The 245,928-nt window shown below is 36.7% G+C and overlaps 5 protein-coding genes and 1 long non-coding RNA gene across 14 annotated transcripts; 1 reads left to right on the forward strand and 5 right to left on the reverse strand.

Annotated features, from left to right (window-relative positions):
• Positions 1-70,688: 70,688 nt before the first annotated feature.
• Positions 70,689-71,778, reverse strand: LOC125781218 (uncharacterized). The gene is made up of 2 exons (XR_007424433.1): positions 71,419-71,778; positions 70,689-70,900 (listed from the first exon to the last, which is right to left on the reverse strand). It is a non-coding gene; the product is annotated as an uncharacterized LOC125781218 (long non-coding RNA).
• Positions 71,779-81,651: 9,873 nt separating this feature from the next.
• Positions 81,652-90,957, forward strand: nme2a (NME/NM23 nucleoside diphosphate kinase 2a). Of its 2 annotated transcripts, none has more exons than XM_049464654.1 (5): positions 81,652-81,747; positions 85,088-85,220; positions 87,863-87,964; positions 89,137-89,249; positions 90,539-90,956. In XM_049464654.1, exons 2-5 carry the CDS (start codon positions 85,092-85,094, stop codon positions 90,648-90,650), a joined length of 456 nt encoding a protein of 151 aa, XP_049320611.1. In that variant the 5' UTR covers positions 81,652-81,747; positions 85,088-85,091; the 3' UTR covers positions 90,651-90,956. The 2 variants fall into 2 exon arrangements, with proteins under 2 accessions (XP_049320611.1, XP_015458667.3); XM_015603181.3 differs by lacking the exon at positions 81,652-81,747 and adding an exon at positions 83,420-83,535 and having other exon boundaries at positions 90,539-90,957.
• A 5,388-nt stretch (positions 90,958-96,345) lies between these two features.
• Positions 96,346-206,200, reverse strand: caskin2 (CASK interacting protein 2). 2 transcript variants are annotated; one of them, XM_049464641.1, is made up of 22 exons: positions 206,010-206,200; positions 199,895-200,488; positions 160,427-160,478; positions 149,109-149,206; positions 147,506-147,651; positions 143,393-143,488; positions 140,792-140,904; positions 135,607-135,715; positions 135,089-135,197; positions 131,652-131,746; positions 123,958-124,069; positions 121,070-121,240; positions 118,828-118,917; positions 116,614-116,747; positions 113,539-113,611; positions 108,496-108,596; positions 107,498-107,608; positions 105,830-105,931; positions 104,925-105,063; positions 102,301-104,100; positions 100,858-101,116; positions 96,346-97,579 (listed from the first exon to the last, which is right to left on the reverse strand). In XM_049464641.1, exons 2-22 carry the CDS (start codon positions 199,986-199,988, stop codon positions 97,483-97,485), a joined length of 4,101 nt encoding a protein of 1,366 aa, XP_049320598.1. In that variant the 5' UTR covers positions 199,989-200,488; positions 206,010-206,200; the 3' UTR covers positions 96,346-97,482. The 2 variants fall into 2 exon arrangements, with proteins under 2 accessions (XP_049320598.1, XP_049320599.1); XM_049464642.1 differs by lacking the exon at positions 118,828-118,917.
• A 1,719-nt stretch (positions 206,201-207,919) lies between these two features.
• LOC103028114 (alpha-N-acetylgalactosaminide alpha-2,6-sialyltransferase 1-like) lies at positions 207,920-220,393 on the reverse strand. Its single transcript, XM_022686565.2, has 9 exons — positions 219,585-220,393; positions 217,697-218,012; positions 215,332-215,494; positions 214,028-214,196; positions 213,260-213,395; positions 210,980-211,083; positions 209,282-209,365; positions 209,082-209,181; positions 207,920-208,458 (listed from the first exon to the last, which is right to left on the reverse strand). Exons 1-9 carry the CDS (start codon positions 219,665-219,667, stop codon positions 208,267-208,269), a joined length of 1,347 nt encoding a protein of 448 aa, XP_022542286.2. The 5' UTR covers positions 219,668-220,393; the 3' UTR covers positions 207,920-208,266.
• Positions 220,394-221,206: 813 nt separating this feature from the next.
• On the reverse strand, positions 221,207-232,576 carry LOC103026388 (matrix-remodeling-associated protein 7). 3 transcript variants are annotated; one of them, XM_007241288.4, is made up of 4 exons: positions 232,120-232,576; positions 231,040-231,181; positions 229,258-229,366; positions 221,207-223,655 (listed from the first exon to the last, which is right to left on the reverse strand). In XM_007241288.4, exons 1-4 carry the CDS (start codon positions 232,300-232,302, stop codon positions 223,541-223,543), a joined length of 549 nt encoding a protein of 182 aa, XP_007241350.2. In that variant the 5' UTR covers positions 232,303-232,576; the 3' UTR covers positions 221,207-223,540. The 3 variants fall into 3 exon arrangements, with proteins under 3 accessions (XP_007241350.2, XP_007241348.2, XP_049320610.1); XM_007241286.4 differs by having other exon boundaries at positions 232,108-232,575; XM_049464653.1 differs by having other exon boundaries at positions 231,070-231,181; positions 232,108-232,574.
• Positions 232,577-235,180: 2,604 nt separating this feature from the next.
• On the reverse strand, positions 235,181-242,955 carry srsf2a (serine and arginine rich splicing factor 2a). 5 transcript variants are annotated; one of them, XR_007424431.1, is made up of 5 exons: positions 242,404-242,955; positions 239,024-239,336; positions 237,913-238,053; positions 236,100-236,204; positions 235,181-235,532 (listed from the first exon to the last, which is right to left on the reverse strand). XR_007424431.1 is itself a non-coding variant. In XM_007241290.4 (3 exons), exons 1-2 carry the CDS (start codon positions 242,757-242,759, stop codon positions 239,036-239,038), a joined length of 657 nt encoding a protein of 218 aa, XP_007241352.2. In that variant the 5' UTR covers positions 242,760-242,954; the 3' UTR covers positions 235,181-236,204; positions 239,024-239,035. The 5 variants fall into 5 exon arrangements, 2 of the variants coding, with proteins under 2 accessions (XP_007241352.2, XP_007241354.1); XR_002652368.2 differs by having other exon boundaries at positions 235,181-236,204; XR_002652367.2 differs by lacking the exon at positions 237,913-238,053 and having other exon boundaries at positions 242,404-242,954.
• Positions 242,956-245,928: the final 2,973 nt, after the last annotated feature.

A 245,928-nucleotide genomic window follows, 5' to 3' on the forward strand; every position in this document is an offset into this window, starting at 1 on the left:
CTGTTCACAGGATGCTGTTCACAGGATGCTATCAAAAGGATGCTGCCCACAGGATGCTGCTCACAGGACGCTGCTCACAGGATGCTATCAAAAGGATGCTGCCCACAGGATGCTGCTCACAGGATGCTGTTCACAGGATGCTGTTCACGGGATGCTGCTCACAGGATGCTGTTCACAGGATGCTGTTCACAGGATGCTGCTCACAGGATGCTGTTCACAGGATGCTGTTCACAGGATGCTGTTCACAGGATGCTGTTCACGGGATGCTGCTCACAGGATGCTGTTCACAGGATGCTGTTCACGGGATGCTGCTCACGGGATGCTGCTCACAGGATGCTGCTCACAGGATGCTGTTCACGGGATGCTGCTCACGGGCTGCTCACAGGATGCTGCTCACAGGATGCTCCTCACAGGATGCTGTTCACAGGATGCTATCAAAAGGATGCTGCCCACAGGATGCTGCTCACAGGATGCTGTTCACGGGATGCTGTTCACGGGATGCTGCTCACAGGATGCTGTTCACAGGATGCTATCAAAAGGATGCTGCCCACAGGATGCTGCTCACAGGATGCTGCTCACAGGACGCTGCTCACAGGACGCTGCTCACAGGACGCCTCTCACAGGACGCTGCTCACAGGATGCTGTTCACAGGATGCTGTTCACAGGATGCTATCAAAAGGATGCTGCCCACAGGATGCTGCTCACAGGATGCTGCTCACAGGATGCTGTTCACAGGATGCTGTTCACAGGATGCTATCAAAAGGATGCTGCCCACAGGATGCTGTTCACGGGATGCTGCTCACGGGCTGCTCACAGGATGCTGCTCACAGGATGCTATCAAAAGGATGCTGCCCACAGGATGCTGCTCACAGGATGCTGCTCACAGGACGCTGCTCACAGGATGCTATCAAAAGGATGCTGCCCACAGGATGCTGCTCACAGGATGCTGCTCACAGGACGCTGCTCACAGGACGCTGTTCACAGGATGCTATCAAAAGGATGCTGCCCACAGGATGCTGCTCACAGGATGCTGCTCACAGGACGCTGCTCACAGGATGCTATCAAAAGGATGCTGCCCACAGGATGCTGCTCACAGGATGCTGCTCACAGGACGCTGCTCACAGGATGCTGCTCACAGGATGCTATCAAAAGGATGCTGCTAAGAGGATGCTGCTCACAGGATGCTGGCTACCCACAGGACACTACCCACATGACACCACCCAGAGCGTGCTGCCTACAAGACACTCTACCCAGAGGACACCGCAAACAGGATGCCACCCATCCAAGACTACCCAAAGGACGCCAACTATGGGATGGCGCTCACAGGACGCTGACCACAGGAGACCGGCCACAGGACACTGCACATAGGATGCTATCAAAAGGACACTGCTCACAGAAGACTGCCCACAGGACACTGCCCATAGGATACTATCAATAGGACATTGCCCACAGGACGTAGCCGACAGGACAATACCCACAGGACACTGCTCACAGGACGCCGTCCACACGACACCACCCAAAGGATGAGACCATTTAATTTCGTTACAGTAAATTGCATTTTTTAAACAACACTGTCACTTTACCCACACTTACACACTTTATCATGTTGCTTTAATTTATTCATAATTATTTGTGCTGCTGAAGCAAACTTGCATTTTATGCACCTTTTTTAGAATTTGTGTAGCTGCTACCTGCCCACTCTCACAACTTTCTGTGTATTTATTGATCGATTGATTATTCTATATTATTTTATTCTATTTTATTTTAGCTTTTATTTATCTATTTTAAAATTGCGCTTTTTGGTGTAAACTGGACCGTGGGAATACAATTTCGCTCCACTTCACGCACCACATGTGATGTAAATGACAATAAAGTCTCCTGAACCTCGAGAATCAGGAAGGTGGTTATAATGTTCTGGCTGGTTGATGTATAAAGAGCTGATGTAATGCTGTGTTGGGTTGTGACCTGTTTATAGATGAGTACAGTCTGTAATCCTCTCAGAATCAGCCCTTCAGGACTCCAAACACACACTTTTACACACACTTTACACACTTTCACAATCTGTGCCATAAATACCTTAAGCGCCGAAAATTAGTCAGATCAAAGCGAGATGGTAAATATCATGTCCTTCATAAAGCGCTGTGGTGTAAATGAGTTTGGCACCTTCTTACCTGGAATATTTTGTCCCGGAGTCTCGTTCATCGTCAGGCTCTTTGAAGATCAGGTGAGGAAGCTGTTTAAGATGCAGCTCTCGCCTCCGGTTCGTCTCTGCGTCTGACGTCCTGTTTGCTTTAAACTCCACCGTCAGCCTGAGGACACAAAACGTACACCTTCACATTTTACAGCAATAATCCAACGGGATCAACTTCACCCATTCTGAGGAACAGAAGGAGGAGCTCGCCGCCTCTCGCGCTCATCACCGCCGGTTATTTCTGACTTTTTCTACAGCCGTTTACCTGGAATGAACCAGCAATGATGTCTAACAGAGAATAAACATGCCGTTAATCAATTAAATCTCTAAAAAAATCAAAAACCTCACTGTTATCTTGCATTTACGAATTTACTAATATCCTGTATCTACACTGATGAACATGGTGGTCTGGAAATGAGGTGTGTTCAGGTACATTTCTGGAGTTTTGCTTGTTTGTATATCTTGGTAACAGAAAACACAGGTGCGCTACTGACCGATTTAAACCCTGACAACAGTCACCTGTCAGACGTTCATTGTTATCTGGGTAACACAGGTGCGCTGAGCCGAGCGTATACCCCCGCTAATTACACACACATGAACACACAGCAGCACAAACCCAACTTTGTACATCAACAATAAACAGAATAGTAAATAAAATAAAAGAACATTCCGGTATTAAGGAGCAGTAAAGCCACTCCGCAGAAGTATCACTTTATACAGGAGTTTAATTTTAGTTCTCCAGCAGAATTAGCATTAGCCGCTAACCACGCTAAGCGCTGGCTCTTTAGTTTATAATTTATAGGTGAGTATTATCGGCATGCAGCCTGCTGCTAACCTTGGCTAGCACTGCTGGAGCAGCATTAGCATTAGCGGCTAACCTTGCTCGCCACCCAGCAGGGAGACGTGCTGAATTGGAAGGGAAACACGACGACACCCTTGTTCCTTACTAGTGTCTCATAATGCGCCTTACAATCCAGTGCGCCTTATAGTGCAAAAAATACAGCATATAGAATAGAAATAGCAGATGTTTTTTTTTTTACTAATGATTCCATTGCATTTAACAAAAAGTATATGTTACAGACAGAAAACGTATATTTAAGAAATAATGCAATTGAGATTTGTGCTATAGGATAACCCTGAAAGGGTTAAATGCAACAGCAGTTTAATGCAATTTAATAATCCAGACGACGAATGAAACCTGATTAAATCTGAACTACAGAATGTAAACGTCCTTGTTTATATAAAACGTCTCCGTTTTGTTAGCCAATTATCTTTCTCCTCTGACGAGCAGTGTTTAACCACACCAGGTTTCAATCCAAACACTTCATTACAGTGTTCTTTTATTAAAGACGTGTAACTACAGACAGTCTGCAGCTGCTTTACCCAGAGTTCCTCTCTCTCTCTCCGCTCTATTCCCCGAGGCTATTACTAACTTCGGATAGGATGCAGTGGAGTTATGCAAATAGCCTGGGCTTTGGGAAAGCTATTGTCGCACCGTAGATTAGATGTCAGGTAATGTGTCTATTTTCCGGCTGGTGCCACCAGGAGGTCGCTACCGACTAACAACACACTGTATAAAACACTTAAATCTTTACACTGCAAAAAGAAAAAGATAGAAAAGAGAAAGAGAGAGAGAGAGAGAGAGAGAGAGAGAGAGAGACGGAGGAAGACAAAGGAAGACAGCCATACAGCCGGGCAGCAACGTCCAAATCATGACACGCTTCAGAACCAAAGGCTGAGGGTGAGATTCCCACCGGACCAGGATCTGCCAGATCTCAGTTCAGGCGGAACCGGTGTCCCCTCTACAGCATTACCCTTCAGACCTGCGCCGTCAAACACACCACCTTCAATTAATCCCAAACCATATGGAGCCTCATTACAGCAGCAATGCAGCCCTTCAGTTTACACTACCTACACCAACACACACTCCTGCAGGTGAGACAGCTCTCCGAGAGAGAGACACGCGCTACAGGTGAAGAATCCGCAGACAGAAGCTCACAGTGAAGAAGTGAAGAGATAAAGGATAATCTATATATTTCATAATAATTAACTATAGTTAATTAAAATGTTGTGGTCTTTATTATGCTATAATTGATTTGTTATGCTGCTCAATTATCATTACATCAGTGGCATTTAATGGTCTTAAAATAGACAGACAGGCAGGTGGATAGACAGACAGATAGGCACAGGCAGACAGACAGATGAACGGATAGATAGATAGATAGATAGATAGATAGATAGATAGATAGATAGATAGATAGATAGATAGATAGATAGATAGATAAAAAGACAAAGATGGATGGATGGATGGATGGATGGTCTGATGAAGCAATAGATAGATAGATCAGTATATCAGTGGCATTTAAAACAGATGGGCGACAGGTAGACAGATAGATACACAGACAGACGGACGGACGAATGGACAGAGGGACAGACAGACAGACCAATGAAGCAATAGACAGACAGACAGGAAGCTAGATCAATAGATAAATATATAAATAATGCACACCAACACAAGCCTCTGCAGGTGAGACAGCTCTCTGAGAGAGAGACACGCTCTACAGGTGAAGACTCCTCACAGTGAGGAATTCTGCAGGAGGAGAAGAATAAACTATATATCTCATAATAATTAATAAAATGTTGTGGTCTTTAATATGCTTTAATTGATTTGTTATGCTGCTCAATAATCATTATATCAGCATTTAATGGTCTTAAAATAGACAGACAGGCAGACAGACAGACGGATAGGCACAGGCAGACAGGCGGATAGATAGATAGAAAGCTTGATAGATAAACATGGGCGGACTGATAGATAGAAACAGACAGACAGATAGATATAGACACACAGACAGACAGACACACAGACAGACAAATAGAAGGACAGATGGACAGACAGATACAGACAGACATACAGGCAGAAAGACAAATAGAAGGACAGATGGACAGATACAGAGAAACAGACAAAGATAGATATACAGACAGACAGAGACAGATTGATAGACACAGACTAAGAAAGGCAGACAAAAAGACGGGTGGACGTACGGACTGATAGATAGCCAGACAGACAGATGGACGGATGGACAGACAGACAGATACAGATAAATACACAAAGAAAGACAGACAGACAGACAGATTGACAAACAGACAGATAGACTTAGACACATAGACGAAGATAGGAAGACAGACAGACAAATAGATGGACGGATGGACAGACAGACAGATGCAGATAAACAAAGATAGATAGATAAATAGACAGACAGAGAGATAGACACAGATGAAGACAGGCAGACAGACAGACAGATAAACGGATAGACAGAAAAAAAACAGACAGACAGACATGTAAACAGAGAGGCAGATAGATAGACAGACAGGCAGACACATAGACAAAGACAGACAGAATGATAGACAGACAGACGAATAGATGAAGGGACGGATGGAAAGAGATATAGACATACAGACACATACACACACAGAGACAGACAGACACACAGGCAGACAGACAAATAGACAGACAGATGGACAGATAGACAGACAAACATATAAACAGATAGATAGAGACACATGGACACAAACACAGGCAAAAATATATATAAATAATGTGCAATCCTAACAGAATACAGTATTATAGATAAATAAATGTCTAATCATACAGGGAATAAACAGCAGCAGTGCTCAGTAAATTAATATGAATAAAAGTGTAATAATTTCCATTTGATGCTCAGCTTTTTTATTTGGTGCTTTTCTTAAGTGTTTCTGTTTAAATGCCCATCACTAATGCTTAGACCTAAATTGAGCTAAATAAATATTTAACTTATTGATTCATTTTAAAAATAAACACACATATTAAGAGATTTTTGTTTGGTTGCATTAAAAGCGGTTTAAATAAATGCAGCAACTATAAAAAAACATCCCATCAGTCTCATATTTAAACAGAATAAAGTGTAGATATGATTATATGTATAATAGATATGATCAGACGGCTGGTTATTGAGCACTTATTAAACTGTAAGTGCTTTATATTTTATGTGTAAATAAATAAACGTGATGCTGAGATATTCAGTCAGCAGGGTTTACTCTGGAAAAATACACAAGCGCTGAAAAAATACACAAATCCCCACCTTAAAAAAGCAGAGATACCCCTGCTGAAACCCTCCAGTAACAGCTGGAGTCCTCTATTTACATATACACCGTACATATACTTCAGTTAAAGAACAGAAACGGCTGCTAGTGTTGCTGAGGTACAGCGTTTATAAGGTACAGCTCTGAAAAAAAATAAGATCTCACTTAAAAATTATGATTTTCTTTGATTTTACCAAATTGAAAACCTCTGGAATATAATCAAGAGGAAGATGGATGATCACAAACCATCAAACCACCAAACTGAACTGCTTGAATTTTTACACCAGGAGTAAAGCAGCATAAAGTTATCCAAAAGCAGTGTGTAAGACTGGTGGAGGAGAACATGATGCCAAGATGCATGAAAAAAACTGTGATTAAAAAATAGGATTATTCCACCAAATATTGATTATTTCTGAACTCTTAAAACTTTATGAATATGAACTTGTTTTCTTTGCATTATTTGAGGTCTGAAAGCTCTGCATCTTTTTTGTTATTTCAGCCATTTCTCATTTTCTGTAAATAAATGCTCTAAATGAGAATATTTTTACTTGGAATTTGGGAGAAATGTTGTCTGTAGTTTATTGAACAAAACAATGTTCATTTTACACAAAAACATCTGCCTCTCTTCATTTTTTCCAGAGCTGTAAATACTGTATATGAGGTATAAGAATCAATGGTTATCATACAGAGCACATTTATTAAATACTGGTATTGGAAAACATGAAGCTGAACAGAGTTTAAACACCAATCAACTGATTAACTAATAAATCAGTAGATTGATCCATAATAAAAATAAGCAGCTGAAAATGAAATAGTTAAAAGATCTTCAGAATAACAAAAACAGTAATAATTACATTAAAAAGTAAGAAAATAAAGAGGTTAAATATTAAATATGTGATGCTGTAAAACCATGATACTGTTTGAGGTGTTTATCATACCATGAAAATCTCACACTGTTGCAACATTAATGCTTACTTTTGCTTTTTATATGCACTAACATATAACCTACATAAACTGACATTTTCACAATACATAAAATTTAACATCGAATATTCACATAAAGACTGGTTCCTCAGCCCCGCCCCAAATTGTTCCACTTAGTGAAATAAAGAGATTAATAATTAGAATGAAAAAACAAGACACAAAAATAGACAAAAAAAGAAAAAATATATAGAAATAGAGGACTACAAAATAAAGTAGCTAAAATAACACTAAGATTATAAAGAGAGTAAATGATGGAAACAAAATAAAAGGTAAAACTGAAAATAAATAAAAAGGTAAAATAACTCACCTAAAACAGTTACAGTCTGTCTAAAGGTGGTTAAAAAACAAAAGTTTCAAATGATATAGTGACACCAGTGAGCATAAGAGTTTTAGAGTTTCGTTTCAGAGTTGTAGAAATTAGAGTTGTAGAATTTTAGAGTTGTAGAGTTTGAGGTTTAGAGCCTTAAAGGTTTAGGATTTTAGAGTTAAAGTTGTATAGTTTTATAGTTTTATAGTTTTAGAGTTTAAGAGTTTTATAGTCTAAAGTTTGAGTTGTAGAGTTTTAGAGTTTTAAAGTTTAGAGATTTAGAGTTTTAAAGTTTAGAGTTTAGAGGTTTAGAGTTTTAAAGTTTACAGGTTTAGAGTTGTAGAGTTTTAGAGTTGTAAAGTTTAAGAGTTGTAAAGTTTAAGAGTTTTAGAGTCTTAAGTTTGAGTTTTAGAGTTTTAGAGTGTAAAGTTTGAGTTGTAGAGGTTTTAGATGTTTAAAGTTTAGAAGTTTAGCGTTTTAGAGTTTTAAAGTTTAGAGTTTTAAAGTTTAGAGGTTTAGAGTTGTAGAGTTTGAGTTGTAAAGTTTAAGAGTTTTAGAGTCTAAAGTTTGAGTTTTAGAGTTTTAGAGTGTAAAGTTTGAGTTGTAGAGGTTTTAGATGTTTAAAGTTTAGAAGTTTAGAGTTTTAGAGTTTAGAGGTTTAGAGTTGTAGAGTTTGAGTTGTAAAGTTTAAGAGTTTTAAAGTTTAGAGGTTTAGAGTTTTAGAGTATTTTACAGCTATCAAGCTTAAGAGTTTAAAAGTTTTAGAGTTGTAAAGTTTTAGAGTTTTAAAGTTTAGAGTTTTAGAGTATTTTACAGCTATCAAGCTTAAGAGTTTAAAAGTTTTAGAGTTGTAAAGTTTTAGAGTTTACTGTAGTGAATTCCTGCTTGCTGCTGCTCTGTAGCTAAAAGCAGATTCTTCCAGTTCAGTATAAACTGTAGAGCAGGTCTGATAATTGCTGCTGTTTATAGAAATCAGGATGAGATATAAGTGGGAATATATATGATGGTGTAAGTGTATGATAAGCAGTATGATTATAGGCACCTAGGTGTAGAATATACCAGAGTAGGCCACACACACACACACACACACACACACACACACACACACTGCACTAGCGTTAGCATACGTAGCCGTGTACCTTGGCATAGGTGAAATGGTAATTAATGTGTTTTTATTCAGATCCCACTCCTCTCCTCCTGTATCTTCAGGTTAGAAAACACATCCTACTTTTAGCCACTAAAATATCTAATTAAAGAGGATTAATCTCAGCTTATAAACACTGTTTCTATAAACGGGTCTTTAGTCAGGCTGCTCTCAGGAGGAATTCATACAAATACCACGAAAAGATCATTTCAGGATTCATACAGTGTTTAATAAACTCAGATCGTCACTGTCCAATCAAATACGAGTATCTCCATTTTTTTCCTTACACTGTGCCAAAATATCTTGATAAATGTACCAATAAAAACTCTACAAACTTCATTGAGTACATTGAGTTTGTTCTCTCTTCTGTAAAGTTGCTGTTTTGGAGATACGTGTTTTTCGTTAGACAGCAACGACATAAAGAAACTACTGATAAAACCCAGAGAAACAAAACTAAAATTACAGTACTCCAGTCTAAAGTTTAAACACACCTCCCCACTCTGTGTTTTTCTCTATTTCTTTATTGAATTTATTTTTCTACATTGTAAATTCATATTTAACACATGAAACAGCCTTTAGACAGCCTGTACCTGTTTTACTTAATCTTATTTATTCTTAACTTTTATTTTTCATTTTAGCTCTTCTTTTAGTTTTTTATTTCATTTTTATTTGTTTCCTTATTATTTTTTTATATAGTTTTGTATTATTGCTTTTTAACTTATTTAGATTTTCTTTTATTGTTACTATTATTTTTTTAGTTCATTTATTTGTTTGTATTTTTATTGTATTATGTAAAAGTTAGTTTTAGCTAATTTTAACTCATTTTTGTTGTATTAATCTTTTCTTTTGATCTTAATTTTTTATCAATTAAACCAAGCCTCATTATAATCATTAATTTTATTTTTTTCTATTTTATTCTAATTCTTTTTTATTTTTTTTATCTATTTTTATATTTTATTTACTGTTATTTTTAAATAATTAAATTTAGCTATTATTTTCTCTGTCATGTCAATCCCTGTATTTGTAAATGCCCGGCTATATTAAAATTAGGTTTGCCAGAGTCCAAATAAAGGTTGATTGATTGATTGATTGATTGACAATTGAAAACAGTTAAGGGACACATATTATATATATTTTTAACACTTTTTGTTTACTTAATAATTCAGCATGTGTTCCTGTAGTGTTATATAATATAGTCTTCAATAATAAATTTACAATATAAAAATAATCATAAAAAAGACATCAAATAAGAATAGGCATTTCCAAAGGGGGTAAAAAAGTACAAAAGCCCAATCTAAAGTCTAAGCTTCCATATTTAAGAAAAACTAAAGCTCTACATTAAAGTCAACAGTGAAAGATAGCTATAATTAGCCATCTGACTTTAGAAGAAACTCAACAAAGTTGCTAAAATAGGTTTCTGTAAATATCTTGTGTTTGTAGATCTTAAATCTAAAGTATACAAATATTCTGGTTTGTTTAACATGTTTTGTTTTCTAAATAATTCAGCTTCTGTTCCTTTGGTAGCTTTAATATAGTATTAAGTTAAATATTAAATTTATAAAGAGAAAACCATGTAGAATGAGAAAGTGTGTCCAGAAATTGTATTACATTAAGACCTAAGACGAATTCTAAAATTAATACTCTAATTCTAACCACAGTAGAATGTAAAATTCTCACCATTTCCGTATTTGTTCATCAATTCCTTTTCTAGAAGCTCCATATAGAAGAAAAACCGGATGAATGTAGCTGTAGAAACACTGTTTACTCAATTCTTCTTCAACCACATGGCAGACATGTAGTGTGTATTTGACACAACAGCGCCACCAGTGGACAGGAGATGTAATTTATACAAAACAGACTAGTAAAAGTATAAAAGCCATATTTTAGGGTTAATGCTTCCATATTTCCACATTTTCTGGCTTTGCAGCTCCACATTAATGTCAACAGTAAAATATGACAAAAAAAAAACTTGGTCAATAAATTAGGTTTCTGTAAATATATTGTGTTTGTAGATATCTTAAATCTAAAATACAAAACCTATTCTGATTTGTTTAACACTTTTTATTTACTAAATAATCCAGCATGTGTTCCTGTGTAGCTTAATGTAGTGTTCAATATTAAATTTACAATGTAAAAAAATCAAATTAAAAAACATTGAATGAGAATAGGTGTGTTCAGCAATTTTATTACATTACCCCTAAACCTAATTCTAAACTTAACATCTTAATCCTAACCACTGTAGAATTCTCATCAATTGTTCATCAATTCCTTTTCTAGAAGCTCCATATAGAAGAAAAACTGGATGAATGTAGCTGTAGAAACACTGTTTACTCAATTCTTCTTCAACCACATGGCAGACAGGTAGTGTGTATTTGACAAAACAGCGCCACCAGTGGACAGGAGATGCAATTTATAAAAAACAGAGGGATAAAAGAAAAAAACAAGGCAATTCTAAGGTTTAAGCTTACTTTTATGGGACCAACCAAAGCTTCACATAAATGTCAACAGTGAAATATGGCTTAAATTAGATATCTACCTTTGAAAGAAACTCAACAAAGTCAATAAAATATGTTTGTGTAAATATCTTGTATAAAACTAAAGTATAAAACATTTTGTTTACTAAAAAATTCAGCATGTGTTCCTGTATAGTGTTAATATAGTCTTCAACAATAAATTTACAATGTAAAAAAAAATCATAAATAGAAAAAAAAAACATTGAATAAGAAGAGGCGTGTCCAAACTTGTATTATATTATGACTTCTTAACCTAAACCTAAATTATATTTTAATCCTAACCATAGTACAATGTAAAATTCTCACCATTTCTGCATATGTTCCCATTAATTTCTTTTCTAGAAGCTCCATATAGAAGAAAAACTGGATGAATGTAGCTGTAGAAACACTGTTTACTCAATTCTTCTTCAACCACATGGCAGACAGGTAGAGTATATTTGACACAACAGCGCCACCAGTGGACAGGAGATGTAATTTATACAAAACAGACTAGTAAAGTATAAAAGCCATATTTTAGGGTTAATGCTTCCATATTTCCACATTTTCTGGCTTTGCAGCTCCACATTAATGTCAACAGTAAAATATGACAAAGAAAACTTGGTCAATAAATTAGGTTTCTGTAAATATATTGTGTTTGTAGATATCTTAAATCTAAAATACAAAACCTATTCTGATTTGTTTAACACTTTTTATTTACTAAATAATCCAGCATGTGTTCCTGTGTAGCTTAATGTAGTGTTCAATATTAAATTCAAAATGTAAATAAAATTATAAAAAGAAAATAAAAAAAACATTGAATGAGAATAGGTGAGTTCAGCAATTTTATTACATAAACACCTAAACCTAAACCTAAATCTAACCTAAAACTAATCCATACTCTAATCCTAACCACTGTAGAATGTACAATTCTCACCATTTCTGTACATGTCCATCAATTCCTTTTCTAGAAGCTCCATATAGAAGAAAAACTGGATGAATGTAGCTGTAGAAACACTGTTTACTCAATTCTTCTTCAACCACATGGCAGACAGGTAGTGTGTATTTGACACAACAGCGCCACCAGTGGACAGGAGATGCAATTTATAAAAAACAGAGGGATAAAAGTACAAAAGCCCAATTCTGAGGTTTAAACCTCCATATTTGGGAACAAACAAAGCTTCACATTAATGTCAACAGTGACATATGGCTAAAATTAGCTCTCTAATTCTAGAAAAAAAAAACACAGACAACCCCAGAAACAAACAGAGCCACCAGTAGACAGGAGATTTAGTGTAAACAATACTATTTGTCAACAGAGGGGTAAAAAACAAGCCCAATCTATAGTTTTATCTTCCATATTTTGGACCAAATAAAGCTCCACATTAATGTCAATAGTGTAAGATGGCTAAAATTAGGTCTCTAACTTTAGAAGAAACTCAACAAAGTTGCTCAAATAGATTTCTGTAAATATGTTCTGTTTGTAGAGATATCTTAAAGCAAAATATAAAACACGTTCTGGTTATATATATATATATATATATTCTTTTTTTTTAAATATATATATATATATATATATATATATATATATATATATATATATATATATATATATATATATTTATATAAAACCATGTTTTATTAAATCACAGTTTTCATGAATCTCGGCATGTTCTCCTCCACCAGTTTTACACACTGCTTTTGGATAACTTTATGCCACTTTATGCACTTTATGCAAAAATTCAAGCAGTTCAGTTTGGTGGTTTGATGGTTTGTGATCATCCATCTTCCTCTTGATTATATTCCAGAGGTTTTTAATTTGGTAAAATCAAAGAAACTCATCATTTACATTTAGTATGGTAACCTTATATGCTGGTCTCTGTAATTTGAGAAAACCTTTGCCATGTAGATTTTCATTTTTGTTTATGGTAAATGTTTAGATAAGCACCCCTTTTTTAAATCGGTAAACCTGTGGACAAAGTCATTGTTGAAGAAATTCTGTAGAATTATTTATCTGACTGTCAAATCACATAATCTCTTATGTGAATAGAGGATCCCTCACCACTCTTGTAAAGCCATTGGTTGATTGTACAAATACCATTATCAATACATGAATAAAATACACCACAAACTACAACCAATGGAGTCCAGAATCCGTCCTAAAGCAGTGGAGTCGCAGTGTTACAGCGGCTAACTCCCAGCTCCTCCATCACCAACACCTCTCTAACGTACAGGTCATTTCCCCAACACGCTTCCCTCGCTCTCCACCGCAGTAATGAAACAGGTACCCCCGGCTCACATGCGGCCGAGAAACACCCCAATAAAAGCTCCACACACTGTACACTCCATTCCCTCCAAACCCCAGCAGCCATTTCCAAGCCATCAGCAGCCATTACCTTCCACTGCTCTGAAGGGTCAAGGACACGGGAAGGAACCAGGCTTGTTTATTCCATCAGTGTAAACAGGAGGACAGCTGGGGTTCGGACCACTGATCGGCCCTGTAGCTCCAGAACCTGGAAAACAGCTTAGAAAAACGTTCACTTACCATTTAAAGTGTTTACGCTGAGCCGTGTAGAGTGTGAGCACATGCCCACTGTGAGAGATCCAACCATGGAGCCTTTTTAGAGATTATAAATAATAATAATTCCATTTATTGAAAGAAAGAAAAAAATCAATCCAAAACCAATCTATCCCTGTGTGAAAAAGTGTTGTTTTTCTCCACTAAATCGAATAACTTGGTTGTGTCAATCGAGTTTTACTGATAACTGATAACTGATATCTGATATCGAGTCTTTCACATCTATGTGGAGGAGCAGTGAATTTAGTTCCACTCTTCTTTACAGAATTCTTTTAATTCAGACACATTTCGTCGCAAAAACACATCAGAACTAAATGCACACGAAGACTAGCGATGCCATGCCAGAGAATCTCTATAGAGGAGAATACGCACTTAAAGTGAGACGAGAATGAACAGGTTCATAAACAAAATCAGAGTTTATAAATCTCTGATCAGTTTTATATTAAAATATTGTGGCGTGGAAGAGGAAGGAAGACCCGTGAGACTCATGCTGAATGCTCAACAGCTCCTTTATTGAACCGGCTTGCCACTCACTTACAGCCTTTAACAAGACTAGGAGAGCTAAAACCATCACCACAGAGCTCAAATAGCCCAAAGGCCACCAACCCAGCTGTGTGTCTCCCAGATGGCAGATCCAGAGTGGTGCCCACCCTCTCTGCATAACCCCTCCCAAGGATGCCCCATGCCCCACCCCTGTCATCCTCGCACACAGGAGAACAGAACCATGCCTGCAGGCAGCCACACACACAACCCAGAGCCGCCACATAGCCCCCCTCCCAAGGGTCAGCCGTCCCGGCGACCCCACCAACCCAACACAAACCCCGTGTACAACAGAACATTTTTTTTTTTTTTTTTTTTTTACAATCAGTCGCAAACAAAGTCATTAAGGCGGGCGGGCGGCCTCCGTGCCCGCGGCAGCCTGGAGGGGCCGGGCACGGCACCGCCTGCCAGCGGCTCCGAAGAGCCAGAGTTCAGATCAGGCACGAGTGCAAGGCCGGCAGGCTCCGCACCACCGTCCACAGTGTCCGACAGTTTCGGCCTATAGGGGGCCAGCCTATCACGGTGCACAATCATAGTGCGTCTGCCCCACCGGATCTTATACACCACCTCCCCCAGCCTGGACAGCACCAAGCACGGACCCACCCAGGCCGACTGGAGCTTCGGGCACAGTCCCTTCTTCCGCTGAGGGTTATATAGCCAAACCCTCGCCCCCACCACCAACGGGTCCCCAAAGCAGCGCGTGTCGTATGCACGCTTCTGCTTCTGCCCGGCAGCAGACTGGTTGGAGCGCGCTAGACGGTGTGCTAATTCCAGCGAAGACATAAGGTCCGAGACAAAAGTGGGCATGTCCGAAGCGTACCCGCCCCCGTCAGGAGGCGCCCCAAAAGCCAGGGAGACCGGCGTCCTCAGTTCGCGCCCGAACATAAGCAGAGCCGGCGTGAATCCCGTCGTCTCCTGCACAGCAGAGCGACAGGCCAGCAGCACTACCGGCAGGTGCCTGTCCCAGTCACGCTGGTTCTTGTCCGACACCATGGCCAACTGCGCCACCAGCGTGCGGTTAAAACGTTCCACCTGTCCGTCACTCTTCGGATGAAGGGGCGTCGTCCTGGTCTTATGGATTCCCAGGATGCGGCAGACCTCCGCCATGACCTCCGACTTGAAATTTCTCCCCTGGTCGCTGTGCAGTTCTTCCAGAACCCCGAATCTGCAAAAGAACTCCCGCACCAGGATATCCGCAGTAGTGACCGCCCCTTGGTCCGGCACCGCGTAGGCCTCTGGACACTTCGTGAAATAGTCCATCGCCACCAGAACAAAGCGATTTCCAGAGTCCGTCACCGGAAAGGGGCCCAGCACGTCCACGGCCACCCGCTCCATCGGGCTGCCGCACTGGTAAGGGTGAAGTGGGGCGCGGGGCGCCCTCGAGGGGCCCTTCTTGGCAGCGCACACGTCACAGCAGTGCACGAAGAGTTCCACGTCGGTTCTACACCCAGGCCAATAGAAGCGTTGCCTCAGGCGCTTCAGAGTCTTGGTGACACCAAAGTGCCCAGCCCCAGGTGACCCATGAACTCCCCGTAGGACCGATCCCCTAAGCGCCCGCGGTACCACCACCTGAAAAACGCGCCGCCCGTTCGCCGGATCCTCCCAGGTATGGCACAGCACGCCGTCGGACAAACTAAAACTAGCCCAGTTGGAGCGCAACGCCTTAGCAATCGGGCCCAGCGGAACCACCTCCCCCCACGACGGTGTGACGTTCGCACTGAGCGCGTGCACTGCCCACGATAATTCGCGATCCGCCCGTTGCGCATCGCGGAGCTGCTCTACGGACACCTGAGCCACCCCGACAGCGCCAGTAACATCCCCGGAGATTGCAGCGCAGCGTGCGGTCTCAGCAGATTTCTCCTCAGCACGAGCACAATGTTTGCAGTCGCCGGCCACACACGGCCGGCGCGACAAAGCATCCGCGTTACTGTGGCCACGGCCCGGGCGGTGCACAACCTCAAAACGAAACTCCTGGAGTCTAGATAACCAGCGCGCGAGTTGGCCCTCGGGCTCGCGGAAACGCATGAGCCACTGTAGCGAGGCGTGGTCAGTGCGCAGCAGAAAGGGCACCCCATACACGTACGCTCGGAAATGTTTAAGGCTTTCGACCACCGCGAGTAGTTCTCGGCGCGTTACGCAATAGTTGCGCTCCGCCTTGTCCAGGCGGCGGCTATAGTACGCTATTACGCGCTCGGAGCCGTCCTGAACCTGCGACAGGACTGCTCCGAGGCCGTGGTCGCTCGCATCAGTATCCACAATGAAACTCTCAGACACCTTCGGATACGCTAGAATCGGAGCATTGCACAGGCGGCTTTTTAGCTCCTCGAATGCCCGCTCCGCCTCGTCAGACCAGCGGAATTTCACACTAGGCTTAGTCAGAGCATGAAGCGGCGCTGCCACGTCCGCAAACCCCCTAAGAAACCGCCTGTAATACGAAGCTGTGCCCACCCTCTCTGCATAACCCCTCCCAAGGGAGATGCCCCACCCCTGTCATCCTCGAACCCGGGAGAACAGAAACATGCCTACAGGCAGCCACACACACAACCCAGAGCCGCCACAATATGTACTAAAATATGTCCTCAACATTCAACACAGAACTATGTCAAATGTTTTAGTACCGCATACATATATATATATATTTTTATCATTTTGAACTCTAGTTATAAACCTTTTAAACATGTTTTAACTGTATCTCCAGGATCAGCTCACTAATCAACAAATCAGCTCACAGTAGCAGCAATGCTACAGCTTTACAGCTTTATTTATTTTTTTATTTAGTAAAATACATTATTCTACTTTCTAAAATTAAATAAATATTCAGAACAAGTAGTTCATAATTACTTTTAATGTAAAAAAGTAATTATGTAAATGTTATATTACTTATACTATTATAAAAAGTATAAGTAATTATTATACATTCTTACACAAAATGCTGGAAAAACTGGGGAAACTCAATGCCGTGAAAGCTATTAAGGTTTTCTATTGTTTTTAGTCACATGCAGGTTTTTCTTCTTGTTTTCCAGTTTTTTTAATATATTTTTTTAAAAACAGCAACAATCAACCATGCAGAATTATGGCACACTTATAAATCCATCCAATATAAAAACTACATATTATGCAGGATGCTTAAAAAATATATATGTAAAACAAAATATATTATAATTGGCTGGGCTGAGCCCTGGATCTAGATAACCAGGCAACGTCCCTGTGTTTAATTCATTGTGCATAAAAAATGCTTTTTAAAGATGATGTCATTTCTATTTGTTGTTCTTTTAACTTAATTTCAAATTGCCAAATATGAAGCATTGATGCATCCCTAAAATTTGCACCTCTAGCGCTTAGCACAGTTATCGGCTTTTAGCTCCATTCAAACCTATTCATAGAGGACTCCCTCGCTGGCTCCCTCTAGAGTCATTTCATGATATAACATTTAGACACTCCATAAACAGTTCCGGTGAGTTTTGGACCTGTCGTTCTCTCTCTCTTTCTGTGATTTTCGCTGACTGAGTCAGATATTAAACATGAATATTTGCCGGGCGTCTGCGACTTGTTGGTGATCAGTCAGCGACAGGTCACTGAACATCTTTCAGTAGTTCACACTACGAGACAGAACGAGTGCCGGCGATCAACGAAAAACTGTCGGCGAATGAAAAACTGGCCCAAAATCATGTAGTGGGAACCTGGTAATAAACGTTCTGTTTAAGATCATCCACAGAATCTCAATCATCCAGACTTTAACTAGACCCTCTAAAACCTGGAATTATTTGTGTGCTTTGGGTCATTGTCCTGCTGCAGAACCCAAGTACTCCTGAGCTTGAGGTCACTAAGAAACAGATGGCCGGACTCTGATTCTCCTTCAGGATTTTCTGGTAATAAACAGCAGAATTCCTGCTTCCATCTATTACAGCAAGCTCAGCAAGTCCAGCAGCTCCAGACCATCATAACACTACCACCACCATGTTTTACGTCGTTCAGTATGATTTTAGTTCTTTTTCTGATATTATGTGTTTTATAGTGTTACGCCAGATGTAACGCATGAACACATACCTTCCAAAAAGTTCTACTTTTTAGAACTTTTGTCTCATCAGTCCACAGAATATGTTTTTTCCAAAGTTCTGGAGATCATGAGGATGTTAGCTGGTAAATGTGATACGGGTGGTTGTGTTGTTTTTTTGCTTTCTTATTATTGAATTATTATTAACACTGATCTTAACTGAGGCGAATGAGATCCTGCAGTTCTTTAAATTCTTTAGTTGTTCTGGGTTATTTTTTAAGGACCTCCTGGATGAGTTCTTCATGCCCTTTTGGAGTAATTTTGTTCGGTCGGCCGGTCACTCCTGGGAAGGTTCACCAGTGTTCCATTTGTGTTTTTTTCTCCATTAGTGAATAATAATAGTGAATCACTGTGGTTCTCTGGAGTCCCAAAGCTTTAGAAATAACTTTGTTTTTTTCTCATCTGTTGTTGAGTTTCTTCAGATGGGGGTATAATAATGTGCTGCTTTTTGTTGAGATCTTTTATCTGCTTCATGTTGTCAGACAGGTTCTATTATAAAAATGATTTCTTGATTCTACATTCTTAATTCTTGATTTTGGTCACACTTTCTATGAACCCTGTATTCATAATGCATTATAAATTCATACATAATATATTATATGACATGCATAATACCTTAAAATGACTGTAATAAGCCTGAATTAATAAAAATACTTACAGCCACATTTTTAACACATGTAGTGTTGTAATGCACTATGTAATGCACACAGATTTGGTATATGTTGGTATAATGCATTATAATATGCAGCTATGATTTCTCAAATTAAACTTTCATAAAAGTGCGTAACACATTATAAAGCCTTATATACCGTAATTACTGGCTTTAAGTGAAATGAGTTTTCATATGCTTTTTAAACGTGAAGTAAATTTTATTATGTCTCACTGTAGGCATTTGAAAAGGGTTTTGAAAGCACACTTCACTTAAAGCCAATAGCGAGAACTCAAGGCTCTATAAGACATTATAGTGAGGCATAATAAAATTTACTCCATGCTTAAAAAGCATATATATATATATCGTCCCTAAACCTGATGCCTGAGGAAGGGCTGGATGATGGCTGGTATATTCTGCAGGGAAAATGAAACCTACAAACTGTGCTAACAGAGTGGGTGTCCGCTGAAGTGACCAGTAATTGTGCACCCAGTAGATCTGCTGGTGTAATGATACTTCTCCCAGTGATGGACAGGGGGAAGAGTGGGCTGAAATTAGGAGGAACAGATGGGCTCCATCAGGAACTGAGAACCTGCAGAGCTGAGTGAAGATAAAACAGCTCTGTAATTTAGGATTTACTGTAGAGCTGCATGATACTGAAAAACACTGACATTGCAAACATATTTTTGTTTTACGATAAACACTATACAGTATATTTTGCGATTACATTAGGGGTGTCACGATTTCGATATTTTATATTTGTAAACACATTTAATCTAGGGGTGTCACGCCTCTTTAAATCCTCGATACGATTTTATCGAAATCGATCGAAATTATGTCATGATCTCGAGCATCGAAGTCAAAAAGAGTATCGACGATCCCTTCATCTAAGCCAGGGGTGTCCAAACTACGGCCCTCGGGCCATTTGCGGCCCGTTTCCTTTTGTGGAGCGTGAGGTCTTTTAGAAATAGAATGGAAGTTGGCCCGCTGTTAAGCAGAGTTTTATAATGTGAGATTCAAAGTTTGAACGCTAGGTGTCAGAAACGGGCCAAAGAGTCTAAAAGCGGAGAGAGTGCGCATTTCTAGCGCAGAAAAACGGGCAAAGAGTCTAAAAGCGGAGAGAGTGCGCATTTCTAATGCAGAAAAACGGGCCAAAGAGTCTAAAAGTGGAGAGGGTGCGCATTTCTAGCACAGAAAAACGGGCCAAAGAGTCTAAAAGCGGAGAGAGTGCGCATTTCTAGCGCAGAAAAACGGCCAAAGAGTCTAAAAGCGGAGAGAGTGCGCATTTCTAGCGCAGAAAAAAACGGGCCAAAGAGTCTAAAAGTTGCCGTAATTAAGGAGTTTAATATTAAGAGACATCATGAAATGAAACATCAGTTTGAAAAATCTTAGTTTACACAACACTGTCAAAGATAGATAAAGTTAGTAAGTCACGTAAAAATGGTGTGTAAATGAAATAATCAGGAAAAAGTATTATTTAAAGTGGTATATTTTATTATTTGTTTTATTACAGAGTCTGTGGCCCGTGACTTCAAATATATTTCTCCTTCTGGCCCCCAACAAAAAAAGTTTGGACACCCCTGATCTAAGCTACACAAATGGTGCAGCACACTGTAGCTCAAAGAGCAGCTCTTTCTCCAGAGAATGTGAACATTCTCATCATCTTAAAGAAAAACTTGAAAATATAAAAATAACAGTTGTTTTGTCTAGCCTCAAATATGTTAATAGTTTTGGTACCTTAAGGAGCATCTTTCTCTCAGATAAAGTTAATAATATATCTTTATTAAAGAAAAAAACTTGTCATTCTCAGGGACTGAAAAAGTCTTAAAGTCTTATTTTTCATGTTTAACTGTTATAGTAGGATAGAGTTCAGTTTGTTCTATTATTTTGTACATGACTGTTCCTGTATTTCTTTATTATTTATTTTGTTATGTTGCACATTGCTGTTTTATTAGAGCACACTGCTGCTACCAAAACAAGCCACTAGATGGCATTACATATATATCTTAATTAAATTATTTAAATTTGACCATTAGTGATTAATGTGGTGTATTACAGATCACTTGTATCACTTTGCATCACTTATATCAAGCCCACCTTTTGAAATAAGATAAATTTGACGAATCAAACCAATGACTGACCATAGACTAATCTAAAACTGGCATAGGCCTCTCTGCTGTAAAAAAAAGAAAAAAGAAAATAGAAAATCGAGAATCGAATCGTGACCCTAAAATCGGAAATAAAATCGAATCGAGGATTTAGAGAATTGTGACACCCCTAGATAACATGTGTTTACAAGGCTGTAGAAAATGTAATTAAATTAAGCAAAAGCTCAATGAAACTGAACAAAATAAAACATTTTTCCAAAGGATGAATACAAACTCTTTTTTTTTTAGGTTTTTTCATTATTATAATGTTTGATCTGGAGCGTCGCCTGCCCTGGGCTTCCGGGGCTATAGCCCCGAATGATTTGGAACGAGACGCGAACTGTTTGGAAGTAAACTGGAATAACTGACTAATAACTGGGCCTGTGTGATGGTGTTCAGAGGAGATCAGAGACCTCTGATAGGAACAGTAGTAGAAGTGAGCAACAGTAAAAGGTAGCTATAATTTTGCTACTAGAAATTAGGAATAAATTATATTCTTACATAAAATGCTCAAGAAACTGGGGAAACTCTATGCCATGAAAGCTAATGATGTTTTTTAATGTTTTTAGAGTTTGTCATTATCATTTTCTGTCACATGCAGTTTTTTCTTCTTGTTTCCAATTTTTTTTATATATATTTTAAAAAGACAGCAACAATCAAACCATGCTGAATTACAGCACATTTTTAAATCAATCAAATATAAAAAAAAAACTACATATTATGCAGGATGCTTAAAAAAATATGTAATTTTTTTTTTTAAATCTATATATAATTGGCTGGGCTGAGCCCCGGATCTTTAGATACCCAGGCAACGCCCCTGTGTTGGATTCATTGTGCATAAAAATAGCTTTTTAAAAATTGATGTCATTGCTTTTTGTTGTTGTTTTAACTTAATTTCAGTTGCCAAATATAAAGAAAGAATTGGTGCATCCCTAATATTTGGTAAATATAATCTGCCTCTAGTGCTTAGAGCAGTTAGCAGCTAATGCTAATGCTAAACTAATACTGCTCTAGCAGCGCTAGCCAGGGTTAGCAGCAGGCTACAGACTACAATATCTTTGCTCTGAAAGATGAAACAGCTAGTGCTTAACACTGTGATTAGTGGCTAAATGCTAAACTAATACTAATACTGCTCCAGCCTTAGTGCTGGAGAAACTTCACTGAAAACTCAACCTTATAAGCTTCTCATAAGACCACTTTGCCAAATTTGGATAGGTAAAGCTGTACAAATTTTCACCCAAGATGGCGCCAGTGTGTTTGTCGGCTTGCCGTCTCTCTCTACCTGTTGTGTGTTTAGTTCTGTTGTGTGTGTTACTGTTCTGTGGAAGTGCTCTTAGTGATCCACTGGTGCTCGTTTATGATCGTCAAACGCTACTTAACATTCCTACCTCTATGGGGGATTCCTGGAATCGGAATCCTGAGGGACAAAGTGGCTTTCACTCTGAGTTTGTGGCTCCCTGGCCGAGAGGGGTCTGTCGCTATCCCTGCCATATCCACGGAGGGAAGCGCCGGAGGAAACGAGGGAAACGAGGAGGTGTCCTAGTGAGAATAAGGAGCTGTTCGGTGGCTAAACTGGGTTTTCCTCGGAACGGTCTTTTTGAGCCCCTTAGCCGAAACTCCCGAGCAGTATCTCCTCGTACCCTGGAACCGGTGTACAACTGGCTGGTACCTGTGTATCCGAAGCAGTTCACTTCACAACTGTACCCACGGCTGCGGGTTTGGACCAGGAACAGAGGAGTTGACCCGAGTAACCATGGAGCACTGGAGCGCGTGCCTCTGCTGCTGCCTCATTCTGTGCCAGTTCACATGGCACTGGTAAACGCACGCTCTGTCTACAATAAGACGTTCATTTTACAGGACTTCTTCACTTCCCGTACTCTGGACTTGATGTTTTTAACTGAGACATGGGCTACAGCTGGTGAATCCGCTGGTGACCACGCCCCCTTCCTGGAACTTTGCCCAACAGGCTGCGGTTTCCTCAGCGTGCCGCCGAATGCGGGTAGAGGCGGAGGAGTTGCGGTGGTTTTTAAACAGCGACTTGGATGTCAAATTGTGAACATTGGCGTGTTCAAAAGTTTTGAAGCACTGGTTTTTAAAGTTCACTCTACTCCCCCCTTACTCTGTGCAACAGTATATAGACCTCCTAAACCACACCGAGATTTTATCACTGAGTTTTCTGAATTTCTTGCATTATTGGTGCCTATGTCTGATAGAATTTTACTTACGGGAGATTTTAATATACATGTCTGCTGCCCTGCTAAATATCAGGCTAATGATTTTACACAGCTTTTGGATTCTTTTAACTTTAATCAACATGTAAAGGAACCAACCCATATCCAAGGTCATTTACTTGATTTGGTATTTTCAACTGGAATCGATATTGACAATTTAGTTATTGAAGAGGCTACTTTCTCTGATCACAGGCCAGTATTGTTTAGATCTACTTTTACTGGGAATTTCCCTGCTCCTGTTCTTGGTCGCCTGTGTAGGCATATCAATTCATCCACAGCCAGTGATTTTTCCAGGGTTTTTTCTGACTCTCTAAAACTATCTAAGCATGACTTGGATCATTTCAGTTGTGTTGATGATTTAGTCACTTCATTTTATCAAAATTGTTCAGATGTTCTTGATTCTGTTGCCCCTTTGAGATTTAAACGTTTCAAATGTAAAGCCCAGCCCTGGCTAAATCCAGCCACTCAGAAAATAAGACAGGCATGTAGAACAGCAGAGAGGAAATGGAAAAAATACAGACTACAAGTAAATCTTGATATGTTCCATAGTTGTTTATGTGACTATCAGCAAGCTGTTAAATCTGCTAGGGAAGTGTACTTCTCAAACATAATTGCCAAAAACTGTAACAGACCTAAAGTTCTGTTCAGCACAATTAACAAGTTACTTAAACCTGAATCTGGTGTAGGGCACCATCTCCTGGCCTTTGTGAAGATTTTTTAAACTTTTTTATTGGAAAGACTGAGACTTTTAGGTCTCTTATTCCCTCTGTTGGTTTTGACTGTTCACTTCCTCCGTCATGCATAGGTGTTTTTAGAGAGTTTGAATTGGTTTCCATGTCAGAACTTAGAGATTTAGTGCTGAGCACTAAGCCAACAACCACTCCACTAGATGTTATGCCCCCACAGCTGATTAAGGCCACGATTGATATCCTAGGACCATTTGTCTTAGATATCATAAACAGTTCTCTAGCCACTGGTATGGTTCCTGCAGTTTTTAAACATGCTGTAGTTTCTCCTTTGCTAAAAAAGCAGAATCTTGATGCTACAATTGTTAGTAACTATCGCCCAATCTCCAAATTGCCATTTTTAGCTAAATTACTTGAAAAGGTTGTGTACTCTCAGATTCTACCATTTTTAAACCATAATAGTGTTTTTGAGACTTTTCAGTCTGGTTTTAAGGCTATGCACAGCACTGAATCTGCGCTTCTTAAGGTGACAAATGACCTCTTACTAACTGTCGATTCAGGAAATGGCGCCATCCTTATGTTATTGGATCTAAGCTCTGCGTTTGACACGGTTGATCATAATATTCTTACTGGCCGCTTAAAAGAGTGGGTGGGGCTACAGGGTGTGGCCCTGAAGTGGTTTAAATCCTACCTTGAAGATAGGACTTTTTCAGTAAATTTGGCCAACTGCTATTCCTCTTCTGCTGATGTGAGGTGTGGTGTTCCACAAGGGTCCATTCTAGGGCCCATCCTCTTTTCGCTATACATGCTACCATTAGGTCAAATTATTAGGAAGCATAATGTTAATTTTCATTTTTATGCTGATGACATACAGCTGTATCTTCCTATTAGACCCAATGACAATGGTTCCTTTATGTCACTCAAGAATTGTCTTGAGGACATCAAGACGTGGATGGCTGTCAATTTCCTGCATCTGAATGAAAGTAAAACAGAGCTTATTATTTTTGGTACCTCTCATCTCTGTAACAATGTTTCTAATAACCTTGGTCACATGTCGTCATATGTTAAGTCTTCAGTGAGAAATCTGGGTGTTGTTTTTGACACAGACCTCAGATTTGATAAACAAATCAACTCTGTGGTAAAAAGTAGTTTCTTCCGGCTCAGAAACATTGCAAAACTAAAGCCTTTTCTCAGTTTTTCTGACCTTGAGAAAGTTATCCATGCATTTATCTCTTCACAAATAGACTACTGTAATTCTTTGTACATTGGGATTAACCAGTCCCTTCTGCATCGCTTACAGTTAGTTCAGAATGCTGCATGCAGATTATTGACAAGAACCAAGAAAAGAGAACATATAACACCAGTTCTCGCCTCACTTCATTGGCTACCTGTCGAATACAGAATTCAGTTTAAAGTGCTTTTAGTAGTTTTTAAAGCATTAAATGGTCTGGCACCCTCTTATATTGCAGATTTGCTCACCTCCTCAGTCTCACAGCGCTCTCTGAGATCATCAGCACAGAATTTGTTGGTCATTCCTAGGGTTCGTTTGAAACTCAAAGGTGATCGTGCATTTTCAGTGTATACCCCAAGACTTTGGAACAGTCTGCCACTAACTATTCGCCAAGCTACTTCTGTCTCGGTTTTTAAATCAGGTTTAAAGACTTACTTATACAAACTTGCTTTTGATTAGTGAGTTACTGTGGAAATTGAGAGGTCGATTTATCCTTTATATATTGTTGTTGTGCATTTTAGTTTATGTGTATTTTTAGCATTTTTTTTTTTTTTTTTATTTCTGTTTTATGTTGGGATTCTTATTTTAATATGTTATTTAAGTGATTTCTTTTACCTAATTTTTGGTTGTATGCATGTGTAGTTATTAGACATTTTGTGTACAGCACTTTGGGCAGTGGAAGCTGTGTAAAGAGTGCTTTATAAATAAAGCTTACTTACTTACTTACTTACTTACTTATAACTTCAGCTCCTTATGGCTTCTTTACTGCACCTTAATAGCACCTGACTGGTAGAATTCATACATAAGAAGCACCGGATTATTAAGAGTACTGTCGATTTTGATCTTTAGGAAAATTAAATCATTCTTAGTGCACCTTTACGCACTTTATACTCTAGATAAAAATGAAAATGAGCGAGTTGATTGAGTCGCTCTCACACTGTGCCACAATTACCTGATTCCAGATCTGTGGAGAAGTGATCGTGATCTCTTCTTGTGAATGCGATCGCCCTTGTGTTTGAAGTTTTATTTGCTGTTTTTGGGCAGAAAGTAAGAAAACCCTGGGAACTGGAGAGCAGCGCGAGCGAGACAAAGGCGAGGCGAGGAGAGTATGGTGGTAGTAGCCGTATGAAGGAGCTGCCTGAGGGCATTTCAGAGGACTCCTCCAACTTCAAAGTCTCTGCTCCTCCATAAGAAAGGCCATAGGGGATTTAACATCAATTTTAGATGATAAAGAGCGAGAGGAGGAGGAGGAGGGGGCAGAATAAAAAGCGTGACTGGTGTCAGGATTAACATTGTGTTTGTATGAAGTGCAGAAGAAGTAAAGCGTGAGGAGAGCTGAGAGCTCCATGCCGGCTCTGACGCCTCATCTGAGGGGGGTGTTTATGTCATGGGCACGTGTTAGGCCCTGGTACATTAACCCATCATCCACCCCAACAACACAGCCCCCGGCACTGGAGTTCCTACGTTCCTACGTTTATACGTTTATACACTCAGAGTTTAGAGAGTTTAGAGAGAAAGAAACGATTAAAATCATCATACTTGTTTTTATAGCAGGGCCTGCTATTCTGTAAGTAGTTTGAAGATGCTACCAGAATAAGAATTGTGCTTTATTAAAGGAAAACTCCGGTGTGAAATGGACTTGGGGTGTAGTGGTGTCTGTGGTAGTTGCTGAGCTGTTTCTAGGTGGTTGCTAAGGTGTTGCTAAGGTGGTTGCTAAGGTGTTTCTGAGGCGGTTGCTATGGCTTGCCATGGTGTTGCTAAGTGGTTGCTAGGTGGTTGCTATGGTGGTTGTTAAGGTGTTGCTAAGCAGTTGCCAGGTGGTTGCTAAGGTGTTCCTATGGTGTCTCTGTTGGTTGCTATATTTTTTCTAAGAGGTTACAACGTGATACCTATACTGGGTCATGATTTAGGTGAGATACACTACATAGCCTATAAAAGTAGCCTGTACTTACTGCTAACGTGTTGCTAAGGTGTTGCTATAGTGTCTGCAGTGGTTGCTAGGCTCTTTTAAGGTGGTTGCTGAGGCAGTTGCTAAGGTGTTGCCATGGAAACCCTAATGGTTGCTATGATGTTGCTCTTTTACATGTTTTTTAATTTGCCTTGCCTTGCCTTGCCTAAGTAGTTGATAAGGTGTTGCTATGGTGTCTGTGGTGGTTGCCAAGCTGTTTCTAGGTTGTTGTGAAGGTGTTGCTATGGTATCCATAGTGGTTGCTAAGGTGTTGCTATGGTATCCCTGGTGGTTGCTTTGCTGTTGCTAAGTGGTTGCTAAGGTGTCTCTAAGTGGTTGCTAAGGTTTTGCTGTGGTATCTGTGTTGGTTGCTATGTTGTGTAAGTGGTCGCAAGGTGGTAGCTAAGGTGTTACTAGGTGGTTGCAAAGGTGTTGCTATCGTATCCGTGGTGGTTGCTAAACGGTTGTTAAGGTATTACTATGGTGTCTGTGGTGGTTGCTCAGCTGTTTCTAAGTGGTTTTTTATGGTGTTTTTAAGTGGCTGCAAAGGCAGTTGCAAAGGTGTTGCTATGTATCCGTGGTGGTTGATGTGGTGTTGTAATGTGGTTGCAATGAAGGTTGCTATGTTGTTTTTTTAAGTGGTTGTAAGGTGGTAGCAAGGATATTGCTATGGTATCCATGGTGGTTGCTATCTTGCTTCTAAATGCTTCTAAAGTGTTGCTATGGTATCCATATTGGTTACTATAGTGTTGGTAGGTGGTGGCTAAGTAATGTATTTGCACAAATCAGATTATAATGTGTTTGCACGATGCTGCACAATGTGCAATCATCATTATTATACAGCTACAGAGTATTAAGGTTAAATTTACTGGTGAAACGGCAGGTATTCAGGAGGAGAGAGAGTTCGTCCTACAGCAGGATCTATAACCCTGTGTTTAATCTCTCTGTGCTCAGCGACGCGCAGCTCAATGGAAGCTACTTAGGAAGCAGGACGCGGTTCTGATGTCGGCGGAGCCGCCGGTCGCCGATGAAGTTCAGAGCTCATTTAACAAAGTTGGAGACCTTCTCACCTCAACACAACATCCAGTTCAGGATGACAAATGAGCTCCAGAAAGCAGCGCCTTCCCCTGCTGCACCCGCCTCCACCCCTCCTTACACAGCTATTTACTGCCCACAACCACAGCATCACACACCCGCAGCATCATCATACACTATAATACACAACCGCAGCATCATCATACACTATAATACACAACCGCAGCATCATCACACACCATCATACACACCCGCAGCATCACACAACCGCAGCATCATCATACACTATAATACACAACCACAGCATCACACACCCGCAGCATCATCATACACTATAATACACAACCACAGCATCACACACCCGCAGCATCATCATACACTATAATACACAACCGCAGCATCATCACACACCATCATACACACCCGCAGCATCACACACCCGCAGCATCATCATACACTATAATACACAACCGCAGCATCATCACACACCATCATACACACCCGCAGCATCACACAACCGCAGCATCATCATACACTATAATACACAACCACAGCATCATCACACACCATCATACACACCCGCAGCATCACACACCCGCAGCATCATCATACACTATAATATACAAACACAGCATCACACACCATCATACACAACCGCATCCACCCCTCCTTACACAGCTATTTACTGCCCTCAACCAGCCGTAACACAACCACAGCATCATCACACACCATAATACACAATCACACCATCATACACCATCATACACAACCACCTCCACCCCTCCTTACACAGCTATTTACTGCCCACAAGCACATCACACAACCGCAGCATCATCACACACTATAATACACAACCACAGCATCACACACCATCATATACAACCGCCTCCACCCCTCCTTACACAACTATTTACTGCCCACAACCACAGCATCACACAACCGCAGCATCATCATACACAACTGCAGCATCATCATACACACACCATCATACACACCCAGAGAGAGCAAAACCAAATGTGCTCTTTCAGGTCTCCGGGAGCTGATGACAAGCTGCAAGACTGGGATTCAAACCAGTCATATAAATATCTGATCATCTGAACATCAACAGCTTAGCGCGGTTAGTGGCTAATGCTAATGCTGCTCCAGCAGTAGTAGCCTGGGTTAGCAGCAAGCTACAGGCCGATAATACTCTACACCTCTGAATGGTGAAAGAGCTAGCACTTAACGCGTTTAGCGGCTAATGCTAAAACTGGAACTCCTGAGTGTCTTTACTGCTCCTTAATACCTGACTGGTACAATTCATACATAAGGAGCACCGGATTATAAGAAGATGATATTTGTGAAAATGAAAGGATTTTAAGTGCATCTTATAGTGCGAGAAATACAGTAATCTTTAGGTTAGTGTGAATAATGCTGAGAAATATAAATATTATCATTATTTTATTCATATTTCAGCTAGTTTACGATATTTATTATCTGTCAGAGGGAACAGTGGTGCTGTCTGGTTGGTTGCGTGTCTGATACAGTGGTTGGTGGTTGAATCTATCTGTAATAAAAGGGCAAATTCAGCCTGGAGCCAAGACCTACATTCCACTGCGTGAGCTTGTTAGCTGTCTGGCGTGTCAGTTTTGCATGTTAAGTGTCACTGTGTCTGAGCAAATATGCATTTCCCGTCTGCAAACCTACAGCCGGGTCCAAATCAAGCATTTGTCACTTCTGTACAGCATTCTTAACCATGTCTCACGCCCTGAAATTCAACGTTTATCCACCAAATCTGCTTTTATTGGGTCAAAATCAATATAACAAGCCTTTTCTGTCGAGGCCCAGTTTAATGTTCAATTTAAATTTCCTATATACACTGTGTACCAATGCATTTTAATCTATATTTACTCTGAATAAAAACATTTTCACAGAAATAGACAAATAACATTAACTACACAACACTTCCCTGACTCTACTGATCATGTGATGCTTTCGCGTACCTGCTCCCCCAGTTACTGATTGATTGCACCTGGCCTGTCTAGTATAAATACCCCTCAGTTCTGCAGTTCAACGTTTATCCATCAAATCTGCTTTTATTGGGTCAAAATCAATATAACGAGTCTTTTGTGTGGCAGCATAGTTTAAAGTTTAGATTAAATTTCATATAAAAACTGTACCAATGCAATTTAATCCATATTTACGCTGAATGAACACAGTTTTACACTATAGAGAAAAAACTTTAACTACACAACAAAGACTCCACTTCCCAGCATGCACTCACACCGGACTTCCCTGACTCTGCTGATCACGTGACGCTACGGCATTCCTGCTCTCCCAGTTACTGATTGTTTGCATCTGGCCTGTCTAGTATAAATACCCCTCAGTTTGCTCTGTTCCCGATCGAGTTTTAAATCTAGTTTTCTAGATCTTCTACAACATGTTTTATTTGTATTTCTACCTTTTTGTTACCAACTTCCATATCATTTTTTTTTTCAGTTTCAGACCCTGCAGTTCAATGTTTATCCATCAAATCTGCTTTTATTGGGTCAAAGTCAATATAACAATATAATATCAATATAAAGCTTTTCTGTCATAGCACAGTTACATTTTTTATTCAAATTTTATAAAAAAATGCATTTTAATCAATATTTACTCTGAATAAACACATTTTCACACTACAAAGAAATAACTTTAACCTTTATTTTAAAAGAAAAAGTGTGAAACTACCTGCTTTACTCAAACTAAAGCTAGGTATGGTGTGCGCAATAATTTATATAGTTTTTATTTTACTTGCACATTTTTACTAAGTAGTTAATTTGCACTAAACTAATGCACAAATTTTTATTCATTTAGACTAAAAAGTTTAAATTTTTATTGTATATAGTTTTCTTTGTGTGTCCTGATTAAAATACTGAAAGGTATAGGCTGCTCTGAGTGTCAGGTTTTTAGTATCTACATGTATCCTAGAGGTGTGATTATTGATTATCAAGAAAAATAAAATAAATCCGCCTGATGCTGTTTCTCCATGAATTTTAGTAATTAGTAATAATTAATAATCCATGTATTGAACTCAAATCATCAATATTATTATGCTTTCTTATAACTCATAAACACTCTAGTCTAACCATTTTTGAAAATATATCTTAGGTGTGAATATATTTAAAGTCTATACATTCAAAAATAAGTAAATAAAATCAGGATCTTGGTAAAATTTTGAGTAAAACATGATCAGTTCCAGTAAAATATAACAATTCTGCTTCCTTTTACATTTTAAATGATGATATTTTTGAGCAGCCGTATGTCTTCTGGAGTAAAAGAGATCAGGGCATGTGTCTGTCTGATATAATTACTGTGTTATAAGACCTGAAAGAGAGGAACTGAAAACAAAAACGGAGAAAAATAGAAGCATGACGATTATGCATGGATACCAGTAACATTAAAGTGAAAAGTGATAAAGTGTCTCACAAGGTGATAAAAGTGACAGTAAAGCGACAGCGTTTTTTAACAGTAATTGTCGTTTGTAAAGTGGACTTTTAAAATCTTAAGTTTGAAAGTTCTGAGGACTGAAAGGTTCAGTATTCTGATAATGACCCGTTAATGGCGAGTTCTCTGATCGGTGTATGCTGTGATATTTCACGTGGAGCTCCTGTTCAGTCTGAGAGCGGTACGGACGCCCGCCTCCTGCCTTTCCTTAAGTCAACGTGTGTGTGATTGTGCGGGGACTAAAAGAATCCCCCTAGCAATTTGTTGTAGGGTTGGAATAGCCTAATGAATAGGCCGAGTCAATTAGACAGGGGCTGTTTTTCTTTGTGGTGCTTATTTGTCTTGGCAGTCTAAGTGCACATCCTGTCATCCAATATTATTAAAGAAAAAACAGCTGAGGGAAAAATAAAGCATAAATAAGCACAGGAGAAATCTCGGACACCCCGGGTCCATTACCCGCCCCCTCCTGCAGGCCTATCACCTCCCCCTGCGTCCCCTAATTAACGTTAATCCGGTCGGAGACCGGGGAGTAATCAGACCTCCGGGGAATAATCAGACCTCCGGGGAATAATCAGACCTCCGAGGAGTAATCAGACCTCCGAGGAGTAATCAATAAGTCCTCCGGGGAGTAATCGATCAGTCCTCCAGGGAATAATCAGACCTCCGAGGAGTAATCAGATCTCCAAGGAGTAATCACACCTCTATGGAGTAATTAGACCTCCGGGGAGTAATCAGACCTCCGTAGAGTAATCAATCAGTCCTCCGGGGAGTAATCGATCAGTCCTCCGGGGAATAATCAGACCTCCGAGGAGTAATCAGATCTCCGAGGAGTAATCAGATCTCCGAGGAGTAATCACACCTTTATGGAGTAATCAATCAGTCCTCCGGGGAGAAATCGATCAGTCCTCCGGGGAATAATCAGACCTCCAAGGAGTAATCAGATCTCCGAGGAGTAATCACACCTCTATGGAGTAATCAGACCTCCGGGGAGTAATCAGACCACTGGGGAGTAATCGATCAGTCCTCCGGGGAATAATCAGACCTCCGAGGAGTAATCAGATCTCTGAGGAGTAATCACACCTCTATGGAGTAATCAATCAGTCCTCTGGGGAGTAATCAGACCTCTGGGGAGTAATCAGACCTCCGGGGAGTAATCAGACCTCCGGGGAGTAATCAGACCTCTGGGGAATAATCAATAAGTCCTCCGGGGACTAATCGATCAGTCCTCCGGGGAATAATCAGACCTCCAAGGAGTAATCAGATCTCCGAGGAGTAATCACACCTCTATGGAGTAATCAGACCTCCGGGGAGTAATCAGACCACTGGGGAGTAATCGATCAGTCCTCCGGGGAATAGTCAGACCTCCGAGGAGTAATCAGATCTCTGAGGAGTAATCACACCTCTATGGAGTAATCAATCAGTCCTCTGGGGAGTAATCAGACCTCTGGGGAGTAATCAGACCTCCGGGGAGTAATCAGACCTCCGGGGAGTAATCAGACCTCTGGGGAATAATCAATAAGTCCTCCGGGGACTAATCGATCAGTCCTCCAGGGAATAATCAGACCTCCGAGGAGTAATCAGACTTCTTGGGAGTAATTAGACCTCTTGGGAGTAATCAGACCTCCGGGGAGTAATCAATCAGTCCTCCGGGGAGTAATCAGACCTCCGGGGAGTAATCAATCAGTCCTCCGGAGAGTAATCAGACCTCTGGGGAGTAATCAGACCACTGGGGAGTATTCGGACCTCCTTGGAGTAATCAAACAGACCTTCTGGGACTAATCACACCTCCGGGGAGTAATCAGACCACACTTCACTAACCTCACCTTCACAGTGCCACTCTGCACCCTCTCCACCTGAACTCTGAACTCCAGGGCTAAAATCACCTCAGGTCTGATAAAAAAAAGTGGTTGCCAACGTGTTGCTAGGTGGTTTGTTAGGTGTTTGCTATGGTATCTGTGGTGGTTGATATGGTGTTACTATGGTATCCGTGCTGGTTGGTCAGGTGTTGCTATGGTGTTGGTAAGTAGTTGCTAGGTGGCTGCCAAGGTGTTGCTAGGTGGTTTGTAAGGTGGTTGCTGGTGTTGGTCAGTGGTTGCTAGGTGTTGGTTTTAGTTAATTAAATATTTTAATAAAACCATTCTATATACATAATAACTTTCCTCAAAAATACAAGTAATAATCCCATCTTGAGAAGTTTAAAACTTTTCATGATGAAGTGAAAGTTTAGAAAGTTTAATTGCAGCTTTTGCTCTGATTTAATATGACAGTATGGTGAGGGTTATCAGGCTGGTCTGTGTGCACAGCACCGCATGTTCTATTCACCGACACTGAGCTCTGCTGACACTGCAGGGATCAGGCGAGGCGACACTTCACCAATGCAGCGCAAAATCCGCCCTTAATCACAGCCGACAACACCCAGCTTATGTTGGTCATGTTCTTTCAGGAGTGAATTAATTATGTGATACACAAATAATTAAGAATAAACAGCACTGCTTTAAGTTCAGGAAAAGTTAAGGAAACACGACAGCTCTGCACAAAGTCCCTTTCCATTAATATAAAGAATATAAGCTACAACATGTTCAAACAGCAGGTAAAAATAAAATAGTTAAAAACTGATTTTATCACCAAAATCCGATGTTTATTTTAGTCTGTTCAAAACACAATTATGCATATGATACTCAGCAACCGGGGCATTGACACAAGCAGCTGCATCAGCCAATTACTACAATATACTCAGCAACCAGGGTACTGGCACAAGTGGCTGCTTCATCAAAGCAACTGAAGTATTGGTGTAAGCAGCTTCGGCCAATTACTATATCATTCTCAGAAACCGGGGTATTGTCACAAACAGCTTCGGACAATTACCATATTATGCTTATCAACCGGGGTACTGGAACAATTGGCTGCTTGAGCCAAATACTATATTATACTCAGCAACCATGGTATTGGCACAAGTGGCTGCTTTAGCAAAGTACCATACTCAGCAACTGGAATATTGGTGTAAGCAGCTTCACCCAATTACCATATTGTACTCAGCAACCGGGGTACTGGAACATTCGGCTGCTTCAGCCAATTACTATATTATACTCAACAACCAGGGCATTAACACAAGCAGCTGCGTCAGCCAATTACTATAATATACTAAAACATACTTAGCAACTGTGTTGGTGCAAGAGGCTTTGGACAATTTCTATATTATTCTCAGCAACCAGAGTATTGTCACAAACAGCTTCGGACAATTACCATATTATACTTATCAACCAATGTACTGGAACAATCGGATGCTTCAGCCAATTACTATAATACACTCAGCAACCGGGGTACTGGCACAAGTGGCTGCTTCTGTCAATTACCCTTTAATACTCATGAACTGGGGTATTGTCAGAAGTGCCTTCACCCAATTACCACATAATACTCAGAAACTGGGGTATTGGTACAAGCAGATTCAGCCAATTATTATATTATACTCAGTAATCGGGGTACTGCCACAAGCGGCTAATTTAGCCAATTACCATATAATACTCAGAAACTGGGGTATTGGCACAAGCAGATTCAGCCAATTACTATATTATACTCAGCTACCAGGGTACTGGCCCAAACAGCTTTGGACAGTTATCATATAGTACTTAGCTACCGGGGTATTGTCACAAGCGGCTGCTTCATCCAATTACTATAATATACTCAGCAACTGGAGTGTTTGTGCAAGAGGCTTTGGCCAATTACTATATTATACTCAGCCTCCAGGGTATTGTCACAATTGGCTGCTTTAGGCAATTACTATATTAACCTCAGCAAGTGGGGTATTGGCACAAGCAGATTCAGCCAATTACCATATAATACTCAACATCTGGGGTATTGTCAGAAGCAGTTTTGGCCTATTACCCTATAATACTCAGCAATCTGGGTACTGGCACAAGCGGCTTAAGCTATTAACAAATATAATGCTCAGCAACCAGAGTACTGTCACAAAGGGAATCAGACAATTACTATATAATACTCAGCAACCGGGTTTTGTCGCAAGCGGCTGCTTTAGCCAATTACTATAATATACTCAACAACCGGGGTACAGGAACAATCGGCTGCTTTAGCTAATTACTATAATAAACTCAGCAAACGGGGTATTGTCACAAGCAGCTGCTTCAGCTAATTACTATATTATACTCAGCAACCGGTGTACTGGAACAATTGGCTGCTTCAGCCAATTATTATATTATACTCAGCAACCAGGGTATTGTCACAAGCAGCTGTTTTAGCCAATTACTATATTTTACTTAGAAACCAGGGTATTGTCACAAGTGGCTGCGTCAGCCAATTACTATAATATACTCAGCAACCGGGGCATTGACACAACCAGCTGCATTAGTCAATTACTATATAATACTCAGCAACCAGAGTACTGTCACAAGTGGATTCAGACAATTACCATATAATACTCAGCAACGAGGATACTGGCCCAAACAGCTTTGGATAGTTATCATATAGTACTTAGCTACTGGGGTATTGGCACAAGCGGCTGATTCAGCCAATTACCATCTTATACTCAGCAGCTAGGTAACAGCTTCAGCCAAATATAATATATTATATTCGGCCAAATTACTATATTATACTTAGCAATGAGGCTACTGGCACAAGCGGCTGATACAGAGGATTACCATAATATACTCAGCAACCAGGATACTGGCACATCAACTGCTTCAGCCAATTACTACGGTGGCCGAGAAAGCCCAACGCAGTGCAAATTGAAAAGCGCTGCAAAAGCACAAAACACATCCATCAAAATTACAACACAGGCGCAGCAAATAGAAAAACGCGCTGCAAATACAACCACAACACAACGGAAGTGAGTCACAACACAACGGAATTTTCCCGGGGGACCTTAAAAGATACTGTACCAGCTAAGCTGCGTCTTCAGTAACATCTCGGACTTCACTATGTGTACAAAGGACAATGAGTGGCAAACAAGGCGTTTTGTGAAGCAGAACTTTTAATAATATGCACACAACCGTGGTAATCACAGGTAATAAACATAACTTACTTTTCAGAAGCTTGTTTGCCACTTACTGTCCTTTGTATACAGCTGGTACAGCATCTTTTAAGGTCCCCCGGGAAAATTCCGTTGTGTTGTGACTCACTTCAGTTGTGTTGTGGTTCTATTTGCAGCGCGTTTTTCTAGTTGCTGCGCCTGTGTTGTAATTTTGATGGATGTGTTTTGTGCTTTTGCAGCGCTTTTCAATTTGCACTGCGTTGGGCTTTCTCGGCCACCGTAAATTACTATATTATACTCAGCATCCGGGGTACTGTCACACACATGACACATCAGTGTCTTATATAAGAAGAAAAAGAAGAAGATGATTCATATGATCTTTAGAACCGACTGGATCTCAGAAGCTACGTTTCTGAAAGTGAAGGAGAGAGAGAACACACGTTCCATCCGCAGTGTACTTTTTTGTTAGATCTTGAACTACAGAGACGTGGTGATGGAGGGATTGAAGAGAGGTGTGTGTGTGTGTGTTGGGTGTGTGTGTGTGTTGGCCTTGCGGTGAGTGCCATTCTCAAAGCAATTTCTGGGAGCAGGAGTGTCTCCACACCGGGAACAGTGTGTGGATGATTACCTCTGCTTCCTGCTACAATAGAGAGCAGAGCTCCGCTGTTTGTTTGCAGCTTCTTTATACAACAGCATCCAGATGAGGCACAGCCGCCGCAGCGCCGCTAATGCAAATTATTGCCATTTAAGGACCTTCTGGGGTGAGAACACTGCCCCCGCCTGAGAGGAAAGCTAATTAGAGGTTAAGGGACGCGTTCCTGCTGCTTCTAATCACATGCTCCTGCATCACGGCCTCCAGAAACTTCTCCTGAAGGTCTCAGGCGTGATCCCGGTGATGCGCTGCGTCCGCCTGTTATCCGCACTAGCTGGAAGATGCAACCTCCCGGTGGTGAATCATAATTACGAGCATATGTCACGCTCAAGTGCTCTGTTGATGGAGAAAAGTGATAAATGGTGGAGATAATAGCAGATAATGTCACGTTAATAACTTGCAGTATGTTAGCAAAGTAGATCTGGCTAGGGCTGAGTATTGATACTCAAATACAATACCAAAAGTTACCGAGTAAAATGTCTCAGTATTACCGAGTACCGAAAGGTTAAAAAAAAAATTGCCATGTCTGCTTCACCCGTACTGTCTCTCGTTTAATTTTTGTGTCTCATTAGCTTGTGTTGTGTCTCGTTAACTCGTGCTGTATTTCTCTTGTTAACTTGTGCTGTCTCATTAAATTGTTGGGTCTCGTTAACTCATGCTGTGTCTCATTAACTTGTGCTGTCTCTCGTTAAATTGTTGTGTCTTATTAACTCGTGCTGTGTCTCATTAACTTGTGCTGTCTCTCTTTAAATTGTTGTGTCTCATTAACTTGTGCTGTGTCTCGTTAACTCATGCTGTTTCTCGTTAACTTGTGCTGTCTTGTTAACTCGTGCTGTCTCTCGTACAACTTGTGCTGTCTCTCGTACAACTTGTGCTGTCTATCCTACAACTCGTGCTGTCTATCCTACAACTGGTGCTGTCTCTCCTACAACTTGTGCTGTCTCTCCTACAACTCGTGCTGTCTATCCTACAACTGGTGCTGTCTCTCGTACAACTGGTGCTGTCTCTCGTACAACTGGTGCTGTCTCTCGTACAACTGGTGCTGTCTCTCGCTAACTCATGCTGTATTTCTCTCACTAACTAAAGCTGTCTCTTGTTAAATCATTCTGTCTCTCGATAACTCACGCTGTCTCTCGCTAGCTCATGCTGTATTTCTCTTACTAAATCAAGCTGTCTCTCACTAACTCTCTCTGTCTCTCTCTCTCTTACTCACTCTGTCTCTTTTTCAGTAGTGCTGTCTCTCACTAACTCGCTCTGTCTCTCTCTCTCTCACTCACTCTGTCTCTTTTTCAGTAGTGCTGTCTCTCACTAACTCGCTCTGTCTCTCTCTCTCTCACTCACTCTGTCTCTTTTTCAGTAGTGCTGTCTCTCACTAACTCGCTCTGTCTCTCCCGCTCTCTGTCTTTCTTTCATTCGTGCTGTCTCTCGCTAACTCGTGCTGTCTCTCCTTTTCTCTGTCTCTCTTTCACTTGTGCTGTCTCTCTTTCACTCGCTCTGTCTCTCTCTGTCACTTGCACTAGTAATCTCTAGTAATCTTGTGCTGTCTCCCCCTCTCTCTTCTCTCTCTCTCTCCTAAGATAATATAATACAGTATAAAAGCTCTAGTCTGCAGGACCTAAACCACACTACACTATTATTACTGTCCCCCTCTCAAAAATACAGGAACCTGTCAGTATAAAAAAAGGAAAATCATAGTAATTAATTTTTTAAGTGACTGACACTAGAAAAGTTTAGGAAATTCTTAATTTAAAATACTGTATATATGCTCACTGTACTTAAAAATTATGGTACATGAACTTTTAACAACTTCAGTCAAATGTCCAAATCTGACCTTTCCTCAGGTCCTGGGTCTCTGCTCTCAGTGTACAGAGGCTGATATGATGAGAGAAAATAACCTGCTTGGGAATATACTGTATATTTCTGCAAACAATACAGTCAAAATGAAGAAATAATGAAGGAATAAGAAGAAAACAAATAATTCTGTTGGCCGCTGTAGTGGTGAGATATTGAAAGTGCGTGCAGTGTGGGGGTATGCTGTGGGTTTATGGAGGAGAGAACGAGATTCCTCTGTTTTCCTCAGGGGTAAATCCATATTCTGTGTGTGCATGCGCGAGACAGAGAGAGAGAAAGAGCACGAAAGCAAGAGATGGACTGAAAGAGAAAGAGAATTGGACGCTGATGATCACCGTCAGAAACTGGGATTCTGCACCAGCATGGGAAATACTGGCCCAGTTCTCGACTCACGGATAATGCACCAATATTTTACTGATTTTTTTCACACGCTGGCGGGGAGTGTTACATAGGAGCTTTAGAGGGTAAATTGAACACAGCCCGTCAGCTGTTAAGCATGGGGGCGGTGATTACCGTGGGCTGCTGGTGTTAAGAGTGTTTGACTCCTGATCGATAGCTGGCTGGGAAAGAGGTGAAAAGGTGACAGAAATGTAATTATGGAAGTGTGAGTAATACAGAACTTATCGCTGTTTTAAAGTATATCATTGCTGTCCAATGAAAAACGAGTATCTCCAAAAATAGCAACTTTACAGGAGAGAGAAAAAAAAAACTTTCCATTCCCAAAGTTTCCATTGAATGTAAAAAAAAAAAAGTTTATTTCAGGTCCTTTTGAAGTTTTTCTATTGGTCTATTCATCAAAAAATATTGCTAGCGAAAGAGCTAGTGCTTAGCGTGGTTAGTGGTAATGCTAATGTTACTCCAGCAGTGCTAGCCAACTCACCTCTGAACGGCAAAAGAGCCAGGGTTAATGGATGGATGGATGGATAGATACTTTGTTGATCCCCAAGGGGAAATTCTAGAACATGTACATTTACATGTAAGTCAATGTAAAATAAATTTATTCCAAGTAATTTCGAAGTATTTCTATCATGCAGCTTGCCATCAGCAGCCAGAGCCCTGAGAGAGCCCAGTTGTCCTTGCTCTCTCTGGGTGGGTACAGTACAGTAGATGGCGCTCTCTCCTTACCCTCATCACTCCTAGGGTGATGTGGATCAGCACAAGACTGCGTCTGTGAGCTGATGTATCAGAACCGAATCTATGCACTTTCCTCTGAGAGAAAAGAATTCATAGAAAATACATTTTCTTTAAAAGTTAAACGAGTGCTGGATGTTAATCTATAAAGATTTATCTCCTGAACACTGTTTATTAGGGTGAGTAAAGCGCTTCTGTTTATTTACAGTAAGCTTTAAGTTTCAGATTTCCTCTAAGGTCGGGTGCAGCAGCATTAGCATTAGCAGCTAACCACTAGTGTTTAGAGGCTAATGCTGCTCCAGCAGTGCTAAACAGAGTTAGCAGCAGGCTACAGTCCGATATACTCACCTGTGAATGATGGATGAGCCTTTGTTGTGTAAATAGCAACAGTGTCTCTGAATATACATGAATATACAGTAACTCTGGTGGTTGTTATGGTGTTGCTATTGTATCCGTGGTGTTGGTAAGGTGTTGCTATGTTATCCATGGTGGTTGCTAGGGTGTTGCTATGGTGGTTGTTATGTTTGCAATGTATCCGTGCTCCTCCGTGCAATGACGGTACATTAGAACTTTAGCTGATGTGTGGGTGGTGTTGCTAGGTGGTTGCTGTAGTGTTTGCTAAGATGTTGCTATGGTATCCAATGGTGCTATGGTGTTGCAAGCAACAATATACAGACGCAGTTAAATCTGGAGGTGTGTTGATGCTTTCGTTTGTTAGATCCACTCTTATAAAAATGCTTTTTTAAGGTTTTTTAAGGTTTTAAAGCCAGAAAAATTACCTTTATGTTTTCTCTTCTCGTTGTTCTTGTGTTTCTAAGCAGTGTTTTATTGATTCTGATCCAAGACTATTTTTATATGAAAAGTATATGTGTGGGAGTTTGGTATGAATATAAACTTCCTCTAAATCTTCTAGTGCATCAGAGTTTCGCCTGAAATTACCTTCAGCCCAGAATTAAGGCGGTTTCAGAAGGACTTCACGGCAGAAAGGTCAGCTCTTAGAAGCAGTAATGGGTAAGAAGTCTTCTGAATCAGAATCATTCGGAATAAGAAATGGGGAAGATAAAACGGACAGCACTCAAAGAAGCCCAGGACTGGAGGACAGAAAGGGAATGAATTAAAAAACTGCACCCTGAAATGAAGTGAGAGTCCTTAAATATTCTGAGGAGACGTGACTTCCTCACAGATTAAACTGTAAATAGCAGATACACTTACAATATAAAACATTATTTTAAATTGCTAAAATATGCTGCTATGACACATTTTTTATCCCATCGCAGAATGAGCACTAAACAGCAAGACATAGGACTCTATAAGTGCAATATTTCATAGTTTAATAACGAAGTGTGCAATCTGTCACTATTTTGCACTAAAATATATTTAAAAAAAAATAAAATAAATAGCAGATACACTCATATTTCAACATTATTTTAAATTGCTAAAATAAAAAAAATTACACATTTTTTCTATCCCACCGCAGTACAAGTACTAAACAGAAGACATAGGACTCTATAAATATAAAATAGGGAATAAATAGGGAAGTGTGCCATCCATCACTATTTTGCACTAAAATATAAAAAAAATCAAAATAAATAGCAGATAAACTCATATTTCAACATTATTTTAAATGACTAAAATAAAATAAAAAAATGTCAATTTCTTTTCTATCCCACCGCAGTACGAGTACTAAACAGAAGACATAGGACTCTATAAATATAAATCAGGGAATAAATAGGGAAGTGTGCCATCTGTCACTATTTACACAGGAGGTAGTGTTTTGATCCGCACCTGAGTGTGATTACTATTTTTACACTTGCTTATTTGAACCACACTAATAGTACAAACCAGTCCCAAAAAGTCAGTTTTAACAAGATCTAACAGTTTAAGGTTAGTTTAAAGTGTTTTCTGAGTGCAGTTTTTCTTTATCACAAACATTTCACTTGTTAACTTGCGCTACACCTGCTCTTGTTTCCTTATGTTATCATTTTTTTTAAAGCTAATTAATTCCTCTCTGGACGTGCTCCTAATTGATGAGATTGTGTCCTAATTGAATGTTAGATCATTATAGCATGACAGCAGCTGTTTGAGGACAGGGAGTTAAAGGAGCGATGCACAGAAGAACGATGCTCCTATCTGTAGCCCCGCAGGAATTAGCCTAGCATGCTTTACGCAGGGTGTTTTCAATACCGCTGCCGTGCTAATGAGCGGATTGAAATGCACGCTCATACTCCGGCTCTGTATTGGCGTCTAATTGAAAAGTAATTTCGTCCTTCTTCTCTCGGTACGCTCACTCGCTCGTTCATCCGAGGACCGGTCCGTTCTCGGCATCTGCTGGCCTCCAGCCAAAGCCGGCAGATATTCTGAAAAATGAAGAGCAGCAGAAAATGAGATTTAAACCCAGCGTTTTGGGCTTTTTCTCCTCTTTCTCTCTGGTTTTACAGCACGGTGTTAATTACGATGACGGCCCTGTCCTCAGGCCTCGTGTCTCAGCAGGTAGGAGCTGATACACGCTCGCCGGCTCCGCGCCGCTCCCTCCTCCCGGCGCTGGAATTACAGTGTATTAAAGGCTAAATGTCCCAGAGTCACTTTAGGGTTGTAAAGCTGCCGCCCACACCGCCTGCCCCCACAATTCCTCTCTTAATCCGAACTCTTCCCCTCCAATAGCTATAGGCTTGTGTTATCCGCCGGGTGAGCACTGATCCTACACTGTACCAATCGCTCCCTGCCTGACCCTACATCCTAGTCCTTAGATCCTAGAAACTAATCCATGGAACCTAGAAACTAGCCCCTATATCATAGAAACTAGATCTGATCTAAAAACTAGTCCATAGATCCTAGCCCCTAGATTCTAGACCCTAGAAACTAGCCCCTAGATCCTACCCCTTGCTCCTTAAACTAGCCCCTAGTTTCAGAAACTAGCCCCTAGATCCTAGATTTATATACTAGAGCCCAGATCCTACACTCTAAAAAACAGAGGTACGATATGAGTACTTTTTTGTACTCGAAGGTACACTCTTTATAATTGTCCCCTCAAAGGTACAATACTGGTCTTTACAGGGTCAGATTTGTTCCCTCTGAAGTACAAAGTCATTTCTAACAGCAATAAGTACAAATTTGTACCATTTAACCAGCCAAAAGGTACATTCAGTATTCTGCATCACTGTACTAATGAACAATATATATTTAAATTGCACATTTTTTATTTGAAAGCCAGACAATTTTGTATCATCAAGTTTTTGAGCCATATTTAGTTGATGATAACGTTTATAATCTTTATGATCTTTACTGCCACAAAAACCATGGGTACAAAAAAGGACTTTCACTGAAAGGTACTTTTTTGTGCCTCAATATAAGGTACAGCCCCAGCGACAAGCTTTGTACTCTTTTAAGTACAAATCTGTACTTATATTTCTTAGAGTGTAGTCTCTACATCCTAGGCCCTAGCTCCTAGCCCTTAGATCCTTGACCCTAGATCCTAGCCCCTAGATCCTAGAAACTAATCCATGGAACCTAGAAACTAGCCCCTAGATCCTAGCACCTACAACCTATCCCCTAGAACCTAGAAACTAGCCCATAGATCATAGACCCTAGAGCCTAGAAACTAGCCCATAGATCATAGACCCTAGAGCCTAGAAACTAGCCCCTAGATCCAAGAAACTAGTCCCTAGATCTTACAAACTAGCCCCTAGAACCTAGAAACTAGCCCATAGATTATAGCCCCCATAACCTAGATTCTAGCTCCAATATCCTAGAAACTAGCCTCTAGAACCTAGATCCTAGCCCCTAGCTCCTAGCCCCCAGATTTTAGATCCTGGATCCTAGCCCCCAGATACTAGAACCCAGATCCTACCCCCTTGATCCCAGAATCTAGACTCTGGATACTAGAAACTTGCCCCTAGATCACAGAAACTAGCCCCTAGATCTTAGATCATAGTCCCTAGATCCTAGTCCTTAGATCCTAGAAACTAGCTTTTTTATCCTAGACCCCAACCTCTAGATCCTAGTCTCTGGCCCCTAGATCCTAGCTCATAAATCCTAGCCTCTAGATACTAGACTATATATCAAAGACCCAAGTTCCTAGACTTTAGATCCCAGCCCCTTGACCTTAGATCCTAGATCGTAGACCCAGCCTTGATCCTAGATCTTGCATTTTTAATTAAGCAAAATTCACAAATGTAAGATTGTTTCAAGGAAAGAAGTTTACTGGGCTCGAGAATAATTTTTTGTAAATTCTTAAGCCACAATGTGGACACTGATCCCAAACTGTACCGATGGCCCTGTTCACCCACCCCTAGATCCTAGATCTTAGTCACAGCAGGTCAGACTTGACTGGTAGGGATGTTCCTGTCCCCACAGCCCTTCATCTCAGAGAGGAAGTGGGAGGGATGGTCTGAAGGCAGTGGGGGCCTGACCTGATTTACCGATATTGCATTTTAATACAGGCGTGTCCCTGATCTCTTGCCGAGTCATCTCTGGGAACAGGAAAAAAAGCTTCTGCTGCTGCAGTATTACCATTTCATCACTTATTCATGTTGGTCTCTAAACAGACAGTGAGGGAGGAAGTGAGGCCGGAGCCATGCCGGAGAGATGCCTACAGAGGTCTCAGACACCAGGAAGGGCCCGGGACGTCGGCTGCTCCGCCGCCGTCGCTGTAAATTGGCGATGATTTATTTTAAAGGTTGACTTAAACTGCGGACAAGGGCGAATTTCACTCTTCACAGACGAACCCCCCCGAGCGCTATGGCGGAACAGCCAGAGAACATTACTGCCATATTTCACCCCCACGCAAAATACTGCAGCATGTGGGTCAGGATTCCTCGCAGCAAGTTTTTAGGGTCTGCCAACTAACGGCGGGATCACAGGAAATCTCACGATACATTACCCACGATGACGACGATATCACGATATTGGATATATCCCAAGACGATTCTCTATGATACTTCATAGCATCTGTGTTAATAAAGAGGATAAAATAACTTAACATTCAATAATCTTCTCTGTGGGAGAACGGAGGTGTGCTGTTCATCAAAGATAAGAACTTTTTATCATGTTTTACTAAAATAAAAGTACATTTTACACCAGAGTTCTCTTTTAATACCCAAATTCTAACTCCTGGAGGATTCTCTGCATCGCTGTACAGTACATAAGCCCTTTTTAAAAAGCAATTAGACAATTTTTCCTCTTGTTTTGTTTGATCAGCACTTCTCCAGCGTGAGGAAATTAGGAAAAATTGCACATACGTGAAGTGTATACCCTACCCCCACATGCCTGCTGTCCTCTGTCATCGTTTATAGTACAACATCGTTTTAAGAACTCGTTTAGAAGCTCGTTTCTCGTTTTTTTACTGTACCACATGACTCCACACACCAGCACATATAAATTTACCTGAGTGTGAGGTCTGTGCTCAGACTGTGCTTTGTCAGTGTGGATTAGCAGCGCGATCAATAGCAGCCGCAGTCGGATGAATTAGCCGGATCAGCCCACGAAGTCTGGATGTGAAGTAAATCAGGTTAGTGATGGAGGGAGTTGGGTTTTTGTGGATCAGACTGAGAGAGGAGTTTTTAATCTCAGCTCTTAATGAGCTCAGCATCAGAAAAATAAACCCACAAATCAGAAAGAGTGACAGAACAGGAAAATATAATAAAAAGAATTTTATCTCTGGAAAGGTAGAGGCTGTGACCCAAACGGCTCCCTATTTACTAGTTAGGGCACTATTGAGAACATCAACCTTTTTTCTCTGAGCCTCCGAATCGCAAGGAGGAACTCGAACTATAACTCCCATAATGCATCATGATTTATAGTAAACGTCGCTGCTTACTAAGCGAGCCAAATGTGTCCCAGAATGCATTGCGAGTCTCATTACTAAGAACAGAGAGCCGAACAAACGGAGTGGACAGCAAACCACCAGGGTTGCCAGATTGTTACAGTAAAACCAATTCACTCAACCACTCACACTGTGTGTGTTAATGTGACCGGTGCTGGCGCATGATAATGACTTGATGGTTGATGTTAATTTTAATGGTGTTAATTGTTAACGGTGTTAATTGGTGGTTGCTATGCTATTATAGTTCTTTGGCTAGTGTCAACTGGTGGCTGATATGCTATCGCAGGTGGTTTCTTTGGTGTTACTTCGTGGTTGCTATGTTACCAGAGGTAGTTGCTTCTTTGGTGTTAATTGGTGGTTGCTATGCTATCGCAGGTGGTTGCTTCATTGTTACTTGGTTGGTGCTATGCTATTGTAGATGGTTGCTTTGGTGTTACTTGGTGGTTGCTATGCTATTGTAGATGGTTGCTTTGGTGTTACTTAGAGGTTGCTATGCTATTGTAGATGGTTGCTTTGGTGTTACTTGGTGGTTGCTATGCTATTGTAGATGGTTGCTTTGGTGTTACTTAGAGGTTGCTATGCTATCGCAGATCGTTGCTTTGGTGTTACTTGGTGGTTACTATGCTATCACAGTTATTTGGCTGTTGTCAACTGGAGGCTGATATGCTATTGTAGGTGGTTGCTTTGGTGTTACTTGGTGATTGATATGCTACCTGAGGTTGTTGCTTTGGTGTTACTTGGTGGTTGTTATGCTATCGCAGATGGTTGATTTAATGTTACTTGGTGGTTGATATGCTATTGCAGGTGGTTGCTTTGGTGTTATTTGGTTTTTGATATTCTATCGGAGGTAGCTGCTTCTTTGGTGTTAATTGGTGGTTGCTATGCTATCACAGTTATTTGGCTGTTGTTAACTGGAGGTTGATATGCTATTGTAGGTGGTTTCTTTGGTGTTAGTGGTTGATATGCTATCGGAGGTAGCTGCTTTGGTGATACTTGGTGATTGATATGCTACCTGAGGTTGTTGCTTTGGTGTTACTTGGTGGTTGTTATGCTATCGCAGATGGTTGATTTGGTGTTACTTGGTGGTTGATATGCTATTGCAGGTGGTTGCTTTGGTGTTATTTGGTTTTTGATATTCTATCGGAGGTTGTTGCTTCTTTGGTATTAATTGATGGTTGCTATGCTATCACAGTTATTTGGCTGTTGTCAACTGGAGGCTGATATGCTATTGTAGGTGGTTACTTTGGTGTTACTTGGTGGTTGATATGCTATCGCAGATGGTTGATTTGGTGTTACTTGGTGGTTGATATGCTATTGCAGGTGGTTGCTTTGGTGTTATTTGGTTTTGGATATTCTATCGGAGGTAGTTGCTTCTTTGGTGTTAATTGGTGGTTGCTATGCTACCAAAGTTATTTGGCTGTTGTCAACTGGAGGCTGATATGCTATTGTAGGTGGTTGCTTTGGTGTTACCTGGTGGTTGCTATGTTATCAGAGGTAGCTGCTTCTTTGGTGTTACTTGGTAGTTGATATCCTATTGCAGGTGGTTGCTTTGGTGTTACTTGGTAGTTGATATCCTATCGCAGGTGGTTGCTTTGGTGTTACTTGGTAGTTGATATCCTATCGCAGGTGGTTGCTTTGGTGTTATTTGGTAGTTGATATCCTATCGCAGGTGGTTGCTTTGGTGTTACTTGGTAGTTGATATCCTATCGCAGGTGGTTGCTTTGGTGTTACTTGGTAGTTGATATCCTATCGCAGGTGGTTGCTTTGGTGTTACTTGGTAGTTGATATCCTATCGCAGGTGGTTGCTTTGGTGTTACTTGGTAGTTGATATCCTATCGCAGGTGGTTGCTTTGGTGTTACTTGGTAGTTGATATCCTATCGCAGGTGGTTGCTTTGGTGTTACTTGGTAGTTGATATCCTATCGCAGGTGGTTGCTTTGGTGTTACTTGGTAGTTGATATCCTATCGCAGGTGGTTGCTTTGGTGTTACTTGGTAGTTGATATCCTATCGCAGGTGGTTGCTTTGGTGTTACTTGGTAGTTGATATCCTATTGCAGGTGGTTGCGTTGGTGTTACTTGTTGGTTGCTATGTCATCAGAGGTAGCTGCTTCTTTAGTGTTACTTGGTGGTTGATATGCTATCCTGGAGTTACTCAGATGTTGTCAAGTGGTTGTTAGCCGTTGCTATGGTGTTGATAAGTGATGGATAGGTGGTTGCTATGGTATTTCATGGGATTGCTGTGATGCTGTAGTAGGCCCTTTAGAAATGAACTTTCTAATCTAAAGGGATTTTATTTTATTCTATATTATTTTATCTTCAGTTTGTCAGGAATCAGAACATGATGATGAGAGTCTGTGACAGGTGAATTAAAAGCCCTGTTTTCTCAGGTTCTATTAAAAAGCAAACATGGATCCTGTTTCAGAGTAATGAGAAAAACAAACAGACGGAGATGTTGTGATTCTGTTCAGCGCTTTTCCCCAGAGGCTGAAAACTCCAGAGATCTGCTGCAGAGTGAGGGAGGTGAGGGAGGTGTGTGACATGAACTATATAGATCTTTTTTCTCACCTGAGCTTCACTGAGAAGAAAACACAGTCATAAATAAATAAAAATAAATAAAAACACAGTTGTGTGACACTATAACCCGATGTTACACAGATCAAGCAGAACATTATGATCACCTCTTTGTTTCTGCACACATTATTGGGCTGTTTCGGTGAGTTTTTTTGTCTCCGTTTTTGTTTTCAGTTCCTCTTTCAGGTCTTATAACACAGTAATTATATCAGACAGACACATGCCCTGATCTCTTTTACTCCAGAAGACATACGGCTGCTCAAAAATATCATCATTTAAAATGTAAAAGGAAGCAGAATTGTTAGATTTTCCTGGAACTGATCATGTTTTACTCAAAATTTTACCAAGCGCCTGTTTTTTTTTTTTTTTTTACTTATTTTTGAATGTATAGATTGGATATACATTCAATATACATAACACATTGCTATTTATTCTATCAATATTTGGGGCAATGGTGTTCTTTACCTCTAACAGGTAATAGTGCTTCAATTAGGATAATCAATTTGCTTTTCAAGAAAAATATGCTTAAACTTTTTTAACCTTTGAAAGACCAACATATAAAAGTATTTTTACATAAAACTGAAACATAACACTGGATTTTTGTTTTAGTTTTAGTTTTTGTAGGAGGTGGTGGTTGCACATATGTGAGATGAACCATTTTTATATTATATGTTGATTACACTGACTAAGGCAAGTAGAAGAAGATTCATACTGAAAAAAAAAATACTTTTAACTATTTTTCCCAGATCTTCTAACTTTAAAATGGGTCAAATTGACCCAAAACATAACAGGAGGGTTAAGGATTTACACACTTTTTCTTGTCTATATATATATATATATATATATATAGTGTGCGTTCCCTGTGATTAATTTTCATATTTTAACATTTTGGGTATAAGTCATCCATATTTCCTAATTTCCTTATGACATTTTTTTTATTATGCTTCTCGATATTGCTTGGCTACTTTTCAATGAATTATCGCCATTTCCATATGGATCTGTACTCATTTCTGCTGTAATTTAAATGGTAATTTGCACCCTAGTCAAAGCGTCTAATGATTTATTTGAATGCGTTTGTGTTGTATTGGATGCAGAGCTGGAGCTCGGTGTGCTTTATCACCCAGTCATGTGTACAGGACCTGATGGAGACCTGTGCTATTGATTTTCCTTTTTTTTTTTTTAAACAGTCTGAGAGACTTATATTAACAGTGTTTAAAAGATCAGTATTAAGCCCTATCTCGACCGGATTAGTTTCTCAGGAGGTTCCCTTTAGGGTAATTTTCTCTTTTATGGGGGTTTTTTATCCTCTGTGATTTTATTCCCGTCCAGAACAATCATGTAGGTGTTTTTCTCAGACGTCCTCTGAGAAAATTACAGGCTGAATTATCTACTGTTTTTCTCTGAACTCCGTGCTCCTCCGCTAATTTTGTCCACTGCAGTGCACCGTAATTACAGTTTGGGCGCCCCACGGTTTCCACGAAGATCCACGTAAAAAAAAAAAAAAAAACACAACAGAGAGTGGAAATGGAGGAGCTACTGAACACCCTGATGAGGTCATGTGACCGAGAAAAAAGCCTAAAAACTCACTGATCCTCCTGTTTTTTCAGTAGAAGTTCAAACGCAGGAGTTTTATCACTAAAGAGTAGAAGAAGAGTGAAATATTTTTATATTCACAGACGCCCCCCTAAAAAATTATCCCATCCGAATAGGACTTTAATTTACATTTCTGAATGCTTAATTTAATTCAATCACAATATATAATATATGGGTCTATATCAATATAATGTGTCTTAAATTTCATATACATTATATTTTAATCCGAAATTACTTTGAATAAATTACATTACAAGCAGAAAGTTTTTATACATTTATACATTTATACATTTTATACATTTTTATTGATTAGTTTAAGTTTTAAGACAAATAAACTTTAATCATCTTTATTTATGATTTGACATAATCAGTGACATCACAACCTTCACACGGTTTTATTTTTTTAAAAGGACTGAAAACATTTACTGCTTCATGTTAATATATTAACAAATTCTAAATTAAAACTAAAAATTACAGTAATACATTTGTTTTAAACAAAATGTATATTATTATTATTATTATTTATTTTATTTTTTTTTTAACAAAAAAAAATCAAAACATTGTCCACCCTGTTGTGCAGCTTTCCATAACAGAGTGGACAATGCGGGCATGACAGGAAATAAAAAGTAAAAGCAAAAAGTGATTAAGCTTAAAAATATGATTTTTGTGTAGTCTGAAGTCTTAAAATAATATATTCTAGCTTTATATTATATGTTATTGTTCAATTTCACATTTAGAGTAGCATATTTTACTGTGCAGCAATTATTAATAATCATAATTTTACTTAATATTTCTCATGCTGTCTCCATATATTGCCATAAACAGGGTGGAAAATGCATAATACATGCATAATAAGACAAACAATGCAAAAAATATACAGTCAGAAGTTTTAAAAAATCTCAGAAACCTAAGGAGGGATAAAGACTCAAATTAGCCCAAAAATATATATAGAGATTCTGAGATTGAGTGGGTTTAATATTTGGGTATTTGTTGCATTTTGCATTATCTTAGATTATCTTATCTGTTTAAGCTCTGAAAGAAAGAAAACAAAAAGTGATGCTGAATTTACTGTACATGCATATGCAAATACGTGCATCCCACAAATGTGATGAAATGGGTGCTAATGCAGAAGATGAGACAGTGTGAGTGAGTAATCCATGGCCTGAGTTTAGTGTTGGAGCTTGAGGTTGATGAAAATCTGCAGGGGTCTGAGTAATGAAGAGCAGAGCTGCTCTGTACTGAACCACACTGCCCTCTGTTGGGGATTTAAATCAAGTGTCTTTTCTCAGCTTTTATCAGATTATAGCAGATTCTGACTCATTTATCTCATATTATAGTGTAAGGAAAATCAAATTATACTTTATACACTATATACACACAGTAAAGTCATAATATTATGACTTTATCCTTGTTTATATGTACATTATTATTTTAGTTTCTTAGTTTCAGCTCCACTGATCATATATTTCACTCTGTAGTTATATATATATATATATATATATATATATATATATATATATATATATATATATATATATATATATATATATATATATATATGGCTGAAATAACAAAAAAGATGCAGAGCTTTCAGACCTCAAATAATGCAAGTTCATATTCATAAAGTAGTTTTAAGAGTTCAGAAATCAAAGTTTTTATGCCTCTTGTCATCATGTTCTCCTCCACTAGTCTTACACACTGCTTTTGGATAACTTTATGCTGCTTTACTCCTGGTGCAAAAAATTCAAGCAGTTCAGTTTGGTGGTTTGATGGTTTGTGATCATCCATCTTCCTCTTGATTATATTCCAGAGGTTTTTAATTTGGTAAAATTAAAGAAACTCATCATTTTTAAGTGTTCTCTTGTTTTATTTCCAGATCTGTAGATATACACTAGATGATATATGTTCTTGGTTTGGATTTATGGATTATTTTTTTCGGTTCTCTGGGTCATTGGCTTCCTCTTAGTAGAGGGTCTTTTGTTGTGAAAAAAGCAGCAAAAAAGCAGTAGTTGCTAGCCGCGCTAAGCTGCTAATGCTAATGCTGCTGCACCCAGCCTTAGTGGAAATCTGGATCTAGTGGAAATCTAAGCTTACTGTAAATAAACAGAAGCGCTTTACTCACCCAGATAAACAGTTTTTAGGAGAAAAATCTGTGTAGATTAACATCCAGCCTCTCGTTTAACTTTAAAAGTTTTTTTCTTTTATGTTTAAAAAAAAAATACATATTGGTTTATTTATCTTAGCTTATCTTAACTTTACATTACATTTAGCTTTACTTTAGAGAAGCATGGTGATACATTTTATTCATGTATAATGAATGGATTTATTTTGAAATTTGTATTTCTTTTATTTATCATTATTATCACTTTTTCTTTATTATTTCGGATTACTTACTAAATGTTTTCAATCCATTTTATATACAATAAATGCTCGGCTCCATTGTAAATGAGGGTTACCCGCAATGTATTACCGAGTAAAAATAATAAAGGTTCATTTATTTCATAATCAACAACCTTCCTGTTATGTTCTGGGTGAATGTGACCCGTTTTAAAGTTTGAAGATCTGTGAAAAATAGTTTAAAGTTTTTTTGTTTTTGTTTTTTTAAATACGAAACGTCTTTTGCTTGCCTTAATTAGTGTAATTAACATATAATATGAAAATGGTTAATCTCACATATTTGCAAAAACAAACCTAAAACTAAATTGCAATATTATGTTTTAAATAAAAGGCTGAAGTATACAGACTTGGTGGCTGAGGTGAGAGAGCGTGGGTGGCAAGCGTATATTAGACCGGTAGAGGTAGGTACTAGAGGCTTTGTTGCGAAGTCTGCCACAAGACTGCTGTCTGAATTCGGAATTAGAGGTCGTGTGCTAAGGACTGTAGTGAAGGAGTTGTCAGATGTAGCTGAAAGATCTAGTCAGTGGTTGTGGTTCAGAAGGGCTGAGGCTGTGTGGGGAAGGGAGTGAGTTTGTGCTTCTACAGCAGGCTTGGAGGGGGTGGGTCTGGGACGCCAGACTTCACTGTTGAGCCTTCTGGAGGTGTCGTGGGCCTAATTCAGCGAAACACTGACGAAGGAAGGTGCCTGCCTGATGACCCCTGAGAAGAGCTTGCACTGAAGTTTGTGTTAGAGTTTGGATGAAGGGGATTGGTGTGGTCCTGCTCTTGTAATAATTTGTCTCATGAGTTTTTGTAGACGTCTGAGTACTTGGCAGTTGAGGCATGGACCATGAACATAGTTCGCTATGCTTCTGGATTCTTGTCGAGCCAGTATCAGATGGTAGTGGTTGCTGTGTTCTGCTCACGCAACTTATAATGTGATTTATTGTGTGTGATTGTGCTCAGGTAAGTGTGTTGTTGCCATAGTTAAAGGAAGTGAGCTTAGATTAAGGAGGGATTCTGTGTGTTCATAGGTTATTTTTTGGTAGGTCTGTTACTTGGCAGTTGAGGCAATGGACCATGAACATAGTGTTAGGCTGTGCTTCTGGATTCTTGTCGAGCCAGTATCAGATTGTGGTGGTTTTGCTATTGTTGTTAGTTGAGTGAGTAGTAGATCCTGGCTGAGCCCTATGCATAACCCCAGCTGTTAGGTGCAGGATTTGTCAATTTCCTGTATTATATTACTTTAAGGTTATGTAAAACTATTTTATATGTTTGTGAAACGTTAAAAAACAAACAAACAAAAAAAACATTTGAAAATGTGAATTATCCTAATTGAAACATTACCTGTTAGAGGTAAGGAACATTTTTTAGATTAGATTTAACTTTATGGTCAAGTACAGAGCTCATGAATTCCAGTTAGCATCCAATCAGAAGTGCAATATACAGTGTTATTTACATAAAGTGCATAGATTTCAAGTATAAACATATAAATATATAATTAGATCTTACAGAAGTATCTTACAGAAATGCAATATGGATGTATTGTATTATATATGCAATTGAAGATATAAAGTGTAGAGCAGTGGAATACAGTAGTGCATACAGGCAATATATACAGGATAGAAAATTGCAGTGGAATGAATACCAATCTAGTGCTGGGCGATATGTCCCTAAAATAATATCACGATATTTCATGGTATTATTATTGCGATAACGATACTCTTGGCGATTATGACAAAAAAAATAAAAATACACTACTGCAACAAAACAAAACTTACATTTTATTATTGTATATGATATGATATTGCACGCCTTAAACTGAGATTTTTTTAAAAATACAAGAATTTCATCAGATTTGTTACAGAAGTTAATGATCCAGAATTATTAGTCATGATTAAAGTAATTAAAGTAAATTAAATTATACTGTACAGATATAATCTGTCTCTAGTAGATATATAATGGGAAATAAGGAGAACAGTGTGAATTGTTCTTTTGATAAAAACAGTAAAAAAAAAAAATAATAATTAGTACCCTGATGTGATAATTAGGGGTGGGTGATATGGCTCCATATTTTAGGGTATAATATCAATAATCACCATATTCAAAAATGTTGACGATATTATCGCGTACGTTACGATATGGCACACTCCTATACCCAACTACTGTATAAATGAGCATATAGTAATACTTTGGCAAATATCTATATATATATATATATATATATATATTGTGGCGTGAGGAGGCGGGGGAACCGTGGGTCCGCCCCACGCCGGAACTCACAGCCATGTCTGTCCCAGCCGGTGTGCATTCAGGACTGATTAAGCCGCCAGCTGGGACAGGCATAAAAAGGCCGCACGGACCTTTAAAACGACCACTAAGTGATTTATAGACTCTAGAGCCCCATTGGGCCGAGTTATGTTTATTTAAGTTTGTTTCTGGGTGTGGTGGAGGGCATTTTCGAAAATAAAGGTACGTTTTGAGTTAATTTACTCCCCGTGTCTGTGTATCTCTGTGTGCTTCCTCCTTCCGGGTCACAGTGGTCACGCCCCTAACCCCAGGGGCCTACCACAATATATATATATATATATATATATATATATATATATATATATATATATATATATATATATATATATATTGTGGTAGGCCCCTGGGCTGTGAGGTTATTCGTGATAACACACGACCTCGAGTGTTCTGTTGCTTTTATACAACATTTTCTTTTTTTTTACAAAATGAATAAAGAAAATAAATCAAAGAACTTAAATATGAATATGCTTTAATATGGACTGAGCCTTCCGCCGAAAAGTAGTTCCACCACAACTGTAACAGAACTGAAACTTGAAACTACAAAACGGTGTTTGGTTCATACAGACTAACACCACGAAAGTTAGCTTGAAGTCTAAATTGTGAATAAGTGAAGATGGTAACGTTAGGAGCGTGAAATAACACTAATACTCTCCTCTCCTGCTCCGTGGAGTCGTCTTCAGGTGAACGCTGTGCATTTTTGAGCATTTCTGCTTGTTTTGCTGGGTGGTGTTAGTGGTTTTAGCTAGCCGGCTGGACAGTGGTTAGGTTAGCGTAGCTTGCTTTAGCTCAGCATTAGCTTAGCTTAGCCTAACCTGGCTGGTTAAGTTTTCTTTCCCTTTTTTCCACAAAAGACGAGTCAGCGCTGTGGGCGAGCGTGCCGCGGCTAAGCGCTAGCCTGTGGTAAGCTAACGCTGCTGCTGGTGTCCTGTGTGTATAAATACGCCGTTACTCGGTAACGCGTCGGCGGAGTGATACAGGTTTAGTGTGAGAAGGCCGTGATGTTATCACAAATATCAGCACGGCTAGATCACTTCTCAACCAATCAGATTGTGAGGTCGGAACTAACTGTTGTATAAAGTGCAATAATAGTACAGAGGGTGCAAAGATGCAGATGTTAAAGTGCAATGGTAAAGCGTATATGCAGTATATGCAGAGTTCTTTTTTGCACTAAATATTTGTTCAGTGAGTGAGAGAAAGCAGATCATGGCGGAGGCAATATTAATAATTATTGTAATATGATATTAAATGTTTTTGATGTTGTGCAATTTTTTGTGATATTGTAACTGTCAATTTTTGTCAAATAAAGGCTTTTTTTTCCAAAAATAAAAAAAAGGAAAGCAGACAAAAGATAAAAGATAAAATTCATTTCACCTCTGAATACTCTAAATTTAAATAAAAAAAAAGTAAAATAATTAATATAAAAGTAAAGTTTCGTTATCCTTTGGTGTGTGTGCAAGTTTTTTTTGTTTTGTTTTTTTGGCGGGGGGCTTGGGGTTGGGGTAACCTCCCTGAAATCATCTTTTGCAACTTGGGATGTCTGAATTTAGTAATCAAATATTCACACTGCTTGTTACAGGATATATATATATTTTTTTCAGATATCTTTTGGATAGTTAAACATGTGACGGGTTAATATGACCCAGAAACACCACTGCTGATTCTGATAAATGAACATAAAAGGAGGGTTAAATGATTAGGATTAATTTGATTTGAAGCACCATGTGTCCATACATTATGAACAGTGTCCCAATTTGAGATGCAGATGCATGTTTTTTAATTTGCTGGTGTCCTCACTGTCCGGCCTGTGGTTTGGGCACAGAAAGTTCTGGTGCTGCTCAGATCCCTGCAGTGTCTGCTAGCTAATGCACACTGGCCTGCTGATGAGCAAACGTCTGGGGAATATAAAAACAGAACGGAGGAAAAGCAAAGCAAGCGAAGGATCCTTAAGGAATTATTGAAGACTGGTGGTGGAATTTAAATAATGGATGAGATCCTCCTATGAGATAACGTCAGAATTCCTCTGCTACAAGGACAGCGGTGCGGCGAATACTAAGCGAGTCCTCGTCTGCTTTTATACGGTATAAGACAGTGCTGTATTGTGTCGGGATTTTCGACACTGCTTCTACGTCTTCGTTTTTTTAGTTTTCGTCTTGTTTTCCGAGCTCTGACACCCCTGAACCTCCCGGATCTCCTCCCGGTCGCGCCCCCCCCCCCCCCCACCGCCCCCCTCGTCCTGGCGGCGTTGGGTGGATTGGTACAGGCGTAGTTTGTCAGTAAGCGCGGCTCTTTCGCCTCTCGGACGGCCTCCCAGCGCAGGGGGCGGCTGAAGCGAGCGGAACAAAGCCGGTGCGGTCGGCTTCTGTCGAGAGCAAACACAAACCTCAAGGTTACCGACATTAGGAAGTCTCATTCATGTGGAGAGGCTCAGAATTTCTGACAGCTCCACAGAGCCCGGCACTCTCTCAGTCTCAGCCCTGTCTGCAGTCTTTCATCACGCCAGCGTCCATCCCCACAATCACATCACAGAGGAACAGCGGCGGTGGCAGGGGTCGCACTGCAGCTCAGATCCACACACATCCAAACGCCCAATCCCAGGAGCCTCCTCCACAAGCTGACATTGGGCCGGTACGGGGATTGGGGCTCCTGAATCCAAACCCTTTTTCACTGGGATTAATGATTTATCTGTGACTCAGGAACAAAAACACACTGCACCACTTTTACACAGTTTTATACTCAGAGACTGTTGGTTTGATTCTAAACCAATACAATGAAAAACCTCAAGAGCATCAAAATACATCGCAGCAAACCATGTAATCGCATTCTCTCTGATAGATAGATAGACAGTTAGACTGATAGACAGATAGAGTGACAGACAGATGAAACGATAGATAGATAGATAGATAGATAGATAGATAGATAGATAGATAGATAGATAGATAGATAGATAGATAGATAGATAGATAGACAGATAGAGCAAAAGACAAATAGAGCGATAGATAGATAGATGAAATGGCATAGGATGAGACAGACAGAGAGATGAAATTATAAATTTGCACTCAGAGACTGTTGGTTTTGCTCTGAATCAGTTAACTGAGTTTGTTAAACAGAAGCAGTTCCCACTTGGTTTGGTTCATTTTAACACAATAAAAACCTCAAGTGTATCAAAATGTGTCACAATAAACAACATTAGTACATTCTCTCAGATAGATAGATAGACGCTAGAGAGATAGACAGATAGAGGGATAGACAGATGAAACAATAGACAGACAGATAGCCAAATAGGTACATGATATGACAGATCAAACGAGATAAATAGACAGACAGACAGACAGAGAGATGAAATTATAAACAGATAAAAGAAACGATAATTAGACAGACATACAGACAGATAGATGAAAAGACAGATATGCAGATAGACAGACGGATAGACAAATACATAGATAACATGACAGATAGAATGAGAAACCAACAGATACAATGATAGACCAATGAAACAATAGATATATAGACTGATGAAACAATACTGTAGATAGACAAATAGACAGATAAAATGGTTGGTTGGTTGCTTGCTTGCTTGGTTACTTGCTTGGTTGGTTACTTGGTTACTTGCTTGGTTGGTTGCTTGGTTACTTGCTTGGTTACTTGCTTGGTTGGTTGCTTGGTTACTTGCTTGGTTGCTTGCTTGCTTGCTTGGTTACTTGCTTGGTTGCTTGCTTGGTTACTTGCTTGGTTGGTTGCTTGGTTACTTGCTTGGTTGCTTGCTTGGTTACTTGCTTGGTTACTTGCTTGGTTACTTGCTTGGTTACTTGCTTGGTTGCTTGCTTGGTTACTTGCTTGGTTACTTGCTTGGTTGGTTGCTTGGTTACTTGCTTGGTTGGTTGCTTGGTTGGTTGCTTGGTTGGTTGCCTGGTTACTTGCTTGGTTGGTTGCTTGGTTGGTTGCTTGGTTACTTGCTTGGTTGCTTGCTTGCTTGGTTACTTGCTTGGTTGCTTGCTTGGTTACTTGCTTGGTTGCTTGATTGCTTGGTTGGTTGTTGGTTGGTTGGTTGGTAATAAACTGCGCCATAAACTATATCACAGTAAATGTCTCAATTAACTTTATTAAGTTTCTTGTTAAAAATATTATGAACTGTAGTTTATAACCAGAGTCAAGACCAAACCAACTACTGACCTAAATATGACCATTGGTCTGTTGACAGGACACATTATACACACTCAACTCTCTCTCCACTGACCAAACATCTACAGACCTACAGAGACTCCAGACTGAGACTCAGGACTGAACCCGAGGCTACAGTCTGGGAGGGAACCCCGAGCTTCACTCCTCTGCAGGAGCTCCAGGCGGCTCCTGAGGGCGAGGTTTTTCAGAAGGCTCTGGGAGCTCTGGAGCTGATAATAGAGCACACTGAGCTGCTGAGGGAAGTTGTCAGGGCGTCTAATGAAGACAAAGCCGTAGGTTTGGGAAAGGAAGATGTGGGGAGGAAAGGTTAATGTTAAATTAATGGAGACCTCCACTGTCCTTGGCTAATCCTGGAGGAGGACCAGCCGTCCCTGATCCTCATTCTCCAACAGCCCAAGACATTCCAGAAGCAGTTATCCAGTTTTTACAGCGTGTTCCCGAAATAAAAAGGAAAGAAAACTGTACCACTTACATGCTGTACATTTTCTAGAAGATATTTACAGGATTTGAACAGTCATGAAAAACCTGGAAAAGTCATGTAATTTAAAATTAGCAGATTCCAGACCTGGATAAGTTTTGAAAAAAATAAAAATATCCAGATAGTTTTGGAAAAGTCATGGAAATTTGCTTTACAAATCTATGTGTTTCAGTTCATCAATGGATTAAATCTATTTTTATCTAACAAAATAAATTCAGAGTTAATTCAGTAATTTAACAGACACGTATATATTATTAAAGACTGTGTGTCAACATTATTATAAGATTCATTTTAGACCTGCTATATCATATACATTTTAATTATAAACGAATTATATTTGTTTTTGGTTTTATTGTTCATGTCTGCACTGATGTTTTAAAAATCGAACGGTCATGAGAATTTGCCTCATCATGAATCATGAAAAAACATGGACATTTATTGGTTAAAAAATGTATGAACCCTGTATTTAGATGTTCTGTAAACGTCCGGGCTCATCTTTGAGTTTGAGTTTGGAATTACTAATGGTGAGATCTAAAAATTTCTCTGTTTTAAACTGATTCCGATATAAAACAGCTCTTTTCATACTAATATATATATATATATTTTTTAATGTTAAAAAAATGGTTTACAATGAAATCATCATAACAGATTATATCTGGGTTGTAAATGCATCAACAGGCTATGTAATCATCAGAGAGATTATAGATAGAGAGACAAATAGACATACAGACGAAACAATAGATAGATGAAACAATAGATAGATGGGCAGACATACAAACAGTTAAAACAATAGACAGACAGACAAATAGACAAATTAAATGACAGAATGAGACATACAGTCAGACAGATAGATAGACAGATAGATAAAACAATAGATATACAGACAAATAGACAGTTGAAACGATATATAGACAAACAGACAGAAAGATAAAACAATAGGCAAATAGATCAATGAAATTAGAGATAGACAGAAAGATGAAACAATAGATATGCAGATAGACAGGTGAATAGACAAATACATAGATAAAATGACAGAATGATATAGACAGATAGATAAAATAATAGATAGACAAATAGAAAGAAAGACAAATAGATGAATAGACAGACAGGTAAAATGATAGATAAACAGACAGAAAGAAAAATGAAACAATAGACAGGCAGACAGATAGGTGAAATGATAGACAGGCAGATAACGATATAGACAGACAGATAGACAGACAGATAGATGAAATTATAGAAAGACAGATAGATTAAACAATAGATATACAGACAAATCGACAGACAAACAGTTGAAATGATAGACAGACAGACAGACAAATAGATCAATGAAATGACAGACAGAATGAGATAGACAGACAGACAGATTAAATTAGAGACAGACAGATAGATGAAACGATATGCAGATAGACAGGCGAATACACAAATAAATAGATAAAATGACAGAACGATATAGACAGAAAGATAAAAAAAGATAGACAAATAGAAAGAAAGACAGATAGATAAATAGACAGACAGACAGACAAAATGATAGATAGACAGACAAATAGAAAAAAAGACAAACAGATAAATAGACAGACAGGTAAAATGATAGATAGACAGACAGAAAGATAAATGAAACAATAGACAGGCAGACAGATAGTTGAAATGTTAGACAGACAGATAACGATATAGACAGACAGGAAGATGAAATTATAGATATACAGACAAATGGACAGACAAACAGTTGAAATGACAGACAGACAGACAGATAAAACAATAGACAGACACATAGATCAATAAAATGACAGAGAGAATGAGATAGACATACAGATGAAATTAGAGAGAGACAGATAGATGAAACAATAGATATGCAGATAGACAGGTGAATAGACAAATAAATAGATAAAATGACAGAACGATATAGACAGACAGATAGATAAAATAATAGATAGACAAATAGAAAGAAAGACGGATAGATAAATAGACTGATATACAGACAGACAAAATGATAGATAGACAGGCAAATAGAAAAAAAGACAAAATGATAGATAGACAGACACAGATAGATGGAACAATAGACATACAGATATACAAAGAGATAGATGAAACAACAGAGACAGACAGACAGACAGACAGACAGACAGACAGACAGACAGACAGACAGACAGACAGACAGACAGATAGATAGATAGATAGATAGATAGATAGATAGATAGATAGATAGACTCTAGACTTCTGTTTTCTGTTCTTATTTATACATGCATATTATATAACTTATTTAGTCTTAATAATGCTTGAGTCTCAGGTCTCAGTGTTAAAGGCTGTAAGAGCAAGTTACCATGTTTTGTGTTTTTTTGGTTTGACTATACGTTGGCTGATACTAGAAAACCAGAGCACTACAACTCAAGCTCAGAACAGCATCAGGCGGAAAACTAAAAAATCTGCTAAACTAAAGATAAAAATAAAACCAAGTGAGTAAACTAATAGAGACAACAATGCTAGAAAGCTGGCACCCCCGTCAGAATGAATGAAAACTAAATAAACACTGACTCAGGCTCAAATAAGTTTCTCAAATAAAAAATATAATATTAAATTAAACTTAAATAACAGAGATTATTGTATGTAATGTTCGCTCTAGACCCAACATTCTCCAACAGTGTGATAAAAAAGGCCAAGACGTCGCAGCAGCAGCAATTATCCTGCTTTCAGACAGTCTTTTTACAGCATATTCCGGAAATAAGCTCGGTACAGCGGGTTCCTCTTTTTTTAACTTTCACACTTTCTTCTGAGATCTTTAGACGCTCTGTAAGTGCCTGTGCTTGTGCTTAGGCTTCACACCGAACGCTGACACCACAGACAGAGCATTTTCACCGGGATGTTTTACTGCTACAACCGTGTGAAACCCTGGAGGATATGTGTTAAGTCGTGTTTTAGCGTTATTCACAGTGCACGCTTCTAATATTAGCTCATCTACTGACAGTTTACATAACCAAACTTCTTATGTATTTCAACTTTTCCATGCATTTTCTGAAGATAGACAGAGCCCAGGTTTTTATTATATATATATATATATATATATATATATATATATATATATATATATATATATATATATATATATATATATATAATATTTCTATTATATTTGTATATTTTTAGAGCTCATGATGACATACTGTATGTGTCACAGACCCTTTAACAGATGTGTAATGTGCCTCATAGAGTAAAGTGTCCTTTTAAATCAGTTCTATTTAAAATTCTGTTTTATATTTTTTTCACCACATTCCGAACCTTTAGGTTTTTAATGGTGCTGTCAAGAGATAAAAAATAATCAAATTATTTACACATGCTGTCATTAATTTAATTACATTTAATCGCCTTTAATCTCATTCAGCATCAAAGTATTTTAAACGGTACAGTTCAATTTAATTTTAGCTGAGGAGCAAATAAATGAAAGAATAACTGGAGTTTAAAAACCAAACCAAAAAGAACAATAGGCAAACAGTCAGACAGACAGACAGACAGATAGATAAATAGATAGATAGATAGATACAATACACAGAACGAAACGATAGAATGATAAATAGACAGACAGACAGAGACAAAACGATAGACAGACAGACAATAAAACGACAGACAGACAGACATACAGGTTGACAGATGAAACGATACACAGAACGAATCGATATAATGATAAATAAACAGGCAGACAGACAGACAAATAAAATAATAGATAGACAAACAGACAGATAGATAGACAGACAGACAGAAGAAACAATACACAGAACGAAATGATAGAATGATAAATATACAGACAGATAGAATGATAGAGCGATAGAACGATAGATAGATAGATAGATAGATAGACAAAACATTCAGTAGTTCTGAATCTGATTTGTATACTAATAAGACAGTGTAGAAATAAACAATTCTATTAAAGATCTATAATACTGATTTAGTGCTGAATGTAAGATTTTAACTCATTATTTTGATTTTTTTCTCTCTCTGTCTCTCTCTCTCTCTCTCTCTGATTGCTGCTCAGTTCATTTCCTCAGATCGAGGTCAGCAGTGATAAAGAGAATAACGATCAGCCTCACTGATTACTGTCTGATCGAGACGACCCAGACCTTCCCTCACAAACCTATAAAAACATCACACAGACGTTTCTGCTCTCTGTCCTCCTCCCTGGGGTGATGATTCTACACAGTCTGAAGCACTAACCTCATTTCCTCACATCTGCACAGCTATCGGCTGCAGCACAGCCACAGAAATCACACTCTTTATATCATATATCATATAATATATCATATATCTCACCCTCCTGCTCAGAATCAGACCACAGTAAACAAAACCCAAACACATGACCACAACAACCCGTCATACTGAGGTGTAATGCTACGTGCTAGAGATTAATCAAATTAATCATTATTGCAAAAATATTCTATGATTTATCAAGATTGATCTCACACTAGGGGCCTTATTTTACCAATCTATAGCCCATCTATCAATTGCCGGCCATGCAGCTTGATTAAGGGTGTATCAGTGCGTCTTTGCTATTATAACGACAGGAAAAGTACACCTTCCGCGGCTCTAAACGCACAAAAGTCATGTACTAATTCTCTTAATTAATCGTGGGCATGTTTAATTTTGGGCGTAACGTTAAATAAACCAAACAGAGTGTCTCTTTAAGCTCATCTTTCCCTTTAAGAGTAGATCCAGGTGGGCTCAGACTTGGTGGATTGCTATTTTAACAGTGCAGCTTCTCGGCAAAACACCAACAAAAGTACACTGAGTACAGCTGCATTCAGTATGTAATAGTATGTTTTAGAGATTAATCAGATTAATCACAATCGCAATAATATTCTATGATTTATCATGATTAATCTCATACTAAGAATGTTTAGTGCTCAGGACAATTGCGTACTGTGCAGCTTGATTTAGAGTGTGTCGATGTGTCATTCCTATCGTAAAGATGGGAGAAGTACACCTTGCACGGCTCAGAATGCAAAGAAAAAAGCAAAATGCATGTACTAATTATTTTAATTAATCATAGGTGTGGTTAGTTTCGGACGTAATGTGAAATAAACTATTTCGTGTGGAAGTTTCATTCCCTGTAAGAGGCAGGTGCGCTCTGAATATGGCACATTCATAAAGTATCTGGAAATACATTTTTTCTTGCTTTATGTAAGTACTTATTCTTATTAACTGGTGGAAACATGGGCTGGTTCTCTGAAAAGCATCACGTTCTTACAAGCCCAAACAGAACTGGTTTAAGAACTTTTAGTTAGGATCTTTACGCTTAAACACAATTCCTCTGGCAAAATAGTATCAATAGACAATGAGAAGTATCATGTGATGCATTGAAGAAATGCAGGTATAGATGGCTGACTGTTGACTGCTGTCAGGGTTTAAATCGGTCAGTGGCGATATTTCAGGTCTGCTTCTTTTTGCAACCAAAATGTTTTTTCTACAGTCATCACTTATAGCACTTTTTCACCGACGTGAAACTGGAACTGATCACTGTTTGCAGTGTTTTCACCAACAAAAGTAGGTTCTGGAACCAGTGAGAACTGAAGAACACTAGGTTTTTCAGTATGAACCAAGAACCAAAGTTCTTTTGGTGGAAAATCTCTCTAAAACAACACTTTAAAGCTCCTCTGTTTTTAAGAGTCTATCATTAAACACTGCAATTAACTACATGCAACAAGAGACTGGTAATTAATATGAGGTTCCAATTAGAAGTGTATATATTTGATTAATCACAACAGTAGCATGATTTTTAATGAACACTATTTCATTCAACACTAAATCATTAATTAACGCTCATTCGCAAAATTGATTGAAAGTGGCAAACCTGTGAGCGAAATGCAATTAAACAAAAAAAAAAACACATATTCTACTAAAAAATCACGTTACAGGCAAAGAGAGAGAGAGAAATTTAGCAAGCGTGGAGTAAAACGAGCTGCTGGAGGGAAGGAAATTTAGCAAAAAGCGCAACTAGAGAGGAGTTCTGTTTCTATCTCAATTTATATGTAAATCACAGTAAATTACCGGCCATATGCTGCTCCTCATTTACAGTTCTACAGAATTCATCCATCCAGAAGAGCTTCAGCAGGAGATCCATCATCAGCAGGATTGCTCTCAGCTGAAGTGTTACTTCTGAGACTGGAGCCACTATCCATCTGTCCTGAGTACCGCTCCCCGGCGACGGGGTACTGGAACCCATGATGAGGGAACGCAAGATCCCGTAACACAGTTAGAGACGTCCAGAGTGATAAAAAAAAAGACAAATAAAGACACTATAAATTGCAGCTAAACCGTTTCTCTAATTCTCCATCAACCTCTACAAAAGTCGGTCCATTTCCTTAGTGTTTAGTGTTAAACTTGCTTAGTGTTGAACTCGAATCGTACTTATGGGTAATTTACAGAAGGTTCTCAAATAATGATGACGTATGATGGGACGTTTTAACGTTTACACTGAAACTGGTGGAAATGCAAGCTGGTTTGCAGAAAAGCACCACGTTTTTTATAAACCAAACAGAACTGGTTCAAGAACCAAGGGCCTCATGTACTTATGCGGACTTCCTACTAAAATGTAGCTGAAACGTTCTGTACGCACAAAAAAATGTAATAAAGCACAACAAGTGCACAAACACATCACACCTGCTATGTCTCCTCTTTCAATTATGCAGAGTATAATGTTATAATAATAATATAATATGCTAGAGTATAATATGCTCATTAAGAAAGTGTCACTAGGCGTGTAGCGTAGCCGATGTCTTCTAAGTAATTTAATAATTATTCATGTTTTAAATTCATTATTCTTAGATGGATAATAAATGCTTTCCTTTAAATGAGTTGCTTACCAAGTATCCACCCATCACGCACTCAGCTTATAATCTTATCTCAACCAAACCAGGCTTTTAGAAATCTGAAACGGTTTATAAGCCAGTTGTCATCATGGGTCAAAAAAACAAAATGATCCAAATTTTCCAATTATGCCAACGTTGCCATCTCCAACAACTCCAGCGCAACATTTTATACATGTTTTTATATTCTAGGCTAAGTGGAAACACGTTGAGCGATTATTTCTGTAAGCCAATGAAATTGTCTGATTAATTTACCGTTTAACTGCCTGATTAATTTACTTTATTTTACCCAATAACGGCTTATTACTACAATGTGTACATAAAGGATATCCTAATAGTTGTAATTTCAATGCATCGCCTCTAAGTGTTTCCAGATGACAAAAACACATTAGAAACATACGTACAAAAAACATACGTACGCCTGAAATGAAAGTGCCCTGGGGAAACTTTAAAGTCACATTTAGTACATCTGACCGTGAGCGTGAAAAATGGTGTACGCAATGTTTATCATAGTACATGGGGCCCAGAGTTCTTTCGGTGGAAAAGTGCTGTCATTGTGATTTGGCACCAACGTGAAACTGGCACTTCGCAGATTCGCAAATCTGCTTTTGAACTGTTCTCCACATTTAAAAGTGAAGCGGCTAATTTTTAAGCGTTCTGTGTAAAAGCAGCTTCACACTGTACATATCTACAGATTTTCACACTGGAACACAGAATCTTCTCACTATATTTACTTTCTTTTTCTTACTCTCCTGCACCAGACCGCTCTGACCAATCAGAGGAGACGATGTGCTTGCGTGGTTTCTTGGTGCGTACTTTGGTGCGTTTAGGTTTGTGCATGTGTGAAAACAAACCAAACAGAGGGAGAAACGCTCCAAATAAAGAAACTCATCAACTGATCTGGATCATAGAAACCAACTAGAAAGTCCATAAAAAGTCCAGAACAGAATCCACACTAAGCTTCATGCGTGTGTTATATTGTATTCTGTACATTTACCTGCTTTTATTACACACCTACTCTAATCTACTCTAATTCTCTAAATCTTCTCTTCTCCGCTACTAAAACTGAGACTCAGTCTTTAATCATGTTAAAATAATTAAAATAATGCGCAATCTAAATGTTATTTTTTTAAGTAAGGGCAGCGGCATCTTGTCCCAGCGCTGAAAGTGACGTCACGAGGTTGGTTCTCGAACGCCTCACTACTATAATCTATGAGAATACCGTAAATTAATTCCTCAATAGACAATAAAATCCAAACCAAAACTCAATGCAGAGTTTTTTATTTTTCCTCTGATCAGCTGGGATGTACAGACCGTCCGACTGAGGGTACCAATACTATGAGAGCAGCAGCTGTATGAGCCAAACACCGCGCTCACCCAGCAGAGCAGCGAGAGGTACCGTTACCGAAAGTCTAGATAAACTGACAATTTAAAGATAACATAGCTAGCGTTAGCTACTTTTCTAGCTATCTTACCATAGCTACCCAACGCTAGCTAACTAGCTAACATTAACTAGATGAAGCTAAGTACCCAGTAAGCTTTCTAACTTCTAAACTGAACGGTTTATCAACCAAACAGCGCCTGGGTGTTTCAATATCCACTTAAATCATGTTCGTTTCATTCAGTCTTAATGAACTCTGGACTTTACATGTTAAATAGCTAAATGTATATAAACTAGCTGGTTAACTGGATGGTAGTACCTGCTGTTGACGGGCTGCAGGGTTTCTGCACGGCTTCACGTAGAGAGAGAATAAACACTCCCAAAGCGTCTCTCTTCTCAGAAAAGCATCTGAAAAGTTCTGCTCAGGTTTATACAGGAAAGATCTCTGAGTAAATGCTCCACGTTAGCCTAGTTCAGCTTCGTCTTCATCCATAATCTCCACAAACAATAAGCTCTTTTCCTCTAGCTATATGCCTGGGACCTTAAACCAACCAACCTCGGGACGTCACCAGTGCTGCACGGGCAACATGGCGGCGCCCTAGCGCAAACGTAACAAACATAAATATATTATAATTTAGCGTGTAAACATTTTATATAAAAAATTCCCCCCAAATAAATTCCATTATATTTAATCCCTTAGAAAACTTGTACAAACTGAAATGTTTCATGTCCACTTTAAAGGCCCTGACAGTTTATGGCAAACATTTGTACAGTGCTTTTTGTTCCATTTATGGTTATTGACTGTTTTTTTTTTTGAGAGCTTAAATGGAAATAAAAAGAAAAAGGGTGTACTTAAACTTTTATTCCTATAGTGCAACAGATAATGAATGAACAGGTAACTCTTGTTTCCAGCATCTTTATCGCTCAAGCATGAAATATATATACGCATATATATATATATATATATATATATATATATATATATATATGCGTATATATATATATACGTATATATATATATATATTTTTTTGTAAACAAAAGGCATTATTTTCAAGTTTTCACTACACAACAAAAAAGTAGCCATTCCTTACATTGAACAATTACATAAAAATATGCTATGACATGAATAAACAAAAAATGATCAGTAAAAAAAAAAACATTTTGCAAAACCTTTAAAGTTGGTAAAGAAAAAATGCAGGTAAATTTAGTTTCTTTTTGGACAGTTTTAATTTCCTTGAATAATCCCTTTATTAATTAAAATTATTTAAATTATTTTTTAATTATAACACAATACTTACTACTGGTCCCTGTTCATTTATGTCCTGAGATGGTTTCATCAAGAGGAATGGCCATCAGTACATTTTATTTGTTACAGCACTTCCAGTCAGCCAGCTCACTTTATCAAACCAGAACAGCTGAAAATACCTGTTACTTTTCCCCACCTTTTACACCAAATTAATCAGAAAAGCACCAGAAATAGAAGCTGGATTTGTCGCTAGTCGTTTTTAATAAAGAAAATGCCGCTATAAGGATTAGGAAAGTCTCCGGTTAAACTCAGAACAGAGTGAAAATGCTCCCATCACGAATTTTTCAACTGAAAAATCGCTGATTCGCTCATTTCGCTGTCAATCAAAAAGGGACTCCGCCTCAGACAGATCATCCAATCACCATGCAGAAGCTGAGCGTCCGGGCCGGCCGAGGCCAGCCCACTGCTCCATAGACCCCCAGAGACGCTGAGCGTCCGATGGGCGGGACAAAGCCCAGCATTTATCCAATGACTCGTCTGGTTTGGCCGCGCGCTTTGCTCCGCTATTGAAGTCTGTGCACTGTTTAAAGCAGCGCTGTGAAGCTGCGGGAATGAGTGAGAGGAAAGCCGCGGTGTTACCAGTGATAAGAAGCTGATTCTGAACTAAGTTCAGCGCGGTGTCGCGCATATTTAATCAGTGACATGTACACACACAACAGTATATATTTAATCACTTATTTTTTTACATTTTAGGGGAAGCTGAGCTTCCCTTGCAGTCTTAGAGCAATCACCACTGATATACACGTATATATTTATGGATCTGTGCTGGAGATTGAGAGACAGAGAGAGAGACAGAGAGAGAGAGAGAGTAGGGTAAGCAATTTACAACATGAACTCACATATATACACATAATAATCACAAAAAATGCTCTCGAGTCTAAAGTGAAATTAGAGGATTATTGGCTTATCTGAGGGATCACTCCAAACACTCCAGTTAATGAACTCACCTCAGCATCTCAAAACAGTACCTAATCAGATACACGGCATGAAAAGAGCTCTTAAACACACTGATGGAGCGCCCACATTATATTACTATATTAAACAGAGAGAAATACATCATATACACCATCATACCACAGCTATATAACCATATCTCATATCTCACAGCACCGCTTCCAACTGATATTCAGCATTATTCAGCAGGATAATGTTCACCCTCACATTATTATCCTTTCACTGTAGGGCTGCAGCTATCGATTCTTTTTGTAATCGGGTACTCTACTGAAAAATCGATTCGATTAATCGAGTAATCGGATAAAACATTTTTTTTTGTTAAAGAGCAATTAAAAAGGAATTTTACTCAATAATGAATGACCAATTGGTTTCCTTTTTTAGATAAGTTATATATTTTAATTCACAACATTTCCAAATTGCAAATACAAATAAATAAAACACAATAAATAAATAAATACCACAATAAAAAAAATAAATTTAATTACATTACTTTCACATTTGGATTTCTTGTAAATAACAAATATAGGGTATAAATCAATAAAAAAGGCATAAACATCGTCTTTGTGTTGTGCATCTTAGCTTCTGAGACGTTGTCAGTTCTGCCAGTGTTGGATCAGTGTGCTGCATTCTTTTACCACCAAGCCGCTTCTCCAAAATATATCAGGACCTGTGCAATAATTGTGAAACAGAAGTATTACAAATGTGGGTTTTTTCTTTATTTATATGTTGGACTATTTGGGTCTAATTACATCACTAAGACTAATAACTCTAATAATAAGTTCATGGCCGTGCATTTATTAAGATTGACACCTATCGCATTGGGGCACATTAGACACTAGTGGTAATCAATATTTTACCCAATAAATAAGAGACACACTTCTTTATATGAACAACAGTGTTCATACAGTTTTTGTCTCACCGGCCAAATGTACTCTTAGATGAAGAAATCAAGCATTTAGTTTCCAGCCAAAGTAACTTCAGTTTAGCTAACTTTTAACATTTTTATTGTTTATATTCTGAAGCGCTGTGTTTACTGTTTACATAAAACATGTATGAACTCTGTTCTAATAAACTAACCACACATTATAGACAGTGCTTCTATTAATTCACACTCCAAAGCGCTGTCGTTTTGTTATTAATTCACATTAATGTTAATCTCATTGATTTATTATAAGTTATATTTACCTGCTCTCTCGGCGTCCTCGCGTCTCGGGTGTCCTCGGCTCAGATGGTGCAGCATTAAAACGCGCTGTTTTGGCACTGCACCGAGTACAGGTCACAGTTCCAACATAAAATGCTTTTATTCCTTTAAAATCGCTGTTTTCTCTCGCCGCTTCCATTTTTGCCGCTGCTCAAACCTCCGTCTCCTTGTTCCCGGGCAGGGTGACGTAACGCTGAGCGCGTTGTCAAAATAAAAGTCGCGAAAATACCGCGCGCTGAGTTTATTAATTAAATAAACGATTACTCGAGGCACAGAAAATTAATCGATCAATTTTGTGAATCGAGTTACTCGATTTACTCGAGTAATCGTTTCACCCCTATTTCACTGTAATATTTAAATCAAATAAAATATTCTTGCACTTAGTAAAATGAATGGCCAATATAATTGCTCATATATAATTAATAAAATTATATCACAACACTTCAAGGTATTTTTGGGATAGTGAATGCTACAGGTAACCAAAATAAATGTTTGCATTTAGATTCGGTCATAGGTTGCCAGGTCTTGCTATAGAACCCTCAGAGGGGTTGCCAGTTGAATACTGAACCCTCACCTGAGGGGGGATTGTGACAGTAGTTGTGAGGTCTACAGAGGTCTATATCAGACATAGTTAATAATCAGAATAAACACTGATTTACATTAATTACAAGATGATTACTTATAAAATATTTAAAAACAATTTATACATATTAATCCAAATATCACATCATTACAACTTCATTTTTCTCCATACTTAAAAACAACTACTTTTAAATGTCAATATTTTAATAAAATCTTATATAGTTTTACATGTGTCTTTTGAAACACCACATAAAAAAGCGCTGGATCAAGCGTTCAAGCACTAACTAATAGGGGTATATAAATAAAGTTAAAATCTCGTTTCATTCTCGTGAACCAAATATTGTCTATTATCTTGTCTTGTGAGATAAGTGTCTCGTCACACATTTAGTTAATGATGATATAAAAAATAAAACACTGAATAAAACTGAATTAATTTCAAGGATATACTATGGAAACAAACTAAAAGTAAAATTTACTGCTTTTTATACTATATTCAGCAGAATCCAAAACATCTGTACATCTTTATCTATACTGTAAACAACAGTATCTTCCAAAAACTGATTTTATCACTAAATAAAATTTATACTCATACCCATCAGTACAGTTATTACAATAGAAGTGATTCATTTTTATATTTACTTACGTTTTATTAAATTAAATAATGGTGAAATACAAAGTTAGATATTAATATTTACATTGAAGACAAATGTAAGTGTCCACTTTAAAAAATGTTGAGTTTCTTTGATTTTACCAAATTAAAAACCTCTGGAATATAATCAAGAGGAAGATGGATGATCACAAACCATCAAACCACCAAACTGAACTGCTTGAATTTTTACACCAGGAGTAAAGCAGCATAAAGTTATCCAAAAGCAGTGTGTAAGACTGGTGGAGGAGAACATGATGCCAAGATGCATGAAAAAAAACTGTGATTAAAAACCATCAGGATTATTCCACCAAATATTGATTATTTCTGAACTCTTAAAACTTTATGAATATGAACTTGTTTTCTTTGCATTATTTGAGGTCTGAAAGCTCTGCATCTTTTTTGTTATTTCAGACATTTCTCATTTTCTGTAAATAAATGCTCTAAATGAGAATATTTTTATTTGGAATTTGGGAGAAATGTTGTCTGTAGTTTATAGAATAAAACAACAATGTTCATTTTACTCAAACATAAACCTATAAATAGCAAAATCAGAGAAACTGATTCAGAAACTGAAGAGCTCTCTTCATTTTTTACAGAGCTGTATAATAGGAAAACATGCACTAGAACGGTGAAGCTGACTAAAATTAAATAAATAAAATACACAGAGCTCCTTTAACAGGAGCTATAGAGTCTTTATCTCCAGGTAGTATCTTCCAAAAACTGATTTTATCACAAAATAAAATATCCAAAATGCAATAGTAATACAAGAGGCATACCTCATTTCGAACCTTAAAATCAATAACTTTAATCGAATATATAACTTCCCTCCTTTAAGAGTAAAGGTGATGGACTTAGCTGAGCTGAATTTACACTCGCGCTCGCCCGCTATCGCGCATTAGCTCACATTAAACCAGTTTAGATAGCAGGAGTCTCAGATACAGCACCTAATCCTCACTTTAATCCCTGGTAAAAATAGAACGAGGGCAGGAGCGTGTACAGTAGAGTTAGGGAGATTGGGGGGGATTAGCAGCCGGTTAGTTAGGCTGAGTGTGTGTGTGTGTGTGTGTGTGTGCTGAGTGGAGGGAGGAGATACGAGTATTTGTTGGGGAATATTTGGACGTGTTTGGCTGTAGTTTTGTTTTATTTTTGGTTTTGAGGTGATGAGATGTGTATAATAATGGAGGGAAGGATGGGGATTAGGAGGGTTAGTGACCGTAGGGGTGGTTTATACTGTACAGTGTAAGTGTGTGTGTGTGTGTGTGTGTGTGTGCCCGCTCACGCATGTGTAAGTAATTGAACTTCTCCTCGGGCACGGTTGGCAGCGTGTGGCATGTGCTGACTCAGGAAACGAGGCTCAGTCTGCGGTGTATCTAATTATTACACTAAAATAACGCACTAAAGATTTTTATATACGAGATTTAAAGGGCCGATACCATGAAAAACTAGCATTACCATGCTGATGCAGCATTAGCGAGTAGCATCACAGCGCTAACGCTCGGAGCGAAAGTGCAGCGCAGTGACTCGGTTCTGATACATCAGCTCACAGACGCAGCCTTGATCATGCTGATCTACATCACCCTAGGAGTGATGAGGGGAAAGAGAGAGCGCCATCTACTGTACTGTACCCACCCAGAGAGAGCAAGGCCTACTGTGTGCTCTCTCAGGGCTCCGGCAGCTGAGGGCAAGCTGCATGATCGGGATTCAAACCAATCAAATTCAAAGTAATCTCCCGATTATAGTGACAGCACTTTAGACCACTGTGTTAACAATTCTACCATTAAGCAATAGTGTAAAAATGACCTAAAATAATCCTAATATATCTGTTTTTTTTTTGTTTGTTTTTTTACCATATACATTTTACTGGTGAGATTAGAAAAAAACAGATAAAAAAAAAATAATAATAATATCAAGAATATACTACTGCAACAAAATATATGTTACAAATTTTATATCATACTGTTTTAAAAATTCAGTAGAAACCAAGAAAAAAATCTACATTTATGTCTATACTGTAATTTATAGTAATTTTCCAAGACATAAACCTAAAAATCTAAAGCACTAAAACTTGCCCAGTATATAATGTTGCCACAGACGCTCACAGCACGGTAAATTTAAAATTTAAACAATTTGCAATAAAGGATTTTTATATTTTTATTAATATTAAAAATAGGCAAAAAACTACTTTTGAATATATTTTAAATTTGGTGGAAAAACTGCAAAAACAGAGAAAAATTGCAACTAAGACAAGTGTGCTGAGTTATCTAATGAAAGAGGCAAAACAAAAGCACAGTATAAAAGAAAAAAGTAATAATAAAATAAGTGAGTTCTAGTAAATAAACAAATAACTTTTAAATTATAGAAGGACTTTTTATTTGTCAATTGTCATTAATTACTTATACTCATACCGATCAGTACGGTTTTAACAATAGAAGAGACATTTTTTAATTAATCAAGGTCAAATTCAAAGTAATATATTAATTCTGAATATTTTTACATTGAAGGCATATTTAAGTGTGGTAGAATTTCCTGACAATAACAACATTAATCTTGTGTAAACGTCTCCTTTACTATAGTAGTTTTTAATCTTCAGGTTATTATATTTAGGCCAGACTATCATAATATCCTTTTAGGTTTTTAGGTTTAGGTTTTCCCTAAAAGTTAAGCTGTAAAGATGCAGTAAAACATGCATTAGATCAGAACTCTCTCCGATAACAAAACAAATGGAGGGCATGATAAAAAAAAGAATCGATTATTTGACTATTGAAACATTAATCATTATTTTCCGCTCTAAATGCATCTACCACTTCTCCCAAACTAAAGCAAGTAGACATACAGCTCTGGAAAAAAATAAGTGGCCACATAAAAATATATATAATCAAGAGGAAGATGGATGATCACAAACCATCAAACCACCAAACTGAACTGCTTGAATTTTTGCACCAGGAGTAAAGCAGCATAAAGTTATCCAAAAGCAGTGTGTAAGACTGGTGGAGGAGAAAACATGATGACAAGATGCATGAAAAAAATGTGATTAAAAACCATCAGGGTTATTCCACCAAATATTGATTATTTCTGAACTCTTAAAACTTTATGAATATGAACTTGTTTTCTTTGCATTATTTGAGGTCTGAAAGCTCTGCATCTTTTTTTTTGTTATTTCAGACATTTCTCATTTTCTGTAAATAAATGCTCTAAATGAGAATATTTTTATTTGTAATTTGGGAGAAATGTTGTCTGTAGTTTATAAAATAAAACAACAATGTTCATTTTACTCAAACATAAACCTATAAATAGCAAAATCAGAGAAACTGATTCAGAAACTGAAGTGATTTCTTAATTTTTTTCCAGAGCTGTATAAAAGGCAAGCATTCACTAGAACTGTGAAGCTGACTAAAATTAAATAAATAAAATACACAGAGCTCTTTTAACAGGAGCTATAGAGACTTTATCTCCAGGCAGATGGCCAAACCTTATATTATAGGCATTAATTAATCCCTGGCCATTTCACCACGCTGTCCTCCATTCTAGCGCTGAGTGAAATTAAAGTACATCACCCTGTAATGCACGATTAGTTTCCAACAGATACGCTGCTCTGAGTGCGATTAACAGATCAGATTTCATTCAGTTTGATTGTCTTAATGATGCTTTTGTTAGGATGAGTGCACAGCGCTCAGTTCGGCTGAGCTGAAGAACTGTTATTAAAAAGGGATGCAGTCGTTCAGGGGTCTGAATAAAAGCAACAAACTTAAGCATCTTAAACGGTTTAAATACACTAAACATTTTTAAATTAAATCATCAGTTTAATTACCTATTTTTAAGCATGTAAAAATATATCTGCTCACAACCAAACATAACAGTAAACCAGTAAAAAAGAGAAAAACCCCAACCATTTATTATAAAATATAATAAAATCAATGACTAAATGATTTTTTTCCATTTACTTTGGTGCCAAAAAAACGGATCAGCCTTTTCAATCTTTAGGTTTTCATTTCTGCCTTTTGCTAACAGAATTGAAAATATAATCTTTTATAATAATCTAATTTTTTTCCATCATCTCCATTTTTTTTTCATTTTTCCTGAAATTCTAAGGTGAGGTGCAGAAATAAAAAAAAAACCTAAATTATAAAGTTATTTAAAGTTTTTCCGTCAATTTTCTATTTTTAAATTTAACCCACACATACTGCAGATTTCATGCAAACAAAAAACATTAGATTTTTAAGGTGCTTATATTTGGTGTTCTACTTTGTGGTAAAATAACAAAAATAACAGCTTTTCTCTAATTCTAATTAGAGAATTCTCTCTAATTAACCTATCTACCCAAACATAAACTAGCTATTTACATCTAAACCTAAAACTAAACCTAAAACTAAACCTAAAACTAAATCTAAAAATAAACCTAAAACTAAATCTAAAACTAAACCTATAGCTAAACCTAAAACTAAACCTAAAACTAAACCTGAAACTAAATCTAAAACTAAACCTAAAACTAAATCTAAAACTAAATCTAAAACTAAATCTAAAAATAAACCTAAAACTAAATCTAAAACTAAACCTATAGCTAAACCTAAAACTAAACCTAAAACTAAACCTGAAACTAAATCTAAAACTAAACCTAAAACTAAATCTAAAACTAAACCTAAAACTTAATCTAAAACTAAACCTAAAACTAAATCTAAACCTAAACCCTAAACCTAAGGCCTAAGGCCATTTTCACACCTGGAGTTTGTTTCTTTGGTCTAAATTAGCTGATAAGTTTGTTTATTTGGAGTGTTTTCTCTATATCGGTTTGGTTTGGTTTCACACAGTCAAAAACTAAACCTAAATCAACTCCTAAACCTAAATAATAGTAGAATATAAAACTCTTACCATTTCTGCAGGTTTTCCTCTTTTATTCCGTGTTTAGAAGTAAACAGTAAAGCAGAGTGAACAGTATACCTGAAACTGAGCTACCATGTGTTTCCATGGTAAACAGGATGTGTGTATTTGGGGAAACAGCGCCACCGGTGGACAGGAGCTGTACTGTGTCTCAGACTTAGAAGTAACTTTTACAGTTTTTATCTCACTGAAAGGATAAAAGTATATTCTGCTTGTTTGCCAGTTTTGGTTGAATTCAATATATGTTTACATTTTACTAGGTTTTACTAATATTTTTAAGATTTTACTAATATGTGTTCGAATACTAAATATAAAAAAATACATTTTGCCTAAATACAATTTTTAAAAATATTTTTTACAAAAAAAGTGTCCGACTGTGTCCCACTCTTACAGTGATTTTGAGGTGAACTGTGCTCGCCATTCTTGTCCCATGTTAGCATTGTTATCACTGTCCCATGTTAGCATTGTCCCATGTTAGCATTGTTAGCTTTGTCCCGAGTTAAGGCCAGTTAATACTTCTGCGTCAAACCTACACCAAATGTAACTATGCATCATGCAACGTAGACCGTCACAGCTGTGATTGGTCCACCGGGCCTCATGATCCCGCCCACACATTCCCACCTTCACAGTTTAAACTGCAGAGTGACTTAAGCCAGGCGGACACTGCGATTTTAGCCCGATTTTAAGCCCGATCTGGTCGGATGCGACTGAATTTCATGATCGGGCCGAATTTTAGCTTGATCGTGCGTCGTTTGTCGTGCAGTGTGAGAGGGGAAGCGATGTCCGATTAATTGCCCATACGAGCTGCGAATGAGCAGTCAGACGCGACCAGGGATTTCTGACATGCCAGAAATTTTGGTCGCTTGTCTCACAGTGTGAGCTATTTTGCGGGCCGATTTCTAAACGTCACGACCCGTTTTCCCAAAAATCTGCACAGTAACTATAAATAATTATTAGTCATATTTATTTCTGTCAGTTATAAGGATTTATATTTATGTTCGGTACACAGACTTATAGCTTAATATAGCAGACACAGGCATTCTGCTGTTTAAGAATTTCAACAGATGCTTATTCTCAGTCAATAGCTGGAGTTTTTGAAAAGATAAATTAAAAGAGAAAATAACTTTGACAAACATAAATTTATTTTATTTCACTTTGCTATTATATCTGAAAAATAAAGCACATTGTCAGCGTCTGGTGCTGCCCGTCAATTATATAAAACTTAAAACATGCACAGAAATATAAAGCTATATTTTATAATTTGTTTCTTTTCGCCAGGGCAAATTTATTAAAATTATAAATATATTAATTTATTAATTAAAATCTCGTCCAGTGCTCCAGAATATTAGCCACGCAAAGTCAGCTTAGCGCAGCGCTCGGCATTGCACGCAGAATAACCTCTGTCTTCTAAAATAAACGTTTTAATAAATAAGGTCGGAGAAGTGTAGTAAAATTAATGCTATTAAACTTACTAAAGCTAATAAATGTACTGATAATTAATCAAGATAAATCGGACAAAATGCGCTGCGCCTCTCTCTCGCGCTCTTTCGCAGCGCGGAGCTGAATTCAGCGCGAGGCTACAGATAATACAGTTGAATACAGTTGAATAAAAATAAGTAAGGGCCTGTAAGTACAAGCAAAGGACCTGTAAGTAAATATAGTCAAATATAAAGAATAGTTTGAGGTTTTGGTGAGCTGTTTTCATGATTTGAAACTGAAACTAACTGAAACTTTGATTATTCTGCAGAAAGCCTGGGTTATTTTAAACGAATTTTTAATGAGTTTATATTTTATATTTTTTATTTATTCATTTTAATTATTTTTCTTCTTTTATTAATCAAATCATTAAATATATATCGTCATAAGATATTAATGTTTTACCTTTTATGTCAATTTTTATGATCTTTTTAAAAGGTCCTATTTTTCCTTTTTTACGTATATATTTTATTCGTCTATAATAAATGTCAGTTTTTATTTCTTTTTTTTTATATTTTTTTTTAATCCCTTTTAAACTGTTAATGCTCAGCGGCACTGTAAATGAGGGTCCCTATCCAGTGTGAATAATCGATTGCTTGTTTAATAGTCAGTGTTGCAAAACCATTTTTTACATAAACAATAAACAGAATAAAAAATAAAATTATTTTATTTTATTTAAGCTGCTGGTGTTTCTTTCGCAGCCTGACGCGCAGTCATTTTTCTATGCGCTCTCCTTCTACGGACAACCCGTAGAGTCCACGTCGCCTCAGCCACCTGCGAGTCCATGTACGTCTCTTCCGTGGACTTTCAGCGCACAACAGGGCACAAATAAGCAAAGCTAAGCGCTTTCTTTTGCAAGGCGACATGTTGTGTTGAAGCGAGAGTTTGTACGCAAAGAAAGCTCCGCCTACGGGCTGCGTTTAGACGTGCAGTGTAAGCTCCCCCGTTGCAGCAGGTCAGTCGGACCGTACAGTGTGTGCAGATGAATCGCAGGCGTTGTTCATACACGACAAACGATTCAAACGTACAGTGTGAGTTCTCTAGAACGCATCCGATTAAAAAAAATCGCACAGTGTTCGCCTGGCTTTAGAGCTGCTGATACGCGCATGCAGAAGTATAAACGCACTCCGCTGTGTAGCACACTCTCACTAGATAACGTGTAGGTTACAACACAGGTTCAAACCAAAAGTATAGTCAAAGTCAAAGTGGTTTTTATTGTCATTTCAGCTATATACAGAGTAAACAGTGAAACAAAACAACGTTCCTCCAGGGACCATGGTGCACATAAACACAGTGTAGACAGAACAATAGTGCAACAGTACAAAAGTGCAGACAGACAATACAACACAATACAGACAAAGAATAATAAATAACAAGACAGTGTGCAAATTATGCAGTGTGCAAAAAAGACCAGTGAGGTAGTAATTACCTCTATTACACAGTGTGCAATAGAGTCCAGTGAGGTAGTAGGGTTTTTAGTGCTTTCCATTTTCTGGGGTAAGTGGGGTAAGAGTGTGTGTGCATGTACAGAAAAACCATCAGTTCATTCTCTGCAGTTGAGGAGTCTGATGGCTTGGGGCTTTTTTAGGGCTAATTTAGTATATAAATTAGGCTTTAGACTTGTTCAAGGTTAGCATTGTTAGCTTTGTCCCAGATTAGCATTATCCCAGGTTAGCATTATCAAAGATTAGTATTGTTAGCTCTGTTCCATAAAAGCGTTATCCCAGGTTACTGTGTTATCATTGTCCCATTTTAGGATTATCATATGTTAGCATTCTTAGCTTTGTTCCATATTAGCACTATCCCAGGTTAGCATTCTTAGCTTTGTTCCATATTAGCATTATCCCAGGTTACTTTGTTAGCATTGTTCCATGTTAGCATTATCCCAGATTAGCATTGTTAGCTTTGTCCTAGTTTAGAGTTGTCATGGTAGCACTATCCCAGGTTACTGTGTTAGCATTGTCGCATTTTAGTATTATCCTAGGTTAGCATTCTTAGCTTTGTTCCATATTAGCATTATCCCAGATCAGCATTGTTAGCTTTGTCCTAGTTTAGCATTGTCATGGTAGCACTATCCCATTTACTGTGTTAGCTTTGTCCCATTTTAGCATTATCCCAGGTTTACATTGTTATTTTAGCATAATTCCAGGTTACTATGTTAGCATTGTCCCATGTTAGCATTGTAAGCTTTGTCCTGGGTTAGACTTGTCCCAGTTTTTTTTGTTTGACCAATTAAGATTTTATTAGTGTTAATACAGAGAATACAAAAATTAAGGAACAACAACAAACTGAGCAAAACAGCTACAAAAACAATAGACAATATATATATTTTTTGCTTTCTATGTGGAGATAATTTAAATAAATATATATATCCAAATAAAATGTATATATTTAGCTGCAATAAATGTAGAGTTAAAGAAAAGAAAATAATAAACATTGCTTTTTGTTGGGTTGTATGGATTTTATTGAATGTATGTGTTTACAAAGTAACAGTAACAATAATATGTATTATAATAATCAGAAGAATCATAATGAACATGCCAATTTTTTATATATTTTTTTCCACAATACTGTAAAACAATACTGTAATTGACAATTGATCCTAAAAGCAGAAAGTCAGACAGGACAGTATAATGATTTGATTGCTGCTGGTCCCGCCCACTCTAATCCTGTAGCTGCTCTGGGATTTAACCGTCCACTTGATTCTGGTCAACTCGCCTCGTCGTTTAAGGTAAGAATCTGATGTCCTTTAAATGACTTTACTGTGTTTTATACACCATCTGTCTGTTTTAAACATGTAGAATCAGTTTTAGTACGTGAGAACTAGACTTTCTTTAGTTTTATTTGAGTTTTAAGTGTTTTTTATTGTAGTCTCTTGGATTTCTGTCACTGTATTTGAATTAGAAAAACTAGAAACTAGAAAACCACACCTTTTCCCGCACCTCGTCCTGCGGAGCTTCCAGTGTGTGTGTGTGTGGAGTGATTACAGAAGTGTGTTTGTGACTGAAGCTCTTCTAACCTAAAAAAACGTGAGGAAGAGTCCGGCTCCGGAGGACTGATATAAATAGAAGAGGAGAGGAAGAGCGTGAGGGTGATCAGATGAGGACACGGTACAATAGGATTCTCTGGTAACGGCGATTAAACCCATCAGCAGCCAAAAGCTCACTCAGGATTTAAGATTTGTGCCAAGAGCAGCTCCAGATCAAGCTTTTAGGACACTGGCTCAGTTTAATCCCCACCTGTATTCAGGTAAACCCTGCAGATACTGGAAAAAACAAGTAAAATGAACATTGTTGTTTTATTCTATAAACTACAGACAACATTTCTCCCAAATTCCAAAAAAACATATATTTTTATTTAGAGCATTTATTTACAGAAAATGAGAAATGACTGAAATAACAAAAAAAGATGAAGAGCTTTCAGACCTCAAATAATAAAGCAAAGAAATATAAAACTATAAAAGTTCATATTCATGAAGTAGTTTCTTCATGCATCTTGGCATCATGTTCTCCTCCACCAGTCTTACACACTGCTTTTGGATAACTTTATGCTGCTTTACTCCTGGTGCAAAAATTCAAGCAGTTCAGTTTGATGCTGGTTGGTTGGCTTGTGATCATCCATCTTCCTCTTGATTATATTCCAGAGGTTTTTAATTTGGTAAAATCAAAGAAACTCATCATTTTAAGTGCTGTCATTTTTTTCTAGAGCTGTATATCACTGCTGTCTAAAAAAAAAAACATGCATTTCCAAAACAGCATCTTTTTGAAAAAAATTCCAATGGAAATCAATGTATAAAGAGTTAATTTCAGGTCGTTTTGAAGTATTTCTATTGGTCTTTTCATCCACATTTTTTTGCACAGTGTAAGGGACAGCAAAAATGAAGATACAACGAGGATATTCACAATGTTAACTAGAGTAATTAAAGTGTTATTGCACTTTTAACACATGCATCAGCATCGCTTGGTCTTTTTCCAGCATACAATAAAATAAATACATCATATTACAATACAATACTGATATTTTACTCCAATAACTTCAATAACATCAATCTTAGCTTTTTTGGCTTCATTTTAATCTAAACTACAAAATGTACTGCATCGTACTGTCTCAGCAATCATCATTACTTTAACACTAAACACTAAAACATGGTGCAGGTAGTATAAGTATATATAATGGTGGGAGCAGATGCTGAACCAAGAGAGCAGATGTTTAATAAACAGAGTCTATATATATTAATAGTTAATAGTGTTTTATAATTGGACTAATGTAAGTTATAATTCAGTGTATATGGAAGCGGTTATCACCACACAGCCCTGGACTCTGCAGGCTCTTTTAGCCAATCCTAGAGCACCATGTGGGTGGGAGGAGCTTGTCAGAATACAGGTGGGAAAAGGCAGCAGTGACAGGTGGGGATGAGCCGGCGTCTGCAGGTCCTGCCGCATGAGGGCTAATGGGAAATGGGCTCAGGCTCCCCTGCACCCAGACAACCTGCAGCCCAATGTCCCGCTGCTGCCAGTCTGTAAGTCCTCCGTCCTGCACCATGTGCAGCTCCGCAGAATCTTGGTTCCGTTAGTTCAATTGGTTTAATCGTGGTTTGGTTGGTTCAATTGGTTTAATCTTGGTTCGGTTGGTTTAATTGGTTTAAACTTGGTTATTTTGGTTCAACTGGTTTAATCTTGGTTATTTTGGTTCAATTGGTTTAATCTTGGTTCTGTTGCTTCAATTGGTTTATTTTGGTTGTTTTGGTTCAATTGTTTTGCCTGGGTTCTATTGGTTATGTTGGTTCAATTGGTTTATCTTAGTTCTATTGGATCTGTTGGTTCAATTGGTTCTTTTGGTTCAACTGTTTTTTCTGGATTCAATTGGTTTGCCTTGGTTCTGTTGGTTCAATTGGTTTAATCTTGGTTCTGTTGGTTCAATTGGTTTAATCTTGGTTTGGTTGGTTCAATTGGTTTAATCTTGGTTTGGTTGGTTCAATTGGTTTAATCTTTGTTCGGTTGGTTCAATTGGTTTAAACCTGGTTATTTTGGTTCAACTGGTTTAATCTTGGTTATTTTGGTTCAATTGGTTTAATCTTGGTTCTGTTGGTTCAATTGGTTTAATCTTTGTTCTGTTGGTTCAATTGGTTTATTTTGGTTGTTTTGGTTCAATTGTTTTGCCTGGGTTCTATTGGTTATGTTGGTTCAATTGGTTTATCTTAGTTCTATTGGATCTGTTGGTTCAATTGGTTCTTTTGGTTCAACTGTTTTTTCTGGATTCAATTGGTTTGCCTTGGTTCTGTTGGTTCAATTGGTTTAATCTTGGTTCCGTTGGTTCAATTGGTTTAATCTCGGTTTGGTTGGTTCAATTGGTTTAATCTTGGTTTGGTTGGTTCAATTGGTTTAATCTTGGTTATTTTGGTTACTCTATTTTAATTGGCTGATTTTGGTTCTTTTGATTCTGTTGGTTCTATTGGTTCATCTTGGTTATTTTGGTTCAATTGGCTTAAATGGTTCATTTTGGTTCTTTTGGTTCTGTTGGTCTAGCACCTGGACAGCTTTGCTTTGGTTTTTACATATAAAGCTTTTCTATAATTTTCTATATATGTATATAACTTGCAATATTTAATGGTGTAATTTAAAAGAAATTTAAATGTAAAAGGTAAAAAAAATATTCAAAACTCAAATATGAATATAGGCCAAAGAAGAAACATCTGGTATATATGATTTAAATTTAAGAAAATGGACATGTATCTGATATTTATAAATCTTAAATTGTATCTTTTGCAAGAGAATGATATTAAATATATTCAGATTTTTGAATTATGCCATTAAACATTTCAAGTTGATCAAACTTAAGTCTTTAAATTTACATAAATTAAACAAAATGTAGATTCAAATCCTTCTATCAGCTTTTAAGTTTCATATTAACACCCCTTACTTTCAAACTTTCCTTCAAATGTTCTGCTGATCAGTTTTTTAAAGTTATGCTGGACGTCTAGAAGATGTTCCTCAATTATGGCGGCTTTTTGGTGAATTTCAATTTTAGTAATTGATAGTTTAAATAAAAAGTCTGACCTGACTGTGTTTCAGTCCAATGGCCGGCAACCAGGAGCGCACCTTCATCGCCATCAAACCGGATGGAGTTCAGAGAGGACTTATCGGAGAAATCATTAAACGATTTGAACTGAAAGGATTTAAGCTGGTGGGCCTGAAGATACTGCTTGTGAGTTAAATTAATGATCATTTCACTTTATTTACTGCTTTGTTAGTTTAGACTTGGTTTATATGTTGCTTTTTCATGTTTTGTGGGTTTTTAGCCTAAAACATGTCCTGAAACCTTCTTATTCCACTTATTTCCACTTTTTAAATTATTTTAGTTTTATTTATTAATCTGTAGTTGCATTCTTATAATTTTGGTTACATTTGATTTTCTTACTTATGATTGTATAATTCTTATAAATTCTGTTTTTTTAATCTTATTTTTAAATATCTTATATATGCTGGGTCTTTTTATTTATTTATATTGTTTGTTTGACAATCCCGTCCCTATGTATGAAGCTCGGCTATATCGTAAATGAAGGCCACCCTCAATGCACTCCCAGTTTAAATAAAGGTTGACTGATTGATTAATTGATTGATACTTGGATTAAACAGAGATCTATTGCATTATTTTCTGCTTATTGTTCGTTTGCATATATGCATTAAACAATGCATGTGCATGTGTCTCATATGCATTGTGCAAAAAGTCTAAAAGTGCAAATAAGGACAGTTTGACCTTCTTCAGTATATGAGTTTAATTCTAAAGCCTATTTTTAGTCGTGGCGTTCCTTAAGGTGACTGCTGCCGAGGCTTGATCCCTCTTTTCCTGTAACTCCTAATTTACCTGCAGAGTTAAACACATTATTTAGTACTAAACCTGTAAAGTGTAGCATGTAAAATGTAAATAATCTATATATAATCTATAATCTATATATTGAAGTTGAAATTAGTATTTTTATTAGGTTGACTGCACATAAAACCCCAATAAAATCTGAAAAAATCTGGAAAACTGTCCCTTTAAGTTGCAGCTGTTGTTTTTTTTTCCCTTCCCTGAGGAGGTCCTGATGAGTGCCAGTTTCACCATTTTAATGTTTTTGATGGTTTTTGCGGTGACTGCACAGTTCTTGAAATTCTTTTTTTCAGATTGACTGATCTTCATTTTTTCTTAAAATATTTATTTTATGTATTTAGTTGAGTAGTTGTTTCTTCTCATAATCTGGATTCGAACATTACTCAAATATTCACTATTCACTGTATACCTGTAACTCTACCTCTTCACTACTTTACTTTAACTGATGCTCTCAAACTTTACATTAAGAGACAAGAAATTCAAGTAATTAACTCTTGATGAGTTCAGCACAGCTGTTAACTGAAAGCCTGAATTCCAGGAGACTCTACCTCATAAAACTGACTGAGAAAATCCAGCCAAAATCTACTTTGATTAAAGTAAATATAAAACATAATGCCTATCCGGACGGGATTATTTTCTCAGGGGGACATCTGTATATAAAATAATTCACACTTCTACTCTTTAGTGATAAAACTCCTGCATCCGGACTGCAATTAAAAAAACAGGAGGATCAGTGAGTTTTTAGTTTTTTGTCACATGACATCATCACAGCGTTCAGTAGCTCCTCCATTTCCATTCGCTGTTGTGCTTTGTTTAACGTGGATATCTATTTTACTAAAGGTGAGGAGACGAAACTGAGAGATGTGAGAATTTGTTAATATATTAGCATGCAGCAGTAAGTGTTTTCAGTCCTTTTAAAAAAAAAAAAAACGTGTGAAGGTGATGTCACTGATTATGTTGAATGGGTGGAGTTATCCAAAGATGATCAAAGTTTATTTGTCTTAAAACTTAAACTAATCAATGAAAAATGTATAAAATGTACAAAAGTATAAAACCTTTCTGTTTGTAATGTATTTATTCAGAGTAATTCCTCATTAAAATATAATGAATATGAAATTTAAGACACATTATATTGATATAGACCCGTGTATTTATTGTAATTGAATTAAATTAAGCATTCAGAAATGTAATTTAAAGCCCTAACGGGATTATTTTTTAGGGGGGCGTCTGTGAATATAAAAATATTTCACACTTCTACTCTTTAGTGATAAAACTCCTGCGTTCGGACTCCTACTGAAAAAAACAGGAGGACCAGTGAGTTCTTAGGCTTTTTTCTCGGTCACATGACCACACAAAGGGTGTTCAGTAGCTCCTCCATTTCTACTCTCTGTTGTGGTTGTTTTTTTACGTGGATCTCTGTGGAAACCGTGGCACGCCCAGAGTGTAATTACGGTGCGCTGCAGTGGACAAATATCTATTTTATTAAAGGCGAGGAGACGAAACTCAGAGATGTGCGTCCGGACGGGACTAAAATTACCGGAGGAGCACGTAGTTCAGAGAAAAACAGTAGATAATTCAGCCTGTAATTTACTCAGAGGACGTCTGAGAAAAACACCTACATGATCGTTCTGGACGAGAATAAAATCACAGAGGATAAAAAAAAACATAAGATAAAATTACCCAGAACCCCCTGAGAAAATAATCCTGTCCCGATAGAGCTTTATTCTTTACCATATAATTCCATATGTTTTTCTTCATAGTTTGGATGAGTTTAGAATTAATCTTTCATTTTATTCCCATTAAAGTAATTACAATTACTCTTTCACATGTTCTGTGCAATTGCACATTCTCACCAGAGGGGGCTCCAAATCCTCGACTTGTTGCTTTAATGTGAGCAATAGAAATTGGGGGCTTTATTTATAATATGCAGTAATGTTCTGTGTGTGTGTGTGTGTGTGTGTGTGTGTGTGTTTTAGGCCAGTGAGGATCTTCTGAAGCAGCACTACAGTGATCTGAAGGACAGGCCATTCTTCCCCGGCCTCGTCAGTTATATGTCCTCTGGCCCTGTTGTTGCCATGGTGAGATAATTAATCTATTTAAACTGACTTCCTGTCTGTAAAACACACACACACACATACACACACTCCACCATCAGCAGCTGCGTAATAGTTATTATTAAACAATCAAACTTTATTATTATTAATATTATTATTATTATATTCGATATTCCAGTTATGATCCAAATCCTTGCGCGAGTTTGCTGGTAACCGTGGAGAAGGAGCAAAGAATCTGACAATCATGGTTATTGGTCAGTGTCAGGAAGCACATCACGCAGCATGTCAAACTAGGTGATAAAATACATAAAGATATATATAACATGTCAGCGGGTCGCACGGCGTCGTTCACGTCAAATTACAAATTAACCACACCTATGATTAATTAAGAGAATGAGTACATGAGTTTTTCTTTGCGTTTCGAGCTGCGCAAGGTGTACTTTTCCCGTCGTTAGGATAGCGAAGACACACTGACTGACGCGCCCTAAATCAAGCTGCATGGTGCACGTTTTACAATTCGCCTTTAGATCTCTTACTTAAATTGTTACTATATTTACTATAAATTTCATAGGACCTACAATAGAGCCATGTGGGACTCCACAGTATACAGTATGCTAAACCAGCTAAACAGATACCAAATACAATTGTTTACAATAGTTTATGCATTTAAATTAATAACTGAATAATGAACCTGGGGTTTAATAAAGTCAATGATTTTAAAGATGGTCAGTGCCAGGGAGCATGTGGCAGAGCATGTCAAACTAGGGGATAAAATACAAAAAATATATAACACGCTGGTTTCTTTTCGTCGGAGGGTCGCCTGGCATCGTTCACATCAAATTACTGTCACTGCGGACAATATCGAATCAAAATTGGGCTAAATTTGTGTGATCTGATTCGGGCATTACAGGGCAAGTCCCATCAGGTACTGCTAAGCTTCCAATAAAGTGAGTTTTGGTAAAACTGGTTGTCATTTTAAAGTTATTTAATGTTAACAATTTAATGTTAAGGGAGTGAGTTTAAATTTTAAATTTTTTAAAGGAGTAATCAGAAATCAGATTACGTTTTTAAGGTTACTATGCCATTGTGTGCATTTTTTTTTACCATTTTTTTCCAAACTTTTCCAAATAACACTTTGTTTTAATTTGTATTTTTAACGCTATAAGTTTTTCCATATGTTTCTTCTGCCCTGTCAGGTGTGGGAGGGGTGTAATGTGATAAAAACAGGCCGTGTGATGCTCGGAGAGACTAACCCTGCTGATTCTAAACCTGGAACTATTCGAGGAGATTACTGCATCCAGGTTGGCAGGTAAGATTCAGTTCTGAACTTAATCTGTTGATGTATTAACTTCACTGTTTCCCAATGTTTCTATTAATCTATGAATAATACATATGTGATAATACAGCACTGAGGGGGGGTTGTGGGGTTTACCATTTTCACAGAACTGAAAAAATAGTACTTCTTTTTAAAGCGTTAAATAACACATGTATTTGTGTTTGTATAATATTTTTTTTTTTACATGTTTTTAATGCTTTTATTATAATTTAGGTTTATGATCATACCATATATTAGGTTAAATGGTTTATCTTGGTTCTATTGGTTCAGTTGGTTCCTCTGATTTAATTGGTTCAATTTTGTTATCCTGGTTCTGTTGGTTTATCTTGGTTCTATTGGTTCTTTTGGTTCAGTTGGTTTATCTTGGTTCTATTGGTTCTTTTGGTTCTGTTGGTTTATCTTGGTTCTATTGGTTCTTTTGGTTCAGTTGGTTTATCTTGGTTCTATTGGTTCTTTTGGTTCTGTTGGTTTATCTTGGTTCGGTTTATCTTGGTTCTGTTGGTTTAATCTTGGTTCTATTGGTTCAGTTGGTTTATCTTGGTTCTATTGGTTCTTTTGGTTCAGTTGGTTTATCTTGGTTCTATTGGTTCTTTTGGTTCTGTTGGTTTATCTTGGTTCTGTTGGTTTAATCTTGTTTCTATTGGTTCAGTTGGTTCCTCTGATTTAATTGGTTCAATTTTGTTATCTTGGTTCTGTTGGTTTATCTTGGTTCTATTGATTCTGTTGTGGTTCTTTTGGTTCAAGTGGTTTAATCTTGGTTCTGTTGGTTCGGTAAGTTCCTCTGGTTTAATTGGTTCAAATTGGTTATATTTGCTTTGGTTTACATATTACAACAGTATAAAACTTGCAATATTTAATGGTGTAATTTTAAAATGCAATAAACACACCCATGATTAATTAAGAGAATTAGTAAATGCTTTTTGTGTTGCATTTTGAGACGCACAAGATGTACTTTTCCCGTCGTTACGATAGTGAAGACAATACATTGACACAGCCTCAAATCAAGCTGCATGGTGCAGAACAATTTACGACTTTCCTACAGATTAGTAAGAGTTTGAAAGTTCTGAAAGTTATAAAACGCACGGCAGCTTTTCACTGAGAGGAAAGATAATCTTTCTGCAGAGATGTGAAAACAGAAAGTCTCAACCTTCTCCGTTCTTTCTCTCATAATCCCGGTAATCAGTAATGACATGATGCGACACCTCTGTTATTCACTCTCTCTCTCTCTCTCTCTCTCTCTCTCTCTTTTCTTTCTTTTTCAGGAACATCATCCACGGCAGCGACTCTTTAGACAGCGCCAGCACTGAGATCAGCCTGTGGTTCACCCCCGAGGAGCTCTGTAACTACAGCAAGTGTCACGACACCTGGATTTAGATCTTTTCTCTCCATCTCTACCAGCTTTTCCAGTTCCAATCTGATTGCGGACTGTATGTTTTCTCTGTTTTCTTGAGTCAGTTTTCATAAAAAATCATTTTTCATGTAATTTTTAAGACTTTTTATAGAAGATTCGACTGAAATAAGGTACTGGAAGACCATTAGCACTGTAGAGCATTTAAAAAAATGTACATTATATATGTAACTGAGAGGTTGTCCATTATCCAAGTTTACATCTGCAAATAAAAAATGTATTACAGAACAGAAAAAAAAACAGCTTTTTTATTATTATGATCATTATTATTATTATTATTATAAACATTTTAAGCTCTATCATACACTCTCTGCACATGGTGTGTCGTGATGCTCATCGCCATCTTACACCCCACCAACAGTCTATTTTCACTCTATCTTCCTCCTGCCTGGTTTAAACAGCAGCAGATCTTCTGAATATATCTACACTGATGGGCGTGGTGTTCTGGAAATGAGGTGTGTTCAGGTACATTTCTGGAGTTTTGCTTGTTTATCTTGGTAACAGAAAACACAGGAGCTCCACTGACTGAATACAACCTAGACAGACGCCAACAGTCAGACGTTCATCGCTATCTCGGTAACACAGGCGCTGCGCCGAGCCGAGCGTACACCCCCACTTATTACACACACATGAACACACAGCAGCACAAACCCAACTTTTACATCAACAATAAACAGAATAGTAAATAAAATAACATTGCTGTTCCCGTAAATGAGCTGCTGGAGCTCCTTCACAGCGTCAACCAGCAGCTCAGTTTCCTCTGCTGAGAAGAGTTTGTTGAACACGTCCAGGTAGCTGCACCGTTACAATAGCAATCCACCAAATACAGAGCTCACCTGATCTACTCTTAAAGAGAATGATGAGCAAGAGACACTCTGATTGGTTTATTATTTCACATTACGCACAAATTAAACACGCCCATGATTAATTAAGAGTATTGGAACTTGCCTTTTGATTTGCGTTTTGAGCAGTGCAAGGTGTACTTTTCCCGTCCTTACGATAGCAAAGACACACTGACTCGCCTTTAGATCTCTTCCTTAAATTGTTACTATATTTACTATAAATGTCATAGGACCTACAACAGAGCCATGTGGGACTCCACAGTATACACTATGCTAAACCAGCTAAACAGATACCAAATACAATAGTTTACAATAGTTTATGCATAAGTTTTAATAACTGAATAATGAACCTGGGGGTTAATGAATTTAACAGTTTTAGGTATGTTTAAACATCTTTAAAACTGTTTTTTTTTTTATTATTCTTGCAATTCTTCAGTAGCTCATTTTGAATATAATACAGTATATAACTAAGAGTTTATCTATTAACATTTCTTCTAAAAATGAAAAAATAAGAATATAGAACACATATAAAACACTTCCTTTATTGTTTATATTTTTTAAAACCATGTTTAAGATGTTTTAAAAAAAGCCTTTTTTTTTGTCATTTTTAACTGAGAATTTACTAGAAATTAGATTGTCCATTAAGAGTTGAAGCTGCAAATAAAATAAAAAAATACATTAAACAGATTTTTTACAGAAACAAAATTTAAGATGCCACAAAAAAAAACACAAAACATGATTTTTTTTTCATTTTAAAACTTTTTATAGGTTATTTTGCATTCTAGGAAAAAAGGACAGTAGCCAATTTTAAATATACATTAAAGATGAAAAAGATAAAAGAAAATGTCATTACAGAAAAACAGAAAACAGACATTATTAATATCATTAAACGGTATTAAAGATGCTTTTTTAAATAATAAAAATAACCTACCTGTAACAGTAATGATGTATTAATCACTATATTCTCTCAGAAACATTTACAGCGTAAAATTGCAGCATAGTACTGAACTCGCTGTAATAAAAACACCAGCTGGTTTTTACTAAAGTTTTAAAATTAAAAATAGAAATATCGTAATTTTCTATTTTTTGTAGTAAAAAAATCTATAGTAATTGGATGATATATTGATATACTTTATACAAAATAACAATCATGCACTTTTTATTCCTATTGAAATGACGACTAAGTCTAAATAATAAAAAAAATCTAACTTTTTGTAAAAACAAAGAAAAAAAAACAACATTTTTGGAAATATAATCTGTACATGCAGGTCAATAATAACAGGACAATAATCGTAAATAAAAAACAGACTACATAAAGTTTAGTGCATACACTACATAGAAAGTGCAAAACAGCCAAGCCAAATAAAACTCAAAAAATATATGTATAGAATTATTTTTAAATATTGAAATATCCACTTTTAACAGTAATATTTAACATTCTGATCACCCGCATCAGGATTACCTGGATATGGATTTTCTTTTTAATCCATATTTATTTTTAGTTGTATTTATTTGTTTAAAATTCAACATTAATTCCTTTTGGATAAATCTGGTAAAAAATAGTTTGTTTTATCAATTGTATAAATTTAAAATGAAGATAATGCTATAATTTACTGACATTACAAACTGAGGATGCAAACTCTACAGTAATACAGTAAAATTCATGCAATCAACACTTTCCTTTATATTCTTTACTATAAAACTATTATCTTCTTTATTAACTCTATTATAACTTTAATGACTCTAAAACTGGAAAACTATAGAACTTTTGCTTTTTTAATTTCAGACTATAATAATGTGCTTTATGTTGTAATAACCTGATTGTTCTTAAAGGAGAATTCCACCATTGTCTAAATAATTAAAGTATATGGTATTTTACAGTAATTCTAATGTGGAAATCAATATATACAGCTCTGGAAAAAATAAGAGAGAACTTAAAAATGATGAGTTTCTTTGATTTTACCAAATTAAAAACCTCTGGAATATAATCAAGAGGAAGATGGATGATCACAAACCATCAAACCACCAAACTGAACTGCTTGATTTTTTACACCAGGAGTAAAGCAGCATAAAGTTATCCAAAAGCAGTGTGTAAGACTGGTGGAGGAGAACATGATGCCAAGATGCATGAAAAAAACTGTGATTAAAAACCACCAGGGATATTCCACCAAATATTGATTATTTCTGATCTCTTAAAACTTTATGAATATGAACTTGTTTTTTTCTTTGCATTATTTGAGGTCTGAAAGTTCTGTATCTTTTTTGTTATTTCAGTCATTTCTTATTTTCTGTAAATAAATGCTCTAAATGAGAATATTTTTATTTGGAATTTGGGAGAAATGTTGTCTGTAGTTTATAGAATAAAACAACAATGTTCATTTTACTCAAACATAAACCTATAAATAGCAAAATCAGAGAAACTGATTCAGAAACTGAAGTGATCTCTTCATTATTCCCAGAGCTGTGTATATATATCAGAGGTGTGAAGTAATGAAGTACAAATACTTTCCTTTACTTAAGTAGACATACTTAACAGACTCGTTACTCCTGTTTCATTTCAGCTGGTTTTCATTCAGGCTTCTCATCGTTTAATAAAACCCTCATCCAGATAAATCTTTTGTGACCTCTTGGATGAGTTGTCACTGCCCTCTTAGGGTAATTGTTTTGGTCGGCCGGCCACTCCTGGGAAGGTTCACCACTGTTCCACCACTGTTTTTGCCATTAGTGAATAATAGCTCTCACTGTGGTTCACTGGAGTCCTAAAAATTTAGAAATGACTTTATATCCTTTTTGAGACTGATAGATGATCAATAACTTTCTTTCTCATAAATCTCTCCATCCAGATAGAGAGAATTTGATTCTGGTTGGATGTAGAGAAGTATAACCATAAACCATTCCCACTCCCTATTGGTTTAAACTGTGATCTATCAACATTAACATTTTAACATTTTAACATTATAGTCATTATGGCTTTTGGTTAAAAGTGTTTTGGGGAGGAGGGGGGGTAGTGCACTATAAGACTCTGTGGGCGTGGCCTAAACTTTTCTTTTTAATGGCTTTGTTTTTTACCCTTACATTACTTTTACTTTTATACTTTAAAAGTAGTTTTAATACCAGTACTTTTACTCTTTCACAGAAGTATTTTATTAAATCCTGGTATCTATACTAATCTACCTACGGAGTAATGAATGGAGATACTTACTTTGGAATATATATATATATATATATATATATACATATATATATAGACTCTATATTACTTTTATATTTCTTGTTAGTTCTGAGCTGCTTTCTGTATACAGTATTACTTACATTCAGACTTTTTAAGAGATTTTTGGTATATCTAGATTAGTAGCATGTATTGTTTGCAATACATCATTAATACATAGTGTCAGATATTTATATTTGACATTTTATTAAGATCATTGGTGCTCTAAACTCCCTAACCCTACATTCACGTAGAAGAAATGTAGAAAAATCAGTGAAATTCCCCTTTAAGAACATTTAATTCAATATATTTATCTACTTGTGCAAACAGTGGACCCTAAAACTGGGTCAGAATCTTGCAAAATCAGTGTCTGACAGACTTGGTCCACAGAGTTTGTGTGCTTTTAAAATCATATTGCTTATATGTACACTACCGGTCAAAAGTTTTAGAACACCCCTATTGAACTGTTGTTTATTAGTCCAGTAGCTGCAGTGCTGTATGGCTGTATTTCTATGATCCGGATCAGTTGATGACTTTGTTTATTTGGAGTTTGTAAACGCTTCTCCCTCTGTTTGGTTTGTTTTCACACAGGTATAAACCTAAACGCACCAAAATGCGCACCAATAAACCACGTGAGCACATTGTCTCTTCTGATTGGTCAGAGCTGTCTGGCGCGGGAGTAAGAAAGTAAACATAGTGAGAAGATTCTGTGTTCCAGCGAATATATCTACATTGTTTTTAATGGGATGTGCAGCACACATGAACGCGTAGTAAACATAGAGTCATGCGGCTGTGAGCAGTGAATGCTGCACAGACTGTGCTTTTAGTGTGTAAACAGCATGGAGCAGCAGCAAAGACAACGTTTTGTTTGTAACTGTGTTAATTAGCATAATATGTTATCTAATATATCAGATTAAACTGCATCATATCAGCAGTTTAGCTTAATTTAAAGTAGTATATTTTATGTGTGGGTTGGATCGAGACCAGATCACGTTCTCACCACAAGAGAATTAGAGCTCCAGAGTTCATTTGGGACCAAACTGAGACAATCGAACCACATTTAAGCTCTATCCGGACGGGATTTATTTTCCCAGGGGGACGTCTGTATATAAAATATTTCACACTTCTACTCTTTAGTGATAAAACTCCTGCATCCGGACTGCAATTAAAAAAACAGGAGGACCAGTGAGTTTTTAGTTTTTCATGACGTTCAGTAGCTCCTCCATTTCCACTCGCTGTTGTGTTTTTTTAATGTGGATCTCCATGGAAACTGTGGCGTGCCCAAAGTGTAATTACGGTGCGCGGCAGTGGACAAATATCTATTTTATTAAAGGCGAGGAGACGAAACTCAGAGATGTGCGTCCGGACGGGACTAAAATTAGAAAAACAGTAGATAATTCAGCCTGTAATTTTCTCAGAGGACCATAAAAAAAACATAAAAGAGAAAATTACCCAGAACACCCTGAGAAACTAATCCAGTCCGTTTTAACCAAACCAAACAGTGCTGGTGTAAAAAAGCACCCTTAGACTCAGTTCTTAATCATGTTAATCTGAGCTAAAGGTTAAAGCTGCTGTTTCCATGTGGGTCAGCCAGACGTCTTCCTGTAGCAGGTGAAGGTGTAGAAACAGTACTCACCGCTCTCTCCCTTCTGTATCTGTAATTTCCCTAAAGAAAGAAAGAACTTCTACTTTTAGTTTCTATAGTTTTAACAGAGTTCTCTGTGTTTCTGGGTCTTTTTCTAGTTATTATTATGATGAAAGTGCATTATTTGAATCTATTTCCAAAAGATCAGTTTATTTCCGATGCTACTTAAGAGCTATAAACTGTTGCTAAAATTCCTACTTTTACAACATACTAATATTTTTCTCTTTTTTTATTGCAATACTAAAATTACTATTTTTTTTAGTTTTTGTTTTATTTGTTTTCTTTAATGCTTCCTGGAAGTTTACTAAAAGTGGATTTTCAACCATTTCCGATTACTGACTAAACCTGAAGAGATTAAATTTTAAGAAAAGTAAAACTTTGGACCGGTAGTGTATGCATGGCATATATGCATGCATGCATCAGTGACTTTTCTACCTTTACCTTTCTACCTTCACCTTCACCTGTGTGCTTTTAGCATGCATGAGCCTCCCAGTCAGCACATCTACAGACGTTATCACTAAAATCAATAGAGAAAATCAGGCGTTCTGTATCTGCTGGATGTAGAAGAGGTCATATATTTGATATTTCTGATATTTTTGATATTTTTTATGTTTTTCTCCACTTTCTCTCATGCCTAGAGGGGCACGATGGGGTCTGAGATCGACAGGAAATGAAAGTGTGTCTCCTCAAAGAGCTCAGACACGGTAGCTTCAAAAAGTAAGTGCTATAAAGTAGCGGCAGCAGCAGAAAGGGCACACTCTCTGCCCTGCTGAAGAACCAGCTGAGAAGATAAGCTCAGGCCTGTTGGGAGGCTCACGTCTCGCCGCACCGCTTCTCCAGCGCCGGTCTGAGCCGCGGCGCGAGCCCTCGGGTTCTTACAGAGTCCGCGGGCCAGAGGCTGGAGTCCGGCGCCGCACGCCTCCCTGAATTCTGTGATTTAGTGCCCATCTGGAACTAAAGCCATCAGAGAAGCAATAAAAAAGAGTGAATCTCACAGTGTTCAGCAGATTCACCAGGCTGGGGAGGTTTATTCTCCAGCAGAGCACCTCGAAATACCCCAAATAGACCACGAGACCCGGCCGGCAGACGGTGGCAGAATGGGGTCAGTCCAACATGGCGTCCAGCTGGTCGGCGAGATCATCAAACATGTTCCCGATGTCATCCAGGATGTTTCCTGCAGACTTCACCGTGTAAACGCCACTGCGACAAGAGAGAGAAGGACGTTAACGAGGTCACTGCTATCAGACTTGCTTAGAAAATACAGTCTATATCAACAAGGTGGAAAATAAAATACAGCGGGAGGTGTTCATGATGCTGCACATTAAAAAAAACTCTTCTTTAACCTCTTCCTCATTGTCTGCAGTATCTAGTAAAAAAGAAAATATTCAGAAACAAAACGAGTCGAACAGGAAAAGCACCGTGTCTACATCAACCCATGAATTATAGTATTCATGGCCCCGCCCACCTCGGCTCAGGACCGCCCACAGGCAGAGCAGAGCTGAAGCTGGGCGGTGACGCCGTCTCGTCAGATAGGAGATAACTAACAGCGCTAGGAACAGCATGCAGTTCATTCCTGTGTTATTTGTGCGAATAACACATCAGTGTTTATATACTTTACCCAGTAATTCAGAGCTAAGAAACAAATGATTAGAATTAGTCTATGGAGGAAAAACACCACCAGCCAAGTACAATTGGATGGTGGATTTTTACTTTCTGGATCTGGACTCTACCCACCTCTGTGTGTAACTATAGGTTTAAATAGGACCTCTGGTGGTTTTGGTGAAAAAACATTTATTGTCATCCTGACCCCATTACAAAATACAATTTTATAATTTATAATTTTATTCCAACTCTGGAACCCTAGGATTAGTGTAAGTTTAAGTGCATTAAAACAATAAAAAGGAACGTGGGAGTAGCTGAGCTCAAAAGTAAAATATTTTTTTCAAATTATAGTTTGGTAATTGCTTTTTAATTGAAGAATATATTTAGCCTATATATTTTTTAGGCTAAACAGAATTTTAAAAATTTTATTTATACAAAGTAAAATAAGTAAAAAATAATGTAAAAAAAATATTATTCTAACCACATTACATCATACAATTAAAATCACGGGAGCACACTGCAAACTTATAAAAAACATGATTTTATTTCACCACAGGAACCCTAGGATTGGTGTAAGGCCTGCATTATACAAAGGAACAAGGGGAATATCTGAGCTCAAAAATAAAATATTATTTTCAAATTAAAATAAATATTTTCAAATTATATTGAAAAAAGTGGAAAGTTCTTAAAGGTATTGTGTATTCTGTTTTTCTTTTTTTAGTCAAATATTTAATTTCACTCAGTTTCAATTAAAAATGTTTTCAGTTCATATCTACCTGTGATAATATTAAACAAAATTGATTTTATTATCTGTGTGATTGATGTAAATGATGCAAAATATTAATTTTATTATTTATTTATTTATTTATTTGTACAAATAAATAAAAAAATGTATTTGTATTGAATTACATTGTACTACACTACAACTCTAGCAAAAGATGAAATCCTACAATCGATGTAAAGCCTGAATTAAAACTATAAAAAAAGAATGAGGGAATATCTGAACATGTGCTCGAATTGAGAAAAGCTGTTTGTATTAAAGCAGGAAGAGCTCGCCATCATTATACCAGCTGTCTCTTCCCACAGGGATCCGATATTTATGCACCATTCCTGCTTTTAATATCAACCATCTGTACCCTGATCCACACACACATCCACCTGAACCAGCTCTGTAATAACCAGCTCTCATAAAGCCTCATAAAGCCTCATAAAGCCTCAGCGACATTATATTACATTTAATTATTATTACTCTTCTCTTATGAATGAAATAAAGACTAACAATAATATTTATTAAATATAATATAAAGTCACCAGGGCTGTTCTATATAGCAGAACAGATGCTGCTGCCATGTAATGGACCAGTGTGTATTATACTTTCTGCACTAACTAAAAAAAATAAATAAAATACTTTTATTTTAAGTCTCTGACTCCGCCCACTGCTCATTCTCGAATCATATTTCCACACCCTGGTTTGCCAGGTATGGAACACCCTAACAAACAGTATTTTGATTTAGTTTTAGTCATAGTCTTGTGAAGAAAATGGCATTTAGTTTTAGTCATAATTTAGTCATCTGAATTGTTTTTAGTTTTAGTCTAGTTTTAGTCGACTAATTGTCATAAGAATATAGTCGATTAAAACTACAGTCAATTTAGTCGACTAAAAAGCAAATTAACTATACACTTATACAAAATGAAACATTTATTAACCAGTTGTGTAATATTGTTAATGTTTGAATGTTATATATATTTATGTTTATATATGATTTAAAGTATATTATTATTGTAGGTTTGTGACTGTAAATATTTTCAATTTTTGTTCTAAAAAAACAGGTCATAGTTAGATGTATGGAATGTAAAACCCTTAATTAAAGTGTTTTTCCCTTTGAACTCTAGGCTGTTTTGTTGTGTTTTTTCTCCGTTTTTGTTTTCAGTTCCTCTTTCAGGTCTTATAACACAGTAATTATATCAGACAGACACATGCCCTGATCTCTTTTACTCCAGAAGACATACGGCTGCTCAAAAATATCATCATTTAAAATGTAAAAGGAAGCAGAACTGTTATATTTTACTGGAACTGATCATGTTTTACTCAAGATTTTACCAAGCACCTGTTTTTATTTATTATACTTATTTTTGAATGTATAGACTTCAAATATATTCACACCTAAGATATATTTTCAAAAAATGTTAGTCTAGAGTGTTTATGAGTTATAAGAAAGCATAAAAATATTGATTATTTGAGTTCATTACACGATTTATTAATATTATATTAAAAATACATGGAGAAACAGCATCAGGGGATTTATTTTATTTTTCTTGATAATCAATAATCACACCTCTAGGATACATGTAGATACTAAAAACCTAAAGACTCTCAGAGCAGCCTATACCTTTCAGTATTTTAATCAGGAAACACAAAGAAAACTATATATACAAAAATATAAACTTTTTAAAATCTAAATAAATAAAAATTTAGTTTAGTGCAAAATAACTACTATAAAATAAAAACTATATAAGTATAAGTAGTGCGCACACCATACCTAGCTTTAGTTTGAGTAAAGCAGGTAGTTTCACACTTTTGAGTCTTTATTTACTGATATTATTTGGTTTGAAACATCATATAAATATGTTTGAAGCACTAAAGATAAATAATATTGGTTGATGAAGGAGATTTTTCACTTTTTTAGGTTTTTTTTTTCTCAATGGGTTTCTTGTAGATTTAGCTTTACCGCACTGGGATGTGATCACTATTTTTAGAAAGAGTAAGCTCCGCCCTTTCTAACCATATATGGATTATGTTAATGTGTGAAGGGATTCCTGAGTAATTGAGCTGAGAACACAAGGTGTGTTGGTGTGTGTGTGTTTGTGAGAGATACCTGTCTGTCTGATCCTCCTGAGCTAACTTCTTCTCCACGACTTTCAGAGCTTCCTCCAGAGAGCTGCTGGTCTGTTCCAGACGCTTGTGGACCAGCTGGTCCGGGACCTGTCCTGCGGCCGGGGACGGGACCTTGCTCTTCTGGTCCGGGGGGATGAAGATGGGGGAGCAGACGGCCACGGTTCCGGCCGGAGACGAGAGAGTGAACGCAGAGTTCTGACTCTTCTTTACAGACCTTACAGGAGATCCTTCTGCTAATGCTGAAAAACAGATAAATAAATAACATTTATTATTTATTATTATACACATTTATTATACACATGCAGACTGTGGGCCTCAATCATGAAACGTGAGTTCTAGCACTTATTATTATTAAATAACTAATAATTCAGGAAAAAAACTTAAACAGGAATTTAGCATGTCATTAAAATCTCTTTATCACTTCTATTTCTCTGGAAAATCTCCCTAACCCATCTTAAAACTTCACTTATTTTAAGTTTTAACTTTCAACAATCTTTTAGCTTTAGCTTACACCTGCAGAGAGTGGGCCTCAACCATGAAACTTTTTTTTTGTTTGTTTTTGTAAATATCTTAATTCATTCTAATTCTGTTCAAATTCTCAAAATAAGTACGTAAAAGCTCATAAAATAATATCACAATAATTCTTGGTAACATAACACTGGAACATTTATTATTAGTTTTAAGAATTACTACTAAAACAACTACTGTTGTCTATTTTGTAAATATTTTGTATAAAATATAAAAACTGCCAAGTGAAAAATATTTAGTACATGCATATAAACTGCAAACATACACAGTTGTACAAAATAAATAACCTGAAAGCTGAAACCTGAACAAATATGGAGCTTAAAAATGTACAAATATGTACAGTAATTCTGCATTTTTGTATATTTGAATTAAATTAAATTTTGATAAATTGTAAAAATCTGTGTTTTGCAAGATGGTGAAACTTTCCTGCTGCAAAAAAAGTCAAATAAAATGTTTGTGATTTTTTTTAGATTAAACAACTTATAATTCAGAAAAATAAAAATATGAATTTAGCATGTCATTAAAATCTCCTAACCCATCTTAAAACTTCACTAATTTTAAGTTTTAATTTTCAACAAACTTTCAGCTGATGTTTAATACTTGTTAAGCAGGTAGGTCTGTGTTTTTTTTATAGTGTTTTTAACTAGAGTGTTTTTTTTTTTGGTCAGTTTTATTTAATAAAACAGGGAAATGAATTCCAGGAATTCTCTTTAAAAAAAGGTTGTTTGTTTTTGCTCTTGGTAATTTGAACTTTTCGCTTTTATTTGCTCTAATTGATCAGAAACGCACACTGGAAGTTTTAGCTCATATTTTACTAATTTTTTTCAGTAAAACCCCTGAAGAAGAGAGGCAGGTGAGGGGTACAGGTAAGTTTATTTATTTTTATCTGCTTTACCTGAAGAAGCTGCAGCTGAGTGGCGGGTGGGTTTGCAGGGGGTGGGGGGTTTGTGAGGAGAGACAGGTTTGGGGCTGAGGTTTGGTTTCTGGATGTTCTTCGCTGGTTCTCTGTTCTCGTTCTGGAGGCTCGGCAGGAAGTTCTCCGGTTCCGGTGCGCTGTGTGTGCCGGGGCTGGGCGTGTTCAGATCTTTCTCTCGGGGTTTGTGTCTCCTCTTCACCGTGTCCGACTCGGTGAGGTTGAACTCGGGGAGCTCTAGGGCCGATTTGAGCGGCAGGGCGGACTTCGGGGATTCGGGAGCGACGTCAGCGTCGGTTTTAGCCGGAGATATTTTTGGTCGTTGCTTTATGGTCACTTTTCCTTCCTCGGCGAATGGAATGCTTTGAGTCCGGGTCCCTGGAGGGGGTCTGGAAACTGCAGGGTCTGGTTTGGGCTGGAGATTTTTTATGGTTTGGTCGTGGTTTTCAGATTTAACGTTGAACTCGGTTGCTGCGGCGGGATCGGTGAAGGATGGATCGCTGGAGAAGGGATCGCTGGAGAAGGGTTCGGTAGAGGAGGGCTCACTGGTGGTTCTTCTTCTGATGGTTCGGATAGCTCTGGTTGGGGTTGGCGTAGAGGCATTGGTGGCGCTGGTAGGGACAGTTTTGGTTGGGCTTCCTCCTCCTCCACTGCTTTCCAGCCTGGCCGCGATGCTTCGGACACTTCCGGCGCTCTCTGTATCCACCCCGCTACTACTACTGCTACTGCTGTTACTACTTACCGAGCTGGGGTCGGAGCTCATGCGTTTTGGAGGCGGAGGAGGCGGACCTTTCCTTCTAGCCCGAATGGCGAAAGAATGGCTACGCCCTACATGGCGTTCGCTGGCAGCATTGGCAGAGATTGCAGTGGCGACAGGTGGCAGGCTGCGACCGGGCTTGCGCGTTAGCGTGGCGTAAGACGCCAGATTGGTGACTGACGATGCTGGATACTCTTCATCTTCAGCTTCGCCATCGGAAAGGGCGTAGCGCGACAAGCTTTGGGTTCGCTTCTTGGGGCGGTAGAGTGGTTCTCCACTCCCTGGTAAGGGTCTGGCAGTTGTAGTCTGGATCATGGTCTGGTTCTGGGTTTGGGGTTGGGGTTGTAGGTAGCTGAAGCCTCTTTGGATTGGCGAACCATGAGAAACAACGATGAGTTGCGGCAAAGCTGTGGAGACTCCTGGTCTGGGCTTGGATTGGACGGAAGGGTAGACGAAGCGCATTTGCGACGTCTTGCTTGGCGTCACTGGTGGCGTTCGTGTTGTTGACGTAGGGCTCGGAGATGGAGGTTGATTTGGGTTTGATTGTTGAAGTTGATGATGATGCTGCTGTAGACGCGGAATCTCAGAAATGGCGTATCGTTCCGTAAAAGGGCTGGACTCTGGGCTCAGGTTCTCGTCTGAGCGGCTATGCGGGGTGACTGAAGCAAGGGGGCGCTCCTGCGAGCGTCCAGAGCCCCACGAGCGAGTGCTTTCCTGGCTGATGGACACGACTGACCCAATCACGGCTCCACCGAGGTCCTCCTGGCACCCGGCGTAGCCGCTCTGGGCGATGCCGCTCTGGGTCATGGCGCTCTGCAGCTCGGCACTCAGCTCGCTGTCCTGGAAGGTGAGCATCTTGGGTGAAGATGGGGCATCAGCGCTGTCCGGTGGTTCGATAGCCACCAGCTCTAGAGTGGGAGGAGCTTTTCTGTGCTGTATGATGCTCTGACCTTCAGCCAGGTTCTTCCGGGCTTTATGGACGTCACACAGCTTCTTCACCGCAAGCATCATCTTTTTTTGGTGTCCTGAAGTTAAAAAACAAGGCATTAGGCCTGTCACAATAATTGCAATATCCATAACATACACACAGTGTGGACTAAAGTACAGGTGTTGGAGAATGAAACTGAAACACCTGGTTTTAGAGCACAATAATTGATTGTGGTGACGGACAGTTCTGGTGGAAACAGGAGAGTTGAGGTGCACATTGAATTCTGCGTGATTTGATCAGCCGTGGTTTTATGTTTTTTTATTGGATACAATCCGGGTTAGCACCCGAACATCCCTTTCAGACAGATTCCTCTTACAGCGTCCACAGTTAATCCTGTTGGATGTGGTTGGTTCTTCTTGGTGGTATGCTGACATTACCCTGGATACCGTGGCTCTTGATGCATCTCAAAGACTTGCTGTCTTGGTCACAGATGCTCCAGCAAGACGTGCACCAACAATTTGTCCTCTTTTGAACTCTGGTATGTCTCCCATAATGTTATAGTGTGCATTGTAATATTTAGAGCAGAACTGTGCTCTTACCCTGCTAATTGAACCTTCACACTCTGCTCTTACTGGTGCAATGTGCAATTAATGAAGATTGAACACCAGGCTGCTCCAATTTAGACATGAAACCTAAAATCCCACTAAAATGATGACAGGTGTTTCAGTTTCATTGTCCAAACCCTGTAGGTGAAGAAATATGTATATCATTCCCAAACTAATTATAATAAATGATCAATGCAAATTTTGTTGTCTTTAAAAAGTGTAGAATTGCTTTTTTATGCTATTCTGTTATCATTATATCAGTGGTATGTAATAGTTTTAAGTTTCTAAAACAAAAGTATGAGGTATGTCCTCCTACCTAGCTTGTTTATGCCTATTTCCTGCAGATCCTCCCATGTGATGTCTCGCACAATGCTAACGGAGTCATAGCCGTTCTCTGCTAATCTCTTCTGGTATTGAGAGAGTCCAATAGTTCCCAGCCATTCACCGATATCAGACTGGAAAAAAAGAAAGAAAAAAAAGAATAATCAAGACAATATTCTCTTAAAACTCTGCATTTTAACTTTTTTTTTTTACATTTTGTTTCTTATTTTATCCCATTTTCTCCCCAAATTGGAAGGCTAATTAGCCAATTTCCCATTCATATGAACTCCCTGTATCACTAGTAATACCTCTAACACATTGCTATCTTACACCCCGTCAACACCCTGTCTATTAATATATCTACACTGATGGGCGTGGTGGTCTGGAAGTGAGGTGTGTTTAGGTAAATATCTGGTGTATTTCTTTCCTGGTGGTGGAAAACACAGTGCGCCACTGACTGATTAAAACCCTGGCAACAGTCAACAGTCAGCCGTCCAATCATATCTTAGCCATGCAGCAGCAGCACAAAAAAGAGCTTTTACATCAACAATAAACAGAATAGTAAATAAAATAACATTGCTGTTCCCGTAAATTAGCTGCTGGAGCTCCTTCACAGCGTCAACCAGCAGCTCAGTTTCCTCTGCTGAGAAGCGCAAAAGCGCTGCGCTGTTAAGATACCAATGCACCAAAGTCAGAGCTCACCTGACTCTTAAAGTGAATGATGAGCAAGTAACACACTGATTGGTTTATTTCAACCACACCCATGATAAATTATTAAAAGAATTAGTTCATGCCTTGTGCACGTTTTCGAGCTGCCTGCTGACTGTTCTTTTAAGCATGATGTTCACAAACATATTTTGTTTAATTATCAAAAATCTGAAAAAGTTCTTAAATACGTACTGGAATATAATCTGGGAGCCACTCTGGAATGTTCAGGTTGCTGATTTCCATTGAGATCTTCTTGCGATGGCCGGGTTTTGTTACACCAATAGCTGTGAGATCCTGCAATTAGAATATTTAAGAATATTACTTATAAAATTTAGAATTACTAATATTTCTACTATACCTTTAAACATTGGTAATAATCCTAGAAATATGCATATTACTTTATAAAAGTATATAAAATATGTGCACACAAATGATTAATGTATGTATTTAGTAGTTTTATGTGATGTATGTGGAGACATGCCTTCCATTGCATTACAAAGCAAAAACTACATTAAAAAGTCAATTGTGTATTTATGCACTGTGTATTACAAGTGCAGGTGAATTATGGGAATTGTAGTGAGGGTCTGATAATAGTGGGTGCAGGTGAATTATGGGAGTTGTAGTGAGAGCTGATAATAGTGGGTGCAGGTGAATTATGGGAATTGTAGTGAGGGTCTGATAATAGTGGGTGCAGGTGAATTATGGGAGTTGTACTGAGGGCTGATAATAGTGGGTGCAGGTGAATTATGGGTGTTGTAGTGAGGGCTGATAATAGTGGGTGCAGGTGAATTATGGGAGTTGTAGTGAGGGCTGATAATAGTGGGTGCAGGTGAATTATGGGAGTTGTAGTAAGGGCTGATAATAGTGGGTGCAGGTGTATTATGGGAGTTGTAGTGTGGGTTGATAATAGTGGGTGCAGTTGAATTATGGGAGTTGTAGTGAGGGCTGATAATAGTGGGTGCAGGTGAATTATGGGAGTTGTAGTGAGGGCTGATAATAGTGGGTGCAGGTGAATTATGGGAGTTGTAGTAAGGGCTGATAATAGTGGGTGCAGGTGTATTATGGGAGTTGTAGTGAGGGCTGATAATAGTGGGTGCAGGTGAATTATGGGAGTTGTAGTAAGGGCTGATAATAGTGGGTGCAGGTGAATTATGGGAGTTGTAGTGAGGGCTGATAATAGTGGGCGCAGGTGAATTATGGGAGTTGTAGTGAGGGCTGATAATAGTGGGTGCAGGTGAATTATGGGAGTTGTAGTGAGGGTCTGATAATAGTGGGTGCAGGTGAATTATGGGAGTTGTAGTAAGGGCTGATAATAGTGGGTGCAGGTGAATTATGGGAGTTGTAGTGAGGGCTGATAATAGTGGGCGCAGGTGAATTATGGGAGTTGTAGTGAGGGCTGATAATAGTGGGTGCAGGTGAATTATGGGAGTTGTAGTGAGGGCTGATAATAGTGGGTGCAGGTGAATTATGGGAGTTGTAGTGAGGTTTGATAATAGTGGGTGCAGATGAATTATGGGAGTTGTAGTGAGGTCTGATAATAGTGGGTGCAGGTGAAGTATGGGAGTTGTAGTGAGGGCTGATAATAGTGGGTGCAGGTGAATTATGGGAGTTGTAGTGAGGGCTGATAATAGTGGGTGCAGGTGAATTATGGGAGTTGTAGTGAGAGCTGATAATAGTGGGTGCAGGTGAATTATGGGAGTTGTAGTGAGGTTTGATAATAGTGGGTGCAGGTGAATTATGGGAGTTGTAGTGAGGTCTGATAATAGTGGGTGCAGGTGAATTATGGGAGTTGTAGTGAGGGCTGATAATAGTGAGTGCAGGTGAATTATGGGAATTGAAGTGAGGGCTAATCTACAGTACCTCAGGAGTCATTCTGCTGATGGTAGGAACATCGTATCCCGCTGTGAGGAAGTTCGCTGTGTAATGCTCCAGCTGAAACTCACTCAGCCACTGGTAGATGGCCTCTGCATCCTGAGAAACGAAAAACACATTACTAACACTGATACTAATCATGTGGGGGTAAGAAATATGAAATGAATATAAATATTTTATACAAACACTGTGCAACAATGCAATTTCCAAGACTTACTCTGAATTAACATTTTATAACAAATATAAGAAAGAGAAATTAATGTTAAAGCAACAGTCTGTAGGTTTTGTGGATTTGTGAATTTGGAGACCCCTCTGGTGAGAATGTGTAATTGCACACAGCATGTGGAAGAGTACTGTTATTACAATTCAATGTAAATAAATTGCTGTGAAAGTAAAAAAAAAAGTGTTTGAGTGTTATAAATATTATTTTGTTCATTTAGTTCATTTATAAAATTGGTCGTCAGGACAGGACACTCATACCATTTATATGAACATGGATGTCCCCATCCAACTTAAAATATTACTGCTTTTATTATAAAATCTCAGGGACTGATGCTTTAACATTACCTTTAAATCTTTTTTTGTATATTTTACACAGATATATTTAATGTCCATGGATAAGTAAAAAGATAAGTAATAAGTGGTTAAATAACACAAATGTTAAAAAATATATATAGTTCAAGATATTTTCATAAAAATTAACACGCTAACAATATATTAATTTCACTTGATATTATTGATTTTTTTCATATTCTCACAATAATGAGGAAAAGTGAAATGAACAAGTGATTAAGCAGGAAAATATGATTTCTGTGTTGCCTGTAGTCTTATAAATATGATTAATAGTAAAAAATAAAAATAAAGATCTTATTTTTAAGTCATTTTGTAAAGGTTTTGAGTGTTAAAAGGCTCAGTATTCTGATAATAATATGAAAATAAATGGGAATAAATGGAAAAAAGAAATGTGAGAATCAGTAAATACAGACCCTGCCCTCCAGTAGCTGCTGTGGACAGGTGTGAAGGTGTGGAGTGAACCCATGCTCTGCAGGTCTGGAGCTGCTCAGTACCTGCCTGCGACCTGGAGCTCCTACAGGAAACACACACACACACACACACACACACACACACAGTGTATTCAGAAGGAGGAGAATAATGTTCTGCTGGAACCGCAGGTAGCATTGTTTTTGATCTGGACATCAGGGAACAATCGCTGCCGCTTTTATCGGGAGATGGCTGGTTCGAATCCCGTACATGCAGCTTGCCATCAGCTGCCGGAGCCCTGAGAGGGCAAGTACAACTGGGTGGGTACAGTACAGTAGATGGCGCTCTTTCCCCTCATCACTCCTAGGGTGATGTGGATCAGCACAAGGCTGCGTCTGTGAGCTGATGTATCAGAACCGAGTCGCTGCGCTTTTCTCCGAGCGTTAGCGCTGTGATGCTAATTGTTGTAAGTGGAAAAACTGTGTTTTTGAGTAGATTGTTTTGTTTATTTAGCTAATTTATGAAATTCTTTCAAAATGCAAAGAGCAATTACAGATAAAACACACAAAAAATATGACCATGTCTGTGTTACAATGCCATTTAAAAAGAACATAAAACTAGGCTTATTTTGACAAAAAAGGTCTTGTGATACGTTGTACTATACCTGTACCTATAACTTTTTAATGCTGTCTTTTTGAAAAATCCACACACAGCCACAGACATGCCGGCCTATAATGTCTGAAATCTACTTTTTTTTCTTGCAATTTTCATACGGCCCCAGTGCTTTTCTGATTGAGGTTGTATATGAATAATTGTACTGGCTGAGCTATTGCTTATAAGTCTCTAAAGTGTATCTAAAGTGAACTGCATTAATCTGCAGCATGCTTTCTCTATAACAGGAACAGATTAAAGAAAGAAACAGCTGCTTTTTATATCTGTAAAACTTTATTTCCCTCAGGAACTCATTCACCACAGTCCTGACCTTTCTCTTACTGTGGCACTCAACTCCCACCACTGCTCTCATACATCATCTGTACCACATCCCATAATAATACACTTCTGACTGAATATCCCCCAAACTGTGTAATATACTATAATGTACTATAATATACTGAAAATACTCTAATATAGAGTAATATACTATAATGTACTGTAATTTACTGTCATTTATTATAATATACTATAATATACTTTAATATACTGTAGTTTACTATAATATACAGTAATATACTTTAATTTACTGTAATTCACTGTAATATACTATAATATACTGTAATTTACTATTATATACTATAATATACTATAATATACTATTATATACTATAATATACTATAATATACTATTATATACTATTATATACTACAATATACTATAATATACTGTAATATACTGTTATATACTATAATATACTATTATATAGTATAATATACTATAATATACTATAATATACTGTAATTTACTATTATATACTATAATATACTGTAATTTACTATTATATACTATAATATACTATTATATAGTATAATATACTATAATATACTATAATATACTATTATATAGTATAATATAGTATAATATACTATTATATACTGTAATTTACTATTATATACTATAATATACTGTAATTTACTATTATATACTATAATATACTATAATATACTATTATATACTATTATATACTACAATATACTATAATATACTGTAATATACTATTATATACTATAATATACTATTATATACTATTATATACTACAATATACTATAATATACTGTAATTTACTATTATATACTATAATATACTATAATATACTATTATATACTATTATATACTATAACATACTGTAATTTACTATTATATACTATTATATACTATAATATACTATAATATACTATTATATAGTATAATATACTATAATATACTGTAATTTACTATTATATACTATTATTTACTGTAATTTATTATATACTATTATATACTATAATATACTATTATATAGTATAATATACTATAACATACTATAATATACTATTATATAGTATAATATACTATAATATACTATAATATACTATTATATACTATTATATACTATAACATACTATAATATACTGTAATTTACTATTATATACTATTATTTACTGTAATTTATTATAATATACTGTACATACATCAGCACTATACATCCCGTCAGAGCCCCTCAGAATATTATGGGTGGGTAATTTGGCCTAAATATAACATTAGAACACTTTAAAAAACTTTTATAATACTCAATACATCACTGTTACACTTTTAGCTCGTATTCATAGTGTTTCCTCTTTTCTTGGTACTTTTTTTGGTTCTTCTGCTCTGTGTTCTTATTTGTGTTTCTAGCTGTGTTCTCTTTAAGCACATGGCTCTGTATTGTTATTGTCTTGACTCCGCCCTCTGAACTAGGGCTGGACGATATTGTTTAAAATTAAAATTAATCTTAATATTCTTCAAAATTGTAAGAGATTTTCAATTACAATTTAGATTTTTAGTTCTTACATTTAGTTATTTTTTATTTGTAAAAAAGGACAAATTGAGGTGATGCACAAGCTACTGTTTCCTTTACATTTTATTTCATTTTTTATTTATTATTAAAATAAACATTTTATTAATGTATTTTTTACGAATATTAAAAAGCCCCTTCAACCTTACACGCAGCTTTTATATTAAGTACCATGTAAACAAAACATATCCTCCGTATATTTCACTGAAATATAAGGAAAAGTGTAAAATATGTAAATCACCAGTGTGTCATTGTGTCTTTGCTATCGTAACGACGGGAAAAGTACACCTTCCACGTCTCGCAACGGAACACAAAGGCATGTACTAATTCTCTTAATTAAACATGGGTGTGGTTAATTAATTTGGGGCGTAACGTGAAATAAATAAACCAATCAGAGTGTCTTAATCTTGCTCAACATTCCCTTTAAGAGTAGAGTCAGGTGAGCTCTGACTTTGGTGGATTGCTATTGTAACGGTGCAGCTACCTGGACGTGTTCAACAAACTCTTCTCAGCAGAGGAAACTGAGCTGCTGGTTGACGCTGTGAAGGAGCTCCAGCAGCTCATTTACGGGAACAGCGATGTTATTTTATTTACTATTCTGTTTATTGTTGATGTAAAAGTTGGGTTTGTGCTGCTGTGTGTTCATGTGTGTGTAATAAGTGGGGGTGTACGCTCGGCTCGGCACGGCGCCTGTGTTACCGAGATAGCGATGAACGTCTCACTGTTGGCATCTGTCTAGGTTGTATTCAGTCAGTGGAGCTCCTGTGTTTTCTGTTACCAAGATAAACAAGATAAAACTCCAGAAATGTACCTGAACACACCTAATTTCCAGAACACCACGCCCATCAGTGTAGATATATTCAGAAGCTCTGCTGCTGTTTAAACCAGACAGGAGGAAGGTAGGAGTGAATATACACTGTTGGCGGGGTGTAAGATAGCGATGAGCTTTAACTTGGCTATCTAAAACCCATCTAAACCCATCCAGGCCTGAAGTAGATCCAGTAAAAAGGCCAATTTAATTCATTTTAATCAATTTTAATCCATTTCTGATGGTCAGATCTTACCTTTACCAAATAAATTGAATTTCAGGAGATGTTTTGTCCTCATTCCTCCTGTAGATCCCTCCTTTATGTTCCTCTGAAATCAGACAGGCTTCTCTCTTCTCGTTTCTCCTCCGTCTATCTATCTATCATTTTAAACTTTATCCCTCGCTCTGTACAGTTTCCCCTCCTCCTTCCCTCTTCCTCCTCCCACTGAGTGAGAACCTGACTGTTCCTAGAATAGCCTGAACTGGACTGTCTCCTGCTCCTACACAATATTTTTTTTATTTACAGCACATATAACCAACATTTATGAACAAAGGTTTCAAAAACTACTGATTTCAATTTGATTTTATCAAATTAAAAACCTCTGGAATATAATCAAGAGGAAGATGGATGATCACAAACCATCAAACCACCAAACTGAACTGCTTGAATTTTTGCACCAGGAGTAAAGCAGCATAAAGTTATCCAAAAGCAGTGTGTAAGACTGGTGGAGGAGAACATGATGCCAAGATGCATGAAAAAAAAAACTGTGATTAAAAACCAGGATTATTCCACCAAATATTGATTATTTCTGAACTCTTAAAACTTTATAAATATGAACTTGTTTTCTTTGCATTATTTGAGGTCTGAAAGCTCTGCATCTTTTTTGTTATTTCAGTCATTTCTCATTTTCTGTAAATAAATGCTCTAAATGAGAATATTTTTATTTGTAATTTGGGAGAAATGTTGTCTGTAGTTTATAGAATAAAACAACAATGTTCATTTTACTCAAATATAAACCTATAAATAGTAAAATCAGAGAAACTGATTCAGAAACATGAAATGAAACTTGAAGTAAAAGTGTTTAAAAAAGTACTGGTATTAAAACTACTTTTAAAGTATAAAAGTAAAAGTAATGTAAGGGGAAAAAATAAAGTCACTAAGAACAAAAGCTTAGGCCACGCCCACAGAGTCCTATAATAGTGCACTACTCCCCCTCCCCCTCCACAAAATACATTTTAACTAAAAGCTATAATGACTATAATACTGTTAAAATATTAAAATGTTATTAATGTTGATAATATAATTTGGGATTTTGCACTAGACTGTTCTCTAGTGTTTCAGCTGCATATATGCCCCATTGTAAATGAATGTATTTTACATACAGTAGAATGTAAATATATTAAAGAAGGATGTGTGCAGGTGTGATGGATCACAGTATAAACCAATAGGGAGTCGGAATGGTATATGTTTATACTTCTCTACATCCAATCACAATCAGATTCTCTCTATCTGGATGGAGAGATTTATCTGGATAGGGGTTTTATTGAACGATGAGAAGCCGGAATGAAAACCAGCTGAAATTAGTAAATAGAAGTAACGAGGCTAATTTTATATTTTTATTAAAATGTAAGGAGTAGAAATAGTTCAGATAATTGTGTGAAAATGTAAAATAACTAGTAAAATATCTCTGATTATATAAAGTGAACTGACCTGCAGACTCAGATTTGATGAGATCAGGATTCAGACTGTGCTGTTCAGCTGCTTCTCCACCAGAGGGCGCCATCTGCAAACACATAAATACAGCAATTATCTTTATAGAGCAGCAGTGTGTACTGTAGGAATGTTTTTTTTTATTATAAGCTCTTGATATTAATTACTATCATTAAAAAGACTTAATGATGAGCCTTTAGGCTTTTTTAAATATTTTTTTATTACTCTGAGCTTAAAATAGGCAAAGAAACACATGATCAGCTATTAGATATTACTGTGTATTTACTGTATAACTATATAACTATATAACTGTGTAAATAAACAGATGTTATATATCTTCTTTTAGCCCTATAGCATCAACAGAGAATGACAAGCTCAGAAACATGATCTGTTACTTCCATCAAACTTATTGGTGTATATATATATATATAAAACATATCAAACATTATTGGACAGGAACTAGCACTAGCATTTTTAATGTCCCATTAAAAATAAAGATTGCTGTACACCAGGATATATATATATATAGGAAAATATTAAATATCATTTGTTCTTTAAACTGGAAAAAAAACTAATGACGAGCCGGTAATCACATGCATCGTGCAGCTTGATTTAGGGCGTCAGTGTATCTTTGCTATCATAACGACGGGGAAAGTACACCTTGAGTAGCTACCTGGACTGGAAACGTCCAACGCTTTCAGGGTTTTTTTTAGTATTCTGTTGTATTAATAGTATATTGTTGATGTAAAAGTTGGGTTTGTGCTGCTGTGTGTTCATGTGTGTGTAATAAGTGGGGGTGTACGCTCGGCTCGGCACAGCGGCTGTGTTACCGAGATAGCGATGAACGTCTGACTGTTGGCGTCTGTCTAGGTTGTATTCAGTCAGTGGAGCTCCTGTGTTTTCTGTTACCAAGATAAACAAGATAAAACTCCAGAAATGTACCTGAACACACCTCATTTCCAGAACCAGGCAGGTGGAAACTAGACTATTGGTGGGGTGTTAGATAGCAATGAGCACCTTGCACAGGGTGTAAGATAGGGCCCTTTGAACACACTAAGAAAAATAAGAACAGATTTGTACTTAAAAGAGTATTAGGTTGTTTCTGGGGCTTATATTAAAGTATGAAAGTCCTTATTTGTACCCATGTTTTTTTGTGCCAGTAAATATTATAAACATTATAAACATTATCATCAACTGAATATCTATCTAATATAGTCTAGAACTTGATGATCCAAAATTGTCTGGCTTTCAAATAAAAAATGTGCAATTAAAATATATATATATATAGTTTATTAGTACAGAGATACAGAATACTGTAACTTTTGTCTGCTTAAATGGTACAAATCTGTACTTATTGCTGTTAGAAAAGACTTTGTACTTCAGAGGGAATAAATCTGACCCTGTAAAGACCAGTATTATAATTTTGAGGGTACAATTATGAAGAGTGTACCTTTGAGTACAAAAAAGTACTCATATTGTACCTCTGTTTTTAGAGTGTATGTCATATTGTATTGTAAAAAAGTTGTTTTAGATTAAACTACAGTAATTTAACAGTTAATTCAAAAAGCACTAAAAAAATCCCTTTACATACCATTCACACCTGACATTAACATGCATCCTGAGTGAACCAATCACAAATTATATCCAAACCCATAACGCAGTTAATGTGGGCGGTGCTTTGCTGTCAGATTGGCATTGGGACGCATTGGTGTTCACAACATTTTTGAATATCATTATCAAAAAAAGTAAACAGGAAAAATCACACTGTTATAATTTAATAATTATAATTTAATATAATTTACAATTTAATAATTTAATAAATGTCATAATTTCCCATTATATATATATATACTAGAGACTATATAGATTATATAGATTATATCTGTATACCAGTATCATTTATTTTACTTTAATCTTGGATATATGGAGTGCATTACTACTCATTAATCATCACATGTTAAATCATTGACGTCTTAATCTTAATTATGAATGTTCAATATAACATAATATGCAATAATACAGGCAAACAAACTTTAATATTCATTTTATTTTCAAAATTATTATTTTAATTTAGTGTTTGGTCATATCGCCAAGAATATCGTTATCAAAAAAATACCCTGAAATATCATGATATTATTTGAGGGCCGTATCGCCCACCACTAATGTGATCAGTTTGAGTGATAGGATTTTGACGTTCCTGGAGATGTGAATTATCCTGTTCAGATCTGTATATACTGTATAAACAAGTTCAAGATCAAGAAAAGCGGCAACCGTGAATTTAGTATTCATGGCCCCGCCCACCTCGGCTCAGGACCGCCCACAGACAGAGCTAAAGAAGCCGGGCTGCAGCAGAGTAGACACCGTCTCCCGGTAGACGTTTCTGCTGCATTACTATTAGCCAATCAGAGGTGATATGTTTGCATGTACAGTATGAATATTCATGAGCAAGAGCCGAAATCCTGTCTCTCTTCAGAGATCTCTAATTCAGTGAATTAAAGCAGGGTTATACAGAAACACCGGAGCACTTCTTTTCACAAAAAAATGGCTCACATGACATTCGTTCATACTAGAATATGAATAAAGAAAATGTTTTTTTTTTTTTTAAGAATTAAAGTTTTGTTTACTTCGACGCCCCCAGCAACGAGACCTGTGGAATTACAAGAGTCCAAATTACATTCAGCATAAAATACTCAAAATATACTAACTGGAAAATATAATAATAACAGCTCTTAAGCAGATATTGGTGGCTGATAATGTGTGTAAAAATATATTTTTAATTAACTGGGCTTATTTATTGATTTGTGGGACGCGTCTTTGTCTGCGCCGCCTAATGGAGACATGGCCTATTGGATCCAGCGCCCCCAGTGGTGTACAATGACATCGCATTTGGTTTGTATTTGGTTTGTAGGCGCTGCATCATTGCTAGGTTTTCTGTATGTGGCGGAGTAATACGTATATGGAGAGCTTCTGTTACAGTGCATTACCGGCTGATAACGGCACTCATAGAACACCTCTCAGCCAATCACATTGCAGATTTGGAACTTACTGTGGTATAGTAAAATATATAAATCCCACCTTGCTGATGTCGTGTGCAGCAGTGCCGGGCAGGTGTTGGGTGGTGTTGGTGAAGTTGGCGTCAGTGCTCTGCCCGCTGCCGGCACTGCGACTGCTCCCGATACTGCCCGCACTCCCAACACTGTTCCTATCACCTGAGAGAGAGAGAGAGAGACAGAGGGACGAGGGACACTGAGACAACATTCACTTTGTGCCCAAAACAACAGTGATAAATAGACCTGTCACAGTAATTACATTATCAGCTTTATGTCACACCTTAAATTCAGTGTTTTTTCATTATTATAAAATGCTCTGTATTGTAGATTAACACTAAAATCATCCAAACTATGAAGAAAAACATGGAATTATTTACTATGCAAAAAAGTGTTAAACAAACCAGAATATGTTTTATATTTACTTTTACACATCTCTGCTGGATTTTCTCAGTCAGTTTTATGAGGTAGAATCAACAGCTGTGCTGAACTCATCAAGAGTTAATTACTTGAATTTCTTGTCTCTTAATAAAGTGTTTGAGAGCATCAGTTAAAGTAAAGTAGTGAAGAGGTAGAGTTACAGGTATACAGTGAATAGTGAATATTTGAGTAATGTTCTAATCCAGATTATGAGAAGAAACAACCACTCAACTAAATAAAGGAGAAAAATACTTTAAGAAAAAATTAAGGTCAGTCAGTCTGAAAATGAGAACTTTAAGAACATTGAAAGTACATTATAATAATAATGATGGAACTGGCACTCATCAAGTCCACCCCAGGAGAGGATAGAGGAGCTAGAGTTTCCTCTACAGGATAAGTTGATCAGAGTTACCAGCCTCAGAAACTGTCCAGAAAAGAGTATTTAGTTTGTTTAACACTTTTAAGTTAATTTTAAGTTATTTTTATACATTGTTTATCCCAATTAATTTAGGGACAATATACTGATCAAGCATAACAATATGACATTATCTGTTTCTCTGTATAATTTATTATTATTCTCCTCCTTATTTTCACCCTGTTCTTCAATACTCAGAACCCACAGGACCACCACAGAGCAGTAATTATTATTATTATTATTATTATTATTATTATTATTATTATTATTATTATTATTATTTGGGTGGTGGATGGTTATTCTCAGCACTGCAGTGATTAGCACTGATTAGCATGGCGGTGGTGTATGAGGTGCTAATATTAACATAAGCCGCTATTTACCTGTTCAGAGGTAAGTATTTTCAGCCTGTAGGCTGCTGCTAACCCTGGCTAGCACTGCTGGAGCAGCATTAACATTAACCGTTAGCGGCTTAGCAAGAGCTAGCTCTTTCGTCGTTCAGAGGCAAGTATATTGGCCTGTAATCTGCATGTAACCACTAGCTAATATCATTCTGGTTTACCGGAAAACTCAGGGTTCCTTAGAATAGCGCTGTCTAGCCACTAATGCTAATGCTAATGCTCCAGCCTTAATGCTGGAGAAATACGGGAATCTAAGCTTACTGTAAATAAGTAAGGAATTGCTTTACTCACCCAAATAAAAGGAGAGTTTTCAGAAGAGAAATCTGTGCAGATTAACATCCAGCACTCATTTGACTTCAAAAGAAAGTCTTTCTTTTTTTTAATTACAGTTTACTTAGTTTAGCTTTTCTTAACTTAGTTACCCCCCTCCACAACATTACACAGCGGCGAGACCTGCTGAATTATAAGTTACGTATTATAGTGTCTCTTAAAATGTGTTTTTTCTTTAATTCAGTGCCTTTTATGTATGAAAATAGACCAGAAAATATACGAGAAAATATACGTTCATTATTAATGCGCCTTATAGTGTTAAATAAAATAATATATAGGTCAATAAAAGCCAGAGAATGTTGTACTATACGAAAGTTATGCTTGATCGGTGTACATATATCATATACCGTCCAGATGATAGTAGTGACTGTGACAGGTCTAGTGGCAGGTCTAGTGGCAGGTCTCGTGGCAGCAGGTGTAACAGGTGCTATAGCTAAGGTGGGGTAAACAGTGGTTTGTGAGCAGCTAGAATATTAAAAGCATTAAAAGTGCTGGAGAAACACTGAGCTCGAGTTCTGCGTGTTAGTTAACTGGTTCTGACCCGATCCGTGGCTCACTCCATCCCTCCTGAGCACTTCCTGTGTTTCCAGCAGGGGGGACGTGAGAAGCACGTGAGGACGTGAGGACGGGGGACACACGCAGGACGGACAGGGGCTGATGGGAAATGGGCAACTCTTACCGGTCAGGGAGGTCCTGAGGACCCAAATGTCCTCTGGCTGTGTGGGGCTAGCTGGAATACACAGGGCACTGGGGCTTTCGGGAGGCGAACCTAGCAAACACAAACACTTTAACCGCCGAGAGGGGGACCGGTGGAGCGGGGTGAAGGTGGTTTAGGGGGTTTAGGGGGTTTAGAGGGTCTTTAGGCTAAGTGGATATATAGCCATATGTTCAGATTGAGTAGTAAACACAGCCTGAGAAATAAACTGGGTGAAAGGTCAAGCCTAGAAAGATTCCTTCCTAGAAATTTTAAATGAAAAAATATGGTAATAGAAAAAAAAAAAAATAATATATATATATATATATATATATATATATATATATGCTGTATAATACAGTCTAGAACATAGATGTGTACCAAGTCACTGATAGGGCTCCATTACTGATCACATGATCTCTTATAGTACTATAATTACATCTAATCCTCCCGCTATTTCTCAGAGCAGGATGTCTCAGTGAGCTGGATACTCTAATCCTTAGAAAGCTACAGTTACTTACAGTTAGAGTTTCTGTCAATTTGCTCTTCATGACTTTAATTACAAGCGTAATTATGTAATTATGTACAATTATGTAAAGATCATATGTAGTTAGTAATTAGTTAGTGTAATTATGTTTGCTCTATATTTCCTATCTGAAAACTGAAAAATGAAATCCTTTAAAAAGTGTTTTTTTTTATATTTACTCAGGTTATATTTTACTGATATTAAATGTTGTTTGATAATCTGAAAAATGTAAATCTGGCAAAAATACGAAACCCAAAGAAATCTGCTATATATATAGTTAGTAAATGTGTTTGTGGGTGTTAGTGAGGGTTAAGCGGGGTGTTTGCAGGCGTTAGTAAGTGTTTGTGGTAGTTTGTGGGTGTGAGTGTGTGTGAGTGTAAGCGTTAAGTGTTTGTTTTTTTGGGGTGTTTTTTTGGGTGATAGTGAGGGTTTGTGGGGTGTTCATGGGTGTTAGTGAGTGTTTTAGAGGTGTTTGCGGACGTTAATGAGTGTTTGCAGGGTGTTTGCGGGCGTTCGTAAGTGTTTACAGGGTGTTTGCGGGCGTTCTTAAGTGTTTGTGGGGTGTTTGCGGGCGTAAGTGAGTGTTTGCAGGGTGTTTGCGGGCGTTCATAAGTGTTTACAGGGTGTTTGCGGGCATCTTAAGTGTTTGTGGGTTGTTTGCGGGCGTTAATGAGTGTTTGCAGGGTGTTTGCGGGCGTTCGTAAGTGTTTGTGGGGTGTTTGCGGGCGTAAGTGAGTGTTTGCAGGGTGTTTGCGGACGTTAATGAGTGTTTGTGGGCGTTACTGAGTGTTTGCGGGCGTTAATGAGTGTTTGCAGGGTGTTTGCGGGCGTTCGTAAGTGTTTGTGGGGTGTTTGCGGGCGTTAGTGAGTGTTTGCAGGGTGTTTGCGGTCGTTAATGAGTGTTTGCAGGGTGTTTGCGGGCGTTCGTAAGTGTTTGTGGGGTGTTTGCGGGCGTAAGTGAGTGTTTGCAGGGTGTTTGCGGACGTTAATGAGTGTTTGTGGGCGTTACTGAGTGTTTGCGGGCGTTAATGAGTGTTTGCAGGGTGTTTGCGGGCGTTCGTAAGTGTTTGTGGGGTGTTTGCGGGCGTTAGTGAGTGTTTGCAGGGTGTTTGCGGTCGTTAATGAGTGTTTGCAGGGTGTTTGCGGGCACTCGTAAGTGTTTGTGGGGTGTTAGTGAGTGTTTGCGGGGTGTATGCGGGCGTTAGTGAGTGTTTGCGGGTATTTGCGGGCGTTCGTAAGTGTTTGTGGGGTGTTTGCGGGTGTTAGTGAGTGTTTGCGGGGTGTTTGCGGGTGTTAGTGAGTGTTTGCAGGTATTTGCGGGCGTTCGTAAGTGTTTGTGGGGTGTTTGCGGGTGTTAGTGAGTGTTTGTGAGGGTGTTTGCGAGCGTTCGTAAGTGTTTGTGGGGTGTTTGCGGGTGTTAGTGAGTGTTTGCAGGGTGATTGCCAGCGTTCGTAAGTGTTTGTGGGGTGTTTGCGGGTGTTAGTGAGTGTTTGTGAGGGTGTTTGCGAGCGTTCGTAAGTGTTTGTGGGGTGTTTGCGGGTGTTAGTGAGTGTTTGTGAGGGTGTTTGCGAGCGTTCGTAAGTGTTTGTGGGGTGTTTGCGGGTGTTAGTGAGTGTTTGTGAGGGTGTTTGGGGGCGTTCGTAAGTGTTAGTGGGTGTTTGCGAGTGTTTGCTGGTGTTTGAACAGGTGAGCCTATAGTACCTGGATGCTGGTCCAGGCCGTTGTGTGGAGGTAGGGCAGGATGCGTGGAGGCGTAGAGGGTGTAAGAGTCGTCGGTATGGGGGGCGGGGTTAGGGCTGCGGGGGGGAGGGGCTCGGGCCAGGGTGTGATGTCTTTGGTTGGGCAGTGAGGCCTGGCGGGAGAGAGCGCCCCCTGCAGACACAACATGGAAACACAGGATGAATTCTGCACCAGATCTTCAATTCATCACCTGTTATCAACAAACACTCGGTACAGATAACAATCAACATGCTCATGCTCTCGATTACATCAAAATAACTAAGGCTGTCAAATCCAGAAAACTTGGGTAAATACAATAACATGTCAAAAGTCATGGGACAGCAGCATCTACATTGATACATGCATTTACCAGTAACATTTATCAATGGTAAATCCACAGTGTCACGTGTGTTGCTTAAATTGTCAAAGTGAACAAAGTTTTAAATCTTTTAAGCAGAAACCTTAAAAAATAATTTTTGCCAATCCATAGGCGAGCCATAAACTATGCATCCAGCAGCCTTATTTAGAGTGTGTCAGTGTGTCTTTGCTATTGTAATGACGGGAAAAGTACACCTTGCCCATCTCGAAACCAGCACAAAAGGCATGTACTATTTCTTGTAATTAATCATGGGTGTGGTTAATTTTGGGTGCAACGTGAAATGAACCAATCAGAGTGTCTCTTGCTCATCATTCTCTTTAAGAGTAGAGTCAGGTGAGCTCTGACTTTGGTGGATTGCTATTTTAACGGCGCAGCTACCTGGACGTGTCCAACAAACTCTTCTCAGCAGAGGAAGGTGCTCCAGCAGCTCATTTACTGTATATATATATATATATATACTATATACATACATACTATATTCTATATACTTTACACTGCATTTTTTTTTTCATACACTGAAATGCCAAAAGTCATGGGACAGCAGCAAACTTGATTGCAAGTTGCCTGGGCAGGTTGAATACTGTTGAATACTGGCCATTGTGCTCATGGCAAGGCCATTTTTTTTACCATTACCATTTCTCGATCCACAAGTGCACTGTTCGTTAAGCTTCTATGCGACAGGACAAAAGTCATGGGACACAATACCATACAATTTCCTGTGGCATGTAGTTGTAAAATCTTTTCTTGTTTGTTTGTTTTAAGCTGCATGGTTTGTTATTCTCCATTAGTGACTAATCAATAAAATAATTGATATATTACTTTATAAGCTAATAGAATCAATAGTTTGACAGCCTTAGTTGAAAGATTAAAGAGGAAAGGGCAGGAGGACAGGCAGGAAACACGGTGAGATACGACCCGGAGGTTCTGACCCGCGATTCTGTCCTGCTCTCATCTCCTCCAACTCAGCAGAACCGAGGCAGGAGCTTACCGTACACTGCAGCCTGCTGACACCACCACACCGCAGAGTGCTTATTCTGCCTCTTTCCATCATACACACTATACACACTACACACTACACACACACTCACAATCACACAAAATGTCAACAGATCCTCATTTCAGCTCAGATTTTCTACTCAGGCGTCTCCAGCTCTGAGCTGCAGCCCTGCTATACAGACTCAGGGCTTTACAGCTGATCTGACAGCCCCCAGTATGTCCCTGTTAATCCTATTAGAGAGAGTGTGTGCACACCAGTATGTGTGTGTGTGTGTGTGTGTGTGTGTCATTTGATCAATGGACTCCGTGTTCTGAAGAATGCTGCATCACTATTTCTATTTGTAGAATTTTTGGTGTTTTACAGCAGAGACTCTAAGACTAGGTCAGTATAGGCTGAACTGCACTTAGCAGGTTCAGCATTATTACACGTTATAATATAGTAACATATGACATTGTAAAGATTATTGTTATTAGTGTAAAATTGTCTTTATTTTAAAACGTTTCTAACTGTTGTTCGTCTCGCTGCATCCTGGTGTTGCAGTGCTGTTAGCCAATCAGAGGCGATTTATACATGTTGTATAGTTATACATGCATGTATACATTTTTCCCCGTCCACTCCTCCACCGGACTAAATCAGTGTTATACCTCATCACTATAACCAGCTCACATGACATAAATTCATACTAGATCAGGGGTGTCCAAACTACGGCCCGTGGGCCATTTGCTTCCCGTTTCCTTTTTTGGAGCGGCCCGCGAGGTATTTTAGAAATAGAATGAAAGTTGGCCCGCTGTTAAGCTGTTTTTTATAATGTGAGATTCAAGGTTTGAACGCTAGGTGTCAGAAACGGGCAAAAGAGTCTAAAAGCGGAGAGAGTGCTCAGTTATAGCGCAGAAAAATGGGCCAAAGAGTCTAAAAGAGGAGAAGGTGCTCAGTTGTAGCGCAGAAAAACGGGCCAAAGATTCTAAAAGCGGAGAGGGTGCTCAGTTGTAGCGCAGAAAAACGGGCAAAAGATTCTAAAAGCGGAGAGGGTGCTCAGTTTTAGCGCAGAAAAACGGGCCAAAGAGTCTAAAAGCGGAGAGAGTGCTCAGTTGTAGCGCAGAAAAACGGGCCAAAGAGCCTAAAAGTGGAGAGGGTGCTCAGTTGTAGCGCAGAAAAACGGGCCAAAGAGTCTAAAAGCGGAGAGAGTGCTCAGTTGTAGCGCAGAAAAACGGGCCAAAGAGCCTAAAAGTGGAGAGGGTGCTCAGTTGTAGCGCAGAAAAACGGACCAAAGAGTCTAAAAGTTGGAGTAATTAAGGAGTTTAATATTAAGAGACATCATGAAATGAAACATCATTTTGAAAAATCATAGTTTACACAACACTGTCAATAATAGATAAAGATAATAAGTCAAGTAAAATGGTGTGTAAATGAAATAATCAGGAAAAAAGTATTATTTAAAGTGGTATATTTCATTATTTGTTTTATTACAGACACTGTAAGAGTAAAGCTACTCACTTCGGTGAATCACCTCCACGATGGACGGGGGGAAGAAGCCCACTCGGTCTGTTCCCCTCTGACTGTCATGGATGTGCCCCTTCCAACGCCCGTCTATGTGCTGCTCCAGAACCTACAAAAAAACAGAACCATTACATTAGTTACATCATCATTATCATCATCAAACAAGATTGACAAAACATCTACTTTTTAATTTCAATTTTATTTTCTCCCCAATTTACACGGCCAATTACCAAACCACTTATTAGGACTCCCCCTCGGAGGAAAGCGCAGCGACTCGGTTCTGATACATCAGCTCACAGATGCAGCCTTGTGCTGATCCACATCACCCTAGGAGCGATGAAGGGAAAGAGAGAGCGCCATGTACTGTACTGTACCCACCCAGAGAGAGAGCAAGGCCAACTGTGCACTCTCAGAGCTCCGGCAGCTGATGGCAAGCTGCATAAACAGGATTTGAAACGGAAATATCCTTGATCATGGTGGCAGCGCCTTAGTCCACTGGACCACTTGGAACCCCCAAAACATTTATTTTAAACAAACATGTGACCTTACACAGGGTTTTATCTCATCTTTGGGTCTTAGGGGCTTTATTATTAATCATAATTATACACAGGACCAGTCAAAACCAGTCACTGAACACACCAAACAACGTTTTTAACTTTTTAATTATTTTCCTACATAGTAAATGAAACCAAAATACTCAGGGAAGCATTTAGGTGCTCTAATCTAGTCTGATGTTAACTTAAGGCTGGTAACTCTGATGAACTTTCACTCTTCCTTTCCTGGGGTCGTCCTGATGAGTGCCGGTTTCATCCTCATAACATTTTAATGGTCTTTTTTTGTGACGCAATTAAGGATTCTTTTTTGGATTGACTGACCTTTTTTTAAAGTATTTTTTTCTTTACTTTTTTTGCTTTTCATAATCTGGATTCAAACATTACTCAAATATTCACTATTCTCTGTATCTGAACTGTATCTGTAACTGATGCTCTCAAACTTTACATTAAAGGATTAGTATCTCAGGGGGTTTCTGGGTAATTTTCTCTTTTATGTTTGTTTTTTATCCTCTGTGATTTTATTCTCGTCCAGAACGATCATGTAGGTGTTTTTCTCAGACGTCCTCTGAGAAAATTACAGGCTGAATTATCTACTGTTTTTCTCTGAACTCCGTGCTCCTCCGGTAATTTTAGTCCCGTCCGGACGCACATCTCTGAGTTTCGTCTCCTCGCCTTTAATAAAATAGATATTTGTCCACTGCCACGCACCATAGTTACACTTTGGGCGCGCCACGGTTTCCACGGAGATCCACATTAAAAATAACACAACAGTGAGTGGAAATGGAGGAGCTACTGAACTCCACGATGAGGTCATGTGACCGGGAAAAAAAGCCTAAAAACTCACTGATCCTCCTGTTTTTACAACTGCAGTCCGGATGCAGGAGTTTTATCACTAAAGAGTATTTTGAGGCAAGAAATTCAAGTAATTAACTCTTGATGAGTTCAGCACAGCTGCTAACTGAAAGCCTGAATTCCAGGTGACTCTACCTCATAAAACTGACTGAGAAAATCCAGCAGAGATGTTCAAAACTGATCATCTGATCAATATGTTTCCCATATGTTTTTCTTCATAGTTTGGATGAGTTAAGTATGAAACAGTGTCCTGTATTTTAAACATCAGAGAGCGAGACTTCACCTTCATCCGTTTAAAATGTCACTCAAACTCTGTTGGGACAAGTTTTCCTTAACCTCAGGCCTAACCTTCTGTCCTGTAGTCCTAATTTAGCAGAGCATGCAGGACAAATGAGCCAGTTAGCATTCCGCGCATGGTGCACAGGGCTTAGACTGCAGTACTGATGAACACTGGGAGCTCTGGAGGATTTTTACAGGACTGCTTCAGAGTAAATAAGGTCTGGCATGGTGGTAAAAACATACACAGGTTTATGTTTAGGATTGCAATGCTCTTTACATAGGCATTACATTCTAATTCCAGAGTGTAATAGAGATGTAAAGAGCTTTGTAAAGACATTTATTCTTGTTTAATTAACGTTTTCTTAATTCCACATCAGAAAAAATGAAACAAAATGGAAAATGCAAAGTACAAAAGTACAAAGCGTGTCTTATTACACCTTTTTTACACCTCACTGTTAATGCACAAGCATGAGTCACCAGGGTTTATAATGCATCAGGATAAATCTGTTCAACTTCACCTGAAAAGCTCTGCTTATTAAGTGATCCAACGTTTAGCTCATTGTTCACAATAGCACTACACAACTGTATGTAACACACTATAAAAAACACTCATTTAAATCAATTAGATTCTGATCCATGTACACTGCAAAAAAAACAAAAAACAAACAAACAAACAAACAAAACAAAAAAATATATATATATATATCTATTTCTACAATGTATTTTTTTAATTAGTAAAATTATTAAGTAATATTATAAGAATAAATAACTTATATCTAAGTTCTTTGTAATCTACTAAAAGTGTCTTATTGTATGGGTAGATACTTTTGCTTAATTCGGAATATATATATTGTGTTAAAAAATAATAACAACAACGCAACAATGAGAAAAGTCTGCCATTTTAACTAGATTTAAAAAAATTAAACTTAATAAGATTTCAATTTTGCTGTGTAAATAATAACTAGTTTAACTAGTTCGTACTTTGTTTCTTTTAGCAAGCTAAAAGAAAGCTAAATAGTAGCTAAAGTAGTCTAAATGGAGGGCGGGGCTTAGGGAGTGTAAAGTGCCTATGTTTCAATAGATATATCCTTATTTGATGCCATTTATCAATGCGATACCATAGAAACTATACAATATATGACAATATATTGTATATATATTGTATGTATATATATTGTAATATATGATATATATATATATATATATATATTATTTTTATTATTTTTTTTTTTTACATGTTGCCAACTTACACATTTTTTTGCTTCTCATAACATGGGTTATAAAAAATGACCACCGTATTTTTCATACTATAAGGTGCACTGGATTATAAGGCACATTATGTGACACTAGTAAGGAACAGGGGTGTCATCCTGTTATCCTTCTAACTCAGCAGGTCTCGTCTCTGGGTGATGGGGGTAACTAAGTTAAGTAAAGCTAAGTTAAGTAAACAAAACTGTAATTCTAAAAAAAAAAAAAAAGATTTTCTTTTAAAGTCATACGAGCGCTGGATGTTAATCTACACACATTTTTCTCCTGAAAACTCCTGTTTATTTGGGTGAGTAAAGAAAGCGCTTCTGTTTATTTATAGTAAGCTTAGATTTCCAGATTTCCACTAAGGCTGGGTGCAGCAGCATTAGCATTAGCAGCTAACCGCTAGCCCTGGCCACGGTTAGCGGCTAATGCTGCTCTATAGCGCTACACTGAGGAACCCTCAGGAGTTCTCCGGTAAGCCAGGGTGATATCAGCTAGCGGTTCGTCCCATGTAGCTTGTTTTAACACAGTAAACACACACAGACTACAGAGCTGATAATACTCACCTCTGAACGAAGAAAGAGCTAGCGCTATTGTGGTTAGCGGCTAATGCTAATACTGCTTCAGCCGTGGTGCTGGAGAAACTTCACTGAAACTCCTGTATGACTCTGTACTTCAGCATTATAAGTGGTTTTACTGCTCCTTAATACCTGACTGGTAGAATTCATAATACATAAGGAGCACCGGATTATAAGAACCTCTGATGATTTTTGGGGAAAATTAAAGGATTTTAAGCGCATCTTTTCCTGTCACGCATGTGTTCACCCTGTGTTGGCATGCTGCACTACAAAATGGACAATATTGACAAAAAACTGGAATTCTAATAAAATGTGTTTGATCTAGGGTTGCGAACAAATTGAATTATTAATGTTCACCTTGTTCTGTTGAACAAATTGTTAAAATTCAAACAAAAACAAAAATTCAAAACAAAATTCAATATTCAGACAACGATGCAACAATGAGAAATGTCAGCTATTTAAATCATAGATAATAACTAGTTTAACTAATTTTTCTCCTTTTTTTTCCTAGTAGTCATTGTACATATGGCTTTTTTTTGCCCTAAAAGTGTCTTTATTGCTTTGCTGGTGTATTTTATCCACTTCAGTGAATTCTTAGAGCTCAGAATAACGTCAACGTCTCGGACCATAAGATCCGTCCTTACAGGAGACTCACTCGACCTTACTGAAATCCCTGTATTACATAACTCCTCTTTGTCGATCTGTTGCTGGCAAAAATATCACAAATGCTGTCCACACACACTCGTACACACACACACACACACACACACTCGTACACACTCTCACGCACACACTCGTGCAGGGTGTGAACAATGTACCCTGCCGTGTGTTGAGTACAGAGCCCCGGGCGCACATTTCCACTGCATTCAGCGCATTCAGTAAAACAGGCTGGAGGCAGAAACACAAAACAAACACACTGCATGTCCTCCTCCTCCTCCGTCGCCGCGGCGCAGGAAACCGACCAATCAGAGCCGCCGCTGAACAGCTGAGAGACCAGAACGTGCTGCAGCATGCTGGACCACCGAAGAAGACCTCCATGGAAAAGTTCTGGAGTTTATTCAGTACATATTCAGTATGCACATATCCACACATCAACAGAAAGAGAGGGTACTTTACATTGTATAGAAAGTTTTATATATATATATATATATATATATATATTTTTTTTTTTTTATTTCTAATTTTTTCCCATTTTCTCCCCAATTTACACGGCCAATTACCCAACCCATTCATTAGGACTCCCCCTATCACTAGTGATACCTCAACACACCAGGAGGGTGAAGACTAGCACATGCTTCCTCCGATACATGTGAAGTCAGCCACCGCTTCTTTTCGAGCTGCTGCTGATGCAGCATTACCGAGCAGCCAGCGCGCTTGGAGGAAAGCGCAGCGGCCCGGCTCCGGTACATCAGCTCACAGACGCCCTGTGCTGCAGACATCCCCGTAGGAGTGATGTGGGGAGAGAGCGCCATCTACCCACCCAGAGGGAGCAGGGCCAATTTTGCTCCCTCTGACGCCGGCAGCTTGATGGCAAAGCTGCATGAGCTGGGGTTCGAACCGGCGACCTCCTGCTCATAGTGGCAGCGCTTTAGACTGCTGGACCACTCGGCGCCATATATATATATTTTTATATTTTCTATTCTTCTGTGTTTAATTTATGTTGAATATATTTCTTATTGTATCGTGTTGTTGCTGCCGGATTATACTTTATAAACTACAGACGGGATTCACAGGCATTGCATGATATGATACGATATTATCGCAACACGCTGCCCACAATCATAAAAAAAACGTAAAATATTGCACGATAAAATAATTCTAAATAAAATATAAAATTCTCCTAAATAATCAAATAAATAACAGAGATTTGTTGGTGTCAATATACTTCACTGCAGGTTTATTACCCTGTTCATTTGATTATAGCGCCACCATGTGGAGTAAAGAAGCATTAACTTCAGTAGATATATAGTAGATAAAGTAGTTCAAATGGGGGTGGGGCTTAGGGAGTTTAGAGCACCTATATTTCAATAAATGTACAGTATTCTTATTTGATGAATTGTTTCGATGCAATACAATATATCACAATATCAATATATACCATTTTTTTTTGCAACTAACTCCGGCTAGCGCTGCTAAAACAGCATGCTAGCTCTTTCGCTGTTCAGAGGTGAGTATATCGTACTCTAGCCTGCCCATTTACCGTGTTAAAACAAGCTACGTGTGACGAACCGCTAGCTAATATCACCCTGACTTACCAGAACACTTTTAGCTTTAATTAACGTAGTTAGCTAAGTAAGCTAATTTAACTAACTTAGTAATATACATAACATCACGGCTGTGATTCGGCCGTAGGCACGAGCCGAAGGGGAGTACAGTAGATCATCACAGCCGTGATGTTATTGGTGATAACACACGACCTCGAGTGTTCTATTGCTTTTATACAACAGATTTTTTTACAAAATGAATAAAGAAAATAAATCAAAGAACTTTAAGAAATTAAGAATGAATATGGAATGAAATTTAATATGGACTGAGCCTTCCGCCAAAAAGTAGTTCCACCACAACTGTAACAGAACTGAAATTAACTACAAAACAGTGTTTGGTTCATACAGACTAACACCACGAACGTTAGCTTGAAATCAAAATTGTGAATAAGTGAAGATAGTAACGTTAGGAGGGTGAAATAACGCTAATACTCTCCTCTCCTGCTCCGTGGAGTCGTCTTCAGGTGAACGCTGTGCATTTTTGAGCATTTCTGCTTGTTTTGCTGGGTGGTGTTGGTGGTTTTAGCTAGCCGGCTGGACTGTGGTTAGGTTAGCGTAGCTTGCTTTAGCTCAGCATTAACTTAGCTTAGCCTAGCCTGGCTGGTTAAGTTAGCGTTCTGACTGTTTTTTATTTTCTTTCCCTTTTTTCCACAAAAGAAGAGCTGTGGGCGAGCGTGCCGCGGCTAAGCGCTAGCCTGTGCTAAGCTAACGCTGCTGCGGGTGTCCTGTGTGTGTATAAATACGCCGTTACTCGGCAACGCGTCGGCGGAGTGATACAGGTTTAGTGTGAGAAGGCCGTGATGTTATCACAAATATCAGCACGGCTAGAACACTTCTCAACCAATCAGATTGTTAGGTCGGAACTAACTGTTGTATAAATATATATATATATATGCACCCTATTATACTGTAGTCATTTACATGCCTCCAAAATACGAGTTTCAATAAATGGTTAAAAATAATATTTTTCCTTATCATAATGTGAATTAGAAAAAATGACCCTAAATTATAATTAAATTGTAGTTGAGGAATTCAACACTATTCATCATATGTTATGAGGATGAAATCGGCACTCATCAGGATGACCCCAGGAAAGGAAGAGTGAAAGTTCATCAGAGTTACCAGCCTTAAGTTAACATCAGACTAGATTAGAGCACCTAAATGCTTCCCTGAGTATTTTGGTTTCATTTACTATGTAGGAAAATAATTAAAAAGTTAAAAACGTTGTTTGGTGTGTTCAGTGACTGATTTTGACTGGTCCGAGCACATGTTAAAATCTGCTTATCTCTGAAAAGCATGCAGTTGTCTGTAAGTACACCAGCCTTCATTTATAGATTTACCGTGTTTATTTCCTCTCATATCCTGCTGCAAAATACATTTTCTCTGGTTTAAAGTACAACTATGAGTGCTTGCTTCTGACTGGTTTCTAAGCCCCGCCCCACTTTCAGCAGTGGGTTCTGATTGGATAATGATAACATTTCATTGTGAAACATATTCCACAATGCTCCTAGACGAACTGTAATCCTGTGTATTGCGATTTGCTTTTAAACATTCACAGCACAGCAACACAGTGGAACAAACAGCAATTGAGGTGATTTAAAGCATTTTAAGGAGGTTTCTATGCAATTCTGACATAAACTGACACAAATTCAGCGTATGGTTTTGAAAATGTAAATTCTTTCGCATTGTTTTTTAATAAAGTGATCAAAGAGTGCAGTTGAATGTAATGTAATAGTGGTTTTGCATTTCATTTTGGCACCAATTCTGTATCATAGTGAGGAAAAGTAATGCAATCTTGTGGATTGCATTTACATTTTTCCACGGTAGTGTTTACTTTTCCATATTAAACCACTGAATCATTCTCAAATTGTCCTCCCGAACCAGGATTGGAAGTGCCGCTGCCCAAAGCTCACCATGATGACGTCTCCAGCTCGGATGTTAAGAGCCGTCGGGTCGTGGAGGTTCCAGTAGTCCTTCAGCGCTCTCACCTGCAGAGCTCCTGACGCCTCTAACAACACAAAAAACACCAAAAAAAACACAACATTTACAACAATTACAACCAATTATTGAAGCTTCAGCTTGCTGGGATCACTGAATACTTTTAAACGTTTAGTTTCTAATCACCATCAGAAAGTCTGTGATTTTTCATTTTTTAATTTATTTAATTTATTTTTGTTTTATTTGTTATTACTTCTATTTTTTATTTTAATGTTTTATATTCTCATTCTTGTTCGTAGTTCTATTATTCATTAAATCACTTTTTATCATTTTTAACATTTCACTTTACTTTTACTATTATCGTTTTACTTATTTTATATTTTATACGTTTTTTGCTTTTTATGTGTCAAACTTGTTTTTTATGGTATTTTAGAATTTTCTGTTTTACTTGAAAAAAAAAATTCCACAAATTTATTTCTTATTATTTCTTAATTATTATTATTAAATGTGTCCAATCCCTTTGATGTTGTAAACGCTCTGCAACATTGTAAATGAGGGTCACACTCAATGTTTTTTTCCGAGTGAAAATAAAGATTGATTGATTGATTGATTAAATTTAGTTTATAATTTTAGATTATAATCTAGCCAGATGTTAAAACTCACACACACACACACACACACACACACACACACACACATACACTTCATATAGATTACAAACACAGATTATCTGACATTTAAAACAACCATTAACTGGAAATTCAGTTTGACTGTTCTGTTCCAGGTCAGTCATTGAGTTTCTACATCCTGCCTCTCTGGAATGAGTCGGTCTATTTATCACTCCACCCACAATCCATCAGCCTGAGGCTGTAAAACCTGTGATTATAACTCAACCCGAGGGGAGCTAAAACACACACAGTGGAGATATGAGCACACTATCAGGAATTCAGGTGCAATAACCATGTTTTATTCAGATTAACGCAGAATAAACGGTTTTAAAATGATGGAACTTATAATTAATGCAGAACAAATGACCGTTAATTACAATATCACACGGCAGGTGTTATTAATGATTGCTATTAATGACTAGGTATTGAGAGACAGAAGGAAATTATTAGAGCTATTAGTAGAATATATTTCCCTTATACTAAATAATATCTGTTTGACTGATCTATTGGGGAAGCTGTGGCCTAAAGCTAAGTGAAGCAAGTTTCAGACCAGAAGGTTGTTGGTTTGACTGATCTTCTGGGAAAATTCTGGCTTTTAAAAATGTAGAACTAGCGCCAGAAGATTGTTGGTTTGACTGTTATGATAAGGTAGCTGTAACCTAAAGGTTAAAGAACCAGGCTTGGAATCAGAAGGTTGTTGGTTTGACTGATATGTTGGGGTAGTTGAGGACTAAAGGTTAGAAAAAGCATGTTTTATACAAGAAGGTTGTTGGTTAGACTGATCTTCTTTGGCTGTTGGTTTTACTGTTTGATCTGAACAGCTGTAGCCTAAGAGTCTGGGATTGTATGTTGTTGGTTTGATTAATCTTCTATGGCTATAGTCACCCAAAGTTTAACAACACAGGCTTAGGTCTAGAAGGTCATTGGTTTGATTGATCTTCTGGGCAATTGTGACCCAAAGTTCAACAATACAGGCCTGGGATCAGGCCTGGGAATTTTGTTGGTTTGACTAATCATCTGGGGCAATTCTGGCTTTTAAAATGCAGGATTAGGGCCAGAAGGTTGTTGGTTTAATTGATCTTCTGGGCAATTGTGACCCAAAGTTCAACAATACAGACCTGGGATCAGACGGTTGTTGGATTGACTAATATGTTGAGACAGTTGTGGACTAAAGGTCAGATGCAGCATGTTTTAGAACAGTAGGTTGTTGGTTTGATTGATCCTCTGGGACAATTGTGACTCAAAGTTTAACAGTGCAGGCATGAGTTGGTTGTTGGTTTTACTGTTCGATTTGGACAGCTAGGACCTTAGGGATAAAGAAGCAGATTTGGGATCAGAAGGTTGTTGGTTTTACTGACCTTCTGGGGGAAAGTGTGGCCTAACATTTAACAGCCTTGAGAGCAGAAGGTTGTTGGTTTCACCGACATGTTGGGGCATTTGTGGACTAAAGGTCAGAAAAAGGATGTTTTAGACCAGAAGGTTGTTGGTTTGACTGATCCTCTGGGGCAACTGTCACCCAAAGTTTAACAGTGCAGGCTTTGGTCCAGAGGGTTGTTGGTTTTACTGTTCGGTTTGGACAGCTGTGTACTAAGGGTTAAAGAAGCAGGTTTGGGATCAGAGGGTTGTTGGTTTTACTGTTCGGTTTGGACAGCTGTGTACTAAGGGTTAAAGAAGCAGGTTTGGGATCAGAAGGTTGTTAGTTTGAGAGGGAAACTGATTCCAGAGCGCTGATGTTAAGCGATGCTCCTCGGTTTTCTTTTACAGTTGTTTAACAGAGAGCCGCTGGATTGTTGCTGGATTAAAGAGACGAGCGGAACAGCAGAGTTCAGTTAACAGAAGCTGCAGACGAGTCTCTCAGACACCGGCGCAAAAAACACATATCAGCCACCGCCTCAGGCATCCTGTCACCGACCTGACAGAACAGAGACTACGTTACGCAACATCTATACCCCCTACCCGTCTCACCCCCCGCTGCCTGTCTCTCTCTCTCTCAATCTCTCTCTTTCTCTCTCTCTCTCTAACCCCTACCCGTCTCACCCCCCCGCCGCCTGTCTCTCTCTCTCTCTCTCTCTCTCTCTCTCAATCTCTCTTTCTCTACCACCTACCTGTCTCCCCGCTGCCTGTCTCTCTCTCTCTTTCACTCTCTCTCTCTCTCTCTCTCTCTCTCTCAATCTCTACACCTACCTGTCTCCCGTGCCTGTCTCTCTCTCTCTTTCTCTCTCAATCTTTCTCACAGCAGGGGGAGGAGCTGAGATATAGCAGGGGGAGGAGCTTATATACAGCAGCGGGAGGAGCTGAGATACAGCAGCTGAGATACAGCAGGGGGAGGAGCTGAGATACAGCAGGGGGAGGAGCTGAGATACAGCAGGGGGAGGAGCTGAGATACAGCAGCTGAGATACAGCAGGGGGAGGAGCTGAGATACAGCAGGGGGAGGAGCTGAGATACAGCAGCTGAGATACAACAGGGGGAGGAGCTGAGATACAGCAGGGGGAGGAGCTGAGATACAGCAGGGGGAGGAGCTGAGATACAGCAGCTGAGATACAGCAGGGGGAGGAGCTGAGATACAGCAGCTGAGATACAACAGGGGGAGGAGCTGAGATACAGCAGGGGGAGGAGCTGAGATACAGCAGGTGGAGGGGCTAAGATACCACAGGGGTAGGAGCTAAGGTACAGCAGGAAGGGGGGAGGAGCTGAGATACAACAGGGGGAGGAGCTGAGATACAGAAGGGGCGGAGCCTGTCACCTCTGAGCAGCTGTTTGATGTCTCGGCTGGCGTGGCAGGTGGTGAACTGGTTGACGATGTCGAGGGCGGTCTGGGTGTAGGTGTTACGGATGTTCACATCAATCCCGGCCTAAAAAACACGGAAAAAACAAGAGAAAAACATCTAAATTTTATCCAGAGCTGTAGTGTAACTTGTTTAATGGCTGTAGAAAATTGTTTACATTTACATTTCATTCAAAAATCATAAATAAACACTAAAATAAACTCTTAAATAAAATAAAACATCAATAAAGTCCTCACTACGAAATTACACTCATTTTTATAGGAGAAAACATTAGTTTAACTTATTTTAACCCTATTTTCCACATTTTTCCTGCTCTGAAATAAGAAGTGTCACATGATTTAAACACTCCGGTTCTGCAGTCAGACCCTTCTCATTCAGTCTGAGGTCTGAGCCAACACCCCGGCTGCCAAGTATAATATGAGAATTGGCCGACAACAGTTTTATGAAACCTCCGTTTGCCGAGTATGGTGCTCACATCCAACAGCAGCTTCACGACTTCGGTTTTCCCGTACAGCGCCGCCTCGTGAAGCGCCGTTCCGGCTTTAGTGGTTCTGTTGATGTCGATTCCGGATTTCAGCAGCAGCCTGGGAGAAATAAACGCACATGAAGAAGCAGAATTACAATCATTCATCCTGTGGAACATGCGGGAGCTCATGCCTGCGCTGGAGGACTAATTGCTGTGTATAATGAGCTCATCGCTCTGTGAAGTGATTCATCTACAGAATATTTTAAAAGGCGGCTGGTTGTTTATCTGGGGCTGTGATGAATTCCAGTACGGGTTTCTGTATGATCCAGCTCGCACTGCGACGACGGAGCTGCAAACCCTCGTACAAACAAACCCCCCCTCTCCCAGGTACAGGAATGTTTAGAGTGTATTCAGACAGGCAGACAGCAGCTGGGGAGAAGAGGAGAAGAGAGAGAGAAAGAGAGAGAGAGAGAGAGAGAGATCATGCGGAATGCCTGGTATGGTGAGGAAAGTACACAAGGAGATCATAAACTCCCACGCCAGCAAATATTCTCCTAATCCAGGGAGTTCTGCTCGGTCGCGCTGCAGTACACACTCAAATATATTCCTTTATATATATATTTACAGCCTCTCACCTGCTCAGAATTTCACTGATACACCAAAATACCTTCTAGAGTCACTGTAGAAACCAAACAACTCAATGCTGAGTGCATAGAAAGTGGGGCAAAGACCAAAATGTGCCTTGTGCCAAAACCCCGGCTGCCGAGTATAATATGGGAATCAGCCCGCAACAGTTTTATAAAACCCCGATTGCAGAGTATAATATGTGAACCAGCCCGTTTTCTGAGTATAATATGGGATTCTGTCCAAGGTGCTTGCACCAACTCCCCGGCTGCCAAGTATAATGTGGAAAACGGACTGCAACGGTTTTAAGAAAACGCGGTTGCTGAGTATAATTTGGGAATTGACCCACAACGGTTTTATGAAAACTGTTATGTAAAGTATAATATGGGAATCAGTCTGAGGTGTGTGCGCCAACACCCCAGTTGCTGAGTGTAATGTGGGATTTGGCCCACAACGGTTTTATGAAAACCCAGTTGCTGAGTATCATATGGGAATCGGCTCGCACCAGTTTTATGAACATACAGTTTCCAAGTATAATATGGGGATGGGTCCACAATGGTTTCATGAAAACCTGGTTGCCAAGTATAATATGGGAATTGGTCCATAATGGTTTTATGAAAACCCTGTTGTGAAAAAGGGTCTGAGACGCTTGCGCCAACACCCTGTTGCAGAATAAGCTCCTGAAACCCTGACTTTAGGATCTAACAATCAAAAAAGATGTCTTCAATTAAAAATTGTTGTTTATTGTCAAAATGAAAAACTATCTTTGACCCAATTAGTCCAAAAAACAACTTTTATCTTTCGACAGCGAGCAAATAAACATCAGGAGAATAGTTTTAAACATAAAATTGGAGGATAGTTTTGTGTCTGGCCCATGTTTCTGTCTGAACTGGCTGTAGAAACATTTGACTGGGATTCCCACACTCTTAATTTCAATCAGTTGAGTGTTTAATGTTGTCATGTGACCACTAGATGATACAGCAGTGTGTCCATATGAGGCCAAAGGGTTAAAGTTTTGCAAAATGATTAAGTGTAATGGTGCAGAGAAGCACAAATATGATGTCCTCATATGAGGACGCAGGGTCTCAAGAGGATATAATATGGGAATCGGCCCGCAACCGTTCTACAAAACTCCGGTTTCTAAGTATAATGTAGGAATCGGCCCGCAACAGTTTCATTAAAACCTGGTTCCCCAGTATAATGTGGGCATCAGTCTAAGGTGCTTGCACCAACACCCCGGTTGCCAAGGATAATATGGGAATTGGCCCACAACAGTTTCATGAAAACCTGGTTGCAAAGTATTACATGGAAATCGGTATGAGGTGATTGAACCTCCGATTCTTTCCGGTTGCGAGGAGAAGAACTGAGAGAAGAACTCCCCTTCATACTTCAACCAGTGGCTAGACTCCTCATTAATCTCATGTATCTCTGGTACATATGTAATCAGGGTTGCCAGATATAGACATATAGACACTTGTATTATTATTATATTGCTTTATATTGTAAATACAACACTACCTGCAAAATATTATTTTCTCAGAAGTTTACATTTAAATAACATAGTAAGGATGTAAGTTATATTTGGACCATAGTATATTCCTTTTCTTGGACTGCATAAATATGGCCAGACACATTAATATAGTCTTCAATGTTAAGTTTACAATGGGAAAAATACTCTATAGTAAAATGAGTTTATAACTGAGTCTACCTTCAGCACAATCTCTGTGCTACAGTATACTCAGCTCTCACGGCTCCAGCTCAAGCTACAAAGGAAATGATCCACTGCAGAGTCACCTCCCCAGCCCACGTCCATCTCAGAAAGGTCACTCAGGGGTCGACTGTGAGCTGCTTTGCTCAGGAAAGTTAAAAACTGCTTTTCTGAACTGTCTCTTCTTCCTCAGCCAGAGGCTGGCCTAGTTCTGAGGAGGAGGATCCTCTCAGAGTTTTAGTCTCATGATGGACAGATTTCATTTAAAAACTCCATCAACTGAATTCATAAGCAGTGCAGCATCACAGAGCAGATCATCAGGATTCATGTTTTAGCTGCAGCGGTGCTGTTTGGTCTGAGAGTGATACTGACTGCAAAAACAGAAAATAGGAAATGCTTGATCTTCTATAGGGGAGGAACAGGAGAGATGTCCACCACTCTGGGGATCAGGCTGTGGGTAAATTGGAAGAAAATAAAAATCCTACGTGAAAGAAAAAGCTGAGTAATAAACCAGTACAGCAGTAGAAATGACAAAACTCCAGTTTAAAAGCACTGTTCATCATTTAATTCTAAATTTACAGCAGCTTGTGTGCAGATCATTCTGAAGCTGTGTTAACATGTGTGATTAATAGTAATACTACCTACTAGTATTACTAAACTAACACTGTGCAGCTCGATTTAGGGTGTGTCAGTGTGTCTTTGCTATCATAACGACGGGAAAAGTACACCTTGCTCAGCTCAAAATGCATAAAAGTCATGTACTAATTCTCTTAATTAATCATGGGTGTGGTTAATTTTAGCCGAAACGTGAAATAAACCAATCAGAGTGTCTCTTGCTCATCATTCTGTTTAAGAGTAAATCAGGTGAGCTATGTCTTTGGTGTATTGCTATAGTAACGGTGCAGCTACCTGGACGTGGCTAGCTAGGTCTCTGTTAATCTTAGTTCTCCCACCGGTAAGGCTAGCTAACTCGCTACTAAAGTTAGTATGTTAGCTAGCTCACCACTAATGTTATCTAGCTCTCTGTTAAACTTAGTTCTCTCCAACATAATACTAGCTAACTCACAGCTAAATTTAGTATGTTAGCTAGCTTGCTGCTAATGTTATTTAGCTCTCTGTTAACCGTAGTTATTTTCTCTATAACATTAGCCAGCTCACTGCTTAACTTAGTTCTCTCTGCTGTAAATTTAGCTAACCTGCCACTGAAGTTAGTATGTTAGCTAGCTCGCTGCTAATCTTAATTCTCTCTCCGGTAATGTAGCTAAATAGCTGCTAACAGTAGTACTAAAGTTATTATGTTTGCTAAATCTACACTAATGTTATCTAGCTCTCTGTCAACCTTAGTTCTTTTCTCAGTAACATTAGCTAACTCGCCGCTAACGTTAGTATGTTAGCTAGCTCGCTGCTAATCTTAGTGCTTTCCCTGGTAATGTAGCTAAATCGCTGATAACAGTAGTATGTTATGATAACAGTTGCTAATGTTATCTAGCTCTCCATTAACCTCACTTCTCTTACTGTTAACATTAGCTAACTCAGCTTAAGATAGTATGTTAGCTAGCTCGCTGTTAACCTTAGTTATTTTCTCTGTCACATTAGTTAACTTGCCGCTAACATTAGTTTGTCAGCTAGCTTGTTGCTAATGTTAGCTAGCTCTCTGTTGAATTTAGTTCTCTCGCCGGTAACATTAGCTAACTCGCTGCTAAAGTTAGTATGTTAGCTAACTCACCACTAATGTTATCTAGCTCTCTGTTAAACTTAGTTCTCTCACCAGATTACATGTTTATGATGGTCCACCGACATTAAAAATCTGAAAATGTAATACCTACAGCAGAAAGTGCAGTAAATTTAGGAGAATTTAAGACCTTAGTTTTTGGATTTAAAATTTTACAACATTTTGAGACTTTTTAAGGACCCTGATAAAACTTATTATTATTAAGCTTATTATAGTATTTAACTTTTATTTAATGTTGTAAAGCTGGAAACACCAAGCTGTGTTGGATATGGAAAGTGCTGGAGATACGAGGTGGAGCAGTTGAGTGACCTGCGAAACCCAACCGGCCCTCAGTCCCCAACATATCATCACTCACACACTCAGCCAGTCACTCATCCATCCACAGGTTCATTCAACATCACCCCCCCCAACACATACTCCCTCACACACACACTTCCTGTACAAACACACACATGTCACACGTCAACACAGAGGCCAGACATCACCTGAACAGACGCCAGAGCGACAGTAGCTCACCTGTGATACAAAACACCTACTGACTTACACACACACACACACACACACACACCTACACACACAGAACCAGTGTTGGGCACGTTACTTTAAAAAAGTAGTTATAGTTACTAGTTACTTCTCCAAAAAAGTAACTGAGTTACTAACTGAATTACTCCACTATAAAAGTAACTAGTTACCAGTAAAAGTAACTATTGCATTACTTTATTTTTATTTACTTTATTTAGTTGAGTAGTTGTTTCTTCTCATAATCTGGATTAGAACATTACTCAAATATTCACTATTCACTGTATACCTGTAACTCTACCTCTTCACTACTTTACTTTAACTGATGCTCTCAAACACTTTATTAAGAGACAAGAAATTCAAGTAATTAACTCTTGATGAGTTCAGCACAGCTGTTAACTGAACGCCTGAATTCCAGGAGACTCTACCTTATAAAACTGACTCTCTCTCTCTCTCTCTCAGACTCCGGCTGCTGATGGAGAAGCAGCATGATCTACTGTACTTTCACGCTCACACTCCGGCTGCAGTTGTTTTCAATGTATTTTAAGGTAAATATGATATATAACGCTACTTTAAGTGTTTTATTTTGTAAAGATAGTGAGCTGGAGGACCTGATGATGTCTTTATGGCCGTTTCGGGCAGCGAGGTGCAGGGGTGTGTTGTCTCGTCCATTTCCTTCCAGCAGAGCCACCACCATGTTGCTGCTCAACAGCAGTTGTGCTACCTGATAAAACACACACACATACAAACATATCAAGAAGCTTTAATAACATTTAAGTGGACAGCATTTCAGTAAAAAGCTTTTATTTAAAACAAATTATGACTTGACGCTGGTTTTAATATTGTGGCTGAACATTTGCCATTATACCATTATTGTAACACCATCAACAATCCTAGATTAGTGTATAAATCATTTGATTACTTGAAATAACTATGCTTGCTTTAAAATAAATAGAAATAATCTGAAAGTGGGCGAGTGGTGCAGCTGTCTAAAGCGCTAAAGCCCTGCCACTACAATGAGGCTGGTTTGAATCCCGGTCATGCAGCTTGCCATCAGCTGCCGGAGCCCCGAGAGAGCACAGTTGTTCTTGTTCTCTCTGGGTGGGTACAGTACAGTAGATGGCGCTCTCTCTCTATCCCGTCATCACTCCTCCTAGGGTGATGTGGATCAGCACAAGGCTGCATCTGTGAGCTAATGTATCAGAACCATCCGAGCATTAGCGCTGTGATGCTACTTGGCAATGAAAAGAGTTCACATGTATCGGAGGAGGCGTGTGCTGGTCTTCTTCACCCTCCTGGTGTTGGAGCATCACTAGTGATAGGGGGGGATATACAGCTGATTAGCAGCTGAATTTGACAGATAAATGGGGGGAAAAATGGGAGAAAATTAGAAAAATATATTAAGTTAAATTACAGGCGATACAGTTTCAGTACACAGCTTTCTTTTAATATAATTTATGACCTGATTAAAGCTGTAAATACAGGAAGAGGGCCGGTCGACTCGATCACCACACCTGGTTATATTAATATCACTCTTCACCTGCAGCAAGTTTCCAGCTGAGGCTTCCTCTCTTCCTCCCTCAGCCCAGAGACCGATTCCACTGCTGCACAGCGGCATCTGCATTCTGTAGCGCCGAAACGACTACAGCGAGAGATTAAATAGAAATAGTCCACCCAGGCAAATCTAGTTTTAAATGAATTAAAGATCTCACAGCGCGGCTTACGCACTACTGTCAGAAAAGCCCTCAGAGAAAGCCCTTCATCCCTGTAGCTCTGCCATCCGCCGGGAGCTGCTGTTACCAGTTTATTTATCCCGAAACTCGCAAAACGTTCAAACATTACAGACTCTGAGCATGCACTGCAAAATATTCTCCCAAAATTATATCATAAGCTGATGATTCCAGCTCCAGTCTGCACTTCCTTTCCAGCAGAGAGGAATCCCCTCATACCTACTGCAGCTCTGGACGTTTAGGCTAACGTTTGCAGTGTAGATTATTAAACAATTAACTCGTAAATAAAGCTCAACTCAATTTGGATGATTGTGAATCAATTCACAAATGATAAAAATGTTATCATCGATTTTATGGATGATGTCGGGATTTTTATTTTATTTTATTTGAATTATTTCCCATTTTCTCCCAATTTATCAGGCTAATTGTCCCACTCATTCAGCTGCCAATCAGCTGTATATCCTCTATCACTAGTGATGCTCCAACACAAGGAGGGTAAAGAAGACCAGCACACACCTCCTCCGACACATATGAAGTCAGACTCCGCCTCTTTTTGATCTTTTTGCCGAGTAGCATCACAGCGCTAACGCTCTGAGGAAATCACAGCGACTCGGTTCCGATACATCAGCTCACAGACGCAGCCTTGTGCTGATCCACATCACCCTAGGAGTGATGAGGGGAAAGAGAGAGCGCCATCTACTGTACTGTACCCACCCAGAGAGAGCAAGAACAACTGTGCTCTCTCGGGGCTCCGGCAGCTGATGGCAAGCTGCATGACCAGGATTTGAATCTCCCAATCTTCCGAGTCAGCGCTTCAGACTTAAATATCAGTTAATTAAATCTAAAAAACAATTGCTGTGTGTATATAATTACACATAATACTGCATTATGTGCATAATACTTTGTTCATATGTAGATCAAACACAGATCAGCCACAACATTAAAACCAGCTCCAGATACACATTACAATACCGTCAATTTTGCTGTTTAGCACAAGCTAACAAGAGCTATTTGGTGCTTAACTCATTATGTGACAGTTCTTACATCTCCTTCATCTGCTGACTCACCACAGACAGTAAGTACAGATCCCTCCCTCAGACAAAGTCTGCTGGATAATCCTGCTGTGTACTGTCTAAAATTCTTAACCAGCACACAGAAATGACTAAAATGTCATTTCTTCAACTGATCTAGTGGGCGGGGCTCTGGTGGGCATTGGCGGGTTAGGGGTGGAGCCAGGGTGGTTCTATGCAGGTTTCCTTATTGTGATGTCACAATAAGGGAGAAGCATCCAAACGGCTCGTAGATGCAAATAATGAATCAGGGCAGTTTAGACCCAAGTGGAAATACAAAGCCACACAAAAAGTGAGATTTAAATATTATTTTTCTTTTTAAGTAGCTAAATGCATACATTTATGGACATCCACACATACAGACACATCGTGTCTATCAGCCAATCACACGATTAGTGTTTCTCAAACTAACCTTCAGTCTCCCGAACTCACAGGCCAGGTCCAGAGGCGTCTTCTTGGCCTTGTTGACCATGCAGGGGTTGGACTGGTGCTGTAGCAGCATCTCCGACTGGAATCATGAACAGAAGAACACAAAAACACATTAGTTAGCAGGTAGAACAGCAGCTACACTACTCTCTACACTGATAAAGTTCAGATTTACACTAGAATTAGGAATGTATCATATCTCCTGATTATCAGACAAACTATGTGATATAAATACTAGTGTTTAATTAAATACTTCAGTAGAAGTTGTTGAAATATCAAACTCAAGCTTTTAACTTTTTAAGTAAAAGTGTTTAAAAAAGTACTGGTTTCAAAACTACTTTTAAAGTATAAAAGTAAAAGAAATAAGGAGAAAAAATAAAGCCATTAAGAACAAAAGCTTAGGCCACGCCCACAGAGTCCTATAGTGCACTAACCCCCCACCCCCAATTCAGCAAAAAAATAAAATAAATAAATAAATGAAGTAAAGTTTACTAAAAGAAAGGATTGATTCAGTAAAAATAAATGAAGTAAAGTTACTAAAAGAAAGGATTGATTCAGTAAAAATAAATGAAGTAAAGTTTACTAAAAGAAAGGATTGATTCAGTAAAAATAAATGAAGTAAAGTTTACTAAAAGAAAGGATTGATTCAGTAAAAATAAATGAAGTAAAGTTTACTAAAAGAAAGGATTGATTCAGTAAAAATAAATGAAGTAAAGTTTACTAAAAGAAAGGATTGATTCAGTAAAATAAATGAAGTAAAGTTTACTAAAAGAAAGGATTGATTTAGTAAAAATAAATGAAGTAAAGTTTACTAAAAGAAAGGATTGATTCAGTAAAAATAAATGAAGTAAAGTTTACTAAAAGAAAGGATTGATTCAGTAAAAATAAATGAAGTAAAGTTTACTAAAAGAAAGGATTGATTTAGTAAAAATAAATGAAGTAAAGTTTACTAAAAGAAAGGATTGATTTAGTAAAAATAAATGAAGTAAAGTTTACTAAAAGAAAGGATTGATTCAGTAAAAATAAATGAAGTAAAGTTTACTAAAAGAAAGGATTGACTGAAGTTCAGTTCTCTTATTTACTCTGTGTAACATTTAAGTCTTGAAACCGAGTTGAAGTTACTTAAATTTATCTGAAATTAAATTTACTTAAAAAAAAAGCGAATGCAGAAAGTTGAGAAACTTGATTTAAGTACATTTTAGTCATCATTTTTTTCAGTGTACGCTGACATATTCTCATAAAAGAGCAGAAAAGGGAAATATGTGGATTGTATTGTGAGCGGTGTTGTTTTATTGGATTGGGGGGGGGGGGTGAGGGTATCCAGTGTCCTGATGTGTGAGAAAGGGCAGGACGAGGGGAAAGGGAACACTGTGGACGTTGGGTTTGGGAATCCGTCATTCTAACCCAGTTTTTGAAAGCTTTGTTTGCACAGCAGAAGCAGCTGAAAAATGCATTGTTCTGAGACAATACTGAGGACGGGCTGAGTAACGGTATCAGTACTGGGGAACTCTGGGTAGCCTGGAGCGTGCAGAGACAAGCCTCGCTCTCCAGCTTCTTCTTCTTCTTCTCCTCCGTCTCTCACCGCAGGCTAAAAACAACAAACACTGAGCCACCGATCCTCCGTCAGACTGAGCATCTTCTAAAAGAACCCGCTTTTATCCTCCAGATCCAGCAGGTCATCTACAGGACTCTACAGGACTCTACAGGACCCGGCAGCACAAAGGTACAAATTCCACAAACATCTGTGCAAACAGAACCTCAGCTTTCTTTAGGTACATGTACACTGAAAAAAATGATGAGTAAAATTTACTTCTACTGCATTTGTTTTTTTTAAGTAAATTTAATTTCAGATAAATTTAAGTAACTTCAACTCGGTTTCAAGACTTAAATGTTACACAGAGTAAATAAGAGAACTGAACTTCAGTCAATCCTTTCTTTTAGTAAACTTTACTTCATTTATTTTTACTGAATCAATCCTTTCTTTTATTAAACTTTACTTCATTTATTTTTACTGAATCAATCCTTTCTTTTAGTAAACTTTACTTCATTTATTTTTACTGAATCAATCCTTTCTTTTAGTAAACTTTACTTCATTTATTTTTACTGAATCAATCCTTTCTTTTAGTAAACTTTACTTCATTTATTTTTACTGAATCAATCCTTTCTTTTAGTAAACTTTACTTCATTTATTTTTACTGAATCAATCCTTTCTTTTAGTAAACTTTACTTCATTTATTTTTAGTAAATCAATCCTTTCTTTTAGTAAACTTTACTTCATTTATTTTTACTGAATCAATCCTTTCTTTTAGTAAACTTTACTTCATTTATTTTTACTGAATCAATCCTTTCTTTTAGTAAACTTTACTTCATTTATTTTTACTGAATCAATCCTTTCTTTTAGTAAACTTTACTTCATTTATTTTTAGTAAATCAATCCTTTCTTTTAGTAAACTTTACTTCATTTATTTTTAGTAAATCAATCCTTTCTTTTAGTAAACTTTACTTCATTTATTTTTAGTAAATCAATCCTTTCTTTTAGTAAACTTTACTTCATTTATTTTTACTGAATCAATCCTTTCTTTTAGTAAACTTTACTTCATTTATTTTTACTGAATCAATCCTTTCTTTTAGTAAACTTTGCTTAATTTCTGCATACAATATTACATAATTACTAATTTTCTAATTTGTAAAGCACTTTGTCCTTTGACTTGTGTATAAAAGGTGCTATACAAATAAACTTGCCTTGCCTCTGTTTGGTTTGTTTTCACACAGACATAAAGATAAGCCCCGAGTTTCCTAGTTGGAGGCACGTCAGTAACAAGAGGAGAATAAATTGATGCAGACAGTTCATATTGTAAACTGCTTACACTTCCGTTATTGCTACAACACTTTAACACCTGAAGATTGTTATTTGCAAACTAATAAAAATCACTTGCAATACATGGAAAAATAATACTTACTAGTAATAATTACTACCTCCAAACTTGTAAGTCTGAATTTCTGAGTAGGACTTGAAGGCAGCAATAAACCTAAATGTTCTCTCCTCTGATTGGTCAGGAGGTAAGAAAGTAAATACAGTGAGAAGATTCTGTGTAGCTAAATACACTGCGCTTTTAAACACAGTGTTTCTAAAGGGACGTGCAGCGCACTCACAGCTGTGAGCAGTGAATGCAGCACATACTGTGCTGTTAGCGTGTAAACAGCATGGAGCAGCAGCAGCAGAGCCAGTGTTTGTTCATAGCTGTGGAAAGTAGTGTCATCTGGCTAATATATCAGATTAAACTGCTCCTTATCAGCAGTTTAGCTCAAATTGCCGTACTAAAAGCACAAACAAAACAGAGTTTATTTTAACTGGATCAAATAGTTCTGGAGTGAAAACACCTAAATTGTTATAGGCAGATATTGATTTCTGAACTCTTAAAACTTTATGAATATGAACTTGTTTTCTTTGCATTATTTGAGGTCTGAAAGCTCTGCATCTTTTTTGTTATTTCAGTCATTTCTCATTTTCTGTAAATAAATGCTCTAAATGAGAATATTTTTATTTGGAATTTGGGAGAAATGTTGTCTGTAGTTTATAGAATAAAACAACAATGTTCATTTTACTCAAACATAAACATATAAATAGCAAAATCAGAGAAACTGATTCAGAAACTGAAGTGATCTCTCTATTTTTTCCAGAGCTGTTGATGTAAAAAACCCAATCACACAAATTAATAAATAGTGTAGAAAATGTAGAAAAATTTCCATGCATAACAAACAGAAGGAAAACAACTAATAATAATTATGCAAGCCGTAATCATCAACAATAAATAAAAGAATACGCTTAAAATAAATCACTCTGTGTGTAATTACATCTATATAATATATAGAGTTTCACATTTTGACCTGAGTTACCGAAATAAAGTAACTTTTCAATCACATAATTATTTTTTGAGAGGCACTAGTGGTGCATTATCTCATCATCATCACGTTTTAAACCTATATTTGTTATTTTAAATAAGATTTTTGCCAATAATCAAACTTGTGCACTTGTTTAGCCCAGCGATCGCGTTTATGAAAGTTGCTACAGGTAAAGATGATACAGGTGATTACTCACCACCTCATAGTGTCCGTACTGAGCGGCCAGGTGTAGAGGGATCTGTCCGTCCTGAGATACTCCATTAACAGAAGCTCCGGCTCTCAGCAGCATCAGCACCGACTCAGCCTTCCCCTGCCACGCAGCGTAATGCAGCGGACGCATTCCTGCACCCGCAGCACAAACCGACAGAATGCAGCATTCAGAACACTGTACTGTTTACACTGTACTGAACATAAAAACTCAACATTACATCAAATAATACAGAAATAACAGCAGAAAACAAATCAGACACTGTTCTTGTCTCACTAAACAGCTGCTGTAGTTGTTTGTTACTCTATATATTTAATTAAATCCCAATTTTTTGGAATCCATGTTTTATTCTGTTTTTATTCCACTGGATACTGATTTCTGTGTCGATACGCATCACAATATAACACACTTTTTAAACTAAAGCAATACATACTAGTTTAACTCTATACACTCATACAGAATATAAAAAGCTATAAAGCAATAATGCATTTTTCATCTGTAGCCATAAACGTTTGCTTTGAAGAAATTTCATACAATTTATAGCAAAAATACAGCAATAATTACAATAATCACATTACATTACATTACTATACATAAATACATTTTAAAAGAAGTGCAGTATCACACTTAGACTTGTATATAAATATATACAAAACACATTATAATACATTAATAAAGCATTACAACCATGAATATACATATTTATAGCAATGAATGACTTATTATAGACATGCTTATTATTTAATGCAAAAATAGAGTAAAAAAGCCTTATAACTATGATTATATATATATACATATATATATATATATAGCAATGAATGACTGCCATTATGACTTTTATATTATAATCTGGTTTAAAATATCACATATATGTTGTTATTAATACAGTATATTTCCATGATGGACATCTGTAACTTTACTTTACAATACTTTATAATTGAATATACGCTACTATAATAATTCATACAAGTACGATTAATGAGTAGTTAAAAGTAATTACAGCATGCTTTGTTGTGGTTATTGGTACTGACACAAAACATCTTATAAACACAGCTGATGATGCTAAAATTGTGATCACAGGTTATAATGTCTAATGAGCATGTATATAATAAGTCATACACTGTTATAAATATGTATAACCATATTTGTAATGCTTCACGAATGTATTATAATTTGTTCTGAGAATGTTTATGGAGTCTAATTAACATGAAATTCATAGAAAGTGTTATCGAAGTACATATGATAACACTTTCTATACATAGATATTTATTAGATGAAATCAATATTTGGTGGAATAACCCTGTTTTGTTTTTAATCACAGTTTTAATTTCATGCATCTTGGCATCATGTTCTCCTCCACCAGTCTTACACACTGCTTTTGGATAACTTTATGCTGCTTTACTCCTGGTGTAAAAATTCAAGCAGTTCAGTTTGGTGGTTTGATGGTTTGTGATCATCCATCTTCCTCTTGATTATATTCCAGAGATTTTCAATTTGGTAAAATCAAAGAAACTCATCATTTTAAAGGTGCTCTCTTATTTTTTGTTCCAAAGCTTTATATATATATATATATAAGTAAAGGCTGTCTCACCGTTACTGTCCTTGATGTCCACCGTAGCCTGGGCTTCCAGCAGTAGAGACAGCAGGTCGACGGTTCCAGTAAGAGCTGCATGATGTAGTGCTGAGAACCTACAACACCAACACCATTAAACACAGAGAAAACAGGATCATGAGTTAACATCGGGGCTAATTTAAAATCTAATACTATAATAACTGTTACATTAAGAGGAGTAAAGCAGTAGAAAGATCTAGAAAGAAATGTTAGTGTTTGTAAAAACTGCAGCGTTGTTTAAAACGTTTAATAATAATAATAATAATAATAATTTCTCCTTCAGAGTTTCACAGTATGTTTTTGTGGCTGTTTTACTGCTTTATTTCTCTTTAGTTTTCAGTGTCTGAGGAGAGCTCTGTGTCCTCTCTGAGTTTCCCCGCGGCTGTGTTTATGTCATTAATTTCTAAAATTAATAACTTAGTATCTCAAAATAATGATTTACTGCCTCAAAATAATGATTTACTGCCTCAAAATAATGACTTACTGCCTCAAAATAATGACTTACTGCCTCAGAATAATGACTTACTGCCTCAGAATAATGATTTACTGTCTCAAAATAATGATTTACTATCTAAAAATAATATGATAGTATTTTTAAATAATAATAAAAAAAATTTTTGGATTGGATTTTTGTAAAATGGTGTGAATGTGCTCCAAGACAGCTCACAGAACTACAAAGTTAACTATCCACAGAGTTTTATATTTTTTTATAGCAATTTGTATAATAATAATACTAATCATAATAATAATAACAACTAATAAATAATATTTTTTAGTTCTGTTTTTCTATCTTCTATTATTCCATTAATGTCTGATGTTTCTGGTTTTTGCTGTGGTTTTACTTCAGTATTGAGATATTAAGAACAAAAAAGGATTTAAAGCTGATATTTCGATACTTTAAAAGAAGTATCGAAAGTCATACTTTTTGTTTTCATAAAACACTACTTGCACAATAAATAAATTCTTATTTTTTAACTCTTAAAAAGCTTCTTAAACAGTCGTCTCCCTCGGCTCAGTGTGTTCTGAGAAACCGTCTGAGGTTCTCTGTATATAAATAAAGCTTTATAAATTATGAAATATGAGACACACTAGCACAAAAGCACAAAAGCTCCACGCTGTTAAAATACGAATGTGCCAAAGTCAGAGCTCACCCGGCTCTTAAAGGGAATGATGAGCAAGAGACACTCTGATTGGTTTAATATTTAATGTTACGCCCAAAATTGACCACACCCATGATTAATTAAGAGAATTAGTACATGACTTTTGCTTTGTGTTTCGAGCCGAGCAAGGTGTCCTTATCCTGTCGTTATGACAGCAAAGACACACAGACACGCCCTAAATCAAGCTTCACGATGCGTAAATGACTGGTGTACTATAGTTCACTAAAATAAATATTTTACAAATCACACACGTTTATATACATATTAAAAAATGAATTAAATGAATAGCGTCAGTCCTGCACATATGTAAAAAGATATGCATTATAATCCAGTCTCAGAAACACCCTGAAATGAAGGGAATATTAAATGCGAGTTCACTGTTTTAATGTAAAATGTACTGATGATCAGTGATGGTTTGGAGAGTCATGTCTGTCATCTGCTGGTGTTGATCCACTGTGTTTTATTATCAAGTCTAAAGTCAGTGCAGTTTTGTTTTCCCACAAAATCTTACAGCACTTCATATCTTACAGCTTCCCTCTGCTGATAACAACTTTTATGGAGATGTGGATTTCATTTTCCAGCAGGACTTGGCACACTGCCCACACTGCTTGCCAAAAGTACCAATTCAAAGTATAATCCAGTCTAAACAATGTTTAGAATCATTGATTCTAATCTGCACTCGATTCCTGAACCGATTCACTCAGTGAGAGTCGACTGTACACTACATACACATCAAAGTGTCCAAACACCACACAGATCACATGATCACACATGCACATATAATTCACAAAATATATCAGCTTTTAAATGCATTATTTTTCACTTTCGTCTGCTTTCAGTGATCAAGTAATTCAATCATATTGTTAATCTTTTCTAAGTTTTCTTTATTTTATAGTTGTATATAAAATAATAAATGCATGGATTCATGCATGGATTTTACAAGATCCTGGAAACCTGCAAGATGCAGGAACACCTTTATATATTTTCAGAGATGAGCATTATTAAGAATATAAAGAGTAAAATGAGATGTATTATATATATATATATATCTCACTCTTGCACATTGTAATAAAGCATATGATATATATATATATATATGAGATATGCATCATAATCCAGATGCAGAAATGCCCTCAAATTCTGAAATGAAGGGAATATTAAATGCGAGTTCACTGTTTTGTTAAATCTCTGAGGACCGGGTTCACTCTGCGTTTACTAAGCGCCTTAAGTCGACAATAAGACGTAGCTGGCTAACTTTCTGACGTCCACCCACAGGCTCTGAGAATGGCAAGTAAAACATGTGTCAGTAGCAGTAATAACTGTATAATTAGCCCCAGATTAAGCTGACTTTTCCTCCGCCGAGTCGGACTCGGACCGGATCTGGTGGAACAGCACTAATCCCAACAAAACCCCTCTGTCTGAGCTCGATAAAAATATAATTTGTGATAAAAAATGTCTCTGGACTGATTCATACGAGGAGGGATTTCTACTAATGATTCTTACTTTCATTTAGTTTCTCATTTCTTATGTTCAGAGGAGCAGAACTGCTTACATCGAGAACCAACGAGCGCTATGAACATCTCAGTACAGAGCCTGAGTCAAAATCACGCACTCTGAACTGATGTACATCCAGTTTCATATATATATATATATCTGATGCATCAGGCTGCAGGGAGCACTGATGAGTGAGCTCAGATTACACCTCAGATTGTTTTATAATAAATATTATAAATGTCTATATATTAGGGGTGGGCAATATAATATCGTATACAATATATCGTGACACAGAAATATCATGATATTAAAAATCCATATCGTGATAACAGGGCTGTTCTGTCTGTAAAGTAGTCTATTATTTACTGTGAAGCTTTAGGTGTATTTATTGTATAATTGTTTTAGTTTGCAGTTTATATGCATGCACTAAATATTCTGCAATATTATTTTTGCCACATTATGATTATTCTGTTATACTATTATACTATATTCCTGAAATTAATTAATTATTTTAGTTTTTCTATATCGGCAAGTATATCGTTATCACAAAAATACCCTGAAATATCGTGATATTATTTTAGAGCCATATCGCCCACCCTTAATATATGTATATACATATACACAGTATTGTGCAATTTCAGTAAAGAAATAGTTTTCTATTTGTGCAGTAAGTGTTTATTTATTATCTCAGTAAAACACATTAACTCAGCATTACAATAAATACAAACAGCAATTTTACAAAAATCAAAATGTTTTCCATAAAACATCATAATCCTAATCTCTCCTCCTCTTAATCTGAGTTTAATAGAGTTACTGTATTTCTAGTTCTCATCATATTAATCAACACCTGGTTTGGTAAATTAATAAATTGGTAAATGTGGTAAATCAGGTGAGCTGCTGACGGAACTGAACATAATAAACGCATGCTGGCTGAGGAGGAGCATCCAGGAGAAATCTGGAATCTCTACACTTTGTTCTTCAGCTCGGCTCACAGGATATATAAAACATACTTATAGTAAAAATGAGAATTATTCCTTCTTACGTTTTACTGTATTTATGTTTATTTGCATCTGTTTAAATCATATGTGCTGCTTTTTTTTAGCTAAAAACACTCATATTGCTGAGATAAATGGATTAGTGTGATTTGCTTTGGTGCCTAAAACTTTTGCACAGTACTGTATGTTAAAGGTTTAGCAACAGGAAGCACTGACATGGGAATTTTTGGTTTGCGAAAGCTTTAGAATTTTCAGTACCACTTTAAAATAAGACTACCTTTATAAAGGGTTTATAAATGTTTACAGTTAGTTTATTAATGGTTACTAATTAGGTTGTAAATGCCTTAAAAATCATTAATAATCAGTTATAACACATACGTAGAAAGGGCAACAATATAGATGGCTGTGGGTTCAGTATTTGGCAAACAACAGGTCATTGTTGCCCTTTCTACGTATGTGTTATAACTGATTATTAATGATTTTTAAGGAATTTACAACCTAATTATTAACCATTAATAAACTAATTGTAAACCATTTATAAACCCTTTATAAAGGTAGTCGTACCGAATTTTCTATATTTCTGCATAAATATGATCTTAAAACATCATCAGATTTTTAGATAAGTGCTAAAAGAAGACAGAATACTAAATAAAATAACATTGCTGTTCCCATAAATGAGCTGATGGTGTATCTTCACAGTGTGAACGAGCAGCTCAGTATCCTCTGCTGAGACTCGCAAAAGCGCTGCACTGTTAAGATACGAACGTGCCAAAGTCAGAGCTCACCCGCCTCTTAAAGTGAATGATGAACAAAAGACACTCTGATTGGTTTATTTCCCGTTACGCCCAAAATTAACCACAGAGAATTAGTATTAGAACTAAGAGAATTAGTACATGCGTTTTGCACGTTTTGAGCCACGCAAGGTGTACTTTTCCTGTCATTACAATAGCAAAGACACACCGACACGCCCTAAATCAAGCTGCACCATGAGCAATTGACCGGTGTGCTACAGTTCGCTAAAATAGGGCCCTAAATGAAAAGTTGAAGTAAGAACATATACAGTACACAGGACAGGTATTACATACAGTAAATATAATTTTATTAATTTTACACTTTTTAAATAAAAGAGATGCAGCTGAAATAAATAAAAGATCAGAATGTACTATACACTGCTCTGGCTCTAGTTTAAAACTAGGTAAAGTATTTTATAAGTAGAGCAGAATAGTCAGGATGATGATCAGGGGGATGATATTGCTTTCAGTGCGTTTGTGAAACTCAGTATCAAAGCTGGATCTTCAGACAGAGATTTCCCAGCATGCTCCTGGATTTGGTTGAATGATCTCGGATCATATACCCATTCATCTTACTGCCACTTCTTCTCTCAGTGTGTATGTATGTGTGTGTTCTCAATGTGCAACAGATTAGCAAAAACAGACTAAATGTACCAATCACGCACACACACACACACACACACATTGAAAACCTCTGGAATATAATCAAGAGGAAGATGGATGATCACAAACCATCAAACCACCAAACTGAACTGCTTGAATTTTTACACCAGGAGTAAAGCAGCATAAAGTTATCCAAAAGCAGTGTGTAAGACTGGTGGAGGAGAACATGATGCCAAGATGCATGAAATTAAAACTGTGATTAAAAACCAGGGTTATTCCACCAAATATTGTATATTTCTGAACTCTTAAAACTTTATAAATATAAACTTGTTTTCTTTGCATTATTTGATTGTTTGAAAGCTCTGCATTGTTTTTGTTATTTTTATAATTTTAACTTAACTTATTTTCTGCAAATAAAATGGGAAACTGATTCAGAAACTAAAGTGGTCTCTTATTTTTTTCCAGTGCTGTATATATATATATATATACATATTCATGTCAGTTTCACTTTGTTCTGATTACTTACTGTATGTGACAAATGTAATTTAATATATGCAATCTTTTAATCTTCTTTGTTTTTATTTTTCTATTTATTTTATCTTATTTTTATTTCTTATTTTATATTTTATTAATATTTAATAGTATTTTATTTTCTTATCTTACACAATAATTGCTCTTTTGGGTTTAACATGTTCCACAAGTAATGCAAATTACATCACTTTCTCCTAGTCTCCTAGAATCCTTAAATCCTTTTCTGAATCTCACATTTAATCAAATTTTAATGAAGTTCTATTAAATTCAGTTCCATTATTAAGAATTACACTGCTGAGGTAAATCTAACGTGTTTTTTTTAAATGTTCACTGTTTAGTTATAAAAAATGCTTTATCTTTAAAAAGAAATACAAACTACAATTAAGCTATTTAATTGATTTAGTGGCAGTAAAAAACAATGTTAGATATGTCAGATTTCAGCCAACTTGTTTTCTTTACAAAAAAGGCATTTTTAACTTTTAATAATAAATAAAAAAAAATAAAAAACGTGCACAGAACCGTCCGTCACGGCCTGTAGAAGAGCAGTTTTGCAGAGTTTTTATCTGGAGGTCCTGCTGTTGTATTTCTCTCATATAGAGCTGATGATCTAAACCTCCATCTACAGGAGAGGACAGCCCCCCCCCCCCCCACCCGCCCCCAGCTCATATCACCCCCAGAATAAAGGAGCTCCAACACCTTCACCAACAGCTTCACTTCTCATCCGGCTGAACGGAAAACTCCCCAAACGCAGAGCGCTAAAATAACACAAAAATAAGTGAGCTGACAAAGTGTCTAACTCAAAAACACAGTGCGGTTAGTGAGCGACACCCGTCTGAAGCATGAATGACACCATAAATATCATCACCTGAAGCTCAGCACTCAGACACATCTCAGCGTTTCTCCTCCCAGAATCCTCTTACTGTACTTTTCACACTATAAGATGCACCTAAAATCCTTTAATTTTCTCAAAAATCACCAATTCTCCTCATATTACAATCTGGTGTTCCTTATGTATGAATTCTATCAGTCAGGTATTAAGGAGCAGTAAAGACACTCATTCAAAAAGTACAGAGTCATACAGGAGATTCAGTTTAGTTCTCCAGCACTAAGACTGGAGCAGTATTAGCAATAGCTGCTAACCACTCTAAGCGCTAGCTCTTTCCGTGTTAAAATAAGCTACATGGGACAAACCAATAGCTAATATCACCCTGGCTTACCAGAACACTCAGGGTTCCTCAGTGTAGCGCTTTCGGACAGCAACTAGCACTAGCACAAACAATTTCTAGTGCTAGTGGTTAGCTGCTAATGCTACTAATGCTGCTGCACTCAGCCTTAGTGCAAATCTGGAAATCTAAGTTCATTGTAAATAAACAGAAGTGCTTTTTTTTTAAGAATTACAGTTTTGTTTACTTAGCTTAGCTTTACAGTGGAGAGTTGCGAGTGGCTTGGTGGGGTGACCTGCTGAATTAAAAAGGGAAAAAAAGGCGACAATCCTGTTCCTTACTAGTCTCGCTTTATGCACCTTATAATCTGGTGCGCCTTATAGTGCGAAAAATACAGTACATTTTTAAGTTACAGCTTTGTTATGCACTCAGAGTCCATGGAGTTCAATGAGGCAGAAATCTCAAAAGTCATCCCGCATTAAACAACTTTAAAATCACGAGTTTTCCTGCCACAAGTCATTCTTTAGAATAAAAAAATTATGTAAGTTTAATTTAAGCCAAATTTGCAATACCACATAGGAGATAACAACTTAAATCAAACTTATATCTATTTAATTTTCCAATATGTTTAAGTTCTATTGTTTGGTTGTTTGTTTTGCATTATTTCAATCTGTTTTTTGAGTATTGTTTGTGTGTGTCAGTATTTATGTACAGTATACTACATTCTTAAGAAGGAGAAGTCATTGGCACCGAGTGATCCAGTGGACTTAAGCGCTGCCACTATGATCGGGAGAACGCTAGTTCGAATCCCGGTCATGGAGCTTGCCATCAGCTGCCGGATCCCAGAGAGAGCAAAATACTCCTTGCTCTCTCTGGGTGGGTACAGTACAGTAGATGGAGATCTCTCTTTCCCCTCATCACTCCTAGGGTGATGTGGATCAGCACAAGGCTGCATCTGTGAGCTGATGTATCAGAACCGAGTCGCTGCACCTCCGAGCGTTAGCGCTGTGATGCTACTCGTCAAAAAAGTTCAAAAAGAGGCGGAGTCTGACTTCACATGTGTCGGAGGAGGCGTGTGCTAGTCTTCTCAAATTCTGGTGTTGGAGCATCACTGGTCAAGTTGTCAAACTATGGTGGATATACAGCTGAGCAGCAGCTGAGTGGAAGAAAATGGGAACAAAATAAAAATTAATTTTATATGAACAAAAAATAAGTGGAAGTCGTTCATGTAAAATGTTCCCACAAAGTTGTGAACATGAAATTGTTGTTCTTTCCACAGGAACTATGAGGTCGAGCCCCTTCTGAAAAAATAAAACCTACACTCTAATGATCCCCCCTCTACCAAACTTTACAATTCATGGAATTCACTCCTCCTGGGCTCCTTAAAAAAATGAACCATTCTTTTACTAATGTTTGTAGAAGCAGTGTTAGAATGCCTACCTGCTCTTTTTTATTATTATAAATATTATATATATATACACAGAAGAGATTCAGGAACACCTTTAGAGTTCAGTGATCTGGATATTATCTGGATGATTAGTAAGCAGATACTTTTGCCAATGCACTGCAAAAGCAAAGCATGCAAACAAGAAAGCAGAGAGAATCAAACAGTGACTTTATGAATTATCTGATTGATCAATTGCATAAAGGAAGCGCAGAAGAAATGCGGACAGACAGGCAGGAAGAAGGAGAGGAAAAAAGGAAGATAAAGGAAGACAGAAAGTAGGGTGTTGGAGCGAACAGTGCCAGTAGCGCTGATGAATAATGAAATGTTTTTCCTCTTCCTCGGCTGCTGCTCCCCGAGGAGGACGTTTCTCAGCTCTTCCTCCTGCTCATGAAAGCACAAATTAGCGCTCAAACATGCTAATGTTCATCTCCTGACTCCATCACAGAGCTCGTTTCAGCTCCTGCTGCTGCCGCCATCACCTCCGAGATACCAGAGCAACACTTTATACAGATTCCTCAGATTCAATACACTGGCCAATCACAGTGGAGTCCCCAGGTTCAAATCCTGACAGCCTGAAGATACAAGAAGCTAATTTGGAACCAGAAGGTTGCTGTTTATTTTAGATTACAAGATGCACTTAAAACTTAAGATCCTTTAATATAATCCAGTGCTCCTTATGTATGAATTCTACCAGTCAGGTTTCAGGTAACCCTTTGAACTCTAGGCTGTTTTGGTGTGTTTTTTCTCCGTTTTTGTTTTCAGTTCCTCTTTCAGGTCTTATAACACAGTAATTATATCAGACAGACACATGCCCTGATCTCTTTTACTCCAGAAGACATACGGCTGCTCAAATATATCATCATTTAAAATGTAAAAGGAAGCAGAATTGTTATATTTTCCTGGAACTGATCATGTTTTACTCAAAATTTTACTTATTTTTGAATGTATAGACTTTAAATATATTCACACCTAAGATATCTTTTCAAAAATGGTTAAAAGCATAAGAATATTGATGATTTGAGTTCATTACATGGATTATTAATTATTACTTTGATAAAATACATGGAGAAACAGCATCAGGCGGATTTATTTTGTTTTTCTTGATAATCAATAATCACACCTCTAGGATACATGTAGATACTAAAAACCTGACACTCAGAGCAGCCTATACCTTTCAGTATTTTAATCAGGACACACAAAGAAAACTATATACAATAAAAATTTAAACTTTTTAGTCTAAATAAATACAAATTTAGTTTAGTGCAAAATAACTACTTAGTAAAAATGTTCAAGTAAAATAAAAACTATATAAAGTAGTGCGCACACCATACCTAGCTTTAGTTTGAGTAAAGCAGGTAGTTTCACACTTTTGAGTCTTTATTTACTGATATTATTTGGTTTGAAACATCATATAAATATGTTTGAAGCACTAAAGGTAAATAATATTGGTTGATGAAGGAGATTTTTCACTTTTTTAGGTGTTTTTCTCTCAATGGGTTTCTTGTAGATTTAGCTTTACTGCACTTAGTAAGTGGTGCTCACCACTTTTTACATAAAAAAAAATACACCACGTCCCTTAAGGGGCTCTGTAGTTTGGGTTATATAATTACCTTTGGTTGGATTTAACTAATAACAAACAGAAGTACAGAAAAATAAAATTGTGATTAACTGTAATTCCGCAAATGTTGTGGAAATAAGTCACTATAGGATGGGCTTTAATTCATTTAAGTCATTAAAAACCAAACTAACGCAAGCCTGGAAATCTATCAGTTTTGCTGCATGATATTTTATATATCCCGGACTGTAGTTTCTTGGACTACATGTGGTCGTATGAGTGAACAATAAGAAGAGAACAGAAAGCTGAATATTCTCACACTTAAAGCAGAATTGAGAATAAAGCTGCTGCTTTTATCTGCACTGTATTCTGTACAGTGAGTGGAGGAGAAGCTTATGCACTATTATGATATCTGTCATTCTCTCAGTTCAGCCTCAGGCTGAGTTATTCTGAAAGGAAACTCTAACCGGTAAGAATTACTGCAGAGAAAAGAACCACGAGAACCTCACTGAAGATCACACAACCACCTGAATCTACCATACCAGATACAACACGGGTTCAGATCAGACACGCTTATAAAGAGACACTAAACAATAAACCATTTATTTTTCAATTAACAGCTGAAATTTCTCTGAAGTAATAAAACAAACCAGTCCTGCTTAAAATTATTAAAAATATTTCTTAACCTTTAAAAATGCTTTTATTATGGTGGATTTTATTTCTGCCTCTGCAGCGCCCCCACAGGTTCAACTGTGCTATAGGTGAGGATGAAGTTTCTGTGTACTTTGGTATGCAGACACATTACAATATGCAAATCAGTTAATTATTAATCCCCCCTTGCTGATGTCCAATCATCTGTGGCTCACCGATATCAGAGGCACACTACTGCTGCTGCAGCTCAGCCAATCAGCTCTCCCTCCTGCCCTGCCTTTAAACCCATACATCACACAGTGCTCCTTCCAAACAACCCCTCCCATTTCTAGAATTTTTCACATTTAAGCTGAGGGTGGAGTCTGTCTGTTTCTTTGTCTCTTTCCTCATATTTGTCTGTCTGTATGTCTCTTTTTTCTCTTTCTTTCTTTCTTTCTTTCTGTTGGTCTGTCGGTCTCTGTCTATCTATCTATCTATCTATCTATCTATCTATCTATCTATCTATCTATCTATCTATCTATCTATCTATCTATCTATCTATCTGTCTTTCTGTCTGTCTATCTATCTATCTCTGTCTTTTAGTCTGTCTGTCTCTCTTTTTTCCTTCTATCTGTCAGTCTGTCTTTATGTCTCTTTTTTCTGTCTGTCTGTCTGTCTGTCTTTCTCTCTCTTTTTTCTTTCTATCTGTCTGTCTTTATGTCTCTTTTTTCTATCTATCTATCTATCTATCTATCTATCTATCTATCTATCTATCTATCTATCTATCTATCTATCTATCTATCTATCTATCTATCTATCTATCTAGTATTGACTAGTTAGTATCCACTGCTATTGTCCTGTCCCATGACTTTTGGCATGTTGGCAGTTGGAAGACTGGTGTAATACGTAGAACAGGATCAGAACTCACCCGTCTGAATCCTGGTAGTTGACGTTGAGTCTCTTAGTTGAGCCCAGTAACTCTGAAAAACAGAGAAAAAAAGAGGAAAGTGTGAGAAAACCACGATCTTCAGCTCATCCGTCAGCAGCTGATCCCTCCATTACACTCGTTTCACACGTTCCACCAATCCACCAATCAGAAGCAGCTGGAGAGTGATGGAGCTTTCTTATTGTTATTGTTCTGCCAGGATTACCCAGCATTCCTCACAACTGTCCAAAAAAAAAACTAAACTAAAGGAACCACTTTTGGGTCATTCTATAGAAAAATCCACGTTTGGAACAGCAAAATGTCATTGTTTTATTTATTTATTTATTTATTTATTTATTTTGGCCTGCCAAACCCCCCCCCTCTTCAGAGGACTATTTAAGATTTTATTTGTATTGGTTATTCATCATTTGCAGAAGAATAGGGACATAAGCAAACATGAAACTCACAAAAGAAAAAGAAAGAAACCAAAAAAAGGAAGAAGAAAAAATTATAAAGAAAACAAAAATTAAACAAAATTTGATTTTAAACTTAAATATTTAAACTTAAACATTTCGACTCTGTTATTACATAACTTTATCTGTATAACTACCAGTATACGATCTGTATAAATACACATAAATTAACACTTAGTAATAGTGTACATCATTGTATATTGATGTCAGCAATGACAGCAATACCGAACACAGTAACACCGTCTGTCTGCCTCTCTCTCTCTCTCTCTCTTTCTCTTTCGCTCACGCTGCCTGTTGGTCTCTGGCTCTCTCTCCTGCTCGCACTGTCTGTCTCTCTCTCTCTCTCTTGCTTATACCGTCTGTCTGTCTCTCTCTCTTTCGCTCGCTCTGTCTGTCTCTCTCTCTTTCTCTTTCGTTCACACCGTCCGTCTCTCTCTCTCTTTTCTTTCGCTTGTGCCGTCTGTTTGTCTCTGCCTCTCTCTCTTTCGCTCGCACCGTCTGTCTCTTACGTTGTCTGTCTGTCTGTCTCTCTCCCTCTTTCTCTCTCTCTCTTTTGCTTACGCTGTCTGTCTGTCTCTGTCTCATTCGCTCACACCATCTGTCTGTCTCTCTCTCTTTCTTTTTCACTCACACCATTTGTCTTTCTATCTCTCTCTCTCGCTCTTTCGCTGACTGTCCGTCTGTCTCTCTCCCTCGTTCTCTCTCTCTCTCTCTTTCACTTGTGCCATCTGTCTCTCTCTTTCTCTCTCCTTAATCTTAACAATCTAATGCTGATATTTCTTAAAAAGAACTGAAACACTGAAACGCATGCAGAAATAATCAGTTAAAGTAATGATGTTGTTATTGTTGTTTATTGTTTGTTTGATCCAACAAGATCTAAAAGATGTATATATATATATATATATATATATATATATATATATATATATATATATATATATATATATATATATATTACAAATGTACAGTAAATTAATCAGATATTAGGTGGCAGTTCAGGAGTGTGACAGCTGTGGGAAAGAAGCTGTTCCGGTACCTGGTGGTCTTAGTACGGACACTCCTGTAGTGCCTCCCAGAGGGCAGGAGAGTAAAAAGTCTTTTTCATGATGACAGTAGGAGAGAATCCTGGTTTCAGTATTTAATAATAAAAAAGCTCAAAGCCCCAAAACGCCATTCCATTCCAAAAAACTAAACATGATTATGGAGGCTATACAGAATGCCCAACCTCTTTATTTTTACCACCGACCGTACTGAAAACGTACCGAACTGTGGAGTTTATACTGAGGTGAGAACTGAACCGTGAATTTTCTGTACCGTTACACCCCTACAATACAGTATATATGTTATATTGTGGATGTATTGATCACAGTTTGAGTTTGAGGCTCACAGATGAGGCAGTGTGAGAGTATATATGTAGCTCAGTGTGGTGTACAGACTCACGACTGCACTGCTGAGAGTTCTCTAAACAGAGCTGCTGATGATCATGCAGAGAATAACACACCAAATTAGGAGAGATCTGCCTTCAGTAAACCTCCAGTAAGAGCTCCTGCTCTCCCTGCATCCTCCACTGCATTTATATACTACAACTGTTAATCTGGGTTATAATAAGGGCTGTATAATACAGCATATATCATCTCAACAATGCTGTCATAATACATACATAAATTACTTTAAAACAGAACATATTATACCTCTTTTACACAAGTTACACATGTGTAATAGAAGCAGGAAACTCGTTATTTTAAAGTTCTTATAACAGCTCCTTCATCTGCTCACTTACAGCCACAGATAGTGGGTACAGATTCCTCCCTCAGACAAAGTCTACTGGCTGATCCTGTTGTGTACAGTCTGAGGTTCTCAACCACAATTACTGAAACAGCATTTCTTTATCTGATCTAGTGGATGGGGAATAATTTAGTAAACATTTTAAAAAAGTATAAAACAAACCAGAATCAGATTTTTTTATTGATTATTTATTTTATATTAATTTTATTATTATATATATATATATTTTGCACATGGGAAATGAGAACAGTGTGAATTTTTATTTTGCTAAAAACACTAAAAAAGTAGAACCTTGATGGGATTTTTACTTTCTGGACCCGGACTCTATCCACCTCTGTGTGTAAGTAACTATAGGTTTGAATAGGATCTCCGGTGAATTTGGTGTTTTACTCTGAGAGACTCTAAGACTAGGTCAGTGGCTGAACTGCACTTAGCAGGACATTATTACACATGTTATAAAGTAACATATGACATTGCAAAGACTGTTATTAGTGTAAAAATGTCTATTTTAAAATAGTTTCTAACTATTGTCCGTCTTGCTGTTAGCCAATCAGAGGCGATTTGTTTGCATGTATGAATATTCACAGCGGGCGTCTGTGACTAATACTAAAACTAATACTAGACTGAATAAAAACTTACAAAAACTAGGCACTAATAATAAAAATAATAAAATAATAAAAACTAGCAAACTATAAAAAATAATTTAAAAATAAAAATGAAATAAAATTAAACTATAGTAAAAAATTAAAACCTTGTGGCACACCTTTATCACACGGTCAGATAAATCCATTACCCTGGTCTGAAACACTGTCAGTGGGTTTATTCATTAATATTTCAGTGTTTGACTCGTCTCAGTGTCATCTCAATGTCACTGTCAGACCACAGTGCTGAAGAAAAATATATACTTAATTATACTTAAAACATATTGAGAAACGTCTAAATACGCTGTAAATATACTAACAGATTTATGTACTCACTTAAAATATATTAAAAGTATATTAATATTATGCTTTCATCAAATGTTTGAAAGTAAACCTTAATGATACTTAAAAATATTTTTCCAAATATACTTTTGCACGTTTAGCAAAGTGTGTTAAAAACAGCTGTTACAATAGTTCACTAAAAGTACAATGTATCATGTGACTTTTTAGAAAGTAAATTAAATTACTACATTGGTAAAATGTTTAAAAAATATATATTTAGGTATTACATTAATATAACAGTTCAAATGCATTTCAATGCAGGAAAAAAATTTATACAGTATAAGTAAATTATAGGATACATTGTTGAATAACATGCTATGTTGTAACACACTAATATTAAAATATATTTTGACACAAAATGAAGTATACTAGTAGAAGTGTGCTACTTACAAAAAGACAGGAACAAGCAGCATATTTGTACTCTAATGTAAATATAGATCAAATATATTTAACATCAATTCTTACAGGCAGTGCATTTCTAATAAACCTGATGTATAATAAATATTGACACAGTTGTAATACTCTAATAATTAAATGTATTATAATTTTACTGTAAGCATATATATATATATATATATATATATACCAAAATATGGGGTTAAATACATGAAGTAGTATAAATGTTTAAATGTTTTAAAGTATATTTAAAATACTGTAATTCCATTTTAGTACAGTTAAGAACACTTAGCACAATTTAAAAAAGTAGGACTTTTGTATTATTTTTATACAGTAATTAAAGTAGAATAAGTACAAAAGAAAAAAAGTTTTATTTTATCACTCTTTAAATATACTGATTAATAATAATGTGGCTAAAAGAACACTTTAGTGCACTATAGCATAATAATGCTTAGTATACTTTAATCTACTTTATTTCACTAGGGGCAGCATACTGTACTTCAGTTTTTCTTTTTTTTCTACTTTTCCTACTTGTTTCCTGCTTGGAGATAAAAGCACTGTAACAATTGGTTAATAATACATATATATATATATATATACACAAAAATATTTAAAATAGTATATATTATACATTTTAGTACAGTTAAGTACACTTGGCACAATTTTAAAAATGTAAGACTTTTGTACTATTTTTATACAATAAAAGTATAATAAGATAAAATAACAAGAACACTTTAGTGCATGTATTATTATTATTATTATTATTATTATTATTATTATTATTATTTACTTTATTAACGCAGTTACAGCCCTGTTATTAAGCGTAACAGCCGTGTATTACTGTATTATATTTATTAAGATTTTGTATTTTTTATTTTATTTTACTTTTATTTCTTTTTTTATGGAGTAATTAGATGCGCTGTAGTACAGTAGTTTTTAGGTTTTATAGTGATGTTCTTATAATGATGCTTCTGCGATGTAGCACTTTGAGATTTGTTTTAAATGTAAAGTGTGTTACAAATAAAATGTATTATTATTATTATTATTATTATTAATAAATATCTCAGTATTACAGATTCACCTGAGAACAAAAGGAAATCTGATCTATTGAATATATTAAACTAAAAGTGCATTTCATAGTATTTTTTTTTAAATACTCTATATTGTACTTTTTAAAAAGTATGATCAAAGTTTACTTTCAAACATTTGATGAAAGCATAATATTAATGTACTTTTAATATATTTTAAGAAAGTACATAAATCTGTTAGTATATTTACAGCATAGTTAAACATTTCTCAATATGTTTTAAGTATAATTAAGTATATGTTTGTTTTTTTTCACCAGGTTATATATACATATATTATTACCCAATTGTTACAGAGCTATTATCTCTAATAACTGATATTAAAATTATGAATAAAAAGTAGAAAAAAGGAAACTGAAGTATGCTGCCCCTAATGAAATAAAGCAGATTAAAGTATACTATTTATTATTATGCTAAAGTGCACTAAATTGTTCTTGTAGCCACTTTATTATTAATCAGTATATTTAAAGAGTGATAAAATGGAACAACTTTTTTTTGTACTTATTATAATTTATACTTAAACTTATTCCTAAAATATACTTATTATACTATACTTTAAGTCTTACTTAAATTGTGCTAAGTGTACTGAACTTTGAGATTTGTTTTAAATGTAAAGTGTGTTACAATAAAATGTATTTTTATTATTATTATCTTTATTAAATATCTCAGTATTTCAGATAAACCCAGGATTCACCTGATAACAGAAGGAAATCTGATCTGGGTCAGAGAGAGGAAAGATGCTGAGCAGGAGGAGGAGGAGGAGGAGGAGGAGGACGAGGAGGAGGAGGAGGAGGACGAGGACGAGGAGGAGGAGGAGGACGAGGAGGACGAGGAGGAGGAGGAGGAGGACGAGGACGAGGAGGACGAGGAGGAGGAGGAGGACGAGGACGAGGACGAGGAGGAGGAGGACGAGGAGGAGGAGGAGGAGGACGAGGAGGACGAGGAGGAGGAGGACGAGGACGAGGAGGAGGAGGAGGACGAGGAGGAGGAGGAGGAGGACGAGGACGAGGAGGACGAGGAGGAGGAGGAGGACGAGGACGAGGAGGACGAGGAGGAGGAGGACGAGGAGGAGGAGGACGAGGAGGAGGACGAGGACGAGGAGGAGGAGGACGAGGAGGAGGAGGAGGAGGAGGACGAGGAGGAGGAGGAGGAGGACGAGGAGGAGGAGGAGGAGGACGAGGAGGAGGAGGAGGACGAGGACGAGGAGGAGGACGAGGAGGACGAGGAGGAGGAGGAGGAGGAGGAGGACGAGGAGGACGAGGAGGAGGAGGAGGACGAGGACGAGGAGGAGGAGGACGAGGAGGAGGACGAGGACGAGGAGGACGAGGAGGAGGACGAGGACGAGGAGGACGAGGACGAGGAGGAGGACGAGGAGGAGGAGGAGGAGGACGAGGACGAGGAGGACGAGGAGGACGAGGAGGAGGAGGAGGAGGAGGAGGACGAGGAGGAGGAGGAGGACGAGGAGGAGGAGGAGGAGGAGGACGAGGACGAGGAGGAGGAGGAGGAGGAGGAGGACGAGGAGGAGGAGGACGAGGAGGAGGAGGAGGAGGACGAGGAGGAGGACGAGGAGGAGGAGGACGAGGAGGAGGAGGACGAGGAGGAGGACGAGGAGGAGGAGGAGGAGGACGAGGAGGACGAGGACGAGGAGGAGGAGGAGGACGAGGAGGAGGAGGAGGAGGACGAGGAGGAGGAGGACGAGGAGGAGGAGGAGGAGGAGGAGGACGAGGCGGACGAGGAGGAGGAGGACGAGGAGGAGGAGGAGGAGGAGGAGGAGGAGGAGGAGGACGAGGAGGAGGAGGACGAGGAGGACGAGGAGGAGGAGGACGAGGAGGAGGAGGACGAGGAGGACGAGGAGGAGGAGGAGGAGGAGGAGGAGGAGGAGGACGAGGAGGAGGAGGAGGACGAGGAGGAGGAGGAGGAGGAGGACGAGGAGGAGGACGAGGACGAGGAGGAGGAGGAGGAGGAGGAGGACGAGGAGGAGGAGGACGAGGAGGAGGAGGACGAGGAGGAGGAGGAGGACGAGGAGGAGGAGGAGGACGAGGAGGACGAGGACGAGGAGGAGGAGGACGAGGAGGACGAGGACGAGGAGGAGGAGGACGAGGAGGAGGAGGACGAGGAGGAGGAGGAGGAGGAGGACGAGGCGGACGAGGAGGAGGAGGACGAGGAGGAGGAGGAGGAGGACGAGGAGGAGGAGGACGAGGAGGAGGAGGAGATGTTGGAAGTGTCCATGGTCTCTGTGCTGCAGAGCTGTGGAGCTGTGTCATCATTTAACCCCACTCTGAGACACACAGCGCTCATACCTCTTATCTCCTAATAGAACGAGACACTGCCGATTCTGTTTCCCTTCATACAACAAAATCAGAGACTGCTCATAAAAACAAATCCCTCAAAAACACTATAAAGCTAAAACTACACTACGCCAGCGCCTTTACTCTTTAAAGGGCGTTTTCACATCAGCACTATTTGATCCATGCTGTTTACACACTGAGTGCGCAGTATGTGCTGAGTTCACTGCTTGCAAATTTCCAGTGTTCTGTATTAAATCAGCTTCACACTGTACATATATACAGATATACAAATATACGCACTGTAACACAGAATTTCTTGCTTTATTTAATTTCTTTCTTTTTTATTTACAGCTCTGACCAATCAGAGGAGACGATGTGCTTGCATGGTTTATTAACACGAATTTTGCTGCGTTTAGGTTTGTGCCTGTGTGAAAACAAACCAAACAGAGGGAGAAAACGCATCTAACTCCAAATACACAACCTCTTTTTACACAAGTTACACAAGTATGAAAGAAGCACAAAACTTATTATTTAAAAGTTCTTGCATCTCCCTCATCTGCTGACTTACAGCCAAGAACGCCAGGTACAGATCCCTCCCTCAGAAAAAGTCTACTGGCTAATCCTACTGTATCATGTCCAAGGATTTCAAACAACAGACCGAAATGGCATTTCTTTATTTGATATAGTGGGTGGGGAAATGGCATTTTAGCGATGCCATGCAGAGAATCTCTATAGAGGAGAATACGCACTTAAAGTGAGTCCAACATGAACGAGTTCATATGAAGCAACTGAGCAAAATCAGAGGTTATAAATGTCTGATCTGTTTTATACTGAAATATCTTCTTATGTCCTCGACATAGAACTGCATCAAATGTTTCAGTGCCACAGACAACATTTTTCATCATTTTGAACTCCAGTTTTAAACCTTTTAAACTCAGTGCTCTACCTGTATCTTCAGGATCTGTTATTTCTACAATTATTGATTTATTATTTCTAGTAAAAAATACAACATGGTCAATAATAAATGTGTATATATATTGTATAAATATATATTAACCTAGTGATAAAAAGTGTAGATTAAAGTATACTAAGCATTATTATGCTATAGTGCACTAAAGTGTTCTTGTAGCCACATTATTATTAATCAGTATATTTAAAGAATGCTAAAATGGAACAACTTTTTTTGTACTTATTATACTTTAATTACAGTATAAAAATAGTACAAAACTCTTAAAATAAAAGAAAACTATTTTAAATCTTTTTTTTTTACTATTTTAAATATATTATAATTTAGGCATTTCTTAATATGTTTTAGGTACAATTAAACAAAGGGTATATACTGTATATTATTACCCACTTGTTACAGAGCTTTTACCTCCAAGCAGGAAACAAGTAGACAACTGATATTTAAATTATAGATAAAAAGCAGGAGACATTTATCCATAAACATCTGAAACCTGATTACCAGAGGTGGAAAAAGTACTAAAAAATTGTAATTAAGTAAAAGTACCTTTACTTTGCTAAAGTTTTACTCAAGTAAAAGTAAAAGTACCCATCTAAAAATCTACTCAAGTAAAAGTAAAAAAGGACTCAATTTAAAATGTACTTTGAGTAAAAGTTACATAGTTACTTTTAATTATTTGATGTAAAAAAAGTAAAAGCAAACCATAAATTAAATAGTTTTTAATGAACTATTTTTCCACATAATAATTTAAACCTTTCAGGCAGTATTTGTTCAGACCAGCCCATAAAACATTTTTAGTGTTATAGGTTTCTATGATCCATTTTTTTCTTTACTGTTAAAAAGTCAAAAAGTTATCGTCATATAGGCGACTATAAACTGTATTTTTTATAGTTTACAGTTCATTATTATTTTTTAACTTGCCATTGCTATGCTTTAACTGGTATTTACATGTTTTTTAAACATTTAAGCAGATTTTTTAATGATAAAATACTTACCACCACATGCTTTCTCAGGTTTTCTCCCAGCATTTCATTTTTTACTCAGTAATTGGGAGTTTTCCAATGTAGCAAAGTAAATTACTTGTGTCAAAATGTACTTGAGTAAAAGTAAAATTACCTATTTTAAAAACTACTTTAAAAATTACAAATTACTCATAAAATCTACTCAAATACAGTAACTTGAGTAAATGTAATTAATTACTTTCCACCTCTGCTGATTACTTATAATAACTTACCTGTGAGAACACACACCGCCACCTGCCCCATCCCTCCTCTCCTCCTCGTCCTCCTCTCTACAGATCAGCTTCTACTTCAGACTTTCATTCTACCGTTTCCTCACGTCCTGCTCTTCTCCTCCAATCAGATCTTCAGCTCCTCTCTATCCATCTCACTAAAACCTCCTAAAGAGCCTCGCTCGCCCGCTCTCTCTCTCTGCAGCACACACTCGCTGCTGAGGAGACACACTGCAGCTTTAAATACTCGTTTTATACAGGATGGTGGGAGAAATAAAAGATTCGACAGATTCTTTCACCCCACTGAGTTTGGCGTTCAGTCAATCCCAAACAAACCGCTCTTCTCTCTGAGACACACAAAGAAACCTTTCCTCACTTCAGATTATAGCGCAGGAGAGTCTACAGCCTAAAGTTTCAGCAATTTTCCCAAGTGAAGGACCTTCATTTCTTAAAGTAATGACGGCCACTCGTTTTTCTTTAGTTAGCTGATTGGTTCTTTCCATAATATGAATTTTAACAGTTGTCCAATAGGGCAGTGGGCTGTGTAGTTACCTGACTTCTGCACATTACAATTGATGGTCCCAACCCCACTGATAAAGCAAGAAATTCCACTAGTTAACCCTGAAAAACATTTCAGGTGGCCACCTCTTGAAGCTCATTGAGAGAATGATGCCAAGAGTGTGCAAAGCAGTAATCACCAGTTATTTTACCTTTTTTTGTTAAGTACATAAAACTCCACGTGTTCATTCATAGTTTTGATGCTTCAGTGAGAATCTACAATGTAAATAATCATGAAAATAAAGAAAACGCACTGAAAAAGAGAAGCTGTGTCTAAACTTTTGGCCTGTACTGTACTGTATATATATATATATATATATACACTAATAACTGCCTGGCCTCTGTGTTGAGGGCTATAAGAGCAAGTTACCGCTGACCACTGCAGTAATAGCATTTGTAAAAGGGCTGTCAGGAAACGCAGACAAACAGCAGGTTTAAGTATTATCTTAGCCTTAGCATCTGTTTATTTACCAAAAGACTGACTGACTTTCTCTGTGTAAATTGGGTACGTGTAAGTGAGGCAGCTAGCAGTAGATACATCTAACTTGAGTAGCATAGGTAGATTGAGGTCAATTTATGACTGATATTGCACTGCTGAAGTAAATGTATGATTAAAATGTAACTGACAGAAATAGCACAGTTACTTTACTTTACTTCTGTAAATATTACCTATAAAACACAAAATTACAAAAAAATAAATCAATACAGTATACTGTATGTCACATTACAGGAATAGTAACAGAAGCACATTGATGCCATTTATTATTATTAAGATTATGCTCTCTCCCCACTCAGAAAAACTACTGCTTTCAATGTATATAAATCCACCCATCTGTTTCCTGTAAATCAGCTAAAAGACTCGTCTATAAGCCTTTTGGATTCTCCTCCCTCATTGTGATGTCACAATAAAGAAATCCTGATAGATCACCAGAGCTCGACCCACAAGACCTTTAGTTGAAGAAACGTTTTAATATCGGTCTGCTGATTAAGAACTGAAGACAGTACACAGCAGTATTAGCTAGCAGACGTCTTCTGAAGGAGGGATCTGTACCTACTGTCTGTGGTAAGTCAGCATATAAGGGAGATGTAAGAACTTTCAAATAATGAGTTTTGTGCTTCTATTGCTTGTTTGTGTTTTGCACGTGTGGTAAATGCGAATGTAAACATGGTGGCCTTATTTGCATAAAAGTGACAGAGCCCTTAAATGGCAGCGGGTACCAGAGACCCTGTAGCTCTACAGAAGTGTGTGCTGTGCCCGTCGGGCAGTGGGTACCAGAGACGCTGTAGCTCTACAGAAGTGTACGCTGTGCCCGTCGGGCAGCGGGTACCAGAGACGCTGTAGCTCTACAGAAGTTTACACTGTGCCCGTCGGGCAGCGGGTACCAGAGACGCTGTAGCTCTACAGAAGTGTGTGCTGTGCTCGTCGGGCAGTGGGTACCAGAGACGCTGTAGCTCTACAGAAGCGTACGCTGTGCCCGTCGGGCAGCGGGTACCAGAGACGCTGTAGCTCTACAGAAGTGTGTGCTGTGCTCGTCGGGCAGCGGGTACCAGAGACGCTGTAGCTCTACAGAAGTGTGTGCTGTGCCCGTCGGGCAGCGGGTACCAGAGACGCTATAGCTCTACAGAAGCGTACGCTGTGCCCGTCGGGCAGCGGGTACCAGAGACGCTGTAGCTCTACAGAAGCGTACGCTGTGCCCGTCGGGCAGCGGGTACCAGAGACGCTGTAGATCTACAGAAGCGTACGCTGTGCCCGTTGGGCAGCGGGTACCAGAGACGCTGTAGATCTACAGAAGCGTACGCTGTGCCCGTCGGGCAGCGGGTACCAGAGACGCTGTAGCTCTACAGAAGTGTACGCTGTGCCCGTCAGGCAGCGGGTACCAGAGACCCTGTAGCTCTACAGAAGCGTACGCTGTGCCCGTCGGGCAGCGGGTACCAGAGACGCTGTAGCTCTACAGAAGTGTACGCTGTGCCCGTCGGGCAGCGGGTACCAGAGACGCTGTAGCTCTACAGAAGCGTACGCTGTGCCCGTCGGGCAGCGGGTACCAGAGACGCTGTAGCTCTACAGAAGTGTGTGCTGTGCCCGTCGGGCAGCGGGTACCAGAGACGCTGTAGCTCTACAGAAGTGTGTGCTGTGCCCGTCGGGCAGCGGGTACCAGAGACCCTGTAGCTCTACAGAAGTGTGTGCTGTGCCCGTCGGGGAGCGGGTACCAGAGACGCTGTAGCTCTACAGAAGTGTACGCTGTGCCCGTCAGGCAGCGGGTACCAGAGACCCTGTAGCTCTACAGAAGTGTGTGCTGTGCCCGTCGGGCAGCGGGTACCAGAGACGCTGTAGCTCTACAGAAGTGTGTGCTGTGCCCGTCGGGCAGCGGGTACCAGAGACCCTGTAGCTCTACAGAAGTGTGTGCTGTGCCCGTCGGGCAGTGGGTACCAGAGACGCTGTAGCTCTACAGAAGTGTGTGCTGTGCCCGTCGGGCAGCGGGTACCAGAGACGCTGTAGCTCTACAGAAGCGTACGCTGTGCCCGTCGGGCAGCGGGTACCAGAGACGCTGTAGCTCTACAGAAGTGTGTGCTGTGCCCGTCGGGCAGCGGGTACCAGAGACGCTGTAGCTCTACAGAAGTGTACGCTGTGCCCGTCGGGCAGCGGGTACCAGAGACGCTGTAGCTCTACAGAAGTGTACACTGTGCCCGTCGGGCAGCGGGTACCAGAGACGCTGTAGCTCTACAGAAGTGTACGCTGTGCCCGTCAGGCAGCGGGTACCAGAGATGCTGTAGCTCTACAGAAGTGTACGCTGTGCCCGTCAGGCAGCGGGTACCAGAGACCCTGTAGCTCTACAGAAGTGTACGCTGTGCCCGTCGGGCAGCGGGTACCAGAGACGCTGTAGCTCTACAGAAGTGTGTGCTGTGCCCGTCGGGCAGCGGGTACCAGAGACCCTGTAGCTCTACAGAAGCGTACGCTGTGCCCGTCAGGCAGCGGGTACCAGAGACGCTGTAGCTCTACAGAAGCGTACGCTGTGCCCGTCGGGCAGTGGGTACCAGAGACGCTGTAGCTCTACAGAAGTGTGTGCTGTGCCCGTCGGGCAGCGGGTACCAGAGACGCTGTAGCTCTACAGAAGTGTGTGCTGTGCCCGTCGGGCAGCAGGTACCAGAGACGCTGTAGCTCTACAGATGCCCACAGAGAGAGAGCTGCTGAAACACTGCTGTAGATCTTTCAGGAGGAGTTCAAGTTTCAGCATGATCCAACATTCCAGACATTACTCACCCACCCAGCATCTCCCCATCCATCTACTTTACACACACTCACACACACACACACACACACACACACATATTAACACACACACACACACACATATTAACACACACACACACACACTCACACACACACACACTCAGCAACACAAACACTCTTTGTATCAATCAACAGTGGTCTTTTCTGTCTGAATGCCGCACTGCAGATTATGTGGGCATCTTCTGAGTGAAATGATCCGCAGTAAATTAACAGGGTTCACTTGTTGCTGGAGCCTGAAGACAAAACCCATAATGAACATACTGATCTCAGACCAGTCACTTTCAGAAACCCTGCAGTGGTGCTACACTCCACACAAAGCTCTTTAAACAGCAAAGAATACACTCAATTAACGACAGCAACACAGCCATCTACATAATTCAGTATATAACATTTGATGTAGGGGTGGGCGATATGGCTCTAAAATAATATCACGATATTTCAGGGTATTTTCGTGATAACGATATACTTGGCGATATAGGAACACTAAAATAATTCATTCATTTCAGGAATATAGTATAATAGTATAACAGTATAATCATAATGTGGCAAAATAAATAATATAGCATAAAATAATATAATGCAGCAAAAAATATTGCAGAATATTTAGTGCATGCACATAAACTGCAAACTAAAACATTAATTATACAATAAATACACCTAAAGCTTCACAGTAAATAATAGACTACTTTTAAGACAGAACAGCCCTATTATCACGATATGGATTTTTAATATCATGATATTTCTGTGTCACGATATTTTGTATACGATATAATATTGCCCACCCCTAATGTACAGTACATACAGTTCTGGAAAAAAGCTGAACTGCTTGAATTTTTGCACCAGGAGTAAAGCAGCATAAAGTTATCCAAAATCAGTGTGTAAGACTGGTGGAGGAGAACATGCAATGCATAAAAACTGTGATTAAAAACCAGTGATGGGACGATACACTTTTTTCAGCTCCGATCCGATTCCAATATAAAACTTATAAAACTGCCGACACCAATACAAATACCGATACTTTTAGTTTATTACTAGAACTAAAATTAAGGTTACATAATGAAGCTGAAACTGGAGTAACGTTTTACACAAGTGCATTTAATGTAAATGCATTCAAAAGTCATTTATTTGACACACTTTACATGCAAATACACAATATATGCAAATAAACATTTAATTTCCTTTCAAATTAAATGTTTTATTTTTTATTAAATATTTAAAAAAAAAGTTAAATATTAAATACGTTAAATATTAAATGAAGGGCATTTTTTTGCACTGGTTGTGCAAGTGACTTTTATTTTGACAGGTACCGTAGTAGATTAGCTGCAATGGCTAACAGCTAACTGGCGACGCTAACTGTATTTCTGAGCTGAATAATCACTGTTTTGTGTTTTTTAATTACAGATTGTTTAGTTTACTCCAGTCTGTAGTTATAATACCTTTACAACACCAGAATGCAGCTGTCGGTGCTAATGCTAATGCTAGCTAGGCTAACAGACTGCTGGTGTTAATCTGTTCACCCCTCGGACGCTAACTTTACAAATATTACATGTTATTAATATTACAAAGTGAAAAATCTCCAGATAATTGACCTTTTCTGTAGATAATCAGTTAAAGTTACGCAGTGAGCCGCAGACTGAAGCTGCTGGGGGTTCAGGGTAAACTGTGGAACTGGATTTCGGATCAGTGATGTGTTTCCTGTTAAGGTAAGGGCGGGTTTATTATTCAGCTCAAGCTGTGGACTGGAATATGGATCGGAAAGTGGATCGGCTGCGGTAACACAATATACGATTCGTAAAATTTTGTCAATATCGGCCCTGATACCAATACTGTATCAGATCGGTCCCATCTCTATTAAAAACCAGGGTTATTCCACCAAATATTGATTTCTGAACTTAAATAAATGCTCTAAATGACAATATTTTAAACCCAGTTTAATCAGATCACACCTGCAATGCATTACATAAAGCTCTGGAAAAAAATGAAGAGAGCACTTCAGTTTCTGAATCAGTTTCTCTAATTTTGCTCTTTAATATTTCTCCCAAATTCCTAATAAAAATATTCTTGTTTAGAGCATTTATCTGCGGAAAATGAGAAATGGCTGAAATAACAAAAAAGATGCAGAACTTTCAGACCTCAAATAATGCAAAGAAAACAAGTTCATATTCATAAAGTTTTAAGAGTTCAGAAATAATCAATATTTGGTGGAATAACCCTGGTTGGTTTTTAATCACAGTTTTGTTTTCATGCATCTTGTCATCATGTTCTCCTCCACCAGTCTTACACACTGCTTTTGGATAACTTTATGCTGCTTTACTCCTGGTGTAAAAATTCAAGCAGTTCAGTTTGGTGGTTTGATGGTTTGTGATCATCCATCTTCCTCTTGATTATATTCCAGAGGTTTTTAATTTGGTAAAATCAAAGAAACTCATCATTTTTAAGTACTTTTTTATTTTTTTAGAGCTGTATCTGCATAACTAAGACAACTAGTGCACATCTATCCAACAATATGAGTATAAAATAGTAATATATGCTGAAAAGTCGGCCTAAATCCTACATCTGCATCCTGAAATATGAATCCTCACACTTCCTGTTTAACCCCGGTAAAGAACAGAAACAGAACATCAACCACGACTAAACACAACAGACTGCAGTTTAACTGCAGCTTTATTCTGCACTCCATCAGCTCTCCCTCAGACCCACGCCCTGATTAATCACTCTATTGATTATTCAGATACAACACTTAATTACTGCCTTCACAAACCGGTACTGATCTGCGGTGGGAGCATTTCAGGGCCACTGTTTAAAAAATAAATAACTAAAAACAGTAGAAAACAGAGAAAAAAGTTGTAATATTTTAGAATAAGGTCATCAAAAAATGGGGATCGGCTGTAATATTTTGAGGATACATTCTAAAACAATGTAAATTTCCAACATTTTGCAAAAATTCAGAATATATAAACAATAAAGATTAAATATTTACAGAATACATTTTTAATATTTTGAGAGGAAAATCATAATATTTTAACAAAAAAGATGTGATGTTTTTAGTATAAAGTCATAATATCATGCATTTTTTTTAATTTTTGAGAAGTAGTAATATTTTAAGATTAAATTAACAATATTTTAAAAGGAAAGTCGCAATATTTTTGAATAAAACAAATATTCTGAGAATAAAGTTGAAGAAAAGAAAATACAATTTATATATTTTAAGTAGAAAATCGTAATATTTTAAGAATAAATGTTTAATATCATAATTTAATATTTTGAGAAGTCATAATATTTTAAGATTAAATTAGCAACATTTTAAAAAGGAAGTTGCAATATTTTGAGAATAAATTAGCATTCTTAATTTAGCATATTTCGAGAAAAAAGTCGTAACAAAAAAAAAAAATATATATATATATATATATTCTGAGAATAAATTTGTAGTATATGTAAGTAATGTAGTATATATAAAGTAGTATAGTAAAGTTATAATATTAAAATAAAATGTATTTTAAACATTTTGAGGATAAATTTGCAATATTTTGAGAATAAAGTTATTCTCATAGTAATGAAAATCTGGTTTAATTTCTGGTGAAACTGATATAAAAGTATAATGACCGAATCCTCAGCTTCTGTTATTTTAACATTAGTAGGTTTCGCTCCTTGAGCATAATAATTCATTAAAAATAACACAGGGAATTTTACTGATAGAAATGTCACATTAACATCATAATTTTACGACTTAATTTACTACATTTTACACCCATATTCTCAAAGCCTAGTATTGTTAATTTTATTTTATTAACAGTGGCTCTAAAACTGGTGTTATTTCCTCTGTATTACAGCAGATCTGATCTGAAAGCCCTGCAGCTTCTTTACACAGTTCTACTGTTAAATCTTATATTTTAATCTGATTAAACTGAGATCAGATCATTATCTCTGCATGATGACCGACTGCAGTCTGATCTAGAAAAGGAAAATCAGAACCGGTTTAATCTTATTTACACTCAATACTGGAGTTATCAGAGCAGTGAGGTCCTCACTCTGATACAAATACACACACACACACACACACACACACTCATATTCACTGAATTTACTGGATTATATAAATGTGTGTCGTTTCTATTTCTATTTCTAATTTATTCATGTGGAATTGATGTCTAATTTAAGTAAATTCAAATCAAAGTGTTTCTAGGTGTCACTTTACATGTTATTTCTGTAATAATTGTGTCCTGACACATTAATAATCATGTAATATCAATTAAAAAACTACTAGTGGTGCATTTGCACAATTACACTGTAAGCTGTACTTTGTACATCCATCTGTAATAGGCCGCACAATATATACTATATACTGGAAAGCACTACGATGCCGCTTTAATGTTACTGCTGTGTCAAGGAAATACATTTTTATATATTTAAAAAATATATGTATGCCGTGGCATTTATAACACAATAATAAGAATATTTTTATTTTATAAAAACAAAGTCATAATATATCAATAGTACAATTGTAATATTTTTAGTAATATTAGCAATATTTTTATTTAGATTCATTAATATCATCATTCAAGTCATTATTTTGAGAATACAGTCGTTATATTTAAAGGAAAAAATCACAATATTTTGAGAATAAAAAAAAAAATACAAAATACATTTTTCTGACACTGACAATGAAGTTGTGTGGAAGTGTGTAAGAATCACATCAAAGTGTATTTTTACATGTAATATATATATATATTTATTATTATTCAATAATAATAAAATGTATAATAATCTTTTTTATGTAATCACTGATTAATATCATTTTGAGTATAGTAAAAATTCCTCTATTTTTTCTGAATCAGTTTCTCTGATTTTGCTATTTATAGGTTTATGTTTGAGTAAAATGAACATTGTTGTTTTATTCTATAAACTACAGACAACATTTCTCCCAAATTACAAATAAAAATATTCTCATTTAGAGCATTTATTTACAGAAAATGAAAAATGGCTGAAATAACAAAAAAGATGCAGAACTTTCAGACCTCAAATAATGCAAAGAAAACAAGTTCATATTCATAAAGTTTTAAGAGTTCAGAAATAATCAATATTTGGTGGAATAACCCTGGTTTTTAATCACAGTTTTTATTTCATGCATCTTGGCATCATGTTCTCCTCCACCAGTCTTACACACTGCTTTTGGATAACTTTATGCTGCTTTACTCCTGGTGCAAAAATTCAAGCAGTTCAGTTTGGTGGTTTGATGGTTTGTGATCATCCATCTTCCTCTTGATTATATTACAGAGGTTTTTAATTTGGTAAAATCAAAGAAAATCTTCATTTTTAAGTGCTGTCTTATTATTTTACAGAGCTGTAAATAACCCTATACAGCCCTAATCTGTAACATTGAATACATCAGCCATTTTTACAAAATAATCTTCACTCATATTTCACTGTGCTCTTATGATGACATTACAGCTACAAACACAGGAAGAGGGTATTATTCTTTCCTTCTTTAGAAACAATAGATCTTCACTTATTTCTTCACCAAACCCAGAAAACTCCACTGGAAAGTGTTGCTTATGTGGAAAATATGAGCTGTGATTTTCCTCCTCATTTATTTTTCACACTCTAAAAGTGTCTTTATGAGAGGAAAATGACCAACGTTATAAAAAGTGTCTCCATTCATTACTCTGTAGGTAGAATAGAGTATAGAAACTATAGTTTAATAAAATACTTCTGTAGAAGTTGAAGAAGAATCAACTGAAGTTTTTTACTCTTTAAGTAAAAGTGTTTAAAAAGTACTGGTTTCAAAACTACTTAAAGTATAAAAGTAAAAGTAATATAAAAGCCATTAGGAACAAAAGCTTTAATTAAAATATGTTAATAGTGAAAAATTTCATGCCATTATTAGAAAATTTCTTGTAAAATGACAAATTATTCCATTTTTAAGGACTATATAACACTTTTAAGAATTAAAGTTTTTTAAAAGTGAAAGATTTTATGTAATTATAGGGAAATTATTTGTAAAATGACTAATTATTCCATTTTATCAGAGGTTTTTGACACTATTCTAAGAATTAAAATATGTTAAAAGTAAACGATTTCATGCGATTCAAGGACAATTTATTGTAAAATAAACATAATTCTTAAGTTTTTAAGAAGTGTAGGATACTATTCTAAAAACTAAAACGTTAAATAAGTTTAAGATTTTATGTAATTATAGGGCAAATATTTGTAAAATGACTAATTGTTGCATTTTATAAGGATTGTATGGTACTTTTTTAGAATTAAAATATGTTTAAAGTAAAAGATTTCATGTAATTATGAGGCAATTTACTGTAAAATGGCTAATTATTCCATTTTATATGGAGTGTATGACACTTTTAAGAATTAACATACGTTAAAAGTGAAAGGTTTTATGCTATTCTACGATAATTCCTTTTGCAATAACTGTTTTTAAGGTTTAGGTGTGTTTTAAATATGACCATACTTTTCAGGTTTTTATAGATATTTTCCAGCGCCCCTGATTTTACACATGAAATTTTACACATTATTAGAAAATTTCTTGTAAAATGACAAATTATTCCATTTTTAAGGACTATATAACACTTTTAAGAATTAAAATATGTTAAAAGTGAAAGATTTTATGTAATTATGGGGAAATTATTTGTAAAATGACTAATTATTCCATTTTATCAGAAGTTTTTGACGCTATTCTAAGAATTAAAATATGTTAAAAGTAAATGATTTCATGCGATTCAAGGACAATTTATTGTAAAATAAAAGTAATTATTAAGTTTTAAGAAGTGAAGGATACTATTCTAAAAATTAAAACGTTAAATAAGCTTAAGATTTTATGTAATTATAGGGCAATTATTTGTAAAATGACTATTCCATTTTCTAAGAATTAAAGTATGTTAAAAGTAAACGATTTCATGTGATTCAAGGACAATTTATTGTAAAATAAAAGTAATTATTAAGTTTTTAAGAAGTGCAGGATACTATTCTAAAAATTTAAATGTTAAATAAGTTTAAGATTTTATGTAATTATAGGGCAATTATTTGTGAAATGACTAATTGTTGCATTTTATAAGGATTGTATGGTACTTTTTTAGAATTAAAATATGTTAAAAGTAAAAGATTTCATGTAATTATGAGGCAATTTACTGTAAAATGGCTAATTATTCCATTTTATATGGAGTGTATGACACTTTAAGAATTAACATACGTTAAAAGTGAAAGGTTTTATGCTATTCTACGATAATTCCTTGTGCAATAACTGTTTTTAAGGTTTAGGTGTGTTTTAAATATGACCGTATTTTTAAGGTTTTTACAGACATTTTCTGGCGCCCCTGATTTTTTTTACACATGAAATCTTCATTTTTGGTGTGTTTACTGCTGTTGAGCTGAAGTTCAGATTGAGTTGGAGCTGAACTTCTCCGTGTTGATGGACACCTGACTGCAGGTGGAGGTGAGGTGAGATTAGCTCACCTGAGCTGAGCTATGTTTGATTTTCCTCGAATGTTTTTTTCTCGTGTTCGTTTTTCTTTCCTCTATTTTTCCTCTATTTTCTGCTACAGTGAGAAACTGTTCTGAAGATCAGAAGCTCATCCTGGGAATTCAGATTGTGGACGGCACTTCAGCAGAAAGCTCTGATACGCTTTTATATCGAGGCGATGAGCAGACAGCGCTTTATTCTCTATAAAAACATGTTACCTTCCAAACACCCAGAGAAAACCCGTCAGGAGAAAAACACAATTCAATTTTACTTCCCTAAAAAACAACAGAGGAACAAAACCTACAGTCTTCTCTAGAGAATAAAAGTACTCTCAATAAAAAGACCTGTCAGAATATCCTGTACACTGTTCCTTTACTGCTGCTGTAGACTGAAAACATTCGAGTTTGATATTAAAAGATGAAAATCAGACAAAAGATCAACATTTCTGCTTTTAATTTAATGCTTAGAAAGACAACGGATGATCCCATACAATGTCTGTGCTTTTTGGAGCATACGTTTCTTAAAAACACCTTAGCAACCGCCTAGCAACACCTTAGCAACCACTTTAGATGTGACAGCAACTGCCAACAACCAATTATCAACACCTTAGCAACCACTTCAGATGTGACAGCAACTGCCTACAACCAATTATCAACACCTTAGCAACCACTTTAGATGTGACAGCAACTGCCTACAACCAATTATCAACACCTTAGCAACCACTTTAGATGTGACAGCAACTGCCTACAACCAATTATCAACACCTTAGCAACACTTTAGATGTGACAGCAACTGCCTAAAACCAATTATCAAAACCTTAGCAACCACTTTAGATGTGACAGCAACTGCCTACAACCAATTATCAACACCTTAGCAACCACTTTAGATGTGATAGCAACTGCCTAAAACCAATTATCAAAACCTTAGCAACCACTTTAGATGTGACAGCAACTGCCTACAACCAATTATCAACACCTTAGCAACCACTTTAGATGTGACAGCAACTGCCAACAACCAATTATCAACACCTTAGCAACCACTTTAGATGTGACAGCAACTGCCTACAACCAATTATCAACACCTTAGCAACCACTTTAGATGTGACAGCAACTGCCTAAAACCAATTATCAACACCTTAGCAACCACTTTAGATGTGACAGCAACTGCCAACAACCAATTATCAACACCTTAGCAACCACTTTAGATGTGACAGCAACTGCCAACAACCAATTATCAACACCTTAGCAACCACTTTAGATGTGATAGCAACTGCCTACAACCAATTATCAACACCTTAGCAGCCACTTTAGATGTGACAGCAACTGCCTACAACCAATTATCAACACCTTAGCAACCACTTTAGATGTGACAGCAACTGCCTACAACCAATTATCAACACCTTAGCAACCACTTTAGATGTGATAGCAACTGCCTACAACCAATTATCAACACCTTAGCAACCACTTTAGATGTGACAGCAACTGCCTACAACCAATTATCAACACCTTAGCAACCACTTTAGATGTGACAGCAACTGCCTACAACCAATTATCAACACCTTAGCAACCACTTTAGATGTGACAGCAACTGCCAACAACCAATTATCAACACCTTAGCAACCACTTTAGATGTGACAGCAACTGCCTACAACCAATTATCAACACCTTAGCAACCACTTTAGATGTGACAGCAACTGCCAACAACCAATTATCAACACCTTAGCAACCACTTTAGATGTGACAGCAACTGCCAACAACCAATTATCAACACCTTAGCAACCACTTTAGATGTGACAGCAACTGCCTAAAACCAATTATCAACACCTTAGCAACCACTTTAGATGTGACAGCAACTGCCAACAACCAATTATCAACACCTTAGCAACCACTTTAGATGTGACAGCAACCGCCAACAACCAATTATCAACACCTTAGCAACCACTTTAGATGTGACAGCAACTGCCAACAACCAATTATCAACACCTTAGCAACCACTTTAGATGTGATAGCAACTGCCTACAACCAATTATCAACACCTTAGCAGCCACTTTAGATGTGACAGCAACTGCCTACAACCAATTATCAACACCTTAGCAACCACTTTAGATGTGACAGCAACTGCCTACAACCAATTATCAACACCTTAGCAACCACTTTAGATGTGATAGCAACTGCCTAAAACCAATTATCAACACCTTAGCAACCACTTTAGATGTGACAGCAACTGCCTACAACCAATTATCAACACCTTAGCAACCACTTTAGATGTGACAGCAACTGCCTACAACCAATTATCAACACCTTAGCAACCACCTTAGATATGATAACAACTGCCTACAACCAATTATCAACATCTTAGCAACCACCTGTAATACCTTAGCAACTGCCTAGCAATGACAACAGATATGATAGCAACCACCTATCAACAGCTCAGCACAGCCTAAACAAGCACCAGGAACTCCATAGCAACAACTTAACAACACCTTAACAACCACTTGGTAAACCATAGCAACAGCACAGCACCCACTTGACATGGGATTCCACAGCAACCATGTATTAGCATTATTAGCATTCAGTCAAAAGTTTGTGGACTTTATCTTAGAGGCAAAAGATTTTGCACTTTAGCATTTAGTCAAATGTTTACAGCATATCAACCACTCTTCACACTCTCCAAACAAAAACAGCTTAGAAACCATTTTAACTATTTAATGTAATTAGCGCACTTTTCCAAGCAAACATAAATTTACTTAATAATAATAAAGTCAAACGTTTTTAGTTTTTGGACTTTAGCATTTAGCATTTAGCCCAAAGTTTTTGGACTTTAACATTTAGCCAAAAGTTTACAGCATATCAACCATTCTTCACACTCTTCCAACAGAAACAGCTTAGAAACCATTTTAACTATTCAACGTTATTAGCGCACTTTTCCAAGCAAACTTAAATTTAGTTAATAATAGAGTCAAACATGTTTGCCACTTTAGCATTTAGCTAAAAGTTTTTGAACTTTAGCATTTAGCCACAAGTTTTTGGACGCTGCAATATCAGACAAATGTATTAAAATTCCACAGTTTTAGCCAAAAAAATTTGGACTTTAGCATTTAGTCAGAGGATTATTATAGATATTATAGATGCTGCTACATTAGACAAAAGTATTGGCTTTTAACCAATTTGGGCAAAACTTTTTGGATTTTAGCATTTAGACAAAACTTTGTGGATGCTGCGATATCAGACAAAAGTATTGGAATTCCACCATTTTAGCCAAAAAAATTGGAATTTTAGCATTTAGCAAAAACAGTTTGGATTTTAGCATTTAGCCCAAAGTTTTTAGACTTTAGCATAAAGCTAAAAGTTTTTGGACTTTAGCATTTAGCCCAAAGTTTTTGGACTTTAGCATTTAGCCCAAAGTTTTTAGACTTTAGCATTTAGCCCAAAGTTTTTAGACTTTAGCATTTAGCCCAACGTTTTTAGACTTTAGCATAAAGCTAAAAGTTTTTGGACTTTAGCATTTAGCCAAAAGTTTTTGGACTTTAGCATTTAGCCAAAAGTTTTTAGACTTTAGCATTTAGCCCAAAGTTTTTGGACTTTAGCATTTAGCCCAAAGTTTTTGGACTTTAGCATTTAGCCCAAAGTTTTGCGATTTTAGCATAAAGCCAAAAGTTAACAGCAAAGCAAAAGTTCCTCACACTCTTCAAACAGAAACAGCTTAGCCAGAATTTTAACTTTTCAACATTTTTAGTGCACTTTTTCAAGCCAACTTCAATTTATTTAATAAAAGATTCAAACGTTTGTAGACTTTAGCATAGAGCTAAAAGTTTCTGGACTTTGGCATTAATCTAAAAGTTTTTGAACTTCAGCAAAGAGCCCACAATTTTTAGACTTTAGCATAAAGCCAAAAGTTAACATCAAAGAAAATAAATTCTCACACTCTTCAAACAGAAACAGCTTAGCCAGAGTTTTAACTTTTCAACATTTTAAGTGCACTTTTTCAAGCCAACTTAAATTTATTTAATAATAGAGTCAAACATTTTTAGACTTTAGCATAGAGCTAAACGTTTCTGGACTTTAGCATTTGGATAAAAGTTTTTGAGCTTCAGCAAAGAGCCCAAAGTTTTTGCACTTTTTAGCATTTAGCCCAAAGTTTTTGGATTTTAGCACAAAGTCAAAAACAGCATAGCAAAAACTCCTTTAAACAGAAACAGCTTAGCAAGCATTTTCACTTTCCAACATTTTTAGCACACTTTTTCAATCCAAATTAAATTCAGTTTAAGTTGAACTGGATCATCCTCTGATTTCTGTGAGGTGATTAAATGATTCAGCTGAAAGTGAACTCAGGGTTCAGGCAGAGTTCGTCTGAATCTCAGGGTTGTTTTGGCTGTGAGAGCAGTAAACAGTCTGCTTCAGCTCTAACAGACTCCACTAACACAGAGATCAGACTCACACAAATCAGATCAAAAGATAAACACTGGAGTTTATAAACAGGAGGAAGATGCAGCTGATAAATATGAATGAGACATAAACTATATAGAAAACACAGACGGAGACAGAGACGGGATGAAAGGATGTACCTTTAAAAGCAGAAGCAGTGTACGGTATTCCTGTTCCAGTTACAGAACTGAGAATACTGTAATACAGGAATCACTATAACTGTAATAAAGCTCTATTACACTGAGGTAAAGCAGTAATAGGACTAGACACAATATAATATCACAATATAAGTTTTGTTTTATACAATATTTTGTTGCAGTGGAAACTATATTTGAGGGTTTTTTTTATATAAATTGTCATTGGCAAAACTACCTATACTATTTTTGTGTTTAATTTGAAGACTGTTTCTCTTATTATTGTTGTTGTAATTTTGAAACGTGCTATATAAATAAAATGTATTATTATTATTATTATTATTATTATTATTATTATTATTATTATTATTAGTAGTAGTAGTAGTAGTAGTAGGAGTAGCAGTAGTAGTATTGGGAACTGATATAATGATAATATCACAACAGTGCAATTATTGCACTCTTTTAACCTCCTAAGATCCTAAGAACTCTTGCACGGCATGCATTTTTTTATTCCTCTTTGCTATTTGGGCTAATTTGCACCTGATTAGTTAAAAAACAAAGAATTATCTTTTTACATGATCTAGTTTCTGAAAAAAATGATAAAGTCCACATATGAGGACTTCAGATTTATATTTTGATAGAACACAATGAAGTTGCAATTATTAACGCAATGAAAAAGATTTATTTTGTGTCTGAAAACAGCAGCATTTTATGCCTGAGTGCAAAACAAAAGTAGAAACAACAATTGTGCCCCTTTAAGCACTATGGCTTATTAGTTCTGCTTCAACACAAAGACGTAACAAAGTAAAAAACATAAACTACTTACTGTATTTAACGTTCATTTAACTGTAATGTGTTAAACTGTTCTGCAACCACTAGGTGACAGTATAATGGCCTCATAGGAGGACACCAGTCCCTCGTAGACAACCCAAAATGTGATGTCCTCACATGTGGACGCCAGGTCCTAGTAGGTTAAAGAGCAATCAATTAATTATTAAGAATGTACAAACTTTTAAAAATGTAATATATATGCATGTTTTAATCAAATTAAAGAAAACATCATATGTTTTTTAGTGCTGGGAAATGAGCCAAGATCCATTGTTAATTGTTCATCTTGAAGAACAAAATGAAAGATTATGAGCACTATGTTAGCGATCTATAATCAAGTTGTAAACTGTGCAATATACAGCTTGATTTAGGTCATGTCAGTGTGTCTTTGCTATCGTAACGACTGGAAAAGTACACCTTGCGCAGCTCAAAATGCAAAGCAGAAGTCATGTACTAATTCTCTTAATTAATCATGAAATATGACGTCAAATAATAAACCAATCAGAGTGTCTCTCTGTTGCTCATCATTCTCTTTAAGAGTAGATCAGGTGAGCTCTGTCTTTGGTGGATTGCTATTGTAACGGTGCAGCTACCTGGACGTGTTCAACAAACTCTTCTCAGCAGAGGAAACTGAGCTGCTGGTTGACGCTGTGAAGGAGCTCCAGCAGCTCATTTACGGGAACAGCAATGTTATTTTATTTACTATTCTGTTTATTGTTGATGTAAAAGTTGGGTTTGTGCTGCTGTGTGTTCATGTGTGTGTAATAAGTGGGGGTGTACGCTCGGCTCGGCACAGCGCCTGTGTTACCGAGATAGCGATGAACGTCTGACTGTTGGCGTCTGTCTAGGTTGTATTCAGTCAGTGGAGCTCCTGTGCTTTCTGTTACCAAGATAAACAAGATAAAACTCCAGAAATGTACCTGAACACACCTCATTTCCAGAACACCACGCCACCACGGTGGTACATTAATAAGAAGAAACTTTTGTCACTTTTACTTTTAAGGAAGAGAATGTGTTCTAAAAGTTACATAAACCTCATTTCGCGAATTCTTCTTCTTCTTTTTCCGTCTGAAAGCTGTGATATAACTCCAGCTCTAATATCTCACACAGCCGGTTCAAAGTCACTGTTCAAACACTCTCACAAAAAAACATGACGCTCCAGAATACACCAGGACATGTACTGATACAGAAATACCACTATCCCCTTTATATATTGCATCATTTGCTACAACGCAGCAGAAAAAAATACAGCTGAAAGGGTGAAGAAGATCAAAGCTACAGAGCCACAGCCGGGCGACTACAAAAGCTACTTCATGCAGATATTCATTACAGCAACACTGCTATCCTCCATTCCCCGGACTCACTCATACACATCCCATAATACCACCCAGCCCAACCGAGACAGAGAGAGAGAGAGAGAAAGAGAGAGAGAAATATATGAGTGAACTCTTTGGGATTATACTTGGATTTCTGCATAAATTGGTGATTAAATGTGTTCTGATCTTCATCTACATCACAACAATAGACAAACACATTCTGATTAAACTAATAACACAATAAATATAATAGTAATAATAATAATAATAATAATAATAATAATAATCTTTATATATTCATATACTACTTCCGGCGCCGACGCGAGTGGCTGCCTGTTCCAGCAGCTCCGTCTCCTTTGTGTGTTTTTTCGATTTTTTTTTACGTTTATTTATCGTCTCCATTACACAAACACACACTAAAGACTGTACTTTTATACTTTTAATTTTATTTTTTTTATTTTAATTTTTAATTTTATTTTATATGTATCTTTATATCCTATCATTTTGTAACATTGTGTACTATACATACCTGCTGCTGGATGTCTAGAATTTCCCCTCGAGATCAATAACGTATCTATCTATCTATCTATCTATCTATCTATCTATCTATCTATCTATCTATCTATCTATCTATCTATCTATCTATCTATCTATCTATCTATCTATCTATCTATCTATCGCTGTATCTATCTATCTATCTATCTATCTATCTATCTATCTATCTATCTATCTATCTATCTATCGCTGTATCTATCTATCTATCTATCTATCTCTGTATCTATCTATCTATCTATCTATCTCTGTATCTATCTATCTATCTATCTATCTATCTATCTATCTATCTATCTATCTATCTATCTCTGTATCTATCTATCTATCTATCTATCTATCTATCGCTGTATCTATCTATCTATCTATCTATCTATCTATCTATCGCTGTATCTATCTATCTATCTATCTATCTATCTCTGTATCTATCTATCTATCTATCTATCTATCTATCTATCTATCTATCTCTGTATCTATCTCTGTATCTATCTATCTATCTATCTATCTATCTATCTATCTATCTATTTATCTCTGTATCTATCTATCTATCTATCTATCTATCTATCTATCTATCTATCTATCTATCTATCTCTGTATCTATCTATCTATCTATCTATCTATCTATCTATCTATCTCTGTATCTATCTATCTATCTATCTATCTATCTATCTATCTATCTCTGTATCTATCTATCTATCTATCTATCTCTGTATCTATCTATCTATCTATCTATCTATCTATCTATCTATCTATCTCTGTATCTATCTATCTATCTATCTCTGTATCTATCTATCTATCTATCTATCTATCTATCTATCTATCTATCTATCTATCTATCTATCTATATAGCACCTTTCATACATAAAAATGCAGCTTCACAATAAAATTAAATAAATCAGCAAAATGTAAAAGTAATATAAAACAAATAAAACAATTAAAAAGTAACAATTTCATAAAATAGTAGGAAATAATAATTTAATACTAATTTAATTTATATTAAAGTAAAAAATAAAATAAAATAGATTTAAATTATTTAAAAATGATAAAATAAGGATAAGAACAGCACAAGCATTTCAATTAATTAAAAAAAAAAATCAATAAATAAAATAATTAAGTATAAGGGGAACAGAACTAGTAAAAAGCTAATCTAAAAATGAACGTTTTTAGCTGCCTTTAAAGCTAGTGACACTCGATGCCTGACGAATTTTAATTGGTAAAGAGTTCCATATTTTTGAGTTACATATATATATATATGTTTGCATGATTTTATTGAACACAGCATGTTAATATTCACAGTGAGAGTAAATAAAAGTATGTGAATCTTTGGGTTTAATAACTGGTTGATCCTCCTTTAGCAGCAAAAACCTCAACCAATGGTTTCCTGTAGCTGCAGATCAGACCTGCAGAACGGTCAGGAGGAATTCTGGATCATTCCTCTTCACTAAACTGTTTCAGTTCAGCTATAATATTATGGGATATCTGGTGTGAATCTCTCTCTTGAGGTCATGATGCTGCAGCATCTCAGTTGGGTTCAGGAGGTCAGGACTCTCCAGAAGGAGTATTTATTTATTTTCTTCTGTTGAAGTCGTTCGGTTGTTGATTTACTTCTATGTTTTGGGTCGTTGTTCTGTTGCATCATCCGTCCTCTGTTGAGCTTCAGTTGGAGGACAGATGGTCTGAAGTTTTCCTGCAAAATGTCTTGGTAAACTTGGGAATTCATTTTTCTGCTGATGACTCCAATCCGTCCAGACCCTGAGGCAGCAAAGCAAAGCAGCCCCAAACCATGATGCTCCCTCCACCATGTTTCACAGTTGGGATGAGGTTTTGATGGTAATGGTGTGCTGTGCCTTTTTGTCTTTCTCCACACACAGCGTTGTGTGTTTTCCTTCCAAACAACTCAAACGGAATTTTGGTTTAATCTGTCCACAGTATATTTAGCCTATTATATTTAGCTTTTGCAAACTTCAAACATGCAGCTTTTTGCGTTTTTATTGGACAGCAGTGTCTTCCTCCGTGGTGTCCTCCCATGAACTCTTGAATTCTTGTTTAATGTTTTCCTTATTGTATTTATTGTTGATTTGTCAACAAAAATGTTAAAAGCATGTGCCAGAGATTTCTGTATTCAGTCTTCAACTGACACTCTAGGATTCTTCCTCACCTCATTGATCATTCTGCTGCGCTGTGCTCTTACAGTCATCTTTACAGGACTTTACCACGCCTAGAGAGAGTAGCTCCAGTAACAGTGCTGAACTTTCTTTCTACATTTGTGGGTGTCTGCCTTACCGTGGACACATGAACATCAAAGGCTTTTAGAGATACTTTTGTAACCCTTTCCAGCTTCATGCTTGAAGTCAACAATTCTTGAACATAGGTCTTCTGAGAGCTTGATCTTTTGTGCTCTTTTGAGGCATGATTCACATCAAGAAGCAATGCTCCGTAAGAACAGCAAACTCAAAACTGCTGTGTGTTTTTTGTGTTTTTATAGGGCAGAACAGCTTTAACCAACACATCCAATCACATCTCTGTAAGGGCTGGTGGCCGACCGAGGCACCCTCCGGGGCATTGAAGGGCGCGCCAGGCCAGCGCCGAGGGTTAATTGGCTAATTGCCAACACCTGCTTTCAACACCTTATAAGCAGGGCCAATCAGCCACTCGGCGCTGGATCTTTGAAGAAGTTAGAGCATTGGGCTGCGGCCGCGACAGCCTGGGTTCAATCCCCGCGTGGAGCGGGGTATTAATAAGGACTTACATATATATATATATATATATATATATATATATATATATATATATATATATATATATATATATATACACTACCGTTCAAAAGTTTGGGGTCACTCAAACAATTTTGTGTTTTCCATGAAAAGTCACACTTATTCACCACCATACGTTAATAGACCACCACCATATAGAAAATAGAGTCAAGACATTGACAAGGTTAGAAATAATGATTTGTATTTGAAATATCATTGTTTTTACATCAAACTTTGCTTTCATCAAAGAATCCTCCATTTGCAGCAATTACAGCATTGCACACCTTTGGCATTCTAGCTGTTAATTTGTTGAGGTAAGCTGGAGAAATTGCACCCCACGCTTCTAGAAGCAGCTCCCACAAGTTGGATTGGTTGGATGGGCACTTCTGGCGTACCATACGGTCAAGCTGCTCCCACAACAGCTCAATGGGGTTCAGATCTGGTGACTGCGCTGGCCACTCCATTACCAATAGAATACCAGCTGCCTGCTTCTGCTGTAAATAGTTCTTGCACAATTTGGAGGTGTGTTTAGGGTCATTGTCCTGTTGTAGGACGAAATTGGCTTCGATCAGGCGCTGTCCACTGGGTATGGCATGGCGTTGCAAAATGGAGTGACAGCCTTCCTTATTCAGAATCCCTTTTACCCTGTACAAATCTCCCACCTTACCAGCACCAAAGCAACCCCAGACCATCACATTACCTCCACCATGCTTAACAGATGGCGTCAGGCATTCTTCCAGCATCTTTTCATTTGTTCTGCGTCTCACAAACGTTCTTCTTTGTGATCCAAACACCTCAAACTTGGATTCATCCGTCCACAACACTTTTTTCCAGTCTTCCTCTGTCCAATGTCTGTGTTCTTTTGCCCATCTTAATCTTTTTCTTTTATTAGCCAGTCTCAGATATGGCTTTTTCTTTGCCACTCTGCCCTGAAGCCCAAAATCCCGCAGCCGCCTCTTCACTGTAGATGTTGACACTGGTGTTTTGCGGGTACTATTTAATGAAGATGCCAGTTGGGGACCTGTGAGGCGTCTGTTTCTCAAACTAGAGACTCTAATGTACTTATCTTCTTGCTTAGTTGTGCAACGCGGCCTCCCACTTCTTTTTCTACTCTGGTTAGAGCCTGTTTGTGCTGTCCTCTGAAGGGAGTAGTACACACCGTTGTAGGAAATCTTCAATTTCTTAGCAATTTCTCGCATGGAATAGCCTTCATTTCTAAGAACAAGAATAGACTGTCGAGTTTCAGATGAAAGTTCTCTTTTTCTGGCCATTTTGAGCGTTTAATTGACCCCACAAATGTGATGCTCCAGAAACTCAATCTGCTCAAAGGAAGGACAGTTTTGTAGCTTCTGTAATGAGCTAGACTGTTTTCAGGTGTGTGAACATGATTGCACAAGGGTTTTCTAATCATCAATTAGCCTTCTGAGCCAATGAGCAAACACATTGTACCATTAGAACACTGGAGTGATAGTTGCTGGAAATGGGCCTCTATACACCTATGTAGATATTGCACCAAAACCAGACATTTGCAGCTAGAATAGTCATTTACCACATTAGCAATGTACAGAGTGTATTTGTTTAAAGTTAGGACTAGTTTAAAGTTATCTTCATTGAAAAGTACAGTGCTTTTCCTTCAAAAATAAGGACGTTTCAATGTGACCCCAAACGGTAGTGTATATATATACATAATATTATTATATAATATTATATATCCTATTAATATATATTAACGATTATATATTATTATTATTATTATTATTATTTTCCTTTTTTCTTGGGTTTACCTGCTTTGAGATCCACTGCTCAGCACTTGGGTTCTAAAAACCTTCTGGGCTGGAGAGCTACTGCTCCCAACCCATTACAATCTCACCACATCCCGCCTCCAATTAGCACATTAGCTCTTAGAAAAGTCATTAGTCTATGGGTTCACATACTATTTTCGCCTCACACTGTAAATATTAACATTTTGTTTTAAATAAAACCACGCAAACACATATATTTGTTTGTGTGGTTTTAGTTTAATCAGACGGTGTGTTTGTCTGTTGTTGTGACTTAGATGAAGATCAGAACACATTTAATGACCAATTTATGCAGAAATCCAAGTATAATCCCAAAGGATTCACATACTTTTTCTTGCAACTGTACATTTGTGTGTAGAGAGACAGAGAGAGAGAGTGATAGAGAGTAAAAGAGAGAGAAAGAGAAAGTCTATAGACTCATAGTTAAATTAGTGAGCTGTGTGAAGCGCTGGTCTGCTGAATATGGATTATGCATATATATATATATTTATAATATATTCAGTAAAGCTGGAGAACAGGGATCTGAAATGAGGTCAGACTGTAAATGAAGAGCTGAATTTTACTCTCATTATATCAAAACTACAACCTTCCCTCCATCACCTCTGATCTGAATTAAAGTTCAGAGCCTGGTTTAATCACTAGACACAAATTTTTGCTTATTTATTACTTTATTATTTTTTTATAAACAGAAATTTCCACTCCAATTAGCCTTGTCTGACGGCTCTACTATAAGAACCTGAAGGTGATGGTACGATATAACTCAATATACTGTATATACTACAATATATTGCAATACTATAAGCAAGATATTTTATATTTTTATATAGCAATAGTTTAAATTCAATTTTAGAAAAACTCTTAAATAATATAATTTTAATAAAAAGAAAAATCAGATTAATCACAACGGAATTCTGTGATAAATTGCGATTAATCACACATTTTTTTTCTAAGTCTAAGCTTATTATTATGAATACTTAAATGTAATAAAATAATCTATTTTATAATAAAAATATAAAGGTATATTTATATTAGTAGTGTCAATTGCAAAAAAAAATCACAACAATATTCAGCGATTAATCATAAGTAAAATCATGTTCAAAATGTTTTTAAATGCTGATATTTTCCTGTATTTTGGGACTTTTTGAGAGGGACAAAAAATAATTTAGAGCTTTAATGGAGGAAATGAACACTAGCTCCATAAATATATATACATACATATATCTAAAATGTATGACAACCATCCATCATTAGCTCAAATTTGAAAAATGCTTAAAAAATAAATTGCAGTGATGTATGGGTTTAGGGGTGGTGCACGGAAGGATAGCCGATATATACATACAGTATATATGCAAACATTTATATTCATAGATCTTTGGTCCTCCTGAAACAGGTGGTCTTACTTCAAGTGATTTCAGCTGGAATTATGAAAGCTATCCTCTCCCTGTGCTGCGTGTGGGGTTGCGTGATTGGCTCATTTTGTAGTGTGACATTGTGAAGATGTGTGAAGATGCCCCAAGGTACAAGATCACTTTTTACTTGTTGTTTAAAGTAGTTTGAAATAATATATCGATATTCTGATATAACGTATTGTTTCAATCGTATTGCATAACATCGATACGTGGCATCAAATATCGATATATTTTTTATTTAAACAGAAACTCTAAACTCCCTAAGACTCATGGTGGAGCTATAATCAATGAATAGGGTTAATAATAAACCTGCAGTGAAAAAAAACCTCTGGAATATAATCAAGAGGAAGATGGATGATCACAAACCATCAAACCACCAAACTGAACTGCTTGAATTTTTGCACCAGGAGTAAAGCAGCATAAAGTTATCCAAAAGCAGTGTGTAAGACTGGTGGAGGAGAACATGATGCCAAGATGCATGAAATTAAAACTGTGATTAAAAACCAACCAGGGTTATTCCACCAAAATATTGATTATTTCTGAACTCTTAAAACTTTATGAATATGAACTTGTTTTCTTTGCATTATTTGAGGTCTGAAAGCTCTGCATCTTTTTTTGTTATTTCAGCCATTTCTCATTTTCTGTAAATAAATGCTCTAAATGAGAATATTTTTATTTGTAATTTGGGAGAAATGTTGTCTGTAGTTTATAGAATAAAACAACAATGTTCATTTTACTCAAACATAAACCTATAAATAGCAAAAATAAAATGGAATTAGCCTCTATTGAGAGCATGAGCATCTCGAGTGTCTCGCTGAGGAGAGTCCACAGAAGTCCTGAGAGTTTCTGTCCATCTGTTCCTGTAGAAAGGGATCAGGATTACAGTCTGTAGGCATTTACACCAAACACACGGCTAACACACGCCATACTTTCTATCCTGAGATAAACTGGCCCCGGTCCAGTGCTGTATCAGCACCCTGCTGATCCCTTTATCCCAGTAAAGTGCAGGATGGCCGGCGGGTTAGAATCGAGTCCTGCAGGACCGCGGGGTAAATAAACACACAATAAAACAGGATCAGGAGGAAGGAGACGGGGCATTGTTAAGGTGTGGTGGAGGCAGTGTGCTGAAATCCCCTCTCCTGTACGTTAATCTGACAGATTGCCATATGGGTAATCCCTGATTTATAAATGGATTTGTCTTGTTTCCAGATGTCCTCCTGAAGCTACAAAGGGTGCCATCTGAAATACCATTACTCTCTAAAGAGCAACTAAACCCTCTGATGAAAAGTGATGTATGGGTTTAGGGGCGGGGCAGAAGGTAGAGCTGATTAAGTTCTCTGATTTTGCTATTTATAGGTTTATGTTTGAGTAAAATGAACATTGTTGTTTTATTCTATAAACTACAGACAACATTTCTCCCAAATTCCAAATAAAAATATTCTCATTTAGACCATTTATTTACAGAAAATGAGAAATGACTGAAATAACAAAAAAGATGCAGAACTTTCAGACCTCAAATAATGCAAAGAAAACAAGTTCATATTCATAAAGTTTTAAGAGTTCAGAAATAATCAATATTTGGTGGAATAACCCTGGTTTTTAATCACAGTTTTTTTTTTCATGCATCTTGGCATCATGTTCTCCTCCACCAGTCTTACACACTGCTTTTGGATAACTTTATGCTGCTTTACTCCTGGTGCAAAAATTCAAGCAGTTCAGTTTGGTGGTTTGATGGTTTGTGATCATCCATCTTCCTCTTGATTATATTCCAGAGGATTTTAATTTGGTAAAATCAAAGAAACTCATTGTTTTTAAGTGCTTTTTAAGACCTGTTTATTACAATATATTAGTATAACATACTTATAAAGTATTTGCGATTGTTTATATCAAATTTTATCAAAACACATTTTTTATAGCACATATAGAACCTTTATTTATTTATTTGTTAAATTTTTCAGATCCACCTTAAATGCTGCAGCCTCTGCTGTCTGTTGCACCTTTTAAAGTGGAATGGGAAAGTTAGCTAGCTAAGAAGCTAAGAAGAACTACAAACATAAAAAAAACATCAGTGCAGACATACAATAGACAATAAAACTAAAGCAGCACCAGGTCAACACACAGCAACACCTCAGCAACACAGAATAAAGGTAACTTGCTCTTACAGCCTACAACACTGAGGCCTGGAAGCTACTCAATATATAATACAGAAACACACAAACATACAAGAGAAGGTAGTTTCATGATAAAGACAACACACTGACGGTAAGGCAGGGGGGCATGACCAATATATATATATATATATATATATATATATATATATGCAAATATATGGTTCCAGGAGCCAATAGGAAGGATGCACAGTATACTTCATTGACTAGATAGAGACCCCAGTAAGTCCATGCAAATCCAAACAGGAATACGAAGAAGGACTAAGAACAAAAAAGTTAAATTGCAAATTTTACATTAATAAATGCAGAATAACTCAGAAAAAAAACTCTTTACATGCCTTTTCCAAGGCATGTAATTAAATGAATTAGATGAATTAAGCCGTCTGTTCTTTCTCATTAAAGCCCTTAATACTCTTATTATCTATGGCTTGTCACAATGCATGGCATTTATAATAGTATCACATGCAATGAATCCATCACTTTAATATGTTTTTATGTTAATATGAGTTATTATGAGAGGCTTCGGCACTCAGCAGGAAGCCTCAGATGCCCAAATAAACCTTTACTCAACATTAAAATTCAAGTTTACTCCAGGCAGCAGCATCCAAATCAGCACTCTGAAGTTTTATCGGTGTGTTCAATTGGAATTTTAAATCGGAAAGGAGGCATATGTTTAACTTCACATCAGAAAATGTTATATATCTTATAATACATTGTCTTATTATTTAGTAAATAACCCTAAAACCTATTATTAGGGATGTACCAGTCAAACTGGATTTTCTCAGTCAGCTTTATGAGGTAGAGTCACCTGGAATTCAGGCTTTCAGTTAACAGCTGTGCTGAACTCATCAAGAGTTAACTACTTGAATTTCTTGACTTATTAATGTGTTTGAGAGCATCAGTTGTAAAGAAATTAAAGAAAAACAAATAAAATAAGAAAAACTGATGGTCTTTAAGATCCTCAAGCGCAGTCACCGCAAAGAACATTAAAAATATTATAATGATAGAACTGGCACTCATCAGGATCCCTTATGTGTTCCTTTATAGTCTGATAGATCACTTCACTATTCAATATATTTGTCTATATTTTGTGCTAATAGATTTTATAGAAATAGGGATGAGAATCACAGGGCATTTTATATGATATGATATTATTATTACAATACTTTGACCATGATAATGATGATATCACTATACTGTGGTTCTGCGATACTCAATATATCACAATGCAATTCTCTACTAAACAATAATACATAATTATTGTTTTACTATTAAATAATAATACAAAACAGAACAAGCCAAGCCAACAAACACACTGGAGTGACAGTAGATCAGCTCTGTGGAGTCAAACGCTTGTCTCACTCCGTTCTGCCTGGAGAAACATTATGTGAAAAGAGAACAGCACTTTATCTGAGGAGCTCCTGCTGCTGTTCTTCCACTGTAGAGAATCATGTATTTAGCACAAATAATAAAACCCCATAAAACTCTGTATACAAGGTGCAAATAAACGTCATTTACACACTCTGTCTAAATATATTAATACCGTAGCTTGAAGGATAATAATAATGCACACTGAACTAAATGTAATGTATTTGTTAACTGGCAGATTTTAATACTGTAAAGCCTCTAATGGCTTCATTAAGAATACATGTTAAAATTAATGTAAATTGATATTAAACTTGTGTGTAACTTGTGCAATAGAGCTTTTGAGAAATTTCTCTTTTTAACACTTAAACATTCAGTATTTTAGGTCTGTCTATAGTGTTTATGGAACAATTTAAAATATTTCGTTTTGAAAAAGAAGCCGTATTAAAGTTGAGGGCTTATATCTTTTTAGGGTCTAAACAAAGCCTTAATTTACAGTGTTTAGTGTTTTATATGATATATACTCCCAACAGTACAGTAAGTCAGAAATCTATATAAAAGCCCAGTCATGCAAAAAATAATAAATAAAAATAATAATGAAAAAAAAACGTATATTACTGCCAATATTACACATTATATCACGAACCTTGTGTGTATTTTTGCTAAATTATAATATTTTACAAAACAGTTATTAATATGAAGTATTAAGAGAGAGAGACTCCGCCCACCTCCGCCCAGGGATACGGCTTATCTCCTGTCTGAGCTATAGTGTAAATGGAGGTCACCATGGGGCAGACTGTGGTGATCAGCGGTGAAAACCTCGTATAACACCAGTTATGGATGGATGTCGGGTTTCTTGTTCAGCAGGTTAGTGGAGGTTTATGTGATTAATAAGATTGTGTGTCATGTGTCTTCAGTTCATTCAGTTTATATAATGGATTAACCCTTTGAACTCTAGGCTGTTTTGGTGTGTTTTGTCTCCGTTTTTGTTTTCAGCTCCTCTTTCAGGTCTTATAACACAGTAATTATATCAGACAGACACATGCCCTGATCTCTTTTACTCCAGAAGACATACGGCTGCTCAAAAATATCATCATTTAAAATGTAAAAGGAAGCAGAATTGTTATATTTTACTGGAACTGATCATGTTTTAGTACTTATTTTTAAATGTATAGACTTTAAATATATTCACACCTAAGATATATTTTCAGAAATGGTTAGACTAGAGTGTTTATAAGTTATAAGAAAGCATAATAATATTGATGATTTAAGTTCATTACATGGATTATTAATTATTACTTTGATAAAATACATGGAGAAACAGCATCAGGCGGATTTATTTTATTTGTCTTGATAATCAATAATCACACCTCTAGGATACATGTAGATACTAAACACCTAAAGACACTCAGAGCAGCCTATAGCCTTTCAGTATTTTAATCAGGAAACACAAAGAAAACTTTATACTCTAAAAATGTAAACTTTTTAATCTAAATAAACAAAAATTTAGTTTAGTGCAAAATAACTACTTTGTAAAAATAAAAACTATATAAGCATAAGTAGTGTGCACACCATACCTAGCTTTAGTTTGAGTAAAGCAGGTAGTTTCACACTTTTGAGTCTTTATTTACTGATATTATTTGGTTTGAAACATCATATAAATATGTTTGAAGCACTAAAGGTAAATAATATTGGTTGATGAAGGAGATTTTACACTTTTTTAGGTGTTTTTCTCTCAATGGGTTTCTTGTAGATTTAGCTTTACTGCACTGGGATGTGATCACTATTTTTAGAAAGAGTAAGCTCCGCCCTTTCTAACCATATATGGATTATGTTTATGTGTGAAGGGATTCCTGAGTAATTAAGCTGAGAACACAAGGTGAGATTTTGGATGTAAAATTCGTCCGTAGGGTTTTAAGGGTTAAAAACCCCCATAAAAGAGAAAATATCTCTCAAAAAAAAAATAGGGCTTAATTTTTTTTCTTAAAGTTTTAAAGACCCCATTGCATACTGATTATTTTAGTTTAATAATCTGAATAAAAATAAATCTGCTGCAATGTTTCATCCAAATAATAACCTACTTCCACTTCCACTTTAAGTACACTCTAACTCAACAATCAAACAGCATAATAAAGTTATTTGAGCTTCACTTTTCAGGAAAAGTATAAACTGAGATTTTTCTCAGAGCCGGGTCTCTTACTGTTGCGGTTGGTCTTGATCTTGGCGAGGAGTTTATGAGCTGAGAGAATGTCTCCGTTCTTCACAGCCAGCAGGAGGTCCTGTTCTTTCCCCATGTCTCCCGTCCAGCTCAGAGAGACACGTTACAGACCGTCTTCACACGATCACCGTCCACAGCATCCTGCAGCCTCTCAGAACGTCTCAATCATCACCTCAACCACGTAACTCCATCCAGAACGTCACCAAGAACAGGCTGTGTAGGATTTCCCTGAGGACTGCTGAGAGTTTATGGCTTTTAGAACGTCTCAGACCCTCTCAGAATGTCTCAGAACGTCTAGGAATGTCTCAGAATGTAACCAAAAACTGGCTAAGTAGGATTTCCCTGAACACTGCTGAGAGTTTATGGCTTTTAGAATGTCTCAGAACCTCTCACAATGTCTCAGAACCTCTCAGAACGTCTCAAAACCTCTCAGAACGTCTCAGAGCGTGTCAGAGCGTGTCAGAACGTCTCAGAGCCTCTCAGAATGGCTCAGAACCTCTCAACCAGCGAAAAACGCCGTCCATCAACTCCATCTGCAATAAGGAACGTCATCCATTCCGAAATGATGAGAAGATCCTACAGAAAAAAACACATTAAAAGCACATAGTTAGTTCAGTAGTGATATTGCAAGAAAAACTGCAGCTCTGGAAAAAAATATATAGGTTTATGTTTGAGTAAAATGAACATTGTTGTTTCTCCCAAATTCCAAATAAAAATATTCTCATTTAGAGCATTTATTTACAGAAAATGAGAAATGACTGAAATAACAAAAAAAGATGCAGAGCTTTCAGACCTCAAATAATACAAAGAAAACAAGTTCATATTCATAAAGTTTTAAGAGTTCAGAAATAATCAATATTTGGTGGAATAATCCTGGTTGGTTTTTAATCACAGTTTTTTTTTCATGCATCTTGGCATCATGTTCTCCTCCACCAGTCTTACACACTGCTTTTGGATAACTTTATGCTGCTTTACTCCTGGTGTAAAAATTCAAGCAGTTCAGTTTGGTGGTTTGATGGTTTGTGATCATCCATCTTCCTCTTGATTATATTCCAGAGGTTTTTAATTTGGTAGAATAAAAGAAACTCAGAATGTTTAAAGTGGTCTCAAAATATCAGCCACCACAGATACCACAGCAACACTTTAGCAACCACCTTGAATGCACTTAAAAACATCATAGCAGACAACATAGATGCCAGAGCAACACCTTCGCAACCACTTAGCAATGCCATAGCAAACACAACGGATACCATTGCAACACCTCAGCAACCACCTTGCAAACACTTCACTAATCTATATCAACCACCACAGATACCATAGCAACACCTTAGCAACCACCTTCCAACCACTTCAAAACACCATAGCAAGCGCCACAGAAACCATCCTAACAGCTTAGCAACCACCTTGCAACTACTTTGCAACTCCGAATCAACCACCATGAATGCCAGAGCAATACTTAAGCAACCACCTAGCTCCCACTTAGCAACACCATATTAACCACAGATACCATGTCAACCCCTTAGTAACAACCTAGCTACATATCAGCAACCACCTTGCAACCACTTCCCAACACAATAGCAACCACCACAGATACCATGGCAACACCTTAGCAACTATCTTGCAACCACTTTGCAACACCATAGCAATCCCTCAGTAACCACCAAGCTACACCTCAGCAACCACCTTGCAACGACTTTGCAACATCATATTAACCACCATATATACCATAGCAACAACTTAACAACATGGATGCCAGAGCAACACCTCAGCGACCACCCTGCAACCACTTTGCAACTCTATTTAAACCACCAGGGATACCATTAGCAACTCCTTAGCAACCACCTAGAACACATCAGCAACCACTTTGCAACCACTTTACAACTCCACAGCAAGTACCACAGATACTACAGCAACACCTTAGAAACCACCTAGCTACACCTCAGCAACCACCTTGCAAACACTTCGCAACACCATAGCAACCACAACAGATACCATCGCAACCCTTTGGCAACCACCTTGCAACCACTTCTCAGCACTATAGCACCACAGATACCAAAGCAACACCTTTGCAACCACTTTGAATTCAATTAGCAATACCATAGCAACCACTTATCCACATCTTACCATGACCAGGGATACCATAGCGACCACTAGGAGTGATTTTAGCTGCTTAACCATCATGAGTTTCCTCTGTTTCTAGTGTTATATGAGGTGGTAATGCTCATTACAGGTGAAATACGATTCAGTTTTATACTCACACTGTGTTCATAATTTAATATTCTCACAATATTCTGAATAAAATTATGAATGATGGCTGAACCCAAGCTGTTATATAATCTCTTAATGAGGATCTGGCAACCAGGAAGAGTTCAGGGCCTGACCTGACCGAGCTGCAGAGAGTTTATACAGACTTCAGAAAACTGAAATAACTGCAACAGTACAAATGTTACAGTTTTATATATATTTTGTATAAATATAACCATTTCAAACATTAGAAACAAATAGAAATAGAATAGATACAACAATATATATATGTATATATATATATATACATATATATATATATTTATTTATTTATTTATTTTATTTTTTACTTGCTAAGACTCAAAGTTTGTGTGAAATAATATAATGTGAGCAAATAAACCACATAAACATAATGCAATGCAACAATAAAATATAACACAAACCTAAAGTGCAGAATATTTAGCACTGTAAAAATAAAAATACTACCAGCTGATTAGTGGGGGGAAATTGCAGTGTGAAAAGTTCTTCTTCACACTGTTTTATTTTATGCATCTTTAAATGCTGAATTTCAAGTTATTTATTTTAATATTTCTTAAAATGTCCGCTTTTCCTATTGGCTCCTGGCATGGCTGGCAATACACAAGAAAATACTGTTAAAATAACTGACAGTAGATGCTCTGAAAAAATAACAGTAAAATACTATAGAACCCCCTTAGCAACCACATAGCAAACCCTCAGCAACCACCTTGCAATCCTTTTTCAAAACCATAGCAAGCTCCACAGATTCCGTATCAACACTTTAGCAACCACCTTGCAACTACTTAGCAACACCACAGCAACCACTCATCAATACCATAGCAACCACAACAGATACCATTACAACCTTCACTCGCCATCAAAACAGGAAAATACTGTTAAAATAAAATGACAGTTCATGCTCTGTAAAATAACAGTGAAATACTGCCAACATTTTACAGTTTATTTCTATTTTTTGTGCTACACTGTTATTAAATAGTGCTTGCAATATGGTATTTTTAAAATAACTTTATTTATGTCTTTATTGCTGTTCATTTTTCATCTTTATAGTGCATTAACAGAAAACATTGGCAATTACATAAAAAATACCCTTAAAGCTTCACAGTAAATATCACAGAATTCCACTATTATCACAATATGGACTTTTTTTATTGTTAGTGGTTAATAAAGTAGTTTCAGTATGTTCATATCTGGTACAGTCTGTTCTCTGATTGTCTTATCTGGTGTAACAAAGTAACAAAACACACAGATCTTGTATCATTACTCTGCCTGAATCTGTCTGAAGAACAAACTGACTCTTCTTCACTTTTACTTCAATCTGAAAAAGTTTAATCGATGATTACAAAAACATAAATGATGATATATAGTGTATGATAAGATATGGTACATCCATAATTGCGATATTAAAGGTTTTAATGTAGGGGTGTAAGAAAATATTATAAATTATCATATCACAATATTTAGTTTTGCAATACTGTATTGATTTAAAAAAAAAACAGTATGTTTTTTACATGAAATAAATCAATTAGAGTGTCTTAATCTTGCTCGTCATTCTCTTTAAGAGTAGATCAGGTGAGCTCTGTCTTTGGTGGATTGCTATTGTAACGGTGCAGCTACCTGGACGTGTCCAACAAACTCTTCTCAGCAGAGGAAACTGAGCTGCTGGTTGACGCTGTGAAGGAGCTCCAGCAGCTCATTTACGGGAACAGCAATGTTATTTTATTTACTATTCTGTTTATTTTTGTACGTATAGGATTAGTTTCCCAGAAATTTCCGTGTAAAACTATATGTAGTCCAAGACTAGACTAAATGTCTCATTGTCTCATAGTGTAAATACATTTAAAATGAATTAAAACTGCCGTAACTAAGGTGGGGCAAGACTGACAAACATCTAATTAATGATATGTATAACATAAGGTATAATAATAACTCTGCACTGATAAAGTTAATAATAAACTTATATTTACTGTTTCCACTGTTTGGTTCAGTTACTGCTCTGCTCTGCATTCAAAACTGTGGGTTTACCTGTGAAATGCTAATGCTAATGCTAATGTTTACTGTGTTTAAGAATAAGTATTTCAATAATTACTGACTCTAAATAAATGTCATTTTACTAACAGAGCTAACTATGTAAGCTAATTATCTGATTAGCTAGGAATCATATACATATCAGAGCATATAATCAGGTCAGAGCAGTTCTAAATTTAGATATTTACAATGGAGACAAAAATAAAGTTCTTTAATAATTACACAATTTTAAGCACTATTTATTGACAAATTAGCTACAATTAAATAAAGGTAGCTGTACCGATATCACAATATAATAGTGCTGATTATATATAACGCTGAGTTCTATATATACACACAACTGACCCTGGACAGTTACTGTAGTCTTCTTAACAACATGAAAGACAAATAAAAAATACAATAAAAATGACAATTTTAAGCAGTATGAAATGACAAATTAGCTACAAATAATACAAGTCGGCTGTATTGAGCCTCAGCATGAAAAATATAAATAAAATGTAAAAATTATTTTAAAAAATCTAACCTAAATCTAAAACCAATATTAAGGTAGCTGTATTGATATCACAATATACCAGTACTGATGATTTATCGCCGAGCTCTATATATACACAACTAAAGCTGGAGCTGATTCTTAAAAGCTGAACAATTACTTTAGTCTTCTTAACAGCAATAAAGATAGCAACAATATAAATATATAGATAAAAAATTAAATAAAGTGACAATATTTTAAGCACTATTTAATGACAAATTAGCTACAAATAATAATAGCCGGCTGTATTCAGCCTGAACACAAAAATAGACATATAATGCTAAAAACTAGATATAACTAATAATAGGTGGCTGTATTCAACCAGAGCACAAAAATAAAAACAAATACTATTTTAAAAAAAATAGCTACGATTAATAATAGCTGATTGTATTCAGCATGAGCACAAATAATAAAAACAAAATGCTGAAAACATTTTTTTTTTTACATTAAATATTAGCTGACTCTATTCATTTACAGACATATATACTATTTAATGACAATTTACCGCTGGTTAGTTTATTATACCCACTGCGCTTTAAAAACATTACTTGTGCTTTAATATATATTTCAAAAAAAGTAAAAAAAAAAAAAAAAAAAAAAAACAGACTGAAAAACAGAATTCAGCAAATGTTAGCCTGGAGGGAACATAAATAAAAAAAAAATGCTAAAAACTAAAAAGGCTAAAGGTCAATATAAAATTAATGTTAGCCTGGAGAGAAAATAAATAAGTTGTAATTTATAATAATAATTGTGCTTCAATATATTCCAAAAATAGCAATATGCCTAAACTAAAAAAACAATATTAGGGCAGCTATATTTATATCACAGTATATCAGTACTTATGATATATCGTCAAGCTCTATATATATAGAGCTGAACAGTTACTGTAGTCTCATCAACAACAATGAAATATATATATATGAAGTATATATACACACAAACACAGTTATTTTTAAAAAAGGCACTACTTTAAACAAAAAAGATTCCAAAAAAATATTGGTAGCCCTAAATCTAAAACCAATATTAAGGTAGCTGTATCGATATCACAATATACCAGTACTGATGATATATCACCAAGCTCTCTATATACATATATACACACAGCTATAACTGGAGCTGATTCTTAAAGCTTGAACAGTTACTGCACTAAAACACAGAGATATAAATAAAACTACACTTTATTTTAATGAGTATTTAATGATAAATGAGGTAAATGAGTAACAGCTGAGAGTAATCAGTCTGAGTGGAGAGTGAACTCACCTCCTGCTGAAGTTCTCAGGCTGGTTTTCCTCCCGCGGTTTAATATAAATATAATCCAGAGAGCAGAAACTGTGATTAAAGAGTATTAATATAAATAAATGTTCCTGTTAGAGAGAGACAGTCTGTATAAACCCGCAGAGAGACAGACAGAGGGAGGCTGCTGGAGTTACGAGTGTTTGACACTCAGCCAAGCGGCTCCGCGCCTCTGAACTTAGCCCCACCCACTTTCCGGCCAGTCCCGCCCCTCTGTGATATGATTGGCTAACAGAACAGACGCGGGATAGTAACAGCCAATCCTGAAACAGGAGTGTGTGGGAGAGAATATCGCCTGCAGTGCTGAATATTTCATTAAGGAGAAAAATGATAAAAACTCAGCAGTGATCTGATTTTATATTAATGCAATTTATTACCATCTAAAATATAAAGAAAAATATATGGAATTATTTAGTAAACAAAAAATAAGTGTATTCTGTAAAAAACAGAATATTTTTTATTATATTTTACATTCTTAAATTAGAAAGTTTTGAACATCTCTGCTGGATTTTCTCAGTCAGTTTTATGAGGTTGAGTCTCCTGGAATTCAGGCTTTCAGTTAACAGCTGTGCTGAACTCATCAAGAGTTAATTACATGAATTTCTTAAAGAAAAGAAAATAATGTTAATAAAAACAAAAAATCTGAAAAGAAGAATTTTAAGAGTTTTGAAAGTATCCTCAAGTGCAGTCAAAAACATTATAATGATTGAACTGGCACTCATCAGGTCCGCCCCAGAAAAGAGCAGGAAGAGCGAGAGTTTCCTCTATTGTACAGGATAAGTTCATCAGTTTCCAGCCTCATCAATAAATAAAAACATGGAGGGCGTGTCCAAACTTTTGACTTGTACTGTACATCTCGTATTGATCCTTATTTTTTGTTGTTTATTTTCTTTCTGTTAACTAGCCTTTATTATTTTATTTGTTTATTTTAATGTATTTGTTGGGTTTTTATTGTTTTGTTTTTCGATAATTGTTTCTTTTCTTTTTCTGGTTATAATTTAAATGTATGATGGTACTGAATAAAAATATATATTATTTATAGAGTAATAATAATAACTACACCCAATATGGCTCATTAAATTATTTATTCATATATTGACAAACATAGATACATAAGTATCAGAATCTCTAAATTTAGAATTATGTTATTGTTGTAACTAGCTTAAAAATCTGAGTTCATGACTCCTGATAATTTCTTATTTTTATATTATTTGTTTTATACTTTATTTTAGAGTATATTATATATCATAGCCTATAAATATAACCTAATTATTGTTTGAGAAAACAATTTACAGCTTTATATCTGGGCCTTTACGGTAAATAACGCTGTGCTGGGTTTGTAGTATAAGGGCGCCACCTGGTGGTTTACAACTACAATTAAACTCTTTATACATTTAATAAAAACGAATTGTATCTTTTAAAGTTGCATTAATCATACGGTTTTATATGAGGTTACAACATTTTTTATTTTTAACTTATAAAGATGTAGTTAATTTTTTAAGCCTCCTTTAGTGTATTCTATAGTTTTATATGTCTTACTGTGCCTGAACTTACTTTACATCATTATTTAATCAACAATCACATAGTAGCATTAAATTCAGCATTAAATTGCATTACATTTACTTAAAATTCACTTAACAGTTACCTGTTAGAGGTATGGATAGAATAATTAGCAATAGAGTTAGTAATGAAATATTCACACTTTTTTGTCCACGATTTCAATCTATCTATCTATCTATCTATCTATCTATCTATCTATCTATCTATCTATCTATCTATCTATCTATCTATCTATCTATCTATCCATCTATCCATGTATGTATGTATGTATGTATCCATCCATCTATCTATGAGAAAATGAAACAGGCATAAAACACCAATATTATATCATTATTTAATCAACATTCACTCAAAACAACTGTAAATAAAATGTGCAGATATTTGGAGAAAGTGTTGTGGAGTGGTCAGACCAAATATCAGACATATCATATCTGATCTTATATCAAATATTTATCCCAGTAAATATAGAAATATAAATAAATGGAGTGAGCAGGAATGTCCAAAATTTTGCGCATATATATATATATAATGTCCATTATAGCAATTACTGAATGTTCACTGCAGTGCATTTTCTGTTGCAACATAATGACAGACTGTTTTTTCATGGCTCAAATGTCCTTTAAAACACAACACACTCCTACATCTGATAAGATTATTTATCAGATTACGCTCCGTTTGGGTTCTCCTTTCTCTGATACAGGTTTATAATTCCGGCATCGTGGAGCTTCTTCCACGTCTGAATCTCCAGCTTGTAATCGTGATTCACAAAGAAAACTACGCTGGTTTTTGTCGACCTTTCAAAGTAGTAGTTATTGTACTTATGATGATCTTCAGTGATGAATCCATAAACATCCACCTGTTTTAAGAGGAGATATTTGATTACACAAACTATCACAAAAAATGTGTTATATAATAGTGCATCTTATAAAATTAGAATATATTAAAAAGTTATTTCATTTTAGTAAAAATGTAAAACTCATATATTGTATAGATGTATTAAACACAGAGTGATCTATTTTATAAAGTTTATTTATTTTATTATTGATGATTTTGAAGCTTACAGACAAAAAAAAAAATCAGTGTCTTAGAAAATTTGAATATTATAATATATGGCCAGTTTGTACTTTTGGTACGCAGTGTGGGCAGTGTGCCAAGTCCTGCTGGAAAATGAAATCTGCATCTCCATAAAAGTTGACATCAGCAGAGGGCAGCACACAGTCCACGCTGCTTGTGGTCTAGTGTGAACCTTTATGAAGATGCAGATTTCATTTTCCAGCAGGATTTTTGGGTTTTCATTGGCTGTAAGCTTCATAATTATTAACAATAAAAGAAATAAACGCTTAAAATAGATCACTCTGTGTTTAATACATCTATATAATATATATGAGTTTCACACTTTCAACTGAATTACTGAAATAATTACAATAATTGTAATAATTACAATAAATACAATAATAATAATTGTACATATTTGCTTACAATATCACAGGTGTGTAGAGCCAAGAACAGAGTGAATGCTCCATTGGTGGGTCTGAACATATACCATAAATCAGTATCCAGAGTTGTAGATCTCAGGAACCTAAAACGAATATTACAGAAGGTACAGATTAATAAACTCTGAATAATAAACTGAATTACATAAAACACCAAAGAAAGAAGAAAGATAATCATCTTCATACCTGTTCCGAACATATCTCAGAAAATCTGGATGAAGAACGTACAGTTTATCTTCATCAAACCCTCCACTGTAGAAACTTAACGGCCTAGAAAACACAAGAGCAATAAATGCTTATGATCATCGCTATCTTACCCCCCACCAACAGTCTATATTCACTCCTATCTTCCTCCTGTCTGGTTTAAACAGCAGCAGAGCTTCTGAATATATCTACACTGATGGGCGTGGTGTTCTGAAATGAGGTGTGTTCAGGTACATTTCTGGAGTTTTATCTTGTTTATCTTGGTAACAGAAAACACAGGAGCTCCACTGACTGAATACAACCTAGACAGACACCAACAGTCAGACGTTCATCGCTATCTCGGTAACACAGTCGCCGTGCCGAGCCGAGCGTACACCCCCACTTATTACACACACATGAACACACAGCAGCACAAACCCAACTTTTACATCAACAATAAACAGAATAGTAAATAAAATAACATTGCTGTTCCCGTAAATGAGCTGCTGGAGCTCCTTCACAGCGTCAACCAGCAGCTCAGTTTCCTCTGCTGAGAAGAGTTTGTTGGACACGTCCAGGTAGCTGCACCGTTACAATAGCAATCCACCAAAGTCAGAGCTCACCTGGTTCTACTCTTAAAGAGAATGATGAGCGAGAGACGCTCTGATTGGTTTATTATTTCACGTCATATTTTATGATTAAGTAAGAGAATTAGTATATGAGTTTTGCTTTGCGTTTTGTGCCATGCAAGGTGTACTTTTCCTGTTGTTACGATAGCAAAGACACACTGACTGACACGCCATAAATCAAGCTGTAGAGTACACAGTTTACGACTCATCTTTAGATCACTAAAATAGGGCCATGTAATATACAGTACATGTGTAGAAAATTTTACTTTATTAAAACAACATCCTTGTTCCTATTTTATCATACAGGACCACTTTGTAGTTCTAAATAATAAACCTATATTAACGCTTTTTCCGTTTCTATCTTTACTTTTAGACAACTTTTTTTACGTTTTATTCAGACAGTAATTGTTCTTAAATTGACATATGTTTTTTTTTCATTGACTAATTGGAATTCAATCAATCAATCAACCTTTATTTCCACTTAGTAAATACTTTGAGAGTCACCCCTAATTTTCAATGCAGCTGAGCGTTTACAAAATAAAGGGACTGAAAAAAAATTTAATTATAAAGCAAACAATATAAGATTTAATCAAAAAGAAATAAAAAAAAAATGAATAAACAGATATGCAGACAGGCTAAAATGTAAAACAATAAAACAAAGAGAAAATAATTAGAATAATAAAATAAAAACACAATTAAAGAAATAGAGGAGTAAAATAACAAACATTATATAAAAAAAGGTAAATTATGGAACTAAAATATATAAATAAATAAATCAATAATAATAATAATAATAATAATAATAATAGGTTAAAAAAGTATAACAAATATTAAATGGTAAAAGGCCAAAAGTAAAACCAGTAAAAAATAAATAAAAGATAATAAAAATTCTGTATCTGTTTCTCTGCATACTTATACATTATTATCCATATACAGCCTCAGAGTGTAAAAATAAGGGTTAATAAGGTATTTATTGAAGGTAAAAGTGGCGGGTTGTTATATATTTTATATAATAACATATTATTAGGCTGAAATGATCTGCCAGATTAACCTCAGTGACTTTAGTACTTACCTAAAGCCGTTATAAGTGCCCTTCTTCAGTAATTTCTTCTTCATCAGACCCTCAATCCACTCGAAATCTCTCTGGCCTTCTGGGATCAGTACATATTTAATTCCCTTTGGGTTTAATAAACAACTGTTAGTTTACATTTCCTTATAGTATCAAATATATAAATCATTTATACTATATAAAATCATATACAGCAGGGGTCTCAAACTCATTTTTGCCGAGGGCCACATTGGCATATTGGCTGTCCTCTGAGGGCCAGATGTAACTTATAAATATAAGAAAATGTAACCAGATGTAATACAAAATGAATGTAATTACTCCTTAATGTTAAATAACTCTCAATATACTATTTATTCAATCAAATATTACAGTTGCATGGAAAAATGGTTGCTTGTTGCTCTATTAACATAAATCCTTTTAATTTATAAGTTATATTAACTTTGATCAAAACGTTTGATACTGAAATAAGGCTTAATAAATATAAAATCAAAAATTGTGAGCTGTGACAGATTTAGCATTTCCTCAGATTTAGCAGTTCCTCATCCAACCACTAGTCGGAGCTGCAGCTGCAGCACCACAAGCCCGCAGTCTTTGCTTAGTCAGAGCTACAGCCCAGCCACGGGCTACAGGGCTCAGCTCAGCCAGTCTGGAGCGTTTTTAAAATTTTAAGTTCTTCTGTGTATGAAATAAAATAACCCCACTAACCGGATAATACAGCTCTCTACAGTTCATCTTTCAGCCCAAGCAGCTAACAGCAGCAGTTTAGAGCAGGAGTCACTGCTCGGATTACATTATAAACAGGTCAGTTAGCGCGCTGCTAACCTCAGGATGTTTATAACTACGGAGTTTAGTGGACACACCACGGCTGCAAGGTTAGACTGTTGAAGGCTACTGAAGACTACTAAAGCAGGCAACGCAGCGTAAGCAAAAAAAAAAAAACACACACACACACCAAAATACAAGTTAAGATAAAATATGAAAACGAACATAATAAAGCATAAATAATTAAATTGAATTGCGGGCCAGATGTATGTTTATTTTGTTAACCCGTGAGGGGCCGTATGAAACCGCGTCGCGGGCCGCATGTGGCCCGCGGGCCGCTACTTTGAGACCCCTGATATACAGTATCAGTCAAATGTGTGTAATATGAATCATGCAGTAACTTAAAAATTAAAAGTGTTAAACAAACCTAACTACTCTGTAACTCTGATGAACATATCCTGTACAACAGAGTAAACTCTCGCTCTTCCTTTCTTGGAGTGGTCCTGATGAGTGCCAGTTTAATCATTATAATGTTTTTGATGGTCTTTGCCCCAACTACACTTGAGGATACTTTCTAAGAAGTTCTTGAAATTCTTATTTTCTTAACAACTGATGCTCTCAAACACATTATTAAGAGACAAGAAATTCAAGTAATTAACTCTAATTAACTGAAAGCCTGAATTCCAGGTGATTCTACCTTATAAAAGTGACTGGTCATCTAAGAATGTAAAATATAAAACATATTCTGGCTTGTTTAACAGTTTTTTGTGTAGTATATAACTACTATTAATGTTTTTCTTTATAGTTTAGATGAGTTTAGTACTTTATCCCTATGGGGTCTTCATATTTCTATTAATAGTTTTGCAACAACACAGTGCAGAAATAGGTTTTCAAACACTTACATAATCTGTGTTTGGGTTGCATTCTATAGACCAATTAAAACAGCTTTATACTGCCCCTCACATATTTTAACAAAATAGGATTTTCTTAATTTAACTTATGTTTTATCTTAATTAATAGTGATTAAGATAAACGCTACTTTACAACTTCACTACTTTACTTTAACTGATGCTCTTAAACACTTTATTAAGAGACAAGAAATTCAAGTAATTAACTCTTGATGAGTTCAGCACAGCTGTTAACTGAAAGCCTGAATTCCAGGAGACTCTACCTCATAAAGCTGACTGAGAAAATGCTAAAGCAAGAGGTCCTAATTTGAAGAATATAAAATATAAAACATATTTGTTTACTAAATAATTCCAGATGTTTTTCTTCATAGTTTGGATGAAGGTGTGTCCAAACTTTTACTGGTACTGTATATAAGACAGCATGCAAAGTGCATTAGTCTAACAACTGTATTTTATCACAGTTTACTGATAACTGATGAATAGTAAGACTATAAACACTTTGAACAAGCTCTCTAGGAATTCTTAGAAGTATTTGTTGTTTTTAATGGGAAACAGATCTCTTGCTTTACTATAAATCATACAGTATATATATTTAGAATATAAATGCACTCACCTCATCTTTTGGAACTTCAAAACCGTACGGTTTCAACAGAAAAAATGAGTTTAATATGGCGTACGACGTGTGAACATACACTGAAGTTCTTTTCCCAACATCTTCCTCATATCCTTTAATAAGGGCTCCGTTCATTCTGTGTGGAGCAGACGGTACAATGCAATAAACAGTCGATAGTTTACAGTAATATCAGTTCATATAGATTATTATCATTATTTTAGTTAATTGGATTTAATGCTAATATAGATTTTATATTATAATAATAGAGCCTTTCTTTTTGTGCATTGCAGACAAAAAAAAGCATTATTTTTATAATTAATAATATTATTTTTTTTTAACACTGGCATATAATTCAGGTCTGAAAAGGTTAATAAATTAAACTATAATTTTAAAAGTGTTTTTTAATTTTTTAAAGTTTGATAATAAAGTTTGTTTGATAATCAGAAAAATGCTCAAATTGTCATTTCTGCCTCTGTAGCGCCCCCACAGGTTTAACTGTGCTATAGGAAGATGTTTTCGTGTACTTTGGTACACAGACACATCATCACAATATGCTAATCAGTCAATCAATAATGCCGCCCCCCCGCTGACATCCAATCATCTGTGTCTCACCGCTATCAAAGGGAACACTGCTCAGCCTAATCAGCTCTCTTCCATGCCCCACCTCTAAACCCATACATCACCCATACATGCCCCTCCCAAACTAATCCTCCCATTTTTAAATTTGAGCAGAGGGTGGGTTAGTTACACTTTATGATATATCCTCACCGAAACACATAATGATGAGAATCGATCTCTTTGCCCATCCTGGAGCCGCTGAGTATGCCCCCGGTGCCCACCACGGCACAGCGGATACAGCCGTCCTGTGCCCCCTCAGGCACGGGCAGCAGCTGGGTGGACCTGGGCTTTGGGATCAGATCTGCTGCTGGTTTTATATCTAAAAACATAAAGAAAACCGAGACAGAACAGTCGACCATGCTGCATACTGTTTATATCATCGCTGTCCAATAAAAAAAACACTTATCTCCAAAACAGCAACTTTACTGGAGAGAGAAAAAACCTTCTAAACTTTTAATGGAAGTCAATGTAAAAAGAGTTTATTTCAGGTCATTTTAAAGTGTTTCTATTGGTCCGTTCATCAAAAAACTTGGGCACAGTGTGACGGAGAGTTTGTTTGTTCAAATTATGTAATAAACTAAAAATCAGCAAAAATGGATTTAAGTGTTTTTTATAGGACAGCGACGATATTCACAGAGAGATACAAGTAGGTCAAAGGTCAAACAACTTCAAATTCAGTTTCTGAATCAGTTTCTCTGATTTTACTATTTATAGGTTTATGTTTGAGTAAAATGAACATTGTTGTTTTATTCTATAAACTACAGACAACATTTCTCCCAAATTCCAAATAAAAATATTCTCATTTAGAGCATTTATTTACAGAAAATGAGAAATGTCTGAAATAACAAAAAAATTATGTTTTATCTGAAAGTGAATAACAGCTCTCACTGTGGTTCTCTGGAGTCCCAAAACTTTAGAAATGACTTTATAACCTTATAACGTCCAACTAAGCTTCTTTAATATATTTACATTCTACTAAAATACATTCATCCTAGTGCATCCCAAATTCCTATTCACTTCCACACACATATTCTAGATATCTGCACACCTATATAACACTGTACATTACTTATATATTAAATCAACTTATTTCCGTGCAATACCATTTGTCAATATGTCTATAGTGTAAGGTATGTGTGTTGTTATTGTGTGTGCTGTAGTTGTATATTGTACTCTGTGAATCTTGAATCTAACGTGAAGAACCTGGAAGAATCTGATCTCTGTTTACGGTTTACTGCACACTTATTATCCAGCTGTTGATATTAAACACTGTGAGTTTAATGAACAGATGACTTAATAAATATAATAAAAATTCCACTGTATTTAAAGAAAGGCTGCTCCCTCTATACAAACAGAAACCCAGAGGAAGGCTGTAGCAGCTATTCACTGAGGGAGATTTCAGTGTGAAAAGGGGGCAGGGCCAAGTTTACTCAGCGTTAAATATAAATACTCACCATTATACCTGTAGTCCATGAATCCGAACGGGTTATTGAAGTGTGAGAGTCGGTTCCACTCGCTGATATCCAGGTGACCTCTGTACAGCCAGAGCTGAATATCTGAAATTACTGCAGCCTGAAACTCCGGATCTCTGGAGTTCTGAAGAGACGCCGAGCAGACCTGTTACACAAATCACATATCCTCAATATACAGCTCTGTAAAAAAATAAGTTCTTTGATTTTACCTAATTAAAAACCTCTGGAATATAATCAAGAGGAAGATGGATGATCACAAACCATCAAACCACCAAACTGAACTGCTTGAATTTTTACACCAGGAGTAAAGCAGCATAAAGTTATCCAAAAGCAGTGTGTAAGACTGGTGGAGGAGGAGAACATGATGACAAGATGCATGAAAAAAAACTGTGATTAAAAACCAACCAGGATTATTCCACCAAATATTGATTATTTCTGAACTCTTAAAACTTTATAAATATGAACTTGTTTTCTTTGCATTATTTGAGGTCTGAAAGTTCTGCATCTTTTTTGTTATTTCAGTCATTTCTCATTTTCTGTAAATAAATGCTCTAAATGAGAATATTTTTATTTGTAATTTGGGAGAAATGTTGTCTGTAGTTTATAGAATAAAACAACAATGTTCATTTTACTCAAACATAAACCTATAAATAGCAAAATCAGAGAAACTGATTCAGAATCTGAAGTGCTCTCTTCATTTTTTACAGAGCTGTAAATTATTTTTTATAGGGATGCACTGATGTGGGAATTCTCAGTTGATACATATATCCGATATTACACATATTTCTATCCTACTTACATACTTACCTTTTCAGATTAATACATTTTACATTTTAATATCAGACAAAGATCACCTGTGTACATTTAAAAAGCATTTTTAAAGATAATTTCATTTATTAAGGGAAATAATGTATCATGGATGTTTGTTAGTGAATTTGAGATGAGCCCCCAGTCTCTTTCTAACAGAGGTGAGTGAGATCCTGCAGTTCTTAAAATTCTTTAGTTGTTCTGGGTTCTTTTTTATGGATCTTCTGGATGAGTTCTTCATGCCCTTTTGGAGTAATTTCAGTCGGTCAGCAAGTCACTCCTCAGAAGGTTCACCAGTGTTCCATGTTTTCTCCATTAGTGAATAATAGCTCTCACTTTAGACTTGATAGACTTGATCCACTTGACAGTGGATCAACACCAGCAGATGACAGACATGACTCTCCAAACCATCACTGATCATCAATACATTTTACATTTTATTTAAAGTAAATCAAGAGATCAGAGTCTGGAGGAAGAGTGGAGAGACACACAGTCCAAACTGCTCGAGGTCTAGTGTGAAGTTTCCACCAATCAGTGATGGTTTGGAGAGTCATGTCTGCCATCTGCTGGTGTTGATCCACTGTGTTTTATTATCAAGTCTAAAGTCAGTGCAGTTTTGTTTTCCCACAAAATCTTACAGCACTTCATATCTTACAGCTTCCCTCTGCTACTGACAACTTTTATGGAGATGAGGATTTCATTTTCCAGCAGGATTTGGCTGCACACTGCCCATACTGTGTACCAAAAGTACCAGTTGGTCTTATTATATAATATTCTAATTTTCTGATACACAGATTTTTGAGTTTTTATTGGCTGTAAGCTTCATAATCATCAACAATAGTATTTTAGTACACTAGTAATTTAACATCATACTTTAATTCTTGTGGTTTTGATTAATTTATTACAGAGTGGATAGGTGAGGGAATACTTTTGGCAGTACAGAATAATTTCGCCAACAGTTTTGAATATGGTGAACGATGTTATACCCTGAAATATGGAGCCATATCACCCCCCCCCCCCCCCTAATTATTTATCACATCAGGGTTCTACTTTTATTCTGTTTTTATCAAAAGAAAAAATCACACTGTTCTCATAATTTCCCATTATATATTTACTAGAGACAGATTATATCTGTGCAGTATCATTTATTTTACTTTAATCCTGGATATATGGGGATATATGGAGTGTATTATTATTATTATTATTATTAGTAGTAGTATCATGACTGATCATTCTGGATCATTGACTTCTGTTACAAATCTGATAAAATTCTTGTAAATTTTAATATCTTAGTTAAGGGGGTGTCGTATCATATCGTGTCTTATCGTATGCAATAATAAAATTAGATTTTATTGATAAATTAATATATATATATATATTTATATTTTTAATGCAGTGTTTTTTTTTATATCGCCAAGAGTATCGATATCGAGAAAATACTGTGAAATATCGTGATATTATTTTAAGGCAATATCGCCCACCCCTACAGTACAATGTATAATAATGCCCTAATAATACTAAAGGAAGTATCGTATCTTACCTGACGTTTTTCGTCATTATTCCGCACATAAACGTCCTCAAAGTTCCACTGGGGCAGGCGGGTGTAGTCTTTTTTAAAGAGGACTGAAGGAGTCTGTAAAGTCTGCGTTTTGTTTCCTGCAGGCGTTTCTGTCTGTGTGAGATTTTCATGCTGCAGAGATTTAAAATCCTCTTTCAGTGTTTTTACTGTAGTGAGTTTTGTGGTAAATGATGAATTTTTATCAGGAGTCACAAGAGCTTCTGTAACTTCACCCGTCTCCAGCCCGTCCCTCCAGAAGGAGCCCGAGCGCAGAACAGCCAGGTACACAGTCTGAGGGCTTTATTAGAAAAGAATAAGTAAATAATAATCATTTCAATATATACAAGACAACCCCTGTAAAAGAAAAGTGCATTTTTATTTTTAGTACATATTTTAAAGTATACTTAACATGAAAAAAGTACATACTTTCAACATTATTACAAAATTTATATGTGCTTAAATTTCATACTAAATGTACTATTTTGGAACAGCTTACGGCAACTTAAATATATTTAATATTACAACAAAAGCATTCGCTTGTGCTTATAAATGCTTTTTTCCTACAATTTCTGCAAAAGAAAATGTGTTTTTAAATGTCATTTTTAATTCACTTAAAGTATATTGTAAATTTACTACTTTACGCATTGATGAACATATTGTGAACACCTTAATGCTACTGGGGGAAAAAACTACACTAAAGTGCAATTTAATCAGTATTTAATGCCACTACATATATTTTTTATCAGCACAATGTATAATTTAAAGCATATTGCTTAAAAATACATTGTATGCAAATACAGAGAAAGTATATTAAACAGAAAGTGTACTTTTAGTGTTATTTACCTAATTTAAACATACTTTCTAAACATACTTTCTACATAAAAGTACTTTCTTTGCACAGGACAATGCTCGTCCACACACTACAGGCTGGCAGAGCATTGGTATTCTAACTCTGAGCATCGAGACTTACTCTAATATAGAGGCAGCAGCAAAGCTGAAGCTAATTCAGTATCTGAATTAAATGAATTGAATTTAAGTGAATTAAAGTAAATATAAGTGAACTTAATTAATCAATCTATTAATCAACCTTTATTTGATTTAATACATTAGGAGTAACCCTAATTTTCAATGCAGGTGAGTTAAACAGGTGAGTTAAATTAAGGAACTTCATAAACAATGAAAATTAAAAGTTAAAAGCATTAGAAAAACAAGCAAACAATATAAGATTATTAAGATAATAATAAAAAAGAAAAGTGAATTCCCTGAAGGAAACACAGGACGGTTGTGCAGCTAAAATTGCTCCAGCCGTTCGCTATGGTGGTTTCTATGGTGTTGCTACATGGTTGCTGGGAGGTTGCTAAGGTGTATGCTAAGGTGTTGCTGTGGTGTCCGAGGTGGTTGCCAAGGGGTTGCCAAGCAGTATCTAGGTGGTTGCTATGGTATTGCTATGATATCTGTGCTGGTTGCTATGTAGTTTCTAGGTGGTTGCTAAAGTGTTGCTAGGGGGTTGCTAAGGTGTTGCTAAATAAAACAATTCAGAATAAAAGGATAAGTGGACAGGCTAACATGTACAGCAATATAATAAAGAGCTAAATATTCAGAATAATAACATAAATCAAATAAATCAAATAAAATGTTAAAACAAGGAAAACAATAAATAAAAGGACAAAACTGAATAAAATAAATAAAACAAATGAAAAGGCTAAAAGGTCAAACAGAAAATTAGACAAACAAAAAGACAAATTAAATAAAATAAATAAATGTTAAGAGAAAAACTCAGCTAAAACAGTTACAGGCCGTCTGAAAGTGGTCAGAAACTAAAAGTTTAAAAGCTGAATTTGTGTGAAGCTGTAAAATAAAAAAACGGTACCTCCCGCTGATGTTTCTCCAGATGATCAGGTAGAAAACTCCACAGCAGAGCAGAGAAACAGCAGCGGGGAGAAGCTTCCTCATGGCTCATGACTGACTGCTGCTGCTGCTGCTGCTGCTCTGTTTGAGTATAAGGGTGTGAAATATATGAGTAATATATTAGTGCTCCTCTCACAGGGCTGGACTTTACTAATGCAAATGTACAAAAGCAGAGCTGAATAATACGAGCTTGTCTGTTGGGTTTTGTTAAATAGAAACAGTGAGTAACGCTATTTAGTAACATTTTATTAAAGACAAACATAAGGGCCTTCAAAATACATAAGAAATATTTCACCAAATCTGTGTTATTTCTGTCTACAGGAAATATATAATAATATAATGTATAAATGTGACACAAAATAACTTTAAAACACATTTTATTATTAAGAATAGTATCTTTTGTATATTGACCTAATTGCAAAAGTAAGATATGTGATTAAAAACATTTAAAAAAACTACTTAGAACAAAGAAAATATAAACAATAGCATTTGTTACATATCTGCCCCCACTCTCTAACTATAAACTTTAGCATGAAATAATAATAATTATTAAAATACTTCAGAGTATGTATATATTTATATGTTGCATATGTCCAAATCCCATCTGCACTTTAAAAACATATTTTTCATAATAAAAAATCCATAATATATAAGTTAAAATACACATTTTAGTTGTGTCCCTGTGTTGTGGTTTCACTCAGTCCTGTTACCGTAACACCGTAACGCCTGATCATCTGAAACACCCGGACAATTTTTTCAACCGGAAGTGACATCATCAGCTGGTTCTTCTGAAGATCATTAGAAGATTAACATTAAGTTCCCTAATTAGTTTTTTTCTGTATATTTGATCTTATTGTAACGATGACTGAGGAGCTCAATCTCAACACTCAGTCCTGTTACCTAAATTAATTCTTACATCTTATTGGTTTATTTTTAAAACGCAAATGTTGGGAAAATCACTAGAATGTGCTATGTTTCATGTTTTTGCTAATTCTATGCTAAAAACTAATTTTTGTTACTTTCAGTCCTGTTACTCAAAACATAAAAAGGAACAGTAGTGAGGAATGAGTGGCAGTAACAGGAGTTTTTGATCAATTTCAGGTTTGGGTCTTCTTGAAAAGATAAAAATAGCTTTGCAGCTAGTGTACTTGCTTTTAAACATGATTTTTAAATGTCTCACGAGTTTTATAACCATCTTCAATTTGGAAACCTTGTAAAAATAAATTAAGTAAATTAAGTAAAGCTGCCAGAGTTTGAGCATTACATGTTTTAAATAGTTAAATATGTGTTTTTAACTAGATTTTAAATTTTAGTAGATTTTTAATTTTAAAAATTAAGTTTATTTTGGAAGAGTTAGGACCTGATTTTCTCTGTAAAGCTGCTTTGTGACAACTTCTGTTGTAAAAAGCGCTACAGAAATTGATTGATTAAAAGTTACTACAATAAAATTAAATATCAAAAATACACAAAATAAATAAGGCCACAAAATGAGATATTTCACTTCTCTGCATTCAGATTACATCAACTTTAAATTTCTGTCTCTTTTTATCCCTCTAGTATAAAAGATGAGTACAAAATCAGATGAACATTCATTATTTTTAATTTTAAATTTTATTTTTTAATTTTTAATTTACTTTTTACAAGTTGTCCCCAAACCAACAGGTGAGAATGGCTGATGCAAACTGTTTATATTGTCGTTGTCCAATGAAAAACAAGTATCTCTAAAACAGAAACTTTACAGGAGATAAAAAATACATTTTAAACTTTTAATGGAAGTCAATGTAAAAATAGTTTATTCAGGTTATTTTTAAGTATTTCTATTGGTTCGTTCATCAAGAAATTTTTCCACTATTTAAGGATTTCTTTTTCCAATCAAATTATATATTAAACTAAAAATGGACAAAAACTGAGATACTTGATTTTCATTGGACGTCGACGATATATATTGTATCAATACAATCCCATTTAATTTTTATAAATCACTGAATGACATGTTGAGTCCTGGCATACCGCTTTATAAATACGTTATTCATATAGGCGTATATGTAGTATGAAGCCCTTATAAATGCATTAAGCTTTAACTTAAAATATACTTAAAAATATAAAGTTATAAAGTAAAAAATACTGCTGTATATATTTCTGCTGAATGCATAGTAAAGTAAAAAGTGACACACTGAATAAACACTAACGCATGAAGAGTTTACACATGGATTATTTGGTGATGCTGGAATCACTGTTTAAACGTTACGAAATGAAGGAACTGGTTCTATAACAATAAACACACACAGAGAACTCATATATATATAAATATATAAAGGGATTTTTCTATTGTCCGCTAAAACTGGAGACACTGGTGTGGTAAAAGTCACGAGTCCTGCAACCTTATCAAAACATTGCTAAACCTTCTCGATAATGTTCTCTGTTAGCTCGGACTTTGGATACCATGATCAACAATCTAGAAACACCTTAGCAACCACCTAGCAAAACTACCTAGCAACCACATTGCGACACCATAGCACCATAACAACCTGGGATCCCATAGTGAACGGGTTTTTAAACACATCACTGCTGCACCAATCAGTGATATCCAGCTAACACTGTCCTGGGCAAAAGTCCTGTTGGCACAGTCCTGTGGTGTGTCCTGTAGGGGGGAGTCCTGTGTGTAAATGTTCTTTAGGGGCATCCTGTGGGTAAATGTACTGTGGGTAAGTGTACTGTGGGCAGAGTCCTGTGGAAAGCATCCTGTGGGCAGCATCCTTTAGCAGGTAGTCCTGTAGACAAGTGTCCTTTGGGGGAGTCCTGTGGACAATTGTCCTATGTGGGGGGGAGTCCTGTAGGCAAGTGTCCTGTGGGCAGCGTACTGTGACGGGGCGTCCTGTGGGCAGTGTTCTGTGGGCAAGTTTTCATGTAGGCAAGTGTCCTGTAGGGGGGAGCCCTGTGGAAGGGTCCTGTGGGCAAGTGTACTGTGGTCGGCATCCTGGGTGTAGAGTCTTGTGGGCATGTGTCTTGTGGGCAAGTGTCCTGTGGGCAAGTTTCCTGTAGGCAAGTGTCCTGTAGGGGGAAGACCTGTGGGCAGCATACTGTGGTGGGGAATCTTGTGGAGAATTGTCCTATGCGGGGGGAGTTCTGTAGGCAAGTGTCCTGTGGGTGCACATCCTGTGGGAAGCGTCTTGTGGGCTAGAGTCCTGTGAGGGAGTCCTGTGGGCAAGGGTCCTGTGGGCAGCATCCTGTGGGAAGCGTCCTGTGGGCTAGAGTCCTGTGGGCAAGTGTCCTGTAGGCAAGTGTCCTGTGGGCAGCATCCTGTGGGAAGCGTCCTGTGGGTTAGAGTCCTGCAAGGGAGTCCTGTAGTCACTGATGAAGCACTAGAGGTTGATCAACACTGTACACTGTGCAGCAACAGATTCATGAGATGAGACTTTATATATGTTTTTAAAGTTTAAAATATACTTTAGAAAATATTTTATTTGATTGAAACTCCCAAAATGCAAAAGTGCAGGAGATTTTTTTATATTTTATCATCATACTGCAGCTTGTTTTATCATAAATCCAACAACTTCTGTCACAACCCCCCCAGTGAGGGTTCTGTATTCAACCGGCCCAACTGTGTAGAGCAGGCAACCTATGACTGAATCTCCTGTGTCGTGTCAAACATTTGTTTTGGTTACCTGTATCCAGTATCGCGATACACAGGTGTGATTTAATCTGGAGAAATCTCAGCACATCTCTAATACCTCCACAATCCACAGCCAATCAAATCTGAAATACTTTATAGTCCAAAAATATATATACATGTTTTAATTATGTTTCCAGTGCTGGAGTGAAAAGCCTCTGAACAGCAGTGATTCTGGCTGTTTAGGTTCAGCAGGTTTGTGTTTTATTTTCTCACTGAAAGCTCAGTTCAGTTTTTGTGGAGATGTTTTAGATGGAGTAAAGTTTTAGCTGTTCCTCCATGTCGTTCTCCGTCACCTCACCAAACGCCTCCTGATTATCTTGAAGAAGTTTGAAGATAGCGATTAGCTGCTCCCGCTGAACTCTGAAATAAACACAAACACACACAGTATATTATACAACAAATTTTAAAGATTTGTTTGGGTTCATACTTGTTTTTTTTAAACCCTTTTTTAATCCTTACAAACAGTGTAAACATATTTCATTTCTAACTGCATTACTAATTATTCTATCAGTATTTAGTGTAGTGGTGCTCCTTACCTCTAACAGGTAATGCTTCAATTAGGATAATTCACTCGTTTTTCATTAAGAAATACATGTTCACATATATATATATTAATGTTTTACTACTATATTACTTTTAAAAGACCAACATATAAAACAATTAATTTTACATAACATTGAAACATAACATTGCAATTTTGTTTTAGTTTTAATTTTAGCAGGGAGTGGCTGCACATTTTTTAAATGACTTTTTTAATTCGTTTTTTTATTTTATTTTAATGTTTTATATTTTAATTCTTGTTCTTAGTTCTATTATTCATTTAATCACTTCTCATTTTTAATATTTTACTTTGCTTTTACTATTATCTATTTACTTATTTTATATTTTATAATTTTTTTACTTTTTATGTGTCAAATTTGTTTTTTTATTGTATTTTAGAATTCTGTTTTACATATATATTTTTATTAAATGTTGATTTAAAATTAGTACTTCTTTTATTTATTTAATTATTATTTTTACTATTTTATTTCTTATTATTTCTAATTTATTGTTAAATGTGTTCAATCTCTTTGATGTTATAAATGCTCGGCAACATGGTAAATGAGGGTCACCTTCAATGTTTCTCCCGAGTGAAAATAAAGGTTGATTGTTTGATTGATATGTGATAGGAACCATTTTTCATATTTTATGTGTAGATTACACTAATTAAGGCAGGTAGGAGAAGTGTCGTTCTGATAAAATACTTTTAACTATTTTTCCCAAATCTTCAAACTTTAAAACGGGTCAATTTGACCTGTAACATAACAGGAGGATTAAAAAATAAAAGTCCTGGTTTTAAAACTACTTTTAAAGTATAAAAGAAAAAGTAATGGAAGGAGAAAAAATATGGTTCTCATAATGAGCTAAATACAAGGCACACACACACACACACACACACACTGTAGTGTTTTAGAGGCAGGATGCAAATGCAAGTTGGGTTAATTTTAATATGTTACAAAAACAAACAAAGAACAAAAGAACTGAAACAAGGAAACAAACAAAGAAAAAAACAAACCAGAAACCAAAACACAGCAGAACTGTGGCTCAAACTAACAGCAATAAACAATAAAGCAGAGCTAAACACCACAGGTTAAAACAAAATGCACAACAGAGAATAAAGGAACACATGGTTTATATACTAGTGCATCTCAAACAATTAGAATATCGTTGAAACGTTACTTTATTATTTCAGTAATTCAGTTGAAAATGTGAAACTCATATTATTTAGAGTGATCTATTTTAAGCGTTTAGCGTGGTTTACAGCCAATAAAAACCCAACAATCAGTGTTACAGAATTTGAACAATATATAAGAACAATTGGTAGTTTTGGCAGTGTGGGCAGTGTGCCAAGTCCTGCTGGAAAATGAAATCCTCATCTCCATAAAAGTTGATCCACTGTGTTTTATATTTATTTTATTGTCATTGTGAAGTAAATAGAAAATGATACACGATTTTTAAAAAGTTTAATGGTGTAAAAATAGTAATTTCTTTGCATGATTAACTCTATGCCCTCATCATTAGCATTGTGGGCTGTTAGTTGGGAGCATCGGCTAAAAATCGCTGTATTTAGGAATAATGAGGAAGAATGGATGTGGAATATTCAACAAAAAAGTTAGTACTTGTTATTATTATCATGTTTCCCTTAAACTTAGGTCTATTTTATATTTATTAAAGGATTTCTTCTATAAATTGTGTAAAAAAATTCATGATGAATGGACCAAAAGACATGACAAAACTGAATTATACATTGACTTCCATATAAAGATTTGTAATTATATATTAATAAATAGTACACACTGTTCCTCAGACCCGAGAGTAAATATTACACACTGCAGCTCAGGATACACCTCGGGGCATATAGCTCGTACTTTTATTTATTTAGCGCCAACCAGTAGCTCTCCTGATCAGGTTTAATGAATGGGTGATTAAATAAATCAAATAATGGAAAAAATGTTAATACTGGGCTTGGTTAAATGCTTGATAAACACACACACACACACACACACACACACACACACACATAATGGAGAGTTGCCTTTTTAATAATACTAGTGTTTTATTATTTAAGTGGCAGTCTGTATTATTTAGTTTTTAAACAGAAAACAGAAGTATTTCTGAGTCGATAAAGGCTAAAATATGTGTTTAATGGTACCGATGTGCTGAAACCACCATCCCTGCTAATCCTCATATATTCATATATTCGAGTTCTTCTTCTTCAGGCCACGTCACACGTACAGCCTCTAAAAGAGGATCCGGCTCAGTTTTACTGAACGTGAGCGGCTGGTGGAGCAACGGGGACTTCAGAAGAGGAAACTCAGAGCTCAGGAGCTCATTAGTGCAGTAATGAGTATGAGCAGTAGCTGCATTTATGTATTTTTATATTTTTTATGTAAGTGTAATCATAACTGTGTGTGTCTGTGTGTGTGTGTGTGTGTGTGTGTGTGTACGGGCTCAAACCATGTAAGTTTAACACACATGTTAAACATGTTATCATCAGTGTGATCTTAAATAAACAGAGGAGTAAAAGTGCTGCTCACTCTGAGATGTATTTCTAAGGTGTGTCTTAAATAGTGTCAAACATATAATGCATATATTCCCACCTCCCATCCCAACAGTAACAACAGTGAAAGTACTGTACATATATAACCACTACCCTACAGATAAATACATTTATTATAATGAGCTCCGGCCCTCAGGGCTGGGTCTACACTCAGAATATACATACATAACCGTCAACTAAAACTGGACAATATATGTATAAATATATATATACAGCTCTTTTTATTAAAAAAAAAAAAAACACTTTAAAATGATGAGTTTCTTTGATTTTACCAAATTGAAAACCTCTGGAATATAATCAAGAGGAAGACGGATGATCACAAACCATCAAACCACCAAACTGAACTGCTTGAATTTTTGCACCAGGAGTAAAGCAGCATAAAGTTATCCAAAAGCAGTGTGTAAGACTGGTGGAGGAGAACATGATGACAAGATGCATGAAAAAAAACTGTGATTAAAAACCAACCAGGGTTATTCCACCAAATATTGATTATTTCTGAACTCTTAAAACTTTATGAATATGAACTTGTTTTCTTTGCATTATTTGAGGTCTGAAAGTTCTGCATCTTTTTTGTTATTTCAGTCATTTCTCATTTTCTGTAAATAAATGCTCTAAATGAGAATATTTTTATTTGGAATTTGGGAGAAATGTTGTCTGTAGTTTATAGAATAAAACAACAATGTTCATTTTACTCAAACATAAACCTATAAATAGTAAAATCAGAGCTGTATTTTATCACATCAATCATTTAATATAATTAGCATTTTGAGGATATCGTCATCAGCGCTCAACACCGACACAACTATACATTTCAGAACAGAGTATTTAGAAAATCCTGTTTAATTCGATGATGTGCAACAAAAATGTAACAATGCATGAGAGAGTACTGAAATAGCATTTTTTAAGAATCTGCTATTCTAATGCATCTGTATATAGAAACACAATAGATATTTTTCTACCGTGAAAAAGGATGGAGGCTTTAACACTGTTCATATCAGTATCAGAATTATAATATTCTATTGATTAAAATTAAGAAATTTAAAGAAATAAATGCTTTGTTATATTGTTATATTGTTTGCTGGATACAGCATATTACATATTTACATATTTTAAAATCTGTAAGGCTAGTTAGTCAAGGGCTAAAGGGCTGACTGAGCTAAAATGCTGGTAAATGGCTGCAACAATCTGTCTAAAGCAGATGGAACAGATCATTCTGCACGGCTGAAAGTTTTCTTGAATAAAAACAATTAGTTTCAGTAGTTTCCACATTTTCCAAACTTCCAAAGAACAAGGGAGTCAATAAGAGCATTCTGGGGCCGATTTTCAAATTGCCCAAAGTCACCCAAAATAGGGACGTACTGTGTGCATTGCAACTCAATGCTTATTGGTTTATGATATTTAGAGGCAGGACTGGCTGTCCAGAAGAGTCACAGCTAGGTTAACACGGGTTGAATGTGCTAGAAACTGTTTCTTCTTTCTCGACCACTGCATACCCGTCAAGTTTTGGGTTTAAAAATAAGGGAAATAAAAAAAAATAATAAGGGAGCCATCCCACCAGCCCAACCGAGGTTCAGTATCACAGTGTCATGATATAGTATGTAGCAATTTATATTATTATATCATTTATTATATTATGTATTAGTAAATAGTATTTTTATTTTAATGTTATCTATATCCTCCTAGGACCTGGAGTCCACATGTGTGGACATTACATTTTGGGTTGTCTCGACCACAACACTAAATTTTGCTCTTTGAGGGCCTGCTGTCCTCATATGTGGACATAATTTTTTATCAAACACTACATCATGTAAAAAGATTGTTCTTTGTTTTTACCATAGACTGTATATAGCTGGACAGAGCATCGTCTCTCAAAAGTGAAGCCACCACAGGTCGGGCGCCCCCTGCTGTTCGGTTGCAGAAAGCTGTGTAACCCCACCCATCCCCATAGGTTTCAATGGCAAAACAGAACAACTTTCAATCACGTTTTTTTCTAATATACTGTAATTCTACCTCCATTATTTAATTGCAGCAGCTAGTGTAACCTCTGCTTATATTGTTAAATTTTTATATCCCCACAGAATTCGTTTATTAAAACGTTATTCAGCTCTATTCAAAAAAGGTGTGGTTATTGTAAAAGGGCTGGTTATAGGCGTGGCCAATAACAGACCATCAGCTCCGCTCTGCAGCCTGTGACCTCGAGGCATCCCTCAGGGGCGGGGTTATGTAAATGAGTAGGCTGTCTCTCCACAGTCTTTCTCCCTCCTCTGGTCTCTACTGCGCTCTACAGACTCGGGTTTCAGGATCGCCAACATGGAGGAAGATTTAGCTTCATTTTCATTGTATGAATGGGAACGGAGACACGGCGTCCATCGTTTTTTTTACAGTCTCTGGTTAATTCACACTAATCAGGTGCCAATTAGCCCAAATAGCAAAGAGAAATAAAAAAAAGATGCATGCCATGCAAGAGTTCAGGTCAGGAGTATATAGTATGTAGCAATTGATATTAGTATATTATTTATTATATTACGTATTAGTACATAGTATTTTTATTTGAATGTTTTAATGTTTAACATTTTTGCGAGATTAGTTGCATTTCAGTTTGGAGAGGTCCAGGAAAGTTTTTTATCCTAATTCTACTATAATATGGGAAAATTATGGGAAAATACTAATATGGTAGTTTTCCGGCCAAAACGGGAGACTTGACAGGTTTGCCACTGGTACAGCTTTGACTGATCGCCCTAATGAAAATCTTTAGTTCAAGTTCTAGCTTGTTAAATATCAAACAATCAGAAAACAATGCAGTGATTGTGACAGAAATTTTAATACTTCTATTTCTTTTCACTTTAAAAATCGAGAAAATACCTCCGTTCCTCCTCCAGCTCTTCTTTACTCATCATCTTCTCCAGCTGACTCGTCCGCAGCATTCCAGGCCTGTACCTGAGGGGCTTTTCCTCTTCACACCCTTTTTTTACTGTAAAGACAATTATATTTTATATATTTACAAAAGGAAAAACAAATAAATAAATAAATTACACTCACTCACTGAAAATAGTCTAGTAAGTTTTAGCTATAAATGATGACTATTTGAATATAAATCATTAAAATGTAATATTTTTAAATGACAATTAAATTTAGATTTCTATTGTTTTCTTAAAACCAGCAGCAAAAACACTGACTGAAAACTGAGCCTGTAAAATGCACTGCTGCTGATCAGATCAGGTTCAGACTTCACTTATCTGAATTAAAATCCAAGTGTAAACACCCCCAGGATGAACTGAGATCAGATTACGATCTAATCGCCCAAAACCACGTTTAGAGTTGGACAGAAACTGATCCTTTCTACATTTAATACAATTTAAACAGGATGTAATTGTTTTCTGCCTGACAAAAAACTAAGAAACCACCTGGATTTAACCAAGCAAATAAGCAAATACTAGGTAGGTAAGAGACAATAGGTAGATAATAACCAATTATTTATAAAGAAACATCATGAAAATTAATACTGCAATACACTGTATTTTATAGTTTATCTTTTATATAGTTTTTAAATAGTTTATTTTGTGAATATCTTTTTATTTTAATAATACCTTTCTGTTATATAAAACAAATAAGGTAAAGTTTGCTCCTAATGTTTCATTGTTTAGTTGAACATTCTTTTAATGTGATCAGGATTCATTAACATAAAAAAAGAATAAGGATTCAGCAAAAGCTGGCCATTGATTTTAACTGCGTTTATCTTTTTACTTATTATTTAAATTTTTGTAGTTTTATTTATTTGATGTTTATGTTTTTAGTACATTATTATTAATTTTATAATTTCTTATCATTCTTATATTTTTATTTTATACTATTATCTTTTTTGTCATTTTATATTTTAAAAAATCTTTATTATTTAAGTTTAAATTTTTTATGTTTTTTTTAATGTTTATTAAAATTTATATATTTTTTTTTATTTCCTTATTATTTCTCATTTCTTATCTAAAATGTTATAAATCCCATTTAAACTGTAAATGCTCGGCTGCATTGAGAATGAGGGTCAATGAGGGTGAAAATAAAGGTTGATTGATTGGTTGATTGATTGATTGATTGATTGATTTAAATGACAACTGTAAACAGAATCAGATCAAAGCAGATCTATATATTTTCTCAATAAAAAAACGCATGTTTATGGCCGGTGTAAATAAGTGCAATGTGTAATTTATGTTAATTTAAATAAGTTAATTTATGAAATGCTAAAAGTCTTGATCCATTTCAGAGATAAGATATGCACATCAATCAATCAATCAATCAATCAAATCAATTGATCAACCTTTATATTCACGCGGAAATACATTGAGGGTGACCCTCATATGCAGTGCAGCTGAGCATTTAGAGTTTAAAAGAGATTTAAAACATTTAATAAGGAATTCGAACTAAAACAAAAACATAAATAAATAAAAGAAATACAAATTTTAAATAGAAGTTTTATATAGATTAATAAAATATGTATGTAAAAAGGAAATAAAAAAACATTAAAAATTGACACATAAAAAGTAAATAATTTATAAAATATTAAATTATTAAATGTTAATAGTAAAAGTGAAGTAAAATGAAAGAGATGATATCATGTGCACATAAATGTGTTAAAAATAAATAGAAATATACCTGAGGGAATGTCTGCAGACTCATCATTACCTGCTGCTGGAGCTTCAGGTGTATTAGCAGTGTTAGTTTGCTGTAGTTTAAAGTGTTCCTCCTCCTGATGATCTTTAGACTCTGATCCAGTTCTTTCACCTGAGAGCAGCACCTGATAATACAGTTACAGAGCAGTGAGCTGGAATTCACTACAGGAAACTCTAAAACTTAGTCATTTTTAACTTTTAATATCTAGGGGTGGGCGATATGACCCTAAAATAATATCACAATATTTTATGGTATTTTTGCGATAATGATACTCTTTGCGATACGACAAAATACTGAATTTAAAAAATTGTTTAAAGAACACACTACTGCAACAAAATAAATATAACATTGTATTATTGCACATGACAGGATATGGCACACCCATAATTGAGATATTTAAAAATACATTTAATTAAATGTTTTACACTCCATATAACTAGTTTTTGCAAGATTTCTAAAACAAAATGTTAAAATACATCAGCATCAGCATGATGTTGCCCTCAGGCAACAAACCATTGTTTGATTATTACAGCATATTTACACAATATCATATATTTTATTTTTAATACAATGGTACATGACATATCTATGTCCAATACAATGAGGTAAGTAAGCTTACTAAACAAGGTGATTTAAATAATCAATGTGTTATCAATATGCAAAATAAATAATAAATAATACATTCTAAAAAAAAAAGTTCCCAAAAATGTAGACTGATTGAGGCATGTAATGAGGCAAAGTAATGCAAGCCTACTTTTACTAATTCTTTGTCATTTAGAACATGTTTTATCATGTTTAGGCATAAAAGAAATAGTTGATTTGATTTAATTAAATATAGATTTAATATTAGAATAGTATCTTAAAGAATGTTATGTGCATTACAGAAAGAAAACATACTTTTATATCTATTTTTCCATAACTGGAACATAATTCAGATCTGAAACAGGTAATAAAAGTATAATGCAATAACCAAAAAAAATATTTTGTTGCCTAAGGGCAACACCATGCCTTAAAGAAAGGTTTAAAAGAAAAAAAGGAGGTGCAGTTTACCTGTGAACACACCTGTTTGTCCTCTGTCTCTCTGCAGTGTGAGAGCGCCCCCTGTGGTCTGGGGGGAGCACAGCACTGTCCGGGTTTATTAGAACCTGCAGTTTTCCTGAGAACCAGAGCTCCAGTGACCACAGCGAGCAGCGTGAAGAGCACAGCGGGCAGGAGGAACCACAGATCCGGGGACAGATCCATCATTCTCCCGCTGGAGCTCCGTTAGCCAGTTAGCGCTAACACCAGCTAACCCAGATATACAGATAGCGTTCTTCTTTAGCGCGAGTTTACCGGGGTTGTAGGACTCTTATCTTCCCCTTGCAGCTGCCCTTATATTGGAAACAGTCTATACTCGTAGATAAGTAAAGTATAATCTATCAAAATATATATTTTATCCGGTTTTAATAGAGAAATCAGCGCTGCTAATCGCTGTGCTGCTGCCTATGGGAATCTCAGTAAGCGTTTGAGCACCTCATTCACCGCCGCATTTGCGCAAATCCTCAAATCCGCTAGGGCTGGGCGATATGGCCCTGTGATAATATCACGATATTTCAGGGTATTCATAAAATAAATAAAAATAATAAAAATATAATTGAATAAAAAATAAATTTTAAGAGTATAATCCTGTAAATAAATATTTCAGCTTGTTTGGCAATATTATTGCATACAATATGATATGATATGATTTATACTGGTATTGTCGATCCTTTTTTAATCCTTCCCATCATACCTAACTGGCATAGAACACCCATTCTATAAGATATAAAACACCCATAATTAAGATTTTCTCCAGATTATAACAAAAGTCAATGATCCAACATGTTATGATATGTTATGATATTAACAATGCATTCCATATAACCAGGACTAAAGTAAAATGATACTGGAGAGATATAATCTGTCTCTATTATATATTATTATTTAATGAGAACAGTGTGAATTTTCCTTTTGTTAAAAACATTAAAATAAAGTTGTTCACTTATGACCCTAAAATAATATCATGATATTTCAGAGTTTTTTCCTAATAATGTTATTTGTGTCAATATAAAAAAATAATAAAAATATAATTTCAAGAATACACTACCGTAAATAAATATTACAGTTTGTATAGTGATGTTTATTGCATACAATATAATATGGATCACATAATTGAGAATTTCACCAGACTGTAACATAAAGTCATTAGTCTGGTTTCCATCCAAACCTTTCGAAAAAAGAATGCGCAATTTCCAAATTTCGGCAGAAAAAAATGTGAATTAAGCCGTGTTTCCATTCACTACAGTTATGCGAATAAACTTTAGATAACGTGGGAGAGGACGCCAAACAGCTTCTGATCACATGGTACAGAATCACATGACTTGAGGCCTGATACGTCATTTTTTATGCGAAAAACCCTTTTCCATCCAGTTTTTCAGAATTTTGGCGATGCGATATTCTAACTTTTCCACCCCCTCCTAGTGTAAAAATCGTTTTGAGATATTTGGGGCTTTTTTCGAATTTTTGACTTTTTCCATCCAGCTTTTTTCATGCGCATTTTCAAAATGCGCAAAAACTTGGTGGATGGAAAACCCTCTATTGATACATTACAATACTGATGTTGCACTACTGCACTTCAAATATACAGGGCTAAAGTAAAATAATTGATAACGTATAGATATAATCTGTCTGATATATATCTGTAGTAGATAATTGTATTTAAAGGGAAACATGTTTGTCATATTTCTAAACACCCCAAAAGTATCTTGATCTGCAGTAAATAGGCCTCATTTATTAAGCATCTACGAGTAAACCTGCTGATTTAATATCAGCTCATCAGCTAATATAATTCAGTACACTTTAATGTTCTTCAATCTGTGTGAAATATCAAAAATAACAACTTATCAGATTCACTCCAGTAATTAAATTACCCTTCAGGTACTAAGTTTTTACTGAACTGAAAAAAAGGTTAGTTACAGAGCACCAGAAAGGTGTAATTCACTACAGTAAACTCTAATACTCAGCTCACTAGTGTCACTAAATAATTATTAACTCTCTAACTAGGTTCTGACAGCCTGTAGCTGTTATAGTCAATTTTATTTTTTTTATTTTTATGATTTATGTTTGAGCTGTTTTTGTCTTACTAAATCGTTGAGTTTTTCATTTTGGATTGTTTTAGCTGTCTTTTAACCTTCATTTTACTGCTTTATGTTCCTTTAGTTGTATTCAGTCATCTGTAGTCGCATTCCCACTAAAGTCTTTTTATATCTCATTTTTAAAATATATTGCACCTCATTAAATTGCTAGGTCTTTTGACACTGTAAATGAGGGCCACCCTCAATATACTCGGAGTTTAAGTAAAGGTTGACTGATCCTGGGTCAGCGTTTTTACTCAGAACCGTGCCAGTAAATATGTGCCAGTGTCATGCAGTTAGATCAAAAATAATGCTAGCATAGGTTTAATTATATTAAAAACACCCAAATTACCCCAGATCATAGCTGAATTACAGGACCATGCAGTGTTTTTCTACCTGTGGGCCACAAAAATGCTGCAATGGGGCCATAGGCCAATTTGTTTTATTTAATTATTTTACAAAGCAAAAATCATTTTAAATGTAAACACAGTTCAGCAAACATTATAAATGTTTGCATGTGAATAAGATGACAATATTGCATGTAATTAAAGGTTTTGCTATGATTTTCTACACATGTATAAATAGCTGAAAAGAGATGTTAAGACCCTAAAGTTAAACAATCAAGTTAAGCAGAAACCAGATTTGAACACCAAGAAAACACAGCAGTGAGTACATCCATAGTGCGAGTCTTCTGTGCACAGGAACATGAAATGGTTGGGCTGGTTTGTTTCTAAACTGCCAATAAAATGTATTTTATTATTAGTCTTGTAAATATTGTTCTCTGCACATTGGTGGGAATCTGCACCCAAGTTTCTCACTCACATTTACACCTGTAGTCTGATGTGACAAATACCATGAGTCTCGAAATAAAAATAAATAAATCCAGAACATTTTGTGGTGAGTTAAGTTGGCCGTGAGTTGCAAAAGGTTTGGAACTTTTAACCTGTTAAAAAATTACATTCACACCAAACTGTTAAACAAAAGGAGTTTTATTAGCATTCACATGGAACTTACAGTAGAGTACTTCCTCCACATATAGACAAATGGTGCTATTGTGTAATAAATGCTGCATCTCCTCTCAAATGTTATTTTATGGATTTAATGAACAAAAAAGGGTTTTTACACAGAAAGACCTGCTCAGGATCATTCTATTAAAATAAAAAATTTAATTGACGATCTGCCGGAGCTTTAAAAACCCGTCAAATCAAGCCGTTACACAGGAGCAATCAGGAGAATACTGGAAACAGCCAAGCACTCTGCACAGCAACACGCCACCTTAACAGCTAACCAGCAATACTCTGCAAAACTGCTGCGCAACTGCGCCTAGTGCACAAAAGATACACAAGAGAGAATATTAGAAATCACAACTCCGTGAACTTAGCAGGTACCATACACATACAAAAAAAAAAAAAAAAGAGAAATATATATGTTTGCTCAGCAACTACAAACGCGATTTTTACAATAAGTGTTTAGTTTTTGTCCAAATTTATTCTTTAACATGTTTGTGTATTTACGTTAAGAGTTTGATTTCCGGCCAGAGCTTTATTACAGAGTGAATTTTCTCAAAGATGAAACATCCAAAGACTTTAATACACAATAAAGGTGTTAATGAAAGGGATTGAAGAGTTGTGATTAAAAAAATGAACTTACTTTATTGTCTGGGAGATTCAATTACATGAAGTACTACTACACAAATGCAAAAAAACTAGCAAAAATGAAGAAAAATATGTTGTTTTCACCTAAGAATCCCACTTAAGCACTTTTAAATCCTAAATATGATCACAAACTTCAATATATATGATACAGAACATTTTTAAAGAAACTGAAAGCAAAAGAAAAAATGAAAGAAAGAAAAATCATTTAAAAAGATGTAGACCAAGTTACAATAACCTTTCTTTCGATTTGAACAGGCGAATTTTTAGAAATCCTCAGACGGACTTTTCCCCCATTTGAAGCGATGCCCTCACTGAAGAGGTCTCAGTCATCTGAGATCATCTAGGAAAGAAAAGAGTTAGTGAGATTTACAGAACACAACAGAGCTGACCTTTTTATTTCAGTTCATTTCAGTTCTACAAGCAAACTGTAGCTTGTACATCATCTCCATAAGAGAAAAAGAGAAAAGGAAAAAGTGGCAGCAGCTGATTAAGCATAGCTCACTTTTTTAAGGTCACACCTTCATTTAAAAAGAATATATATAAAATAAATAAAGCTTCCACACACGTGTCTGTCTATATATTGCAACAAGCCTCTGGCAAGTTGCTGGAGTTAGATGTGCACCCCAGTCGGTGTCGGGAAACCTTCATGTACATAAACCGACAAACCTGAACCGGGGGATAAAGGGTGTGAGTTTCTAAAAGCAATTTTAAGAAGTTTTATTAAAGCGTTTATACTTCAAGTGTAGTCTGAAGTAGTGCTGGGCGGTATGACCAAAAATACACATCATGGTATCTTTCAAGTTTGAATGGTTCGCGATACAGCCTGGTATTATTTATTTCTTTTCTGCATGACTAAAGAATATATAGGGGTGAGTGATATGATGCAATATTTTAGGGTATAATATCTTTCACTACTTAAAATGTGCAGGATATTGAGTACAATGTGATATGGCACACATATTTGAGGAATTACAGTATTATAGTACTAAATTACAGCCACAATTCACTTCTTTCTCCAGTTAACAAATACATTTAGTTCAGTGTGCATTAACAGGGCTCTTGCTCCATTTTAAAAGTGAAATTCAATGCTTAAGACCTTTTCAAGACTTCAATAAATATAATTTATAATTTATTTATAAGTCCCAAAAATGTAGCCATAACTTCTCAAGTAGAGAATAATTTATTGTAAATTAACATTTTCCATTTGTAATACATTTTCTTCAATCAATTTAACGCCGCTAATATTATTATATTAGCTAGTATGCCACTTATGTTAACTTGACTAACCTTAGTTCTCTCCTGTTAATGCTAGCTCTCTGCTAATGTTACCTAGCTCTACGCTAACTTCAGTTCTCTCTCTCCAGTGATGTTAGCTAACTCGCCACTAATGTTAGCCCCACCGATCTTATTTTTATCCGCAGTAACAGTAGCTAGCTCGTAGCTTATGTTAGCTAGCACTCCGCTAACCTTAGTTCTCTCCCTAGTAAAGTTAGCTAGCTCGTAGCTAACCTCATATCCAGAGTTTTAGAGTTCTCTCGTTGAAAGTAAATGATTCTGCGCCCAGGGCCGATTCTGGGCTCGCCTAGAGGAATTACTCTAAATGAATACTTTGATTTTATCCAAATAAAATAAAACAGCAGCAGCACTCATATGGCAAGGGTTAGCTGCATGAACTCCTTTGATAAAGTTCTGTTCTCATGTTTCTCCAGACAGTCAGCCTTGTTAGCATTAGCTAGCACGCTGCGTCTGCTTCTTTGACTGCGTTTGCCGGTGCTCCGCAGCGCCTCTAGTGGTGTGGCCGTATGTGAAACGCATACTGGTTCTAAACTCACAGTATCTGTACCGAATGAACAGTTATACCGCCCAGCACTAGCCTAAATACTATTTTATTTTAACCATAAAAACCTAAATTTTCAGACTCCTTAAACAAGCTTTTAGAAACCACCCCTCTTTCCATCCTGCTTTCTTTTTATGTCTATGCAACCATAGACACTGGCGTATGAGAAGGATGATGAAAAAGGCCTCAGTCCATTGTCCTTCGAACGTACCTCAACACCACCTCAACACTCAATCAGACCGACCTGCTCCATAGTAACCGCCAACCAGCAGCAGGCAGCCAATGGTCGGATCACACACTAACTGCTCTCAAACTGCCCCCAAACTCCTCTTTTGCAAACAGGAATCAGCAGCTTGGAGGAAAGAATTCCACATTTAGATGAAAGATTTACCACCCATTATCCATTGTTTTCATGTTTTCAAACAAAGACATACTTACTGCTTTACCTTCGGCTGCTCCAAATCAATTTCAGGGTGTACATTAAAAATCACAGACATCCTGTTCATGCAATCCTTTACATTATAACTTGTGTTTGTAAAGGATACTTAACTTTTTAAACCCTCTATGGCATGATGTTTCCACTTAAGTGTAAAAAAAAACACCTTTAATCAGAAAAATAATTCCTTTTACTTTTTACATGTTAATTTTTATTGTTTAAATATATATCGCATGCATCCACTATATCAAATCTGGTTTAACATTCTATCTAAAGGTAGAGTAATCTTTTTAACTGCAGAAGCTACACGGGAAACAGAACCAGTAATTGATAATGCATATAAAAATGCGATATATCGTTTATTATACTTAAAATAAATACCTTTAACATAGAAAAAATGGGTGTGAGAATCAATATGTAATTTAACAGTTTGGCTTTAAATATCATTGTTTAATTGTTGCCTAAATTTAATATTATGCTGTCAGACATCTTTCTCTTAGGAGTGCTTTTTATTCACACCAATATAACATTAAATATAAAAAAAATGCCACAGAGGGTTAAATAAAGCAAAAGTTTAGACTTAAAAAAACATTTTAAATTATTATTTTTCTAAAATCATACCATATTTAGGCATGTCCATTAGAGTTTTTCCCACCTTAACTTTCTTAGCAATCAGTATTAGAAAGTATTAGAACTTTTAACAGCAATTAGCTGCTGAAAAAAAAAACTGCTAAAAATATAGTTTTTTTATTTTTACATGCACTTAAACCTTAAACCTACCACAACAATGCATTTGTGGAAAAATAAAGTCTTTATTCACATTAAGTCTTAATTTAAAATGGAGAAAACAAATGGTCAAAACTTCCGGTCGTCTCTCTCCGCTTACCTAGATTCGAGTTCACGGCTCTTGCTCAGTTCCAGTTCCCTCGGGAGACTTGGCCCTACTTCTGGACCTGGACCTGGATTTAGACCCCCTGTTCGACTGGGGGCTGCGACTCCTGGAGTGGGATTTGGACTTGGAGCGAGAGCGGGACCTGGACGGGGATTTGGACTTGCTTCTGCGTGGTGTCCGGCTCTTGGAGCGGCTGCGGGACCGGGAGTAAGACCTGGATCTGGACCTGCTGTAGCGGGATCGGCTCCGGGAGCGAGAGCGGCTTCGGCTCCTGGATCGGCTGTGTCTCCTGCGGCGGGGACTGCGGCTAAAAATCACAACAAAAAAAATAACGTCTTTTAATGAATTTAAAACATTTAAATACAATTTAGTGAAATGCAAGAGCTTACGTTGACACAAAGCTTTATTTCTTTATTTATATTTGTATTCATTGCGCTTTTGATACTGAAAAAGGCCCAGCATGAGCGCAGTGTAGGGGTGTGCCATATCATACTGTACACTATGATATAGTCACCATTTTTAAATAAGTGAGTGAGTGATATTATGCCCTGAAATATGGTGCCATATCACCCATCCCTAATCACCACATCAGGTAATACTTGTTTGCTGTTTTTAGCAAAATAAACTTTCATTTTTTTCTAATTTCCATTATATATCTATGAGAGACAGATTATATCTGTACAGTATCATTTATATTTTACTTTAATCCTGGATATATGGAGATATTTGTAGTGGATTATTAGTATCATTACATGATACCATGATTCTACATGATTCTGATAAAACGTTTTTTTAATATCAGTTAGGGGACTGCAATATAACGCAATAATCTAATTTTTATTTTGTTGCAGTAGTGCAATATTTTTTAATTTATTTAATATTTTGACATATCACCAAGAATATTGTTATTGCGAAAATACCATGAAATACCACCATATTTTAGGGGCACATCACCCAGCCCTACATTCTACTTACAATTATCGATATGCTTGAAATTCATATTGACAAAAATCCACGTCTTTGTTAACTGAGGACCGTTCTTTTACATTTACACTAGTTCAAAAGACACTAATCTTTCCTTGCTTAAAAGCAGCTAAAACAACTATAATATTTAATGGGTGTCTCAAAACAATGGCTGTTATTCTCTCATGACATAGTCTCTGTTGAACAGAGGACTGCAAAGGTAAATAAAGCTGAAGCAGCTGCACTTATGGGGTGGTATACCATTAAATCAATTCCTGAGTACCAATATTAGACAACTAATTACCTTGTACATCTTTTTTTACTCTTATTTGGTATGACTGAGATGCTTTATTCTTTTTATCTGTACTGAAATTTGTTCATGTTCATTTAATACTTTTGTTAAAATAAATTTAACTAAAAAAACTGACCATGTTTCACTTGAGTTGTGGGCAACAAATTAGTTTAGTTTTGACTCCACTGCACCTTTTGTTGGTAGTTTGACTCTAGTTTGATCAAACTGTTGAAAGTCTACAAGCTGGTAAACCAGTAACTTCTATTAATCATTAATAAGCTGCTGTTTTATGGTTGATATGACTGAACGGATTAAGCTGAGACAAATTACACCTGGATCTCTCAATCTCGAACATGAAGATCTATCGTTCTGAACTTTTCGGCATTTTCCCTTTAGTTTTTAAAGACTTAAACCTGGGAAAGCATTAAAATGTGCGTTAGTTTTTTCCCCCCTCAAGTGAAGATTTCCTTACTCAAGGGACTAACTTTAGTATGATGTTTGCTTATAGCATATATAATTTCAGCTCATAAAGTGGATTTTAAAAAAAGGTTAACACGTTCAAGCTAGGCCTAAATACAATTTAAGGCTTTTTCTCTATTTTCCGCTATCAAGTATAAAATTATTCCTAAACACTTAAGTAGCTAAAAAGACTGCAACTTTACTTAAACAAGGCCATAAAAAACCCTTATAACTCAATTTAAATACCGTTAGTTAGTGAGATAGCTAAACAACCTTTAAGATAAAGCATAATATATATTTTAGTCAACTAGTTTTACTAATAAAATAGAGTTTTAAAATTATAAAATGCATTGCTCAATAGCTAGCCTTCTTTTAACACGGGGCTCAAACCAACCACTCAAACATGTAACGTTAAATGTTAACCTAACAGTCAGCTAGCTTGTTAGCTACGCCTCAACAATTTTGGCTTTAGTTTGAGTTTTAACTCTAGTTAATGACTGCATTTACTACTATAATTTAATCAAGCTTAAACCAATTCAAAAAGGTTAGCTAAGTAGCTAACGCTAAGTAGATAAAAATCAAATTAATTAGATATATATTCAAAACAAGGCCTCAAACGCACTCAACGCTTTTAGCCTATAGCTAAAAAATAGCACGCTTAATAAGCTAACGTTAGTTAGATTTGCTAGTTTACTAAGCTTTATGGAAAAGCTAATATTAAGGATTAAATATTTTTTATAGCTAAAATCAATTGGATTTTGAAAGGTTTAAAACACGTCGTTCAACAGTTACTAGCGAACTCCTAATAGTAGGAGTGTTCAAAAGCACGTAGCTAGAATTCGTATAGGTTAGCTAGGCCTCAAAGCCGTTTAAAGCTTTATTTTACGAGTAAACACTGCCTTCTATAGTATAATAAGTAATAAAAGCGCTTAAACAATTTCGAGATGGTAATCTAACCGTAGGTAAAATAGCTAACACTAGTTTCAAGAAATGAGCTACGTTAAAACAATTAACTTTAGGCGCCAGACTGCAGCCTTACTCAAACAAGGCCTCAGAAGCCCGCAGCAACGCTAACATAGTGCTAAAGCTAACCTAGCCATCTCAGCTAGGTGCATTTTAAGCTAGAAAATATAAGCAAAACAAAAAACACAGAAAAGTGCTTAACGCTAACAAGTTACGCATTTTTTTTAGCAAAAAAAAGAATTAATTTTAGTTTTAAGTTTTAAAAACACGTTCAACAGAATTATTCGCTAACAAGAGCTCAAACGTACGTAGCTAATAGGCATGTAACTTAGCTTAACTAGCTAGGCCTCAAAGCATTTTAAAGCTTTATTTTAAGAGTTTAACTGTTACCTCTAGCTAACTTTGCTTTTATAATATGTAAGAATAAACCAATATTATATAATTTCGATAGGTTATCTAACGTTAATTAAATCAGATCAGGTTCCACAAATAAGCTAAATCTAACGTTACCAAACAAGGCCTCAAAAGCCCGCGGCTATGTTAGCTTAGCCTAGTTCAGCCATAAAGCTAACCAAGGCTACCTTAATAATAGCTAACCTAAGTTAGCTCTTAAAAATAGAGAAATAAAGCTTGTGTGTGTTTTATGTGTATGTGATTTGTATAAATAATTAGCAGGTTCGTAGCTTTAACCAGCTACCTGCGACTTCTCCTTCCGTACCCTCCATATCTGCGCGGTGGGCCTCCCCGGCGGCCGTAGTGGGAGTCCGGCGGGCGGCCGTAGCGCGCCATTTGCACCCGCAGCTCCCGCCCGTCCAGCAGGGCTCCGTCCATGGCGTCCATCGCGTCCTCGGCGTCGCGCTTGTCGTGGAAGCGCACGAAGGCGAAGCCGCGGCTCTCCTTCGTGTAGCGGTCCCGCGGGATGTACACGTCCCCGACGCGGCCGTACTTCTCGAACACGCGGCGCAGCGTTTCGGGGGACGTGCGGTAAGTCAGGTTGTCCACCTTCAGCGAAGTCATGCCCTCGACATCGGGCGGAGGCCGGCCGTAACTCATCCTCTCACCTCCCGCCTGATAACTCACCTCAACTTAAAATAAAAATAACGATAAAGAAGAGTAATAAGAGAGAATCCTGGGGTTAAAAAAAACGAGTCCGCAGCGCTGCTGTGCTCCACTAACGCGGGGCTGAGACGAGCACGCTGCTTCTTCTGCAGCCTGAAATGGCGGTAAAGCGCTTTCCGGGGCGGGCTGGGTATTTCAGCCGTAAATACCATAGAAGATATACCCTAACACCATAGCGCTAAGCCAATCAAAGGCCGCTCCTGGACTGTGATATCTATGGTACCGCCCAACTACTGCACCCTAGCGTCACTACAGGGAACTGCATAGAGTATTTTTTAGAGTATTTTTTATTTTTGGAAAAACAAACAAAAGAAAATACTGCAAATAGCTATAAAATACAGTGCAGGTAAAGGCAAAAAAAGAATATGGGCTAAAATAAAAACCTATACGACTGAAATAAGGAGAAAGCTTGTCGGTTTTTGCCTATTACAGGCCAAGCATGTGATTGCATTGAACTGGAAGAACACTGAGATACCCGGAGAAACTGACCTGTATAGCCGAAGGAAAGCTTGATGACTTTCAAAAAAGTGTGGTTACCATTCTTGCAATTTATAAAAAAAAATTGTAACGTGAAAATAGTAAAGATGTAAAGTTTGTATCAAGAGAGTGAGTATTGGGTTTTAGGGTGAGGGGTGATTTGTGGTTGTAAAATGCTAAAAATTAATAAAGATATTTGTGAGAAAAAAATAAAACCTATACCTTAATAATATAAGAAACAAAATTTATTATAACGAACATAACAACATAATTATTACGTATCTTTTTTTCACCCACCCCCATCACTATTGCACTATTGTCTTCTGTCTCACGTATGTCTATATCTGTGTCTATGTTGTGTTGTACATATAGTGTCTCCCATTTTTTTATATTATATATCTATTTTCTGTACTTGCTGTAAAATTGGGAAGGAGAGTAACATAATTTCAATTCTCTGTATGTCCTGTACATATGCAGTACTGACAATAAAACTACTTGACTTGACTTGACTTGAAGAATATCACATTCCAGCTATATAACACACATAAAAATAAAGGTGATCACAAAACATCAATCAAATGAGATGGAAAATTGACCTCTACAATAGAGAAATTTAGGAAGATAAAAATCTAAAGACTGGCTAGTTGAGTATGTATGAATCTCTGCATTTGTAATGAAGTAATTTTTTTCATTGTTCTGGGATATTTTTTATGATTTGAATACATTTCATAAATAAAAATACATATTTGAAATAGATGCTAGTGCATCTAAAAATAGAATATCATTGAAAAGTTACTTTATTTCAGTAATTCAGTTCAAAATGTGAAACTCATATATGATATAGATGCATTAAACACAGTGATCTATTTAAAGCATTTATTTATTTTACTGTTGATGATTTTGAAGCTTACAGCTAATGAAAACCCAAAATCAGTATGAAGTGCTGTAAGATGACTGAAAAAGCCAATAAAAAGACTGTATAGAAACTACCATCTACCACCCATCACTCATTTACACCTCATTTACACCTACACACATTCACACACACTCAGCACACAGAGACTGAAATGTTTCTATTCCCTATCAGCAATATACTCTACCTCAGTAACTGCTGTGATTATATATGTTCTATATGTTACAGTATGTTACACATATCTGCACCTTATCCCCACTAAAGCATTTCATTATACCGTATCGGTACTGCATTGTCCTGTCTGTTAAATTGTCTTATCTGTTGTATTTATTGTATTCATTGTAGTGTTATAGTTCTATGTTGCTCATTCTTTACATGTTTGCACAGTATGTTTGTCTATTGTTTGTTGTTCCATGTTGCACCATGGTTCCGGAGGAACGTAATTTTGTTACACTGTGTACCTGTACTCAGATTTAATGACAATAAAAACCTTAAAAATGCAATAATCAGTGTCTCAGAAAATTAGAATATTATATAATGCCAAAAAGGTACTTTTGGCAGTGCGGGCAGTGTGGCAAGGCCTGCTGGAAAATGAAATCCGCATCTCCGTAAAAGTTATGAGCAGAGTGAAGCTGTGAGATATGAAGTGCTGTAAGATTTTGTGGGAAAACAAAACTGCACTGACTTTAGACTTGATAATAAAACACAGTGGATCAACACCAGCAGATGACAGACATGGCTCTCCAAACCATCACTGATCATCAGTACATTTTACATTTCATTTAAAGGAAATCAAGGGAGCAGAGTCTGGAGGAAGAGTTTCCACCAATCAGTGATGATGACATTGGTATTAAGGAGTAACTAAACCCCTGATTTTAGCTGACTCCACCCTCAGCTCAAATTTATTCAAATGAATCTGGCTGCTGCACTGCGTCCAGCCAATCAGGAGACAGTAGGCTGTGATGTCACACACATGCAAGCACCACTCTAGCCACATATGAGAACAGAAGCCTTTCAACCACATAAAAGAAGCTGAAAGTGACAGAATATAGATTTATAAAACTATAGATTACAGTGAGATTGATTAAAAATTAAAAAACTTACCCATAGACATGTGCTTCTTCATGACACTGTGCATGCGCCAACCAACAATTTTTAAAATATGTTTTAATGTTTTTCATTATAATTCCTTAAGTTTTTATTGGGAGCATTAAACAACCATCTTGGAAGTAAAAAAACACTGTAAATGACAGTTACAAATGAGAATAAACTATAAAACTATATAAAAGCGTTTCTAATCACAAATATGACCATAACTTTTTTAACTTTACCTGATACAGTGATTTAGCCTATTCACATATCCAACCTACCTAGGCTTCTGCCGAAAGTATTTTCTAATAATTTGGTATTTTTAACTTTTGAAAAATTAAATACTACTGTAGCACGGATATCACAGTTTGACAAGGTAGCACAACTCGACGTGGTCACAGACCATAATACTTTACTATAAGGGCGTTATAAGAGCATTATTCACGCTCCTGCTGCTGCTGGTGGTGTTAGTGTGGGAGGTGAATAAGGGTCTCTACCAGTGGGCTGGAATTAGTAGGCTAATAAAAAATACAATAACCCTACTGGACATAATGGATATTTAAATTTTTCTGTAGACGGAAATGCAATTTTAACAAGTTGCTGAATTGAATTGAACTCAAATAT

This window comes from Astyanax mexicanus, chromosome 15 (assembly GCF_023375975.1).
Source record: "Astyanax mexicanus isolate ESR-SI-001 chromosome 15, AstMex3_surface, whole genome shotgun sequence".
NCBI classification, from domain to species: domain Eukaryota; kingdom Metazoa; phylum Chordata; class Actinopteri; order Characiformes; family Acestrorhamphidae; genus Astyanax; species Astyanax mexicanus.

Bases quoted from the DNA above. Each gene is read 5' to 3' on its own strand.
- LOC103028114 (XM_022686565.2), bottom strand. From the start codon at position 219,667: ATGAGGAAGCTTCTCCCCGCTGCTGTTTCTCTGCTCTGCTGTGGAGTT. The intron at 215,495-217,696 runs GTAAGATACGAT...TTTGTGTAACAG, and splicing joins ATAATGACGAAAAACGTCAG to GTCTGCTCGGCGTCTCTTCA. The intron at 213,396-214,027 runs GTGAGGATATAT...TGCTCCACACAG, and splicing joins TCTCATCATTATGTGTTTCG to AATGAACGGAGCCCTTATTA.
- srsf2a (XM_007241290.4), bottom strand. From the start codon at position 242,759: ATGAGTTACGGCCGGCCTCCGCCCGATGTCGAGGGCATGACTTCGCTG. The intron at 239,337-242,403 runs GTAGCTGGTTAA...TGTGATTTTTAG, and splicing joins TACGGAAGGAGAAGTCGCAG to CCGCAGTCCCCGCCGCAGGA.
- LOC103026388 (XM_007241286.4), bottom strand. From the start codon at position 232,302: ATGATGGATCTGTCCCCGGATCTGTGGTTCCTCCTGCCCGCTGTGCTC. The intron at 229,367-231,039 runs GTATATTTCTAT...TTGTCTTTACAG, and splicing joins GTCTGCAGACATTCCCTCAG to TAAAAAAAGGGTGTGAAGAG. The intron at 223,656-229,257 runs GTATTTTCTCGA...TGTTTATTTCAG, and splicing joins GAGCTGGAGGAGGAACGGAG to AGTTCAGCGGGAGCAGCTAA.
- nme2a (XM_015603181.3), top strand. From the start codon at position 83,474: ATGGGCTCAGGCTCCCCTGCACCCAGACAACCTGCAGCCCAATGTCCC. The intron at 85,221-87,862 runs GTGAGTTAAATT...TGTGTGTTTTAG, and splicing joins TGGGCCTGAAGATACTGCTT to GCCAGTGAGGATCTTCTGAA. The intron at 87,965-89,136 runs GTGAGATAATTA...CTGCCCTGTCAG, and splicing joins CTGGCCCTGTTGTTGCCATG to GTGTGGGAGGGGTGTAATGT.
- caskin2 (XM_049464641.1), bottom strand. From the start codon at position 199,988: ATGGGGAAAGAACAGGACCTCCTGCTGGCTGTGAAGAACGGAGACATT. The intron at 135,198-135,606 runs GTGAGCACCATA...CGTGTTTTTTAG, and splicing joins TCGTGAAGCTGCTGTTGGAT to GCCGGGATTGATGTGAACAT. The intron at 131,747-135,088 runs GTGACAGGCTCC...TTGTGTTGTTAG, and splicing joins CATCAAACAGCTGCTCAGAG to AGGCGTCAGGAGCTCTGCAG.